Below are 284,780 nucleotides of genomic sequence, written 5' to 3'. Positions count from 1 at the left end.
GTCTAATAATACGTATAACTTTATGAAAACCACCTTTAAATTTCGTCAAATCAATGCAAAAAAGTATTCTCCTTATCGGTCACAATACGCTAGTCTTAAATGGGATCCGTATACTAAAACTGTGGGATCCGTATACTAAAACTGAAATTGACAAACTTGAAAGAAACCAAAGATCTGCTGCAAGATTCATCGCTAAAGATTAGTCATCTTTCCAAGAAGGCTGCGTCACCGCCATACTTTTTAACTCTTCAAGACAAAGGGAGGCAACAACGTTAAACCTTCATGTACAAGGTGGTGGAAGGGCACGTAACCGCTATAAACATACGAGACCACAGGGGCAGGTTGCGTTAAATATTTTTTTTATTTTATTATCTTTAAATTTTTAATTTTTTTTTTGCCAATTTTCACAAGTTACAGTTACCACATCATATTCTTACTAAAATTTGATAAAAAAAATTGATAAAACAAAACAAAACAAAAACGGACGGGGGCGTGGTGTGTCAAAACAACGCAACCTGCCCCTGTGTACGAGACTACCTCTCTCATCCAGGGCAAATTTAATAATCAAAAGTGTTTCAAGCCAGTGTTTTCAAAGTCGGATAACTTAAAACATTCGCCCTGTTACGACCATTCCTGTTAATTTGGTACCTAACAGGGAGGACATATTTAGTAACGTGAAGGAATTGCTGTGGTAAAAAAATACCTAAATATTGATATCAATATATGTCGTATGAGTTTAAAAAGTTGCCATCATCATACTCCTGATAAGATTCAATTACATAATGTTTTATTTATTATTTATTTTGAGTACCTGAAATAAAGTTAGCATTCACCTTCGTACATACGTACACTTCAAAGTGCCATTCTGTTACCGAAATTCCTTCCTGTTACCGGACAGATCTTCTGTTAAATCAGTTTCCTTCCTGTTACACACCTTATTTTTCTTTTATAAATACAAATTCGAATTGCAGAAAGAATATAACTAACTTATAAAAACAACACTTGGTTCTATTTGGAAGCGAACCACGCCGGTACAATCAAGAAAAAATGAAGAAAACCGAAACCTAACCACTCGCCCACAAGGAATCGAATGTGATAATTTTAATCAACCAATTACGATAAAGCCTTTTGTTGAATCGCGTTCTAACGCATTTCAAAATTGTTGACTTAAAAGACAATATGTTTATATATATATATATTTGGTAAATCTTTCAATCGAATATTCTAATATTCGATTACCAATATACATCCTTTAGAAGTTATAGTAAACTATTAGTAGTATTCCCTTAAGTAATAGCCTGAGCACTCTTGTTATATTATGTATCATCATTCGTTTTAACACTCCTAAGGACCTGCAACACTTCATTTACGACGGTATTAAAACAAGTCCGTAAAAAGTGCATTTTACAAACCATGAAAGAGTCCCTTTTAAAGTATAGGCAAATCACCATTAGTTAGTCAATTTATTTATTATTTTCATATTAACATATATCAGAGCGAAGCTTAAAGTGACCAAAGACGAAGTATTGTGCTCCATCATGTTACTTGAATTCCTCGGGATTGTTATGTACAGCAATATCTTTCTTGATGTATCCAGCTATGATACTGATATCATTTAAACTGAGTGAACCTTAACATACTTCTACAAGTTTAAGTAAGTAATTCTTAGTGAGTACATAATATTGAGTTAAAATTAAAATAAGCCATGAGTGACACCAACACAGTATTGAACAGTTTTGATTCCATATATATACGTTTTATGTCGAAATGGAAGACACAAACTTATTTGCTCAAAGTTCATGATAAACATAATATCAATACAGTAGATGCTAAAATATCTATCACAACATGAAATTTAAAAAAGCCAAGACTACAGAAATAGAATTGGATTGAGGAGTCATATATATGTGTATTGACCAAAAACTTTTTTAATGTTTCAAAAGCTTCTGGGAGGTACATGTCTTCTTGTATAGCTGTATGCATTAGTCAGATGTTTTTTGTATCTATATATAAGTAAAGAAATTGTGACGAAAAACAATCAAAATAACAGTTTTTAATGATTACTCAAAATGCATATAAATGTGTACATGTATATGTTTACAGTAATGTATAATGCAAATTATTGGCAACACCAATGACAAATGAATGTTTAATTTAACTATAATGAACATACACTGTACTCAAAACGTTCTGAAAATGAAATGATAAGTATTATCCCTGTTCATCCAAACAGATATTTGAAGATTTTATTAAAGATATGGATTATAGGGATTTATCAGTAAAATAAAAACGATCTTTCACTGTTTCAAATAGTGAAAATATCAATTTGATAGTTTTCACTGCTTGTACATTTTAGCCCGTTTTGCTACATGTGCTATCCAAAACAAATATCAGCGCGCACAGGGCTTGGACACAAAATGAACGACGTCATTTCCGATATGACGTTACTTGCGCATTCAGTTGGCGCATTTTTTTTTCGAAGAAAATTTAATAAAATGTTTTATACCAATTTAAGGCATATAAATAAATAAATAAAAATGCTTGATTCAGTGTACGATCGCTATATATTTCACCTTGTGAACACCAAAAGTGAATATTTCACTACGTCACTCGTGAAATATAACATTTGGTGCTCACTCGGTGAAATATACAACGATCTTACACTGAAACAAACACTTATCCTATATTTCTTTGTTTTTGCATCTTATACGAGTGAATGTAAGCAATGTGGTTTACACTGTTAAGGAAACTAAAATCTCAAAAACGTGTTTTATTTTTTTTTGCGTGTAATTTCTATTTATATTGACAGGTCAATGCTATTCCCCTTCAGTACAGACTTCTCCCAGACAGAGCATTTATGTCTACTGTACTATGTCTTTGTTTCGTCCAGGATTGGATGTTATGATTTTGGTAAAGAGTTTTTTTTCATGTTTAACTTTTAATTTAATTACTCTATATATCTTTTATCTCCATCGCTCCTAAATTTCTGAATATTCTAACAATGTTTGTACCGATTGTGCGATTTTTAATCATGTATTTATTATATATACTATTAAGGCATGTTTCAATAAATAGGTTAAAATAAAGCTGGAACCCTGAGAAGTTCATATGTTCATTTTCCGTCTTCTACATAGATATAATTATAAAAGATAGCCTACTTAATTTTTTTCGCACTCATATACTGAAAGTATTAATTTTATTTTTCTTTAGATATAGTATATGTTAATGTATCTACATGAAAGTCTTTCTCTTATACACCAAGCAGAGCTCGCCAGACTCGCCTGACCCACCAGCCCCAGTCTGGCAACATATGGATGGGTATAGTATTTTTGTTTACAATTCTATAACAACCAAATAAAAAAAGTGCTATTATGTACACACGTGTAGTTGACGAGTGTGGCTATTATCTGAACCAAAGCAGATGTCACTGCCGCCTGTCTTTCTTTGTGCAGGCATGTATATCTCAGTTCAGACTGAATGAACCCCCGTACTCTGCGTTCATTACTTAACACTCCTACGAATTGTCCATAGTGTATTCGGAAAATATCATTTATGGTAGCCGACGATGGACTTCATTACAGTTTTGCTTGGCTTTCGTAAGGGCCATCGTACTGCACTTGACTCACAGGGCCCCCGCGGACGTTCATCTGAGCGTCGGAGGCCTGTCGCGGCCAGTGGAAACCCACACAGAGTTGGTAAACGAGAGAGCCAATAATCGCCCCTAGGTGCGTTGCCACCACTGGGATCCAGAAATAGTTGTAGTTCCGAACACTGGAATAGAAAACAAATCATGACGTGTAGATACCAAATATATGAGAAACGCACACGACATTCGTATGTTATGTTCTATTATGCATTTTATTCGATAATCAAATATTGAAATGAGTCTACTTTACAGTTCTTTTAAATTAATTCTTATTTTACTTCTGCCCACTCCTTATTACTAGTATTGCAAAATAAGACAACTCTGAAACAAATAGCCATGTGCTCACTTAAAAGGCTCCAATCCCCAACCGCCAATCGCAGTGAAAATCCTCGGCCCTAGGTCGCGGGCGGGGTTGATGGCGTATCCACAATTCAGGCCAAAGGTCATCCCGATGGCGACGACAAGCAGCCCAACGCAGAGGGCCGTCATAGCCTTGGAGGGAGCCATGTTATCGGGGTCCGTGATCGCCAGGATGCCGATCAGCAACAGGGCAGTTCCAAATATCTGAGGGAGAAAAACATTTACTGGAAATAGGTAATCGCATCTATGTAGTAAGTCAATTTTGGGAATGTTCTTCTTCAAATGATTAAAGATGCTTTAATCATTGGCGTTTTGCACAATTGTAGATCAAGGCGCGGTGAAAGCTATAAATCGAATTATATACACCGGATCAGGATTGTTTCTCCGGTAGTAACATGTATGCTTTATTTATATGATGATATATATTCATTAGATTGAATTGAATAGTGCCAACATCAGGGGTGGGCCCAGGATTTGTCCTAAGAGAGGACAAGGAACCAAGTAAAAACGGCTGTAAATTTGGTGTAGCGGTTCGGGCGATCTCCCATTGTATTTGTCTTACTACATGTAACTAAAGTATCAAATACTGCATCCTGGTGTAAGTCATGCATATGTTTTCTTCCATGTTAAAGCTGCACTCTCACAGATTGAACGGTTTGACGACTTTTTTGACTTGGAACGAGCCAATTTTTGCGAAAATCCATGGACACTAGTTATATGGGACTGCTGACAAAAAATCAGATCGTAGAATTTCATATTTAAGTTAAAAAATTGATGTTTTATGCATTTTTCTTTAACATTTAGTAACGGTTTAAGCCATAAATCATTAATTTTCGAACGGAAATCTACGATCTGTTTTTTTTGTCAGCAATCTTATATCATTGGTTTGCAGATATTTATGAAAAAATTTGGTCTTTCCAAGACAAAATTTTTAAAAAAAGTTGTTAAAATGGCCAATCTGTGAGAGTGCAGCTTTAAGATGAAAAGTTACACTTGGACAATATTAGGGTATCTTTTTGAGGGGGGGGGGGGGGGGGGCATCGCTTATATCCGCTAGTGTTGGAGCATTTCCGGACATATTTGTTAAGAAAACCTACTAGTATCCTCTGCTTGGATTGTTCCAAAAGAGGGTGTATTTGAAACTCTATGCTGTTGCACTTGAAACAATAAGATATGTTTATATACTCATTCATTTCTATCATTAATCATACATAAGTCGTTTACATTTCTAGGTAGGAATTTCATGTAGCTTTGAAAGGATATTGAAATTGTGATGATCAGTTGAGTGGTTTAGAAAATCTTTGAAAATAGTTAGCGACAAGGTTCGTTATTCATGTTGTTGTTGTATATATGTACTTATGAAGGTCATGAATATGAAAAACAACATGATTTGGAGTTAAGTTTTGCTTTCTACATATCATGTAAGATGTTTTTGTCCTTAAAGCTGCACTCTCCCAGATTTACCACTTTTACAACTTTTTTTATTTTTAGTCTAGGAAAGGGCAATTTTTTGCGTAGATATCTGCAAACTAATTATATAAGACTGCTGACCGTTCGAAAATTAATGTTTTATGGCTTACACCGTTACTAACGGTTTAAGAAAAATGCATCAAACATCAATTTTTGAACTTAAATATAAAAAAACTGCGATCTAATTTGTTGTCATCACTCTTATATCACTGGTTTCCATGGATTTTCGCAAAAATTGGCTCGTTCAAAGACAAAATATAAAAAATGTTGTCAAAACGTTCAATCTGTGAGAGTGCAGCTTTAATTTAACATGTCGTGTGAATGAAAAGTATAGACTTGAATATAAATTGTCCATCTGGGTTAAACATGACCGAAAGTTGTAGTATCACCGCATTATTGACACATCCATATATATGTGTAATACTATCCAAAAAATCATAATGAAACATTATTCCTTTCTTTGAAGAAATAATCCATATATTTTAATATTTTATATAGATATAACAGTTTCAGACTTAGGAAAGTGTTAAGTTTTCTCATAAAATAAATGATAAAGAAATGCAATACACAGAGGGTAAGTTTTAAGAGTTTAAAAAAAAAAAAAAAAAAAAAAAAAAAAAAAAAAAAAAAAACATGCAAAGATGGAATGATTCATAAAACTTTTTTTTATTTCAATTGAGACCAATAGAAGAGAAAAATAGCTCTAAAAGCCATTGCTGAACAAAAAAAAAACATGTCAAAAAAGTGTCAGACTGAGATCTTTTTGGGATATGAAAAAAAATGTACATATCTTATTATACTATTGGAAAAGTTCATTTTTTAACCAAGTGCAAAGTAGCTCCTGATAAAGGTACCATGAAATTTTCAAAATTTATACACTCTCCGTCTTTTTCTCATTTTTTTTTTAAATGTGATATGCGCTCCTCATTCGTCTTTAAAATGACATGTTAACCTTACCTGGTCCCCGAAGCAGTTCCAGGAAGTGACGTAAGTCTGTGGGTAGGTGGCGAAAATCCCTGCCGAGCTCAGGTCCCGGACCCCTCCATCGTAGTGCGCTAGGGCGTCTGTAATTCATTTATAACTACCTGATTAATGAGGAATGGATGGATGCAAATTTACTATGACATGGACGTGTAGCAGGGTACCGGCAGGCCAGGTACGTTTAACAATTTTAGTACCCGCTACCCGGTCAATGTAGCAATTAGTTAAGGTATAATACAATACTGCGACGAAAATTACTGTTTTTCTTTTACATCATGCATGTGTTAAAGGGGATAGACACCGGCAGATGGTCCAAAAATTGGAAAACACAGTATTTCCTCAAAGCAAGCTTAGAACTTGGTTTAAACATATTTCATTGCATTTTTTCTTTTAACATAATCGGTATTTACAACAATAATATAGAGTATACAAAAATCAAATGGGTTGGATACAAGTTCTAACAACACTAGTAACGTCTTCCCCATGAGCACATAAACTTGATAAGTATTTGGCGATAAATATAAATAAGATAAGAAAAAGTAAGGAAATGGATAAGTGAAAGAAATGTTAGTAAAAGACAGGAAGTAAAAAGAAAAGAAGTATTCTGACTCACTGCTACACAGGTGATATGTGGTAAACTGTTCAATAAAACAACCTTAGAACTGTGAAGGAGGTCGATGATATATCATCATCATCATCATCATCATCATCATCATCATCATCATCATCATTATTATTATTATTATTATTATTATTATTATTATTATTATTATTATTATTATTTGCTGTCTCATCTGTATTCATGAATGTATTTATTAAAGCTGCGGTATAGGAAGCAAGCAAGAGAACTTCTAGATTTGGTTACTCGTGCGTAAACTCGTAGTTTTCATCGTGCATCTATAGTATTGAATTGATCATTCGACGATCAGACTGTATAGCAATTACTTCTTTCAGATTGTAAAATTTGCATTTATTACGGATGTATTTAATTCGAATACTTGCTGCTAGTATTATTCATGAATACTGTCTCATGCATATTTATCTTTGACAGTTTGGTAATTTTCTGTAACGGCATGGCAGTTGAAGGGATGTTGAGTCTGAGAGTGAGTGCAGCAGTGCCGGTACGGACGCTTTACATACTGTCTCATGCATATTTATCTTTGACAGTTTGGTAATTTTCTGTAACGGCATGGCAGTTGAAGGGATGTTGAGTCTGAGAGTGAGTGCAGCAGTGCCGGTACGGACGCTTTACATCTGCTCTTTAGCAGTGTTTTTTTTTCATTTGCGTATAACAACCATTGTGTATGAGAACATTGAAGCCAGGTATATTATGCTGGCGCATTTTTTGTTGAGACCATTTGGTTTGAATGAGAGTGTATATCTGATTAAAGTATCCCGCCTGTGCCACACCTATATTGTCTTATTCTTATATTGTTCAGTATCCCTTAGGTAAATAATAAATAATTTATATTTTTGCATGAAATGTAGTGCATACAAAACATAGCAAATTACGTACAGATAAATTTACCGACGCTATTTTTAAACCTACTGGGATTTTCGTGTTAAACAACCATAGTAAATTTCGAATTGGAAAAATGCGCAAAAACTGCGAAAGATGCACGAGTCGTAAGCGATGTGATACATCAGTAAGTAAGATTCAATACGTTGTACATAATGATGTCAATTTTATGTTTTTGTCAATTTTCTTTTGCTCTTGCAATGGTATCACCTGGTGTCTAGCCACTTAGAGCTTTCATTTGACAAACGATAAAACACACTTCCAAATTGTGCGTGTTTTTGTTTCGGACGACATGGTTACACCGCGGAAAGAAACTATTTTATGTCGTGTTTATTCTACGGTGTGAAACAAATATAAACGGATACTCGGGGGCTATTGACAATCGGGTACCCGGCTCTCGTTAATGATCTAAAATTGACAGCCCTATAAATCCGGGAATGTTTTTTGTACATATATCATTACATGACGAGAAACGATAAGTGCTCGTTAAACATCTAACTATGTAGTTATAACTTTACGATGACCCTATGTTTTTCGATAATATTTATAACCTAATCTATGTATATTTTGCACTAAACATGAATGTTATCATTTGTGTATGTTTATATTATACATTAACCCGGCTACCCATAGTATTGACCTACCATAATACACAAGGTAGACACAGGCGGCTGCGATAAAGGCGCCAAGGTACTGCGCGAGCATGTATACGGGTGCTTTCCGCCATGGCAGGCGTCCCAGGCACGCCATGGCGCCGGTGACAGCCGGATTGAGATGCGCACCGGAAACCCCGCCGGCCACAAAGACACCCATCATGACCCCCAACCCCCAGGAGAGATGGATGGACAGGGCGCTCCCGAGTTCCCCTTGGCTCAGCAGCATCTGTGCCACGGAACCGTCACCAAACGACTAAAATCACACACATAATAACTAGTTGTTCAAAAGGTAAACATTGAAATAAATTTGACGTCAACGTATGGCAATGTTTCTGAATCTGCTGAATCTGAAAGCTCTGAATATTTCGGATAAGCGTACAACGTGTTCATTTCTTCCGGGTTGAAACCTTTACATTTTCAGTCGTTGACAACTCTAAAATGTTTAAATAATAATATTGTTTATACTTTAAAAACAGCCGCTATCTCATTTCAAGTTTTTATTTTTAAGAAGATAAATTAATGTTATAAAAAAATGGAATACTGATTCGGCACCATGAACTTGTGCGAATAAAATACGCCGACGGTATAATAATAGTTATAGTCCAACTTCTTATCTCCTGACTGAAAACCATTTAAAAAGTGTGCATTTTTACCTCATGTAATTGTTATTTAGGAATTTATAACAACAACAAGAACATCAACAACTTCGATCTACTACAGCAACAACAGCAAATAAAACGGATTTTACCAGGAGGATGAAGGTTCCCAGGAACTCTGCAAGCGCCTCTCGAGCAAGATCATTGTGCACCCGAAGCTTGGTTGACAGCGCCATTGGAGCGCTTTCTACAGATGGATGCCCGGTATTATTTTTACCGCCTCGGAGGAAAACAACTGTCACTTAACGTGAAAAGTTTTTCTTAAAAGTAGTCACTATTTTAATTAGTGTTTACTTATTTTATTTGCAACAAAGTCACACACAAAAGACAAACTTCAAGGCAAGCTGGAACTTTATGTAATCATGCAATTAAGATGCGAACCGTAGTTCCATAACAAATCTTACAGGGCGCACACGATCATTACAAATAAAGGTTTAGTTACCGCTGAGTATCCAATGTATTCACTAATTGCGGCTGTGATTGATAATTGTGAATTAAGCAGTATAGTCACTGTTTCACAGGATGAATTATATCACATTGCTAGAAAAGAAAAGGCAAATCACAGTTAACGTGTGTTAGTATTTCACTTTTAAAGTCCATTGTTTGCGAAGTTTGCAACGTATGTATGTTCTAGTTAGCTAATAAACATCCCCAGCCCACTGTTTTATCAGACGTGGATAAACTTTGAACATGGAAAGCCTTTTGAAATACGATACGATTTATTCAGGTCAATCAGCTTGGCTTATCAGTAGTTCCCGTACACTATCTAGGTTCATGTACATGCAGGTTGAGCGCGAAACGCGAGTTAATAAAACAATTCTTAAGTGTGGTTATAACTATAACTTTATATGAAATATCTTGTATCCCCAATCGTTAATCATAAATCAAACTCCAAACTTTGTTTTATCTTTGCTTGTATCCTTCAGTGTGCATGGTAGGTCCGGGCCTGCACTTCCAAAAATTGAAGAAAAAGAGTAAAATTCGTCAATAAAAACTGGAGGTTCAGGGAGTATAGGCTTTTTAACATTTGGTAAATGAGCGTACTGTTCCCAAATAGATAATATAGGATAATTGTTTGTTTTAGAGTTGGATAGTAATATTTTTCACCGAGTGGCACCAACTTGAAACTCAGAATTTGGTGTAATATATAATTATTATATGCCTATGTACTTTTGGTGTTCACAAGGTGAAATGTATCGCGTGCTTACACTGAAACCAACATGTTTTTCTTTTTTATTATTTGCCAGTTAAAGCTGCACTCTCACAGATTTACCGTTTTTACAACTTGTTTATTTTTTTGTCTTGGAAGGAGGAAATTTTTGCTTAAATATCTGCAAACCAATGATAACAGATTGCTGACAATAGATCAGATCGCAGATTTGCATATTTCCGTTCGAAAATCAATGTTTTATGGCTTAAACCGTTACTAACGGTTCTAGCAAAATGCATAAAACATTAATATTTGAATTTAAATCAGTATAAAAATCTGCGATCTTATTTTTTGTCAGCAGTCTAATATCAAGTTGTCAAAACCTTCAATCTGTGAGAATGCAGCTTTAAATGATGTAAAATTACATTCAATTGTAGCTGGGAGTAGGATTGTTATTGGTCCCAGATTGTTTTGTTTTTTATTTTTAGAAAAGCGCGCTAAATGCGAACGTAACGTCACTAGTTTCAGAAATTACGTCTTTGCAATTGTGTCCCTGCCCTGTGCGCGCTGACGTTTGATTTGGGATTGAGAGCGGGTTAACATTACAAAATAGGGGAAAATATCAAAATGTTATTTCACTGTTTAAAACAGTGAAATATCATTTTTATTTCACTGATAAATCCCCCACGGGAAAGCATATAATAAAAGTGCCAAGTTTTGGAAGGCGCTCGAGTGCACAATAAAGATAATTTTGATGACCAAAATGGCTCCAGATTTACGCCAAATCGGTATGGGCCTATGCATGCAAATATCAATATTCCCAGCTAAACCCCTGTATACAATGACACAAACTTTGAAAAGTTAGGTAATTTACTTGACATTTTAAATAGCAACTTGTAATGAACTTGGATTTGGAGAAACACACCATTTTATGATAATTTTATTTCTTCTAAACAATCTCTGTGCCAAGGGCATATTTTGGTCCTATTTTGGTATACTACGTTGAGTGCCACGTGCCTATTTTGGGCCTATTTTGGTTGGGTCATTAAAGTTGCGAATATCATATAGACGGCAACAATAATAAAAGTTGTTTATCGTCTGTTACGTCATATCCGCCCGTGCGGAACCGCTCCAAGACGCACGCGACGTCATTTCGTTTCCCGCGTTTTTCGTAATTACTATTTTTGGTCTTGCTTTTAAGTACCTTTAAACATATTATATGCTACATATCAATATAAATATATACTGTACAACGTCATTTCAGGCATTTATAAAGCACAAATACGCACATGGCAATGTCTTCGTAATAATAATAATAATGTTGAAAATTTACTTTTTCATGAAGAAACAGGACCTGAGTGGTCATTTAACTGGTGAAGAAGAGACACCTATTGATTTTTTCAGTCTTCTCTTTACAGAGAATTTGATTCGAGAAGTAACACGCCAGACGAACAAGTGATCACATACAAAAATACCCTTTGACCAGGTAAACCTAAACAGAACCAGGGCAATGTTAACAATAAATTAATCTAATAAATACAATTAAATGATGATACATCCAATCAATACAGAAGCTTTATTAATTATTTGTGTCGATTGAGATGTTATGAGTGCAGTTGTTGTCATAACAAATGCTGCTGCTGTTGATGTTCATGATGATTTGAATTTTAGGTACGCTAGGTAAGTTTTAAGGGTGGCAGTGGTATGAAGGCGCTTCTCGCGTGTTCGGGCCTTGGTTCCTGCCACATGTACTGAGATGAAGGCGCTTCTCGCGTGTTCGGGCCTTGGTTCCTACCACATGTACTGAGATGAAGGCGCTTCTCGCGTGTTCGGGCCTTGGTTCCTACCACATGTACTGAGATGAAGGCGCTTCTCGCGTGTTCGGGCCTTGGTTCCTACCACATGTACTGAGATGAAGGCGCTTCTCGCGTGTTCGGGCCTTGGTTCCTACCACATGTACTGAGATGAAGGCGCTTCTCGCGTGTTCGGGCCTTGGTTCCTACCACATGTACTGAGATGAAGGCGCTTCTCGCGATTGTGATTAACATGGGCCTGCTTAGGAAATCGAGCATTGCAAACATTTCAAAACATTTTGAGATTTTTGTAAAAAGTGTTTCCTTATACATGTTTGCCAAGAAGAGTGACCACTCGTTCGTTCGTTCGTTCGTTCGTTCGTTCATTCATTCATTCACTATTCATGTATGCCCTATTTAAATTGTTGAACACGTCACCCTATGTTGTTGACAAGTAACTAATCAGTATAATTTATGGCGTTTCTGGTGGCCTATATATGTGGATGGGAATGGGAATATGATCATTCTGGCCCAAAAATGACATTTTGAGATAGTGTAACCTTTGTGATGCCAAGTATTTCTAGAACAGAAATCCAAAGCTTCCAGTCAAAATTCACAAAACTTAAAAAATATAGTACTTTTCGTAACATAGGTGTATAAATCAAAATGAACAAAATGCCTGGTCAAATGTTCAAAGTTTTATTTAGAATGAAATATCCATGACAGATAAGTACCATGTCAAGAGTTATTTACAAGTAATTTATAAGTTTTAACATAAAAAACAATAAGCATTCATCGTTCGATTACAAATCGTTAACGTAAAGTTCATAACTGCATTTGGTTGCTATGGTAACTATCGATAATGCCATTTTCACTCATTTCCTGCATGTTTCTCACAAAATGATGTTATTGACATTTTCATGATACCAAGAAATTGCAGAAATAAAATATGAAGTTGCAAGTCCAATTCTTAAAAAAACCCATAGGATATGGACAATTTGTAACAGAGTAATACACAATTTAAACTAAATGTTCACTAAATCTGTTCTTATTTTGAATGAAGTATACATGTCAAAATATTAAAATATATCTTTACAAATATCACATAAACTACAAAAAGAAAACAACAAGTATGCTTTGCTCATGTCCATAATGATAATTGACAAAAAAGGTCAAAGAAAAATTCGGTTGCTATGGTAACTTATAAAAATGCTACTTCCAATCATTTTTGAAAGTCTGCATCAAAAAGAATGATCTTAATAAAATTGTTTTTTTTAAGTTATTGACATATTCATGTTACTGACTATTTTCAGAAATAAAATGTTAAGTTTCATGTCAAATTTCACAAAAGTTAAAAACATATGAAACATTTTGTAACACAGGGCTATTAAAAACACAATTTGAACAAAATCCATGTCGAGATATTTATATATTGAACTTACCTTTACTAGTTTTACATAATTTACAAAAAGCAAATAGCAAGTACATTTTTCTAATGTCCATAAAAACACAGAAATTGACCACAAAGGTCAAAGTAAAAATCGGTTGCTATGGTAACTTATGAAAACGCTATTTCAAATCATTTTTGAAAGTCGACGATAAAAATGTGCTCTAAACATACAATGAGTTTTAAGTTATTGGCATGTAAATGATACTAAGTACCTCAGAAATAAAAACTTATGTTTCAAGTCATTTTTTACAAAGAAATCAAAAGATATGGATCATTTTGTTACACATTGGTAAACCAGTTTGAAAAAAATGTCCACTAAAAATGTTCTTATTTTAAATGCAGCATCCATGTCGAAATACTTACTTAACTAACTGCTTACACATAAACTACTTCATAGAAACAACAAGACCACATTGCTCATTATATGTACAAAATGACATAAAAATTATGGAAAAAACTTTCTGTTGCTATGGTTACATGTGATTATGCCATTTCTACTCATTTCTTTTCAAATTTGCCACAAACATATGCTCTACAAACAACAACTCACCAACAAAGGAGAAAATGACAATAGTTAATTCATCGAGATGTCATTTTCAACTAATCATATAAAGTATTTATATCAAACCTACTAATGTGAGTATTTACAGTGGTAAACACATTAAACGTTGCTACAAAGGGTTCACATTTTCAACGCCATTCATTATTGTGATGTCATGTTAAAAGTTATTACACTAGCTCATAATGACCTCATTTTTTGCTGCAATGCCATTTATGACATAAGTATACTTCCACACTGGTTTACATGAAGTTGACAAACAGATCTATGCAGCACTACATTAAACCAGTCCACATTAAATTAACACAGACAGCTATGTTTGAGTTTACAGCCTTTCGGTGTGTCATTTTTGGCAATATCAACTTTGACTTTACACAGTGTTGGTTTAGGGCATACTGCAGATCTTTATGACACAGATCTAAACAAGAGCTGTCACAGCATGTGACGAATGCCCCCGAATGTGACATTGACCTATGAACAAGGTCAGTACATGGAAAGTTGATCTTGCCTTTATGTGTCAAATACATATGGCAAGTTACTTTAAATTGCCTCTAAACTTAAAAACTACCACCCATACTTGACAACCTACAATGTTCTTATAAGCAGCATTCCATTGTGAATAAACACTAAGTGTGACCTTGAACTTAGAGGTAAGGACATGGGTCTTGCACATGACATGTCGTCTTGGTATGTCGGACACATGTGGCAAGTCATTTTAAAATCTGTTCATACAAGAGAAAGTTACAGCCCGGACACGACAACCTATACTCTATGTCCTTATATATGCAGCATTCCATTGTGAATAAACACCCTAGTGTGACCTTGACCTTAGAGGTAGGGACACGGGTCTTGCATGCGACACGTTGTCTTGTTATGTGGAACACATGTGGCAAGTTATTTTAAAATCTGTCCATACAAGGGAAAGTTACAGCCCGGACACGAGTTATTGAGCCGGACACACGGACGACGGACGAACGGTGCATTTTAATAAGCCCACCTTCGGGGACATAAAAATGGACCAATAGCATCGTAAAGGTTCAATTGATGTGTAGCATCTAAGCAGGCAAAACACCACTTTCTGGGCTCATCCTCAAAACATAAACTTCAATTCTGAGGAATCTACAAACTCTGCATACTACAACTCCTGGTTTATGTTTTGATACGTAGAAATGGTGGTATTTGGTTATATAAATAAGAGATTTGAAATATGTATCTAGGAATGATTTCGAATTGTAAAACGTGACTGGCTGCTGACGGTCATTAACCAACTGTGGGATGCTGTGGCCAGACTTCGAAGAGGCAGATACAGTGTGGGATTTTTTTTATAGATTCTCTGCATTACAGCAATGCCACTTGACCTTCCTGATGCCGAAGTGTTGAGCATTACACTCTCATGCAGTCCTGAAAATTGTTGGAAGATCTGTTTAGTGTAAATAAAATTTATCTATACGCACAAAAAATAAAAGTAAGCAAATGATTTAACTAGGTAATAATCAAATTGTCAAGACATATAGAAATCTAACAATAATGGTGTGTTTACATATATGGTTATTTAGTTAACCTACTCTTTATATCAAATAACTGCCTACTACGCTTTAACTTCATCCAGTTCTGCATCCGATTAAACTTGAGCTACAAATGCAGGTGTCAATGATGTGATATATCTTGAAAGACAGTGCAATGCATTTGTCCTAAAAAAAACAGACAAAGAAATATTTACAGACTAGAATACTTACCTGTCATTACATGTCACATGGCATACCAAAGCACAGTGTGGTTCTTGTTTTGACCGACTGCATTATCAAAATGAACCTGGAAAGTTTAATACATTCTTTTTTCATATTTTAGAGCTTGTGGTACATGAAGGAAAGTGATAATGAGGGACACATTTCATAAGCCATAACTGAATCAAAATATCCAACTGTAATCAATCATCGAATGTGAAATGGAAAAAAAATCCAATAGTAAGAATGTGTTTGACAGTATAATCTACCGGTATGTTAAGTTTCATCATCTTTTACATTCACTATTGATTCTATTTATCTCTTCTTAGCAATAAGGTCAAAGTTTGCATAGGCTGTTAGAACCTTCAATCCATATTCTATAGATAATTTTAATGGGTAAACCTTTTGAAGCACTTAATACCTTAGCATGTTTTTCACCGACATCATAGCGCTGAAAGTAGTGGTGGGCCCTGCTCACGAAACTGTCGCTTCCTTTCCCTGGCAATTCAGCCTCGTCCACCAGATAAAATGTCTGCTTCCCTGTATAATTAAATGTTAACTATTGTTAAATTATTTCTTAAATATTTATAAATTTTTACTACAATAGTAAGCAAGAACATAATGTAGACAACCCAAATGCTATGACCAGAGAGTTGTAGAACTAATACAGATCTACATGTGAACATCTTTAATTAAAATTCATTTTTAAAATAGAAGCTAAGGTCAAGGGTGTTTTACTTGTTTCAGTTGAATCTTTTGAAAGGATTTCAAATTATGGCCTAAGTAAATTTTTTGAACAAGAATGCAAAGCAAACAACAACAAAAACATCCAACCTTTAAAGTTGTCATAAATGTGATAAAGATGCCAAAAAGCTCATGGACAAAATTCATGAAATATATATCTTTTGGATATATTGCAATAAGTTTTTTACAAATTCAAAGGTTAAGCTCAACTAATTGAGTACCCAGAATCCAAGATGCATTTTAAAAGAGTCAAAACCAGACCTGCTAAGAATTATTCTTACTTGGATACAGTATTCCTTTCTCGGAAAACCTTGTCGAGAGACAGAACGGAATTCAACTTAAGACCACGTTTTGACCAGCACAGGTTTCTGTCCTTGAAAATACATCCGTGGCTTCAGCAACCAGGTTGGCTATAGAGATAATTAGTGTTTTATGGCATTTTAAGTGAATTTTGAATGCATGAAGGAAAAAGGCTGTATTATTAATGTAACCAGCACATTTTTTATTTCTTTTGCCTTGAGAAATGTTATTTTAATGTATGTAACTGAATAAATAAATATATATGAATGACTGATACTATGAATTAATGAAAGGTAGCAATATGTCTTTAAAATGTCTTTAAAATAGGAATATCTTTGTGTTGCTGAGATTGTTGAAGTAGCTTTTTCTTGTCCATAAGGCATTAAGCTAATAATCATATGCACACTTAATAAAACATTCTGCATCATATCATCGTAAGTGTACAGTGTAGTAAGTTTTGTTTTATTGCTTATACAATTTGCAATAATTATATGTTCGCTTAAAAGAAAAAATGTGCGAATAGATTTTTAATATGGACCAAACTGTCACCAAAGACCAGTACAAGTCAGCAGTTTTATTAGAAAAAGATATTATCTCAAAGCTGCAGCCGGAAACGATTGACAAACGGCATGAAATTCATTTATAAATGGAACAACCAGTATCAATGAGCTTATATGACCAAACTTATTCTTGACATATCATGCTTCAGTTTGAATTCTATTTCAATAATATAATCTTGAAATACTAACAAATTACCACATGTTGGCATACACCAAGTTCAGCTAGGGTGTACAGTGGACCAGCTGGCTGGTTGGTTCTTCATTTCCACCCAGGCCCAGTCATCGAGATTAGACTTTTGGATGAACAAGCCCAAAAATCTTATTGCTTGGCATCAATTTTTTTAACAAGCCCTGCTATATAAAATTCAGAATTTGAGCAAGCCCGGAAGACATTTTACCAGAGCTGGGCTTGTGGGCTTGTGCTAATTTCGACCACTGCAGGCCTGTTTAAATAATAAGAAAGGATAATTAATAAATGCACAACACTTAACCACACATACAATCATTAAAGCCCTTATAGCCTTTACAACAGACTTGGTTAACACATCTCTGGTATACCAGTTTCAAATGATGGGTTCAACACTCAAGTGTTCCACTGTGACACAAAGTGGGTCATGATAGATGCGATAAAGCCAACACTAGTCTTGGAGATGAACCCAGTATTCCAACCTGTGAACATGCAAGTTATACCACTTGCCATCAGGAAACCTGGCATTGACAACCCCATACTTTATTGGACAGTGCATGGGAGTACCTAACAATATGTGGTGGCAATTAGCCTGTTTGCATCTGGCCATGCTTTTTTATTGATCAAATTAATGTTGTTGATTTTTTTAAAAATCCCTCCATTTCTACTTTGGACTGGAAAGTGAGGCTTTCTTTCATTAGTTACAAGCCTTTGGAATTACATGTATTTTCAAACATTAATTTGAAAGTTAAAGTAGATTTTTTTTAAATAATATGTAACAACATCCAGATCTTGGTCAACGGGGGGCAGATAACTGTGGTCATGAGTCACATAGGCAGCTGTGCTCCTGGCTAATTTTCAACGAAGAGTTATATTGGTACAAGAGGAAGCTCTTAATTAATATCGTGGGCAGGGGTTTTGGGAAAATTTTAACAATATTTAGTCCAAAATGTTGCATTTAAGGAGTATTTAATTAAGCCTTAATAAAAAATATTTTGGATTCTGGATTTATAAGCATTTTATTTAAATTGTAAAACATAAATATCTTAACCTTTTCACCGTCAAATGAACAACAGTCTTAACTTGGTATGTCAAACAGCTGTTGACATACACATTTAATGAGCTGATTTTCAAAGGTACATGTCTGAACACTGTTCATGATAAACATACATTTCACATTCGTGTATGCAATAGATGTAACATGATCATGTTCAGGAGCAAAACGAAAAATATATTGCAAATCAATAAATTATTGATTATTATTTTAAGTTTGGAGTGATTAAACATACACAGCATGGTGCCAACTTAACTGTTTATTCATTTTAAAACCCAATCTTTAAACCCTGCTTGCATAAATGTCTTGCAGGGATTTAATAATGACGCAAAACAAACATCCATTTATAAGTGTTTTCGGTGAACATACGGTAATGTAAAACATTCAAACAAAATAGAAACAGGTATGAAGTTAAAATGTACCTTATCTGCAATCATCCTGTCCATTCCATCCTGGACTCTACCACGTTCCCGCAGAAATGGCTCCACAGTTGCTAGAAAGTAGAAGCAAATGCAATTTTTATATGTTAGAGCTTTGATATACGAGTGCACATGTACTATAAAAACATTTCTTTTGTGCCACTTTAGCGGGTCTGGTGTTAGAACAAATGTATATGTAGGTAACGTTTCAGGATGTTAATCTATGCTAACTCTGGGAAAAATATTCTATGGATGCATTATTTGGATTTGACTCCATGAATACTGTACACATATAATGCAACATTTTAAGAATAACAATTCATACATACGATCACATACTAGGCAGTATGGGTGCATGTATAAACTACACTCTTTACAGCATATTCAAATATTTTTCTATGGAAATCGACCGTTTATCCGAACTATTTTCCCATCCGAATACCGCGTAAATTGAATGCAAATGTTGAGACGGCGTTTTATTTATAGAGTGTCATGTCCATTTTGTTGTTGATTTCATTACTTGAACATACGATATACGAGTTTAACATTAGACAGTGTCAATTCAAAGAGAAATATGTTAAATTGTGGAGGTTTTTACATGATTTCCTCTGCTGCAAACAGCAGCGCGTTCAGTAAAGATGTTTGCGGCGAACGTTCGCTGTTTGGTTTCCCGCTTAACGTGTATGCGCTGCGTTGCAACAGGGATACAAAACAAAACGTTTGCGAGCGTTTTGTAAACGCTCGCCTGACTGAACGCACTGCAGGATTTCTAATGCGAGAATGCAGGCCTAATTAAACGACGGCCCAAGTAAACTTCGGCCCCAAAACAGCGGTCCATTTTAAAATAAAATTACCAGGCCAATTTATCAGTGTTTATGTGTGTACTTTACTATAGGGAAAAAGAACTACTTACGTTATAATCCTCACTTCACCGTTTCAAAAAAGTAATATTGTTGACACTTTGCCAACCGACATCCAAAATGTATTTACCGTGAAGATGTGCATAAGGAATAGACGGAAGCAGGTTGATAGGGGATATGTCGAATATTTCTGTGTAATTGTCAAGTAAAAATATTTACGATTGACTTACCTTAGCCGTCACAGAGATTTGATGATTACAATGTAGGCCTGATTCGGCCACCGTTTTTTTCCGCTATTAGCCATTCTCAAACAATATTCATGCATATTAAGTGTATTCTGATTCAATCAGTGATTGGCTAATTATATCGTGCACACGACTTAATTATCTCGTAGCTCGTGCACGACTTAGTAACTCGTGCGCACGACTAAAGAATCTCGTGCGCTAGCTGACTTAGTTTGTCGCGCGCACATACACATGTCACCCCTGTCCCACTGATAATACACATAATGTCTTCCCAAAGGTTGCTTTGGCAGGTGTTTTTTGTATTGCTTGGCCAGTTTGATTGATTATACGACTATACCCTAAGCAGAGCTATTGAAAAAGTGTCTTCTTACGGTTGTAAGCGGACCGTGCACGAGAATTGCGAGTACTCCCACGTGCCGATACATTTTATTTAAAAAAAGATAATAATCTAATGTTTATTAATCCATTTATAAATCTGTATTTATTTATCTATCTATCTATCTATCTATCTATCTATCTATCTATCTATCTATCTATCTATCTATCTATCTATCTATCTATCTATCTATCTATCTATCTATCTATCTATCTATCTATCTATCTATCTATCTATCTATCTATCTATCTATCTATCTATCTATCTATCTATCTATCTATCTATCTATCTATCTATCTATCTATCTATCTATCTATCTATCTATCTATCTATCTATCTATCTATCTATCTATCTATCTATCTATCTATCTATCTATCTATCTATCTATCTATCTATCTATCTATCTATCTATCTATCTATCTATCTATCTATCTATCTATCTATCTATCTATCTATCTATCTATCTATCTATCTATCTATCTATCTATCTATCTATCTATCTATCTATCTATCTATCTATCTATCTATCTATCTATCTATCTATCTATCTATCTATCTATCTATCTATCTATCTATCTATCTATCTATCTATCTATCTATCTATCTATCTATCTATCTATCTATCTATCTATCTATCTATCTATCTATCTATCTATCTATCTATCTATCTATCTATCTATCTATCTATCTATCTATCTATCTATCTATCTATCTATCTATCTATCTATCTATCTATCTATCTATCTATCTATCTATCTATCTATCTATCTATTTATTTATTTATGCATTTATTTGCTCACTAATATATGCAATACACTTATCGTCGTATAAGTCAGATACAGTTACTCGTTTTTTTCTTCAAAAGTGTCCTCTCACACACGTAAGAAACTGTTTCGCTAGGACGAACACCAATTTTATATTTTGTATCTTTTACATAACTGATACTAACACTGTACACACTGTGAACTTATACATAATGAGTTCACTAATATATCCAAAGAAGTAAACCAAATGACTCAACACTGATTATACAGTGCTCTATAAGGTCATTCGGCTGATTGCATATATCAGGGATATTGGAATGTAGATTCGCTAAAAATCATATCAGTAACTTATAATTTCTAGAATGGCGTAGTGAGAATTTTTTTTAAATGATGTTTTCTGCGTCATGAATGCATATCGAAAAGAAATGTTCTTATGATGGATACCGAGTTTAATTTGAAAGAAATGTGCAGAAAACACGGTCTTTCTACATTATGAGACCACAGTAGATCACAGTAAATCTTTTAGCACTCGCCAATCATGTATTTTTTGGCATTTTCACCTATGAAATGCACGGCAACAATCTAGTTATCAGTTATTAATAGTTTCCATAAATGCATTATTTAGTAAGTACTTAAAGGTTTATCAGTCAAAATTTATGATGGTTATACATGTGTATTTTGAATAAGAGTGCTACTACAAGGTCCATGTCGGCTTTCTTAAAATGAGGTAACTTTCCTTGCTACATAGTGGTTGCACGCAAACACTTCTCCTGTAGGGTAACCAATTCACATTTGGACCTTTCTCAATACCTTTACTGGGTATTCCCAAAAACTGAAATATTAGTTCATCAAAGCATTAAACATAACGAAAAAATAATTTTAATATTTATTAAGTTTAAACAAAATCAATATAGTTTGATACAATACAATACTGTAAAAGATAGTCTTAACGTCCCTCCGCACAAAAGACAAACTCATGTTTGCATGGGGCAAGACTTCGATATTTATTTTGGCACATGTTGTAGCAGTGTGGCACACACAAACTCATACAAACAATTTACTTTTACAAATTCTCTACACAAATACTTTAACAACACTGAAAAGCTCGAACATACTGTTCCATTCTGTCTAAATGTTGCCAGTCCCTCCGGCACATGCCCTGATCAAACCTGTATACTACCATGCAGGCGTCAACAATACATAATTACAAAGTTTCAAAGAGTCTTAATTGCGCCTCTTAATTCTTACTAACGGTGATACAGATTTGATCATATATCCTTCACAGGAATGACAGCCGCCCACGAAAAACACCCGGTGGATGAAACGTGTTTACCGTAGCGATGCACGTAGGGCTTAACTAAAACAGATAACCCCTAATTCATTCCTCGAATATAGGAACTACGGAATCCATCCGGACATGCAATCATGTATAAACACATATCAAACATGTATACAAACATCCTTTCTTTCGAATTTGAATGAAATCGATGATCGCTGTTTGAACCATCAAAAATAGAACATCACATCGATATAAGAATGTCACACCAATATAAGAACGTCACATTGATACAAGAATGTCACATCAACACCTTAATGTCACATCAATATAAGAATGTCACATCAATATATTAATGTCACATAAACATTGAAATGTCACAACAATATAAGAATGTCAAATCAACATTTGAAAGTCTCTTCAGTATAAGAATGTTACATTAACCATTATAATGGCACATCAATATAAGGTTATCACATAAATGTTAGAGTCTTATCGATCAACACATGGCACACAACACAAGTTCAATGTATTGAATATTTCATTTTTCATTGTGTTTCCCGTGAAAGGGCCTGATCCAGTTTAGCAATCAAGCCATTGTGTCATCAGTGAGGTGTTACCCATTGCGTCATCACTAAGTTGTCACCCATGGCCAAAAGCGCTGAATGAAGACAGGTATGTGCGGCCTTCGGGCTGAAATTGTATTTAACAACAAAATATCAATCATGTTTAGGTATTTTGATGACAAAATCATTATCCTTAACAAAACAAGCATCATCACCAACAGCATCACCATCATCTTTATAACCATCCTCATTATAATTTAATTAACTTTAATATTACTTTTTATATCTTTGCTGTACGAATGTCATTCGAACGAACTAGAGTGATATTTCAATTATGATATTTCCATTAAATATTATCTTTATTTAAGTTCTAAAATTCAATCAAGCAATGTTTCGTACCATTGCAAATGCCACTGATGGAGCATCGTTCAGGTTGCAAGAGGTATCACTTCGAGTTGCAAGGTGGGACACTTCCGGTTCCCTGGACACTGAAATATTGAACCACATAAGGGTCAAGTGAGGGTTAAGTTAATGTACGAATGTCATTCGAACGAACTAGAGTGATATTTCAATTATGATATTTCCATTAAATATTATCTTTATTTAAGTTCTAAAATTCAATCAAGCAATGTTTCGTACCATTGCAAATGCCACTGATGGAGCATCGTTCAGGTTGCAAGAGGTATCACTTCGAGTTGCAAGGTGGGACACTTCCGGTTCCCTGGACACTGAAATATTGAACCACATAAGGGTCAAGTGAGGGTTAAGTTAAAAATCATCATCATGATTAAAAAAAAGAGTCGATCAAGGGTAATAATTTGTATTTAGGATAAAATGGAATTATGTAATCTTATTGTTAGATGGCTGTGTATAACTGTTAAGAATAAAATCAATTTAATGAACGTCATTTCATATCTGAGTAAAACCCCAAAGTTTCTAAGTCGATAACATGGAGGTATGTAACGTTGTCGTAACTTCCCTTATATATTAACAAGAAAACACTGTACCCAAAACATAAACCCAATGTTCCTAAGTCTATCAGGGGTCATAATTCGTATTTAGTATGATATGGAGGTATGTAACCTAATTGTGTGATGGTTCTAAGCAACGCTGTAAAGTATGAACGCTGACATCAATGCTTAGACGATAAGTATAGCCCTCCTTATTCTTCGAAAGGTCAAGTTAGAAACAATACGATCGTTTTGTAAGACCGAATTGACAATCAACAACACTAGTATATTACAATGGCTGTAAGCATTTTTCATCAATATTACAATTGATCATGTATAACCGAATCATTGTTATATCACTTATTTATACACAATTCTCACCTGCTCCTGTCCAAGTATCATGCGTGAGGCGTGAGATGTCATCCAAAGCTTAATGCATTGGGCATCGATTCCAAACCAGATGGTGGGACACACGCTGAAACATTGAAGAAACGCAGTCACTATATATATATATATATATATATATATATATATATATATATATATATATATATATATATATATATATATATATATATATAAAACGTTAAATATATAATTAAATCAAGTTTCATCGTCAAATAAACAAATGTTAACAATATGAATTAAAGAGCTAATGTTAACAATATGAATAAAATAGCTAATAAACAAATATCATTCAAATTTAATCAAAAATATGCTCTTTTAACATTTATTCATAATCTATTATCTAAATATTTTTTAAATGCTAAATCACTTCAATTTCATGAGCATTTCCTACCAGTCTATAATAAACCACAATCAAACTAATAAAACTGAGCAATATATATATATATATATAATTATATAAACACGAAATATGTTATAGGCATTTTCTGCTACTCGAGTTCGGTTAAAGAAACCTTGGGAAAGAATGCTGGCACCTTTTAGCATTTTCACTGTAAGATTTCTAAAACCAACAGAAAATGCCTTTTCAATTTTCGTGTATTTGGAAAAAAGAATCATTAATTCGAAGGAAGCATTGATATGTTTAATAAAATTATTGATTGAATAAGAAACTTTAAAAATGTATTCCATATATTTTATTTATTCATCATAAGGCTATGAAATATAAAGTGACCTATTTAGTGAACACATTTTTTAAGATGAATTGCTTAAAAAAAACAAAAAAACAAAAACAATGCTGAGCCAAATTGTGCAAACAAAAACTTGTACAAAACATGATCAAAATAATACACATCTTTGTTGATGAAGTTGTCCACATAACTTTTCGCAAACCTGACTGCTACTGTAGCTGCATTAAGCCTCTTCTCCAACTCCACTGCAAAGGGCATCTCTTCCAGTTGGATGGTTGGCCACTTCAGGTACCGTGGACGCTGTAACATTGATATTTATATGAAAAACCGATGAAATAACTTATTTCAATAAGTAATTCATATAAAAATAAGCAAGTATCATAATTAAATAAACAATTGTTAAACATGTGAATTAAAGTTAGTTATGAACAAAATTCATTCCAATTCAATTTAATTATGTTCATTAAACTAATATATTCATATGAATTAAATCAGTTTTATATTGGTTTGCACTCTCATTTCATGAGCCTTTCCTACAATTTTAATAATAAACCACTTTTAGACTTAAACAAATGAAGCCCCTCCATTGTGAAATATTTTATTCAAAAATATTATATTTTGACATACACGAAAATGAAATAAACATTTTCTGCTACTCGTGTTCGGTTAAAGAAATCTTGGGAAAGGATGCTGGCACCTTTTAGCATTTTTCACTGTAAGATTTCTAAAACCAACAGAAAATGCCTTTTCAATTTTCGCGTATTTGGAAAAAAAGAATCATTAATTCGAAGGAAGCATTGATATGTTTAATAAAATAATTGATTGAATAAAAACCTTTAAAAATGTAATCCATATATTTTAATTAATTCATCATAAGGCTATGAAATACAAAGTGACCTACTTAGTGAACACATTTTTTTCAAGATGAATTGTTTAAAAAACAAACAAAAAATAATGCTGAGCCAAATTGTGCAAACAAAAACTTATACAAAATATGATCAAAATAATACATATCTTTGTTGATGAAGTTGTCCACATAACTTTTCGCAAACCTGACTGCTACTGTAGCTGCATTACGCCTCTTCGCCAACTCCACTGCAAAGGGCATCTCTTCCGGTTGGATGGTTGGCCACTTCAGGTACCGTGGACGCTGTAACATTGATATTCATATGAAAAACCGATGCAGTTACTTATTTCAATAAGTAGTTCATATAAAAATAAGCAAGTATCATAATTAATTAAACAAATGTTAAACATGTGAATTAAAGTAGTTATAAACAAATATGATTCAAAATCAATTAAATTATGTTCATTAAACAAATATATTCATATGAATTAAATCAGTTTTATATTGTTTTGCACTCTTATTTCATGAGCCTTTCCTACCAGTTTATCATAAACCACGTTTAGACTTATACAAATGGAGCCCCTCCAATGTGAAACATTTTATTTAAAAATATTATATTTTGACATACACGAAAATGAAATAAACATTTTCTGCTACTTGGGTTCGGTTAAAGAAATCTTGGGAAAGGATGCTGGCACCTTTTAGCATTTTCACTGTAAGATTTCTAAAACCAACAGAAAATGCCTTTTCAATTTTCGTGTATTTGGAAAAAAAAGAATCATTAATTCGAAGGAAGCATTGATATGTTTAATAAAATTATTGATTGAATAAGAAACTTTAAAAATGTAATCCATATATTTTAATTAATTCATCATAAGGCTATGAAATATAAAGTGACCTACTTAGTGAACACATTTTTTCAAGATGAATTGTTTAAAAAAACAAAAATAATGCTGAGCCAAATTGTGCAAACAAAAACTTATACAAAATATATCAAAATAATACATATCTTTGTTGATAAAGTTGTCCACATAACCTTACGCAAACCTGACTGCTACTGTAGCTGCATTACGCCTCTTCGCCAACTCCACTGCAAAGGGCATCTCTTCCGGTTGGATGGTTGGCCACTTCAGGTACCGTGGACGCTGTAACATTGATATTTATATGAAAAACCGATGAAATAACTTATTTCAATAAGTAATTCATATAAAAATAAGCAAGTATCATAATTAAATAAACAATTGTTAAACATGTGAATTAAAGTTAGTTATGAACAAAATTCATTCCAATTCAATTTAATTATGTTCATTAAACTAATATATTCATATGAATTAAATCAGTTTTATATTGTTTTGCACTCTCATTTCATGAGCCTTTCCTACCATTTTAATAATAAACCACGTTTAGACTTATACAAATGAAGCCCCTCCAATGTGAAACATTTTATTTAAAAATATTATATTTTGACATACACGAAAATGAAATAAACATTTTCTGCTACTCGTGTTCGGTTAAAGAAATCTTGGGAAAGGATGCTGGCACCTTTTAGCATTTTCACTGTAAGATTTCTAAAACCAACAGAAAATGCCTTTTCAATTTTCGCGTATTTGGAAAAAAAGAATTATTAATTCGAAGGAAGCATTGATATGTTTAATAAAATAATTGATTGAATAAAAACCTTTAAAAATGTAATCCATATATTTTAATTAATTTATCATAAGGCTATGAAATATAAAGTGACCTACTTAGTGAACACATTTTTTTCAAGATGAATTGTTTAAAAAACAAACAAAAAATAATGCAGAGCCAAATATGCATGGACCGAAATGACAGCTGATTTGTTGCTGTTTTAAGATTATGACCATTAAAGTGTGAGGATAAAGTGTGTTATGACCGTCATGACCTTTGACTCTATGAACTCAAAATCCAGAGTCATTAGCTGGTCACCAGAAACCTAAATGTCAAGTTTGAGGGCCATGGGTGCAAGCATTGCCAAGTTATCAAAAGACAAGTTTTTTCGTTCAAGGTCACTGTGACCTTGACCTTTGACCCTATGACCCCTTAAATCATAAGGGGTCATCTACAAGTCAGATGCAACTCCAAGTCAAGTTTGGAGGCCATGGGTTCAGGCATTGTTGAGTTATCACTCGGACAACCTTTTACCATTCAAGATCACTGTGACCTTGACCTTTGGCTCTATGAATCCTAAAATCAATAATGGTGATCTACTGGTCAGGCTTAACATCCATGTCACGTTTAATGATCATAGGTCCAGGCATTGTCGAGATATCATTGGGGGAAGATTTGTTAACTTTTTTGCATTAAAGGTTACTGTGACATTGACCTTGGCCTGATGACCCCCAAAGTCGATAGGGGTCATCTACCTGGCAGGCCCAACCTTCATGTCAAGTTTAATGACCATAGGTCCAAGAATTGTCGAGTTTGCTTTCAAGGTCACTGTGACCTTGACCGTTGACCCCTAAAATCAATAGGGGTCATCTACTGGTCAGGCCCAACCTTCAAGTCAAGTTTGAGGGCCATGGGTGCAGGCATTGTTGAGTTATCACTTGGACAACCTTTTATCATTCAAGGTCACTGTGACCTTGACCTTTGGCCCAATGACACCTAAAATTAATAGGGACAATCTTCTGGCCAGGCTCAACCTCCAAATCAAGTTTGAGGGCCATGTGTGCAGCCATTGTCAACTTATCACTCAGATAACCTTTTACCATTCCAGGTCACTGTGACCTTGACCTTTGGCCCAATGACCCCTTAAATCAATAGGGACCATCTTCTGGCCAGGCCCAACCTCCAAGTCAAGTTTGACGGCCATGGGTGCAGGCATTGTCGAGTTATCACTCTGACAACCTTTTACCATTCCAGGTCACTGTGACCTTGACATTTGGCCAGATGACCCCCCAAAACCATAGGGGTCATCTCCTGGTCAGGCCAATTCTCCAAGTCAAGTTTGAGGGCCATGGGTGCAGGCATTGTTGAGTTATCAATCGGACAATCTTTTACCATTCAAGGTCACTGTGACCTTGACCTTTGGCCCAATGACCCCCCTAAAACAATAGGGGTCATCTACTGGTCAGGCCCAACCTACAAGTCAAGTTTGAGGGCCATGGGTGCAGGCATTGATGAGTTATCACTCGAACAACCTTTTACCATTCAAGGTCACTGTAACCTTGACCTTTGACCCATTGAGCCCAAAAAACAATAGGGGTCAGCTACTGGTCAGGCCCAATCTCCAAGTCAAGTTTGAGGGCCATGGGTGCAGGCATTGTCACGTTATCACTCGGACAACCTTTTACCATTCAAGGTCACTGTGACCTTGACCTTTGGCCTGATGACCCCCAAAAACAATAGGGGTCATCTACTGGTCAGGCCCAACCTCCATGTCAAGTTTGAGGGCCATGGGTGCAGGCATTGTTGAGTTACCACTCGGACAAGCTTTAAAATTATTTTACCATTAAAGGTCACTGTGACCTTGACCTTTGACCCGATGACCCCCAAAATCAATAGGGGTCATCTACTGGTCAGGCCCAACCTTCATGTAATGTTTGATGACCATACGTCCAGGAATTGTTGAGTTATCACTCGGACAAGCTTTGGTCTACCGACGGACCGACCGACCGACATACCGACATGCCTGTGCAAAGCAATATACCCCTCTTCTTCGAAGGGGGGCATAAATATGATCAAAATAATACATATCTTTGTTGATGAAGTTGTCCACATAACTTTTCGCAAACCTGACTGCTACTGTAGCTGCATTACGCCTCTTCGCCAACTCCACTGCAAAGGGCATCTCTTCCGGTTGGATGATTGGCCACTTCAGGTACCGTGGACGCTGTAACATTGATATTCATATGAAAAAAAAGATGCAGTTACTTATTTCAATAAGTAGTTCATATAAAAATAAGCAAGTATCATAATTAATTAAACAAATGTTAAACATGTGAATTAAAGTAGTTATAAACAAATATGATTCAAAATCAATTAAATTATGTTCATTAAACAAATATATTCATATGAATTAAATCAGTTTTATATTGTTTTGCACTCTTATTTCATGAGCCTTTCCTACCAGTTTATCATAAACCACGTTTAGACTTATACAAATGGAGCCCCTCCAATGTGAAACATTTTATTTAAAAATATTATATTTTGACATACACGAAAATGAAATAAACAATTTCTGCTACTTGGGTTCGGTTAAAGAAATCTTGGGAAAGGATGCTGGCACCTTTTAGCATTTTCACTGTAAGATTTCTAAAACCAACAGAAAATGCCTTTTCAATTTTCGTGTATTTGGAAAAAAAGAATCATTAATTCGAAAATTCATTGATATGTTTAATAAAATTATTGATTGAATAAGAAACTTTAAAAATGTAATCCATATATTTTAATTAATTCATCATAAGGCTATGAAATACAAAGTGACCTACTTAGTGAACACATTTTTTCAAGATGAATTGTTTAAAAAAACAAAAATAATGCTGAGCCAAATTGTGCAAACAAAAACTTATACAAAATATGATCAAAATAATACATATCTTTGTTGATGAAGTTGTCCACATAACCTTACGCAAACCTGACTGCTACTGTAGCTGCATTACGCCTCTTCGCCAACTCCACTGCAAAGGGCATCTCTTCCGGTTGGATGGTTGGCCACTTCAGGTACCGTGGACGCTGTAACATTGATATTCATATGAAAAACCGATGCAGTTACTTATTTCAATAAGTAGTTTATATAAAAATAAGCAAGTATCATAATTAATTAAACAAATGTTAAACATGTGAATTAAAGTAGTTATAAACAAATATGATTCAAAATCAATTAAATTATGTTCATTAAACAAATATATCCATATTAATAAAATCAGTTTTATATTGTTTTGCACTCTAATTACATGAGCCTTTCCTACCATTTTAATAATAAACCACGTTTAAACTTATACAAATGAAGCCCCTCCAATGAGAAACATTTCATTTAAAAATATTATATTTTGACATACACGAAAATGAAATAAACAATTTCTGCTACTTGGGTTCGGTTAAAGAAATCTTGGGAAAGGATGCTAGCACCTTTTAGCATTTTCACTGTAAGATTTCTAAAACCAACAGAAAATGCCTTTTCAATTTTCGTGTATTTGAAAAAAAAAGAATCATTAATTCGAAGGAAGCATTGATATGTTTAATAAAATTATTGATTGAATAAGAAACTTTAAAAATGTATTCCATATATTTTATTTATTCATCATTAGGCTATGAAATATAAAGTGACCTACTTAGTGAACACATTTTTTTAAGATGAATTGCTTAAAAAAACAAAACAATGCTGAGCCAAATTGTGCAAACAAAAACTTATACAAAACATGATCAAAATAATACATATCTTTGTTGATGAAGTTGTCCACATAACTTTTCGCAAACCTGACTGCTACTGTAGCTGCATTACGCCTCTTCTTCAACTCCACTGCAAAGGGCATCTCTTCCGGTTGGATGGTTGGCCACTTCAGGTACCGTGGACGCTGTAACATTGATTTTCATATGAAAATTCGATGAAGTAACTTATTTCAATAAGTAATTCATATAAAAATAAGCAAGTATCATAATTAAATAAACAATTGTTAAACATGTGAATTAAAGTTAGTTATGAACAAAATTCATTCCAATTCAATTTAATTATGTTCATTAAACTAATATATTCATATGAATTAAATCAGTTTTATATTGGTTTGCACTCTCATTTCATGAGCCTTTCCTACCATTTTAATAATAAACCACTTTTAGACTTAAACAAATAAAGCCCCTCCAATGTGAAATATTTTATTTAAAAATATTATATTTTGTCATACACGAAAATGAAATAAACAATTTCTGCTACTCGTGTTCGGTTAAAGAAATCTTGGGAAAGGATGCTGGCACCTTTTAGCATTTTCACTGTAAGATTTCTAAAACCAACAGAAAATGTCTTTTCAATTTTCGTGTATTTGGAAAAAAAGAATCATTAATTCGAAGGAAGCATTGATATGTTTAATAAAATTATTGATTGAATAAGAAACTTTAAAAATGTAATCCATATATTTTAATTAATTCATCATAAGGCTATGAAATATAAAGTGACCTACTTAGTGAACACATTTTTTCAAGATGAATTGTTTAAAAAACAAAAATAATGCTGAGCCAAATTGTGCAAACAAAAACTTATACAAAATATGATCAAAATAATACATATCTTTGTTGATGAAGTTGTCCACATAACCTTACGCAAACCTGACTGCTACTGTAGCTGCATTACGCCTCTTCGCCAACTCCACTGCAAAGGGCATCTCTTCCGGTTGGATGGTTGGCCACTTCAGGTACCGTGGACGCTGTAACATTGATATTCATATGAAAAACCGATGCAGTTACTTATTTCAATAAGTAGTTCATATAAAAATAAGCAAGTATCATAATTAATTAAACAAATGTTAAAATGTGAATTAAAGTAGTTATAAACAAATATGATTCAAAATCAATTAAATTATGTTCATTAAACAAATATATCCATATTAATAAAATCAGTTTTATATTGTTTTGCACTCTAATTACATGAGCCTTTCCTACCATTTTAATAATAAACCACGTTTAGACTTATACAAATGAAGCCCCTCCAATGAGAAACATTTCATTTAAAAATATTATATTTTGACATACACGAAAATGAAATAAACAATTTCTGCTACTTGGGTTCGGTTAAAGAAATCTTGGGAAAGGATGCTGGCACCTTTTAGCATTTTCACTGTAAGATTTCTAAAACCAACAGAAAATGCCTTTTCAATTTTCGTGTATTTGGAAAAAAAAAAAGAATCATTAATTCGAAGGAAGCATTGATATGTTTAATAAAATTATTGATTGAATAAGAAACTTTAAAAATGTATTCCATATATTTTATTTATTCATCATAAGGCTATGAAATATAAAGTGACCTACTTAGTGAACACATTTTTTTAAGATGAATTGCTTAAAAAAAAAAAAAAAAACAATGCTGAGCCAAATTGTGCAAACAAAAACTTATACAAAACATGATCAAAATAATACATATCTTTGTTGATGAAGTTGTCCACATAACTTTTCGCAAACCTGACTGCTACTGTAGCTGCATTACGCCTCTTCGCCAACTCCACTGCAAAGGGCATCTCTTCCAGTTGGATGGTTGGCCACTTCAGGTACCGTGGACGCTGTAACATTGATATTGATATGAAAAACCGATGAAATAACTTATTTCAATAAGTAATTCATATAAAAATAAGCAAGTATCATAATTAAATAAACAATTGTTAAACATGTGAATTAAAGTTAGTTATGAACAAAATTCATTCCAATTCAATTTAATTATGTTCATTAAACTAATATATTCATATGAATTAAATCAGTTTTATATTGGTTTGCACTCTCATTTCATGAGCCTTTCCTACCATTTTAATAATAAACCACGTTTAGACTTATACAAATGAAGCCCCTCCAATGTGAAATATTTTATTTAAAAATATTATATTTTGTCATACACGAAAATGAAATAAACATTTTCTGCTACTCGTGTTCGATTAAAGAAATCTTGGGAAAGGATGCTGGCACCTTTTAGCATTTTCACTGTAAGATTTCTAAAACCAACAGAAAATGCCTTTTCAATTTTCGTGTATTTGGAGAAAAAAAAAGAATCATTAATTCGAAGGAAGCATTGATATGTTTAATAAAATTATTGATTGAATAAGAAACTTTAAAAATGTATTCCATATATTTTATTTATTCATCATAAGGCTATGAAATATAAAGTGACCTACTTAGTGAACACATTTTTTTAAGATGAATTGCTTAAAAAAAAAAAAAAAAAAACAATGCTGAGCCAAATTGTGCAAACAAAAACTTATACAAAACATGATCAAAATAATACATATCTTTGTTGATGAAGTTGTCCACATAACTTTTCGCAAACCTGACTGCTACTGTAGCTGCATTACGCCTCTTCTCCAACTCCACTGCAAAGGGCATCTCTTCCGGTTGGATGGTTGGCCACTTCAGGTACCGTGAACGCTGTAACATTGATATTCATATGAAAATTCGATGAAGTAACTTATTTCAATAAGTAATTCATATAAAAATAAGCAAGTATCATAATTAAATAAACAATTGTTAAACATGTGAATTAAAGTTAGTTATGAACAAAATTCATTCCAGTTCAATTTAATTATGTTCATTAAACTAATATATTCATATGAATTAAATCAGTTTTATATTGGTTTGCACTCTCATTTCATGAGCCTTTCCTACCATTTTAATAATAAACCACGTTTAGACTTAAACAAATGAAGCCCCTCCAATGTGAAACATTTTATTTAAAAATATTATATTTTGTCATACACGAAAATGAAATAAACATTTTCTGCTACTCGTGTTCGGTTAAGGAAATCTTGGGAAAGGATGCTGGCACCTTTTAGCATTTTCACTGTAAGATTTCTAAAACCAACAGAAAATGCCTTTTCAATTTTCGCGTATTTGGAAAAAAAGAATCATTATTTCGAAGGAAGCATTGATATGTTTAATAAAATAATTGATTGAATAAAAACCTTTAAAAATGTAATCCATATATTTTAATTAATTCATCATAAGGCTATGAAATACAAAGTGACCTACTTAGTGAACACATTTTTTCAAGATGAATTGTTTAAAAAACAAACAAAAAATAATGCTGAGCCAAATTGTGCAAACAAAAACTTATACAAAATATGATCAAAATAATACATATCTTTGTTGATGAAGTTATCCACATAACCTTACGCAAACCTGACTGCTACTGTAGCTGCATTACGCCTCTTCGCCAACTCCACTGCAAAGGGCATCTCTTCCGGTTGGATGATTGGCCACTTCAGGTACCATGGACGCTGTAACATTGATATTCATATGAAAAAAACCGATGCAGTTACTTATTTCAATAAGTAGTTCATACAAAAATAAGCAAGTATCATAATTAATTAAACAAATGCTAAAAATGTGAATTAAAGTAGTTATAAACAAATATGATTCAAAATCAATTAAATTATGTTCATTAAACAAATATATTCATATGAATTAAATCAGTTTTATATTGTTTTGCACTCTTATTTCATGAGCCTTTCCTACCATTTTAATAATAAACCACGTTTAGACTTATACAAATGAAGCCCCTCCAATGTGAAACATTTTATTTAAAAATATTATATTTTGACATACACGAAAATGAAATAAACAATTTCTGCTACTTGGGTTCGGTTAAAGAAATCTTGGGAAAGGATGCTGGCACCTTTTAGCATTTTCACTGTAAGATTTCTAAAACCAACAGAAAATGCCTTTTCAATTTTCGTGTATTTGGAAAAAAAAAAGAATCATTAATTCGAAGGAAGCATTGATATGTTTAATAAAATTATTGATTGAATAAGAAACTTTAAAAATGTATTCCATATATTTTATTTATTCATCATAAGGCTATGAAATATAAAGTGACCTACTTAGTGAACACATTTTTTTAAGATGAATTGCTTAAAAAAACAAACAAAAAACAACAATGCTGAGCCAAATTGTGCAAACACAAACTTATACAAAACATGATCAAAATAAAACATATCTTTGTTGATGAAGCTGTCCACATAACTTTTCGCAAACCTGACTGCTACTGTAGCTGCATTACGCCTCTTCTCCAACTCCACTGCAAAGGGCATCTCTTCCGGTTGGATGGTTGGCCACTTCAGGTACTGTGGACGCTGTAACATTGATATTTATATGAAAAACCGATGAAGTAACTTATTTCAATAAGTAGTTCATATAAAAATAAGCAAGTATCATAATTAAATAAACAATTGTTAAACATGTGAATTAAAGTTAGTTATGAACAAAATTCATTCCAATTCAATTTAATTATGTTCATTAAACTAATATATTCATATGAATTAAATCAGTTTTATATTGTTTTGCACTCTCATTTCATGAGCCTTTCCTACCATTTTAATAATAAACCACGTTTAGACTTATACAAATGAAGCCCCTCCAATGTGAAACATTTTATTTAAAAATATTATATTTTGACATACACGAAAATGAAATAAACATTTTCTGCTACTCGTGTTCGGTTAAAGAAATCTTGGGAAAGGATGCTGGCACCTTTTAGCATTTTCACTGTAAGATTTCTAAAACCAACAGAAAATGCCTTTTCAATTTTCGTGTATTTGGAAAAAAAGAATCATTAATTCAAAGGAAGCATTGATATGTTTAATAAAATTATTGATTGAATAAAAACCTTTAAAAATGTAATCCATATATTTTAATTAATTCATCATAAGGCTATGAAATATAAAGTGACCTACTTAGTGAACACATTTTTTCAAGATGAATTGTTTAAAAAAATAAAAAAATAATGCTGAGCCAAATTGTGCAAACAAAAACTTATACAAAATATGATCAAAATAATACATATCTTTGTTGATGAAGTTGTCCACATAACCTTACGCAAACCTGACTGCATCTGTAGCTGAATTACGCCTCTTCGCCAACTCCACTGCAACGGGCATCTCTTCCGGTTGAATGGTTGGCAACCTCAGGACCCTTGGACGCTGTAACATTGAACAGATGCAGTTTCTTTTTTCAATATTTACAAACAAGTATAATTTACAATCAAATAAATGAGCCTTGCTATTCATGTAAACATGATGTCACTGATAACACGTGCACAAAGTTGTAAGGTAATTAAGATAAGCCCAACGTTATTGAAAAAGTGTTTAGGTCCTAAGAATTAATACATGTAGTGCAATGCAAAGCAATCTGAACAAGACACAAGTGAGTTTGGGGATTGATTTAATGCCTCTAGAACGTTAGTCAGTCTTTTTACCAGAATGTTATTTTACAGAACGCGGAAATAAAGGCTCCTATATTCAACTAAAGAAATAAAATCAACACATTTCTTAAAACAACAACATGATTTGCTGAAATAAAAATAAATAAATCATTTATTGGTTTTATTTTGACATATATATATTAAACAATAATTCCGGTGGGGACGTTTTGACCATCCAATGGGGACGTTTTGACTTTTGGTGGGGACGTTTTGACCAAAATGGGGACGTTTTGACGGTAGGACGTTTTAACCTGGGGACGTTTTGACCTGCAACCTGCAAATGTACAGACCATAATCAAAATACAAAAAAAAGTATAAAACAATGTGCAAATTATATATTAATATTTTAAACGATTGTTAAACCGCATCGATGATACACTGCTCACCTGGTACAGCCCAGTCATCATCAGTGAGTTGTCGCCCATAGCCATCTGGTCAACCTAGCCAACTCCACTGCAAAGGGTATCACTTCCGGTTGGATGATTGGACAATTCCGGTACCATAGACGCTGAAAGTGCTGAACTGATGCAGTCACCTATTCAAAAAAAGTTTACTAAAACAAAATAGTATACTGAAAAAAAATCTTGATGTATTTCTTAAATCAAAAGAAAAAGCATGTTTGCAATTCTTGTAATTCTATATTTTCATTAATTATTAATACGAAGATTATTCTTTTCTCTCAAACATTTATTGATTTCATTATAAGAGTACTTAATTCATTTTTTCCATTTTATTGTAGATCATAAATGATACGCTTTTGAAATATAAAGTGACCTATTTAGAGAAAACAGTTTAAGCTTGACTTTTCATGGGAAATGATCCTAATAGTGCAGATAGTACCATAATTAAAATGTAAAAGCGATGTTTTGGGTTTAAACTCATTCTATTATACAAGAAAAAGAGCAGAATTAAACTTGCCTTTCGTTGGTATTTCCATGGCAGCTGCATGGGGAGAAGGTAAATACGTCGTGGGTGTGCGTCAATGAATCGTGGAGACGTCCGCGACTATTTGAACTATATAAAACTGAATTTAAATACTTCCGGACAGAGCACTCGTATATAAAATCGTTCGACAGAAAATGTAGATAAAGCTGACATTCTTGTAAATATTTCTCAATTTAACTGTTTAGCTGGTACCTTTGAATGATCCAATGTCCTGAACGATTTGTTTCACAACCAGCAATTTAGAGAAAAGCGAAAACTCAATGGAAAACAGTTCCGCATAGTAAAACACGATATTAAATCTAAGCAAAACCCAAAAGAAATATCTGGAAACAGACAAGTTTTTTTCCTTATGGCAGCCACTATAAGAATTTCCTTTTTGTTTGCTTTCCCGCTTCAAATGACCAAGGTATAGCTAACACATGTATTGATATGCAAGGTTGGCCATATATGACTTAGTTCACTCAAACCTAATTGTACACATGTCCAGGGGCTAGAATACATTGTTTGAATACAATATAATCCTTCCACCGTCTATTTTGTTTGGATATTTAAAATTTAGAGTGGTTGCTGTCCTGGCACTGATTAGATGAATTATGTTAATATAGGGTGTACTGTTCTGGGGGCGAAGTTAAAGTATGCATTGACTTTGTCTAAAGCAGGTCACAAGTTTTTATTTGCCAATCAGCATTTTGCCTTCGGCCGATTACACAAAATAAATATTGATATGGCCAAGACACAAATGCACGTGAGCAAAAAACTTCATAGCGTCTGATATAAATTATTAAATTTAACTAAGCTAGTCCAGTTTGATTTAATTCCATGTTTTCTACGTTTATCACTCTAAGTGGAACAACATAGTAGAAACTGAAATTCTGACTCAAAAGAATTCTGTGGACATAATTTATATTTACGTTCTGCCCTTATTTTGTTGAAGACTTGTGATCTACCTCGTCTTGAGAGAGGTCTAAGTAATAGAAACAGTATGACTTTTTCTCCACGAAATAACGAACAGACGAGTAATTGTATCTGACTTATACGACGATAAGTGTATTGCATATATTAGTTAGGAAATAAATGCATTAATGAATAAATACAGAGATATAAATTTATAAATATAAATATTTTTTCCGAACGGTAAGCATAAGATTATTATTATAGCCTTTCTAAATACAATGTATAGTAGGCTAGTAGGATTACTCGAAATTCTCGTGCACGATCCGCTTACAAGCGTAAGATGACACTTGTTCACTAGCTCTGCTGGGGTATCGTCGTATAACTGCAGAAATCAATGATGCATGTAACATCGATACGTTAACCCTTATATTTACAGACTATATTTGCAATAAAGGTAATAACTATTTTGCAAAAAGTCGAACAGTGCCAATCGTACCATTTTTAGTGAAGGCGATGCAAATAAAAAAGATTGGCATGATAACGATATCAATACTTGCTTATGGCCATTAGAGTTAGAAATTACAATAAGCTGTCGTTTTATATCTCTAATATACATATACTAAAAAGGAAAAGAATCATCTGTCAGAACAAAATGTCTGATTTTTTCTAGATTTTTTTTTACGATTTATGTTACGTTTTACGGTACGGTTATCTTAGGCTACCTTTATGATTACACTACGATACTGAAGATTGCAGCAAGATGCACCACACGCATACAATTAAGAAACCAAAAGTGTTCATCCTTGCTTATTTCTTAAGCAACGTTTCGGACATCGTCGTAGGTGGCAATGGTGTATACAAACGGCATTTAGCGTGTGTAGAAACGTAATGGCAATCCTTAAAGGCAGTGCGATAAATCGCCGAGATGGTCATTGTCCCCATGTCATGATTTTTGGGACCAACTTTAACGAAATCGTGAGAGTAAGAGCTATGCTTAACGAAGAACACTTTTTATTGACTGATTACTTAGAAGTATCAAAATAACGAATTATGCCATTCTGTTGTTTAAGTCAGTTTCATGGTTTCTGTTTGTAAGCTGGTTGAATGTTGCCTTTAATGAAAGCAATTTGCAACAGTTCACGTACGAGTTTAGTAGTAGATTAATAATAATACCAATAATTAAACACATAAATACAGTAATTTCAAAGCGTTGAAAGGTATTGAATTATTAAATGATCGTCCAGAGACCCGTGAACAACGTTCAAATATGTCATACACTTTCGTCAATTTTACCATGAACGCGTAGACGAAAGTTTGGAAATTATCTGAAAAATGGACTGTTGTGGCTTATCAATTTGCTGCAAAAGTAAGCCGCATATGTGATATTGTTGGCTGTTAAGACTCAATGCTTTTTATTGAGCTATCTAGACAATGTTACTAATAATCAAATATAAAAAAGACATAGTTGAATAACGGTTTATTACGGTCGAGTTTCAGGTGTGGAAAAATGGTACTCAACATAGTGCTGAATGCTTATACACTGTATCATCAAATAGTTCCGATACCAGTAGACAGGAAGCATTTTTTTTTAATCATTAGTTGAAGAACCTGCATATGCCCAAAAGGTCCACCGTCGCCGACATGGTGACGCGCATCAGAACAGAGTGCGAACTCGGCGAGTGGTGCTTCGTGGGGGTAAAATAAACGTTATCACGATACTCCATTACATATAGGAATGTGTATACGATATAAACTACCTAAAACTAGGGATGCAAACGAATGGCAAAATCGATATTCGAATATTCGGTAATTCTTTCGATCGAATATTCGAATATTCGATAAAAATTGAATCTTTAAAAAGTTATAGTTATCTATTAATATTAGTTATAAACCATGATACCCTTTTCTTTATCTGTCGAATGTTTCCAGTGTTATCGTAATACAATACAATACATAGCAGCGTGTCGAATATTATTACATCGACATATGAAATACATATCTAGCACATAACAAGCACATAACAAGCACATACAATTCAATGAAATCACTCATCAATAAAATCATCACATATGATGGCCTTGTTCTTATCCAGAAATATTGTCTTATCAACAAGATCACATGACAGTCTGTTTCTAAGTTTGTTAACAATGAGTCCGGCGCAGGAGAAAATTCTTTCTGATGGCACAGACGTCGCAGGTATCCCAAGCAGTTGGCGAGCAACATGTGCAACGCGAGGAAAGCGTCCCTCGTTCTTTTTCCATCATGCAAGTGGAGTGGCCTCCTCGTCGGAAGGTTCGTGCCGGTACCGACTCAGCTCGTCGTTAGCCGTCTTGGTCGTCTTTGGAACCATGAAGCTAAGACGGGGTCGTTTGGAGGGTGTTGACGCACTCTCGTCGGGGTTGGCAACCGAAATGGAACATCGTCCAATCTACTCTCGAGCGCGTCTTCCGTGTAGCGCCGCTGTTCCGTTGACAGGAAGTCCAGGTCTTTGTAGCGGGGGTCCAATAGAGCGGCTAGGACTAGGGTGGATGTGGCGGTGGCATGGTTCGAAGGTCGGAAGCGGCGACGAAGCTCAGCAGCAATAACACCCTTCACTTCCTTGACGACATGGGAATCAGCCTCGCATGCACGGAGTGTGTTGTCCAAAAGACTTGTCACCATGAGATAAACTTCACTGCATGACACGTTCTTCTCCGTTGACAGATACGAAGTCGTCTCAGTCAAATGACTGAGTACGTCACTGAGCTCGGAGACGACGGTCCACTCGCCGTCCTTCAACGACAGGTGCTGGTCGGCCTTCCGGGTAACCCGAGTGTCCAGCATGAGGTCGGAAAGGACGCGGCGTTGCTCGTTCAGCCGGGCCAGTATAGCATGCGTGATGTTCCATCGGGTTGTAACATCCTGCACCAGCTCGTGTTTGGGCACCTTTAGAGTAGCTTGGCGCTTGCGCATTTCGGCCGTCAATGTAGTCGAGTGTTTGATGTGCCCGACCAGCTTACGACATCTGGAGACGACCCTGTTGACATCAGTGAGAGCAAATGCCGGCTTGATGGCCAGCTGCAGTGTTTGCCCAAAGCACCCAGAACATGTTTAAGACCAGAAACGGTAAACTTTTTCATTGATTGCTGTTTACTGCTTTCACTTTGAGAACTCGGATGCTTAGCCTTCACGTGATTCCAGAGATTAGTCGTCGTGCCCATGTACGACAACCTCACACTGCATAGTTTGCACGTGACAGATTTCTTGTCAACAGAGCGCGTGAAATAAGTCCATACTTCAGATGTGGCTGGCATCTTTTACGTTGTTAAGAAATACAAATCTAACATATAATAATAATAAGTTTAACTTATAATGTTTTGCGAACATATATTCTGAAGGAATGAAGTGGTATCTACTTTCAGCGTATAATATCAATCGCCGATTTGAGCAATATTGCTCAGCTTAATTGGCAGGCAAACTGACAAGAGGGTGTGAAGACCGCTTCCTTAAATTCTTAATTGGCATGGTCATTTAAAAGAACTAAAAATCAATTGTTGATGTGACATCAAAACTTGTTTGATGTCACTTCCTAATAGCCAGTTATTTTACAATTATGGACACTGTTTATAATACCCTACGATCGATCCCTAATTGACACATGACGCACACTCGATTGTCATCTCGTTAACGCCTCAGGCACAAGATGCGTATTGTTGTAAAAACAAGACAATATAATTTTAAACACAACAACTGCCCTAAAGACTCAAGAATTATATCATTATTTTTTGAAAAAAAAAATCGAATATTCGAATACCGATTTTAACATTCGAATACTAAACGTTCGATCGAATATTCGTTTGCATCCCTACCTAAAACGCAATGGCGTAGCTACATATAGGCCGTGTAGGCCTAGGCTTACAACTTTTTTGAAAATGACAAAATTTAAATAACGCAAAAATGCAATTAAAACTAATAGCTACCTCAACAACTCTGAAGCAAAGTTGATGTTTATTTAAACTACGTACAGTGTATATTGCTTGATTTTATTGTAATAATTGCAAATATAATTAAGTGTGTGTAATGTGCATATGAACGTCCCAAAACTCACATAGGATCATCGGGCCTACAAGTATTTTAAGTCAGTACAAAAAGAAGTTCGTAGAAATTCACTTTAAATTTGAGACCAGGGGATAGTAAAACTATGTATGTAAAGCTGATTAAAATATATGACAAAAGTTCGATATAATTTCAGACCGGAAACAACGTGATTGTTGAATATGCAGCAAAATGGAGGGCGGATAGGCGGCGGTCGCGCTTTGTAAGTGGCATATGTAGACGGGGTTGCCACAAACAGTGTTTCCTTCTGCATGTTTACCAAGAAAAGTGACCACTCATTCATTCGTTCGTTCGTTCGTTTATTCATTCATTTATTCCTTCATCCATTCGTTCATTCCTTCATCCATTCGTTCATTCATTTCCACTCACTCACTCACTCACTCACTCACTCACTCACTCACTCACTCACTCACTCACTCACTCACTCACTCACTCACTCACTCACTCACTCACTCACTCACTCACTCACTCACTCACTCACTCACTCACTCACTCACTCACTCACTCACTCACTCACTCACTCACTCACTCACTCACTCACTCACTCACTCACTCACTCACTCACTCACTCACTCACTCACTCACTCACTCACTCACTCACTCACTCACTCACTCACTCACTCACTCACTCACTCACTCACTCACTCACTCACTACTCGAAACACTCTCTAGTTATGATTTTTTTATGAAGTATACCCTGTAAACGCATCTATTCTGTTAAAAAGGATTTGTTAAATAAATAAGGTTGGAACGAAGTGATCAGTGCCTATTTACAAACCGCGGTACAAAAAAGTTGTTTCTAAATAAAGCGACGTTTTTGGAATGCGCCATATGACGAATCTTTGACAACTAAAAATCGGATTAAGGGAGTATAGGCTTTGGAACATTTGATAATGTCTGGGGCAAATAAAACAGCTAACTTTTCTCAAATAAATAATAAAGGATAATTGTTTGTTTCGGAGTAAGATAGTAATACTTTTCACCGAGTGAGCACCAAAAACTATTAATATTTAGTGTAATATATAATAAAGTACCTTTGGTGTTCACGTTGTAAAATGTATTGCGTTTTTACACTGAAACCAATATGTTTTTTCTCTTTTATTATATGCCATACAAATGATATATTAAATTTAATTCAATTGTAGTTCTTTTTGAAAAGCGTGCCAAAATGCATGCAAACGTAACGTCATTTCAGAAAATTACGTCGTTTAACTTGTGTCTCAGCCCTGCCTCTGACGTTTGATTTGGGATTGAGAGCTGGTCATAAATTTAAAACAAAGAAAATATCAAAATGTTATTTCACTGTTCCAAACAGTGAAATAATATTATTATTTTACTGATAAATCCCTATAAATCACGGGAAAGCATATAATTAAAAATTACCTACTTTTGGAAGGCGATCGAGTGCAAAATAAAGATAATTTTGATGACCGAAATGGCTCCAGATATACGCCAAATTGCAATGGGCCTATACATGCAAATGTCAGTATTCCCAGCTACACCCCTGTTTACATGCATGTACAATATCATGAACTTTGAAAAGTCAGGTAATGAACTTGGCATTTTAAATAGCAACTCGTAGCGCACTTGGATTTGGAGAAACACACCATTTTATGATAATTTTATTTCTTCTTAAAGAAACATTTAAATAAGTCAACGAGCCCGCACAATATTTTCTTGTCCTCCCTCACGTCTTCTTTGATGCCACCAGTCCGACTTCCTCTTATCTCCTCTTGTGCTGCAGCCTTATCCGCGCCGCCCTTACGTTTACCCATCTTCCGGGGCCGCCTGCCGCTCTCCACCTCTTGGCTACTTCCTTGGTACGACACGCAATATCCTGCTGACCGCTTGGACTTACATGTATGTTTGTTCTTATATACATGATTGTCTAAAAGGTTTGCTATCTCGTCCATCGGCTTTATAGAATAATCCCTTTTCCGCTCTCTCTTTGTTTGCATGTCTTCATGTTTATTTACATCACTTCTTTTCCCTTTTAAAATACACTTTTTGATATATTTCTCTTCCCGTTTCTGTTCTGTTCGGACACTTTGCAGTTTTTGTTTCAGTGCCTGGTTTAGCTTAATAGTTGTCTTGTTCAGTATTTCATAATTCAACTTTTCGCGTTTCAAGTCTTCTATAATCTGTTCTAGCTGCTTATCCGCACGAGCTATGTATTTTGCGCACTGTTTCTCATAAAGTTCCCTTAACTCTTCTCCTTTGAGCTTCTGTGATTTTCTGAGAGTCTTTAACTCTTCTAGAAGTTTCTTCATCTCCGATCGGAATTCATCACCGTAGTCAATTCTTGTTTTGTCATTTCCCGCATGTCCACATATAACGGTCTCAGAAGTGCTGTTGGTTTTACGCGTGGCCTCATGTGCATTGAACTCTCTTTGAACAAGTTCACGAACCAACTTTTGGATCATCATTGGATCAGTGGCAGTAAGCTCATTTTGGATCTTTGGGTGGGTGGTGGCTTGTACTTCTTCCAAACTACTCTCACTGTTACTGTCACTGAAGTTCAACGAGTCTTGGCCGTAGGTGTTAACATCTACCGTTGGTTTAACAGAACTCGGTAGCTTTACGTTTGTCATGTTTGGTTTACACACCAAGTTTGGTGCATACATCGTTTCTTCTTTGTGTGTGCGAGTATCGTTTAGTTTTAAAAGTGCTGACATCTTGACAGCGGGGTAGTAGTAATTGACATCTCCTTGCTCATCTTCATTGTCGTCGCTCGATTCGGATGAGAGTGTACCTTTTGCAAGGTACTTTGCAAGTTTCCTACTTGGCCTTGTTTTAGCTGGTGATTGAACCACATGGTTTGAATCTCTGTGTTTAACTGCGCTTAGTGGTGGGTGTCCAATTTCGTCGGGGAAGATGACTGAAAATGGCTTTTCACCATGTGGTTGCGAACCAGACACTGCCACGTACTTTCGGACATTTTTTTCTCTTGATGAATTGTCTTGGTCTTCTTCAAATGTCTGATCATCGTCTGTCTCCTCTGATTCACCATCTGTTAATGACTTTTCGTCATTTTCTTTGAAAGCGCTACATGGTTCTTCGTTTTTGCCATCTTCAGTATTGTCCTCATCCGACAATGATACTAGATCTTTGTCAAAGACGAAATTAATTCTTCTCTGTGCATACATATTTGGAGTATCATTCATTTCAAGTTCCCTTTCTATTGTTGTCTCTGAACTGGCAGCAACTTGGTTGTAATTAGCGATTGTTGGTTCCTTCGACTTAATCTTAATCGCTGGCTCACTTGGGCCCCAGAATTGTTCATCGGAAGTTGTTGTTTCAGGGTTTGAATCAGCTCGAACATCTATTGCTTGTATAGCTTGTAGTTTCTCCTGAAGTTCAGCCCTCGTCTCGCTGCTTGCTTCTCGCATCTTGGCGTTCTTCTCGGCTAACATTGCCAGTTTAGCATCCAAGCTCTCCAAATCATTATCATCATCAGTATGTTTTACAGACACGCAGTCACATCTGGCAAACCTCGACGCAGATGTGTCAATAGTTGGCTGCTTCACCCCAGAGTAACCGATTTGGTTCCGCTGCGTGTCAGTGTAGACCGTTGTTTTCGCCTCAGAGAGAATCCGAGCGGATTCTTCATCCATTCTCATCTCACACTGGTGGTGTTCGTCCATGTCCGGAGCGTTGTACTCTCTCATGGCGGCGTATATGATGTCCGGAGGTGATCCAGTGTAAACGGTTGTGCTCGCTTCAGACAGAATCCGGGCGGATTCTTCCTCCATTCTCAACTCACGCTGGTGGCGCTCATCCATGCCCGGCAAGTTGTACTGTCTCATAGTGGTGTACTTGTTGTCTGGCTGTGTGCCTGTAAAGACGGTTGTTCTCGCTTCGGACATAATATTGGATAGTTTCTCCGCCATGTTTTCCCCACGCTGACTGCCCTCGTCGATGGCATATCCTTCTTCTGATATGTACTCTATGTCGTCGGCGTACTTACTATCCAGTCGGATGTTAGCAAGGACGGAGGCCATCCGGCCGCTGCCCATTTCGGACTCATGCTGTTTTTCCTGCTGCTGCTGCTGCTGCTGCTGCTGTTCTCTCAGGTTGCTCATGACGTCCGTCAGACTCTCGGCAAGGCTCAAGTCATCATCATCGTCGTCGTACCTGAATCAAATTTACTTAGTGACATGAATTTGACAAGAATAGCCTGACAGTAAAGGTCACGCGGAAATCTTACAAATATTAAATGATATATATTGGAAATAAAGTTGCATTATTAAGCAGAAAACATGTTTTACCGATATTCGTTCTGTCTTGCTGGAGAATGAGCCTGCTCGCTGCCATCCTGGCGCCATGATGGTCGAGAACTCTCGGAGAGGGGCGCCGGATTCCTCTGCACAATGTCGAAGTTAGCGTTGTCGCTTGTTTGCGTGTCACTCAACCACGAAGGTGTCCTGTTTTCAAAGCATACTTTAAAAATCATGCGAGAAAAAACAAATACCGCACTACAAATCTGCTGTCAAATTATGAAAAGAAAACAAAGAAAGATGCTGCTTACATACATTCAAATTAGGTTACTACTTACGGTTTTCTCTGCGTCTTTGGTGTGCATGACGGCATCAGATTTCCGATGGCGTCACTTAGCCAGACAGGCGTTGACGACTCCGTGCTGAAATTTAACCCAGTAATACCACATGAAATATTTCAAATTGTTGTCAATAAATGCAATGAAAACCTCAGCGTCAAGCCCAGTTTAGAAAACAACAACAACAACAACAACAACAAAAACAACAACAACAATATAAATCATGTGTAGAGGCAGAGGGTAAGTGCCAACAAGACACTTACTGAGAGACACAAACGTACAACACCAAAAACAGACCACACACGCATCGAAAAAGCTTTATTAAAATTTAGAATACAGCCTACATTTGCAGCCAACGATATTGCAGATAGCCAATCTTTAAGTTCTATGCCTAATCATTAAGAATTTCAACTTTTGCGGGTGTTAAAAGGTCCGCCCACTGCCACAAACCAGATAGACATACCATGTGTCAGCTTTTACTTTGAAAATATTTGTCAGCCAATGAGGTAGTATTCTTAGACAGTTAAATGACCTGAAGTAATATTTCAATGATTAAGAAGGGCCCATTCGCTCATTCTTAACCATTAAAATGTTAATTAATGTCATCTAACTGTGGCATGATGGAAGCACCGCCTCGGAACGGTCAGTGAAATACAATTTCACTTGAAGACGAGTCAACTGGGGCTTACATTAATGTACAAGCGCCTAACCTCACACTTGTCCTATTACTGATCAATAATTACAAAATAAAAGCCAGCATCAACTTGTTTATGAAAACAATGAAGAAAAAAAAGTAAAACTTACATAACACATACGTTCAGATATGCCGTTGAACAGAACAACATTATTGGTGGGACTTAATTCTTACCTTTCGTAATATGCAGCATTTGTTGTCGGAGGCGGAGACAGAGAGTCACGTGCTTTCTTCAGCCAATCAGCGCCGTCTGTCATTTCAGTTGGCTTGCTTGATCTGCTATGGATAAAAATACAACTTAATTTTATAAATTTATTTAGCTACATGTAGCTAGCCTCAATTCCGTTTTCTGGGAACAGCATATGCAGTACTGACGGGGCAAAATAATCTGCATCTAGTTTGGCTTGAACCCATGACCTCCAGGGTGAAAGGTGGACGCCTATCCACTATTTCTCCAACTTCAAATCGTTGATTTATCTTTAAACATAATAGAAAGAAAAATAAATAAATTAAAATACAAAATTTTCTCAATAAAACAATAAACCCAGAACTATAATAATTTCAATGTTGTTTTGTTAATTTTCTTACATTTTACGAATGGTTATACTTATTCTGACCTATAATCAGTTGTAATGTTAGAAGTTGCAGGCTCGAGCCACGCCATATCACCCAGATCATTATTGGACTCTCTGAGCAATTCCTCTGGCAGCTGGTAGTGGGAGGCCTGACTTCCAGTTTTCGAACTTGCGGTGGACTCAATCCAGGAAAGGTCACCCAGATCATTTTTAGACGCTCTCAGCAGTTCCGGCGGCGGTTGGTAGTGCGACGTTGCACTTCCGGTTTTAAGACTGGCTCGTGACTCAAGCCATGATATGTCACCCAGATCATTATTTGACTCTGGCAGCAGCTTGGATGGCTTCTCATTGGGGGAGACGGAATTTCCGGCCTTACTGTGTATGCTGGAACTGCCAGTCGACCCACGCACGCTGAAAGAAATTCAAGGACTGGTATATGAAAACAATGCAAAATGCAACTTTCAGAATAAATTAAAAAAAAAGTAGTGTTGAACAAAACACACAATCTCCGCTATTTCCGACTTATTGGTTACCTGTTGCGTTCATGCTATGCATTTTACAACATAAGCAGTATTTAAGATGCTCAGAACTTCTCCATGTTACTCACCCTAGTGATGGTTGTGAAGTGCCGTTGTGCAGCCAGTCATCATCACCGCAGTGCAGTCCGCTATGGCCGCTTGAAGTGTGCGGTCGCATGTCCGAACCGTATCCGGAAACCGACCTATTTGTTTCGTTCGGCCTATAGTTGTACTCTCCCAATGCCGGGAGATTGTGGCTGGACTTCAACTGACGGTCAACATAGTCGTGGTTGGAACCGCTGTGGTAGGTTGGCGTGTATCCGCCGCTGGACGAACCAAAACCAGATCCGGTACGCGAACCAAAACTACCATAACCAGAATCGGTAGTAAGTAGACAATCTGAAGTACCGAAATTAGATCCGGGACGCAGGATAGAAGTACCGAAACCAATTCCGGTACTGAGACCCGATGTCGCTGAGTAGGGAGCTTGCCACGGAAGAGCCGCGGCGGTAGAGCGCTTACTAGGACCGTTACTGGGCTCATACCCTCTAAAATTATACGCACGTCAGGATGTATTTTACTACTTGTAATAGACAGATTAGAAATAACATGACTGTTTGTAATAAGTAATACAGTGAATGCGATATTTTGACAATCACGTAAGTTTAGAGTTAAACACGTATAGAAATGTAGGGATATTATAAATTGATGATTATTGAATCAAATCCAAAACATTTCAAAAATAAATATCTTACCCAGGAAGATGTCCTTTCGCTCTACTAATCATTATTAGTATTTAATATACAAAATGCCATATGTAGCATAAATGAAGCAAATTATATCACAGCAAATTTGAACGTGTGCTTGCACAGAGTTAAGACTTCAAACTGACCAGTTGTCAGGAGGACGACGTTAATTAAAGCAGAATTTGACGTCATAACGTCATAATTTCCAAATGACGGAGCTGCATTATGGGATCATTATACGGACGTTGGCAGTTTACGTCTAATGTTCAAAAAGGATTATATTTTTTCTACCCTACGCGTACACATGTATCTGCTGCTTGCGTACTTTACAGACATTTTCATTGAAAAGTAGCACAAATGTCCAATAAATGAAAGCCTACCAAAAGTTTGTTGAAGATAGAAAAGAGTAACAATTACTTAAGGGTAACTCAATTTCTTGACCTTTTTGTCGAAAAAAAGACGAGAAAATAATAACTATAAGAGGACACATCTAGTCGATGTCGGTACCAAAAGTAAACGGTATACTTCCTCAAGTGTATGCGTACATAAAAGTTTCTACTTGATTTTTAGCAGCATTTTAAGTGTTCTTTTAAAGACAGTCATTTACGTTTTGTTCTTGTAACGTAATTAGCAAATTTTATATATGTAATTTATTGACGCACGAAAAGCCTACGCCCGGTTGTTGTCCTTTCTAGAAAATTCCAGGGGTAACATAAACATCTATCATTACCTTGAAATTCTCAAGACATATTTTGTTTAAATGATACATCACTACCAATGATTCAATCTCTTGCTGAACACACGGACAAGACGCAGATCAAGAGGTTGTACACATTTTTGGAGGGCAATATGAGAAGTCGGCTGGTCCGTCGGTTGGCAGAATTACGGACACTACGGACCATGGACATTACGGACCAGACATTACGGACCAGATTTAGGGACACTACGGACCAGATTTAGGGACATTACGGACCATGTTCGGAATCTTACGGACCATGATTTAAACATATTTTTTTAAATGATTCACTCATTAATTTTTAATTTGTTAATTAATACTTGAATATGAGTGCTCAGTATGACGTTATATCTTCCATATAACTGTGAAAAATCCCGTGAAGTTCGAATAGATCAATGGTTCAATATAAAATCTTGTGAAATTCCAAAAGGTGTTAAAGACCTATGTATTTATAACAATTATTTGAAAAATAATCAACAAAATTTGAAAGATTGGCAGTAAAATCAGTTAAAAGCAACAGAAGAAATATTTTCCAAAACAGTTTATTTCCCAAAATAAATCGAGCAGAAATATTTTCCAAAACAGTTTATTTCCCAAAATAAATCGAGCACATATAAGAACATATCAGTGTTCACATATGAAAACATTAATATTCACATTAACAATTATAAGATAAACACATATTTCGTTCGTTATTATTCACATTATTATAATATTTTATTAAAAATACATTGGTGTTTAACATTGGAATTTCATGGGATTTTTCAGTTACATTAAAGATAATTGTCATACTGAGCAATTATATTAAAGTATTTATTAACAAATTTAAGACCAATGAGTGAATAAATTTAAAAAAAAATGTTTAAAAACATTATAAATCATGGTCCGTAAGTTTTTGAAGATAGTCCGTAATGTCCCTAAATCTGGTCCGTAATGTCTGACATGAGTATGACTTACTTTGAGACAATAGCCGACAGTAAAGCTAAATAGATTGGCGCCTCTAAATAACAAGGTACGGCGGTATTATATGAACTAAATGCGATCCTTTATTTCATAGTTTGATGGCGACTTTTGATCTAAATGTTGTACGGCATACACATGAATAGTGACAATGCCTTTGTGAGTATTCGGTGAGAGTTAATTAAGGCAATGAAATGATGTTGGACATTTTGTATAGAAAATTACTTTAATGGCATACTCATTTGGCATTTGAATTCCGTTTGACTTGTTACGTTATTAACATAATAAATACAACAGACAAAGGTGAAAGAGTGCAGTGTATTTATTAATCATATATTTTTTCTTATAACAAGGAACACTTTTGGTGACATTGAACAAAAACAGTAACAATACAACATACATTTTAAAATACATGTAGAGGACTCAGATCAAGCTTGCAGAAATATGTCTTATATTTGTTCATTGCAAAAACAATATTCATACTAGACGAATACATGTATTGAAATAGACATTATGTACATGTAAATTATAAAATAATTCGGTAATAAATCATAGCAACCCTTTTCTAATGCCAATACGAATATTTAATTAAAGGAAAAAACAACAACAAATTAAACAGATATTGATCAAGTTGGGCCAACTTACATTTGTTACAAGCCAATGCACTCCACCAGCCTTTTATTTACCATAATTGTGCATGATTCTTTTTTTATTTCTGACAATTTAAATACACAATATTTGGCTTTTTTTGCAAGTAAATGCCAAAACAACCCAAGTTACACTAGCTGAAAATGTCATCGGGTGTAGATCTACAATATGTTACTTGAATGATTATTGACAACACTTATAATGGGTACTTGTTCACAAAATATTGTGAATATGTGGAAAATGTAACTATATTTGTTCATGTACTCCAAAGATCTACATGCAGCTTTAACCAGTTGTACATGTGAACAAGTCAAACTACTGCCAATGGGTCCCACCAGATAATTTACAATATACCTGTACATGTACATTGCATCTGTCAGAAATTCATCTTGTTAAACACACATTAAGATATATACAAGAACATTAGTACTTTGTGTTTTTAAGACAAAATTTAGGGAGGAAAGCCACCCAGTTAATGCACATCTAACACAAGTTATCTTCGCTCATACAGTTGTAGCTTTGTTTATCAGACAGCAACGTAAGGCGGCCTTTCTTGAACAAAGCCAGGTCAATCATGTGTCCATATACATTCTGACTGCCAGACAACACTTAAAGGTACGCAGCCCATCCAATGTACATTTGACAGAGGTTTTCCTCGCTTGTGGCCTCATTTATGAGATGGTTCACATGTCCCTCCACAGAGAGCGCCAGACCGCTGCGCTTTGTCCCCTTGTTGAGGATTCCCTGGAGTCTCTGCTCTATGTTCTGTACATGGACGCGACCCTGTGGTAGAGAGGCAGAGTGTGGTAGAGAGGCAGAGTGTGGTAGAGAGGCAGAGTGTGGTAGAGAGGCAGAGTGTAGAGTGTGGTAGAGAGGCAGAGTGTGGTAGAGAGGCAGAGTGTGGTAGAGAGGCAGAGTGTGGTAGAGAGGTAGAGAACAATTCATAAACAATCAGTTGAAAAACACAACAATAAATTGGTTGTTGTAGTGAATCACTCTGAGAAATAATTAGCGTACATGACAATCTTTAACTTTTTTGTACAAATTTGTAACAAGCACTTCATTATTTATTCAAGTTTTCTATTTGCATACATTGTGTATGTGATTATTTGATTGAACTATGTATCTATGAATCAAATCATATTTTTAAATATAATCAAGAAACAAGCATTCCCCAAAGTGACAAAACATTCTTTGCTCACCTGTTGATTACATGTAGGTGATCACCTCCCTGTGGGGAGGACAAGGGTTCTGCCTCTATCCTGGCCTGGCCCCAACAAGGAGGAGAACCTCAGTGAATAACTAACCTTTTCATTTGTTATCTCCCCTTGTGGGGACAGTTGGTTCTGCCTCTTTCCCTGGCCTACTCTACACTCCTAACAAGGAGGAAAACCCCTGAGAATAACCGCTTTATTGGTTAACTCCTCTAGTGGGGATGGCAGGTTCTGCGTACTTGCCAAACAAGGACAACCCTAGCGATTTACTAACCTGTTCATTGGTGACCTCCCCTGTGGGATTTAGAGGGGCTGGATTCTGTCTCTGACCACGGGCTGGCTTACTCCATTCCACTAAGGGGTCATACACAAACGGCTTCAGCACACTGAAAACATTAATATGTTTTTAAAAGCCAAATAGATTGGTTAATTTCAATATAGAAATCTGCTTCTTCTTGACAAACTGAAATTTAACCAAATCTACTTTGTATATTCATTTCTTTGAAATTATTCAACATTATGACTTGTGTTCAACCAGTCACACAAAATAAGATATTATATAGTTTTGAAGCATGTTTAAGTGTAATCCAGTCTACCTCATGAGGGGCTCTGTCTCCTTCCTCATGACCCGCAGAGTGACCTCACACGCCCGCCTGTAGATACCCTCCAGTCTCGTAGGGCCCTGAAAGAGCCAACATGCTCAATTTATATGTACCTAAAAACAAAATAGAGTACCTCTAACAGTTTTAAGGGAACTTACTTGAAACAATCATAAAACATATATTTTCAGAACATTTCAGATTCACTAAATTGGTGATTTTTAAATGTGACAGAAACATGAGTCTTTATATATTGCCTTTTTTCTCCAAATATTATATCATTGTTGTTCTTTTTGGAAAAAAGTTCAGCTTCACCAAATAATCTCTATTATAAGATTATACAAAAATGTTTCTCACCATGGCATGAACCATGTTGTGCGTCAGCCTGAAAGGAACCTTTTCTGGCCACTCAAATGTCTCGCCCTAAATAAAATAAACCAAAGAGCTCCATTTTGACACCCAAAACTTTACATACAAAATATGTTCATGTATTCCACTTGAAACAGTGATAAGTTCAATCTTTGTATTATATTTTGAACATGTCATACATATAAGTAAGTTACTTTAAAACAAACGATTCACAGGATGCCAAATCTACCACAAAACAAATATTCATAAGCGTTAAACCAATGAAGATATTTACAAGTGACATGATAACTTTAAAACAAGAGGGCCATGATGGCCCTAAATCGCTCACCTGAGTAAAAGAGTTTAACCTTTGTTATCAATATAGCTTGCTTCTCAAAGAATATTGAACAAGAGCTGTCACAGTATGAGACGAATGCCCCCGAAAGTGTCATTGACCTATGAACAAGTACATGAAAAGTTTATCTTGCCTTTACGTGTCAAATTGTTATGGCAAGTTATTATAAATTGCCTCTGAAATACCACCCATACTTGACAGCCTACACTCTTATGTCCTCATATTCAGCATTCCATTGTGAATAAACACTTAGTGTATCTTTCACTTTAGAGGTAGGGACATGGGTCTTGCACCGACATGTCGTCTTGGTATGTCGACAATATGTGGCTAGTCATTTTAAAATCTGTCCATTCGAGAGAAAGTTACAGCCCGGTTACGACAGCCTAACCTCCATGTACTTATATGCAGCATACCATTGTGAATAAACACTAAGTGTGACCTTCAACTTAGAGGTAACCGCCCTCAAAAAAGGGGCTCGCTGGAGCACTGTACTAAGGTTTTAGATTATTTTAGGAACAGTTTGTTGTTCTTCTTGATACTAGAGCATTGTGTTAACAATAAATTGTGAAATTCAAGACATGAAAAAAAGAGTATCAGTGATTTGTAAAGAACAAATTCCTGGATTATTCATTCAAAGAATGGAAATGATGGAAAAACAAATTTGCAGCATATGTTTTCTTTTTTTTGACTTGGCTGAAAGGTACCGTATTATATCATGTATAGGACGCTAGCATAGATAGGACACAGGCAAAAAAAATAGTTGAAAAAACGGGGTAAAAACCCTTAATATATAAGATAGGACGCAGCGGAAAAATGTAAAAATCGGAGCCGAAAAATTGAGGTTGGTAAAGTATTTACTAGTGATGTTCCGATGATCGATTATAATCGAAAATCGATTGGTTGGGTCTGAAATCGGCGACAATCGATAGTATTTAGTTATAATCGATTATCGGAAAAATTTTTTTTTAGTAAGTGTTAAGATGTTATCTTTAACAAAATGGCTGATGAAAGCCACAATGAGCAAGGAAATGAACTATTTTTTATACAACAACACTTAATAACTTCAATCATAGACATAAGGTATATGCATATAATGATTAAGAGTTTAATACTCTACATGAATAAAACTACAACTCAGGTACTATCTAGTATTTTAAAAACCGATTGTACTATCGATAATCGGTTACTTGAGTGGAACCGATCATCGATAGTAAAATTGCAACCGATTCCCAACACTAGTATTTACAACATATATTGAAGTAAAAATCAAACAAAAAATTGTATATAAGGCATAATTCGATGACTGTCTTGTGTATTTCAGTAATTTAGCGTACACAACAATGATTTAAGTCTTGACATTTTGAGAACATTCATGCATATTATAAGAAATATGAAAATAAAAGAGACCAAACAAAATTATTTTAATACATTTGAGAGAAGTCTATGCAAGGGTGCTTTAGACCAAATTTGGTAAATATCCATCAAGATGTTCACAAGAATAATCGTTTTTTACTCTATTTTTAGCTAAAAGGGGCCAAACAAAATTATGTGAACAAATTAAAGAGAGGTCCATGCAAGGACACTTCAAACCAAATTTGCTGAAGATCTATCAAGGGGTTCATGCGAAGAAAATGTTAAGTTTTTTTTACTTATTTTAGCTCTGGTGGCCCTTAAAAGGGGCCAAACAAAATTATTTGAAAAGACCTGACAGAGGCCCATGCTAGGATACTTCAGACTTGAAGATCCATCAAGCAGTTAATAAGATCAAGTTGTTTAAAGGTTTTTCTATTTTTTGCTCTGGTGACCCCTAAAAGGGGCCAAACAAAACCATTTGAAAAAAGTTGAGAGAGGACCATGTAAGGATGCTACATATCAAGTATGGAGTCATTCTGACCTTTACTTTCAGAGGAAAAGATGTTTAAGTGACAAGACAATGTAAAAACAAATGACCCCTGAGCAAGGCCAATTTGACCCCGGGACAATACCTTTGGTGTAGGTCCACTAGGTAACACTATATACCAAATATGAAAGCTCTAGGTCTTATATTTTGGAGAAGAGGATTTTTAAAGTTTTATTATATAAGACTATATAAAAACAAATAACTTTCAGGGCGGGCCAATTTTGACACTGTGGCAATAATTTGAACAACTTTGATAGAGGTCCACAAGATGATGTTGTATACCAAATATCTAAGCTCCTGCCCTTACGGTTCTGGAGAAGAATATTTTTAAAGATTTACTATATAACACTACGTAAAAACAAGGACCCCCTAGGCGGGGTCAATTTTGACCCTGTGGCAATAATTTGAACAAATCTGGTAGAGGTCCACTAGATGATGCTGTATACCAAATATCTAAGCCCTGGGCCTTACAGTTTCGGAGAAGAAGATTTTTAAAGATTTACTATATAACACTATGTAATAAAACTAGTGACCCCTGGGGCGGGGCCATTTTTGACCCCAGGAGAATAATTTGAACAAATTTTGTAGAGGACCACTACATGATGACAGTCATACCAATTTTCAAGGTTCTAGGCCTTGTGGTTTTTGAGAAGAAGATTTTTAAAGTTTTCCCTATATAAGTCTATGTAAAACAAGTGACCCCCGGGGCAGGGCCATTTTTGACCCCAGGGGGATAGTTTTAACAATTTTGGTAGAGGACCACTAGATGATGCTATATACCAAATATTAAGGCTCTAGGCCTTGTGGTTTTGGAGAAGAAGATTTTTAAAGTTTTTCCTTTCCGTTGCCATGGCAACCAGAGTTCTGCATGGAATTCAATTCTTTGAACAATTTTCAAAGGGGACCACCCAAGGAACATTCCTGTGAAGTTTGGATGAAATTGGCTAAGCGGTTTATGAGGAGATGTCGTTTAAAGTAAAAGTTTACGGACGGACGACGGACGGACGGACGACGGACAAATTGTGATCACAAAAGCTCACCTTGTCACTATGTGACAGGTGAGCTAAAAACAAATGCACCTGTACTTTGCTTGAATAAATTCTTTGGAAAATACTGTAAATTTCAGGGTTCGAATTTAACTTTGAGGAGCACTCGCAAAATTTTGCGAGTGCATTTTGAGGCAACTCGCAAAATGACAAATCAACTTGCAATTTTATTATTTGCTTTATTCCCTTATAATATTGTCTAATTAAAGTAGAAATTAACACCTTAGACATATTATGAATATTAAAAAGTATCAATCTTGAGTGACTCGACTACTCGAACTTGTTGATGGCTTATTCTATTTGGGGGTATGGAAAGACTCGTCTGATGCTGGCAGCTTTTTGATAACAAAGCTGTCCAATAATTTGACATTGTTCACTTTGTACATTTACCCTCGCCATCGGGTAATTTAATACCCATTCGACAAGCACTCTACAGATTTCATTAAGTCTATAAGTATTAAAAACAATAAAATAATAAATTTAAAATAAAAAAGCAACAGTAAATGTAGCGTGGATACTTTGGACCATGAAATATATCGATCAACGAAGTCTATTCATTTTGACAGTTGGGCGGAAATGTATTTAAAGGATGATGGGGTTTACATATAGTGCGCAAAAGCGCTAAATTTAGCCAATGATTGAGCTAGGTGATAATTACGTCATTCGTATTTACTTTGTATTATGCACGCCTTGGAGCATCCCGGAAAGATTCGAGATAAAACTCGGCCTTTCCGTATTTGTTCTATTTTTGAAAACCTACTAGAGCGTGACTCCGTACTGTCTTCTTTATACCGGTAGTGTAAACATGCAACTTATAGGCTGTTTACACACGACTACATAGCGGAATTAAGTTCATGTTTATTCTACTTTCCGTTTAACATTTTGTGGTCTAGAAAAAGCCACTCGCAGAATTTTGCGAGCTTGAATAAAAGTCACTCGCAATTTCCAAATGTCGATCGCATTTTGCGAGTATGCGAGTCTAAATTCGAACCCTGAATTTTTCATGGGCAGTCATAGTCGGATTTAAGCGTGTTATCAATTAGAGGATCTCAAAGGTTAATTTGAATAGGTTTTATTTGCTTCTTTATTTAATGTCACTTTGAACATTTCGGCTTTCACAAATTGCATTGCTAGTTTGCTTTAAAATTATGAAGAAAATGATAAACACTGACCCTGTTGAAGAGGCAGTTAAAGTCTACATGAACACAGTCCCCATTGGTGGAGTCAAACAGGATGTTTTCCCCGTGTCGGTCCCCCAGCCCCAGTATGTAGCCCACCATTGACATCACTGCCACTGTCTTACAGTAGGCCAGACGTGCGTTGTACCTGTATAGAACTTGTAAAGATAGTTACTGTTTTACACTGAGATAGTATGTTGCACACTATTTAAAATTGCCTCTATCTTACAGTAGGCAAGAAGAGCATTGTACATGCTTAGAACATGTACGGTATATATATAGTTACTGTATGAGACTTGGTCAAACAGGATCTTCCCACATGCCAGTCCTCAAGCCTAAGTATGTCATCCACTATTTACATTATTGCTGATGTCTTAGGTACGCCAGATGTATTTATTACATGACATTATGAAAAACAGATTGTTAAATGGCTTACTTGTTTAAAATCATGGAAACATATTTCAAAAATTACATGCACAAATCATATTTTGAAATTGTCATGGTGAGAACTGTCTTTACTTGCATACTCGAGACAATTAAACTATCATATTTAAATTTCAAAAACCAAAATTGTGCATTAAACAAGAGCGAATGCCAATGTTAGTTTGCTATTCTTTTTTTCCAGTCAAACAAGGCCAGTTTAGAGGGATAACTCAACACTTATTACAGCCAGAACTATGAGCCTTGCCATCCTTAATGGTTTTGAATGTATGGTCAAGGTTAAAAAAATTGCACAATGATGACCACGACAATAAATGCAAGGCTATTACGAATGCCAAAGACCTTTTCTTAAAAAGCAGACAAGCTAAAAAAGAGAAACGGAAGTTAAGTAATACACAGAATCCTATATCCATGATTATGTGGGTTAGTTACCATGATGTGGGGTCGGTAAATGTTCGCAGGAACCATTCCCCAAACACCGGTGGATGACGAGGCAACAGCTTGGTCCGTAAGGCCTGCTTTTTGGTCCTGAAATAAAATGTGTAACTTTTTAAGTCATTCTTTAAAATTGAAGACTTGGAGCAGATATAAACTCATGTCTCGTCTTGATTTCTTAGTTTTTCAGAAGATTTAACTTGGTAAATATTAAAGATATAGTTGCAGACCTTGATATACAAATGTGTATTGATAATTTTGTTATTGATAACACATATTCTGTGTTTCATGTTAATGTATCCTACAACTTATAACTTACAGCAAAGTTTTTACACACATACTGCTGCCATGACAATATCTCAACTGTTTTCCTACACGGATAAGCTAAACCTAGGACCATTATAAACGTCATAAAAAGACATGTTTTCCTTTTTTATAACATTTTATCAGATGTCATATTTCTCTGAGTCACATATGCATTGTATTATTTAAATATTATTTTTACCAAATTCAGCAAAAGATATTAATTGTTTAGCGGCATTGCAGCCTACAGAAGGAAGCCAGTGTGGCTGAGAAACCTCAAGGAGCTGGGCTTCTTACTGAATTGGGGTCTGTAAATTGGGCAAGGCAGTCTGGAGCTCCTTGCCAGGCACGGCAATTGTGGAGGGGAGTTAAGCTATCTAATCAACTATCTATGGGACTAGGTTATTTACTCAATGGAGGCCTGCAGATTGGGCATGGCACCCTGGAGCTCCTTGCCAGGCATGTAAAGGCCCTTTTCCTTGTAGAGTTGAATCAGGATTGCCCGAAGACCACGAGTGTTGTTTACCCATTCAAGCAAACCACACAGCTCGTTCAAGGGAATAACAGTCTGCAACAAGAAGCGGGACTTTAAAATGCTGTTATCAAGTCTGTGCATCACCAAGCTAAACTTTGCAGATGGATTATAAACATAGTCAATTTGATCCAATTATGATCATATATCAATGGCCAAAACTCCAGAGTGACTTTTCAGTACAACAAGCTGACAAATAAAGCTCTCAGTCTCCAAGAAGATAATATAATTACTTAGAAATATTAATTTGAAAAAATGATACATATTTTGATAAGATATGCCCATCAAAATAGATAGCAGACAGTAAAATTCTGAGAAATCAAGCGCTTTTTCTTCCATGCCATCAATGTTTTTTGACTGGCTTTCTTATTTGGCAGGTATTAATAAAAAGTACTTTTAAATTACTCACATATGTACGCATATACAAGAAGCGTTTCCTGGATTCTGGATCTTTCCGCAAGAACTTGTTCACAATGCCATTAAACTCCATCAACCTGCAGTCCTTTCTAAGATCATCCTGGAAACATAATATGATGACCATGATTCTGTAGATTATTAAGTTTTGCTAGGGTTTAATTTTTATGATTTTTCACTTATCAATCATGTTACATAACTCACCTTAGTTTACTGAGGGTGACTTAAACTCACCTTAGATTAACAGAGTGTGATCTAAACGTACATTTGGTTTACAAAGCATGACATATTTCTGGCCATCACTGCCTTTCATTGTGATCTTCTTTGGTTTCGCCAAGGAGGCCAGAATCTCAATCTGAAGTACACAATCAAATAACTCTCTTAAAGGGACACTTTTACTATTTTATGTTGGCAACATATTTTTCAAAGCTGTTTGAGTACTTATAGTAACATTTTTGAATCAACACTTAACACCAACCAACTAATACTTTTTTTAACCAAGTTGTTCATTCAAACTCATAATCATACAACTTGCAATTTTGTTGTTGATGCTTTTCCGCGAAATGAAGCATTTTCAAATGCTTAAGAACAACAGAGCTCTTATTCAATCTTCAGAAATTGGGGCCTGACACCATTGCTGAATCGTAAATATGTGCAGGTAAATTTATGCATGTACTAAGTATTGACTATAACATAATAATTATTTTTAGATCTTACTGTTATTTCTTGAATGACACTCAAAGTCAATTATATATTTTCATGCGCTTAAAACAGATACTATCACAAAACATTATAAATGTATAACTTATTCTTCATTTATTCTTCAATTGCAACGGCAAAATATCTTACGTCATCCTCAAAGCCACTAATGTACACAAGGTTAGCAGGGAATGGGTCATGTTCCCTATCTCTGTCTACTGTACTGGGCAGGTTTACAGTCATCAGGGACTGTAAGGGCACCAGGATCTTACTCAGGGAGCTGAAATATAAAGTCAAACAGTGTCTGAAAAAAAGACTGAGGTTCTCAAGGTTGGCAGGGAATGGGTCATGTTCTCGGTCTTTGTCAACTGCACAAGGCAGGTTCATAATTATCCGGGACTGTAGGTGTATCTTACTCAGGGAGGTTATACTCAGTTGCAGTAAAGAAACATAACACAACTTGAAATTAATCATTTAAAGTTCAACATTTCTGAAAGCCGAAGGCTTCCCTTGCTCTTTTAACCAGGGAATTTTGCCTACAAGTCCATCTAGCGTTTTACTAAGTGAACCATAAAACCAACACTTCCACTAGCACAGCAAGAGCATCCTATGCATAAAAGTATGAAATTTCTATATTGATTTATTTGCAACAGCTACATATAACATGATAGACACTTTGAGCACCCTGTTACCTGTCATCAATAAGCCTCTTGAGGGGCTTGAAGTAAGTGGTGATGGAGACAGACTTGCCGGCCTCAAGCTCTTTCTCACACAGCTCCAGGAGGCGCTCTGTCAGTTTGGTGTAGTCCTGGATCACCTTGGCCAGGGATGGGGTCGCTTCTCTGAGAGAAGATTGGAATAACAAAATAACAAGAGCCCGACACAAGTAGATAACATTTGTGCTTTTTCCTCAGGTAAAATAAATTTTAAACAGATGTGACTTGGTTCACCTAATATATGATAAAAGTCATTGTAAACATGTTTATATGTATTGTGAATATCTTTGAGTATTTTAGTTTGTGCCGCAATGACAACACCAAGGCAAGGAAGGTGACAACATGTAATTGTTCTGTGCAATCCTGGTATGATCAGTGATATCAGTGATAAATTCATGTTATTAAACGACAGATGCGTACTTTGCTGTTGCGAAGATTTCCTGACACCGTACTGACCTTGTCTTCAAGGATGACTGAAACAAGTATTTTTGCATTTTACACAGTTAAAGAAAAGCCCATAACCAATAGTGAATGTTATACAGTGTAACACATCATACAACCTACAATGGTACTTGATATCTTTGATTAATAAATTAATTCATCTAACTAGAGTTCTGTGAATTGAATGTCACCTTACAGAACCATTAAAGGTCATCTACTGGCTATGATGTATACCGGTATGTGTAGCAAGTTTTAAGACCCTACAACAAGTTATTCAAAAGTGATTGATCTGAAACAAAAGTGTGACACCGCAGACGATGATGCAGATACTAATACAGACGACAATTCTTCGCAGGAGACACAAAAACTATGTCAAACAAACTGATATTATAGTGGTATTATTACTGTAATTGCTGTATCTTAGAAAACCAAAGGATGTTGTTAAACAGATTATAATTTATGTTCTATGATGTTCATTTAAATATAATTCATTATACCCTATGGTAGGCAAGTTGTTACCTTGGATACAGCCATGAGCATCCAGAGAGCTTGCTGAGGGAAGGCAACTACCAGCCTCGCTATAATGGTCTGAAAGACATGGAAATGATTTTAATAACTGATGTTAGCCATGCTATTCCACACATGTAAGTCATATCAGCAAAACTGGCACAACCACCTTAGGAGCCATAGTGCATTCTGCTGGACTGCAATCACAATGTTGATGTCAGACTGTCAGGGTGCTACTAAAACCATTGATCTGGAAGCCACATCTGGCATTGGTGTGAATGGTGAACCACAAATCGCTTCAATAGTACACAAAATAGCTAAATTCAGTAATTAGACATGAACACAAACATCAATACAATTTAACATTCAGTTCTCAAACTTTGAGTGCATGAAATATTGCAGACAAAACTAAAAGAACATTAACATGGATGTCAACACTTGTTTGTTTTTCTTGGTTGCATAATATTGCAAAATTAACTTAAGAGAAAATTACAAATTAATAAACTTCAAGAACTTTGAATTAAGTGTGATTGAATGTTCACAGTCACTGACCTTGAGTTGGATGAACACCTCTTGGTGGGCATGGCAGATGCGAGAGGTCAACTGGGAGAAGGCAAAGAACAGCTGGTATGGGGCAAGCTGCCTCCCAAATGTCTCGATCATCTAAATATGTCGAGAGATATGGTCTAAGCTATAATCTAAAGATAAATTCTTTAAATCTGAGGGCCAGGCTAAACATTGAATTAATTAAAGCAAGAATTTCTATAATAAGGGCTCGGACAAGATTCAATTTCGATAACAAGTAACAGTTACTAATAAAACAAAGTTTTCACAGTTTTATTACCCAGTTTTATAACTGAATTTTATAACACACTCAAAAATAAAATAACATGTGCATTCATCCTTATCTGGATCCCACACCAACCAACAAAACTTTTTGCCAGATGTTCATGTACTTGCCCAAAATGCACTTGCTTCAAAATGTATCTGTTGCAGAATGTACTTGCTCAAAATGCACTTGCTTCAAAATGTATTTGTTGCAAAATGTATTTGCTCAAAATTGACTTGCTTGAAAAGTACATGCTCGAATGTACTTACTTTGTTGAGTTTGCCAAGGTATGACCTGTTTTTCTGCAGTGACATAGAGGGGCGTGGTTGTTCCCTCTTCTCCAGCTCCACCACAGACGAACCGAAATCCAGCCACAGACTCAGTAACCGTGGCAATGACTGGTAGATGAATGTGTTACCATGGCGAAGTGAGTTTCCTAGGTTTTTTACCACATGGACCACAAACTCTCTGTTATGAAATGGAAGGGATGTTTGAATACATTCATACATGTAAGCATTTTATTCATTCTGGGGCATTGATGTATTAAAAGGTCGTTTATTGAAACACAGCCTATAAGAACTATCAAAGATGAGATGCATACCAACATAACAACACAGTTAATTCCAGTGTAACTTTTTAACAAAAGAACATTTCTTTGGACTACAGACTTCAGGGTTTCCTACTCTATGATTAGAAAAGTGTATGTTTATATTTTCAACCGTACCCCTTAAAATCCTTTGAAATATTAAAGCAAATTCTGAAAATTGTATTCCCATAACAGGATTTCAAGCATTTTCTTTGTTACCAAATTAAAAGGCTACGGCCCCTTCATCTTAGCCAAAGAAAATCACTAGACATTGACAATTAGACCATTATTTACATAAAACAAACAATTTGATATGACTAACCCCTGTTTGGACACATCATTCTTCTCATCGACGAGTGTGGTCATGATCTTGTCAAAGTATTTCCCGAGGTAGAAATGGCCATGTTCCCACTCCGGGTCCGTCTCAATCACCTCCTTGTATTTCTTCACTATTTGGTTACTCTCAATACGCGATGTCTCCTCACTGTATCGACCATACAGTAACAAGGCCTGCATGGGTAGAAAGAAGGAAAGGTAAGAAATACCATACAAAAGCCACATTTACACGCTATTCACTAGACTATTGCATTTCAAAATATAGTCTTAAGTTTTAAAACATTACCTTGAAATGTTGCTATTTGTTGTTACTTCTGAATATGAATATCTGTATCAATGTCACCTGTAATTTTTCTGAGGTCTGTGAATTGAACTGTTTTTTATTGAGATCTATAATGTATTTATTTGTTTGAAACATGAAATTAAATGTAATGGGCAGTTTCAAAAAGCTTTCCAAGTATATGTGAGCTTGCTACTCACCTTTGCATAGACACTGAATTTGCCCTTGCAGACCTTTGAATGGCCAGCATGTATCTGCTACTCAAGCAATAATAATGCCTGCTCATGCTCATCCTAGGAAGTGGGGTAATAGTTTAGGTCAGAACATCTACTTACCTTGGCGTAGACCCTGCGTTTAGCCTTGCCAGCCTCCGATTGGTCAGCCAGTATCTGATTGACGTTGGTGAAATGGACGACCATCTGCTGCTCCAATAGCGACATCGCCTGCTCATGCTCGTCCTGGGGAAAGTTACTATTGATGGTAGAGACTAGTTTGAATTATACTACATGCTTTTTAATGTTCTAAAGTCAATAAGATTTTATACTGATTCTACATTATTATGATTGCTACACTCAATACAGATGTATCCAAGGGCAAGATTCTGTACAAGTATTGAGAGCATCATTTTTTCAGATTTTACTATATTAAAATTATTTTAAACAGCCCAATAATCAGAATGAATGATGTTATAACAATACAAATGATTTTATAACAATACATTAAATAACAATAAGACTGGTGTTGAAACAGTATGAATGATGTTATTACGATACAAATGATGTTAAAAAGATAAGAATGATGTTAAAAAAAAATGAAAGATGCTAAAACACTACTACTGATGATGACCTACATCAATGATGTTATATCTGTGAGAATTACCTTTTCCCAGTGCCACTTAGCCTTCTGGAGGCAGTACTGTGGCAGGTTGTATTCTGAGGCCTGTAGCAGGAACCGTGTGGCTGTCTGAACGTACCCAGTCCTTAAAAAAGGCAATTGATATGGCTTTTGTACATGCATTTGTTATTAACATATTGCTTATCTTTCTTTTTAGCTAATCTTTTCTTTCTAAAACCTCAGCAGCATTTCTAATATATCAAATGGTATGAAAACTCATCACGTTATATACTGCTTGTAATGAAAACAAAATATCCTGTTGTTATTCTTGTCATTAAATAACTTTTTCTAATCCCTTACCATTCATAATTGGTTACCTACTTCTGTGCAGTTTTGGCACTGCTGAGCCAGCTGTGAGCAATTTCTGTCTCGATATCGAAGTTGATATCATGATCCTGTTGCGCTAAGGTCATCAGTGTGCGTCTCATTGTTAGAACTGGCTCCTGTATCCGGAATGATGACTGAAATAGTTACAGCCGCTTTGTTAGACTTGCTCATACATTGTAGGGGGTACAATTAAAGCTGAACATTTCAAATGATTGTTCGTGTCAAACAAGTACATAGAAGGCTTCAAATAAAACAAATGTGTACAGATCCCTCCAACACATGTATTGATGTTTTCCTCTTCCAAAGATAAGAACAAATTTGAAATATTCTACCCACTGGCCATTATTGCTCTTACACAAATAAAAACCATTGAGTAAACACTCAAGCTAATGGGATAAGCAAATACATACATAATATATTCTAACCAAAGTATCATAAAGGCCACATATTAAAATACTCCAACAAATGCAATACACAAACCTGCATCATTTTAAGCCTGGTTTGCCAGTGAGCCATGAGGTCAGGTATACCAATATTTAGTGACCCCTGACCTCCATCACCTAGGAAATCCATCAATAACTGTAAGCTCTCAACTATCTCGTTCAGAATGTGAAGTCTGGAAAAAAGGTACCACCATTTACACAATCATGAGCGTACCTGAGTTTAAATGTGAGCATACTTGACTACAAATGTGCACATACCATACTAAAAATGAGAGAATACAACTGCAAGTGAACCTGATCACAGATTGTGTTCCGGACTTCAAATGTGAGCATATCTTACATCAACCTCGAGTGTACCTGATCACTAAGCATGCGTACCCCATTTCAAATGTGAGCATACCTGACCACAGTTGTGACTGTACCTGATTACAAAGTGAGCATGTCAGGAATTGAATGTGAACATACTGGAATACAAATGTAAGTGTAACTGAATTCAAGTGTGAGTGTCCCACACCTGAAGTGCAAGTGTACCTGATTATAAGTGTGGGCGTACCTGACAATGTGTTCATATCCACGCTGGTAGGAGCCCATCTCCATGCTGGCAGCTGATAGTGGTCCAACTTGCTCCTGTCTTGCCACCTGCAGCTGCTTCAGAAACTCACCCTCACTCTGGCAAACAAACAACCTTGGATTAAGCAGTTGTCCAAAAAAATATGTCATCTTACATGTACGCTTGAATGCATAACAAAATATAACAAGATTCTCAAGCATTTACCATGCATAGTATAAACAAACATTCTGCCCTCTACCTAGTTGAAATCATTAGCTCCACCAGCAGGTGTCACCTTTCATGAGTTTTTCAGTCAATCAGGTAACAATACTGGACAAATATTTTAGCCAGATTGCTACGCAATGATGTATTTCCAACAGTTGTATAAATTTTCATACTAACATCTTTTTGAGGCTATGAAAAAACCATGACTTTTTCCTTAACAAAAAGCAAAGGAGATGATAAATTAACTCGCCAATAAATCAACCTAAGCACATGTAAACTGTTAAGCTACAGGAGCCCCTTTCATTTAAGATTCAAGTTAAAATTATGTTGGTGTCCTAATTTCTTCATTTTGTAATATATTTGAGTGAACCAAATTTTGGTCAGTATTCAAGCTGAAATTAAAACTTGAGGAAATTCAAAAACTACTTTTTATCATCAGAAGTGTTCCCACATATTTAAGATTATCGAAGTTGAGAATAAAATCCTTTGATGAAATTGAGTAAATCATTTGTGAACTAGAACTGTCACAAGAGTGGCAAATACACCCACACATTGACTGGACACAGGTATGGTACACTAATTCTTTAAAAAGCGGCCATAACTCCGTCAAAGATTGTTGGATTGTAACCAATGTCAAAGTTGTACCTAATGTAAATTCTTCGTTGAAAAGGGGCCCTAACTCACCTTGGATTTGGCAGCCAGTAATATCCTTCCCAACATGACAGGCCAACTTCTGCTACTAGTATCCTGAAAAATGAGAGTAAAGTTACAAGGCATCCGTTAGTAAACGAAGGACCTGACTTTTGGGACAAAGAGCCTGGGATGTTGTGAAAGATAAAAATGAGGCAGTTTTAGCTCTACAGTCATTTCATTCATTCCTTTTGTAAAGCAGGGCAGTCATATAATCATGTTTATTAGCTATATTGAGGCACAGTACCTTGGTAGAGAAGTTCTGTAAGTCCGTCCAGTGACCCAGTTTCCATGCAGCCTCAACTTGGAACGGCAACAGCTGCAGCATCCAGCCCTGCCTGCAAGACACATAACACCATGGTGGTAAACAGGCAAATGGAAAGTGTACTTATAAATAAACAAATCAAACTATCCTTAGGCAAATTTCAAACTTTTGTAACACTCCTTATGAATACTTGAAAGGTGACATCCAAGAATGCATGTATATGTTCTGGCCCTGGACAGGAAGCACCTACGTGTTGGCAATGGCCCCAGATGCGTGGTGTAGAGCCTGCGCAGGCTGACTGAGGTCCATTAGGCAGCGTAACAGACCCTGGTGGTGGCTTAAATCCTCAGGTTCATTCTGAATCGCTTGCTCGTAACATGCTTGTAACTCCACCTGGCAACCTGTATGTCATACATATTGTAAATTAATGCATGATGAATAAAGACTTTATTAATAATAAAAGAGTTACAATTTTTTTTTTAGATTTTGATAGTTTTATGATAATTGCACTATTTTCAGGCATAAACCAATGTGTATGGCAAACACCTTTCATGTTCTCTTTCAGTTAAAAAAACCTCATCTATAATGAAGAAATCTTCAACGGTTATAGGGGAATTTTTCAGTTTGGCACACACATTGAGAAAATGTGAAGCGAAACAAGGGCTTTGCCGATCTTAAACCTCTAAATCCTTATAATCTTTATATTGCATTCTTAGCAAAAACAAAACAAATGCTATTTTTCACACACCAAGCCTGCCACTGTAAGTAAGTATCTGCTCGCTGAGGGAGGGCGTGGATTGTCTTATGGCCGCTACTCCCTGTACACCGTCCGGCTCATCCAACTCCCTGTACAGTCGCTGGAAATACGATTACAGGGCTGGAGTTGGTAGAAAAAGTTTCCTAAACAGAATTGAGATTTTCCCTAAAAAGACACACGTTCAGGTTTTGTACATGAAATTGTAAAAGCAGGATTATTCTTTGCAATTCTCTGCTTAGGGTGTTGAGATACTTGAATACTCAAAAGTTTATTTAGGGGGTTCCATGGATGCACAGTTAGTTGAAAATTGCAGTTTCTAGCATGGAATTAAGTTTTCTAAGTCAGGGAAATTACTGAAAAGGTACCAAGTCTCATATGGTTTTCATCAGCTGAGTTAATGTTAACTTCATAAACAGCATCATGAGAATGACATTTACTACATTACTACATGACCATGCGAACCTTTGTATTATATCATAGGAAGAAATTGAGAACCTACAGCCAATGGTATAATACTTGGATAAGTTGTCCATAGGTATTTCTTTGCCTAATTTGAACAAACCAAAGATGTACCCAAATTGGGTGCTGTTTAGAATGAAATATGTGATGGTTCATAATGTCAATTTGACAGTGACTACTTGAACCACTCTTTCCATACCTGCAGGAAGTCGAGCTGTTCCTTGGTGAGTTTCTGCTTCCCCTTGAGGTGCAGCTCGTAGTGCATGAGGGCCCGGGTGTAGGCCTTACACTGGAACGAGGCCTCAGCCAGCTTGTCCTGGGGTATACACTCCAGGAATCCCTTCACTCGCGATAACGCAGCTACAAGGGCACAGTGTTATACTTAAAGCTTTCGAAAATTTCACAATCACTTAATCTTTTTAATTGCTTAAAATACTATTACATTGTATATCTCAACTAATTAACATTTCATTCATAGATACTCATGACTGACAGAAAAAACAATTCTTCCTATTTAAAAAAAACAACAGTTGTTAAGACATATTTCAAAACATAATAATTAAATACCTGGATTTTACAACCCCTTACAAAAATAACAACAATACAGTGAAAATTCATGTCACCCACTTTCCCCCTGTGAGCCGGCAGCCTTGATCTGCTGACTGAGGAACTTCCACTTGGTAAGGTAGTCAAGGACCGAGAAGATAGTCTGGGCAGCCATGTGGTGAAAGCCGACGGCCACCTTCGCCCGCCCCCCATCCATCCCCGTCACTTGGGTCAATACCTCCTCTATCTCAACAACAACCTGCACAAATATACCAGGGATATATTGTGTAATCTGAACTAATGTTGTTAAAAAGTTATCACTCCTTCCTCAGTTACTTATTAATTCCTTGCTCTGTCCTAAAATAATCACCTTCTTTCTATTTATCAGCCTCCTGCCCTAAAATTATCACTCCTTTCCAAACAACGTATCTATTGCTCTCCTGCCCTAAAATTATTACTCCTTTCCAAAATACTTATCTATTGCCTATCCAGCCCTAAAATTATCACTCCTTTCCAAAATACTTATCTATTGCTCTCCTGCCCTAAAATTATCATTCCTTTCCAAACAACCTATCTATTGCCTATCCTGCCCTAAAATATCACTCCTTTCCAAACAACCTATCTATTGCCTCTCCTGCCCTAAAATATCACTCCTTTCCGAAATACTTATCTATTGCCTATCCTGCCCTAAAATTATCACTCCTTTTCCAGCTACCAAATCACCTTCCTGCCCCAAAATACCATCCCTTTCCAAGCTTATAAGCCCCCCCCCCCCCTCACCTTTTGCCCCAAAATGATCACACCTTTCCTAGCTACCAATTTATCCCCACCTACAACAAAATGATCGCTCTTTTCCCTGCTATCTATTTATGCCCCCCCCCCCACCTGTCTAAATTTTCACTGATTTTACAGCTTATTATCAAGCCTCCTGGCCCAATATTATTTCTCCTTTCCTAGCTACATATTTATAAACAATTAGTACTGTATGTACCTAAAGGCATTATTATCAAGAAAAAACTATTTTATCGATTAAAATGAATTGTTTGTCATATTGCAGGGTTCAAATTTAGACTCGCATACTCGCAAAATGCAAGCAACATTTGCAAATTGCGAGTGACTTTTATTCAAGCTCGCAAAATTCTGCGAGTGGCTTTTTCTACAAAATGTTAAAAGGAAAGTAGAATAAACATGAACTTAACACCACTAAGTAGTCAAGTGTAAACAGCCAATAAGTGGCATGTTACACTACCTGTATAGAGAAGACAGTATGGCGTCACGCTCTAGTAAGTTTTCAAAAATAAAACAAATACGGAAAAGGCCAAGTATAATCTCGATTCATTCAGGGATGCTCAGAGATGTGCCCAATACAAAGTGAATACAAATGAAGTAATCACCTAGCTCAATCATTATCTAAACCCCATCAACCTTTTTTTATATATCCGCCCAACTGTCAAAGTGAAAAATGTCAATGGACAGCTTTGTTATAAAAAAGCGGCCAGCATCCGATGAGTCATCCGTACCCCAAAAAAGAATAATCCATTAACAAGTTCTAGTAGTCGAGTCACTCAAGATTGATACTTTTTAATATTCATAATATGTCTAAGGTGTAAATATCTACTTAATTAGACAATATTATAAGGGAATAAAGCAAATAATAAAATTGCAAGTTGATTTTTAATTTTGCGAGTTGCCTCAAAAATCACTCGCAAAATTTTGTGAGTGCTCTTCAAAGTTAAATTCGAACCCTGTATTGTATCAATATTTGCAAAGATCAAGTACAATTTTGCAGGCATTCTTGAAGTTATTTATAGCTACTAGTCACCAACCTCATTGATGTCTGCCTGTGTTCCGTCCTGCAGAACATGCAGAACAACATAGGGCAGGATGTATAGGGCGAGGTGCACATTAAACTTGATCACCGCACTGCAAGCACGGAAAACCTTGAATGGCTTACCCTCAGCACGCACCTTTGATAAGAGAAAGAAAACTTCTTAATCATCAAAAGCACTAGAATTTTAATTTTTTTTAAGAATCACAGGATTGCACACAATTTGCAGGTTGAGCTGACAAGCTATGTAACATGAAATATTTAGACAGAAAGCATACAATTTACATACAATGGAAAACAGTCAAATGTTACAATGTGTTGTGTGATAAAATACAACATTAAGTGATGACCTTGGAAGAGAGGTAGAGTGTCCATGTGCTGACCCAGTCTTTAAAGGTGCTGCCTTTACGAGAGCCATAGATCGGCTTGTGCAAGTTGGCCCAGTTGTACTGCGTAGGAGCAAGAATATACCTAAATGATAGAATAGCATTGATTGAACTGTTTGTAAGATATTTAAGTCTATTTATGGAAATAAAATTGTCCAAGTTGGCCCAGTTGTACTGCGAAGGAGCAAGGATATACCTAAATGATAGAATAACAATGACTGAATTGTATGTCATATATTTCAGTCTTTTTAAAGGAAATAAATTATCTAACATTTTCATTTACATGGATATTACACAATTTAGAGTTTTACTTAAATTAATATATTTGTTCATAATACAACTTTTTTCAACTGTAAAAAGACAGCAAAATGTCAGTTCGCATTTCATTGAAAAAAGCTAAAAAGAAATGAAGCCTCACTTGGTACTCATGAAGGGAATAAGTATTTCCTTGACTTGGGAGGTAAAACCATTCCAGAGCTTCTGCGTGCGTTCATCCTCACTTTTTTCCGAAATTCCGTATATCTGGAGCAGGTCTTGTAACGCGAGCGCGGAGCAGTCCTGGATACGAGGTTCAGTAGCCGCCAGGTATGATTTAACTACCTCATTTATCAGGGCAAAGGCAAACTTCTCCTTTAGAATGCTGTAAGCAAAGAATAAATAATATCTTAATCTAGTAAAATTACCTACTAATTATAGATTTGTTACAACTTAAAACTTAAAGACTTAAAATTTTGGAATATGGTCACAGATTTATCTTTCCTTTAAATTATAAATTGCATTTCCTATGAAAATATTCGTTTTTGTCTTTTGCTATGTTATGTTATGTATTATGATATTTAAGCTCGTCTTTATCAGACTACAGACCTATTCTGAAAGTTGGCAAGCTCCACCTTTGGATTGTTGGTAGCTAGTTCTAGGCGGCCGGGGTCGATGGCCCCACACTGGCCCAGACATTCCGCATACAACCCTTGGGCCCGGACATCACCCTCACGACATCCCTTCAACAGCTAAGAAGCAGGGAGTTTAAAAAACCATCATACATTTGTAAATAGCTCAATTTCAAATTTATGAACCTTGGATAAAAATAAAAGTAAAGTACTCAAAATCTTAATAGTTGCATTCACTATCAAACAACAAAGCACTGACATTCATGTCAGTACTCCAGCCAGGATTTGAAAATGGCAGGGTCGTGGTGACAGAAGAGGATAGGAGAGGGGGTGACCCTCTCCTGAAAGTTGGGTCTAGGCAATACTCCCTACCCCAAATTAATGCATTTATCTTCATTTTCTGGCTTAAACATATGATGTAAAATGGTTAAAAGTTATTTCTGGATAGTAAATTAAGCACAATTCCCCACAGGCACATTTCTGTAAATTTAATACTTATAAGATTGGGTCTTACCACTGATATGAGCCCAGAAACAAGCGGGCTTGCAGTTTCACTTTCCATCACAAGTTCAGAAAAGGCAACCTGAAATACAAAACTAGAGATGAAATATTTTCTAGATTTTTTTTTCTATTTTCTACAAAGTAAGCTGCAAGAAACATATGGATTACAAAAGAATTATTTTCCCTTAAAGTGGTCATAAATTACAGTAGATATGAATCCTTTACATAAGGGGTACCCACTCTTTCATCCTTGAGTAGTTTTTTCAGCTTGGAGAGGGCATGAAGGCGGACATCGAGACTTTCATGTTGGACTCCTTTCAGGGTGTGACGTAACTGACTCTTGAAGTCCAGTTGGCTGAAAATAGCAATTGAAATTTGTTGGTTAATGTTTTACTAGTTAATCATTGGGTAATGTTAAACACAAGATGATAGTCCCCGGACCATAGACTGGACATTTATGTAATAATTATACAGGAAAGAGGTCTCCTCAATATATGATTAGTCATGTTTGTAGAGGGGAGGCAAAAGGGATGAAGCCAGAAATAGATAATGATAAATGTAAGAGAAATCTATGCCCAAAAAGAATGGGTTTCCCCGATGAGTACCTGGCGAGGTTGTCAGTATACTTTTTGAGGACAGCGTTGGCTTCTGCCAGCTCTGGAAGGTCAGGTAGAAAGTAGATGTCATGGAACTGGCTCTTCATTGTCTCCCTGGTAACAGTGAAATTTATAGACAGAATGTTAATCTTAACACTATTTTAGCATACCACACATGGACGTTCTTAAACTTAAATACTTAGTGGTCTGACAGTCTGTCATCTCAAATAATTTGTAAAATGTAATACAACATTATCCATTCAACTATCCCACATCAGCCAATTAATGTTGACAGAACTTCAGCAAAGTATAACAGACAACAATTTCCAAAAAAGAATACATGTATATTTGGTAATACATTACTATTCACCTATTGTCGACAATCATGTAGTTGAAGATGTCAGCGACCTGTTTGGGCATCAGCTCGAGAAGAGGGAGGAGTGTGGCAATAATCTGGGACATCATCTGACCCAGGAACGGCAATTCCAGGCTACATGTACATGTATAGGAGAATAGGTCTAGGTTTGGAAATGATAGTTTGATATCAACATCTAAGTGGCCGTCTCATTTTACATGTTTCAACTCACAGTAAATGTATCTTTATATTTTAGATAAGTCTGCCATTTTAATTAGGTCTTACATTCACACATAACATTTTGTATATAAATTAAAGTTACTTTTATTTCCATAAACTTATTTAATGTTCAGGATATTTGAAATAAAACTACACTGAATAGATTCTCCATGACATCACAAACTGAGTTTATCAGAAATCACCTGCGAACAAAACAGTTCCATGCTCTGCACGAGATCTCGGTGAACTGTTCATCCTTGATCTGCAGGCCTATACGGAGGGTACTCATCACCTTGTGTCGGATTCCACTGATTATCTTCGATCCCATCAGTCGGATGATCGAGATCAAACTCTCAAGGGTCTGCAAGAACATTTCAGCCATCTTTTTACACAGATCTACTTCAATATAAGTTTAAAGATGCACTCTTACTCCCAAATAAGATTGACCACAAATAATGATTTTGTTTTTATATTTCAAAAAAGATGAATAAATGTCGAAAACAATGATTCAAATGAAGGATACTGAGTTTTAATTTGAAAGAAATGAGCACAAAACACGGTATTGCTACCTTATGAGACTAAAGTAGATCACAGTAAATCTTTTAGCATTCACCAATCATTTAATATTCTTGCGCTCTCTGCTATTAAATACTAGGTTACAATCTTGTTATCAGTAATTAATATTTTCCATAAATGCATTATTTAGTGAGTAGTTAAAGGTTTATCAGTCAAAATTAATGTTTGTTTTACAAGTGAATGTATTGATTTTGAATAAGAGTGTCACTTTAAACTCAGATACACACGATTTAGCTTTTGTTCCCTTCAGTAGATAAAAAATATGCACCACCCTAAAATGTTAATTGACTGACTAACAACCTCTTATCAAGTGGTAGTGCAACACTAATTTAACTACCATCTTTATACATATTGGGTCAATCTTATCATCCAGTGTACAACAAAATATTGTAAGATCATAAAGTCAGTTAAATTTCTATTGACAGTCACAAATCATATTGAAAGTTTTGCTTGTAAAATCAAATCCACTTTTCCTTCACTGTAAATAAAACTGTTATTTTCAAAATAGATATTAGAAATGTTCATAAATAATATTTTGAAATAGTGATCGTACTATACAAGTATTGATAGAATGGCCTCATAGTTAGTAACATATGCCTACAGTCACTTGTAAAAATTGTTTAATCTTGATTAGCTTTTAGGTTATATGCTTAAAGAATGACACTGATATTGATGCAATAGACCGCAAAGTTATGAACATATCTTGATCTCTTTGCTTCCAAAAAAAGAGACATGCTTTAAAAAACAGTTCTATAAGCTTACTGGTCTCTTCTCCTCCATTGGTATACTAGCGTTTAGAAGTGGTGAGTCAAAGTGTGCGAGCACCCCGAGAATTCTGGGCTGCAGATAGGCGGCCATGTCCTCATGAGTTGACACCACTCCGCCCTTCCAGTTCTCATCAAACGTAGACAACATCTTCAGGCCATTGAACACCTAGCCATGGAGAAAACAAAACTAAAGATGACAATAACAATACATTCATCATATCTCAAGTTGTAGATCGGCAGCCATGTCCTTGGTGCTAGACACCACCCTGCCCATCCCATTCTCACCAAATGTGGACAACTTCTTAAAAGGGCAATGAAAACCTAGTAACAAAAGATACACAAAAATGTTCAATAAACAAAAAAACAACCTTATCATAAGTTTTGAGTTTACTCATCATTATAAACTGACCATTGTAGAAGAACTTTGTTAACCAAAAATCTCAAGGAAGGGTCATCTGAATACTATTCTTTTGATTTACTTGTGAAGAGATATCTATATTCCATTGTTTTACTTGTTAAGATATATTTATTTGTTAAGATATATTTATGATATTAAGTATGAGAATGCGTATCTTGCATATGCAAAACTAGTTTATATGCAAAAAAACAAGTGCTTATTGGGGTAGTGGCCATTTTGATAAGCTCACGTTCAATTTTCGTTGGCATCTTGACAGGCAAAAAACGTACCTGAGAGAAGTTGGTACTAAGATGAAGCAACAGCTCATTGTGAACCCTCTGAAAATCCAGCCTCAACAGGTTGGGTAGATCAATGTTTGTCTCTCTCTGAAATAAAATCAAGCCAAAGCTCATTATGAACCCCCTGGAAATCCAGCCACAATAGAATGGGGAGGTTAATTATGGTATACCTCTTATGTTAATCATGACCTTCTGTCTGTAAACGTTAGGAAAAGTTTTATGCACAATAAGTTGAATCATAACACACAACTTAGGCAGACAATAATCCAACTTTATTTCTATGACTATGAAATGGTGGTTTAAGGGAATGGGGAAAGTATTCTTTCTCACCTGTAGATACTGTATGGCAGCGTGCAGGTCAGCCTCTCTAGGCTTGGTCCTCACCAGGTACGAGAACACAAACTTTGTGTTGTTCAGCAGCAACTTGCTTCGACTCTGTAAGATTTACCACAATGAATAAAATTGTATTATTATTCCAAAAAGGATGAATAAATGTCAAAAACAATGGTTCTTATGAAGGATATCAAGTTTAATTTGAAAAAATGAGCATAAAACACAGTATTTATACCTTGTAAGACTATAGTAGACCACAGTAAATCTTTTAGCATTCACCAATCATTTAATATTTTTGCGCTTTCTGCTATTAAATTTACGGATACATTCTTGTTATCAGTAATTAACAAGAGATGTTTGTCAAACATTATGCCCCCCCTGAGCGCCATGTTGTCAGGATTATATGGACAATTAAATGAAATATGCATGGACCGAAATGACAGCTGATTTGTTGCTGTTTTAAGATTATGACCATTAAAGTGTGAGGATAAAGTGTGTTATGACCGTCATGACCTTTGACTCTATGAACTCAAAATCCAGAGTCATCAGCTGGTCACCAGAAACCTAAATGTCAAGTTCGAGGGCCATGGGTGCAGGCATTGTCAAGTTATCACAAGACAAGTTTTTTTCGTTCAAGGTCACAGTGACCTTGACCTTTGACCCGATGACCCCTTAAATCATAAGGGGTCATCTACAAGTCAGATGCAACTCCAAGTCAAGTTTGAAGGCCATGGGTTCAGGCATTGTTGAGTTATCACTCGGACAACCTTTTACCATTCAAGATCATTGTGACCTTGACCTTTGGCTCTACGAATCTACTGGTCAGGCTTAACATCCATGTCAAGTTTAATGATCATAGGTTCAGGCATTGTTGAGATATCAGTGGGGGAAGATTTGTTAACTTTTTTGCGTTAAAGGTTACTTTGACATTGACCATGGCCTGATGACCCCCAAAGTCGATAGGAGTCATCTACTGGGCAGGCCCAACCTTCATGTCAAGTTTGATGACCATAGGTCCAAGAATTGTCGAGTTTGCTTTCAAGGTCACTGTGACCTTGACCTTTGACCCCTAAAATCAATAGGGGTCATCTACTGGTCAGGCCCAACCTCCATGTCAAGTTTGAGGGCCATGGGTGCAGGCATTGTTGAGTTATCACTTGGACAACATTTTATCATTCAAGGTCACTGTGACCTTGACCTTTGGCCCAATGACCCCTAAAATTAATAGGGACAATCTTCTGGCCGGGCTCAACCTACAAATCAAGCTTGAGGGCCATGGGTGCAGCCATTGTCAAGTTATCACTCGGATAACCCTTTACCATTCCAGGTCACTGTGACCTTGACCTTTGGCCCAATGACCCCTTAAATCAATAGGGACCATCTTCTGGCCAGGCCCAACCTCCAAGTCAAGTTTGAGGGCCATGGGTGCAGGCATTGTCGAGTTATCACTCGGACAACCTTTTACCATTCCAGGTCACTGTGACCTTGACCTTAGGCCAGATGACCCCCAAAAACCATAGGGGTCATCTCCTGGTCAGGCCAATTCTCCAAGTCAAGTTTGAGGGCCATGGGTGCAGGCATTGTTGAGTTATCAATCGGACAACCTTTTACCATTCAAGGTCACTGTGACCTTGACCTTTGGCCCAATGACCCCCCAAAACAATAGGGGTCATCTACTGGTCAGGCCCAACCTCCAAGTCAAGTTTGAGGGCCATGGGTGCAGGCATTGTCACGTTATTACTCGGACAACCTTTTACCATTCAAGGTCACTGTGACCTTGACCTTTGGTCTGATGACCCCCAAAAACAATAGAGGTCATCTACTGGTCAGGCCTAACCTCCATATCAAGTTTGAGGGCCATGGGTGCAGGCATTGTTGAGTTATCACTCGGACAAGCATTAAAATTATTTTACCATTAAAGGTCACTGTGACCTTGACCTTTGACCCCCAAAATCAATAGGGGTCATCAACTGGTCAGGCCCAACCTTCATGTGAAGTTTGATGACCATACGTCTAGGAATTGTTGAGTTATCACTCGGACAAGCTTTGGTCTACCGACGGACCGACCGACCGACCGACATACCGACATGCCTGTGCAAAGCAATATACCCCTCTTCTTCGAAGGGGGGCATAATAATTTCCATCAATGCATTATTTACTAAGTAGTTTAAGGTTTTTCACTCAAAATTTATGTTTGTTATACATGTTTATGTTTTGTTTTTGAATAAAATAAGAGTGTCACTTTAAGAATATGATGTACACAGCAATTTTGTTAACTGGCATAAAAATTGTTTTTCAAAACAAGCAATACTGACTGCAATATCTAGGTGTGTAGCAATGAGCTTGACGAGGGTGGATGCTGCAGGCGTCCCCTTGCTCACCAGGTACGGGACTATGTACTTCTTTGTGCCCTACAGCGGAAACAAATAACACTATCACTATATTATATCAATACTTTAAACAGTTAATTATCAAGGCATACTTATAAGCATAATGCCTTAGAGAGCATTGTTATCTAATACCAAGACTCGTTTATTTTTCTCTGTTGATCAAATAACATTACTCAACAAAAGATTTTGCCCAAAGTTACAGTAGTTGCTTGTCATATGCCCATTGTCATTGCAAACATATGTACCAAGTTTCATATTAATGTTTTTAAAACATTTATTGAGATATGGCTTAAGGTTTAATTTTCTGCTAACTTATGTCTGTGAGCTAACGCCAAAAATTTCAATGACATCCATACCAATGCTATAACAATACTTAAGAATTGTTTGTAATCACATTTCAGAACTGACAGGCAATCAAAATGCTGAATAATTTTATTCATTTCTTACATTTTTTGTATAAAGAAAGATCCATCTCCAATGTCAAACAGGGAAACACCGAGTTCTGCCTAACACAAGTATACATCTACATGTATAACAAGCACTCTTCACTTGCAACACTAAGAATGTACAAGTAAATGTGGAGTTGAAAAACTTAATTAACTGTCACATTTTATATAAAGAGTCACTAGCAACAATAGTTTCAGCCCGCAACCTTTGATGCATGTTCATCGATTACTTACTGAAAGGAAGGTTTTCACATCTGGGAATCCGAGGACACGCGAGACTTCTGTCAGGATATCATCCGCAGACTTTCCCATCTTTCCCGTCTGTGCATCATGCATGGCATTGACAAGAAACTTGCACACATCGTGTCGACATCGCATGAACAAGTTCTGAGTTTGCGTATTCTTGTAGTCTGCTATGTCCTTCAGCTTCATGTTCATGGAGAAAGGAAACAGGATTTAATACTAGATGACAAAGCAGTATAACTATTCGCATTGAAATATTTTTTTTTAAACCAAATTATCACGCTTAATAACAATAAAACATTGAGCTGGGTTCTAACTAGGCTGTAATTTTACAGAGTACATGTTCTGTACAAGTTTCTATACTTCCTGTCAGGAGCGCACCTCTCACCATGGCCTTGACCTTTGACCTTATAAACAGTTAAGGTCATCTACTGACCATGACCTATGTGCATCACAAGTTAAAGGACACTATAACAAGGCATTCAAAAGTTATTGATCAGAAATGTAAGTGTGATGTCAACATTGATGATTTCTGACAAGGTAAACACTATATGACTGCCATGCTTTAAAGGTGATACAGAAATGTGCACTTTATTTACCTGTTCATATCCAGTTGCAGCCACAAGGGGAATAGGAAGTAACATGCTTTCTAGTAGGAAGATGATGACTGTGACCAGGAGTTGACCCTCCCATACTCTGTTTGTATATATGAAAGCAAATAAATAGATGCATATTTTCTTTAAGAACATAACAATTACATGAACAGGGCAATTCTAAACAATGAAACCATTTTGTAAAGCTTAACCCTAGTGGTGTTAAAAGATTTTATAAAATGCATTACTTAACTTTAAATGCAAAGATATGAATAGGAAAAGAGACAAACAGTTGCAGAGTTAGATCAATACTCATCACCAACAAATCTCCAAACAAAAATATCAAATATACCCATCTGCTCTTTAATACTATTGCTGATACCGCTACTACTGACCTGCCAAGCTGCCATTGAAGCATAGTCAGCAAGAAGTTGCCTGTGTAACGAGAGCACTGCAGTGCAAACACTAACGCTCTCCTGTTGTTGTTGGTAAGTCAAACAAGGGGTTAATTTTGAAGCAAGAGGAATGAATTTGTTATAATTGTGCCTGTTTTCACAGCCAAATGTGTACTTAGATTCATTCAATACTTTGAAGGCGTTTTGGGTTATGGCCAAGTTCGAAGATCTGCATGCCAGTACCAGCAACGACATCAAGTCTATGACAATATCTCAACCTCTTTCTTAGAAAAACCAACCGCTAAAAGTCTATCTAGTAAACATTACTACTGCCCACCTGCCGAGCTGCCCTATGGTCAGAAGCAGTGTCTCCTGTAGACGAACATTGCTATCTACTCGAGCCTGGGTAAAAACGTCCTGGAGTTTGGTCAGTACAAGGTCGCTGGTGTCGTCTGACCCCGACATCTCCTCACCACCAAACACGTGCTGCACTACCTCACTGGTCAATAAAACGTTAATGTTAGCATAACTAATTACACTTGAAACATTTGTGTGATACAAAATGTCATAATCAATATCATCATCCCCAAGTATGTGCCATATCTTCAAAAAGACCTCTGACAAAGAATGGAAATGAAATGATTTTCTGTGTAACTTTTAACAATGTTTTCATTTTTTATGTGTTTCATAATTCTGGTTTCAATATCATGGTGTTGTGATCAATGATACATGTATGTGAGAATGGTCAACAGTTAACTGCACTGAATTATCTCCTATAAATGGTTTTAAAACTTTAACGTTTCACCGTTAACATCCCATTTCCCTTTGTGGATTTAGTTTCTTAATCTTTCCAAATAAGTACTAAATAAACATTACCTGAATGCCACTCTGATATCATAGTCTGTGTCCTCTACAAACTTGAGAGCAGTAGTTAGGATGTTGATGGTGGCAGCATTGTTCTTGCGTACTCCGATGTGTCCAAACACATATCGCAGGCTCTCTATAAACACTGAAATTGAGGATGTTTGGTTTTACATTTAAATCTGTTTAATTAAAAACAGCAGTTTTACAGACTTAACCATATGTCAGATTAAACTTCATTTATTTTACCACCATTGTGCAGAAAGTTTTATTAACTTCTCTGTTGGCACAGTCATCAATGAGTCTTATCTTGTGTTGTGGGGGAAATCAGAGCACCAACAGAAAACCCCACTTGTCTGGCATGATTGCCGACTCGCTTTCTCGCTTCCAGATGACCAAATTCCGACGGTTGGCCCCAAACGCGGATGCAAAGCCACAGCAAGTACCGGACCGTCTTTGGACGGTCTTCAACGCCGAGCCAATGTCCTTTTGCACAACGCGGTAACAGAAAACACGAGAACAATTTATAATACTTCTTTAAACGCATGTGAGGGATTCCGTTCCGAATATAAGCTCCCTTGTTTTTGGCCCATACCAAAGCATAATATAATATTGTTTATTGCATATTGTCACGAAGCAAATTTTGTTTCAGGTACAGTACGCACTTTCATTTCGGGTATCAATTTTCATCAAAAAATTTCCGAATATTCTTGATATTTTCGCTGTTAACAAGCTGCTCGAAGGCTATTCACGAGCGATGCCACAGGTCAAGGACGCCCGGCGGCCCATTACAAAGCCTATTCTCGTTTCAATTATTGATGTGCTGCATATTGTTTGTTATGGTTTATATGAAAGCAGGCTATTCCGCGCAATTTTTTGTCTTGCTTATTTTGGATTATTTAGGATAAGCGAATTAGTATCGCCCGGCAAAGCCTGTTTGTGCAACCAAGCCCGCGTTGAAGACATTCGAAGTGCACCTGATTAGATGTATATTGTAGTAACCCTATTAAAATCCAAAACAAGCCAAAATGGTCCCATAATACCAGTCAGAGCAATGCAAGAATACTTGGCAGTAGCACCTAGACGGGTGGCTGCATTTTCACATAGGAATGGTAAACCAGTCACACGAAAACAAGTAACAGCAGTCTTACATAAATGCTTGAATCGCACAGGGCATAATTTTTTCAGTCCCACAGTTTCAGAATCGGACGAGCAACTGACCTCTCGGCGAGCGGGATGTCTATAGAGGCCATCGCTCAACTGGGTCGTTGGTCATCTGACTCATATAAACGTTATATAAGACTTTAAGGCTTATCACATTCAGGATTTTCTTTATTTAAACAGAGATTTGGGTGCTAGGAGACTCCATTTCGCGTTGGGTCGGTGTTCGGGCGCATGCGAGGGGCATTCCCAATCTAAAACTCCAAACTACGATCGGCTGGTGGGGGGTTGGCGGCCTAACCTGGTCCAGGTTCAGGCGGACGGTGGAAACACAGGTGTTATTTGGTACCCTGCCAAAAAATTATCTTAATTCACCTTGGTGGCAATGATATCCAGAATGACCCTCTAGTTAAAATATGTAATGCCGTCACTAAGGAAATAAAATACTTAAGATCAGCCTTTCCCCAAGCAATATTAATTTGGGTAGATATTATCGATAGACTTCAGTGGAAATTAAATCCTGACAGTAAAGCAATGGAGCGAAAACGGGCTCGTATTAATCGGTATGGTAGGAGCTGGGTCCGTTCTACTGGACGGTTCGATACGCTAGTGCTTGACATTGATACGGAAACACCTGGGTTTTATCGCCAGAACGGTGTTCACTTGTTTAAAGTAGGGTTGGAGTTTTATCTAGACGCACTTAAGGACGTCATCGCGAAACATCTTTGATAATACAATTGACGCAAATATTATTATCTTCGCTGTTTTCATCGAGCAGAATTTTGGAGGATAAATTTTCATTAAAAAATTATTGTGGCGTAAAATTCTACAGGGGGTGTGAGGCTTATTAACTTCTATGCACTGTTATATAAACATTTTGAAAGCATTTATTTAAAAAACATTCAATGGGCTGTGGATTCACGCGACGGTAAGAGGGGCTAAGGGTCCAATGTCCTTTCCGTAGTAAGGAATCCTAAACCCACTTTATTATATTAATGTAAACATTCATAAATTATAATTAACGCATTACGTTACATACGTTGACGTTGGCCTTACGTGGTATGTGTTGTGTATCCATGTGTTAACGGCTGGTGGTATTGGTTTGCCAGCCAAGTGTCTATGTTATGTGTAAAGTGTGCAATCGCACAGGTGGTATAATATATGTCTATTGCCCAGACCTACATGGCCGGCTGTTTACTCAGCCCTTTGACCGTGTGTCAGGTTTGGGAGTGCCGGTGGTATTTGTTTGCAGGCATGTTTTGTGTAAACTGTTATCGTTACGGCTGTGACACCAACTATGTTAAATTAAACATTTCATCACACCTCAATTCCTGGCAGGGTTTTTCGTCACGTATCCGCGGCCTTGACGCCACTCAATGTTTTATTTACTAAATGACATATCAAATATGCTGGTGTTGTTACTCGTAATGAATAAAAAGAACTGAAATTTTAATTCGTTTTATTTATTTCGCATCATAAAATAATAAATAATTATTTCTGGATATAAATAATTATATTTATTTATTTTGGGTAATAAAATGATTTATCAGTTGGTTCATGGTATCAGAGACTGTTTTCAGATTCTGACCTGGGCATATTTTAGGTTGAGAATGAATCAGTAAATTACAGTTAAAATATGGCTGACTACCATTATTTTAAAATTCCTATGCATACATGTAAATCACAAATGTTTACCTTTGCGTATATGCACACTGTCTGACTGTGCAAGTTGCATAAATGGCAGGAACATGTTGGCGTCTACCAGGCGTGGCCGCTCTCTAGGACTGCCTGTCACATCAACCACTGAGGAGCACAAACAATGGCAATCATAAAAAGGTAGCAACCAGCCATTAATTATAAGAAAGTAACCCAGACAGAGACCAAGTAATCATGATGTAAACCTCTAGAAAGGAAAAAAAGAACCTACTATGTGTGTACAATGTCAGAGGTAAATATTCATAAAACTTCTCAGAATTTTTTTATATTTCTAACAATAAATGATAATGTGATCTAGTGGTATAGATGTAAGTGCATTGAACATAGGCTTATTTATTTATTCCAAACATTTTTATGATTCATTTTTAAACATAACAGCCTTCAATTTCTTTATATCTGAAATGTACATGTATGTAACTGAAGTAACACAAAGGGTCCATACAATCAGAGCCATCACAAGAAAGGCAGCCAACAGAGATGGCAGTGTACATCGGCCTCTCCAAACTGACAACGGGACTCCTGAAATAAGAAACCATGTATTGTGGGAAACAATCAATAGAAGATAAGCAAGTAAGTTAAACATGAATACTCTCTATCACTTCAAAACTAGACTTATCATGAATTACATGAATACTATCTATGCCAACCTAATTAAACATATCGGACAGTAACTACATTAATATTCACTGCACCAACCAAACTTGACACATCAGAAATTACATCAATACATCAATCAATCAACCATACCTAGCCATCCAAACAAGACATATCAGACCCAAAAGAAATCTTGAATCAGTTGGAGTATTGTGCATGTCCTTTAACATGCAAAAAACTTGAATGGATTTAAAAAAAAAAACACCCAGAAAATATCATTTACAGATCACTGAAACACACCATGCTTTTAAAGAAAGCACTGGCATACAAAAGATACATGTACGTAAGTGCACATGTAGAAAAACTATGATAGACACTTACTTGTTAAGGATGGCCTTCCTACTGACAACACATGCCAGATGACCAACAATTCCAGCCAGAGCCTTTTGTTTATCGTCTGACCCATCGCTAACACAGGAACTACAATTGAAATACAGCAACAGTATCATGTAAATATTTGTAAACCAATTACCAACATGAACATTCAGTCAGGGCTATTCCATTTAAACATATAAACCACTGGGGGAAGGCACTTTTAAATTATACCCCCCCCCCCCCCCTACAAATGCAACTTTACCCTTTGGGGTTCCAAATTAGGGAAAAAGACACCCTCCCATGTACTAGGAAAATAACTGCCTTCCTATATGTTTTACTGGAATAGCCCTTAGATAATCACTACATAAATTTTCTGTAAGTCTGGAATGGTGCTTTAGCTCTGAACAATGCCGAAATTATTTTCATATAATACAAGGGTTAACATGTATAACAGAAAATGCTTATATGGTCTAGTGGTATTGGTGTCCACTACTCTGTCCACCTTTCAGACAAGAGGTTGTGGGTTTGATTCCCACCAGCGATACTTTCTTATGACATCTCAAAAAGGACACAAGTTAGAGAGCTCTCTACTCACTGAAGGAGATCGTAGACAAGGTGGTTGGCATTAGGTCCGAGGTGGTAGAGTAGGTTAGGAAACGACTGGATGGCCCGCACCTTCACCAAGCTGCCACCATCACACTGTCCAATATATATGAGTTTAATGGTCAAAGCAATAAACAGCAATGAGCACAAAACCAAATGCTACAAGATTAATGTAAGGTGAACAAATTTCAGAGTTATTCAGTACAAATAGCATATAGCTTTATTCAATGTATCCTTACCAGAGCCTGCCTGAAGATGTGCACCCTCCACTTGTGGGCCACATCCTTGGGCAGCAGGGCCAAAACACCCACACACTCTGCACTGCATTGCTCATCTGGGGGAGATAAAAACACTCATATAACTCAATAATCTTTATCTAAATCCCTGTCACACTGTTATGACTATAGCTACAAAACTGTCACATGTTAAATGAAAGTGAAAGAGATGTGGGCATTTTTCCACCAAGTGATACATGTTTATGATAACACTTTCCATGCAAACTGTCTTTAATGTCTCAAATTTTAATCATTTTTTTAAGCTTCACCTGACACCACTTACATCAGAAAACTGATACTAAGTACGCAACTCACCGAGCTTAGGAGCAAGGACGTTAGTGACCTTGACAATTCCACGGGGGTTGGCTGGCTTCAGGTCCACCCAAGAAGGGTCATTCTGAAACATGTATATAAATGGTTCTTGTACAAAAGACATCAATAGTTGTAGGTTTAAACATTTTAGTACATAAAACCATTGTAGATCAGATTAGTTATTTCCCTCTAATTTTATGAAGGAACAAATCTAATCTCAAATCACCCAAAACTTAAAATAAAAATTGTAGACAAGCAAGCTATAATGTTTCCTAAAATTTACCAAAAGCCAAGGTAGGGAGGCCATCCATCCAAATGTCTGATTCGTTTCAGCGTCAAACTCAGCTGCATCTAAAATTAGCGCATTGTTATCACTTGTAGTCACTTATAGTCTTACAATTATAATGGAGTTTTACTAATGCATGAGATCAATGACTTCTAACCATACATGTATAATACATATATCTTCAATCTGAAACATTGGAGTACTTGTTTATACCCAAACATATCACATAGTAGTTTTATTCAGTGATAAAGGAGCTGTCAAGCTTTTTAATGTGATGGGGAACTTGGGCAACCATCATTATTCAAGACTGATGCATTCAGAAACTGAGAATGACCTAGAGTTTTGTAATTAAGATGTATTGCCTGTTGAGAGAGCCCAACACTATTTTTCAAGAAAAGGTCACCTTGACCTTTGACCTACTGGCTATAAAATCTACTGATCATGGCCAATGTGAATACCGATGTGTAAAAACTCTATAACAAGTCATTCCTTTCAAAAATTATTGATTGGAAACAAAAAATGTGACACCGATGACAACGTCTATGGACAAAATAACCACCATGTGTCTGCCATGCCACAAAGGCGGCACTTTATATTGTAGAAGTTTTAAGCTAAGCAACTGATACCTTGTACAGCTAGAAGTGCCCCAATAATTTTCAGAATCCCTAGATAAACATGAGTGACATCTGCTGCAGGAAGGTCTTTTTGAGCAGCAAACTGAAAACAAACAGTAGTCTAGCTTATAAAAGTTTCTATGAAGTATCAATTACAGTATGGTTATCATCTTAGCATGACTAGTGAATTGAAAAAAATATACCCTAAAAGTGTTAAGACACTATATATGATATTCATATGAGTTTTGGAACTATTATATATGTACAGAAGCAAACAACTTTCACTTTGTCAAGTTGAAATACATCACATTCAGCTTCAAAAGTACATTTGTGTTGTGAAAATTCATAATATTTTTTTTTTACAAAGGTGGCTTACGTTTCACTAGTAGTTTATCCTACCTGTAGTGTTGTGAACATGAAGCCACATAAGTCATTAACATGCTCCTTGTTCAACCACGATCCAAACTCACTATACTCCTTCTGTGGCCTGATCAAATACACAAAAAGAAGTTACAGCAAGTGGAAATTTTAAAATGTACTGATAGCTTTATAATAAACATGACGCGAATGGGATCCCTAGCTCTCCTAGTCACTTATCGGAGGTTGTTTGTCCAAGGTGGTCAATGTAATCCATTGGTGAGTATAACTCTTTTCGTTGAATGACAACCAGTGTTGTGTAAATTAATGATTTAGTGTACATTAAATGATAAGTGTAACAAAAAATTGTTATTCATACAAAATTTACTGTTCCAATACAATTCTTTATATTGTTCATAGAAAAAGGCCTGAACAGGTAAAAAAAGGCTCTTAAAAATGTATTAACCTTAACACTGGAGGATGGAGAGTTTCTTGTCTGCACATATTGATGCAGCAAGTGGTAACTTCTATAATCATTTGTACTCCTTCGACTGCCCTCACATCCACCTGCAAAAGGATCAACTATTACTGAATGTGACTGATAAGCTTCCAAAAGCCCCAGCTGAGGCTCACCGGTAAGGTACGCACATAAAGTATGGCAGCGCAAACATCCTACTACAGCAATGTATGAGTGAGCAGTGCTCACTCACATTTCCATATTCAAACCATTGATAGCCAAGGAAATCCACAAATATGCTTAAAATTGTTAAACACAGGCAGTTTGGCACCTGGTTTTCTTCTGTGAGGAATGTGTGCAGCTTCATCATCAATATCTTGTATGTCTTACTCTTGTTCGGAACTTTGGGCGCCAACAACACAGACCCATCAAGCTTCCTGCAATGTAATATTAAAGGCAGTTTTTGTCACCTAAACTTTTTAGCATCATATACATGTACATATACGTGCCATTCACTTGTCAAAGTGGATCAAACCATATTCTTTTGGATGTCATAAGTTTGATGATAAAAAGCTGCAGTCATATTAAAAGTACATCATTTTTCAGCATTTCCTATTTGATTTATTTTAATATACTCAGACACTAAATGGTCAAGTTTTTTTTACCATTTAAATTCAAAATTGTCGACATAGAAATCTTGGCAACTAAAATGATTACCTTTTTCTTGCATTTCCGCTAGCTTTAGGTGTGTCACTGTGGAAGAGAGATATCCCCTCCACACTTGTCTGGTTCCCCATTAGCTCACACAGGACAGCCTTGACCAAACAACCAACCAGGTACTGGAATCAACATGGACATTTTGATATCAAGTCATATCTATAGTACCTGCATGTGAATGCAAAACTCGCATTAACGATGGGCAAAAAAAAGAAATGCCTTGTTAGATCTTTATATTAATTTACATCACTAGACTTGTATCTTTATCAAAAATACAATAACCAGTTATTCACTGGTTTTATATAAACAGATAGAACTGAAATATATGAATACCTTTGAAAAATTAGGTTCTTTAAGGCATTTAACAATACCTGTAAGTCTGTTGAGGTGCCGATCTCATTGGTGAGTGCTCTCACTAATCTGCTCCGGTGGGGCATACAGATGAAGCTCAGTTGGTGTTGGGTAGGTAGGGTTTCAAGGATATTGGCCATTAAGGAACCAAGGGCTGCCCGGAGCCCATGCGTCTTAAGTCGCCCAAGCCCCTCCTCCTGCAGGGTCTCCCCGAGCCCCTCCAGGAGTTGCTCCAGGCCCCGCAGCCCCAGGTTTGGGAACTCGCCAGTACTAAGGGCTACCAGCTCTAGCAGCACACTAGCTGCACTGTGCTCAAACTTCTTATGGTCACTGTAAAATAATTTATTCTATATAAAAACAAGGATTTCCAATGATACACAAATAATTCTTATTCTTAAAGTGTAAGTGAATTGTTGTGTCATACAGACAATCACATTAACATAAGTAACAAGAAATGCCATAATGCAACGAAACCAGGTTTTCGATGATTGAAAGGAGAACTTTAGCCTTCATTGTGAAATTCAGTTTCAACTGTTTTGTTTTTGTTTTTTAGTAACAGTGACCTTGATACCAGGGGCACCTCACATAATGAAAGGCTTCCATAAACTCTCTCTAAATACCAAGTTTAGTCAATATATGTCAACCCTAACTAAAAAATTTCAGGTTCAACCTTTTTTCTATTTTTAGTAACAGTGACCTTGACCCTAGGGGCCCCAAACGCAATCCTACGAAAGGTCTCAATGAACTCTTCCTAAATACCCTGTTTGGTCAAGATATGTCAACCCTAATTGAAGTTATTCAGTTTCATAGGTAAGTTTGACGCCGCCTGCCCAGCTGCCCTCCCGAACAACAATTTATGTTGTACTAATTACCAGGTTTCACTATGTGAAAACCTGGTTAATAACTGGATCTTAATGAAATCATATTGCAGGCAAAAAAAACAATATAGCTTGGCTATTTTTGTCTAATTCTATCCAAAAAACAATCTTCACAAACAGAACAAACTAAAGAGGTATTTCGTAACAAAATTAGGGAAAATATCTTTTTGAGGTTGAGATTGGGGCTGAAATTGGACGGCTGCCCTGGTGTAATTAAACTTTAAGATAAACATTTGAAAAGTACTAAAATATTTTTTTAGATTTAAACAAAGCCTTTCATCCAGAGGCATTCATTTCACTAGGTTCTAAATTTGGCCCTGATCAGTTTGTGATAAACTGTGAATATTAACTTTCCACACAAACCTGTCTTTCAGGTCAGTCACAAGTGGCAGTCCCGTGCACAGGAGCCTCACCATGGCAACAACGCAGTCAAGGAAGAAGTTACACAGCTCAATGTCTGTGATGATGCGGGGACAGGAATGCAACAACACACAAGCTAACCGCAGAGACTCCTATAAAAAAAATGCGAATCATGTGCAACGATTCAGTCAAGGAAAAAGTCACACAGTTAATTGTCTGTCATGAAAGGAATGCAACAACACATCAGCTAGCAGCAGTGACTCCTGAAAAATTGTGAATCACGTGTATACAACATACAGTCATATGAAATAATCATACAGCTTAATGTCCAGCATGACACTGGAAGAGGAACGCAACAACACACCAACCAGATGCAAGGACTCCAGCATTATTGCGAAATGATTTCACAAATCATGGCTTTACATGCACATTGCAATGAAAACAAAAAAGAATTTAATTCTGCATGATCAATTTTCACTTAAAAGAAACAAATGGATTGTGAATTTTTGAATTTGAACAATTATGGTAAAAAGTAATTATGCTTAATGGGTTTGTACATTGTTGGTGGTTTCAGTCCTTTATAATCTAAAATTTTAGGCTTGTTGTTTGCAAGTTTAGGATTCATTTCTGGTTAACTGTAGTACAGGAATCAGGCCTTAAAACTATTTTTTTATAGTTGAATGTTTTACTGTTATGAGAAAGGACTGATTTGATTTTATTTTAAACTAAAGGGTGCCCCTATCTCAGTTTTATGACTCACAGTTTTCAGGCTGACCTCGCCAATCTCCAGCTGACAGCACAGGCTCTCCAGTAACGCTTGAGCCTCGATGATGGGGCAGAAACTACCTAGGTCATAGCCAATGTCACATAGAACTTTGCTGGAGAATAGAAAGAAACACACTAAAGAACAGAAACAGTTTCTAAACCTTTCAATTTCTATAACAACATTGGTAAACTCTATCACCAGGGACGATAAAATACCAAAAATCATGATCCTGAAAATCCTAAAATTAAGTTAAGAGTATATGGTTTCCAACTCAAAGCAGGACTCATAAAATTGTTTAAAAAGCCATTTATATCCATTTCAAGATACTACTTATTATTTTGAATGCAAATTCCAAGGAAAACACATTCACAAATTAACAAATAGTTTTAAATTGAAAGCTCTCAATCAGATTTCAGGATAAATGCTGAAATTTATCGGCACTCTGATATTTGCGCAATTTATTTGTTATCTATTTATTTTTTTGAAATGTTTCAAAAGATGGACAATTTTCAAAACACAAAGTCAAGGCACATTTCAGATATTCATTTACAAACCAATTGCCTTGTATCATGAAAATTAAGGGTGTGATTATCATTGAGAGGTTGCATTAATATTTCTTACGTGAGGTTAAGCTGGAGTTGTTCACAATATTCCACATCATCCACATTCAGCTGTGCAGGGGTCAGTACAACTTCACACTGGTTTGACCGCTAAAATGTGTCCAAAAATTGCAATTGGCTGGGTGTGCAAAATCTTTATTTTTCTACTTCAAGCTTCATTATTGGTACCATAAGTCATACATACCTATGATTAAAATGAACCATCAGTACACTAATAAAGTTTTGCAAACTTTACGACAAAGTGTCCTACCTCAGCTGGTTCCTGAAGACTCCTCAACACAAGGTCCATGTCCACAGGCAGTCGTTGCAGCTTGGCTGACTCCAGTTTCCCTCCGAACATCTGCTCACTGATCTCGACCAGATCTGTAACAGGCAGTGTTAGATAAATGTTTAAAATTCAGCCTCAAAGGTTTTAGCTCATCCGAATTTCTTTGTGCTTGTTTCTGATGATAAAAGCTAATAGTTAATAGAATTACACTCAAGTCTGTTTCCTAATTCGTTCACGCTAATTAATTTAAGGTTGATTGTGAAGACAGCTTTAAACTTCGGTCGCCATGGCTGGGTGATTATTAAGCGTGTCAGACAATGGATCTGAGGGTCTGTGGTTCAATCTTCACTTGGGAGCTTCATCAATAGTTAATACTGATTATCACTAAGGAATTTTAATGGTTTCATAATCACATGTGAATAGCTAGTTTTAAAACTGTGCAAATGTTCATCAGCATACTAGATAAAGTTTTACAGAGCTTATGGTACTTGTTCATCATTGCAATGTAAAAGTAATCTTAACTCTACCGTAACCTATAAACAAATAATTCACTAGTACCAATAATGCAGTGGACAATTTCCCGCAGTATCTGTGCAAAGTAGTACACGTCACGTGACTTGATGGCCTGCAGTAGTTGCACAATTATCTCCCTTGTACGCCCATGTATCCCCTCGCAACTTGTGTAGCCCAGCAACACCAGGATTCGAGATAAATACCATCGCAAGTAGCCTGAAATATCATCAGATCAGAACACTTCAGTGACATAAACATGAATATGACCAACAATCAAAAACTGTAAAATCATCTAAAAAAATCTCTGTTTTGAGAATAAGATTTACCTCACCACAAAACTTAAATATGACAATAGAGATAACATATTAAGTATAAATACATCAACTTGTTCTATAGCATGTTTTTTCAAATAAGAGAATAAAATTAAACCTACTTTGTGTAAGGAATTCTTCATCAACAGTGTTGCTGATTGGCTTGTTTAAGGGTGGGGTATTAGGAGTGGTGTGTAGGGGTGGGGAAATGAAAACCTCCCTCCGCTGTTCCAGGAATATCTCACAGAACTGTAGTAGCGCCGTGTACTCACTGTTAGAGCCGCATGACTTTAAGGACTCAGACACTGACAAAATATTGATTTACATCATTGATTACTGACGTAATATCAAATTTAGCTCATATATGTAACATTAATTAATATTATTTTTCTCACAATTTCAACATTCTACCAGAAAATTCAAGAAATACTGTCATGACGATGATAGCAATAGTGGTCTAGTGATATGTCGTGTTCGGTGCTCAATTCTCACCCAAGAGGTTGCGAGTTCAATTCCAACATTCTCTAAAAGGAGTGTTTTTACTCAAGAAACAAACACTCAAGAGGAATTCATTTGCTTTTTTTTCAAAATTAAGCTTAAATAAATTTAATAGCATAGACTTGAATTAATGTAACTTACATAGGTTCAGGGAATTCTCATCCAAAATATTTACAACATACTCCAATTGAACAAATTGCAATGTACATATACATGTAACAATGAGTTTTTCACCTTTGTAAATGTCTGACAAATAGCTCTCCAGGAATCTCCCAAGAAATGCTCGGCATTGATATACATTGTAATTGTCGCTATTGCTTCGGAATCTAGGAAAAACATAAATAATATAACTTAACAAAGGAGAAATAAAAATGTTCATTAATTCAAGGTGCATATTATGTGTCATTCTATTTTTTTATGTTTGTCAAGCTCACATTAACTCTATACTTTGGAAACAAGTTACAGTTACTTACAAAATATAATACGTAAAAGTAATGTTTTATTTATTTTAATCAAAAGCAAAATAGTACAATTATAAAACAAGAATAGAAAATAGCAACATACTTGTTGATGAACTCCACACTTTCTGCTAACATTGTCATTGTGAAACAGGGCTTTCATATGACAATCTAAAAAAAAAAATGTTAAATTTAAAATGAAACATATCCTACTTAATTGTGACATTGTATGCTAGGCTTAAGACATATATAAATATATAACGTTAACAAAATAAAATACATGTAGCCAATACTCATTCATACATGCCATATTTCTTAGAGGCTTCCAGTGGGTATTTTGGTCTCCATTCCAAGGGATTTTGATATTAAATCAAATTTGTTTTATTACGCAGCGAAATTTAGGGCAATAAATACATTTATGATATAAGAATAAAAACAGAAACACTCTTATTAAAATAGTTTTTGGACTTAGTCATCATGGTCTTCTACACACTCATAATATGCATAATAATATTATCGATTCTTTTCACTGTCAACCTTGCGCTAGTTTTAAAAAGATAAATAAAACAATATATATATATTATTTTTTTTTAAATACAAGGGGATATGGCTCCGCCCAGCGGGGGACCAGGGAATGAGTATGAATTCCGGGGGAATAGCCCTGCTATATAAAATTCAGAATTTTAGCAAGCCCTGAAGGCATTTCCCCAGTGTAGGCTTGCGGGCTTGTGCTAATTACAATCACTTGATATATTACGAAGCAACGTCAACAGTCTGTCCGTAAACGCAAGTTAAAATTTCGTTTGTATACATTTTTTATTGTTCAAAGTTAAAAAAACACAAACAGATTAGAATAGTGCATGATTTGGATCAAAAGTTTTAAAACATTGAAATAAAGCTGTGTAAATACTATGACTGGTTCGCATATAAAAACAGAGAAGTAGTGTCCGAAGTGCAGTATCATGCTAAGCTTTATCCGAAAACTGGTATACTTTCAATGTATCATATCTTTAGATAAGAAACCAGTTGGAAGTTATTTTACCTTCAAAGAATAATCATAGATATTGCAGCAAAATAATTAGTGCTGTCACCATTTTTTGTCAATTATCAATAATAAAATGCAAAAAAGTTCACAAAGTTTCTCGCGGGATAGTTTGAGGCAGTCAACAGTCAACAGTTTTATTAGGTTCGCGAGCAGTCGGCGCCCAATGCGGAATCTGCATTCATCCTAATTAATTTTTGAAAGTTATATGGTTCATTCTTGTTCCAAAAATCTCACTTGTTTAAAAAAAATTAAAAACGATGATAGTCTTGGAATGATCTGGGTGGCATCTCGAGGCTTGAATCACGCGTCAGTCCCAAAACAGGACTTGCGCCATCTCCACCACCAGAACATACACCACCAGAACTGTTGAGAGAGTTGAAAGAATAATCTGGGAGATATTTCGTGGCTTGAATCAACTGTTCATCAAGTTCTAAAACCGGAAATGCAGCATCTTACTACCAGGCTGCCACAACCAGAAATGCTGAGAGATTGGTGACATTTTCGTGGCTCGAGTCTACACTCTCGAGGAAATGCATGTCACGCCTATAATTATTCCGGTATGGCGAAGAGGATAACTTGAGCCTTGTCAAAAGTCTGATGAACGTCATAAATGACCTGGTCCATATTACAGAAGCATCTTTATGAAATATTGTACATTTTCCTTAAATTCAACAATTTTGTTAACGTACTGTTTTATTTCACCGGTAGAAAGTGTTATGCTTAGTGTATACTCTGCAATTAATATATAGAAACTTTTTTTTTTTAATTATATTTTTTTTTCAAGAAAAATAACAATTCTAATATTTACATTTAAGTTAAATCATATCAAATATTTCTTAAGATCCTTCTGTAATACGGACCCTGATGGGACAACAGCAGCGGGAGTCCGCCCTGGGTAGGGCCGCATGGCCCTCGTCCTCGCCAATAGCCGGCAGGACAGCAGGGTTGGCCACCGACGACAGAGAGCATGAACCTGAGGAAGAAAAGGCCGCTATTGACGTGTTCCTTCAGCGTGATGGTAGAATAGAAATTGAATTTGGCCGGACTCTGTCTGAAGCGAAAACAACCGTCTACGCTGACATACAGTGGAACAAGGTTACACTGAGGTAAAATTGACATACATGTATGTTGACACATCTGTTTCAAGGTTTGCTATAAATAATAACATGGCTGCAAAACCTCCTGCCATTTCTGACTTTGATAGTGTTGATATGCTAAACTGGCAAAATTAACCGATGAGAACGCAAAAATGCGCGAAGCAAGCAGCGAGGTGAAAACTGAGCTTCAGGAGAAACTACAAGATATCGAGGAAACAGTTCCTCGAGATGAGTTCAACCCTGAAACAGTTACTACAGTTGAAGAATTATGTGGCCCGAGCCAACCAACGGCTAAGATCAAGGCAAAGGAACCATCAACCTGTCAGTACAAAGAGACAACAGTCAGATCAGAAACAAGGGAAGAAATTGACCTTGAAATAAATGACACCGAGATAGTGCCTGCTTTGAGAAGAATCAGTGTTGCCTTTGACAACGATCTAGTATCAATGACAGATTGAGACATTGAAGATTTCAACGGAGACGAATCATGAAACAGTTTGAAAGAAATCGATGAGAAGTCATTTAGAGATGGTGATTTCTGAGAAGACAGACAATGGCCACATATTTGAGGAAGACCGTGGCACCCATAAACGAATAGAATAGAAGACACCATGTCCGAAGATATGTAGCAGTATATAGTTAGCAATTAAGGGGCGACAAGCCATTTTCATTCTCCCCACAAAAACTGGACTGCCACTACGAAATGATGTGAGTCAACAAGTTTGAAACCTGTTTCAAAAACAAGTTAAACTAAGCCAAATCAGAAACTTACGAAACATCTTGCAAACAGCACCTTGTCCTCTGATCATGCAGGACGACGACGACGACGACGACGACGACGATGATGATGATGATGATGATGATTAAAGAAATAAGAATCACCGCTCATCCACAGGTGATTCAAAAGTATTACAAATCTACAGTAATAAATATATTATAATGCCCCAAAGAGAACCCGAGTACATTATTATATATGTTTCGTTGTTATCTAATATTTAATTAATTATATTCTCGACAACACTTCTGACTAGCAGACCCAAACGAAAGGCAATTCTTAGCGGGAACTGTTAAGCAGTTTTGTTAAGATGTCCTATAATATATCTATGGTGGTCACAGCTAGGTGTCTATATATATATATGCGATAGAATGCGAAATCCAATGTACCGCAAATATAGTAGTTTCAGTTTCATGATAAATACAACAAATATACGAGTAAGCTCAACACTGGACTTCTATTCGGGGTAAAACTTAAAATATTAGAATGTGTATGAACAATTGTTAATGCATCGGACCATTATTCCGACTCGCTGGCTCCGACTTAAAACGACATAGGGCAAAACGGGGTAGGGAGCTCCAAATCCCATGTGAAATAAACAAATTGTAAAAAGGAATGCTTTTGTGACTGGCAAATATTATAAGCACAGCAAGGAGGAAGGTGTTCACTGAGGCGTTGGGATGGGTTCACCACATATAAAATTGGGTAAACACGTGGGTTCCAGGGGGATGGGAAATACATTATGTCCAAAATGCACCATTTCGGACTAGATATTGAAATTGTAAAAAAGAATTATTGGATGAGTACCCTCAACCCCGCTGCGTGCGTGTGTGCGTGCGTGCATGCATGCGTGCGTGCGTGCGTGCGTGCGTGTGTGTGATATATAAAAAAGTTGTAAAGTAGCCACTCACGCCATGGTGCCTCTGAGAAGTGCTGGACAACCTCCGGCTTAGTTTACCCACTGAAAGCAATTCAAAATTAAACATATGGCATTGTCTGGTTTAAGTTCAGCGAGCGTGAAGGATGTTGCGTTGGCTTATGATAAATGTGTCACTCTCGATGGCATGTTGATGCGCGAGAGTGTAGTATTATTTTTATAATTGGGGTAAACCGGAGTATCTTGATAAAACACATTTAACAAACTAGCCTATTAAAAGGATATCAATCAGTTTTGTACAATTCGTTGGTAGTGGCGGATCCTTGGTCTAGTTGTAACACACTTGACTGTCAATCCAGGGGACGCAGGTTCGACGCACTACTAAATCAAATAAAAATACTAATAGTCTTCCGGGAGGGACGTTAAGCTGCACTCTCACAGATTGAACGTTTTGACATCTTTTTATTTGAAGATATTTACGCAAAAATTTGCTCTTTCCAAAACAAAAAATAAAAAAAGTTGTAAAAACGGTAAATCTATGATCGAGTGCAGCTTTAAACCAAATAAATTTCGTTTCTGAGGGAGGGGCGCAAGTAAAAAGGGTAGGCCCCTAATGTACGCCCCCTCGTACGGCGAACCCTGGATCCGCCCCTGAATTATCTGTTATCAGGTTACTAAAATGCGTTTAAATTGCGTAATTACGCAATATGAATCCTAGATACGCAATTGTTTTCAGGTCGACGAGTTTATGCTTTAATGCAATATAAAGAAGAAAGTTTACGCAACTTAGTAGTAATTTCAAAATAACGTTTTTGCGAAGGATGTCATGTATTTTTAGATGGTAATGTTAAGTTGTTTTACAATAACATGACTGTACTAACAAAACGTAGCAGACCGAATGGCTTTCAACGCTTTTTAAAAGTGCTTTGATTGCTATGTGTCGCGTGAATGCAAACTGATTTATTCCAAGTTCTTTCCCTTGTAGCCCGTCGCTTTTTTTCTGAAAATTTAGACTTACTGCCGGTCTGTGATAAATGCAAGTGATTATCATTCAAGTAGTGGCGTACGAAATTTTTCATATTCAAGCTGTACAGTTGTATTGATGTCAAATTCAAGATATAGTATATTGAGATTTTTACACTTCACTTATTTTACACGTTATTTTGGTATTGCAACAATTAGCAAATATACAGGCTTGTCACAAAAAATGAAACTTTCGAAACACATGTCGCGACCAGTGTTCCAATTCGGTTATAGGCGGTGAGCATAATGAACATAATTATTTCCCACAATGCGTTACGATAATCAGTTTGCAAATGGCCGCCATATTTGTTGTCGTTTGCTCTCGCTTTTGGACTAAAGAATAGCAATAAACTTTGACATTGTTTGGATTAATTGTAAGTAAATGGCATCAGTTTTAATCTGTTTACATTTTGGACATAATATTGTAGTTTAATTAATGGATATATTGCATGAATGAAAATGCACTGTAAACGAATATTTTCTCAATTTTAACGCGGAAAACTGCATGCACTCGAGAAACGTTTGAAAGTATGTTCTTTAATTACAATCTGATTGAGTATTTTTTCTTAATGAAACTTGTGAATTTATTTTTTGGCGTTTTTCATCTTGTACGTTTCTGCACACGTGATCCGACTCCATCTTTTCACAGAGAACAAGACGCGATGGCCGCCATGATGAATTTCACCAGCCCAAAATGAGCAAGGTATGTATCGATATAATGTGACATTTTTCTAGTTTGGGATGATGTTTTGTCGAAATAAATGTGTCAAAAGTGTTAAACAATAGTGTGGCAAACTAAATTTGTTAATTTAAGGTGCAGAAAATTGAGGAATTGCTTATTTTGCATGAAATAAGCACGCCCTTAGGCCGCCATCTTGGAAAATTTCAAATTGAAAATTATCTGCAAACTGATCAAAAGAATTATTGAAAATGCAATGTTATTTTCAGTTTCTATGGTTGTTTATGGTTCTGTAATGTTCATAGTCTTCAAAAATATTACTTTTTGATGTGAATGATAGATGTACATCCTCCAACTTTTAAAATATTGAAGCCTACCCCTCTTGTAAATGTCTTATTTCTGTATATTTTTGGTCATACCAACACTCACATTTTAGCCAAAAATACCCCTTTAAAGATCCTGTTCCAGGATAATTTTTTCTCCAATGCGTTTGTTAATGTTCAAGGACCATTTCTATGCCTAAATGGAAAAAATTGAAAGGGGGCCCATTTTCACAAATTTGAGTTATATGTTGAACTTAGAAATTTCAGAAGCATTTTGATGCCGTAAATTTAGCTGTCAGAACGCAGACTTTGATTTCTGACTTTTCTGTTGGTCATTTAAAATGGGATTCTTTTGTAGTGCTTTTGTCAATCTCTATTGGGTTTTCTATGTTTTATGGAGTATTCAGAATAATTTAAAACAAATTTCCATCAAATTTGAACTTAGAAGAAATTGTGGCAATTTATTATTTCTATGCTTGTCTTTTTATACACCTTTTCTGTTGTTTGAATTCTAGTTGATCAGTGTTCATTTGTTTCATGTTGTTTTTTAATAGTAATGGGTAATCTTTTGGTCAATGAAAAGAACGCTCAACATATGTAACATGTACATTACAACATGTATATAAATGTTATAGATGGAATAAGGCATACAGAAAATAAGAGCAATGTTGCGCAGTTTCAAATTTTCTTTGCCAAACGTGGTATCAATTGTATTATTCTTTAAGCATTTAAACAATGTTATGCTTTCCTGGTCTGACCTTTTGGAATGTATGTTGTTATTTTTAAAATAAAAAAATGGTGGTTTGAGCTGATTTCAATGCTGTTTAAATGAATGGATCATGGTTGGCATTGGATTGATTTTTTACTATATATTTTGCATCAAAATAAAACACCTTAAACTATTAAGCTTGAATTTAATAAGCGTTTAACTTTGCATAACTTAATTTTTGCCATTGTAGCCATTTTTGTACTTGACCCAATTGTTGGTATGCTTGAAGTATGCTTTTGCCTTTTCATTGATTCTTAAATGTTTATCTATTTATTCTTTTTATTTCGGGTCACATCCTATGAATCCTTTCTCTCTCTCAAAACATGTCATCATGTTTTTATTTATTTTTATTTTTGCTGCCTTATATATATGATGATTTTAAGCAAACAATTGATAAATATACTTATCTTCAATAATTTTTCTAACTCGTCTGATTCGAAAAGCAAAGCAGTTAATAAATGTCTTTAATAATTGTCCTGACATAGTATGATTAATAGACAAATAATTTTGTTTTTTTATAATTGTTTTTATAACATGAAATTTAATTTAATTTTTGGAACTTAGTTTAATGTTGTGTTGGGCAAGAGACACTCGGGATGGACATGGAATACTAATAGTTTTAGCATTCATTAACCAAAAAGCATTTGTTTATGTTCATGACTCTAGACAATGATATTGTATTATTAATACTCATATTAGGCAGGAATGACAAAATATCTCTTTGAACAATTAAGAACTTGAAACTGATATATTTTACTGCCACATATCCAATAATTAAACACCAATTGTCATGGTTTCAAACAATTCAGTTGCTTGTACTTGTTTAAAGTGAGGGAATACAGTGCTTACTGTATATTTTGTATACTTTGGGGTTTCAGTGCTCCTCTTTTGATTGATAATATTAAGACTTTTAACATGATTGCAGACAGCAGACAATCTTGATATCACAGACCTTGACTTCAACAAGCCATTGTTTGGTGACATCCCAACCAAGACCACCTCAAAGCTACCATCAACCGACTACAACAATGATGAGAGTTACAAGCATTCACTGCCCAGACATAAGGTGAAGGAAGAGGATCATGTGTCAAACAACTCCGAGTCTAATTCAAACAACTCAAGGTGAGTTGAGTTTGTTATATAACCATTGGTGTTGACAATTATTGTTTGTTTAATAAGGATAGGGTGGTAACACAATGCAAGGTTGGGGAGAAGGGATCTTACTATTATTAGGCCTTGCAGTATTATTTAAGAAGCTAGTCAATTTAATGGACTATTTAATTAGCTTCAATCATATCCTTCAACAATTCCTTCTTTAGCCTTTAGCACCAGCATAGTTTATGCTCCGTTCAGCTAGCCTGGAGAAACTGTGTTCTACACAGTAATAGTCCATTAAACTCCTTATTAAATCATGGTGATAATTAGATTAGGGGACTGACAAGATCAGATGTTTTGTTATATAATTTTGCATCATGAATTCTTGTGTCTATTATAGTTAAATACAAAACGATGAATGACAAATGCAGTTGACATGCTATAATACTACCTTAGCCTGTGTTGTGGTATTGATAATGATTTATTCCTGCCCAAGGTTACATGGATGAAATACATTATAAATTTAATTTCAGCGGGTCAGGATCAGAATCTGAGTCTGACTCGGAGAATTCAGCCTCTGATGGGTCAGGTAGCGATGAGAAATCAGGAAGTAGTGCTTCAGGAAGCGAGGGTGAGGTCACACCTCGGAAAGATAGTAAAGAATATGGGTCACAACTGAGGTTGCATGACTCTGATACACAGGATGAGCCGAAAGCCAAAAAGGGCCGGGGTAGACCGAAGAAAGAAGAAATATTGCAATTAAAAGAGGTTCGATAATTATTTTTTTTCATTTTGACTGGTAGAGAATACATGAAATGTTGTAATATTATGTAATTCTAATGTTTACATATGATAGTGATTAGTACCCGCCTATAAAACTTTTGCTTTTGTCATTAATTTATTTCACACATGTACTTAGCATGTGATTAAATTTTAAGTTGCTGTGAAGAGTTGTAATGCAAAACTTGGATATGTGCATGCAATGTGTATTGAAAATGTGATTTTTTTCCTAAGATCAGATAACAGTTGTACTATATTTACATGACATTGTAGTTCTATGCAGCAAATGTGAAATTTGACATTTTAGGAAAACGATAATTTTGGAGAAAGAGACCGCCGTGATCCAAAGTTAAGTTTATTGATTTTTTTGACCTGACTGGATGAGAAGCAACAATGGCTTGTGGAAAACTTATTGTTTCTCATTGTGCATGTCACATTATGTCGATTGTCATTTCAGCACCTAATTTTTGCTCTGTCAATGGAAAGAAAATGTAAATGTATTTAAAATACATGTATGATTGGATGTATAGTTCGAATTTAAATAGAATGTATCGAATTTGGATGTATTAAACTACTTTTGATCACTATTAAATGTATTTATCTAGTCCAATTGATAAGAAAAAGCCAATTGCAATTGATTTTGATAGCGTGACATTTCAAATTTGTATGTCATGAAACCTCACAGTTGTTTCCAGGATACAAGTTTATATCATCTTATACTCAGTTGACAGAGCAATTTTCCTTGCAAGCATGGCTTATGTTGCCGCCCCATCATTTTATAAGTGTTGTTTTGTGGTTATATTTTGTTTTATGTTGAGTATTTAACAATACAGTAGATATTTTAGTATTTTTTTTCTCAAAAAGGGAGATATGAGTTAAATGTGTAGAATACTTTACAACTATGAATTTGATGGAACTTTGAACTATGATAGATTGCAAAGTGCAATGATGCTTTGAACCAGGAAATGAATTGATTGCACAGAACTGGCATTGCTACTTCCCTGAATTATTATTACATGTTTTTATTTTGGCTGTCTTTATAAATCACATGGAAGCTTGCCCTTGTCTGGTGATGTAAAAAATTCTTCTCTTACACTTATTGACCTCTTTGGCCAAGGGTCTTGTTTGAGTTTTGATCATAAGTCTCAGGGCCATGGCCACTGTTTAAAAAGAAAAGAATTAAATCACTGATTGGAACAGTAAACATTCTAATCTAATGAAAAACTGTATAGTTTTATGCTTATGTTAGAGATATATTGGGTTGCATTTAAGGTCACTGGGGTCAAGGTCACTGCTACTCATTTGGGACTGAATAATCAAACATCCTTTTAAATGAAGCTAGTGTTTCTAGTTGACTCATAGAACATGAAATTAGATTACATGGTCCCTTATGGTCAAGGTCATAACTTCTAAAAATAGAAATGGTAGTGTGATTATATTTCTTTTTTATTGAATTACTGAAATTGTTATCTGAAGTTTTGTTTGCAAATATGAGGTTGGTGGTTGGGCGAAATGGGATAAAGTCAGGGTTTAATATTCACTGTTACTAAATATAATTTTTGAAGTTTTTAGGTACATTATGTACATGTAGTCTGCATATTGGGTACATACAATTAAACGTTGTGGATTCTTGGAATTACAATAGCATATTTGAAAAAAGGTATTTGTGTGTGACTGAGATAGATTTAAGCCATTCCCTAAATTTGTCAACAGTTATTGTCTCCCTTTACTGAATAGTTCTATTTAATATAGTTAAATAGTCAGGAAATTATTTGACTCTTGGATATTCACACTTCTACTGATATTGTTTGTAGTTAATTTAATAAATAATAAATAATTTTTACATATATAAAATGTATTATAATCATTATTATTTTTAATTATTATTGATGTGCGAAGTGAATATATTATTAATGTTGGTTTGTTGTATATTAACAGTTCTGGCAAGAGGACCCAGACTTGTATGGGGTTCGGAGGTCAGGCCGGGCCAAGAAGGAACCAACCAGATATAATGTAGGGGTATGTGTTACTTTTGGGCTGGGCAGGTATAATAAAATAAAGTAACATGATAATATTTATCATGTTCAATAAGGCAGTTTGCAAATAAAGTTATCAATCAGCGAATTGATTTACTTCAGATTTGTCATTAATTTTTAAGGGGAATTGACTTCGAATTTCACTTATATTTTATGGATTTGGTTTGAAATATAAAGTTTTTGTACATGTATAGCAAAACAGGAGAACATGTATTTAGGTCCAAAATGCCTTTAATTTTCAGTTAAGTAGCAGCGATGAGGAACGGCCAAGAAGGAAAAGACGAAATACTGGACAGAGAAAAAAGTATGTCTCATGCTTTAAACAATAGATTATGTTTAAAACAAGGTGCTTTTCCCCATGTATTTTTCAGTACACACATGCAAACATTTCACCTTGTTAAATTATTATTCAAGAGTATTATTTAAACATTGGCCTCTTGACTTCAAAGAATTGATTCTGAGTTGATAGTACATGTAGTAATTAAATTATATATACTTATAATCATTATGTAGAGTTTTAAATGCTGTTTGATGTTTTAAAGATTTGTGTTTCTTGTTCTCAATCATTGCTTTATATTTCAGTTCTGGTGAGTGGAACAGTGATAGCAGTAATAGTGAGGCAAGTTCAACGGAGAGGTACAAGCCCATTCGACAGGCTGTGAACAGGTCAGTTAGTAGAATAGTAAGTCTACTTAATGGAGATATATTTTTGTTTAGGTATCAGCGAAAGTTAAAGATGCGTCCATGGTAAGGGCTTCTTAGCCCAATTCAGGAAGAGGCAAAGATTTTCCATTTTGGCGTTTTATAGCTATTTGTACTATGTGATTGGAGGAAAAGGTCACATAAAAAAGAAAATAATCAAAGCTAAAATGAGGTGTATACAATTGGGTTAATTAATGATTAAAATTAAGCTATTGTGACTACCTTACTTTGTTTGCTTTTTAAAAATAATGAAATAATATTTTTTGGAAATTTTGTCATTTTGGGCAGTTTGTACGAAGCCTTTATTTTAGAAAGTAAAATACGACTGATGGCTTTTGCGCTTGTTAACTAATTTTTACCAACCATGTTTACAATGTTTATGGACAAAGGATATCGACTTGAGTTTAATAAGACTATCAGATCACACTATTTACTTCAGAGTTATGGCCCTTGAATTGTCAAAATTGATCAATTAAACATTATGATAAGGTGGTCCCAGCTGGCAACATATTGAATTTGCAGAATTATTGTTTATAAGAATTTTCTTTAAAAAAGGTTAGAGCTCATATAATAACAAGGTAACACATTTAGTAACTTTTCTGATCAGGGTACGGAAAGGCAAGCGGGGGCGGCCTGCCAGGTCGTCTGCAGGAAATGTATCCCGGCAAAGAAAACCACAATTGTCTTCTGGCTCAGAGGGTGACAATTTCTCCGATAGTGGGAGTGATTATGACGAGGCCAGTCGGAGCTTTAAATCTTACACCAAACGATCGGCTGCACAGAAAGTCAGGTATTAAGATGGTTGGAAGAGATCACGATTTTAGCCTGTCTGTTTTTTGAAGAAAAAAGTTGAGGTATTGTCATAGCTTTGGTTGTTTTGTTCATCATATCGAAAATAATGTCCATGCTATTCAATTGACATTGTACACATGTTGCTAGAGACAATACCCACATGTATAGCAAGTCCCATAACCCAGTCCTTGCCTGTAAATTAACAGATGAGCATTGACGTTTGCTTTGTGGCGCTCTTGTTGAAAATTATGAAGCATTTAAGGCATGAATGTCTTTAATAGGATATTTCAAACTTGGGCATTTACATATAGGTACAACTCATTTTGTGGTTGGCATGGTTAAAACTGCCATGGCCTGTTGCTTAATTTAAGGAACACGACTCTAACTTACTTAAAAGCCTAGTTTTGAGATTTGCAAGTCCTTCAAGACGGTCATTTGTAATAAATGGGAATAAACATATAGTTTAAACTGAGTGTTAATTATAGAATACTACATTGTTGACCATGGATTCTTTCAATAAGCAAACCAAAAACCCATGGTCAACACTGACTTATTCTGAATAAAGCATTTGTTTTGTCATTTGTCAATGATTTGACCTGGTTTTGGAAATGAAATTAAGAACAATATAGGATTTGATTTGCAGAATGGCTGAAAAAAAGAAGAAAAGTGAATGACATTAGCTATAAGAAGTAACAAGTAAAAGGGGAAATATAATAGCAAACTTTTTTTAGGTGTTTTTGGAATAAGACTTCAATGGGCCGATTGTTTAGAACTTTGTTAAGTTAACAACATGATTAGCGGCATTGTTGTTAACTTTCAAACTTGCACTTTTTGATGATCGCTCACATATTTAATTATAAAGTAGTACAGCGGAAACAGTTTTCTAAAATCTTGCTAGAAATACAGCAGATCACAAGTGCACCTATTAAACTTCCAGAGAAGTTACCATTTGAAAGTTAACAACGATGAAGTTAACAGCATTATTAACTTTAACTATGTTCTGAACAATCAACCTTATGTTTACATCTTCAAATATTTCTTTATAACATCAGCTGATTTTGATATTTATTTCATTATGTGAGCACAGATAGGGCAGATCAAGCCTAGAAAGAGCCTAACCATTTCGCTGGAATAGTCTCTATTTTTCAGCACAATCATTTAAACAAAATCATTTCAACGAAACACTTCCTTGACCCTAGTTTTGACCTTTACTGGATATAAACCTCCAGTAAACATGTAAAAAACTGTTGCTTCCAAATAAATGCACCACGAAAAAATTAAAGCATTGCTGGGTACATTATTGCCTATTTGTTGGCCATTTTATGTTTTGTGAAAATGACATAAGGAACGCACATGCTCGTCTTCATCAGGCAATGATTTCACAATGTGCCATGATAATCTCACAGGTGTAAACGATAATCATTTAGCGGGAAGGAATATCTATAGTTTAATGTTGCTAAATATAGTTGCATGTTTTTGCTTTAATAATCAGGTATTTCCTGATTAACCCTGCATGAATGCATATTTTTTTTAACACCCTTTGTTTGTGTGTTTCAGCTACAAGGAGGACACTGATGGAGCGACAGACAGTGATGACATTATCGAGGGCCCGGAAGACGATGTTAATGTGGTGAAGGAAGATGAAAACCCTGAAGGGATTGACAGAATCCTTGACCACAGGGAGGGGAAAAAGGGAGGTAAGTCATTTTTTGTATGATTGCCTATGCTTATTTTCTAATAAAGGCAATGTAAAACTACTGCAGATAATGTTTTTTGGCGCACATTGACAAAGTTGCTACATGCGTGCTCAGTTGCCGGGACTTGTATCCACAATTGTTCACTTATCTTTTAGCAACAACATATATAATACTAAAACTATATTAAAATGATATATAATTCATAATGCTATGTTATGTTTGATTTCACAGCAACAGGAGCTAAGACGACAATCTACAACGTCGAGGCAAACGGCAACCCCAACATTACCCTACCTGAGAACACGGAGCGTGAAACACAGTTCTTTATCAAATGGAAGGGCTGGGCCCACATCCACAACACATGGGAAAACGAGGAAACTCTGCGGGAACAAAAACTCAGTGGGCTGAAAAGGCTTGATAACTACATTAAAAAGATGGATGAAATTAATGAATGGTAAGATGAAAAAAATATACTTTTGGTCATTCAAAGTAGTGTACTTGGTTTTAATTCTTGGATATTGACAGGGCTTTTTCTATAGTATCCACGGGTCCAACTAACAGTTGTTCAGGGCCATCACATAATGAGGTTAGATAACTCCATATTATCCTTTACACAAATTATGGCCCCTGATTGACTATGCAACTTAGGTTAAAGTTTTAGGGCAGGTTGGGATATTTATTAATAACTTCTATACCCTTCATTCAATTGACTTAATACTTCACATAATTGTTCAGGGCATCTCCCAATGAGGTTACATAACTACATATTATCCTTATATACAAGTTATGGCACCTGATTGACTTAGGTTAAAGTACAGGGCAAGTTAAAAGTAAAGGGCAAGTTGGAATTTTAATAAAAGAACTTCAATATCTTTCATTCAATGCACTTAATAAAATTCAAAATTATTTACGACCATATTACAACAAAAAACTCCATTTTAACCCTAAATACAAATTATGGCCCTTGAATTTTTATTTTTTTTAAATTCTATTTTAATTTTTTATGCCCCCACAAAGTGGCAGCATATAGGGTTGCCCTTGTCCGTACGTACGTACGTACGTACGTACGTACGTACGTACGTACGTACGTCCCGAAGATTGTTTCCGATCTAATTCTTGAAAACCGTTTGTCCAATCCTCACCAAACTTTAAACACATGTTTGTGACCATAATATCTTGATCAAGTTCGATAGTCATGGAAATCGCTTTAGTCATTTAGGAGTTACGGCCCTTTTTTGGCAAAAATTCCCGAAGATTGTTTCCGATCTAATTCTTGAAAACCGTTTGTCCAATCCTCACCAAACTTTAAACACATGTTTGTGACCATAATATCTTGATCAAGTTCGATAGTCATGGAAATCGCTTTAGTCATTTAGGAGTTACGGCCCTTTTTTGCCAAAAATACTTCAAAAATATATGTTTCCAATCTAATTCTTGAAAAGTATGTGTCCAATCCTCACCAAACTTTACATACATGATTGTGACCATAATATCTTGATCAAGTTCGATAGCCATGGAAATCGCTTTTGTCATATAGGAGTTACGGCCCTTTATTTGCAAAAAAAGACTTGAAAAAAACGTCCCGAAGATTGTTTCCGATCTAATTCTTGAAAACTGTTTGTCCAATCCTCACCAAACTTTTAACACATGTTTGTGACCATAATATCTTGATCAAGTTCGATAGCCATGGAAATCGCTTTAATCATTTAGGAGTTAGGGCCCTCAGATTATCCTGAATAATCATTATGGCTTATTTTCTGTGACAAAAAATCGAAGTGGGGGCATCCGTGTCCTATGGACACATTTCTAGTTTTGAAAGGCATATATATTCTTAACCACATTTTCATAATGGGAAATCAAGTTATTTGAATGACTTGCGTCATTGTTTGGGCGGGCTGGTGGGAGGGCAGCATTTAAGTCACCTTATGTATCGAATAATTTTAGTTAGGTTTGACATAAAGAGACCAAACTTGGTAATATTACATCGTTATTGTTTTCACTAATAAGTCAAAGCGGCGTAGTTGAGTTTACGACAGCTCTTGTTTAACTGCACTCGTTGAGAGACATAGAGATATAATTTGTAATCGAATTAAAGAAAACTGATCTAATAAAGACATGCTTTAAAATAGATGTTAATAAAAGAATGAACAATACTTTGGAACTTGGGTGAACATTTTAGAACTGTCATTGCTGTTTGTGTAAACTGCATTCCTGGGTTACAAACATTGATCTTGTCGTGTTCAGGAAGCGGTTTGCTTCGCCGGATGACATAGAATACTATGATGTCCAGCAAGAATATAACGAAGATCTGTATAAAAACTGTCTCGCCGTGGAAAGAATCATTGGTAAGACTTGTAGTTTATTTGTGTCACCTTTAAATACAATAAATAATAATAATATTCCTTTATTTCCTCAAAGAAACTTAATGTTTTGTGAAGGAGTTAAAAAAATTATGTCATCTACAAACCATTGCATACACATAGGGATTTCTTTGTCCTTCAGCAGTGTCGTCATCATCATCACTTTTTTCAGTTTTTATTTTTTTTGAATGACTGGTTTTCGAGTCTTTAAACTTAAAATGTATACATTGGGCATGGTCAGAAGATAACCTATAATAATTGTTGGGTCAGTAGGCAAAGGTCAAGGTCATGGTGACCTTAAATGTTAATGATAATGGTATTTGACTTACTTGAATTAATTTATGTCATTAAAATTTCTCTGTTAGTATGCATTGTATCCTGTCTGTCAGAACACTTGATCTTATGTTTTTAAAACTTGGTAGCAGTACAGGTTATGCAGTGTTTGACACTAAGACTTTTAAACAAGGAGTCTACCAGACTCCTTAATTCCAAAATCAAGGAGTCCGGCATAAAATTAAGGAGTCCAGGATAATTAGAACATTTATTCAAATTTATTGACTCAATGCTCCAGCTACACCTAAATAACAGGTTGGGACACTCGCTGCCCTTTTCTAGTACCCGGCTGCCATTTTACTACACCCTGCTGTGCCCTTTTGTTTGTTTGCCAGTCAATGTCCAGAAATTAGTCATAAATGGACATACTTTTGACACTAACTTAAAGTTAACAGCTGAGGTAACAAACTGTAAGTATTGAAAGAAGTAACATCACATTACATAAAAAGTTGAGTGCTGGCCCTTGCAAGTGTCCCATAAAGGCTAATTTAATTCACATCAAAATTGTCATTTCTGACCTACCCCCTGGCTGGAGCACTGATGACTATTTATTCAATGATTTCACAGAGCCTTGGTATTTCATTTCTGCAGGGCAAACTAGAGATCTGTATTCTGTGAGCATATTTAAGTAAAATTTTAATTGTTTTATTCAAATAACATGAACATGACTGAAACTATTTAGGCCAAAAAAATTAAATTGTTTGTTTAGGGTAACCTTCTCAAAATTTCTAGGTAGGGTAGGTAGGGATTTTTTATTATTTTTTTATTTATTTTTTTCAAAATCTGTCACAAGTTCAGAGTGTTTTCTTGCACATGGCAGTCTTTCCTACATTACTGTCATTGCCTGACTTTGTTTTATCATATAAACAATAATTCTGATTAAAATCTGCATTTATCCGCCCTTCGTAACTCTCTATTCGCGAACGAATATTTTTTTGCTCAGAAACGGAAAAAAATAGTTAGGGTCGGCTCATTTTTATAGGTAGGGTCGGGTTACCCGAAACAGACATATTTTTTTTAGGCCTTATCAATAGATCTATTCTAATATATGATTTCCATAAACTGACGATCTGGCATATAGAACCTTGGCCTCTTGTGAAACGGCTGTGGAGCCATCAGATATAAGGGAATTGAACGGGGCATTATCAAATACTGAATTTTGTTTAATTTGAACATTCATCTGCAATCAGTGCAATGAGACTCTGACATGCCTTATATGTTGTGCCAATGCTAACAGACTTTGCAATATAAGCTTGGTACATGGTGACATAGTCTGAGTAGGACTGTCCTTATTTCTGAATAATGTTCAGCTTCCATAAACAGAATGCACTACCTGTCAAAGATAGATTTGTTCAGCTGAATTAACAAGCAGCCAGCTGGTGGTTAACTTGAAAATATTTTTGCTTTTTTGCATTTTCTTAGTTTATAATATTATCATAAGGCCCTTAAAAGTTTTCTTATGGCTTTCAATCGCACATTAGAGCGCACAGTGACAAAGCTCCCTACAGTCAGGTACTCATATATACAGATGTCAGTTCAGACATCAGCCAAGACAATTGTTTTAACCATGCTTGCTGAATTTCCTTTCTCTATAAATTACAAACTCTTTTATGTTTTTTTTCTTTTTCAGTTCTTTTATTTTTCGCTCCCGGTGGCGAAATCCATTTTACCGTTGACATAAACATTGTTTATATTTAAAATCAACGAGGAATAATTTTTGTAAACACAGTTTGACGGTATTTATCGATTTAGTAACTATATTACAAACATTAAAAGATACATGAATACCAGTCTATGACGTCACTTACTACTTAATGAGCGTCTAAATGATAACAATTTGACGAGTCGCAAAATAATTACTTATGTGCTTTCGGATACTTTTAACCTTCGGATACGATTTGTGTACAATTGGATTTTGAAATGAAGGAGTCCGAGGGACTGCCTAGACGGAAAATCCGGTAGTCCGAGCCGAATTTTAGGAGTCTCGGACTACCGGACTACCCTTAGTGTCGAACGCTGTTATGACCAGTAGATGACTTCTATTGATGTTGATTTCGTAGGTCATGGTTGCGGTATTTGCTTCATTAATCTAAGAATCACATCATACTTCCTTAAACTTAGCATATATATTTATGATGAACAGAAAATAACCACAATTTATTTTACGGACAGAGGTCAATGTCTTGATGACCTCTTGAACATTAAAATTTATATTAATTTGGGGTAAACAATTGTGAGTGCCCCCAACAGGTTACATGTCAGATTTAGGGAACTCGAGTAGTCTATTACTCAGTGATTTGAGAATAAGTGAGCGATTTAAGGAAACTTTCTTGGGCAAGAAGCTCCCATGTAGTTTGTGATTTTAATTGACCTGTACAAATGTATGTTGTTGATTTTTTAGCGCACTCTGATGAGAAAAACAGCAATGAAGGGAATGGTTTCCCTGATTACTTGTGTAAATGGACAGGCTTGCCTTATTCTGAGGTTTCCTGGGAGGACGGGGAACTTCTGTCTGCCAAGTTTCAGGACAGAATTGACAATTATATGGTGCGGAATAAGTCACAGAAAATCCCCACAAAGCTGTCTCGAGTGTTAAAGAACCGTCCAAAATACCTGCCGCTGAAAAACCAGCCCAGTTTTATTGGTAGCGATGACCTACAGTTACGAGACTATCAGCTTGATGGTGTCAACTGGCTTATGCACTCCTGGTCAAAGTGAGTTTAACGTTTTTTATTAGGCCAAATAAAAAAATAGGTGCGTTTCAGGTAACGCTGCAAAAAAAAATAGTGTAGGTAGGTCGGAATATTTTTTATTTTTTTTATATTTTTTTTTGATATATTGATTTCAGTAACTGTTGTCTCAGAAAGTAACATAAATAAAATTCATCAATTTTCAGGTTTATCAGTAGTTTTTAAACATGTTCCATGCTTCAAAAGAAACATTCTTTATTTGTCTGGTTAAATACTTTGACAATGGTGGTTGGATTTCAACTAAGTTATGGTACACCACTCTGCTGTTATTTAAGACTTTCCAGAACTTTTCTTTATGCACCCTTTTGCTTTCAATCACCCTCTGTAGAATGATAACCTCCCTGTAACATAATTACATGAAGAGTGGGACAGCAAATTTACCATATAAGCCATCAGCCAAGGAAACCTCAATGCTGTCAAGAGGACCTGGGGTTCAGGTTTGAAGAACAAGTAACATGCCGGTTTTATTGCCAAAATTGCACACTTAAGTCTGACATACCAATCCGAAAGTCAGTATCTGACACATTTGTATCTGACAAGAAAATATAGTTCAAGAATTGAAATACCTGCCACACAAACACAAACTACCCGTAATGCACCTTAGAGTTTGGACAATCTAAAATTTCGGACATCCATTATTATTTTCAAAAATAATTTATTTTAGGTACCTAATTTTCGGACACCCAAAGGACATCGATTGCAACTTTTACAGTTACTAAGTCTCACAGACCAAAATTATTGATCTTTATCGTTACAATGCGTGGCTAGATTACCTTAACGTATACATCACTGTGATAAGTTAGTTAGTTACTACCCATCCTAAACGATTTATTGCCGGTTAAAAAGGATGTGTGATATTTTTAATGGAGGATTAAAGAAACAACAAGGGCAATCAAGAGATTAAGAAAACACAGACATGACATGTTTGTAAAACGATCCGCCAATAAACTTTGAAACTTTTACCACACTTTTAATATAGACTTTATGAAGCAATAATCGTACAGTAATACTCATTGTAACATCAATAGAACAATAAAAGTCAACACATTCAATGATACGGGTAAACTATTTAATGTAATGAATTGAAGTAAGAAATAAAATACTTAAGTTACAATCGAAAACACCACCCAGACACATTAATCCTGCATAACAATATCCATGCTCTCCATGAGATCCTTGTGGGTATAACTGAGAGTTATGTGACGTCACACAATGTGACTGTTTGATATGAAGCCGATAAAAGGTGTTTATTCATTTCAATGCATGTATAAAATGGTGTTGAATGGGATTTTAATTAACTTGATGAAGGAGTTACACTTATAGGCGTAATAACCATTGATAACTATGGATAAATTAATAAGTGGTAAAATGCAGACATGAAGAAAAAAGGCAGGTTTACCATACATGTAGATAAAATGTAAAAATGGTTATTTTCTATGAATTCGGAGAATTATTTTAGGGTGTCCGAACTCTAAGGTGAAGTACGGTAAATACATTCAGAAATCCAACTCTAATATTGACAACTTTTTTGTACATACATTTCGTCATAAATGCTTTTCGTTTCCAAATCACATTTTTTTTCAGGGAAAAATAAGTTAGGGTCGGTCGGGTAACCTGAAACATACCTATTTTTTTATTTGGCCTTATCTAAAAATAGCTTTTGTAAATTTAAAAAGCTCAAGTAGTTTAATGTTAACAATTGGTAGGTATAAGTTTCAAGGGTATTCTTGGCCATTATTTTGGTACCATTAATTCTTTATTGCAAGGTTCAACAGCTAAGGTTCAACAGCTAAGGTTCCGGGAGTTAAGAATTGAAAATTTCAAAAACCAACCTATTGCATTTGTTTTTAAGGGAGAACAGTGTTATACTTGCTGATGAGATGGGTCTCGGTAAGACAATCCAGACCATTGGCTTCGTGTCCATACTATACAACATGTACCAATTGTACGGGCCGTTCATCATTGTCGTTCCCCTCTCCACAGTGGTAGCCTGGCAGCGAGAGTTTGAGAACTGGTGCCCTGACATAAACGTTGTCATATACCTTGGTGATGTGAACAGTAGAAACATTGTAAGTCGTGAAGTGAAGTAAGTAATACCCTCCAGCTTTTATGAGATTGTCTGTTACAAAGTGTGCTTCCTGGGTGATATGTTCCTTAAAGGATTTCAGAATTAATTGTTGGAGATGTATTGTTATATCAAGGTGAAATACTGGTGTTTCAAAAAACCAACATAAACAGTTTTTTCTTATAAATGTCTTAACAGTTAGTGACATGCAGTTATACAACTTAATAACATGCTTTCCAGTGGTTAATAACAATTTATCAGTGAAATAAAATGATCATTTGTTTGGACAGTGGAAATATAATTTGATATTTTTCTCTGTTTTGAAATGAAATGTGGGCATGCACAGGACAGGAACCCAATTTCAACAACATCATTTTCGAAATGAATTTACGTATTGCATACAATTTAGCCAGTTGTAAATTATTGCTTTTGGTGCTCTCTGGATGAATTATATATTTAGATCTTACACTAATACAAACAACTATTCTACACATGGTATACTATTGCTTTGGGATTGCGTCGGATCTTAAAACATTCTTTGATACTAATCTATGTACATGTACATGCTTTTTAGATAAACCTAGACCTTTCCCCAACTCTTATTCCTATGTAACCCTGCTGGGTTCACTATTGAAGCAGGTGGGTTACTTACTGTTAAATGTAATATTTTTGTTTTGTCAATATGACTAAGTGAAAGAAGGGAAATGAATGATTGTAGAAGGATTGGAAAATAATATATGATGAAATAAAGGAAAGAAAATACTTCAAATGTACACATAAACAATAGATCTGGTGACACATGTACAAATGTTTTTCAGATCCGGGATCATGAATGGTGTCATCCTGGAAACAAGAGATTAAAGTTCAATGTCGTGGTCACCACGTACGAGATCCTGCTGAAAGATAAGGTACAAAATAAAGTTATCTCAGAAATCTTTTTTATGCAGCATTCTTGAATCATGAAACATGAATTATTTCATTTCTTGTAAAATTGCTTGTTTGAGTAACTTTTAACTTGCCTGGCTATGTGAACTTGTGTTTCTCTACTAAGGAAGCATAGTTCTGTCTGGATAAGTCTGTGAGTTTTAATCCTGTTAAAGAATGCCTGCCTATTACATTTCTCTTACTTAAGACTGCATGCAAGTATGAGTCAAAACCAGTCTCATTTTTTTTGCATCACTGTGCAGTCTAGAACATGTCATCAATTTTCTGTTCTGTACGCAGGCCTTCCTTGGTGCTGTAAGCTGGGCAGAGCTGATTGTTGATGAAGCCCATCGCCTGAAGAACACTGACTCCCTCCTCTACCGAACGCTTATGGAATTCAAGGCTAACCACAAGGTTCTCATCACCGGTACACCGCTACAGAACTCCCTCAAGGAGTTGTGGGCTCTACTGCACTTCATCATGCCTCTCAAGTAAATATATCTCATAATCTGAACATCCTGAAGAGTTATGAAGTGTATCAACTTAATTTAGAAGTCTATGAACTTTGTGTTTAGAAGTTTAGATGTCTGAATGAATGTTGAATATACTGTATTTACCCTGATGTCTGGGACAGACTGCTAAATTTTACTGATTTTTTTTCTTGTCCAAAATAATCTGGTACACCATTAGGATTTGGCTTTTTATTTAAAAAAATATATTTCTGTCTAAATAGTTATGCAAAAAGCTACAGAAACATGCTGAGTAGCAAAAAGTTTAAACACAAACCCAGTTTAGTGGCAATCGCCAAAGACATAGAACACAAAATCACAAACAAGAAAAATAGAACAGCACAAAACTCTACAAACACTTATCACAAATAGAACCATACAGACAGCTCACTTCCATGATATATTTTCATAGTAATATACTTTGAAGATACCATGATTTAAAAAACTTACACCTACTCTCAATCATCCTGATATAGGTATTCATGTTAAACCAATAGTGTGGTTTACTATTCACACACCACCCTGGACAAACAAATGTATGTGGACTTTGATATATAAATATATACATTTCTTAAGCAAAGTTGGTAATTATTGCAGGAGGTTGTATTCCAATTTATTGTTATCAATGAGTTTATTCATCCAGACTGACCAACCATTTCAACTAACAGGTTCCCTAAGTGGTCGGAGTTTGAAGAAAAGCACTCACGAGCGGACAAGACCGGCTTTACCCAGCTACACAAGCAGCTAGAGGCCTTTCTTCTCCGGCGGGTGAAAAAGGATGTGGAGAAATCACTGCCAGCCAAAACAGAACAGATCCTCCGTGTTGAGATGTCCTCCAAACAGAAACAGTATTACAAGTAAGTACGATGTTAAAGTGCAACTGTAATTTAAGTAGGAATACAGTTTCACTAATAAAATACTTTTGATCTAAACTAGATTTTGAAAGCAAGAAATAAAAATAGAATAATCTTTCCTGTCTGTGTTTTAAAACCTAAAACCCTCTAAAATATACAGGTTCTTATAGAAAGCAGTTTGAGAGCTTTTAAATTCATACTTTTGTACAGTTTTTTTTGACATTTGGACAAGAAAAGCATTGAAAACTACTTTGAAATGAATGTTCTTTGGACATAATTAATAAGTCCCTTTACCCTGCTTATCCCTTTACTTCATGTAAACCTAAGCCATTTCAGGCTGCCAGTTCATGGCTTATCAGTTCATATCAGTACCCCTACTTCATAGGAGATTATTGATATTATTGGAATTTTAACCCTAATGTATTACAAACCTATTTTCTTAGTATTTCTTTTGGTTTAATCAATAAGTCATCAATGTAAAGTTTATAGAGAATTAAATTTCCAATCCAGTCATATAAATTTTATTTTGTTATCTAAATTATTTCCGCATGATATTCATAAATAAACAGAAAAATATGTCAAATTTGATGAAAATTAATTTTTACTACACTTTTATTTATCAAACATAACACAAAATATTATATAAACAACATATTTTTATAATTCATTTAATGCAACCTGAATTGAAACAAAGATGGACAGAATTAAAAAATAGTTCACAACAAAGAAGCACGGTATATTTATATATATGATACAGAAGAAAAAAAACAAGTTGATCAACAGTCACAGTATGTATAACTTTCGGTTATTTAACACTACAATGAACAAATAAAGTTATTATTCAACTACTAAATGAGGCCTGCATGTTGTTGTTTACTAAATTTATATCGTTTATTGCATGTCCATGTATTGTCATTTGGGTTTGATTTTAAAAATCCTCATTTCTCGTATCCTTGTGTGCGTGACGCCGAGGTCTGAATTCTCGACGTCGTACTCAATGTCTCAAACTCATTTTAATCGAAGCCAGAATGTTCCGATTCGTCAGACAAACACTGAAATATAAATGACATTATTCAGGAATGTTGTTTTAAACTGAAGTTAACAAGGGCAGAAATTAGCTCTACATTGCATTCTTGTGTATTCGAAAACACGTGTTTCAACAGCTGATCGATGTTAAATTGGGTCATGTCAAAGTTTAACAATAGGGATAGTCATTATTTTATAACACATTTGTACTTACTTTCAATTTGTAGAACCAGATGCGCATTTTTATGACCGGATTAGCGAAACAGAAGTGACACATATGTCCCATATAATGATTTATGGCCTTTGTTTATACAAGCCAGATGATTTTTTGTTTATCCAACATGGCCGACATTTTGACACGTTTTCGAACCATGACCTGTGACGTCAGGCGCGTGATCAATAAAATATAGTTGTATTATTGGTAGTTAATTATAACTTGCAGTATTGTGTAAATTTCCACGAGGAAAATGAGACAGGAATGCCCACAAACCTGCGCAGTCAACGTTTTACGCATCTTTGATACCAGTGACCTTATTTCCCGATTTTCCGAAATTCTTTAAATAGTAACATAGTGTTTTTTTTAGTGCATTGTATTTATCGATGTTTATACTTCATGAATATGAATTTATAGCGCATAAACAAGCATCAGATATGAAAATAAATGCCCCTACATTACGAATACGTAGGATTACGTATCTATGAAGCTATGGATAAAACGTTAAGATCCGTATCTATGAAGCTATGGATAGATAAGTAAAATTGCGTATCTATGAAGTAAAGGGTTATGGCATAAATCCATCATAATCAAACAGGCTCCGGGTTTATAATCAGCTGTTAGAACCCCTGAGAGAGTGTTGTGTGTTGTACATCCTCATTTTAATGTACATTTTTTTTTATTGTGTTTCTTGATTCACTTACTTATACTCCCATGCATATGGGTTAAGCTCTTTTACAATGTATTACACTCTGCTTCTGTTTTTCCCAGATGGATCTTAACAAAAAATTACAAGGAGTTGAACAAGGGGGTCAAGTCAAGTATCTCATCTTTCGTGAACATTATCATGGAGTTGAAGAAATGCTGTAACCACCAGCTGCTTGTGCGGCCAGAAGACAGCGAGGAAAACTCTGTCGACCACCTTCAGGTAAGTTGTGTCACTGAAATGGCTTAGGAAAAAAATAAACTTCTGGAGAAAGTGCTGTTAGGTACAGAATTGTGGGAAAATTATAAATTAACTGATAAGACTAGTCATTAGTGTGTACAAATTTATTTCTACTTGATTGTGCAGACCACTGAAAACTGATTTGAATATCTGTTGGGACTGTCATTAAAAACAAACAACAAATTAACAAGCAAAGATGCGTAGCATTTAGTTATAAACTTTGCATTTTAATGACCTGTGCGGAAGTAAAATCAGGTTGAACGTCATTACTAAAAGCACAATGAATAAGTGTGTTTTTTCTAACAAAAATGTAACCCTACAATATATAATAGTTAAATACTCTTCTGGTTCTATCCTGTTTATGGTTAGTTTCAAAGTCGTGCAAAGCTGACATTACTCTAAAAATAACTTGCCTGAAATTAAAATAATAATCATATCCTCTTACCAAAGCAGAACCTCATTTGTGCTTCATTTTTTTCTTTAACAGAACCTGATCCGTGGGAGTGGTAAGCTGATCCTGCTGGACAAGCTGCTTCTGCGACTAAAGGAGAAGGGCCATCGTGTTCTCATATTTTCACAGATGGTGCGCCTTCTAGACATTCTCAGCGAGTACCTTCAGATGCGACACTTCCAGTTTCAGGTAGGGAACAAAATGCGCAAAAGTATAACTTGAGTGTGAATGAAAGGAGTGTGTTGCACTGTCCATTATCAACATTCAGTATCAAGAATTCAATATTCCGTAGATTTTCCTTGTTGACTCATGTGTGCAACAGAAAAAAAGATATAAATGAAGTCGATCAAAACTCTAAATATGGCTTATGTTTTCAGAGGTTGGATGGCTCTATCCGAGGTGATCTTCGCAAAACAGCCCTTGATCATTTTAATGCAGAAGGTTCTCAGGTAAATTGATGACTTGTACAATTCTAGAATATGTATTTTGAGCTAAAATATATCAGTTCAATTCAAGTCAAAGAATGAACTTTTCTTATTCAATTTTGAAATTGTTGGACCATTTATACCTGTAAAAATGATTGGGCCGGAGTACAGATATCTTAATAATAAACATATAGATATATCCTCAAATCTAATTAACTAATTTTCAGATAATTGAAAGTGCGTTATGTGATTCATGGTAAAACAGGGTTGAGAATCTTCCACGGATTCCTGTTAATTTTGGTTTTCCCCACCAAGGCATTGCCCTGGACCCGTCAATTACATTACTAGCCCTTTGGAGCCCCAGCTTTAAGTTCAAGGAGTTTTGGTTCAGCCATTCTCCCACACCCTGGTATATAGAGTAAAAGCACACCAGAATAATGACAAAGAATTTGTAATGTAATGTATGATGCCTGTTGTCTCTTGATTATGCAGGACTTTGGTTTCTTGATATTACAGGTTATTTTTTTCTTAATATTGCAGGACTTCTGTTTCTTGCTGTCAACTCGTGCAGGAGGTCTAGGTGTAAACCTGGCAACTGCAGATACTGTGATAATATTTGATAGCGACTGGAACCCTCAGAACGACCTGCAGGCACAGGCAAGGGCTCACAGGATTGGCCAGAAAAACCAGGTACGTGCATAACTTTCTTTCACATGAAAGGATGTACATGTTTAGGTTGTATCGGAATGGTTTTAAGGTTGTTGTTTTAAAGAAAAGTTTAGAATAATGAAGTTGTTTGTACGGTTAGCTCAGTAGTTAGCACACTCGCTTTTCACCAAGGCAGCCCGTATGTGAGTTTGGTAAGTGGTCACCAAGCTGGACAAGTGTGTTTTCCCCGGGAATTCTGTTTTCTCCCACAACACAAGACCACACTCTCGTGCAACATTGTCCCAGAGAGTGACTTGTATTAGTTATCATAACTTTTTTCACAATCGTTGTAAAATATATAATGTTAAACTAAGTTTAAGTATTATGATAGCCTTGGTGTCATTGTCGTCATCCTGCAAAGCCTGAACTTTGATCACTGTAAGTTTTTTGTTTCTTTATTTTTTGGTAAAATAAATGTATATGGTGAATCTTTAAATCAATAAATAACATTACAGGTGTCAGTGTACCGACTGGTGACAAAGAACAGTGTAGAGGAGGAAATTGTGGAGAGAGCTAAACGGAAAATGGTGCTGGATCACCTTGTTATTCAGCGTATGGACACAACTGGCCGTACGGTTTTGAATAAGGGCGGTGGAGATCTCACTAAGTATGCAGGAGGTTCTAGCCAGTTGTTTTATTGCATACTTAATAATCTTTATTAAATCAGTTATATATTTCTATATAAAAGAAATATATGTCGCGCGTATAGCACTATTTAATCCTTTACACGGTATTTTGTCAGATCACCTATGTTTGAATAATAGACAGATCTGCTTTAATGTAATCCCTTTTCTATAGAATGAAAATATTTTTTGTCACCATTTGTAGTTCATTGTGACTTCATTGTTTTCAGTACCAAGACACCATTCAGCAAGAATGAGCTGGCTTCCATACTCAAATTTGGTGCTGAAGAGTTGTTTAAAGAAGATAATGATGACGAGGAACCCCAGGTGAGTTATCGCTGTTCACTATTTGCTAGTTTTTACTTTTACTTTGTTTTCTAATTCTTTGTTACCTTATTCAGGAAAAACTTTTTATTGTATGGAATGTCTTAAGGACAATTCAGAAAAAAATCAGAGGCTTATATAAAGTATCAAAAATATTGGTTTGTTCCTGGGATTTTTCCCGACACAGTTGATTTTGTTGTCACATTGTAATAATGGTGTTCTGCATTACAGGTAGACATAGATGAGATCTTGCAGCAGGCTGAGACTCGAGAGATGGCTGAAAATAACGGGGTCGGAGATGAACTTCTCTCACAGTTCAAAATTGTAACCTTTGAAAACCTTGAGGATGACGAGATTGAATCCACTGGTATCTGTAAAGATTTACTTAAAAATATCATGTATTTTGTAGACATTGCTGCCTTGTAGGTGACACTATATACTTATTTATTTTGTTTATAGCATATCTGTCCATGACAATGGAATTTTTTTACTAATGCATTGCTGTTTTCATCTTTCTGATCATAAGTTCATATCATCTTTAAAGTCTGAAATACCGTTTTCATTTAACTCTATAGGAAAACGATTATTCTGAAAAAGAAAACATGCTTTCACTTAATATTCTGTGCCTGTTCACTTCAATGAATTTGGGGTGACAATTCAGTCTTGTTTGTTTCCAGGTAAGGACTGGTCATCCATAATTCCCAAAAACGACATAGAAAGAGTAGAAGAAGAAGAACGACAGGATTTACTTCTCGAACTCAACCTTCCCCCGCGGCAACGCACTACCCTAAAGCAGCTTGAGAAGAGCTATGACAGTGACAAGGAAAACGACGACGATGATGATGATGAGGATTCAGGGAGTGATGATGATCGGCCAAAGAAACGGGGCCGGCCCCGAGCTGGCGGCAAGAATGACCAGATAAAGGGCTTCACTAATGCGGAGATACGACGCTTTGTGAAGAGCTACAAAAAGTTTGGGGATCCTCTCTCAAGGTAAAGTGTGCATGGATGTATCACAGTCATTGAAATTTGGCTTCTTGGTGAACAAGCCCATTTCTTATGGTTTGCATCAAAATTGCTATATAAAATTCAGAATTTGAGCAAGCCAGAAAAGCATTTTACCAGTGCAACACTTGCAGGTTTGTGCTATTTTCAACCATTGTTAAGGAATACATAATTGAACTGAAATAAATGAGTCCTTTTATGATGATATTTCACAGACCTGTTCTGTAAATGGATGGAGATATTTAGACTGTCTGAGAAGGACTCTTAGAATTTGAACTAACCCTGCAAACTGTGTACAAGTGAAAGGCTTGCAACTTTGAACTTACCTGTACCACTGCAAAGAGGTTTAAAGAATAGATGTGTAGGCGTCCTTTTATGATGATATTTCACAGACCTGTTCTGTAAAAGGATGGAGATATTTAAACTTTCTGAGAAGGACGCTAAGAAATTGAACTAGCTCTGCAAACTGTGTACGAGTGAAAGGCTTGCAACTTTGAACTTACCTGTACCACTGCAAAGAGGTTTAAAGAATAGATGTGTAGGCGTCCTTTTATGATGATATTTCACAGACCTGTTCTGTAAAAGGATGGAGATATTTAAACTTACTGAGAAGGATGCTTGGAATCACTGCACACATTTAACTGAATTTTTGTGTCCCTATTTGGCTTAAAGCATTGCAGTATTGAACTCATTTTAACTATACTTGACATGACTTTGTTCAATGTTAACAGGTTAGATGACATAGCGTGTGACGCGGAGCTCCAGGAGAAGTCGGAGTCAGATCTCAGGAAAATGGCGGAACTGCTCAAGTCCCAGTGTGATCACGCTTTTAAGGAGTTCAACTCCAAAAAACAGCTGGAGGAACAGAATGGGGAGAGTATGTGTTGCTTGCAGCTGTTTTGATTAGATTAGATTAAAATTAAAAAAAAACATTGAATTTGTCAACATCGTTGACTATCAATAGCAGATTTTTCATAGAGATGTATTTAAAAGTATTCCCCTTTGGGCTTTCTTTCAAACATTTTAGACCACTTCAATCACATTTTTCATCCTAATGGATTTTCCCATTTAAATTCTTCAATTTGTTAGTAATAATTTATGTATTCAATGCTAAATGACCCTAGACAAGATAAAATATTATTTAAATTTAACATGAGATTAATCGTTTATCAATCAATAATAAATATTTTTTTAATCTCTGATAATTGATATCATATCTTTTCAGATTCCCATTTCAGACTTTTGTATAAGCTGTTGTTTATGCACTACTATTTTGCGTAACATTTTGTTCCTAGCCTACTTGTACATGTTTGAAATATAAGTCAGGTTTTTAAAAAAGTGCTTAACAAGGCTGGCATGATTGAGCTTATTATGACTTCTTATTACGGGACCGCTTAATTCTATAAAATAACATACCGTATTTCCCCGACTATAAGGCGATTCGCTTATAAGACGACCACCTAGCTTTGCCCATGAAATCTGGTGTTTTTGTCTCGACTCGTTTATAAAACGGGGTCGATTTTTAAAGCAAATCAAGCACTTAAATTCTCCAAGTCTGTGAAAATGTTCAAGCTAAACAGACAAATATCAACTAAATTTGTTCATTTGCTTAGGAGTAATGATTTTTATTTTCCGATCATATGGTATGTTTTAACCAGTCTAGACGCAATCTTTGGATTTAAATGGGTTTATACGGTATTTGATTGACCTATTTAAATACAAACCACTGCAGTGCACCTTTGATCTTTACATAGCTCGACAAACACAACACATTCCATTACATGTGTCAATAAGTTAAATTTTCACAGGTGTTTGTCTGGATTGCAGTTGATGGGACTTAATTTTTTTAGAAATAAATAAGCATTGATGATTGCGGATAAATTAATGCAATGTGTATTGAAATCTGCCAGTTACATGTATCTGCATGATATACGCAAGACCTAATCGTAAGGAAAAAGTAAGTTTTATTAACGACATAGAAAGTTTTAAAATATTTTTTGTTAAAAATCTTTTTATTTTAAAGGTAGCGAATATGTCCCCTGTGATAAACAACGTGTTTGGACCGATAACAATGGTTATATCGAGTGTTCATCGTAGCAAAACAAAGCAGATGGTCGTCTTAATCCGTTGGGTGTGATCGTGTCACTTTTATTGGGGTGTCATCAACAAGAAAATAAATCAATCAGTCGAATACCTTATGTTGAATATTCCTGATTCTGACTCTATTCTTTATGAATTTCTTATAGACTCGCCTATAAGACGGGCCCCCTACTTTAAGGTTAAAAATCGGGACCAAATTTCCCCATCTTATAGTCGGGGAAAAACGATACCTTGAGATTTGAGATTTTCACGATTAATCTTGATAATATAGTACTTCAACTTGTTCATAAAACAATAAGAAATTTTGTAAATTGTTCTTGTAGAAGCACTGTTCATTTTGAGAAACTTTTATAATATATAAATTGAAAATATCAATTGATCGATACCATTCTTTTGAAATTCCTAAAAATTGCTTAATGCATGGAAATGAACACCATTAAGTATAACAGTATATACTTTTTTTGTGGTGAAATACCATAACACATGCATGTTTAGTTTCATCAATTAATTCATCACTTCTCACAGCTCCTGCAAGCAAGAAGGGTCCACGAAGCATCAACTGTAAGATTGCGAGTGTGATAGTAAATGTTCAGTCGATTGTGAAGGCTGGTGGAGATCTGGAACCTCTAGTCAGATACATACCCAAGACGAAGTCTGAAAAGAAAAAGTGAGTGTCTGTGTTGACATTGGATTGGGTTGTTAGGGTGCATTAATGTATATAATGTAAATGTATCCCAGTAGTATTTCACATAACTGAAAACAGAAAACTCCAAACTTATTATATGTAACAACACATAACTGAAAACAGAAAACTCCAAACTTATTATATGTAACAAAAACTTTAAAAATACTTCAGGACAACAAACGATATTATTAAAGTCAGAGTAATAAAGTCAGAGTAACGTTCATATATTTTAAAATCCAAGATTGATAACTCTGTTGCTTTGGCAGTAACATTATACATGTATTTGTGTTTATATTGTCAGGTTCCGTATAGACTTCCACTGCAAGGCTGGTAACTTTGACTGTCCCTGGGATGTGGAGGAGGACTCGGCACTGCTCAAGGGAATCTATGATTACGGTATGGGAACATTGGCGCTCGTCTGTTTTAATATCTTTCAAATAGTATGAACTGAACTATTGCAGAAATTTAGCCAAAAAATACACATGGAGCGAAACACATTTGACATACAAAGAGATATATAAATATATGCTATTGCTTGCATTTTCAGTGTTCAGAACAAAACTGATTAACATTTTAAGTGTATAAAAGTATGATCAAGTAAGATTTTTGTCATTATACTTGGATTTAAAATTGTCTTCTCAAATTCTGTCATATGTTGTTTTAGCTATGATTTTAAAAACCAATATCTTCATTGCCAGGTATGGGTAACTGGGAGCAGATCAAGATGGACCAGGAGCTTGGCTTGTACAGTAAGATCCTGCCAGATGGGGACAAGAAACCCCAGGCGAAACATCTCCAGACCCGTGCAGACTACCTGCTACGACTGCTGAAGAAACACCTGGATGGGACAGGGGTTGTCTCGAGGCCTTCTGGGGTATGGGATAGGTTTAATAAACTCCTGGATGGGACAGGGGTTGTCTCGAGGCCTACTGGGGTATAGGATAGGTTTAATAAACTCCTGGATGGGACAGGGGTTGTCTCAAGGCCTTCTGGGGTATGAAATAGGCTAAATAAACACCTTGATTCGAGGCCTTCTTAGTTATGGAATTGATTAAATAAACACCTTGATGGTGCACGGGATGTCTTAAGGCCTTCAGGGGTATGGGATAGGCTAAACAAACAACTTGATTCGAGGCCTTCTGGGGTATCAAATAGATTAAATGAACACCTGGATTGAGCAGGGTTTGTCTCGAGGCCTTCTGGGGTATGGGATAGGCTAAACAAACACCTTGATTCGAGGCCTTCTGGGGTATGGAAAAGATTAAATAAACACCTGGATTGAGTAGGGTTTGTCTGAAGGCCTTCTGGGGTATGGGATAATGAAATTAGGCTTCAGTTTTAACTAGCTGGCAGTAGGATATGCTGAATAGAAAAATGCCTCTGAATAACCTCAATAAATCTGGTAATATCTTTTTTGATAAAATTGATGTTATTGTTCTACCAAATCTACCAAAGTAGGTCAACATTCAAAAATTTGAAGATATGGCTCACAAAAAAACAGAGATTAATATTTAAGTCGGGGGGGGGGGGGGGAAATAATTTGAAATAAAATCTTCATAGTAATGAGTGTGTAATGTAGCCATGCTTTCTTGAACAACAACCTTATTAAATCATTTGTCAATGATTGCAGAGAGGTCGAAAAAGCAAGAAATTGATGAAGTCCAAAGCAGAAGTGCCGGATTATGTGGATGATTCCGACTCTAGTGCTAAAAGTGCTAATGACACAAACCAAACTGCCCCGGATCATACCGGCACCCAAAAATCACATAAAAAGGCTGACAAAAGTGATAAAGACACTAGCAAAAAGTCAGACGATCATGATCATCATCACCACCACCATCATCATAATAAACAGGAGAAGAGGAAGAAAGAGAAAGAGAAAAAGAAGAAAATGAAAGAGAAAGCGGGGCCAATGCATTTCACAGCTATCAATGAACCTGTAGCGATCTCACAAGACGGCGAGTTTGATGGAGAACTGCCTGAAGAAGTCTTCAAAGAGGTGAGTTAAGCATTTACTGAATTTTACTGTATAAATATGCTGGAATAAATAATATGCGGGTAAAAAATTCTAAAAACTGTTTAGTAGACCGGAGAAAAACCACTATAACAATTTATTCTTAGTCCATTAATACGATCTGTAGTATGCAGGCAATAATTTTGATAATGTTCCGGGGAGGCTAACTGCATACTACATATTGTAAAATTTCACAGAATGTTGGTTTCATAGCAGAGTAAGGCTTCAAGAGAAGGCTAGTCAGGGATGTTTAAGCTGCCATGTATCTGTAAAATGTCTGAAAATACAAAAGCAATACATGTACAAGTTTGATAAATGTATGGTGTCTTATGCCTTTGTTTACATTGTGGTATGTACAGATGAACTAGGTTATGGAAACTAAACTTGTGAATGAATTAGCCTGAAGTAGTACAGAAGTGTTTGACATCAACAGTTTTCAGCAAGCCCTGCTATATAAATCCTTAATTAGAGCAAGCCTGGAAAGCTTTACCAGTTTAGGGCTTGCAGACTAATTTTGACCACCGAACTTTGTCATGAAATAAAGCAATACAATAAAAATACTAAAAAAAAACTTACAGGCATAAAAGTAAGTGAATTACTTTCAGAATGATATTGCGCTTAACTGAGTTCATCCAAAGCATTTAGGTCATAAGTATCTCTTATTACAAATTTTGTTGAAGCAAAATTTCTGAAAACCATATTAAAAGCCAATCTCTCTGTTATCAGTGTAAGGAGCGTATGCGTCCCGTGAAGCGTTCCCTGAAGCACCTGGATCGGCCCGAGGAGGGTTTATCAGACCGAGATCAGGTGATCCACACACGACAGTGCCTGCTCAAGATAGGGGATCGAATCAACGAATGTCTCACAGAGATGAACAACCCTGAGAAGATTAAACAGTGGAGATGGTGAGTCTTTGATCTATGATACTTGAATTATTTAGTTACAGAAGAGAAGATGTGTTTTATAAAATGAATACCCACATTTCTAGGCATAGCAAAAAAAAAATGCAATTATCAGATTGGCTTGCTTCTTGTCAATGGCAAGTCAGACCAATGGTAATAGTGTGTCAATGAAAATAAAATGTTCATCTAGTATATAATTGGTAGGGCTGAAAACACTTTTGTCCCCCAATTTCTGCATGTCCGCTATAACATTGAATATATTTAGTTATTTCTTATTGGTGGTAGTCCAGTTGTTATCTACACTGTTGTAGTAGAATAAGTATGATTGCTCTCTCATTTCAGCTACCTGTGGATATTTGTGTCAAAGTTCACCGAGTTTGATGCTCGGAAACTCCACAAATTGTATAAACATGCCCTGAAGAAGAGGGACGAGGAAAGAGACAAAGATGAGGTAGGATTCAGGAACACTTGTACACTTAGTTCATGAAAAGTTGGTTTAAGTAAAGACTAGCTTAATTCAAGTATTTGCACTGGTTTAATGTTGGCAGTACATTTTCAAATTCTGAATTACAAATAGCAGGGCTTATAGATTTTAATCATGCCAAATAGAAATCGGGTTCGGTTAACCAAAAGTCTGATTTCAATGACTTATATTGTAATAAAACGATTTTACTAATGATTTCCAAAGGAGTGGATCTTGTTAAACTGAATGGTTCAGGTTTCCATACACACTCAACATCATTTGATAGAATTAAATTAAAATGGTTATGCCTGTTTGATGTTTGTAGAATTCCCATCAGTCGAAATCTCAGCAAGGCAATGATAATCACCACAAGAGATCGCATGAAGACGGCAAGTCCTACAATAGTAAACGGTCTCACATTGAACATGACAGGTAATATGGGCATTACATCGCTATATTCTGTCTTTTAAAATGCAGAGGGTAATTGTTTGTTTCAGTGATTTTACTAAGTGAGCCCCAAAAGCTATATTTTACAGTCGCATAGCCATGAGTGAGATATTTACTCATGACTTTAAGAGGTGTTGTTTGTTACGATTTTGAACTGAAAAGAATAATTTTTCTTCAGTATATAGCCTAAAAAAAATATTAAATCACAGTTTAAATTTTGAAACAGTAAAATGTCCAAAAAAAAATCACTGATAACTCTGTTTAAGCCATCAGGCCATATACTTAAAGGCATTATTTTAGAAAATGGAGAAGCAGAGCATAGTGTTGAAGGCACAAGTGTTTAAAAAACGGCTGGAAATGTTTTTGTTCAGACTGTGGAAATAGCATTTTGCATTCTGGCTCAGTCTTAACCAAGTTCTGTTTCAGCATGATATGAAGAAGGATAATATTCTCATCATTAACAATTTGTATGATATTTGTTACTTTATCCTTTTTAACCATATCCATAACATAGCTGGGAATGACTTGCAGTTTAAGCAATGGAAGAATTATTTCGTGTAATGCTATTTCATAATTATGTCCTTCTGTTAAACATATCTTGAATTTTGACTTGCAGTTCAAGCAACAGTAACTGGTCCCGTCCAAGCACCACCGCGCCCCATTCCCTCGCTACCACCACATTCCAAAATGCATTTAACAACTCATCGGTGACTGTATCCAGCCCCTCTGACCGTTGGAAGCAGTCAAGTCCCCTTGATCAGCGTGCCCAACCTGAGAAAAAACCTTACAGCCGAAATAGGTTTGTAGTCTTGGTTACATAAATGTACTACTTGTTCTTTGTAATAATTATCCTTTGTTCTGTTTCACTTGGTGTTTCTGGAATATGGAATAACCAAAGCTATTATTAGATATGGAGATCAAGAATTATTTTGCTGTGCTACCTGAGAAATGGTCCTTTAGGTGAAATGTGTGACTATTACGTTTATAGACGATTACCAAGGCGTAAGCAAGATTTATTCAGAAATAGTTTGATATCTGGTTTTCTTTAAATTATTTTCTTTTAATCATATATGCTTTATAATGATCAGAGAAATAATAATGACATTTTCAGATAAACTATGCTCTCTTCTGTTCTTGAAAAATAATTTATAACATCAATTTTTAAGAAATATCCTTTATTTCTTTATTCCTTTTTCCGACAGTCAAAAAGCATGTTTTCTTTACTGCTGTTTTTTTCTTGCAGGAAAAATATGTTGATAAATACATTTTGATATTTTCACTGCTTATGTTGCCACAACGATCTTATGACATTTTGTGACAAATCTGATTTCCCAATTAAATTGATATTTTACTTCAAGAAGGGATACAAGCAACTGAAAATCTGTTAAATTTAAGTGTAAGATCAAATTTCATTGCTTTCTGTATTGTTAGCATGGTGAAATAATTCTGATGATAAACTGTCATTGTCAATCTCATCTATTTATAGCAGTACAAGTATGAGGAGTAAAAATGTTTCCTTGTCCATGTACAGGTATGAAGGTGGCAACAGTTCCTACTCCAGAGGGGCTGGAGGTCAGTACCCTCACCACGATCATCCCCGCTTCTCCGACCACAAACCTCACTACGGCGGTGATAACAAGGGGTATGTTTTCATGTGTCTGCTGCTTGTATACGGTACTATTAGTTTATTTCTGACTGTTGTGGTTTGCTTAATTGTTTAAAGCTCAGATGGTGTGCATGTCCAACCAGTATTTAGTGATTGGTTTAATACATATGTTATATAGTCAACACAGGGGTTCTAATGTTCAGGATTGATCATGAAGTAAGGATTGAGAGCTTTTAACTTCAGACTATTGTACAGATGTAAAGATGCGTTTTGCTCAGACATTTGCATCGAAAACAGTAGGAAGTACCTAGAAATGAATATAAATGACTTTGAAACAATTTATAAAGGGTTTTAGATGTGCTTTGCAGATAAATCCTTCCCCAGTTATTGTTCAGGATTAACAAATAACAATTATCAGCTGTAAGAACCTCTGTCAACAGTGAATAAAAAATCCCTTTATTTCTCTCAGTTTAATTTGGTCCAATTAATTATGCAGCTTTACAGTCTAGACTGTTCCCTTTATGCTTGCAAGAGTTTTTTATGTGTTTCTCAACCTCATTGTTTTCCATCAGAAAGATCGTGATTTTCAAAAGAATGCATTTCACTTGGGTTATTTCCATTGTTTATGGGTAATCACAATCATTATGGGAAATGAATGGTATTTGGCATTCATATGTTCAGGGCTGTTCTATTTTAACATGAACCCACCACAGGAAGGCTAAAAAATAAATCCTGGTTTGGGGTTGTATGTTCTAATTGAATAGCCCTAATCAAAATTCTGAGAAAAAGAGTAAAAAGGAAATTAATATGCATTCCATAACTGCAAAGTCTTCTATGCAACCATTTAAGATTGTTTCACTTAATGTCTCTCATACATGTTTGTGGCTTCAGTGTCTGTGATTTTATTGCTGTTTAAAACTGTGTGTAGATTGCTTTGAGTGTTGATCCATGCCAGAGCAAAATGCTCATTGTAAGGACGTAGGGTGTATAATCTGGTACATCTCATCTGCTTTGACACAATACATTTGCATTTCAACAGTTTAAAAAAAAATCTAAAAAGAACAAAAGAACATTTGCTCTATTTGTATTAAATTTGGATTAATGTCAGAACCAAAATATCTTTCAAGAATTATATAAGTACATGTATGTACCATAAATTAAACCATTCAAAATTTGTATCTGTAATTATGTGAATTTTACTCTGGCAAGCAATCCAAGTTCATATTTTTGTATTTTAAGTTTCATTTGTTTTGCATTTTAAGTGTAGGCTGTTGGGGCTGGTAAACAGTTGTTTCAATTTTAAACAAAAATTGTCTGCTGAAACCTAAGTGGCCATTAAACACATTAACTGCCCTCTTGATAATTGCCATTTCAATTCCAATGAAACACAGAAAACGACCTTTAATGGTGGCCTTATATTCTGTAGGTTTAATGAGCGGCGTGAGGGTGGTCATATCAGTGGTTATTCCAAGAGAGAGTATGGCCCCAATTCTAACCCCTATGGCTTCCGCGACCCGCGTAATGAGGGGATGCGGTCTGATTACCGGAAATATGGCAGTGGTGGGGGCTATCGGGACTACCCTCCCGCTTCCGGGCGGGACTCCCATGTTAACAGCAGGTAGGAAATGTTTATGATCCCATTGCCAGAGATACACATCCATTTATGATTGATTTGTAACCTTAGCAAATCTTATACATCTTTGTATTGAGCAAGTCTGCTTGCCACAAGAATACGTGCAAAACTGCTTCTACAGTATCGCATCAATCAAAACTAAGTTCTTGTTTTTAAAGCCTTACAAAATTCTGCTATTTTTTCTTACCTTAAAATCTACATAGTAATACTATGTTCATACTTGTGTTGTGTATTTTGTTCATTATGTTCTTTGGAATGTTTGTGGTTGTACATGCACATTTGTCATTATTACTAGATATAGGTATTTATGTGAAACCAGATTGTTGTTTCTTAGCTCAAGGATATATGGATTTTTTTCCTGTAACTGATATAAAACTGTGATAAAGACAATATTTCATGCTTTACAGTCTAGACATTTTGTGACATTTATAACACTTAATACATGTAAATGTGTAATAGAAAGTATTTGGACATATGAAATTTGAATATTGGCCTATAATTGGGAGACTGCCAAGATTTTTAAATCATTTTGCTTTATTTGGTTTGCTGAATGGAAATTGATACATGTTAGACTTCAAACATGTTGCATGTGACAGAAATCCCCTTGTCTGATATGTGGGTTGTTTCTTTTCCAGTTTTTCACATGATCGAAAAAGAAGGAATGAGTACAGCTACGACCGGGAGGCTCGAGACCCACGCTATCGCAAGGAACAGAGACTGGATGACAGCTACTCGTAGTCCAAGAGCCAGAAATACAGGAGGTGTTCATTAAGTGACTGGCTCAATATGTGTATCGATACTGGCTCAGTCTGTGTATGACTGGCCCAGTTTGTGTCAAAATGTCCTGATTTGTGCCTGACTGGCCCAGTTTGTGTCAGAATGTCCTGATTTGTGCCTGACTGGCCCAGTTTGTGTCAGAATGTCCTGATTTGTGCCCGACTGGCCCAGTTTGTGTCAGAATGTCTTGGCTCATTTGTGTCTGACTGGCTCAGTTCGCATATAACTGGCTCTGTTTGTTCATGAGTGGCTTTGTTTGTGCTGACTGGCTCAGTTGTGTCTGATATGCTCAGTTTCTGTTTGTGTGTAGCTGGCCAGGTTTGTGCCTAGCTGGCTCTGTGCCTGACTGGCTCAGTTTCTGACTTGTGGTTTGGGAATAGAATATGCTTGATTGACTGTGATTAAAGCCAATGTTTGTGCTTCTTCTGGTGTCTCCCAATGAGGAAATAATAGACTGGATATTACCAGCAGAGAGTTGATTGATAAGAAGGCTTAAGGCTATTGTTACTGTTGTTATTAGCAGATATTGGGACAGGAAAATGTATGGTGTTCAGTTGAACAGTCTAGTTCAGGACTTGTCATAGAGTCAACTGTCAATTAGGACAAGTGGGCAATGACGGGTTGTTTGTTGCACCTCGTTGGTGCATGGTAGAAAATCGGGCATTGGAAAGTGAGGCAAGGGTGGTTGTTTTTTTGGCAGGAAAGTGAGGATTGAATATCACACCCGGTGTGTCCAGTGATAGTTAGATGTAATAGACTTTAATATATTGGCCAAATAGTGGTGTCATTGTGATAAATGTCTATAGGACTGGCACTAGGAATATCTTGGTCGACAACTATGGTAAGGTAAAAACAGTTATTCATTGCCAAGTGTAATTTTCACAAATAAGTGCTAAACCTTCCTGCCAACTGTCAAATATTAAGACTATTGATGATGTTCAGCTCATGCCATATTTTGTCTTTTTTTAAAACGTGCTTCATTTAAGCATTTGTCTCATAAACCAAATTTGATGTTAGCTTGGTCTGATAAAACGATTAATAAGTGATGAAATATTGATGTAATTTTTTTTTTAGAATTCTGAACATCAATTTTTTTGATAATTACGAATAAGAGACTGGAAAGGTCAATGGTACGATAATGTATTGTATACTGATAATAAGAAAGGGCCTAAGGCTATTGTTACTTATGTTGTTATAACTGGTTTCTGACAGATGATCGTAAGATCCTTCAAAGAGAAAATCAGCTGGGCCTGTTCTAGGGAAAATAATCTCCTTATGCTTGCTTTGAATAGTGATCAGAAAGAGTGTAATTTTAAATGTATTATAAGGCAGCTACTTCCTTGAGTGGATTAAATGTTCAGACAATTGTGTGAAATAAATGTGAGACGAATGGTATTCAAAATAGCTCGGAAGATAATGAATTTTCCGAATTCAAGATACTTGTTTAACTTGTCAGTAATATTTACCTGAGTTTCAGTTGTAACTTATTTTGTTTCCACTACAAGGATGTAATTCACATTCATATGCATGTAACATTTGTAAATATTCACCTCGACTATCGTACCCATCAACTTTGTACATAGACCATAAGTTTACATACTTGTTATATACAATGATCTGTGCTCATGAATGTAATTTTTCCTGTCTGATTGATTTTACCTTGCTCTGTTGAACAATTGTAAAAGGCTTTGTGAATGCGTATCCAGTGCTAACATAGTGCCTAGCCAGCACATTTGATTAGTTTTCTGATTTCTTGATTTTTTACTTGCTTGTTTTGTAATCAGAATGAGCTTAAATTTGCTTATATGATTACTGAACTACTGAAAAGCTAACAATATTCAATGGCATTTCTTGTTTGTCAGTTTGAATGTACCTTGTACGTTTTAAAACTTGTGTACAAAAGATAAAACAGGGCTGTACTTGCAATAGATAGTATAAAGTGCTTCAGTATGTTTTACACTCCCCAGACATGCAATCTTTCAGTATCTGGATCTATCACAATTTTTATTTATTAAAGTATCTGTAGCTGTTTGTCAGTTACATTATGTCGTTTAGCCGGAAAAAAAGAAACTGTGAATGATAAGAAAATTGTCTCAACCCTTTACTTCATATAGAAGTGGCCACATCAATCCCCTGGTTTTATAACTTGAGAGTAAATAGGCTTATCTATGAGACTATGAATAGAAAAGTTAAAAGGCGTATCTATGAAGGGAAGGGTTAAATTACATCAAGGCTTTTGGTGATAACATGCTATTTACCTCAATTATTTGACACATGAATGTAACTGTGATGCAGAGAGGTACTTTCTCAAAGATTGTGACAATTTAGAATTAAGTAATCTTTATGAAGTGCTATTTCTGGGGTTATTTTAGATCTGGTGTATTTTTTGCATGCACAGTTTCTTTCTTCTGCTAGTACTTACGGTCTACACGGATGCTATTCACCTTTTTTTACCACTTACACAATGGCTTACAAAATATTTACTATTATAACCCAAGGGTTAGTCTGAGCTCATTGAAAGCACACACTTGATGTTTAAGGCCATAAGCAGTTGTTTCTTTAACGTTGGAGTTTTATATTTTCTATAAATATTTTTGCACATTTGCAAAATCAAATTTGGACACATTTTTTCGAGACTGTGATTTCTTGTAAAATTTAAGCACTTAGCTTAAAAATGTAAGTTTTGTTATATTTTTTTTTATTGGAGATAATTATCAATTAAAATAAATTTATTGCAAATTCAATAATGTTTGTGATGTCATCTGCAAAGCATGGCAGAAACTTGATTGGGATTACTTTGTCCAGTGTCTTTTGCATTGGCATCATCATCGTCTCCATCACACATTTGTTTCTGATCAATATCTTTTGAACAACTTGGTGTAGAGTCTTTAATCTTCGTGTGCATTAGCCATGGTCAATAGATGGCCTGTATTGATTTTAAGGTCGAAGGTCAAGGTCAATTAAAAATTGGGGGGGGGGGGGTGCTGTTGTTTCTGTTCAATAACTATTGAATGACATTTTGTATAATCTTCAAACTTGATATGCACACTAGCCATTGTCAGTAGATTATTCCTGTTAAGATCAATAGGTAAAAGGTCAAGGTCATGATGACATCCGACAGGAAACACATCTGATTCACTATGTTCTAGTTATAATTTTTGACATCTTTTTACATGCACATTACCAATTCTTAACAAAATATTCTGACTTTAAACATTAACGACAAAACCTGCTGGATCAGCTTTTAGTTTAAACCAAATTATGGTCTCATCAAGTTATTGTTAGGTTGTTCTCTTGTATAACCAGTGTGATAGTATGAATGGAAATAACATATTTATTACTTTATATAAAAAAACATTGTATATAACATTATGAAAACATCTTGAATGGCATTTCATTTTCTCACATTCATGTATTATATTGAAAATGCATTTACATTCTTGCTAATAAATCATTATGTTGTTAATGTATTTTTTAAAGTTTTGTTGTGTGATTTGTGAATCATTTTACTTCTTTGCAAAAGAATTGTGAATAAAAATGATTTATTGATAAAATGCAAAAAAGTATTAAAATTATGAAACAAACTGAACTTGTTAATTCTTTGTAGCCTGCCCAATGATAATATGTGCTGTTTTGAATAAGTGATTAAAGGAATCAAATATTAGGTGTTCAGAACAGAGTTAACAGGGTTGTTAACATTCATTATGTTAACTTTTAAATGTGAAATATGTTTCCTTAAACAGTTGTCTCAAGTCTTATTATAAAGACAGCAATTCACAAGTTCTTGAATCATTCTGAGGAGTAAAGAATTGAAAGTTAACAAAGTTCGGGCCCCGAAAGGGTTTAATGGAACCAGATGAAATTAATTACTAGTTAAATCGTATTAAATCTAAGAATACTAGTAATTGCTGTAAGCTCCGTCAAACGAGCCAGCTGCAAAGTTTTCACTGCTTACAACAGATGTTTAAATTTTATTGTTTTATAATGGCATCAAGGCAGGTCTGCATAGCATCACTTACATGTATACTGTATTAGTTTGGTAATTTGTTACCACAGTCCAATGAAATATCTGGCTATAATGCACTTCTGGAAGAATTAGCTTCGACCGAACAGAACTGTTGAGTTGGTCCGACATATTTTTTTTTTTACGATGAGGTGAAATTGTGCTGTTCAATAAAAAATAATATGACGGATCTCTAGACTGTGACTTTACCTTCTGTTTGCGCAATTTAATGCCCCCCCCCCCCCCCCCTCCAAATTATTATTTTGTTGTTGATGGGATTTCACTTAAATTTACAGAGTTGTAGAGCACCACGTGTGTTGTGCATGTTGACACCTACAGCTCAACAATATACAATATGGATTTGTGTCAGTCAGAAATGTTTTACTATTAATTAGAGTTCAAACTTCACTGATTTGTAGTGTAACATGGGAAGGTGAGTCGCTAAAAGAAATCATGCTCTTCCTAAAGGGGTCATAACTGATTGATTTCCATATCGAGTCATATAGACATATATCCTTTGATGTGAACACAATTTGGTTAAAAAAGTTTTAAAAGATTATATGCTTTCTGAAACTTGGCGATATAAATGAGAGTTGGTGACCATGGACTTGTTGATGTGTGGCAAGTTGCGTAGAGAGCACCATTAGAGGACAACATAGACCTTTTCACCAAAGCAATGACCTGAATGCAAATAGTTGAATGGAATAAGTTGACAAATACAAAAAGAATGGGGAAGGATAAGCCCTGTCGCCAGAAAGTAACCACAGGTTTAACATGCAGATTGTAGATCTTCTATGCCCCAGTCAAGGAGTAGAAAAAATGTATTTTGGTTTTCCTCAAATCTTGGGCAATCTTAGATTGGAAAGACTACAATGTTAAGAACCGTACACATTAACTTGTCTCATTTTCTGGCAGATTTTATCAGGGATTGCTTAAAGCGATGTAAAACGTGCATAAAATTCATCTCCTCAAAACTGGTTCCAGTTTGTCATAGAAACCCAAGAGGATTTTATTGGCGATTATTTTCGTTTGGTTATCTACATCATAACAACATGTTTTGTCATCTTTGTATATCGAAAATATAAGACAATATGTAATATTTTATAATTCCTAAACTGCCTATTGCATGTTTTTTTATGTTATTCATATAAACTGAAAGCCTTTAAGAAAGTTATTTGGATCAAAAAGTGTTGTTCAAGATGTAAGCATAATTGATGTCTGTTTTATCATGTTACAGTAGTTTGTCTTTAAGTTTGCCCCAGTTGTGAGGAGAGAAAAATTGTAAAGGCATTAACTGTAATGTTTAAGCCAGTATGGAAAGGATATGCAATGACTTAAGTAAAACAAGAGGGCCATGATGGCCCTAAATCACTCTTGAGTGAAAGTTTTAAACCTTTTTTTCCATTAGACAATGTTACACACACTTAACCTTTTCAGACAAAGATTTAAAGTTTTTTCTTTTTTATCTCTATGTGTATAACACAGGTGACCCTCGGGGCGGGGCCATTTTGAACCTGAGGCATAGTTTGAACAGTCTTGGTAGTGGCCCTGACACTGCCACATAACAATATCTACACATGATATTTATTTTCATAACTCTACACTTGGTCTGAATTTCACTGCTGTAGCTTCAAAAATAAAAAAGTAGGTAAAAAAGTCACCTGTCTATGTCAATACTGATATTATATGTTTACAAAACTACATATGGTTCAAATTGCATTGCAGTAGTTTCAAAAATAGGAAAGAAGGTCAAAAGATCACAGTCAAGGTCATCTAAGTGCAATATAGACTTGTTTTCAAAATTGTATACAAAGTCTAAATGTCATTGTTGTAGCCTCAAAATAACAAAGTAGGTCAAAAGGTCACAATCAAGGTCATCCAAGGACACATGGTTCAAATTGCATTGCTATACCTTCAAAAATAAGAAAGTAGGTCAAAAGGGCACAGTCAATTTCATTTAAGCACATTGATAAAAAATATCATTTTGGCTGCCATGGCAACCAGTTTGCCATGAAATTTATTTCATTCAACAATTTTGAAAGGGCACCACCCAAGCAACAACTGTGTGAAGTTTCATAAAAATTCTGTATGCTGTTTAGGAGATGTTGTTTAAAGCAATTGTTGACAACGGACAATGTACATAGTCTGATCACAATAGCTCACATTGAGCACTTGGTAAAGGATGCTACACAAGCAAAACAAACTTGGTCAATTAAGGAATGAATTGCGGGGTTGATGTCATTATTGGGGTATGAACGCAATTGGGCTGGTCTAAGTGTGTGGAGTCAGAAGGCAACCCCGCAATTCATTCCTTATATTTACACCAATAGTTCATTATTTTATTCAAGAAACGTTAAAAAAATACTTAATTTCATTTCGGATTACCTTTCAGTAATCCTGTTTTACCCATTCTGTAAATAGGACGACCCGACTGTTACTGGAAACATTTTTTTTCAAATGACGTCACAATAACGCGGGAAAAGATCAACCACTTGAAATCACTTTTAAACGTAAAATTGAAACACTTTTGGCAACAAATCGTTTAAAATATAATAACTTAGCACTTTCTAAAATGTTTATTGTATATTTTACCGGACCTGCTGACACTACAAACAATAACCAGATCAATAATTTTCATGTATATTGTTATGCGATCCGAACATATCTGAAGATGTTGTGTTCATCGATTGATGAACGCAATTGCCGAAAGGCAGTTCATTTAAGGAATGGAACTTGAGGTGTAAATATGACTTTGTATTCATGTGTAGAAGTTTTCATGTTGATCAAGAGCTGACATGCAACTGCTCTAACTGGCATGGCAAATTCCAGGACTTCATAGCTCAACCTGATGACCAAAAGGAATTAATCCAGAGTCAGATGGCCTGTTTCTTTGGATTTATCAATCTATGCGATTGAAGATATTGGATTTTTACCGTTACATCATTACATGTCCAACTTAAATCAAAGATCAACTGAGAAATAGCTGGGCATAAATCTATATGGATTCAAGAAATGATATCATATTGTGATTTATACATATTTATACGTCACCTGCATGGCATGGCACACTTACAGAGATCACTTAGTCCTGTGTCATCGTGGCCTGCCAGTTCACACTTATACCCAATTTGACAAACTCATCCCTATTGCATTGTTTGAAATAAGCTGATCAAGTTCAAATGTGAAATATATCTCACGAGTTACATGAATTAATTGTTCTAAAAAGTGGGCACATCAAGCCGGCGACATATTCAATTTGAGGGATTCAGGTTATAGCAGCCATAGTTATATGTATAACAGCCCAAACAGAACAGCATGAGTATGTGAATAAGGAAGATCTGAATGTTTTGTGGTTTTATTGTCACATTTAATGAAAGACAATTAAAGCAGATAAACCCTACTCCAAGTTTTCTCTTCACATCATAACAACCATGTAGGAATGTCATACTGCAGTGAATTAAGCACAACACAACATCAATAATTAACATGGGTCGGTATTCATAAAACATCTTCAATCATTTCCTAACAGAAGCCAGTTAAGTATCACTTTGATTGTATGATATAATAACTTGATAATACCTGAAATACTTTATGTTCATTGATTTGAATGAAAATACATCTTTTATCATCAAGAATTTGACTATATGAATTTAAGGAAACAGGTGTTTTACGAATACCCGCCCAGGAGTTCATAATCAATAAATGGTATTGTCATTTTGCAACAAAATATATCCAAATATCAACACACACTGCGTCAGCAATCTGTACTTAATTTGTAAAGTAGCAAATTGCAATGCATCATTCATGAGGAGGGGTGTACTGTAATGGTTTTGTGCCAAGGAAGATTAATGAGGCCCAGAACGCCGGCAGTCACAAGAGGACGTTCGTATTGTTGTATGTTTATGTGAGATAAATGTACATGACTACGGAGTTACTCGATAGAATTGCTTCTCACTTACCAAAGGTTGTATTGTATGATCATTCTTTCCATATACAATGTACACATCTTAGGAGTTACTAAATACAGGCTTCACAATAGTATTTAAGGGGTCATTTTATCATAGCATGTATTTTATGATCATTGTTTTTATATGTATTGAAATAATGAAACTGACCTTAAGAAAATTTCAATATACAACTTAAATTGAAAAAAAATAATTTTTTGTAATGGTCCATGAACAGAAAAATGATATAAATATGTCTCCTGGCCTTTTATGTTAAACTTATCACATTATATATTTTATAATGCCCCTTTACTACTAACGGTGGATTGCATGCATACAGGCAACATAAACATGGAATATTGTTACACAACCCTGAAGAATTATTCTCAATACGATATTGACTACTTTCAATGGTTAAATCTTAACACATAATATTGAAAATTATAAAGTATATGATAATGAACAGTTACAATAAAGTCAGTCTATAATACAGGTACATGTATATCACCAATACATTGATAAACATTTGAAAACAGTTAGCAATACAAATATTTCATCAAAACTGGGTATATCTGTATTTAAAAATTTACATGCACAAACATATCCAACCACATCCAATTCTCACCACCGTTTATGCTGACAATTACAATAAATATCATACATACAAGCACTCATGTTTCAAACAACATAAACTGATTTTTTTTTATAATTCATACATTGAACATGGTTTAGCACATCATTTTAAATCACACAGTTTAATTATATTGCACAATAAACAGGCCTGTAAATACCTAGTTTAGGGGGATTCTTCTTTGTCTAGATCCCAGATATATATCTATAACAGTGTCAAACTAACATTGCAAACTAGTATCAGGGATGCGATTGACCTGCAGGGGAAGGGCTGAAACCATTTCAGCGAGGTGCTTGGGGGCCCCTAAAGGCCTCCAATAAGGTGAAGCATCCAATCTCCTTTGAAGACTCTCCTATCTTTAAATTTGAGGCAAACTGGAGTGTCAATACTAACCAACATATAACATAACAACCAGAAGCAAGCAGCTAGCTCTTTTAAATCAGTAATTCATTTTTTTAATCAGTATTTTTTTTTTTTTTATTTCCTTTTTTTTCCTGAATTACATCCCAGTTGCATTGAAAACTATACACTAAATATTGCATCCACAGTTTTCAGTGTTAACCTTTTGAGATGATTTGTTTGTGTACTGAATAATTAAATAAAATTTCTTCAATAGAATACTGTGTGCCAACAAATAGAATTTCATCCCAATCATGATGATAGGTTTCGTTATATTTAACTTGCACATTTTCCCCTAATATTTCTATTAACCTTTCAGTCAACTTTTCCATCAAGCATAATGACAAATAATCCTTTGATTCTGTGGAATTGCTATTCACCCTAATGATAGCAGTAACCTATACGGCTATACCCTATAGATCAAACTAGACCAATATACCAAAAAACTTATTAATGTCTGATTCCACATCTGAAATCATTTAATAATGACCTTTACCTTCTAAATCAACAACAAATCAGTGCCATATGTTGGTCAATGTCAACCTACCAAACAAAGCAATGATTAAACTTACAGAAATGTTTTAAAGCAGAACATATTTATAACATTAACTCCTCTCTCCTTTGACAAATGGATTGTATAATAGATTGTATTAAAGACTAGAAATTTTACTCCTTGGCAGTAAAACTACAATCAAGTATGCACCTCATAGCTATAATCATGTAGCAGGCCTTAAACCATATCTCAAGAGCTTGAAATAAGAAAAGCAAGCTGTATGTTGCACAGGTCATACTGTTTACAAATAATGAAATATACAATGTATATCCATAACTATAAATGACAACAACCCCGTTTAAGCCACAGCACTGTGTCCACTGTGTGCTTCCTACATTACATATAAGCAGGCCCACGTGTAAGGCGGTTGCAGTGCATTGAATGTGCAGGAACGAGGCAGGGCTGAGAGGCTGAGATTGAATGTCATGCTCCAAATCTCCTGATGGGGTTGAGATTCTCGCTATAAGTAGTGGGGCGTCTCTTGACCGGTGAGCAATCGGAATATCGAGGTTGGCATTGTCTTCATGTGGATCTGAAATACAACAGTCAATGAGTTAATGAATACATGTACTCGTTACAGAAGATTATGAGTATCTTCCTCTAAAATAGAACCAGAGATTTATTTCCCTAATAGATAAAATGGGTTCCAGAATGAATGCTGTAACATATAATCATATTACTCATCTTGTCCTAACAAATACATAGGAAAACTTTTAGATGTAAGTTAAGTAGGCTCCTCCGAGTAACCATTCTTAATATCTAATGGAATAGCCTACAATCACACTTAATGGAACAACTAATGATTTCTCTACATATAATGGATACCTTAATTACTATGAGGATCACAATAACTATAATCTCTACAATAACTTACCTCTCCGACAGAGTTAGCTAGAAGAGAGACAATTTTCTCATGCGGCACAGCGACCACTGACTGGTTGTTGATCTCAATAATCCTGTGACCAACTCTCACTCCTCCTCGCTCTGCTATTCCGCCTCTTAACAGACTGCATATCTAAAATGATTAAAGTTTTTATTTGTCAGTTACTATTAAAGTAAAGTACAGGACAGCGCCCTTTTTGAATAAATGTCACCCAATCTAATCAGCCTGGCTTCCCATAAGCACTCAAACAGGATACATTTGTGAAAAAGTACAAGTTTCCTTTTGAATGAACAACACAAACAAGTACAGAAGGCTGTCGCAAATTCAGCTTAGAATGCACTATTGGCTACTCCCGGACACAAAACAATTCCAGGAATAATTGACCTTTCCAAGTTTCTAAGAGGAAAAATATAAAAGGTCTGATTGCACTGCATTTTATGATATTGGCAAGATGCACATGTTTGTATTATACAATCAATTAACAATCAATAGACAATCAATTTGTCATCAAAGGGACTTAGATCTTGCTTAACACAAGTATGCAGCTGTACTTAATAAGACTTTAAGACTGTTCAAACAATTTTCCCTTGTCAAATGTCAAGCTTGTCTGAGGAATGTAAATGGTTCTTCTCTCTTTTTCGGCACTGAACACATAAAACCAATTGAATTAAATGAACTGGATAAATCAAATACTTTCAAGCCTCCCCAAATCACTGCTGTGACCAAGTCTTCGACACTTTTGACACATCTAACCAAGAATAAACAGCCCAATAGCTGCATAAGCCCATTAATTCCATGTTTATTTCAACACAACTCAGTTCATGTAAAGATAGGCCAGATATTTTTAATATCATTTTTTTGATGCAGATAAGTTTTTTTGGCGGGATTGGCAGATTTTATTCATTTTTATAGAATAGGCATATGTGACATTTCAATTTTGTGACTTTTCACCATGTTTCGCTGAGGCAGAATATTTGTCAAAAAGTAATTTTTCTCAGGCCATATGGAGCATCTGAGCAGGACTCACCACCCCATTCTGTACACTAAAGCCCAGCTGATACTTGACGTCTGGCCTCTTTATCAACACCTCGACAACTGGTGGGCAGGGGACCACTGTGAGTTTCACAACTGTCTGGTGTCGGGTACCCTGAAATACATCATAACAGTTGATAAACTTATTAATTCTAGATAGGTTGTAGACAGTGGAGTTGATGTTAATCTACTTGAGTATTAACTTGTTTATTCTATTTTGGTAATAGACATAGGAGCTGATAATAATGAAAACAATTCCCCTATTCTTGATAATGCCCCTTCTGCGACTGTTATGACTTTGAGATCCCCCCCCCTCCCCATTAAATTGAGAAATAAATAGAATTTATGGATGTCTTGTAAGTCAATCTTTTTTTTTTCTAAAATGCTTAGCCCTTCAATATATGGTTAAGAGTCTATTACAGATACCATGTAAACTAGAATTAATTTCAAAGCTGATTTTATTATTAAATGCTGTATTAAAGCTGCACTCTCACAGATTAAACTTTTTGACAACTTTTTTATTTTTTGTCTTGGAACGAGCCAATTTTGGCAAAAATCCATGGAAACTAATGATATAAGATTGCTGACAAAAAATCAGATTTCAGATTTTTATATTTAAGTTAAAAAATTGATGTTTTATACATTTTTCTTAAACCGTTAGTAGCAATTTTAGAACGGAAATATGAAAATCTACGATCTGATTTTTTGTCAGCAATCTTATATCATTAGTTTGCAGATATTTACGCAAAGTTTTGCTTTTTCCAAGACAAAAAATAAAAAAGTTGTTAAAATGGTCAATCTGTGAGAGTGCAGCTTTAACATTTAATTTCATTTTACATGTATTTGACACTAATGGGTTTGGTTTGAGTATTTGACACTAATGGGTTTGAGTATTTGACACTAATGGGTTTGAGTATTTGACACTAATGGGTTTTAATATTTTTGAACAGGGTTCATTATTGATCACATGTGAGAATACTTGAAGCAAACTTAAAAGGCCTGAGACAAACTTTTTCAACTCTCATATCGCTTCTGCCATGCAAAATAATAAGATTTAATTCAAACAACATGAAAGAACTCATTATAGCAGTAAAGAGATCGTAGAAGGCAAAGTTATTGACTTTAATAATCAACCATGAAAAGAGGCTGGGAAAAAAGACTGAGCGCTCAAGTATCAAATAAAAAGCAATGAAACTTTACAGAAGTATTTACTGAAGATCATTTTCTTCCATTTACGATATTACACCGATGAAAAAGATCGGGGTTAGATGACGGGCCCATCAATCACTTGGAAAGGCAGCTTCCAGTAATATATTGGCGGGTTGGCAGACATTAGATGTTGTCCCAGAAAAAAATATCAGCTTCATTGATTTTATTGGGTAGGTGCCACATCCATTGTTAAGCATTGAAAGAAAGCATCAATATCTGTATGTCCTGGTGTGATGCAGCACCTTCTTCCAACAGGAGTCTACACCGTAATTGAAATATTGTATATTTATTTCGGTCCTGCAAGTCCAAAGCTATAAATAGTGTTTTCAGATAAACCGGTATTGGTCTTGGAAAAAATATTCTCAGACAAATAATAACAAACATGATCAGCGATGATAGAAAATGAAGTCTGAACACAAGAGGAGCACACTAGTAAAATGTCAACCCAATGTCAATCGTTCTGAAATAAGTTTCGGCCCTTGCTACATAATATGTGTGTATTGTCACTGGTAACATGCAACACCCATCTGTTACTCTATGAATCAAGGGATATAACTCAATCATTCCAAAATGAGTTCAGGCCCTTTCTACATATTTAGATATTGTCACTGGTAACATGCAATCCCCATCTTTTATTCTATTAATCAAGGGATATAACTCAATCAATACCCAATGAGTTCAGGCCCTTGCTATATATGTGTGTATTGTCACTGGTAACATGCAAACCCCATCTGTTACTCTATGAATCATGGGACATAACTCAATCAATACAAAATAAGTTCAGGGCCTTGCTACATACATGGGTATTGTCACTGGTAACATGTGTACTAAGTTTCAGGCAAATGTCTTGAAAACTTCAAGTTACAACCAAGGTTTTTGCACTGCCATACCCAAAGGCTTTGGTTATAACTTAAAAGAAAATCTTTGAAAACAAAGATAAGAATAACATTTCAGAAATAGCATTTGTTATCTTTATTTCAAACAATCGTAAGGCACACTGGTACAAGTAATTAAACTCTATTTAAAATGTGTAACTTAAAGAAAACTTAATTTCTTGCTCAAAGATGATTTTAAAAGTATTGGCATAAGAAGGCTTCACTAGGCTTAGAATGAAGTAAATCTTCTCTGTAATTCCACTATATTAGCTTTCTCTCTGAATCTACAATCATTATTCTTTAAAGGACATAAATATAAGACTTATAGGTTTTATACTTATTTTGGATCAAAAGATGTTGTTTTATACAAATTCTTAGCAAATATATTTTCCCTAACAGCTTAGACAAATTAATACCTGAAACTTGCAATAGAAACCTTGTCTTACCATCTAATTAAGTCAAAAACCATTTCTCAAGTATTAATAATAAATCAAGAGCATAATGCAGACTGTATCATTTCCATAAACATTAATGCAATGCAATGCATTCCAATAAAACATATTTATGAACTTTATGTTAAAATGGGTATTCTCCAGACTTGCCATTAAAAACAAATTGTGTTGAATATTTTTACTGAGTGAACATGATGTCTCACTTACCTTGATGTTAGACTGGCAGGCTGAGAGGGGCAGGCCGACAAGACTGATGCCGTTGACAGAAATGATCTGGTCACCAATGTTGAGTTGTCCACAGCGGGCCGAAGGACCAGTGGGACTCATGTTGGCCAGGACCACTGTCGGCACCATCGATCCCCAGCCTGATTCCACAATCACCACGCCCAACTGCTCTCCCTTCACTTTAGGTACAATCACCTGGTGGGAAAAACAATATATCAGGGGGGTTAAGTTGTGCATGGCAGAAAGCATGGCAGTGGGACTCATGTTGGCCACGATTATAATTGGAATTGTCCACAGGTTGCATGGCCAAAGGGACTCAATTTTGGTCCTACCAATGTCATCACCATAGAACCCCAGCCCTACTCTACAATCACCACGCCAAACTGCTCTCCCTTTACTTTGAGAAAGAGCACCTGTTCGGAAACCAATATGTATTACCAAGCTTAATGAGTTGTCCACAGTTAAATCAGGTTGCAGTGGGACTCGTGTTGTCTAGGACCAGGGTTTAAACCTGATCTGACTTTTATAGCTAAAATAATTATCAATAACAACTTAAGCTTCCATAAAAAAATACTGTATAATTACAGATTAAAAATACTGTTTCCAATTGAGAATGAAACTTATTTTTAAGTATTTTCTATCACCTGTTAAAGCCCTTTCTACGTGACTCTTGAAAAACACACAGAGAAAGTTACAGTGAAACAAAATCCAGTTTCTCTTACCTTGTAGCATGATTGTTTTGCATCCTAATAAGCTAGTAATGCTTTTTAATATTACCTCTTTCTGGTTTTCCTTGTTTGAAAACATAGACAGCTCCTCCCCATATATCTGCTGCTGGTTGAGCACTTCCTGGTAGTCTATCTCCTTAAGCAGGCCCTGGTCCTCAATACCATTGGCCTTCAGAAACTCCATATAGGCCACCTGGAATGCCTGCCCGATAGACTGAGCTATCAGCTGTGCCTAAAAATAGATGAGAGGATTGGTATGTGAACAGGGAATAAAATGGTAGGTAAGCAATCACTTGATAGACTGGGACTGTTTGTCTCCTTTAGGAGGGCTTAACCACTTATACCATCAACCCATAGAAACTCCATGAAGGCAAATAGACTGGGCTATCATCTGGGTAATCACCTGGGCCTGAAAACAACCTGGATCATTAGTGAACAGGGAAGGAATGGCATAATTGGTGAACAGGAAATGAAAGGGAGCATTGATGAATAGGGAATTGATGGCATGGTCGGTGAACAGGGGATGTAAGAAAGTATTGTGAATAGGGACTAGATAGCAGTGAATAGGAAGGGAACCTTGCAAAAGGGTATAGATGGTAGGGTTAATCAAAAGGGGATGGAAAGAGTATAGTGAATAGGGAATAGATGACAGGATTGGTGAACAGGGAATGGAAGGGGCATTAGTGAATAGGGAATAGATGGCAGGATCGGTGAACAAGGAATGTAAGGGCCCATTAGTGAATAGGGAATAGATGGCAGGGTAGGTGAAAAGGGAATGGAAGGGGGCATTGGTGAATAGGGAATAGATGGCAGGGTAGGTGAACAGGGAATGGAAGGGGGCATTGGTGAATAGGGAAAAAATGGCAGGATTGGTGAACAGGGAATGGAAGAGGACATTGGTGAATAGGGAATGGATGGCAGGATTGGTGAACAGGGAATGGAAGGGGCATTGGTGAATGGATTTTATGAAAAAGGAAAAAATATGGAATCATTAGTTTCCACACAGGGAGACTTGTGGTATACATTGATAAAACGAAACAAACTTGAAATTAAATTGAGGAGTGGATAAGGTATACCTTATATAATTTTCAGCTCACATAAGGGAAAACTATGAATGACAATATAGAATTCCTGCTATTAGCTAAATATGATACATATGTGGGCACTGGCCATCTCGGGAGAAACTAGTCATTTGTGACAGTCTAGGAAGAGAAAGAGTATTGACATAATCATTTCCGCTGTATCATAAAAAGAGTCTGTTCATTCCGGTTAATGTCTCTGGGCTCCATTTTCTAATTAAAACACATTGCCATCTATTGCTGGACACTCCAGGAAATACTTTTGAAAATGCAAATCTTACATCTTCCAAAACCCTAACAAAGCAATCTATCGCTAGTTGAGATCCAAGAGAACAATATGTTCAAAATTCCCATGATGCTGCCAAGATGAAATAGCCCATGAAGACTGGTTTATTGCCTGTCCAGCACGGGGCAATCAGCATACAGTTAACCCGAAATCAGTTGCCCTGACCAGTAATCAAGCAAACTCTCCAATCAATGAAATCACATCAGACCCATCCAATCTTCATCAGCAATCAAATAACTGTCCCAGGATAAACAAATTCTATTTTGTTTTCTTAACCCCATGTTGCCGAGGAATCACTCTTTGGTATTAAAGCAGATTGTTAAATCAATATCCCGGAAGTTGAAGTCCCTAAGACTTCAAATTGTCTATATTAGATTTTTGTCCTTTTTTTTTTCAGTAAGTCATACATTTGTATGCATGGATGATACCAGCCCTGACAAGACAGATAGGAACGAGGAGATTTTCTTCCATTTCTGTTGATATTTCATTAATCTTGATTTACAACCCAGCAAGAGACTGGTCTTGATGGTGAAACTCAAAAATTTATTCAAGCCTCTTTGCTTTCAGACAAGGGGATTTTTTTCAATGTTGTATTGTTAAAGGTCAACACTGTATATGCATAAGCAACCTAGACGTGGGATGGGCCATTTCTGATTGGACTGGTTTAAACAAATGTTATTTAAAGTGTTATCATCTATACTCTAAGAAGATCTACAAGCGCTCACTAGGAGCCCATTTCAAAGTTAGTGGTAAACCTAACGCTGCTTAAAACTGCTTGTGGGCACTGTAAAGTAACAGGTGAATCTTTAAAATAAATCATAATGTTCATACAATATTTTTATTGAAAAGCATTTTTTGCCAAAATAAGGATTATGTCTTGAAGTTACATTCTTAAGCCTTACTTTTTAATGAACCAGGCCCTTAGGAATAAGCTTTAGTTTTTAAGAGGGTCACTCATAAAGGAAAATTCCTCTGAAATCATTTGCATCCATCTCTAACAATATATTTATAGGCAACACAGGCCTTGGCTCCTTGCATCCATCTTTTTGGCAAAATGAAACAGCTAAAACATCCTTGGAAGAAAATCACCAATGAAACATTCCAATGTAATACAAAATAAAATGTTCATTTTTAGTATGCCAGTTTTGCATGAAACATCTTTTAAAGAGGACCAGCAAAGAATAAATCAGTGAAGTTGATTGAAATTGACCCGGGGGCTCAGAAAAAGGAAGTCAATAAAAGTAATTCTTGAAAACAAACACTATACTTAAAAAAATACACTGATACAGTATATAAAACGTCTGAGGTAATAATCACATTTATACATATAACAAGAATTTCAGAAACTTTCCTCTTTAATAATGTGCAAAATTTCCTTTAGATAGATTGATTTTGCTTGATGTTGATATATCTTAAAACAGGTGAGGTAGTTCAAGAGGACGCAGCCCAAATGCAAAAAGACAATTATTTAGATTTAAAATTACTATCGTTATTTTCTTGATATTTCTGTTCTAGATTTTTAACTACAAGATAACGATGTGTCTAAATATGTCTAAACATTACAACCATTGCAAAATTAAACAAATGGTGCAGTTCGTTTTAATGTGTTTTAGCATGCACAGCACGTTGAGATAATCTGGTTATTACATGGTTTAAATTTCCAATTAGGAGTTGTTTTGCCGCTGTAAAAACAGCAGAAATTGTCTGATAGCTTTAAATTTCAACACTTAACAATGATATACGTGGTATTTCAGCATCATTAATTTAATAGCACTTTTGATCATAGTATTGTTCTGTCCAAATTTGGATGCCATCTATTTCTATCACTCACTTGGGTAACGTAAGTTTGATTCTCAGAAAGATTGTTTCAGATTTGCAAATTATTTTAACATTTTACCAACAATACATACGTGCATTCAATCACAACCTTTGATAGCATTATACATAGAAATGTATATTAAATAACTAAAATATTTACATTTCAACCGCTACTTTAAACTTGCGTTCTGTCTTAACATTTGATTGTTAAAACAATCATTAAAACATCAAAAAGTCAATGAATTTTGCCTGTTTTCCTTGCTGTTTCTTCAAAAAAATGCCTTAGTTTATATTCTCAACAAATATTATGGGAAGATGTCAGAATTAAACACTCTGTGCAGAAATTAGATAAACATTTCAAATTGATGAGCACTGTTTCCAATTTATACTCTATATTGCTTGTTGATTTCCACATCATGTTATTCTTTTCATTCTTTTGGGAACTGCTGATTTGGGCTGACTAGATGTTCTTTGATGAATCTCCAATGATGTGGAGACCGCCATTGTTACAAACATGAAAGCTGTTTTTCTACCTTGAATGTGATTGTTTGGAAATTGACACTGATGTTATGTCAAACTAACAAAAACAAGAAAAAGGTAATCTGACTTTTGACTCTTGAGTGTGACCTTGATCTTTGACCCACCTATATGGGTCTTGCATGCAACATGTCCTCTTCTCATGTTGAACATTTGTGCCAAACATCTTTAAATTCCCGAATGCATGACCAAGTTACAGCCCCGACAAAACATAATTTTGAGGAATGACCTTTGAGTGTGACCTTGATCTTTGACCTACAAATGTGGGTCTTGCATGCATCAAGTCTTCTTCTCATGGTGATCATTAATGTGGCCAGTTTTTAAAAATCCCCCAATGCATGGCAGTGTACAGCCCAGACAAACCAACATACAAGAAATTCTGACAAATGACCACTAATTGTGACCTTGACCTACAGGCATGGGTCTTGCACATGACACCTTTCCTTCTTATGGTGAACATTTGTACAAAGTCATTTTAAAATGCATGGCCAAGATAAAGCCCAGACAAGCCAAAATTTTACAGATGGACAGACTAATGCACAGACAGATGCATATACACAGAGCAGCCATTTTTCGAGCTCACAGTCATAATGATAGCATAATATATAATACATCAACCAGAGAACTTTGAATGCTATCAAATTGTATCAGGATAATTAGCGATCCACATTCAGAAATACCAAGCCATATCAATGTCCAAAAGGACAGACATATGGGGAAAAATACATTATTAATAGATTTTGTGAGCAAAACTGAATAAAATGTAATTTTTGCTACGATATGGTATCAAATCAATATTTCCATTCAAAAGTCTCATTTACAAATTTCTTGGATAGATCAGTATTCTGCAAACATCCCCTTGGGAAATCTCCTTAATATCTTAAACAAATATCGCTGATGAATAATTTAGACATTGTGATGGCTATTTTTTTCAATGGACAACTAGAGCTGTCACTGGAGTGTCGAGGACCTCACATGCTACTTTGGCACAGGAATGGTAAATATTTCTTTGAAAAGGGGGCATAACTCAGTAAATCATTGGTGGATTGTAACAACACTCAAACTTGCCCTGTATTTTATTGCATATCCAGTGTAACATTTTTACTTATTGTACCTGTCATTTGTTATATTTTTATTGCAAATTCTGATTAGTAAAAGGGACATAGTTTTATAATAATATTAGTGCTTTGTAACCAAAGTTGAGCTTGACCTGTGTTTTATGGTGTTAAACATGTGTACCAATTAGATTTTCAATCCCAAAACACTTTTATGAGAGGTGGTTATTGGGACAAAACCAACTGACTGAACAAAATAAACGCTCGACAAGGTCACTCCTATATGCCCCCCCTATTTGCTTTGTGAGGGTATACTTCCATGTAGACTCTGCATTTTCAAAGAACTGATGCAAGTTTGTTATGCCATGAGTGAAATAAGTATATTTATTTCATGCTTTCCGGTAGTAAATAGAAATATGTGAGATGATTTCTAACTGTTTAGAAACAGTGAAATAACCATTTTGATATCATTTTATTTTGAAATTTTAGCACATTAATATCAGCTTTTCAAAATATATGTTAGCTCACACTTGTCTGGGACAGATGATCGATGACTTTTACTATCCAAAATGGTGTTACATGAACGATATATTTGGCAAACTTTCCAGAATAAATACATTAAATGTCAATTTCAGTGACTTTAATTTTAGCATAAAAGAAAATGTATAAGACTGTTAGACTGAGATAACAATTTTTTCATCACAAGAACACCAAAAGTTGTTTTCACTTTGCTCATATAATTAATATCTCACTGAAACAAACCATTATCAACCATTTATTGTTATATTTAAACTTAAATAATTGGACTCAGAATTGAAATGTTACCAACTTTAACTGTCTGCTAACATAATTTTGGTTTGCACTAACGAAATAAGCTCTAACTAAATTTCAAAACTGAAAATATGTGGGTGTTTTAATTCTGTTCGACAGAAACACCTTGTAAACAATTAGTCTGCACAAGTTCATTATTTTGTGAAATGTATAATCATTCTGGAAAAGAAAAAGACATCATAACTTTTACAAAGACCCTTGATAACTACGGTGTAGTTTTCCCATTTTAATACCCATAGAAACTAGAAAATTATCAATTGACAGACAATGTAGGGTTCCTATTTTAATAGCCATGGAAACCAGAAATAATCCATCGACAGACAGTGTAGTGTTCCTATTTTAATAGCCATGGAAACCAGAAATTCATCCATCGACAGACAGTGTAGTGTTCCTATTTTAATAGCCATGGAAACCAGAAATTCATCCATCGACAGACAGTGTAGTGTTCCTATTTTAATAGCCATGGAAACCAGAAATTCATCCATCAACAGACAGTGTAGTGTTCCTATTTTAATAGCCATGGAAACCAGAAATTCATCCATCAACAGACAGTGTAGTGTTCCTATTTTAATAGCCATGGAAACCAGAAATTCATCCATCAACAGACAGTGTAGTGTTCCTATTTTAATAGCCATGGAAACCAGAAATTCATCCATCAACAGACAGTGTAGTGTTCCTATTTTAATAGCCATGGAAACCAGAAATTCATCCATCAACAGACAGTGTAGTGCACATGGAACTGGAAAATTCACCCATCGGCGGCAGACCCAGTGAGAGTATTAGTCTTGTTAAGGTTGTGGCACTTACAGGATAAAACGCTGGTTAGAGCTATTCTGGGGTTTTAACGTGACCCAGTGCATAACACTGTCAGACGGGACCCTGATTTAACTTCCCTTCTGGAAGATGGTAACTTTTGTTGGTGCTGATACGAGGAATCAAACCTGCGACCCCTGCATTGACAGTCAAGTAGCATACCAATAGACATTCACCACACTCTCTTTGTTGCCGGGAAAAATATTTTTAAAACCCTTCATTGAGAGCAAAGGCTTAGATTAAAATGTATGGTTTATAAAGCATTTATTGCAAAAAATATAGCTTCCAATGAGAGCATTGAAAAAGGAAAACTGCGATGCATAGCAAAGATATAAGTTACACAGAACTGACATGTTACCAGAAATGGTTTTTCTAAGTGTCTCTTATGTTAACTGCATTTGCCCTCTTCCTTGGCCCAGAATTAAGTATTTCTGTGAATTTGACATTAATCATTTTCTATGAAAAGCCATTAACCTGTCATGGAAGAGAAGGATCATATTGTAAGATGATTACAGACTTCTTCTCTGGTCAAACATTGTTTCTTAAACAAAACAGCACTTTTATTAACTCTTCAAATCCTAGCAAGTTCAATATATGAGTACATTATTTACCCAAAGATGTTAATTTGTAACAGAGAAGCGTTAATCCATTTATCAAATATTCTGCAGGTCTGAGGTCTAGGACATTTGGTTTCAGACAAGAATATTTTCGAAAATTGTATGCTAAGTCCGTACAACCAGAAAAGTGTCATGAGACCCTAGTGTCGCCCACATTCATGGTCTAATGAATAAAAAAACAATACTAGGAGAAATCACACCCACAAGAAGCCTCGTCAAGGCGTCTTAGCAATACAAATGACCAAATTTTCTGTTTATTGAATACATAAAGTCAAAATATCATTTGAAGTATTTACTCCGCTGATAATGTAAGTGGTTAGTGCACTCATTTCTCATCAAGGAGACCCGGGTTTGATTTGCAGTCTCGGAGCATGTGAGTTTGGTTGGTGGTCACCAATCCGAACAAGTGGGTTTTCACCGGGTTCTCCCACAACACATGACCACACTCTCCCGCAACATTGTGCCAACTATAGTGACTTTAATATTAGTTTATTTAACTTTCTAACAATTGTTGTGAAATAAAAAAAAGTTTATAACTAAACTAATAATTTGCTAGTTGTCTGATTTTATAACTATTTTAGAAATGCACAGTTTGGCTATATTGCCCCAAAAATGCAAAACTTGTGACACAAAGTGTTAGAAATGATGTTCATACCATATAGCAGAGACTTGAAGCTTTACAAAAAATCATACAGCTTAAATAATACAGTTATGATTTACTATGAAATCCCAAATCCAAGCATGTTTTGGGAGTTTCACACAAAGACTTCTATGTGGTATCAAAGTATACATACTGGCTGGCTGATTTTGACCCAATCAAAGATTATTTTTTTCCACAATGATAGTATTACCGAACAGAAGTGGAATGGAAGTATATATATATATATTGGCCGGCTGTTTATCACCCAGCCTTGGATATTTTTTTCATAGAGGTAGTATTACCACAAAAGAGACTTGGTCGGAAATTACTTAGATAATGCATTTTTTTTCAAAATGACTTTCATAAATATTCTTCAGCGAATTCTGTCTACGCATCAAAATGCCCCTTATAAATGCTATTGTATTCACTGGTAGGGGCCCCTGCAAGTGCTTTTAAACTAAACAGTTACAATTATGTCCTCCGCATTTGAAACATGTTACTTTGAAACACTACTGTCTACTGCTCAAGGCACTGACATTGCAGATACCAGCTGAAATCCTAGTGTGACCTTGACCTATAGTGCTGGACTCCTCGACTTATTTTGGTTTCGATGCAGAAGGGACCTGGATCTTCCCTTTGATATGTTAAATCATTTAATTCTGATCTTCTGGAGCATGAACTATGTGTATGCTATTCCCAAATCCAAGGGCATACTAAAAGTTAAAGTCATGTTCATGAATTTATAATTACAGATTTGACCTTTGACTGTGACCTTGACCTTATATGTAAGACAGTCAGTCTTAAGTTGGAATCATAGGTTTTTTAGGGCTGAAGTATTATTTTTTAAATTCAATTCTAAATGAATTGGAAAACCAAAAAGCAAGTGCATTTATGCCACAAAAAAAGATCAGTGCAATACTGTGAAGGTCATAGCATCACAAAGCCATATCAAGATCAAACTTTGCATAATAAGATGTTTTAGCTTCATAAAGTTCTTTCAGACAATTGTTGAGATAACAGAAGAAGAAACTTTCACCTGATTTTGCTTCAGTTCAATGACATCCACACAATGACTTGACGATTGGTTGTTGTACAAAAATGTATATATGATGCAGACAAAATCATGCCATGAAGCTACACATAGTTTGCATTTTGTATATCATATTTTAAAAGCATTTGAAATCATTAACTTTGGAAACAGTGTGATTGCAGATCCTACCCTTTCATATATGTAAAAAAACTATTAGTCTCAAATCACAACCAAAGGGCTCCAAACAGTTTGTGACTAAATGTTAAGCAGCCATTGATATTAGCAAACCCCAAGCCCTGCTCTAGCCTTGTAAAATAAAATTTGAAGCTAAGAACTTTTGTAAGATATGGGTTTGTTCATTCAAATCCTTAATTTCCATGGTTGTGATTTTTTTTCTGGATCCAAGCCAATCATTTGTGCAAAACAAATAATAAGCTTCAAATCACAACCCAAAAACACAAAACAGTTTCATACTACATGGTAATCTTTCATATCTTAATATCTTCTTGGTAAGTAAATGCTCACCTCCTCCTGGGCTTCCAAAATGAGGTCAAGCGGCTCATACTTGGCGTTGCTGCACGAGGACACGTGCATGTTGCCACCGATGGAAAACATCCTCTCTGAGAGGCTCACCATTGCGGAGAATATTTCAGTTATCCCAGTAACAATAGCACCTTACATAACGTCAACATGTGTCACTTGGTCAATGCCATCCACTGATGGCGAGTGAGCTGTCCCAAATATCATGGTTGCATTAATATAGTTCTAGTTTTGGTGCTTCCTTCTTGGACGAAGAGTCAACTTATTATAAGTGCAAATTCTTTGAATATTTTCCACAATTTTCCTTTGTCCTTTGTGTTAAAATTGAAAATATTTATTTTCAAAACATCAAAGTTTTTATTCTATCTCAATTTCTTTAGATTCTTGGTCAATATAATTGTTTTATCCTATTCTATCACATTTATCTCTTTGATCATTTGTAATATGTTTTCACAATATTATCACCATATTCCAAAGCTGGAAACAAGTCCATAGGACACAGAATAATGCCGATACCTTTGGCCACTGGAAGATTATAATAGCCTGAAGTAAGCTCTAGCAAAGACCGTCACTCTGCCTGAATGAGCAAACTAAAAAACTGCAACTTGACCAATTCAATTGGTATAAATGCATGTGAAGAAATAATAAAAAGAACTAACATGTTTTTTCTTTGTGTAATTACCTATTTACTTTTCACATTGACTTACTGTTGGTTTAATTTCTTTTATAAGTGACTGAAATAATTTGCAAAATCACGGATAAGAACAGTAAGCTATAGAAACTAAGAAGATATTGAAATAAGTTGTCTTTGCAAGTTTCAAATGCATGTTGTTTTGCTATGGTAACAGTACACCATTTCAATAAAGATATCTGTCCGTTTTAGTCGTAAATTAAAATTATCTTAGATTTATAGTTTCATTATTTTGCTACATATTTAAGTAAATTAACTTCAGCCTGTATTAAAACTGAACACAACTTTGAGGAAATAAAACAAGTAATATGGTGAAGTTTATACAGATTTAAGATACCATTAAAATCCTTTATATATACGGGCCCCAGATGTGCAATGTATCATTTCAATAAAAAAAAATTACTTGAATTTATCTATAGTAGGAAATAAAATGTAAATGACTGACAATGGAAAACAGACACTTCAGCTGGGCAAAGTGTTTTATGGCCATTAATTAAGGTAGTGCATGGCAACTGCAACACCAAGTATATGAAAAAACTGACAATTTTTCTTGGAAAACATTCAAGCTAAAATTCCCCACGGACCAAGATATTTCATACTTCCAATGCTATTTTTGATACACAAGAAAACTACACTACTAAATTATACACCATCTAATTGATCTTTCCTAGACATCCAATTAATCCAAGATGAGCAATTTATTTTCCAATTAAAAAATTCAGACAATACTTTCATCAAATGTTCATTTGATACACTAAAGTGCAGTCAACTGTTTTAAACCTCCCAAACAGCACAAGCGGTGCAATTATAATATATATATTCCCTGTCGCAGGCTTCATGCTCCAATCCTAACTCCAATATTGATAAAAGCGTCGTGGAACCGAAACTCTTTTTCTTTACTAATGAATTTTATAGCAGGTTTCGACCGAGAAAAATAAGCCTAGCCATTCTCCCTGTCATTCATGCTGGCTGATCCTGATTGCTTTATTGTTCTCCCTCACTTTGAACATGAAATGGCAATTTTGTGAACTTTTTTCCCCAACAGTGACATGGCCTAACAACACAATTAAGTCATTGTAGACCAATATCACGTCAATAATCAATGAACTTCTGATCCCTAGGAACAAGAATCTCAAGAGACATGTTAGCCATTTTAATCCCATCAACAGCGGGCCATTGCCAACTACTTTTAAAAATACTATTACGGGAGCTTGTAAATATAATAGTCAGAACCTGAATATAGACAACATGAGTATAATCATGTTAATTTGATAACCAGACAAGTAGCAGTGTGTGCATACCACGTGATAAATTGCGTCATAAATGCTACGTCGGAATGCAATACTTTCAGGGCTCAACCTACCAGGCTAGTTAGGCAATTAAGTCACCCTGCCTGCGGCGACTTCGCTATTTTCTAAGCTTCCCGACATAGCATGTATGACGTATTTTATCACGTGGTATACACACACTGAAGTAGGTTTTCTCTGGGTACTCATGCTCCCCCATAAGCATAAGACAAGGGCCCTATTTCATTAAAGATTGTAAGGCACAAGATCCTAAACTTTTAGACGTAACCCCATTTTTGGCGTAAATTGCCTTTTAATATATATTAAGAACATTTATCATGTAGATTTTGCCCGTAACTTTACGGATGTCCCCTAGCATTCTAGAGCAGGGTAAGATTTACAACTTCTATATCTCATTGAACAGGGCCACAGAAACTTACCAGAAGCATAAAATTGTGCCAAGAAGTAAGATTGATATTAAATTTGTTGAAGTGACTGGTTTTAAAACATGATGTAAATAAATTGACACAAAAAGCAATATTGTTTTAAGCAGGCTTTAAAATCTGCCACTCATCTGCCAGTGCCGTATCCTTGATATTTCACTGCGCGTAATGTTAGCCCAAGGATATAGCCTTTATCGCTTTATCGCTTTCAAATCTTTTATTTATTAACTGTTCCATGAAATGTATCTTTAAATGTCATATGATTCATGTCAAATGCCCATTACATGTTATAAAATAATCTACTGTAGAAGTTTACTTTGGAATTCAATCTGAACATGTTAGATTGAATATGTATTCAACTACAACCTTCCAGACCTGCAAAAATTGCTACAATGTGGTTTAGGTTTGGTATGCTAAAATGAACAGTAATAATACTTTTAGCCAGGAAATTGAACCCTTCCTGAAGCCAGATTTGATTGATCACCAATCAATGTTATTGATGGGAGCTTTACTGACTTTGATAAAGAAACAATTACTAAAGCTAACTGGGAGCTATATTGGACTTGGGATATCAATGCTAAGGAAGTTTCCTACAATATTTTATGGGAAATTGGTAAAACTTTCCGATACCCTACTGGCACTGTCATCATAAGTGTATTAGATGCTGAACTGCAAGTTATATAAACACCATATTTAAGCATTTTTGCATTCTTTTCAAACAGCAAAACATGCATGGCAATTCAATCTGTCCGTGTGTGCCATGTGTGTGGGAGGGGTAGGGGTGGGAGGGGGTAGGGGGTGTAGGGGTAGAGTATTTGTGATTCCATATACACATGGTTGGGTCTGTATCATTAAATTCACATGTTGATTGTAAACAACATAATAATGTTGATGTACATACAGAAGGTTAAAAAGAGGCTATACTCATATATAAAGTTCTGCTTCAATAATGCAATCCTAAATAAACTTCAAGAAAATATAAACTGTATGATGAGAGTTCCAAGTTAATAAAGTTAACTTCACTTTCAAACCCATAAACAATGAATTTGTCCTGCTTTCATCTATGTTGGTTTTAATATTGCAGTACCATTATGGCAATCAAGAAAACATAAGCCGAGAATTCTTAGTTAATCCAATTACCTCTTCGCTCTCGAAGACATGACAAATGATTTTGGCCTGCTTTCGTCGCCTCATTGAATCTGTGTCACTTGGGCTGCCAATCAAGCGCCTACGTGCCATGATGACAAGAATATCGCCGATGTCCGCAATATACGATATTGTCCTCAGGGAATGGTCCATCATTATTTCCTGTCAACAAAATGTATAGGAAGTATGGACACAAGTAAATAGAAAGAGAAATTTCACTGCACTGGACAAATTTCCTATCAATATAAAAAAGACTTCAATGATAAGAAAAAAGTCTGTACTCAGAGAGTCTTACGTCACAACCATACATATAATTTATATTATGCATTAGACCCTTATTATGGTGACAAAAAGCCTAAAAACATTGACTCAAGAAAGTCTGACATTGATCATCATTTCATTTTCAAGACAAGAGCAAAAAAAGCTGGTATTACAATTGTTTTCCAAGACATAGAAAGAGGATCAAAATGTGAAAACAAGTCATAAAAAAAATGTTGACTATTTTTTTCTGGCTCAATTGTGCTGAAAGCTGATACCTTATAGAATAATGCTTGATTCCATTTCCTGGGTAGAAACCAGGGATTGAACTTGGGTGAGAGGCGGACACCAATACCGCTAGACCACTCTCATTTTGGTGGGAATTGAACCCACAATCCCTTATGTGAGAAGCTGACACCTCTCACGCTAGTGGAGATCCCTTTGGTGAATATCGCATCCTAAACCTATTGTGTAAGCCACTGACACCTATACCATTGGACCACTCTCACATTGGTAGGGATCAAACCCCCCAACCTCTTGGGTGACATGGGGGCACTTGTACCACAAGACCATTCCCACCCTGGTGAATATCGCACCCTCAAACGTTTGTGTGAGAGACTGACAATTATACCACTAGACCACTCTCACTTTTGTGGGGATTGAACCCATAATCCTTTGGGGGAGAGGGGGTAACTTGTACCACATGACCACGCTCACCCTGGTGGGGATCAAACCCTCAAACTCTTGTGTGAGAGGCTGACGCATAAATCACTAGACCACTTTCAACCTGATGGAGATCGTACCCTCAACCTATTGTGTGAGAGATTGACAACCATACACTAGACCACTCTCACTTTTGTGGGGATTGAACCCACAAGCTCTTGGGAGGAAGGGGGTCACTTATACCACAAGACCACCCTCACCCTGGTGGGGGGCTCAAACCCTAAACTTCTTCTGTGAGAGGCTCACATCTTTACCACTAGACCACTCTCACCCTGGTGGAGAATCAACCCCACAACCACTGGGGCTAGAAGGGGAAACCTGTACCACTAAACCACTCTCACAGAAATATCAAACATACCTGTAGATCAGTGTTGAGGACCATGATTTTCTCAGTAGATACAAACAGGTCGACATCGGTGCTAGGCTGATTTTCTCCTTCCGGGGCCTATAATAGGTGAAATGGAAACATCAAGATTAAAGAGTCAAAGACATTGTTTAAGGCCTTAAATATGTAAAGTGGGCTAAACAGAAACATATTCTAACCCATAATTCAAGACAATTCCTGTTGTTCATAAATGTTCTGGCTCCAAATGGACACTCTGGAAGTCATTATTCACTTAACATTTACTTAATACAGACACAAAAATTACAGTAACATTCTTCTTAGCAGTTTGGTAAAGAAATGGATGCAAGGTCCAATATCAATACAGTTTAATGGTGTACATAAACAACAACACATAATGCAACAGTGGGATGAGAATTTGTGGCTGAATCCTAAGGCAAAAGAAAATACATCTAAGATATAAATACAGTGGTCTCAGTTTGTGTAATATTAAGTGGGAAACTGACTACATCTCCTTACACCAGTTAGGTATTCTATATTTCAAATCTTATAGACATTGCAAATCAAATTAAATTAACATTAAAAAATGTGTCCATAGGACACGGATGCCCCCACTTCGATTTTTTGTCACAGAAAATAAGCCATAATGATTATTCAGGATAATCTGCACATATAGGATAAGTTGAGTTGAGTTGGGTTTTACGGCATCGCAAGACTGTATAGGTTATATGGCGCCATTCATCCTTTTCAAAAATTAGATCGGATAAGATATTTTTTAAGTATTGTTGGGAAATAAAGGGCCCTAACTCCTAAATGATTAAAGCGATTTCCATGGCTATCGAACTTGATCAAGATATTATGGTCACAAACATGTGTTAAAAGTTTGGTGAGGATTGGACAAACAGTTTTCAAGAATTAGATCGGAAACAATCTTCAGGACGTATTTTTCAAGTCTTTTTTTGCACATAAAGGGCCGTAACTCCTAAATGACAAAAGCGATTTCCATGGCTATCGAACTTGATCAAGATATTATGGTCACAATCATGTATGTAAAGTTTGGTGAGGATTGGACACATACTTTTCAAGAATTAGATTGGAAACATATATTTTTGAAGTATTTTTGGCAAAAAAGGGCCATAACTCCTAAATGACTAAAGCGATTTCCATGACTATCGAACTTGATCAAGATATTATGGTCACAAACATGTGTTTAAAGTTTGGTGAGGATTGGACAAACGGTTTTCAAGAATTAGATCGGAAACAATCTTCGGGACGTACGTACGTACAGACAGACAGACGTACGTACGGACAAGGGCAACCCTATATGCCGCCACTTTGTGGGGGCATAACTACAGCTGTCACAGGAGTGACAAATACCGTGACACAATGTCTGGACACAGAAATAGTAACTTATTTCGTTGAAAAGCGGCCATAACTGACAAAAGTTGGTGTATTGTTACCAAATTAGAACTTGACTTGTATTTTATTAGAACTTGACCTGTATTTTATAGAGTTTAACCAGTGTACCATTTTTTTTATTTAAATCCATTATTATCCAGACACCATGTTGTTTCCTTCTTATTCTAAGTTTAAAATATTTTTTCCTTCTTATTCTAAGTTTAAAATATTTTTTCTTTCTTATTCTAAGTTTGAAATATTTTTTTCTTCAAATTCTAAGTCTAAAAGAGGACATTACTCTGTAAACATGGCTATCATTGAAAACAATGTAAGCCCATCGACGGGAGCCAAATTTGGAAAAGAAAGAGCAAAAATGAAAAATCATGGTTCAAATTAACTTATTAAACTACCAGTAAAACAAAGAATGTTTACAGAGACACAATCATTCAAAGTTGTGTCCAGAAGTCATCCATCATAATCACATAATCATTTTCAAAAAAAAGTGTTGGAGATATGCAGTGCATTTAAGAGTAAAAGGATTGATATAAACAACAGTTTAATTTTGTTCTGTTTTCAACAAGCCCATCTTTGGAAATGAAGTATGCTCAACAAAGTTGATAAGGAAGAAAAGAAAGCAATAACAGGAGCAAAACGACGCTGAACACCGACTGTTTTTCAATCAAAAAGGGTCTTAACTCAACAGTCATTAGAGCCAGTGTTAATAGTAATGCTGTACCTGTGTCTAATGTCTTTGGAAACATGTGTACCAAGTTTCATTTGAATATCTTGAATTATGACTAAGGTTATAAAATTTGCAACACAACAACGCCGTCATATATTTAACGATATAAAATTACTATTTTTTCCAAATGCCGACAAAAGATGATGGTAGAGAAATATTATGGTTGATTGCAGGCAAGGCATTTTTTATAAAAAATCCTTAGCTAGTTGAGAGTTACAGAGTGGACATGAAATGGGAACAGACAGATGGATGCAGACAAGCGATACTTATATGCTCTCTATTGAGGGAGAATAAATACAACAACAATGAAACAACATGACCATGTTTGACAACTCTGTGCAAATGGATTGAAAAAGTGTAAAATGCAGTTATTTCCCTTGCTCAACTTCCTATAGGTAAAAAGCTGACAATACAGTAGGAATACAACATGATTGACGTCTATACAATACCATGAGATGCTGTCAAAATTAAATAAGAGTTTTTTACTGGTAAGATTTTTGTTTCACAGATAAGTCATTTTATACAGTTCTATCGAAAACATAATTAGATATACATTGTACATGTAATTACGATAGTTACTATTGAACCAAATACATGAGAACAATTTACAGATGCACAATTCATAAAGATCTCAACTAACGGTCATGCATTCTACAATGAGACACAATAAAAAACTTACCGACGCCTGGTCAGAATTTAATGTTAATAAAAGATCATGTTTTGTAAAAATAAGTGTTACGTTAATACATTACATTTTTGAAATATTCTGACAAAGTTTCTACTTGGCTTTCATGTAAACCAATGTTCTTTCAGAATATGTTATATTATACACCTCATATATTTTTTATCAATGACCAAAATAACTGAAGAGACAATAAATGTTTACATGAAGAACAGTCAGACCGTTAAAACTACTGACAGAGGTATTATGAACATAACTATTAAGGAATGAAAGGAATACATTGGGAAGGTACCTTACATGTATGTCACGCAAAAGGAATGAAAAAAAAAACACAGAGCAATTTTTCACCAAGTTTGGATGCCTTTCAAAATTATGTTGTTGTTTTTTTCTTTTTATTGCTAAATAGTTCCCACCTGAAAATTTATTTCAAACAATGGAACAGAACTATTTTGTCTGTCATTTATTCTTTTTATCAACTCAACTGAGCTGTACCCAACTACAGCTTTAGACATATAAATGTTATATTGACATCATATTGTTGCATTTTACTGTTTAAACTATAAGAATCAGAACAAAATGTTCAAATTCATGGGCACAGGCATCTGTCTCCGTTGATAGAAAAAATGCCCTGTTAAATAAATATAACAACTCCACCAGCTTTCGTACCTTGATCCTGCCGACCGCCTCCTGGGCCTGCATCATTCTCATGGCCTTGGATGGCTGGCCCTCGGATATGAGCTGGGTTGAGCCCAGGTATCGAGCCCGGAACAGCACACCCTCAATCAGTACTGATGGGTTTTCAGGGTCATTGATTTGCACTGAAATAGAACAGCGTTAACATTGAAGTCTTGAACCAATTTATATTCTTTTTATTGATGCAATGAACAACAGATCTTTAACTCAATGAGACATATTTTCCCAATGGCTGTCACCTGTCTAGGATGTGCGAGGGTTGTTTTAGAAGTTCACAGAATATAACAATAAAAACATCACATATTTTATATATAATAATGCACTCTCACAGATTGAATGTTTTGACACATATATAATTATATTTTCTTTGTTAACGTTGAGACCTGAGCAAAAGTACAGTAAGGTATGTATCATGGAAAACTGAAATGAAGATATGGTTTGATCAAATATGCCAATTTGCTAACAATGTCATTTAACGGAATCTGTACCAATTTACTAGCATTTTCAACAACATATGCTCATTTCATGTTAAAATTCCTGGAACTTTGAGAACAACCATCATGCATATTGAACTGAGCAGGGTTTTAGCTAAGGAGTTATAGGAGGTGTTGTTCCCGCTCATTTTTATAGCGCCCCTCTACCCTCATGGAAACCTGCATGTGCACCTTTCTTCCTTCTTAGAATTGATAATGACATAATATTTCCTTTATTCTGTTTAAAATCTTAATATATGATTATAAATACATACACACTTAAAAAACCTGGCTTTCATAACCTAAAACTTCTTCAATTAAACACATTTGTAACATTTTTTTGTCAAATTTATAATATTTAAGTTCTCATAGCCCGATACAATGTACCGCCTTCACCCATAGCACCCTGTGCCCACACTGCAGCACCATACCCTTTTTCAAAACCTGGATAAAACCCTAATGAATGAATGTATTTAAAGGATACTAACGCCAAAAGGGATCATAAAGATTACATCGACAACCTTCCATAGCCACCGTAGTTTCCCTGCTCTTTGACATGTTTCTTAGCTACATGAATGTTATGTAATATTTACTACCATCTGACATTAGCATCTACCTGTTAAACTGCACTCTCACAGATTGAATGTTTTGACAACATATTTTTTTTTCTTGGAACGAGCCAATTATTGCGAAAATCCATAGAAACCAGTTATATAAGACTGCTGACAAAAGAATTAGATCGCAGATTTTCATACTTAAGTTCAAAAATTGATGTTTTATGCATTTTTCTTAAACCATTAGTAACGGAAATATGAAAATCTATCTGATTTTTTGTCAGCAATCTTATATCATTGGTTAACAGATATCTACGCAAAAATTTGCCATTTCCTAGTCTAAAAATAAAAAAAGTTGTAAAAACGGTAAATCTGTGAGAGTGCAGCTTTACCGAAAAGATAACACATAACTTACTCTAAAATATTCTGGACATAAGAGCATAATGTTGTTGTTTTTTTGGCAAATACTGTTTATATCAACTATATAGGAAAATGTGAAAAAAAATCAACAGTTATCATGCACACACAGACAGAGAACATATATAGATCCCATATACCCACAAAACAATTGTAAAACAATTAAAAGAAATTGAACTTAAAAGTCAGTTCCATTACCAAATACAACATAGCAATAAAAATAGGTTTGATAATACAAAATAACTCCTGAAGACTAAATTCATCTATATCCTTATTTACTGCATTTAATTACTTCAAAAATAGCTCTAGTGAGGTTTTTGTTTGACAAAATCTAAACTGAAAGATAAGCTAACAACTTATTTTGCATTGAATTCAACAGCTACTTTTTCTAAATATAAATGGTATTTCGTGATAAAACCAATTTATAATTAGCAGTCATCGCAAAACTGTCGGTCCGACAGTCCTGACTGTTAAATTTTGACTTGGTCTGACTAAATTTGTATTGCAGTCAGACAGTTTTCACATCTAGATGTAAAAAATAATGAGGATTTAATCTTTATCAATTATCAAACAAAGCTTTAATGTAAGAAACATATATTATGTTTAACAAAAATTCGAGTTTTATCAATGAGATTGTCAAATAACCATTCATTTATGCATTCGATGTTGTGTTCAGTAGAGTAGAAGTTGGAATGGGTATCTAATTTAGGCAAACACAATGCAGCATTTGCCTCCCTTTGCTATAATTACCAAATAACCTATATTACTGTTTTGAAACGCTAGAATGATTAACTTACATCATGAAGATTGAAATTATTTAAAGGATAATTCCAACTGCTTCATACAAAAATCTAATCTTTGCCACTTTGGAACATGTTATTCAATTAAGAAACCGATACTGGTACCGTCCGAAAATACATATTGAAAACAAATCGACCAAGCAAACTTTTCATTATGATTAAGTTCGAGCGTAAAAAATGGCATCTTTAAAATTCATGATGTCTGTTATCATGTTATCAGACTGCTAAATTATCATTAAAATTGATTTTCTTGCTTTCATGTATGCAAAAAAGAATGATAGATAAAATATATAAGTGAAATAATACAGCTAACAACAAATAATAAAATGATGGTAGACTGAAATCATAAATGTGTAATGAATTATAAGCAACAATATGTAGTATAGAGAAAAAATACTTTCTTGACTTACCATTAACAACAATGGGATGGGGTTTTCCATGAAAAGAGAAATGGAAGTATGATGGTTTTGCAAATTCAAAGCATCCTTTCTGTTTCAATATAATGTTATTGAACATATATTGACATGGAGGTTCATAGAAGTGGCATTAATGTCACATATTGGTTCATATATTGTCATAGTGGTTCGAATATTGTCATAGCAGTTCATACATTGGCTAAGTAAATTTATTATTGCCAATAAGTGATTCATGTAAGTGCCATTAAGGTTATATAATTCAAGAGTGGTTGAAATATTGCCAGAGCAGGTCATGTATTGACAAAGTGGCTCTTTCTTGCCATTAAGTAGTTTATATACTGCCAATGGGATTCATATAAGTGCCATTAAGGTTAATATATTACCCTAGTGGTTCACATTTGGTCATAGTGGTTCATATATTGCCATAGTGTAGCCATAGTGGTTCATATATTGCCATAGTATAGCCATTGTGGTTCATATATTGCCATAGTATAGCCATTGTGGTTCATATGTTGCCATAGTGGTTCATATATTGCCATAGTGTAACCATTGTGCTTCATATATTGCTATTGTGTAGCCATAGTGGTTCATTTATTAACCATAGTGGTTCATATATTGCCATAGTATAGCCATAGTGGTCCATAGTGGTTCTTCTGGGAAAGAATACCTAACAGGGCACCAAAGAGCAAATATTAATGTTAATCTGTTAGTTTTTTTTCAGTGCATAAGGGGCATAACTCAGCAGTTATATTAAAACCAGAGTTATGGTCCTTGCTACACATGTGCATATTGTTTCTAGTGTACACAACGTTTCATATCAGTGTTTTTTTCACTTTTAAAGGATTGATGGCCCTTTGATAGGGGAAAAATAGCGTAATTTTTGCAGAGGAGAAAATTATGGATGTAATTCATATAATGTCTGACTTGATTTCAAATCTTTTATTAAATAAACCTATCAAAATATTCAAGAATGGCATTTTGTTGCTACCATTGCCAAATGTTGGGAATAGGGGCCGTATTTCGGATCCAAAAATGGCCCCAAAAAAATCTTTAATAGTTATTAAGTTATGTTTATGGTTAAAGTTCTTGCACAATGCAGCTGATGACGACATCAAGGCTATGAAAATACCTAGACTGTTTTCTTCGAAACACGGACAAGCTAAACTATATTTTCTCCAAGATTACATATTAGAGCACAATCATAGTCTATACATATTAGAGCACAATCATAGTCTATGCATATTAGAGCACAATCATAGTCTATGCATTTCTGGATCAACACTCGTAGGCTGATTAGCAAAGTATCCACATTAGCTTCATACAACAGTGAAAAATATTATGCACAATACCTTAAATTGTTCAATATATATATTAAAAAGAAAAATGACTTTCTCTTTTCGTGTTGTTATAAGCAATAATTATACCAGTGCCGATTTCATCGAAATAAAGCAAGAATGTTATGCTGTGTTCATCAAGTCGTAAAGATTATACTAGTACCAAATGCATCATTACCATGTCCAAAATATTTGTCCAGCGTAACTGCTCAAACACACTTACAAATAACTGCTGACCAGTCTCAGAATGTAGTAAATATATCTAAGCTTTCGCCAGCATTCTTCTAGGTTCAACGCAACAACTGTTTTATGTTTTCACATCATATGCTATAATGTCTAACAATCATTTTATCATATCTGAATGAAAGGTTATTATGTTAAACTTATCCTTGTCATTTGTAGTTTGAGTTTTTTGACGTCCAAGCACAGCTTGACAAAATGTATAATTTTGGCTTTATTTCGAAGTCTCATGCAATAAAGAGTAATCACTTTTAAAAATGCTAAGATGTATGTTAGGTGAATGAAACAGAAATTAGACCACAAGTCAAAGCTAATTAGTATGACTAACACACATTTAAATAAGCAAACTGTCAATATGACCAGAAATGCACACTGCTATGTTACAAAATGATAAAGAAGAATGAAAACATCATCACTTAATTGTTATTTTTTTACCAGAACTTGTCTCTGGAAAGGAAAGTAATAATTCAACATTTAAATCAGGCAATAGGGTTAGTTTATACTAATATATATGATTAATTGACTTACATGGCTCATTTTTGAATGCCCCCATACATACAATTTGGTGGCATCGCTTGTTCATCAAGCGGAAATGTGTCTTACACCAAGCCATGCCAAAGCCAGTACTTTTTCTATTGTTACTGATTTATTTTAGCTTGATTGGGAATACAAATATAAACGGATATGAATCAAGCTTTTGTTTTACTTTCAAGGAAGAAAACCAATACTAGTGCCCTTAGCCGGCCCTCGAGAAAGTTATCCTGTAAGGACTCGAAGCTGAATCGAGTCGCAGACACTTATACATGTACCTCTCGAGCAACTCACTGTTTTTGGTAGAGGTTTCAGAACATTTATATCAATATTAGTGGGAAAAACTCTTTATAATTTTGAATCAAGGACCCATGTCCTATTACATAAGAGTAAGAAAGATATGATGAATCAAGTAGCATACTAAAACAATATAAGTTAGTGTATCATACCTTCCTTGGCCCGGGACTTTCTTTTCTCAGCCTACAAACATAAAAAATACAGATATAACATACATTACTATATATCATAAATGATACATATACACTCCTTGTGTATAATATTGTCTATATATAGAATAATTATGTAAAAAAAAAAGACAACTCATTTGTTCTTTATTTGTTCATTCTCCTATAAAGGATAGTTATTCAGAATGGTAGAAGGGTTTAACAAATAAGTGGATTTAATGGCAGCATAATTGGACCTTATTGATAGCCATCTAACAGAGTGCAGCAGAGGTCTGCCAGTTGCAAGATTTAAGGTACTCAAGTGGTATCATGCCACTCATATTGTCCTTTCCAATAAATCATTCATTTGCCCCAGAATACACTTCAACCGATTTAGTCCCTGGAGATAGAACAATTTATATTTACAATGCCATACTTCAAGTTTGAGTTGTTTGGGTGAATGAGATATAGGAAAGGACAATTACAATTGCTGCCTGTTTATTGACCATGGGCATTTTGGCCGATACCTGGCCACAGTTCTACAATACTGACTCAGTTGACTCCACTGAGTTTCACAAAAAAGAAACAATGTTTTTTTATAAAAGAATTGTACAAGAAACTTTGACTACATGCTAACAAGCCAGAATTGAAGCTTGGTATTTGAAATATAACTTTTGGGGACTAATTTTTCCCAGTTGAAGTGTATTTCAGGAGCAGGCGAAAGAGTTATTGGGAAGCACAATAACCAAAGAGAATGCCATGTGACTGTAGTTACTACCCCGTGAGTCTCAGTCCACAGGTGGTGGAGAGTTCCGAAAATTCCACTTACTGGTGATATTCTAGAGAAATCAACCATAGTGTCAGGGCTTTCGCGAGGGGGCGACTTGGGCAAAGCGGTCGCCTAAAATTCCCAGACTTCGCCCATTTGTATCATCAAAGCGACATTGACTTCGCCGAAATTATAACACATTGTAATACTGTCAATCAGCGAGTATTTGGCCACTGTCCCATTAGTCAAGACATCGCAATTAGCCATTCATAAAATTTGGTAATCTCCTAATCCGATAATTGGGCGGTGTCATCCAATTACCAAAACATCGCCGGTAGGCGGAGCTATTGAAAGTTAACCAATCAGAATGTACATTGAGAAGACCGTGATAAAATGATATACGTTCGTTTAAATGAGATAGAAAAGGTGACATAATTATAAAAAAATCGTGTGAAGCATTAATGAAGTTAAAAAGTAATTGATATATGTATTGAACAAACAATGCAAGACATTTTAAACATTGTCGCTTTTGAAGCAGATGGTCATAGCCATCTCGGGCCATCGGCAAGGTGGCGCTAAGAAAATCAATAACATGACGTATCACCAAATATTTGATTGGTTTTAGTGAAATGTTTATGATAAAAAATTGATTTGTAAACACAAAAATTATATTTTTTTTTTTGCTTTATGTAGAGTTTTAATACTTACAGTATCTTTCTCCTGTTTACGATGTCAAAAAAAATCGGCGAGATCGCCATTTTGTCAGAACATTTTTCCGAGTTAATTTCTCAACCTCCCATTATGTATTGGTAAAGTTTTCATAAAGGACAGTGATTTAAATGTCATTTGGTTCTTAAATGTCAGCATATTTAAAATTATTTAGCCAGAGACAAGTAAATAACAGCATAGCTGAATGTGACATTCGTACCCTACCCCGAACGTACCAAAATAAGATTCGTCCCCCCACTATATTGACAGTTAATTTATTAGTCATTTTGATTGTTTCAAATCCTTAGCTGTCTTGGTTTTTGTTTCATTTTAGATACTATTTGGAGATAAACTATGTGACATTGACAAATACACTTTTGTTGAGCCAAAATGATTTTATATAGTTATAGCAATCAATTTGAATGTGAATATAAACTGAGGTGTGTGGTATGGCATAGTTTTTGTATCAGGTGTTACGAAAAGTATCACTTCTCCCTAAAGTCTCCCCACTTCTCCCGAAATTGACTGAAGGGAGAAGTCACTTCTCCCAAAATTTTCAGCCTAGTGAGAGCCCTGAGTGTATCACACAAGATATGTTTGGGCTTATTTACCTGTGAGGCTCGGTTGACGGGAGGCTGGAAATGTTCAAGAATGTCCCCGCATTGGTGATATTTCAATATGATACTCCAAACTACCTGTATCACTTAGGAGATGACTGTGGTTATTTACCTGTGAGGCTCGGTTGATGGGAGGCTGGGAGAGTTCTGGAATGTCCCTGCACTGGTGATATTTCAAAATGATACACCACACTACCTGTATCACCTAAGAGATGAATGTGGTTATTTACCTGTGAGGCCCGGTTGACGGGAGGCTGGGAGAGTTCTGGAATGTCCACATACTGATTACCCTGGTACTGCTTCTCCAGTAACTGGTCTGTCTCCTCATCTGTATCAAAGTCTGAAACATAAAGTAAAATAACTTCCATGCACATGTAACACTTTTTGTTTTCAATGGTAAGAATGGTCATTACTAATCTTATATAACTCACCTGTCATAAACACAGGATTGGATTTTTTTTAACTACAAGCAAATACACCTATGCCCAAAAATGTGTGAACATAGTCATTTTAGTATAATTGTGATACTTATTTGATTTAGTTTACACCTGTTGACGCAGTAAAGAAAATACTGTATTTGGAATATCAAGAGAATACCCAAGACAAGATTGTATTTAAAAGCTTTGTCCACAGTTTGATGACCATAGCTGTAACAGTAATTATGTATTCCTCTTTATTAAAAAGAGTTTTTGATTAAGAAGAGATGGACAATGCATACATACAAAACTTACCCTTGATTTCTGTATATTTTTTAAAATTTAGATTCCCATGCTTTTGAATGCTTGAGGATTAGTGGATGTTGATGATGGTTAAAAAGGTTACTTTTGAACATTCTACATGACAGTATAACATCATGCAATACACAAAAACAAACTTGTTTATAATAATTATCAGCTGACAATCAAGCATTATTCATATCATCATGCAACATTCAACTGCTAGCATCTTAAAGGTTATAATTAGTTGTGGTTAAAACTACTACGTACTTGATTTCCCCATCTTATTTTGTTAACTTTTAACACCGAAATGGTGAAAAAAAATGATACAGAATTGGCTGATTGTTCAGAACATTGCAAATGTTAACAACGTTGTTATTCAGTTAACGTCATCTAAGTTTTAAATCGTTACTGTTCCAGAAATTTAATGGATACACTAGTGATCTACAGTATTTCTAACAAGACATTTGTAACAACTGTTTCAACTAAACTTGTTTACATATAAATATGAGAGCACAATATCAAAAAGTTTGTGTTTTAAAGTTAACAACGATGTCGTTATTTACGTTGCTAACTTTAACAAAGTTCTGAAGAATTGGCCCGAAACAAGCCCCTGTTTTAGTATTTTCGTTAGATTAAATATCATCATTGCGAGACCACAATCAGTTGCCATAGGTTGTGTAGCTTTTTACATGTGCAACTCTTTCATACATTTTCTAATACATGTAGTTTACTGTGTAAAATATGGCAAAACTACCTCCTTCCTTCCTAGTGTGAGCATATGCCTCCCTGCCTGGGACGTCTGCATCGCTTCCAAAATCTTCTGACGATGCAAGAGATTCGGAATTTCTTCTATCACTATGGCTATCTTGTGCAAATTTGAAGGCATTGCTATCTCCGTACATGCTCACACTATCCACATTTAAATATGATGTACCCGGACCAGTGTAGTCCCTTTCGTAACCGTATCGTTCCGTAGCATCGTCCTTCGGCAGCTGGGAGTATTGCTTGCCGTTACTCTTGCGTGTGTACCTAACATCGTCATCGTCATATTCATCGTCTGAATCATACCCTAGAAAAAAATGAACCATGCAATACATGCAACAAATAAAACTTAAGAAAAACAAATGTCTAATGACAATGACAGGACACATGACTTTTCTATCTTCACAAAGCAAATTCAAAACTCAATCAAATATTTTCTGGTCTCTCCAAAACCATGAAACATACCCAAATGAGTCTGGGGGTTTCATATAAAGCCATACAATGGTCAAATATTTACGACTCATATTCTTTTCCTCAATAAAGAACTTTAATCAACATGTCGGAAAGCGTAAATTTATGATATGTTTCATGTATTGGTGTCATTAATAGCATTTCAATTTCAGGTTTATAAGTGATTAAAAGATCGGATATGAAGTGATTTTTCAGGCGCTAGTGTGACATTATATGAAGTGTTTCTGGTAACGGTCATGTCGTTCTATTTACAGAATGGATGAGAAAGAAGTACCGTATTTTCTCGACAATAAGACGGGGAAATTAGGTCCCAATTTTTAACCTGAAAGTCTTATAAGCGAGTCGATAAAATATTAAAAAAATATTCAAGTCAAAATCGATAACATTTTACATAGGGTATTCGACTAATCGGTATGTCGTCTGCTGATGCAAGAATAGGGCGATTAAGTAAACAGTAAGTGTACGGTTTGATCTTCATTTTGTCTCATGGCGCGTGTGTGTTTAATTAGTTTGACAGTTATATCAAAATAGTATATTGGAAACTTAATATGATGTAGGCACGTAACTGCCAATTTGATTATGCAGACAAATGACAATCCAAATCTAAATCCGTTATGATCATTGTAAATCAAGGGACAACATTGTCTATTGCTAAACAAACACCTATTCATGCATTGCCTCGGCTTTTCGCAGTTTTGTTATTGAAGCCATTTATTTTCATGGTGTTAATTACGGTTTATTGATCACAACATAACGGTCAATCTTTTGATTTTAATTGGGTTAACCAAAATTATTCCAATTCCGATACTTAACGTCCTGTCCTGCAACCTTTAAAAACGTGTGACCGTGTACTAATTATAAACCTACCTCCAAATAGAGAGCTCACAGTTGCCCGCCATTTTTTTCAAGCAAAACAACAAATTTACTGCAAAAGTCGATAATTGTCTGTTGACTTTGAACATTTTCACACATTTGGAGGAATTAAAGGATTTTAGATTTGATTAAAAAAATGACCCCGTTTTATAAACGAGTCAAAACAAAAAGTACCAGATTTCATGGGCAAAGTAAGGGGGTCGTCTTATAAGCGGATCGCCTTATAGTTGAGAAAATACGGTACTGTAAGATTTTCTTAAATGAAATGAAAGATTTTTTTAACAATCCTGTAAAAAAACTAATGAGCTATTGATGCAAATGAAAGTAATGCATTTGGTGATTGATGTCATTATCAGGGATATGAGCACAGCTGGGCTTGTAAAGAATGCATGGAGTCATTCAGACATTAAAAAACTTAAGACCAGCCCAACTGCGTTCATTCCCCCCCCCCCCCCAATAATGACATCAATCACTCAATTAATCCCTGAAATAAACATGGAAGTAGACTTTAAGGTGATATACCTGTTATAGCCAGGTATTAAGTTTTAGAGAAGTTTTAAAATATTCATTCTTTTGATTTTTTTTCTTCCAATCCCAAAGGGTTATAACAGCAAGACAACTAGAACAGAATCTTGCATAAGATTTACAGTCATATTCCCATTATGCACTAAAGTTAGAAATATAACATTCAGCATAGCATTTTGCTCAAAAATGAATTCCAATGAAAAGGAAATTAAACAATTGATGAACAAGATGCAAATTAGAAACGGAAAACCAGAACATGCATTTATAAACAGTCTTCAAATGTCAAAATTACATTTAACCATAATCTTTCTTACTCTTGATTTAATGCTCTGACAAACATGTATTTAGTAGCTATCATACAACATCTTAGCAACATCAATATAAAATTAAAACTTTCAAACAATGACTTTCCACAATAGCTTACACCCTTCCGATAAACACGGTCCATGTTCACTAACGTGTTGAGACTAAGTTTTACACCCAGACTTAGAAATTTATTTTGTTGTAAAAATGCTATCATATGAGGTTAACATTGCCGTAAATGTTAAGAATAATCTGTTTCTGAGCCCGAGGCTCAAATGGAGTCTGAAACCGTTACAGAATATGGGCCCAGCCACTATCACCAGTTTCAATGCTTTTAACTAAACTATCATTTAAACAAACAACTAAACAATATCATACAATTTATGTGACAACGATCAAAATCGAAAAACTGCAATCCATGCATTTAACATGAGTAAACTTGCAATAGTTAGTCACAGCGAAACAACCTTGAAGTTACATGAAGTCTTAGAGGTAGATGCACTGATTTGTTATTACACAGAACAGCTTAACCCAAGTCCGGTTTTGTGATTTTTTAAAGGAACAGCTATAAACACCCAAGTTACAGTACTGTTTCATTTAGGACACACTGCAGCTTTCATGTTTACACTGTGTATGGATATGCAGACATTGTCAAACAAACAAATGCCCTCCCACCCTTTAACAAATGCCCTCCCACCTTTAAACAAATGCCCTCCCACCCTCAGAACTACACCCATTTCCTGGACTTAAAACCCAGTAACCTTAATCACTCTGTACACAGCCTCTAAACTATTATTCAAAATCAAACTTACCTTTAGGAGTATGGTATAGTTTCCCTTCATTTCTAGTAAACTTTTTCTCCAGTATACGCTCCTTTTCAGGAATTTTCTCATACACTGCAAATAATGATAATCAAATATTTATAAAATATCTAAAGCCTTATACCTTAAAAGTGGATCTCTATTTAGTCTGTTTTAGAATGTCTTTGTATTTTACAAGTTAATTGGTATTTAGGATATATAGTAAAGTGCTCTTATTAGCAGACCTATTGTGTGTAAATACACATACAAATTGTCTGTTTACAATTTTGTTTTATTTTCTAAGAATATTGATACTCTTCCATACAACACAGATATAAGTCCTTCAAAATATCTGTGTGTATCAATTTGCAATGAATAGTGATACGTAAAGTTCTGCATTATTGATTAACATCCTTCAGTTCCCAAAAAATTTAACCAAAATGATGGTTGCATAATTCTGTGACTTCAGGGCCTGATAATCTAATTAAGGTAGCAACCATTTTCCAATAGGCGTTGCATCCCTGGGTCCTCTCTTATTCACTCATGGGGGGAGTGTGGGGTCAAGGTCCTTTGCCCACCCACACAACTGATTTTCTAGGGAAGAAAGGCATCCAGACCAAATTGCCCAATTTGGGCATGAGTTGACCTCAAGCCTTCTAAAAAGTATCTTTGATTGCCCCCTTAGGATAAACATTTCAAAAAGTAAACAATTACATACAACAAATCTATAATTAAGATATAAGAATTTTAAAGTGTGGATTTATTTTGTTTAAAGGTTATACCGGTCAAATTATCACTGATTCAAGTGAAAAAATATTTTCTGAAAATCCCCCCATTAACCTGAAATTCTTCCATCCAAGGGCTGCAGCTGTTTTCCCACAAAGTACAGTGAAGTCCCCGGGAAAACCTTGGACAAGCTAGAGCACCTCATTATCATATATAAACTACTTGACTGATATACCATGTTCCTCACTACTGCTCATGGGTGGTATCTGGTTTATCTGCGCCCGGGCCATCTGTCTGAGCTCCCCATCCTGGAATGTTGGTTCTATACACCGGTCTTCCCTCTCAGGACTGCCATTGGCCACCTTGTAAGGGGAACTGCCATCTGTCTTTGTGGCTGGCTCTTCTCTAAAATTAAAATCAGTAGCATACATTACTAACAATACATGAAATTAATTTCTTATGAAGATGACCCTATCTAGCAACCCCCCTATACCCCATCATCAATGTCATTGTAAGCAGTAGGCCTGAGCAGAGGCCGAAATTTGGCTTCTTCTCAACTAAACAAAAAGTATATAGTGAAAATCAATCTTTAATTAATCTTAATAAATGAGCATAAAGTGTTTTCCCAATTTGAACCTTTTACGCATTATTAAAACTTCCCAAAAAAGGTCAGGCCTCTTCTCAATGCTTGCTGAAAAAGCCTTGACTTACTTATTTGAAGTGTGTATTTGCATTATAGTCAGCAGTCTCTCTATTAATTCATTATCAACAAAACAGACTAACCTTTTCACCCATATATCCTCAGAGTCATCTTCCTTGTAAGGAGCTTCCAGTGAAACCCCCTTGCTCTTCTGTATGGCAAACTTGATCTCAGATATGGCGTGATCTAGGGCTTCCCTCTTCATCTTCAAATCATCCATTATAGCTTCCGCATCCATCTCCTTAGGCTTAATAGCAGCACATTCAACGCCATACAGTCTACGCTCAACCTCTTCTTGTTGACGCTTCTGGAGAATCTTTTTAGGAGTGTTGTGTTCAGATCTGACATTATCCTCATTATCACTAGTCTGGCTACTTGAAAGACCATCTTCGACGTTTGGCATCCCTGTCGTTTCACCGTCACCATCCGATACAACGCTCTCTATCTCTACACTGTCACATTCAGTATTCTCAGGGGAAAGCGTGAACAACTTGTCACCTTTTCCCGACACACCATCAGGACCATTGAGAGGTATTTCATCCAAAGTCTCCTCAAGCAAGTTAGCGTTATTATGCAACAAGTTTGATTCCGGACTAAAATGTCCAGAATGAGCTTCAATTTCTCCATTATCACCATGAGCTAAATGTTCTCTATATTCATCTACTCCATCTACTGATCTATGACATTGACTATCAGACTCTGAACTGCTGTAGGCCAACCTCATACCGACATAAGAATTACCCTCCTGAATTCTAGAGTATTTCACATACTCGTACTCATTTATGATATCTGCTGACACTGGATTAAAATGTCCATTCTGTTGCACTGTCCCTGGGAAATCATCATTGGAGTCCTTATTATGTATCTTTCGTTGAGATTCGTTCAAAACATTAGCATTAGCTTTTGACTTTTGTATCAATTCATTGATTATTGCCGTAGCATTACTGTCCATTTTGTTGGTATCTTCTGCAGTTACCTCAACCCTGCATGCTAACCCAGGAGACTGCTTTTTCATTTTTGGCTTAGCACCGTGACTATTAAATGATGGACCATCAATACCAATGTCTTTCTCATAATTCTTTATCTCACCGGCAACAGGGATATTATTTCGTATTTCAAGACTGTTTCGTTTCTTTTCAGTCGGAATACTCTCATCCCCTGGAGGTAAGGATCTGCTTCTCTGCTGATCTCTCATTGTAACAACTAACTCATGTTTCCTAAAACTATCCTGAACATTTAGAGCTGTATCAACGACATTGGGCTTCGTACGTAACTCGGAGAGATTATAAGCCTCTGGTCCAGGATCACTTCGCACACTGTTTGTGCTTTTCATAAGATTGAAATTATCAGTCTTCATTGCATTTTCCTTTCTCGTTACCTCGGTAGAAATTCTCTCTGATATACTATCCTTGTAAAGAGCATCGCATTGTGTATTTGGGTCTCCAGGTTTCTGAATATCTTCATTATAATCTTGTAAATAAGAGTCTACACTATCTTCACTGTCTCTACGAGAAATGTTCCCGCAGGTTGTCACATCATCAAGAAGGTTCTGGTATGATACAGACGACAGGTCGCTAGCGTGATGGGAGCTGCCCTCGCTGAACCTCACTTCCATACTAATATTATCCCCCTTGTCACTGCATGGCGTTGACGGCCGTAACCCAGCATCCTCCCCATAAGCTCCCTCACATTGCTCTTCAGATCTCTGCTTGATGTTCGTCTCCTTTCTATCCTCTGTATCTGACATCCCGGGTTTGAAGTAGTGATAAATCTACATGGTCATCTGAAATTAAAACACTAACTCTTTCATTATAATTCATCTTTTTAATAACTTTTATTAATATAACTTCAGTCATCAAATTAGACTTTTGGATGAACAAGCCCAATTCTTATACAATCTTGGAATCAGATTTTTGAACAAGCCCTGCTATATAAAATTCAAAATTTGAGCACGCCCAGAAAACATTTTACCAGTGCAGGGCTAGTGGGCTTGAGCTAATTTCACCCACAGAGTTTAAGCTAAGGAGTTAGGGAAGGGTGCTGCACCATGTCCTTTTTTGGAAGCACCTTTTTGCCCTCATGGAGACAAGCATGCGCACCCTTTTGCCTTCATGGAGACCAGCATGTGCACCCTCCTGCACTCATGTAGACCAGCATGTGCACCTTTCAGTTTTCATAAAATTAAATTCTTAAGATAATCAAATACTTCTTCTGTTTGGATTACAAATATATGATTTCATGATTATAAATTCATACAAACGAGACATGTTTGGCAGTTTAAATTAAATATTACTTCAATTAAACACAATTTCACTTCTTCTTGGCTTATGCTGTATGAACGCAGCTGGGCAAGCGAATATTAACAAGAAGCTCTAGCGCGCCCTTCAATGTGATTTTTATATGACACAAGAATACATAACAATATCATTAGTATTATTTTAGTAAAAATTTGAGCAAGCTCACAGAGCTTTTTACCAGAGGAGGGGTTGTGGACTTATGCTTATTTTGACCACTGAAGTCTAAACACACATATTCATTACATGAAGATAAATGGATATAAGATTAAGAAGTTACATTTCCCCTTGCTAAAGATAAGTAGACTGAGTGTAATCTAGCACAAGGGCTTATTAGGATTATCTGAAGATGGGTGATGTGGTGAAAATATGATTATCTAGATTAAAGATGCTGGCATCAGAATGACCTAAGTAACATCAGATGATCAGTGAAAAGGATTGCGCTATTTGAGGGTTGGTTGGCTGGTTATTTCAAAGAGGAAGCTGTTTGAGTGTCCAATAGTTTCAACATCCCACCGGAACGAATCACTTTATAAAGGTGTACCCCATTTTTACAGTATTGGTAGCAGCTGGGTTGCACTAGGGTAAAAAAATGAACTTCCTCAAATAGTATTAATTTTACATTTGAAGTTTAATGTGTTCCCTATGGTACTCTTTTTCATAACAATAAAGCAATTATATTAGTTTGACACTTCAGGTATTTTAAATCAGGTCGTTTGTAGTGTCTGTGATATTTCTTTTGTTTATCATTAGAAATGATAAACATTCTGTTTTTATTGTTTAGTGAAACTCTAGAAAATAACCCTTAGTGTATTGCATTTTTTAAAAGAAACGCTTGAAACTTTCCTACACATATTTGGAAATTTTAACTAGTGCACTTAAAGCTCATTTTTTCAAATAATGAAAGACACACAAATAGATACAAATATGACTATAATATCAGTATAAACAACAATTCTGTGTTTTGAATATAAAATTGGGAAAAACATACAATTTTTTCAACTGGGAAGTAGCCGAATTCCAGCTCATGGTAAAGGTGAAAAGCCCTTTGTTATTTATGTATGTAGGGATTTCTATTATCAACTCCATCCAGACCTTGACTATCAAAGTAAAAATTTATGAAAATAAGAACACAAGGCTATGTACCAGCATTGTGACTTTATCAGAAACAGAAAGATCCGGATTGCATGATTTGTCTATGGTTATGCTTTTCTAGTTCTTAATTATTTGTCAGGGTATATATTACCGTAAATGTTTTATTAAACACGCCGGGAGAGTGTGTGCACGTTAAATACGAACGATTTTTCCCCATTCAGCAAACATATTTAAAATCTGCTATCAAAGTTCGATGATCGGTCTGTTACACAACAAAAAATATGGATTACGAACTATCCTTGTCACAATTGCCAATCATGTAGACTGAAGTGAGAGTCGAAAGCCTAAGAATAACCATGGACCTATAAACCATGGATTGGCAACTCTCATCTGTGTTAATGCGATAATCTCAAACTCACGCATGCAGCGGTATTTCATTCCGAGATCTTAACGAGTGGTCATTTTCGAGATGTCCGACATCGGCCGAATATATACATGTAGGAAAACATTAATTAAAATTGAATTAAATGCGTGGTACTTTTATTTGAGTTGATAATAGTCCAATGGAATCTGATTAAAATCACAGTTATTAATTATAATTAAATCTATAACGAACAAGGTATTATTAGCAGAGTTGGAGGAAATAACCGAAGATCGCCATTTATCACCGATCGGAGATTCGGCGGAATTTTTCGATATTTGCCAAGCGCGCGCTAAGGATTGTGGGTAAATTATTATTTCTTATCGTTTCACCGATATGGGGCAGTTGCCAATCCATGCTTTAAAGGTCCGTGGAATAACCAATCAGTGAAAAGTGTCCTCTCCATCATTGCGACTCATTAATGGCCCCAATGGAATGCTTTTGCATTTTTAGATTTAGTGTTAGGTTAGCATTGTTCATGTCACATGATCGGAGAATAGATCCACAAAAAGACCCTGGTTCTTTTATTAACGCATGCACATGTAAAAGAACATATTTAAAAAAATGTGATTTTTTATAACTATTCTCAAACCACAGTGACTTAAAGGACATATGCATAGCAACTTGTGATAATATGTATAAAATGGAAAACAATAAACCACTAAAACTACTTTGAATATAGCAACATTAACTGGGTCTTGTGTACAAATCTGCACATGTCTCCATGTCTTGTCACTTGATTAGTGATTTTCAATAATGATTAATTTAAGACTCATTTTCAAGTCTGCCATATTAAACTCCCTAGATGAAATTCATGTGTATTTGCGACTAGCCTGAATACTTAAACTTATACAATTGGGAATAGTCTGAAGTACCTTGCATCCGTTTAGTTTCAATCTACTGACATAACGTTGTATTTTATTTATTATTTTATTTATCGCTTGAGTGCTGCCATCTGTGCAGATTCTGCAACCAGGTACGACAATCTTTGCCGATCTATTCCATCGTTATCGAATGTATACACTGCTAAATTCCGTACCAAAACCGTTCCGGTCTTATCGTACTTCGGTTGTGACATGCTCCTCGCACTACGCGTTCCAAATGCCGCTACACATATTATTTGCACATATCATTCAGATTTTAGTTTTGTCTGATATAGCTTTTTTTTAAAAGTTATTCAGTACATTAATTAAAAACATTGTAAACAAAGATTTCAAGGACCCCATTGGAAATAAGTTGAAAAACTTTAGTTGGTTATCCTGTGTTCATTCTGTGATATAACTACTTGTGATACTTTGTATGCAACTATGACATATGTATGCACGAGTAAATCCTTCTATTTTGTTTTCCTTGTTGTTCATGCGTGTGTTCAATGTTTACTAATGTGATCGAACAAATACGAAACACAAATGTGGTCTAACTAGTTATCATGAACTACTCTATTCCGAATGTAAACCAACAGACTGACCAAGAATATTCAGTGTGCAAGAGGATAAGAATATAGAGTATATTCTGTTTCAAAAATCTGCAATAGAACGTTTGTCCATCCATCCATACATCCACCCAGTGTATGTTATAATTGCGATGCAGTGACAAATGGATATGTTCTACACAGGATATTCGTTAGACCATATTTTGAAATTCTGTTACGCCGGCTATGGACCACTTATATACATATTTTGGCCAAGAGCAGTTCGGCAAGCATATTTCCTTAAATACGAACTTATTGAGATGTTAGAATGATTTACTTATTCGGACTACCAACATAGTGAGATGTTAGAAGAATTAACTATTCTTGACATTACTGATGACTTTCGAATTAGGTGTTATATCGCAGTTACGAATTTGGCGAAACTTGTAAAATCATTGCTAACATGTTAATATATAATTAGATTATATATTGATTGTGCCCAAAAGGACGTTAGGGAATGTAATGACGGGACGCTTTTCGATCACGGGTGAAATTTAATACGATCTTACACTGATACAAACAAATTTGCTGTTTATTTTTATGCTTATTTCGGAGTTTTATTATATATTCTGTGCCGCTACCCATTGGACGTCCCTCAAGCAAACTATAGCTGATGGCGTAGCTGTCAACGTTCTATTTCCAGTTCGTGGAGAAAAAGTTCTCCGATATTTTTATAATTTATTATTTACTCGTTATTTTAGGCAAACATTTTATGAGCATTAATAAATGAACTTTTATTAATGCACATATGTTCCAAAAATAACAGTTAATCCACGAAAGCATTTTAAGATTCAACAGGGCATGAATACATGACCAAATTATTACCTTGTCATTACATTTAAAAGGTCAAACGTGTTAGCAAAACAATTACGTATAATCATTGGATAAAACATTTTTCTAAGTTTTAGACTTTGTTAAATGATATATGGGTATTCAGTCATCCCTCACTGTCAGAAACCTGTCTGATTCGCTTGAAGCGTGGGTGTGGTAAAAATGATAATAACAAATAACGACATACAGCATCTACATTACAGGCCTCATCGACAATTTCGCAAGAGTCACCTACTGAAATCGATCGACCTGTGTATCTACTTAAGAAGCCGTCTCATCTGCTCGGACCGCCTCATCCGCTTTACCAACATGGTCAACTACGGAACAACCTCCATTAGTGTCAAAGCGCCCAGAACCACCACGCCAGGCCCCTGCATCGTTATCAACTTGATCAGAGTCGGTATCAACAACGATACCCGGGGATGTCAATGGAAATGCATCGTCGACAACGAAAATGAACGTACTCCCCTGATTTGCCCGAAGGCAGCAACTACAGCCGCCACAAGGCAACATATCCATATGCTCTCTCGAACAGCCCTATTTAGGCATTCTAGACAGGGCACCCGCATTCATTTGTTGATTGCCCTGTCTATGACAGGGCAATAATGTTGAACTGAGATGATTATTCCGTCAATGTAGCCTAAACACTCTGTGGTTCCCAGACTGCATCAATCATGAATGTCTTGAATGATAAAGACAAGCAATATTTAAAAAAGCATTCGAAAAAGATAAGGGCTGTACTGCCGGGTGAACCAAATTATCGCTAGAAGCTCTTACGCCGTTGCACAATAGTGCCTCTGCTTGCTCATAATAGAGAAACCACCATAGCAACTACCAGACCACAAACCCGCTATACCCCATATTGGATCTAGCTCAGTACAACTCCAATCGCAAAATTCAGGGCCTCGAACACGACCTGTTGTTGCAAGTCCCACTCAATTCATTTTTGCCAGTAACACAATACAACGGCTGTGCCAACATATTGTTGCCCTGAATGGAACAGTAACTAACCAAAGGCATCTTCCGAGCCTCTGGGTGAATGCCTATCTAAACCAAATTGAACATCACAGCCAGACGGTGCAACCTAACAAATATACAGAGCAGTATGTAAGATTTACAAACACATCACTGCCTACGACCCTGTCGGCCTAAACACCCTCCGATCATGATATTTCAATTACTTTACCCTGTAAGACCTGGTGCTACCACAGAAGTTAGAAATCGGAATACTTGGAAGTGGTAACTCGGTCAGGTCGAGCTCCTCGCTCAACCCCTGGAGATGGCTAAACGGTATAAACAGGGTTTTACCCCTAGTAAGGACAGTACTTTTCCTCAGTAAAGTGTTGGCTCTGTTGGTGGCTTCCTTTTGCGGGTTACCCAGAATCCCCGTTTTGACGTCATAATTCAAGCTTCTAGCGATCGAGAATCACCACGAAAGCAATTGTTCGAACATTCAGCTTCAAAGTTCAAGAACAAGTTTGAAAAAAACAGGAATATAAGTATGTTCCATGGCCGAGAGAACCGAGTTTCCGCAAAACACCCTGCGCGAGGGTCGGGATGAGCCTATCTCACACGAGCGGCTATGGCAGATGCTTTTCTCCCACCTCAGTTAAACAAAATTAAGTAAAAATGTATTTTTTGCTGGAACTCTTTTGTGCTTAGTGAAAAAATTGCGTCATTCGGAACTCCTCGGCCATTTTTTCAAAAACAACCTCGGATGTATATGGACGGTTTACATACTTAAAAAGTGGTACGTTTAAGTCCGCTGCAAATAGATCGCGTAGTAATCGTATTTAGTAGTTAAAATTTATGACTTAACTCTTGGGAATCGTAATTATGTTTGCAATAATACACTTCAATGGCAATCAATTTAAACTGAGAGCAATGAATACAACTCTTAAACACTACATTTAATTAATGCTTTTATTAAAAAAAATACGGACTACTTCAACAGATGTACCGGCATACATCCGAGGTTGTTTTTGAAAAAAATGGCCGAGGAGCTCCGAATGAAAATTGCGTATGGATATGCGATAATTCGTGGTTGTCATGGATATGCGCGCAGTGATTCAGATTATGTTAATAGTCAAATCGGTATTTAAATAGTTCTAAGGAGAGTGAAGCATTATTTCTTGAAAGGTGCGTGAAAACTGTTTTATAGAGACATTTGAAGCGAGAAATACTTAATTAACGTTCTAAATATTGCCACAAGACAAGATTTCCATGATACTACAGACGACAGTCTTCAACAAGGGATGTAATTACAATGTGGTGACCATTAAAAAGGAGTTCCATACGGGCATTTTATTTTCGCCCGTTGTCAAGATTATAAGTATCTCCTATGGCCAAGAGTGTAAGATAGGTTTCTCGACCCGAGCGTAGGGTGTTTTGCGGAAACGAGGTTTACCGAGTTTCCGCAAAACACCCTGCGCAAGAGTCAGGATGAACCTATCTTACACGAGCGGCTATGGTAGATGCCTTTTCTCCCACCTCAGTTAAACAAAATCAAGTAAAAATGTATTTTTTGCTGGAACTCTTTTGTGCGTAGTGAAAATAATGCGTATGGATATTTGATAACTCGCGGTTGTCATGGATATGCGCGCATAGACTCAAATTATGTTAATAGTCAAAGCGGTCTTTAAATAGTACTGATGAGAGTGGAGCATTATTTCATGAAAGGTGCGTGATAACTTTTTTATGGCGACATTTGAAGCGAGAAATAGTTAATTAGCATTCTAAATATTGTAACTTCAATGTGGTGACCATTAAAAAGGAGTTTCATACGGGCATTTTATCTTCGCCCGTGGGCAAGATAAGAATTCCTAGCATAGTTAAATTATTGGATCTACTTATCTGAGGTGGAAGAAATGAATTTCTAGCATGGTTAAATTATTGGATCTACTTATCTGAGGTGGGAGAAAACCATGTTTCTTGTAAACGGTAAGTTATTTATTCCTAAATTTTTCTTAACTTAAACTTATGCAACCCTTGTTTATGATTTAAAATTAGTTTTTTCTCTAACATTTTCTGGTTCAAAAGTGACGTGTTTAAAGTTTTGATCAAGTAACTACAATGGATTTTAAATTGTTCCTTAAAGTTGATTTTTCACTCCTGAAGTTTGCAGTAATAATATCTCTTTCACTGTTGTTATTTCACTGATAAAACTCCATATTTCATCGAAAAGCATGAAAGAAAAATCAAAATAAGCAAATGAATATATTTGAAATAAATTATTTAGGAAATATAGTACGTTCCTGACCATGCCGACGTAACATATGTTACTGAAAAGTAATTTTATATTGTAAACAACTTTGAACATCAGATTGTAAAGGTAGCACTCAACAAATGCTACTATTCTGGTATGTGTTTGGAAAAAGACACTACCGTGATACATGAACAGATTTTCAATACGGCGTGCTGTATTTTTACTGTTGGATGTGCAAAAGGATTATTGATCGGCAATTGAAAAAATGTGCAAAAATATCGTTCGATCCTCCTGTATCATTGGATTGATTGATCTATGTTTATTGAGGAAAAGACTTACATTCTATTTATGATTCATAATACATTAGAATTAAATTCTAACATTAATCAGCACAGGAACATCTAACACAAAAAACGATTTTGCATAGAACGTTCCTAGAAACACCTTCAAAAACAATGATATAAATATGTTTACATTGTATATAAATGACGAGCGAGTGAAATGAGCATATCACACTCTGTCATGTACATGTATTGCTTTGCATTTGGATGTTTTATGCACTGAAGGCTCAGCCTAGTCGTTTCTTAGAACTGCGCGTACCTTTAGATACCCATCACGGCTACATACAGTTATAATTTCACCGAAGGGCCGAAAAATAGAAAAATATCAGTCATACGCCGCTTTAAATTTCTACGTATTGATATGTGTCAACGCTGTTAATCTGTACATTTATGAATCGTTTGAAATTGAATATTATTTTGAGTAATATATTCGCTCTACCATTTTAATTTACGTAGCCAGCGGCGGTTGGTAGATTTGAAGATTGGTGTCTAAGGGTCGGGGAGATTGGAAACTTATCTTCCCATATATATTTTTATTATGATACGGGGGATTTGGGGGCCCTCCAATGAGAAACTTGTGTATGTATTCTTCGGAAGTGTAGCAAAACTGACGATTTATTTGTAAATGAAAGTAAGTAACTGTAATTTATGGATGCTTGTTTTCGTATGGAATCCGAATCAAGTTTGCTCTACTATTTAAATCCGGGTTCCTTACCTCGGCATTTAGAGTACTCGAGTCGAGGTCGATAAACCAGCAATGCTAATGTCAAGAGCGCCCTGTCCAAGGACACACAAATCGCGAAACATAATTCAGCTCTTGCCAAACTAGTCACCTCCCGTTAAAGGTTTTCGATTCAACTATAAATAGGACGAACCTCATAAGTTTTTTATATTTTCCAGTACATTTAAGACAAACTTATTTGTTTCCAAGCACCAAAGAAGAAGGCACTACCGGTATAAAAGCTCTTAAACTTCATCACAATTTATTGCAAAACATATCTGCGTGTGTGTCCATGCACGGCATTTACGGACCCTAACCCTAAACCTTACCCCTGTTGCTTGGCAACAATCGCTTCTATTGACATATTCTGTGTACATTATCTTACAAACCAAGTAAGTATGCATACTTTGTTCTTCTCTCATGCCTATTTTGAAATTGGAGTATGTCCGACCTCTCGCTACCTCCCTCCCCCCCCTCTCTCTCTCTCTCTCTCTCTCTCTCTCTCTCTCTCTCGTACAGTATTACTTTATAAATCAACTTTTTTTTAAACATTTACATATATATCTGTATGTTACATCAATTTTGCTGATGTAATTTTAAACTTGAGTATTTGAAAATGTATACCTTTTGCCAATATTTAAACTGAATAATGCTTTGTTTTTTTTCTTAAGTAAAACATTTTTTTAAACATACAATTATAACAATTCAACTGTAGCAAATGCTGAAAGTGCTGTAAATAGCAACTAGGCTTAATTATAATATAACATAAAATTTACCAATTTATTGTCGTAAAAAGCAAACACATGGTCAATAGAGAGATTTTGTATAATTTCATATTAGTAAAAATTGTATAAGTTATCACTTTCTTGTTAGGTTCGTGGTAATAATATAGATGCCTAGTAAATCATTACATCAACTAATATTTCGAAAAGTTTTTCTAGATTCTGATGACATCATCGACATACTATGTACGTGGTTATATTGAGAATTTCAGAATCTTTTATCAGCAAGCATACACACAATTGTAAAAATGAAGAAAAAAATCATTTGCACTGCATTTTAATAAATCGAGCACAGGTTACGATTTGTAAAATTGTGCAATACTGTGAATATCCATTGAATCAATCACATAATTTATTATGTTATACATATATATACACACATGAAATAAATGATATATATATATATATACATGATTAAACCTAGTATTATACAGGTGAATTAAGTTTAAGCTATCAATAAAAAATGATTGCAGTAGGTTGACTGACTTACACAAAATGCCCCAAATGAAATTTTACGACCTCTGATATAGGTAATATTTTTTGGTTTAAAGTATCTGTCTTGAACAAATTAGTTTTCGGTGAAAAGTCGGCGGTAGGCCACATTGTTTAATTGTTTTTTATTTGTTTTTATCAAGGATGAACATACCTCCTTTAAGTTCTTGAAAGAAAATGAATATATGTGAACATATAAAATTATATTATGGCTTAATATCCTGATATCAAATACAACATTAAACAATTTAAATGAAAGAATGTTTCGAGATGTGGGTCTCGTCTGCTAACAGGTTTATTAAAACCTATAAAAGTGTTGGTCAAAATCATAAGCTATTAGAAATATATAAATATTCTTTGTCAATTTCTGTCGGTAAGTTATTTTCATTAACACTATGCCTCTGTTGTTATTTCAGCACGTAGTGTAGCATTAGTTGTAGTAGTTATTGTTGTTGAAGATGTTGTTACTGCATCTGTAGCTCTGTGGTTGTTGATGCTCGCAGACTTATCATCATTTCGGTCGTTATGTTTTCACTCGGTCTACCGATGGCACCATCACTGTCAACAACAACACTTGCAATAGTGCTGCTAAAGCTAGGACGTGGCTGTTTTTTCTACTTCACAGTATGGTGGTGGAAATAGTGGCTGTGAGTTGATAGAATTTTCTGTAAAAAACAACAACGTCAAATTAAAGTGTTCATTTAAATTGATCATGTAACAAGTTGTTTCTCTCTTGTGTGATATACATGGTTATACATAGATATAAGAAAGATAGTTCTTTATTTCCTTTGAAAAAGATAGTGATGCTTATGTGTTGTGTATTTTTCTCAGTCAGAAAGGGGCATAACTCGACTATTATAACAAAGCTATGTGCCTTGCAATACATATTATGCATATTTTTTCTGGCACCATGCCGGCATACTAAGATTCAGTTGAATATCATGAATGCTTTGTGTGTCAAGGCAAAAATCACATATATATATTTTCTTTCAAACAAAAAAAAAAAACAGACAAGCAAATAAATGACGATAAACATGAAACTATTTAGGGTTTTTTTTGCAATTTATCAGTTTACAGAGAATTTGAATAAAAAATATAATCATGATTGCCTAAATAATGTTTGCAATTTTATAAATGATTTTCTGTAAATGTGAAAACATTTCTTTCTTTGAACTGACCTGATCCCAGACAGTATGGTGGGGGCCCCAGATGGGGGCATCCTGTGTTGTCGCCCATGTAGGGGGGTGGGGCTGTGACTACGAATTCAGGGACAATAACCGAGGGAGGCGACGTCACGCTGTTCCCTGAAGAGGAGATAACAGGAAGTAGTTAATCAATGTCAATAGAAAAAAGGCGAAGAGGGTTTAACCACACCTCCAGAAAGTACACGTAGTATAAATATATATTACCATTGTGTTAACAAAATGCGCTTTCCGCGAGACAGTCTAGATCGCCACAGACATACTTTTATAAATTTAGTACTCTATTTCTTCTTAAGTTCAACGTAAAGATGCGCCTTTTCTTCCGATTAAGAATTACCACAATTTATATACTTGTTTTGATATACCATATAGGATGAATACATGTCGAAAACAATGGTTCTTATGAAGGATACCATGATACCATTTAAAAGAAAAGGTGCAGATAACATGGTATTTCTACCTTATGAGACTATAGTAGATCACAGTAAATCTTTTAGCACCCACCAATCATTTAATATTTTTGCGTTTACAGCTATTAAAATAGGTTATAACATTGTTATCAGTAATTGATATATTCAATAAAAGTGTATTATCTAATAAGTATAGTTACAGATGTATCACTCAACAACTTTTTTATGCATGTGTATGTATTGATTTTGAATAAGAGTGTCACTTTAAAGTATATAATCTTACATAAGTAATTTAATACGTACTACGTAAGAATCATTTAATGATATATAATATTGAATAATTGCATAATCATACTGGAATCCCATACAGTCATTATAAAAATATGATGTTTATTGATATCTGAATCCTATTTATGGCAAGTCATGAATAGCGTATGTGATCATTGGAATTCCAAGTCATTTAAAATTCAATGTAAATAATAAACACATCAGTACGCATAATCTGTCTATTTCTATAATCTGATATCATCCTAATTCTAAAACGCAATAATACTTCTGAAACATGGCATTCAAAGCTGTGATTTTGTTTCATGATATATATATCTGCGCCTTTATCCTTTTTATAACCTTTGTGACCTTGACCTTTGTCCTCCTCTGTGGTTGCAATATTGTCCTATCAGTGAATAATAACTTTCTATTATTCACTTATACGGATACAAATATGGAATCTGAGTCATACATAAGTATAAAGCATCATGAAAAAAATTTTGAAGTCGGGTTTCCCCATATAAGTTAGGTATCATTTGAATGATTACAAATATGTTAGATAATTTACCAAAACTGCAGAAGCTCTTATTTTGCTGTTTATTACAATTTAATTCGGACGTGAAATACCAATGTAATATTGGGCCACCAAGCATTGAACATTCACATATGTGTAACCAGATGCCTTAAATTCAATCAATAATTGGTGTAAACCGGATGTCCAGTTTATGCCCACTTTACCTTTCAGCTTATTTTGCCCAGATGATGAGATCTAGACCTTCCGTGTGACCTTGACCTTCGATACTGAACTGATCTGCGAGGGCCATAGCGCTATCTCAATTTGTATTTAAGCTACATGACTATGATACATGTATTTTGTGTTATTGAACAGAACCTTTCTATAACCATTATACCTGTCAGCTGTGTATATCTTTGATCCGGAGCCGACCTGTGATGCATCCGCTTATATAGGACCACAAGTGCGATAATCAGAACGAGAATGCATATTAACCTGAAAAAGGAACACCGACAGGTGAAATGACAGTTGAAACAAATCATCATTAGGGTAATGCAAGTACTAAAAACCCAATATTTTGAATGATTTGTACGTTATGACATTGAGCCCCGAAAGTATGTTTTATTCTAGGTTAGGCCACTACTTTTATATAAATTGGTTTACAAAACCGGCGGGTCTAATATTCCGAAAAGTACAAAAAAAATAAAAAAAATGAATTTCCCTTTTTTTTCAAAATTGTTTTCCCGACCGTATTGATTTTGGTGCGAAAGAAAAACGAACAGATAAGAGTACGAATGCAGTAGATCTCGACTGGTTTGTTGTTCCGTAGCCGTATTCGCCAATTTATAGTGATAGCATGTGAGCCAGTTAACTGTTATGGCACCGCCGTTGGCAATGGCGGAATTTACGATAGCAGTCATTCTTTGCATGAAATAATTAATTAAAATATATACAGGAGTTGTTAAAAAAACAATAGCAAATAAACATTGGCAAATTTAACAGCCGACACAAACAATAACTGTCACATGGTTGTTGTTTTTCCCCGCCAATTTAGGTCATGAAAATATTGTTGTTTATAGATAAAAAATAAAAGTGTCAGCGGCCGCCATCGAATTAGTAGACACAAATATCTGTAAATTATGTGTGAGAAAAACATTTTTATAACATTTTATGGTTAAACATTAAATAACAGTGCACTAAGTGTGAGTGGTGAAATCGAAAGTAAGATGACACCGGTGACCTAGTTTCACAGGCTCGGTCGGTGGTGTTTATGGATTTTAAATCACAAAATGGTTTGGAAATACTTGTCATTGGGTCAATGTTAAGCTTGTGTTTATTCTAGATTACATGTTTATTCATGTTTGGGTTAATAGTAGAGTAAAAACAATGAAAGAGTTGAACACATCTGTCAATGACATTTACTAATGCCAGGAGTTGTGTGCAAAACATTTAGATAAAACAACACGGAAAACTATTTTGAATAAGTCCATTTCAATTTGTAATGAACTTGATATTTCACTATAAATGAGAGTTGTTGTTGTAACCAAGGAATACTCTTTAAAATGAAAAATAAACAAGCATGAAGTATAGATGCCCTGTGAACGCATGTATACACAAAATTGCGGAGTTGGGAAAAGATGAAAACATCCGATGCATAATTATGGATTTCTCTGTTACTATCATTGGTACATAAAGTTAAGTAACATGCTAGATTTATTATTTTGCTATGTGATTTTTATGTGCTGATGTGGTAATTTGCTGCAAGATTTGAATTTCAAATGGATTTGGTAAACATCCCATGGTAAATATCCCCGTCCGAAAATATCCGGACTTAGCATGGATCGGGTTACACTCAACTAGGACCCTGCATGGTAAAGGTTATTAAAACTCAAATCCAGGTCTAGTTTGGTTTATAGTTTTTCAGGAATTGTTTTCACAATATTTAAGCTCAAATGTCTTTACAAAATGTTACTTCCTTATTTACAAAATTGGTAATTATTTCACTTTATTGACATTTTCCAATATTGAAATAACTGAAACAATGTTTAGAAAATGTAATGTATTGTAATTTTTGTGTATTTCAATGCGTAAAATTCGCCTTCTCTTTTTTTTCAATTTAATATTGGTCAGTTTTTAAGTGTTCTGTATTCACTTTTGCTTTAGCATACCCTTAAAGCTAAACAAATGTCTTGCTGAATGATATTAAATGTATCTTTGATTAAAAGTGTAGTTTATACACGTAAACATGTTATATAGTCAATTTCATTGATGTTTTATATGCACCGTATGTAAGATTTAAACTCTGTGTTTATTTAGAACTTTGAAACTTTGAGTGTATTAAAAGTAAAACATGCATTAATAGCAGTTTAAAAATTTAAAATGTCAAGTAAATGATATATATATGTTCAATGTTTTTATGTTGTTCTCTGATTTTCACCCTTAGATAGTATGTTTTGTGACTGTTTTCCTTTCTTTTCTTTTTTTCGACCACCCGTTGGACATTTTTTCAAAAAAAATCTTGTAAACCAAAAAATAAAAAAGGAGTGGCCTTACAGAACATGAATCAATAAGCCCTTTTATATTTTTCAATAAACTGATTATACTGTGGAAAACTTAAAGATACTTTGAACCTATTTAGTGATATTGTCACATGATACTATAAGATATAAAAAAGATAAAATTCCAACGTTGCAATGCATATTTATATATATATTAAAAACTGCTTCTAGATTCCAATTAGCATATGTACACCATGAGTGTATAGATATTAATATCTACTCATTCCTACCCGTACATCTAATATTTGGAAATATCTTGGATCAATGTCAAATTAAAAAAAAGAATACAGACTTCTTATTTTAAAACAACTTGGATAAAACTCATAAGAAACAAAACAAAAACAAACGTTATGACTGCACTAGAAGGGAACATCATTTTTTTCAGGTTCAAATAAAAATCCACATATGGATGTTATTGCATATTGACAATGACAACTACAATACTGCCATTTACACGGTAAGACAATAAATGGAAATTCTCTATTATTTTCTTGGTCATAAATGATAACTTCTCTTTCAAACATTGTATTACCTCTTGTTGATGTTTTTCTTCACATTTCTTATTTCCTTCTTAATTTTACAAACCAGATGTATCATAGCTTATAGTATTAGTTTCGTATATATTCACGTTTATTTGACATATGGTTAAGCTTTTACAGGCATAACATATTTCATAAATCTTTCTCACAAGAAATATCAAAGCTGGTAGTATAATTCTAAATTTACAAATTTGTTTGAATTACAAACCAAAAGTACCAGCTATAATCTCTATTTTCACATTCTTTCCATGACGCAAGCTATATATAATTAAGCGTAAAAACGTTTGTTTCCGATTTCATTGCCAGAATTATATGGTAGGTATGTCGGATTATATTTTTTAGTAAAGTCTTTACATCATTTTTCACCGTCGCGATAAGGTCTGTGATCGCAAACGAGTCTTTTTTGAGCAAATAACTATTAAAAATATATCCCAAAAGGAGAAAACAAAATGTCTGCTTGCAATAAATATAGCAATAGGTTCAGGAGCAAAAAAATAGGGAGGGAACAGTTATTTTCTTCTTACGCCTTATATGCGTAACATAAATCTATATAAATCTTACTCACCAAAAGAACCACTGCTTGTAGAATTCACAACATGTGTCGCCACAGCAGTACTGGAAAGCGGGGCAGCTGAAGATGTGAATCATAACATTTGAAATTATTACATTTATGTGTGTAATGATGTGTCTGCGTATTGATCGAAACGTTTATATCGACGATAGAATGTCCGCCGGTTGTGGGTTCCATATAATAAATATGTTAACAAATTATTATTCATAATTTATGTAAGTACTGCTACTACTACTGTATATACAGTGACCAATATTGCACTATTTTGTTCATATTTCTGATTTGAATATATAAACAATTTCTCTATCAGAAGTCCATGTAAACTAAATGGTTTGACAGTTCAGTATTTTAAGGGACATTTTTTGCATGGTAATGTTTCTGGGAAAACTCATATTATAGTTATTTTTCTCTTTGATACCGAAAGTGCAGAAAAATAATACAATTAAGGTACATAATACCCTGGTTTTAGTGGGGGAACGGTCAGTATCATAGTTTTAACATTATATTTCTTAAATTAATATTAAATTTATTTAATATCTATGTTTAGAACTTTTTTTTATTTTTTCATATTTGAGTACCTGATAAAGCCTTTAAAGTCCCATTTGATACATCACACATGAAATAAAGGAGACACTTACTACGAGTGGGAGGATTCCCCAACTCCTGATTTGTACGGACAGGGTTTACACCGGGCCTAAAAAATGTTGAATTAAAATCTATATTAAAAAATGTATTTTAAATTCATATATAAATTTTCTATATAAGGAGAAGCACTCTCAGTCGAATTTTGTTTTATCATCATCGTCATCATCATCATCATCATCATCATCATCATCATCATCATCATCATCATCATCATCATCATCATCGGCAGCAGCAGCACCACCAGCAGCAGCACCACCACCACCACCACCAACACCAACTACAACAACAACTACACTACCACCACCACGACCACCACAACCACCATCACCATCTTATTTAACGTTTTGAAGAATAATAAAATAATACCTGGGCAGCAGAGCACAAGATCTTCGTATTCAGTTTGGAAGTCATGATAATTTACCATAAACCAGATTTTGACACTTGTTTATCACTTCTTTATATAGTAAGTGTATACTGTAGTGCAAATAAGCAACTTCTAATTTATAAAGTCGTAAATCTTCTATTTATGCAGTTTGAAATCATAATTAGTTCCTACTTTCATTTGTAAGTAGTAAAAATAGGTTGGTCGAAATAGATCGAAACATTTTTTTTGAACTTGCTCAGCTATCGATTACATTAAGTTATATCCAATTCATGCATTAGGATTCAGGGATCCCAAATTATAACCAACTTTAAAGGATTTTTTTGGGAAAATAATACATGGACATTCTTTAAGCATATCCTGTTGGTCACAATATTAAAATAGTTTGTTTAGAATATGAATAAATAGATCTCTCTCTCTCTCCCCCCCCCCCCTCTATCTCTCTCCCACCCTCTCTCTCTCTCTCTCTCTCTCTCTCTCTCTCTCTCTCTCTCTCTTAATTTTGTTTGTAATTTGTGGCCAAACCCAATTGTATTTCAATAAAACATGATATTTTACAATAAAAATTATATCTTGTGAATAAACAATATAATCTGACCAAACTTAACATGGAGAATCTGCATTGCTAGACATTGCGAAAATGAGAGAACCAAATCAGTCGAACGGCTTTACCATCAAGTTACTTCCACTTGGTTTCTGGTGTACTGATACACATGGCGTTCGTTTACTTGTCACAAAAGTGACCATTCGAAACTCCTCGGCCATTTTTATCGAAAACAACCTCGGATGTATTCGGACGGTTTACATACTCAGAAATCGGTATGTTTAAGTCCGTTGCAAGTAGATCGCGTAGTAATTTAATTTAGCACTTAAACTTAATGGCTGAAGTCTTGGGAATCTTAATTATGTTTGCAGTTATACACTTCAATGAGAATCAATCTAAACTTAGATCAATAAATACACTACATTTGATATAAGATATCATTCAAAAATGCAGAAATACGAACTACTTCAACTGATGTACCGGCATACATCCTAGGTTTTTTTTATAAAAATGGCCGAGGAGTTCCGAATGCAAAGTGACTCGAAAACAAACAAAAGGCACATGCCGTGTAGTAGATAAAATATGTTATTATAGCATGTTGTTTAACTGTAAGCAAATAAACCTAGCGTTGCAAGATGTTGTACATAGCATTGAAATGTCGTGGCCATTACTAAGCCCGATCTCTCAAGTGAATTCGAATCAAGTGCAACAGCAGAAGCAAGTCTAAAAGGCGAAAACTTATGGCACTAACTACTGACGATGCAGCCTCCGCCCTCACCCCGCAAAGCAAACATACATGCACATTTTGCATTGGTTTCACTTCACCGATCAATTAAATCATGGTCTCGACACACGAAACTCTTTGAAGTGTTGTGACTGGCTGTTTTAAGCTGTTGTTGGTGTGGTTCAAATTGACAGTATTTTCATTGTTAACTGTACATTCACAAACAGTCATGAAAACAGTTTAAAACCGGCACTGCATCGAACCATTTCAAGGACCGCTTAATGTTTTTTTAAGAAATGTTAATTTGCAAATTTGTTTCATACAATTAGCCCGTAGCAGTATTCTAAAGTGTTTTAATTATAATCATGAAAATGATTTGCGAACATATTGAGGACAAACGGCTAATGCTTTGACAGAATATTTCACTTTGGGGTCGAATAAATCAAGAGGCCACTTCTGGTCATCTACGGAGAACATCTTGATACTGGTGTCACAGATCGAAATATTGATGTCAAGGAATTGAATCGTAATAAAATAAAACATAAACATTTTGGTGGAAATCATATACTAATGGTGTCCGACTGACTTAATGCTATATAAATGCATGAATGATGTAAATAACAGTAGGTTTTGACCATGGCTCCACATTGAACATCGGGACGAGTAAGTTAATCGGAGACAGCAATCTGTCAACACCAACATTTCAGACATAGTCTTATAAACACTCGGACGGGAAATGATTATCAACTTATACAAGTCATTACGATTACGTAAAGGAATCGCAATTTTAGAATTGTTTTGCCCCCTTCGAAGAAGAGGGTGTATATTGCTTTGCACATTTCGGTGGGTCGGTCGGTCGGTATGTCGGTCGGTCGATCCGTCCGTCCGTAGACCAAATCTTGTCCGAGTAACAATTCGACAATTGCTGGACCTATGGCCATCAAACTTGACAGTAAGGTACGGCCTTACCAGTAAATCGAATCAAAAGTCATGGTCACAGTGGCCTTCAATGCGAAAAGGTTGCCTGAGTGATAACTCGACAATGATGCACTCATGGCCCTCAAACTTGACTTGGCGATTGGGCCTGACCAGTAGATGACCCCCCCCCCCCCCTATTGATTTTAGGAGTCATCGTCATCGGGTTAAAGGTCAAGGTCATCATAAATCAGCTGTCATTTCGGTCCATGCATTTTTCATTCAATTTTCCAAATATTCCTGACAACATGGCGCTCAGGGGGACATTGTGTTCGACAAACATCTCTTGTTGTGATTAAATTGTAATACAATATCACGGGCAATATCCGATGATAGCTACTTGATAAAAAAAGAACACAGGAGTTTATTGAAAGAAGTAGGCTTGTAAATGGCAGCAAGAAAATACAGACTATCTGCTTTCGTTCGGAACTCCTCGGCCATTATCCATCGAAAACAACCTCGGATGTATTCCGGTACATTTGAAGTATGTTAACGTGTATCGTGTATTACTTAGTCTTAATTAATTGTCTCTGAAGTGTATATCGCATAAATAATTATGATATCAAAGAGTTAAGTCATTCAGTTTAACTGCTTAATTGAAAATACTACGCGATCAACTTGCTCTTTAGTTCATCTGCTTAGATTTCTGACATTATAAACCGTCCTTTAACATCCGACGTTGTTTTCGATAGAAAATGGCCTAGGTGTTCCGAATGACTTGCTTTGGATACCAAGAACGATACCGTCCAATACAAAATACTCAGCTCTCAAGTTTTTCAATGTAATGTTAGTTCATTACTCTCTCCGTATATCAAAGAACTCCCAGACATGACATCAAAATACCAGCATGCTTGTTATATATATTATATTAGGGTCTCTAGAAACGCCAGCTCCACAACTTTACGGTGGTGCAAAGAAAAAGAGCTGTCGACACTTCTGTGGTGGAGCTGTGCCCTATGTTTACATGAACAAACGTGAGTATGATTTATATTTTATTTGATAATTTCATTTAACGGACATATTTCGAAAATCGGAGAATGTGGTACCGTGTAAGAACACTTCTACTGCAGGCTGGTTACTATTTCGTTTCAATATTGCGCAAAGTGTGGTGCCAAGAGCTTTTCTCCCGAATCGGACTTGTGCATATTTTGAGATCTGGGGCAGGGATTGCGAACATTCTCAAGTCCAAGTCTAGACTCAGACAAACACTTTTATTGAATTACAAAGTATCATATTTATCCCATTTCTTTTTATAAAAAAATATATAAATAATAGTAAAACATTCAAATAGTAATATATTTCAGCAAATTTCACCATCAATGCTTTGATAGAAGGAAAATTACAACGAAATGAAGTTTTGCCATATTGAGTCTTGCGTCTGAACTCAGACTTGAGACTGTTCGTAATCACTGCCCCAGATTGCATAGCAAGTACTCGTTACTTACACGACCCATAAGAACATTCTCACGCATGCAAACATAACTGTTATGTATAGTACCTATTGTACGATTGTTTTCAGTTTGTATATTTGCTCTTTATTTCAACTGTATCCTGATTTATATAAAAAAAACTGTTGTTAATTGAATTATTTTGTTGATTCTGCTCGTGACACTTTTAAATGATACCAAAATAATGTGGGGCCATCATGCGTCATAGATTCATATGATTATCAGATATCTTAGGGTCTCTAGAAACTCTTGAAACTCTATATTGAACTTCAATATTCCTGAAATAATAACTTGGGAATTGAATTTGAGGGTGTCTTAATTTAATAAAACTGTCATTTGAAGATTAAAGTGAATTTGGATGGATGTTGTCAAAGGGAAAGCTGAGCAAGACTAAGGTTTTAGTTACAATGATGGATTGTATTTTATCACTAAGGGAATAGGGGACCCGTATTTCACTGGTAAAACAATCCTGTCACGAAGCGAAACGGCAATAAAATGAAACATTTATGATTGTTAATGCATCTCCTGATGCATTTTGCTTTTCATCAAACGAAAAACACTACTATGTTGATCTGATAGAAACTGAACATATGAGGGAGAAAAGGCTTACTATCAAGTACATTTCGGAAACAAAGCGAAGTTTTCACTTTGTCATGACAGATTAGCTATTATGAATCATACACATGCATTAAACTGTCAGTAAGACAAATATAAATCATGTATCTGTTGACAACTTAACATACCTTGTGTTTTTTTAAATACCCTCATAATAATCGACAAGAGTAAGAATAAGATAAAATTTTAAAGCGTTAATAAAGTACAAACGATCGGTTAGAATTCAGCAAATTTCAGTTGTGTTCTTATCGAAGAGACACGCAAATGGTCAAATCATTTGTCGGGGTACATTGATCATTCGAAATCGACCTTGTTTACGATAAAACCAAACCTTATTTGAGAAACTGTGCCAATATAAGGACATGTGTTTGTGATTAAAAATTCGTTTTTCAAATTAGTATCTGGTTTGTACGTTCAAACAAACATTGAAAAGGACACTTTCCTTTCGTTTCTGGAACACACCTGGTAGATAAATCAAACTCAAATAAACCTACAGGGCAAAGCTAATACCATGAAACTATCGCTAGTCTCGTCTACATCGATGGCATAAATGCTATATGACCAAAGGAGAAACAAAATCGGAACATACACAGTCAAATGCCGCTGCATCTTATATAGTTGCACACCTGGCTCCGTTGGTATAAAAGCATTTGAGGTCTAATGAGTCATATTCTTGAATGTTCATTTATTTTCAGATAATTCATGTTAAAGAAGGAAAATTAGAGAATTCCCATAATCAACATTAATTTGAGGAGAATGTAAGTGTGACAGGATCAAAAACATATTAACCAACACAGATCAAGAATTACTACTATCTAAGCAGGTACAGTCTAGCATTCAATATTTTTGCTGGGTAAGGAAAAGGAATTCGCATGTAATTTGAAACATCTATTTAAGGTATCAAAATAATATATTTTCATCTAAACTATATATTACCAGGTATCGTTAATAGCTCAAAAAGCAAAGCATTAACTACGAAAAAAGATAACTGAATAAGTCTATGCCTTCATACATGCTCCAAGTTTGATTTTAAGAAAATATCTTAGAAAAAGACATTCAATTTAGTACATGTTACAAATGACAAATTTTAACAAATTCTTACAAATGAATGTTAGGTTTTAAAATTACTAATTTAACAGGATATCTCGTTCAAATGAGAAATTCATTAGCACATAACTACCCTGTTGCTTCTAAAAAATAAATTAACCACGTATATTTATAGTTGGTTGTGATAAAAAAAAATAGCAAAATAAAGTAAATCGAATGATAGAATGTTGATTGTTTTCGTGCAAATGCGGCATTTTAGGGAAAAATGACTACTGCTAACCAAAAACAGCAATCTTTAATCGTCGATTCGTACACTTTTTGCTATGATTAGGTGCGTTTTCATTTCAGGTTGATGATAAATTTCCTTGCTTTTTATGAGACACGCACAAACAAATATATTGATGCAATACATAAAATTGGCAAATTAATAGTTTTTTTCAAACTATAGTCGTAAATAGCATTGGAAATAGCTTATAAAAACTGACTAACTTATCTTAGTATTGGTGTTTTCCCTTTTATACTGCAAACATAGTCGTAGAAACATCCAGTTGATGTACACAACACATGCATACATATTTGTGACCACAGCAGTCTCGGATTGATTGAAACCGTTCAGTGACGGGTGTGCAACACCGTTAACGCAAAAAGCACAGGCTTAATAATTCACTTGGTTTCAAAAATAATTTACTGATGTGTCACACTGTATCATCTCTACACACAGAACATAAATTACTACACCCGGAACAGGTTGACGTTTATTGACACTCCCATTCTCATTTATTAAGCGCTAAATTACCTCGACGACACGAATGAGGGTTGATATATTTAATAGTTCCGATTTCTATTAAAATCACATAATTTACCTTATTCTAAGTAAATGTTAAACATTTCCCGGAAAACCAGCAGACTATTATATAAAAAAAACATGCAAATACAGCGATATAATTCATGAAAATATGTTTGGGAAAATTCTCCGAAGAATATAAAGAGTCAGACTGAGAGAACTTATTCTTTCAGTATTTGTTTTACGAGGAAAACAGTTTTTAGACGATTCTAATTGGCCAATTATATCCTTTAATGAGATACTTAGATGTTTTAAAGTAACACATACGTCGTTTAAACGAGATACCTATTCGTTTTAATGAGATACGTAAGTCATTTAAACGAGATACGTGTCGTTTTAACGAGTTACATAGTCGTCTGTCACCTCCATGCCACCGTAGTTTCCGTCGATCTCTGACGTTGTTAACCATGATTCATTTTTCATTACGTTATCAAATTGAAACAAACATGAAATTTTAATGGTTGTGTTTACCAGCAGCCAATTGTATAAAATTAGATAAGTTGTCCACAGGTTATTTTTAGGCTAGTTTGCACATTTAAATGATTTCATTGGTTAATATTGATTTTTGTATAAATATTGACCAATCAACAAATATTTTGGCCAACTTTGATCTAAACAAAGACTTAACCATTTTAATACAATTCACTGCAGGCGTTTTTCTTGACATTAACATCTTAAATAGATGCATTGGGATTAAAAGAACAATAAATAATTTGTTTTAATTAAACAATTTAAACGGAACACCACTGTACATTTTCTTGACAAGTTTACTCATCACAATATCGTTAGCTTTTCTGCAAGTCAATTCACACGTAAATGTTTAGACGTTTTTGTCTAGGTATACATTAAAGCTTTCAAACCAAGGAATGTGTCTCTTCTTTCCAACATAAATGGTATACTGTAAAACTTTTCATCCCAATTATCAGAGCTGTGTAAGTACGTTTATCATATTACAGAATAATCACGTTTACGTTTAGGGTTACAAAGTCGTTCTGTGAAACGCTGCGTTCTGGCTGTGCTTCCTTTAACGGGGGTTCTGGATAGCGATAGGTTTTAGTTTAAGCAACATTATTTTACACGTTGTGTGTATAAGAGAGAACCAACCACATCACAGCATATGATTAAAAATAGCAAGTATTCACGCGCGTTAAAAGCTCTTATTGAACATGAATACATGTACTTTCATCATTGCATACTCACCTGCATAATAAATTGTCTGTGCCGGTTCTTTCAAGCAATATGATTTGTCACACAAACTATACAAATTAATCAATAAACATTCTGTGATAATTTCAAATGCAACGAAAATAACAAATCAGTTTCATGACTCATATCTTAGAAAAAACATTTAAAGAACATGATGAACTTTGCCTTATAAGATTATTGTAGCTTGAATCAGACACTGTTTTCCATTTTATCGAGACCAATACTGTGTACTGGATCCTTGGATGACTTAGTATTCTCCTACATCTCCGAAAACACAAACCTTTCTTAACGTCTTCTGATGTTATAAAAAAAATAAAAATATAACACGCGTAGTTGGAAAAATAACTTTCCAAATAGTAAAGTATGATAACATTGACACTTTGAACCCGAATCCCATTCCTCAGTACGTATTGCATGGCACCATTTGAAAATGACGGACTGCATGGCATATACCTAAGATTAGTCAGTAACAGTTCAAGTCATTAGTGTTTTGCTTATATTAATTTGACCTACACTCAAAACATGGAGTTCAGATTCCTTGATAACGTCTGACAATTTCTTTAATGTAATGAAATGAAATCAAACATGATTAAAATCATATCCTGAATGCATTATCGCAAGGTAGTAATATCGAATACCTTGCCATTGCCATTGCTTCACATCGACCTGGATTTTGAAAATCATTAAACAAGGGAAGAGATTTGTTTAATAATAATAATAATAATAATAATAATATTATTATTATAATAATTTATTTGACAATAAATTTGTTGTTTTTAACCGCTTACTAGGATATTCCGCTTTTAAATATATTTTAAGGGGAAAACGATTATTACCACACATTTTTTTTTCTGACAAATTCATAAAATGAGTTTCGCTTTAAACATTTTCGAAAGGTAATCCATGTTCTAAGTAACAGAAAAAAAGTATATCTCTGAAAATGATATGAAAATGTCAAATAGTGAAAGCATCAAGCAAACGACGATGACTTCCACTAGTAAAAATATCTGCAATCTATTCAATTTCAATGAACGGCACATTGAAAGTTAACATCATTGAAAAACCATTGAAAGAAATACTCCCCTGTAAGTTGTAAGTGAAGATGGACGAGGGATAATAACAATAAATACAAAAGTACGGACCATGTTAAGTAAACGATTTGTCCCGGATTGCCCCATAAGTGATATTAGTATCGTTCTAGAATTTGGCCTTTTGGACAGAACTGTATGTCTGTTAAGGTGACTTTGAATCGAATTACTCACAGCACTGAGGCACATAACAAAACACGAGAACTGTTTCCAAAAGTCTGCGAAAGAGTAAATAATTTAATTGAAAAAGTGATTCTAAAAGCTTGCACAGACGCATTAGAATCTTGGCACAAACAGTTCAAACAGACGTGAATAGTGCTTCTTAGCTATCTATTTGAACGGAGAAATACGTTTATTGTTTTATTATGCGATTTGCCGTAATGGAACTATCGACAACTAGTGATTCCATATAAGTTTGGTTTCATTTGAAAGAGAATTGCTTTTTGAAATAAAAGTGCTTAAAGCGTTGAAAGACTGTACGTGCGCGAGCGTGCTTTTACCTTTTTACAATTCTGTTCACAGGTAAAAGCAATCGAATCGAATCCAAAAAATATTTTGAATGGCCCCAATCTGTAACCGATAAATGACTGTCATTACATAAGAAAAGGTAATGTAAATTGAATATCTTTTTAAACATTTAGGTAGTTTCATAACAGTAACTGATAAACCTAAACGTACAAGCTATAGTACATATGAACATTGCTTTAATCACGCAAAATTATAGCTAGTGTAAAGATAATTAATTGAAAACCGATATTGGCTTATGACGTTTTAAGAATTTGTAGTAGGTTAAGTAAGGCATTTTAGTCAAACACATTTCCATGTTCAGCTAAATTATCTGTAATTATCTATTCCTCGGTTTTTAACCAAAATTAATTAAAGATTCTTTGGCTTGCTTTTAAATCACATTAAAGTTACAATGTTACGGACGTGATTAAATGAAGTGGTCTTTTATTCGAAATAATTTAAACCACATACCACCAAACATCCACTTTGTTACCCCGGTGTATCAGTTCTTTTCATATGTCATGTCAAAATGTAGATCTAACGAAACGTGATTTCGATTTGCGGTACTAAAGTTTGTGGGCCTGCGGCCTAAGTCATAAATCGACTGACACTGCTTTATATATTTGAAGTTCTGTTCTTAATTTCAGTTTAAATAGTATGCGACCTATTCTGCAATCTTTCAAAGCCACGAAAGCTTGTTCGTAATATCAAGTTGAAAATATTTATCACATCTTCTTTTCTTCACACATCACACCATTCCAGATGATACAAGAAAGACCATTGATGCAAAGCATCAAAGGGCGCCGTTTAATAGTTTATGCACTTGTTATATGTTGAAAAACAAGGAATGTCAAGGCCAACAAGCATATTATGGTGCTTTGAACCGCATCTATGAAATTCTCAAAATGTTTGTAGTTTTCTTCATGACAACATAGGCAAAAGCATTGAAATTGAAGATTTTCAAGTTGAACATTTCATTAGGGGTTGGGTACATTAATGAACACGACAGAATTAGGGTGCTTGTGCACTGTACTTTTTGTCATTGCCACATACCCATATACCAAGTTTTATTTCATACCATAAGTAGTTTTAAAGTAATGCTCTGGTCAAGAAAAAGCGGCAAAGGGCAATAATTATGTAATTAGCTTAAAAACAGCTATGGTCATTGTGCACTGCACTTCCTCTCGTTGTGCTAAATACCATTGAATGATGTTTAATGAAATTCCAAAAAAAGAAGTTTTCTAGTTATGCTCCGGACAGGAAAAGATACAAAGGGAATAACTCTTGCAATACGCTGAAATAGAGTTATTGTTCATGTACACTGCAGTTCTAATCATATAGGGGGAGGGGGAAACGTCACCATGCTGGAATGACAACTTGTAGGGAAGAATAAGTTACCTCTTTCATCATGAAGACGTGATATGAAATAACAATTTATCAATTTGTGTAGTACTTTAATAAACATTATCATTTCGTCCGAAAGTTGTAAACATAAATAGAACATAATTATTGAACTGTAAAGTTGCAAACATAAATAGAACATAATTATTGAACTGTTATATAAAAAGTGAACATTGTTTACTAAATGAAATGCATTTATAATAGACTATGTATGAAGGAAATAATACTGTTTCTATTTTTCACAAAGGTTTTGAAATACAACAATGCACATACAAGCATAAATAGGCCAAATATGCAAAAAAAATAATAGTAAACAATGTGTGAAAGTGATACTGAACACTTAAAATATTTTCTTTGTGCATTAAATGAATATATACCAGAAAAGCAATACTAAATCAAGTCCAAAATGTATAATAACATGAAGAACACCCCTTTATGAATATCTTCATAACAAATCAGAGTACATGTAAACAATAATCAATTATATCATTAGTATCAAATGTGTCCAGTTTAAAGTGTGTTTTCATTTGCATTAAATTACATTGTAATATATACCAGAAAAGCAATTATAAAAATCCTTAACTGTATAAGAAACTGAAGACAATAAAGAATAACACCCATTTATGAATATCTCCAAAACAAATCACCTATATATAAAACAATAATCATTCGTATAATTAGTATCAAATGTGTCTAGTTTTTGTGTGTCTGTTCATTATCTTTAAATGAGCATCTTTAAAGTGAAACTCTTATTTGAAATCAATACATATAATTGTATATATAACACACATCAAATTGAATGAAAAAACAATAACTACTTACTAAATAATGCATTTACTGAAATATCGTTTACTGATAACAAGCTTGTCACCCTGTTTATAATAGCAGAATGCATGACAAATATTAAATGATCAATTGGTGTTTGCTAAAAGATTTACTGTGGTCTACTATAGTATCACAAGGCAGAAATACCATGTTTTATGTTCATTCTTATTAGCAAATTGAACTCAAGATCCTTCATTAGAAACATTGTTGTTGACATCTATCAACCCATTTTGAAAAATGAAAACAATAATATTAATTATCATAAGTCTTATTGGGGAGTAAGAGTGCATCTTTAAAAATAGTGTGTGTGTTTTTTCACTTAAATATGTAACAATTCAATTTGACAAATGAGACAAAAGTTAGGAAATAGAAGTAGTAATTGTACATAAAACAAAACATCAACACAAATTGACAAAGCTCAATATAACAGGAAATCTATATTATGAAAACACAAATCCTTAAAGGCCATAATTATTTGAACTGAATTAAGGTATAAGTAATACACACTTTTATAAAGCTTTTACGGACAACATAGTTATTATCATGGTACACTATGGGACTTTTATCCAAATTTTGAAGATTTTTTACTGTTAATTAAAAATATTTTGTCTTTATTTGATTATTTTTTTCACATTATCAGAGATTATGAAATAAACACAACAGTTTAAAATAAACTTCAGTTAACAGAAAAATTACGTTCAACCGAACATATTATTGATACACATGGAAAAAAATCATTTTGATTGATCTTGTGAGTCTTCGAAACAGAGCAGTATTTCGATGTTTGAAAATATATAGCAGTTTTATAAATTCATAAAAAATAGTTAATAATAAGACAACCTGCTGAAATCATTTAAATATTTTCTATGATGTCTAATGAACAATTCAAAAGACAATTTATGATAGTTTACCGTTCAGTTTTGAAGAAAATATACATAATGTCATGTAACTATACATTTTTATAACTAATAAAATGCTTAAAAATCAACCTTTTTCTTGTAAAAAGCTCAATTGGACTTATTCATAAAATGTAATCATTCAAATAAATGAATTTTACTTATGATACTAACTCAGAATTCAGATTTAAAAACAATGAATGTACTTTTAAATTAAAATATGTAAAGAAACAAGAACACTAAGTAGGCGGTAATGCCCCTCCAAAAATGTCAGAGTGAAAGTTCTCAACTAATGTCTTTTTAATAATAAAACATGTAAACAGTCTCTGTTGGTAATCGATGTCTATTTGTTTTATTTAGTCAATGGTATTCTTACATTTTGAACTTTTCACAATAATTCTTCACTCTTCAACATTTGAAGTTTGGTTTGTTCCCATGCGTTTGTACTTGTAGTGTCTGCACAGATGAAAATTACTCAATGCTGAGTCAATGCTGATTTAACAGGTCTTTACCCATCTAGAATGTTTAGTGCTGTAAAAGAAAAAGAGTACTTTCTAACTAATTTGTATAGATAATAATACTGCCATACATATACAAAATAAAATATAAACAGTTTAATATTTCTCAACATTAATTAAAAACAACAACAATAAGCTGATACATACATGTATATAATATAAAGAAAATTACTAATTTTTTCAATAAAATTCATCATCACCACCACCATCACCACCACCACAACCACTGGATTATTGAAAACAGTGAGTTTATAAAACAACAAACACCAACTCAAATATGTTTTATATGAAATACTCACATCATCTCTATCAGATGTGGATAGACATGGATGTCAAACCTGTCTCAATGATCCAACAAAGTATTTAATGCAGGCTGGAATTCTTCATATAATAGTAATATTCAGTCCTTTTCCTGCCTGAAAGAAATTAGACTTCTGATTATCAACCAACAGAAACTACAACCGTAAAATACAAATGCACATGTATTAATTATACATTCTGCACTAATATCCGTTTTAGCCAATAGTAAGGGTTGGTAGGCACAAATGTGTAGATGTTGTGCATATGGTTGATAATGATTCACAACAGTACGGCGTTCAACGAGACCTACGCCAAGCAAATGAATGTCGCTTGTGTCCAAGCTGTTGTGGCTTCCAGCCCGAAACCATGTACATCTTTTAATACAGGTTTATTTTGAAAATATGCAGTTTGTAAACAAATAATGGGTATTTTTAAGTCTAATATTTTGCTAAGATAAAACAATCAAATAAAAGATTACATACTCATATCATATACATAAATGATGTACATAAGTACATTTAAAAATATGTAACATGTACATAATGCCCCAGTCGAGGATTTTACCCGGGGTTGGCTGGACAGAAAGTCAAAGTCCCAGCTATTCCTCGAACCTGGTGGGACTTTGGTTACAATTGACTGGTGCATTATAAGTAGATGTAAAGTATGTAACATGTATATTTATAGTACATGTAGAAATATTAAAACGCTGTCTTAACGTTTAGCAAATAAAAATGATTTAAGAATTCCAAAGAAATTAAAAAACAAACATTTTTGAACACATAAACTTACACAACTACTCAAGGATACTTACATGAATAGCCCTTTGATACGAATATCCCAATTCCATGCTGATTGTTGACATTAGTTTTTTCGACAGGAAATCTTCTCTTACACGTATAATTCACTTATAATCCATGTTTTACTGTAATGACTCAAATTGTTAGATGTATCGTAATCAACTGTCAGTGTGCACTTTTAGTGTTTACTTATTTTAAACGTATATTCATGACAAAACCGAGTTTCAAACTATTAATCGACGATGTAGAAATTCCATTATTGACCTATGAATAGAGGGGAAATACCTTCTGGTTCTAAAAATAGCAACATCCGGATATGTGTAGTGTTCTAAAAATAAAACAACTCGGGGGCAATCGTAATACAATTTTACTAATGTCACCTTCAACACATTAAAAAATAAAGTTAGGTGAACATTTAATCCAATATCGATTAAATTAAAGAAAACAGCTTAACTCATTGTTTATTAATGCAGTAAACATAACAAAACAACATAAAACATAATCATTCCCATTCACAATTACCGGTCCACACATTTTACATTTCATTCGGAACTCCTCCGAATATTAACATTTTCGGCACATGATATTACAGTTAACCAATCGGAAAACGTAAACGAAACGGGAACAGTTATTAAACTTATTTGTCGTTCTTCAAATATAATGTTTTGAAGATAAATTGAAGACAATCTATTCAACCACAAATAGCATTTTTAACACCCATGCAATCGCCATCCATTTGCATTTTTTAATCATAATAAAATAACAGTAAAACCCAACTGTCAATCAACTTAAAAACCGCTCCTACCACTAACTAAAATAAATTCCCATTCCATAATAGGCGCGCTCTCCAGAGCGGCGCCAATCACCGTAATCCCGCACGAAGCACCTAAAAATTAGCATAATTGTACATTGGAGACCCTACACCCTACTATGGAGTTTAAAGCCTGGTTATCTCCTGGCATTCTCGGAAGGTATGGTATTGTAGTTTACCAATAATGTTGTAAATAAGCTTATTGTAGGCTGTAGTTTTAGAGGAATTAGACGATAGTAAATCAGTGCAAATTAATTTGTTTCATTAAGTAATTCGTTTTAGCCTTAAAGAGAGGTAAAAGGGAGAAAAAGTAGAACATAAAAGTCGTTTGGTCATGGTAATTCGCTATTGATCTTGTACTACAAGTTTATTGGTTTGATGTAATATTAATAAAAGTTAATTAACAAAAAATGAATAACTGTTTTGATAAATACATAAAAAAGCCTAATTCTCGTATAATATACCAATAGCGGAGCAGTAATGACCACTTTGTTAGAATGTATAAGTTAGACAAAGTTTATTTGAATATGAAAGAAACATGTCAATTTATATTGTAACCTAAGTATAACGTTATACTAAAACGAAATTAATGATCTTAAAATATTTTGTTGAACCTCCGTTGATAAGACGTTACTCTACTAGTCACTTTAAAACGACCTTGTACGGCCCCCCGCTCTCGCACCATTTATGTTAGCGTTAGGGTGAATGGCATTTTACAGTGTTTCATTTAAATGATTAGCGTACTCACAAGTGGGAAACACATGATTGGTGATAAAAGCAAACGTTTACGTGGACAATACATGATAAGATAACCAAAATTAATAACGTCTCTTGCAAAAAGTTAAACATTCATTAAGACATTTTATCTATTTGGTGAAGAAATAACTACAAGCTTCAATATTGTTCGACATTATTAGCATAACAAAAAACACATTTGACATTTTGTTAAGAGAACAGAACAACATCCATTTGTATTTCACAAATAATTAATATGTTTAATTGGAGGAAAATCACATCTTTGTTATTTAACGACCACCACAATCAATGTAAACCACACCCTCATATTCACATCACATAAGTTACACCTGTTCACCAGTAATTCACCGCAGTGGTCACCACTTAATTTTGCTCATATCCGCAAGATGTGTTTAACAAGAATATGCAAATGGATTTTACATTTCTGAAAAATCCCACACTAATGGATAGTCTTCTTATCACCGCCATATTCGCATTATGAATAATAAAAACATACATAAGGACAATAATGTGTTTTTGTCATGTGCCAAACAAGACTCATGAATATTTTACAGTAATCTGATTTGCAAATTATTGATTTATATACACATGTAGAACTCAAACTTAAGCAGGGCATCAAGTGTATATTTGATAATGTACTAAATGTCATGGCAATCCTAGTAAAGTGTTCTTAAAAATGTTTTGCTCTTTGTTATAAATTTCAAGGAAATTATGTGGTTGCTCTCTCGCAAACTCCTAGTATACAAATTATTTCCTTGATTGTTCTAAGGCAGTAAACACATCATATCATTTTTTAAAAACATTATGTGTATGTTATCTGGTGACTTTGTGAGTCCCTCATTGGGTGTATGTTATCTGGTGACTTTGTGAGTCCCTCGTTGGGTATATGTTATCTGGTGACTTTGTGAGTCCCTCGTTGGGTGTATGTTATCTGTTGACTTTGTGAGTCCCTCGTTGGGTGTATGTTATCTGGTGACAAAGTGAGTCCCTCGTTGGGTGTATGTTATCTGGTGACATAGTGAGTCCCTCGTTGGGTGTATGTTATCTGGTGACATTGTGAGTCCCTCGTTGAATATCTGTTAGCTCTTGGTCATTATGCCTTTTAACAATCAGAGGATTTATCAAATTTTGCTGCTGGAATTATCTTTGTAGTTTCCATAAACGAATATGCCTGGCCTAATATGAGTGAGAAAGATACTTATGGAAATGAAATGAATAGATTGGAATAATTGATAACGAATAATAAAGGGCAAAAGGTTTATTCAGTGAAGGTTTTATTAACACCCAATCTTTAATGAATTTTGCTTCATACATATTGTACAGCATTTTAATATTAGTAACAATACAAAGGAGCTGGAAACAATTCAAACACGTGTAATGAAAACCACAATCAAATGTTAAAATGAAAGGACGATGACCTCCATGGGGATAGTTTCTGTGAAAGTAAATTGACAGACCCAAAAACAATCAAGGCTGCTAAACTTTTAAAAAGGCAGAACCACTCACAAGTTATAATTTGAATGACACATTCAAAGTATTTGCACAATGCAAAATTAATTGCTGTAGCGGTATTTCCACTTAATGCTTTTATAGCACACTGTTTACAAATTCATCAATATACGATTTTCCCTTATCACTTCAATGAAATAATTTTACGAGTATAATACAAGAAATTTATTGAGTATACAAGAAATGTTAATTATAAGATTATCGTGTGATCATGTTTTCCTTTTATCGAATCCAATATATCTATATATGGTTCAGGGATTTGGGAGGACATGGAAAAAAGTGATGTAAGCTGATTATCTTATGTCATGAAACCATTAAACATAACATAGTTTGTATGCTTGGTGACCCCATACAAGAATGATAACTTGTTGATTACTAATGTGTAAATGTCACGACTGTTAAGGGCAGACGTCGTTCGAAGGACAATGAAACTAAAAATGTCTAAAAAAATCAATTTTAGTTAGTTTTGAGGTTCAATATTTAGCAAGCATAATTCATACATCCGTTGCAACATGTGAATCTGTAATAAAGAGTTGAGCAATTTTTAGATTTTTTTTTATAAAATTTCTTATAAAAAGCATTTACATTTTCCCGGAAATGTCTTAATACAAAATGAATATGTAAGTGTGCCAAAATTGTTAAAACTACCCTACCAACAATGTCTTGAGGCTTTGTGGTAAATGCAAAAAAAAGAAGATATTTGCATTTTCGTTATAAAGAAATGAATTTCATCCACCATTTTTCATTATTTTATTTTCGAAGAAATATCATTATGAAACCTCAACACGTTGTTGATTATGTAGTCTGGGGGATTTAAACACAAAAAAACAAAGATATAATGTCGACAGACTTTTCCGAACAAACGTGAATGCGTTTTGATACAAAATCGAATAAAATCTTCGTTTGTAAAAGTTGGTCAACTCCTTACTATCCTAACACATGTATGTTTTACTCCCCAAAAAGATCGTTCCTCAAAACTATATAAATCAAGAACGTTTGAAACGTTTTATTTTTTTACCTTCTTTATCTAATTTTGCATTGTGGAAGACCCTTAATACCTAATTATTAGGTATTCAGGGCCTTTAACAGTGCAAAAGTGGGTGGGGAAGGTAATTTTTTCAAAACGTTTCAAAATATCATAACTTATTTAGTCTTATATATATTATCCTTTTTTCAGTTTGTATATTTGCTCTTTAATTCAACTGAAACTTGCGATTTAAAAAAAACCCTGTTGTTAATAGAATAATTTTGTTTTTAAATTTCTGCACATCTGACACTTTTAAATGATACGAAAATAATGTGGGGCCACCATGCATTCTAGATTCATATGATTATCAGATATCGTGGGGTCTCTTTATTCAATTTCAATATTCCTGAAATAATAACTTGGGAATTGAATTCGAGGATGTCTGAATTTAGTAAAACTGTCATTTGAAGATTAAAGTGAATTTGGATGGATGTTGTCAAAGGGATAGCTTAGCAAGACTAAGGATTTAGTTACAATGATGGATTTGATTTTATCACTATGGGAATAGGGGACCCGTGTTTCACTGGTAAAACAATCCCGTCACGAAGCGAAACGGGAATAAAATGAAACATTCATGATTGTTAATGCATTTCCTGATGCATTTTGCTTTTCATCAAACGAAAAACACGACTATGTTGATCTGATAAGAAACTGAACATATGACGGAGAAAAGGCTTACTATCAAGTACATTTCGGAAACAAAGCGAAGTTTTCACTTTGTTATGACAATATAGCTTTTAAGAATCATACACTTGCATTAAACTGTTAGTAAGACAAATATAAAACATGTATCTGTTGACAACTTAAGATACCTTGTTTTTTTCTTCAAAATACCCTCATAATAATAGACAAGAGTGAAAATAAGCTAAAATATTAAAGCGTTAATAAAGTACAGGCGTATCGGTTAGAATTCAGCAAATTTCAGTTGTGTTCTTATCGAAGAGACACCCAAAAGGTAAAATCATTTGTCGGGCTACATTAAAAATCGACCTTGTTAACGATAAATACCAAACCTTATTTGTGCAAATATAAGGACATGTGTTTGTGATTAAAAATTCGTTTTTCAAATTAGTATCTGGTTTGTACGTTCAAAGAAACATTGAAAAGGTCACTTTCCGTTCGTTTCTGAAACACACTTTTGGATAAATCAAACGCAAATGCCATTCTAAGACTGTAACTAAGTCTATTCAATTAAGTAAATGTTACCAATGACAAATAAAAAAAAATATGTTAGGTCTTAAAATTACTAATTTAACACGATATCAAGTTTAAATAAATCACCACATGATAAATTCATTAGCAAATAACTACCCTGTTGCTTCATAAAACATAACTAAATTAAACACGTATATATATAGTGGGTTGTTGATAAAATATTTAGCAAAATAAAGTAAATCGCATGATAGAATGTTGCTTGTTTTCGTGCAAATGTGGCATTTTAGGGGGAAATGACTAACGCTAACCACAAACAGCAATCTTTAATCGTCGATTCGTACTCTTATTGCAACGATAAGGTGCGTTTTCATTTGGTTGATAATAAATTTCGTTGCCTTTTATGAGACACGCACAAAGAAATATATTGATGCAATACTTAAAATTGGCAAATGAATATTTTTGTCAAACAATAATTGTAAATAGGAATGGAAAAAATATCTTATAAAAACTGACTAACGTATGGCACAACAACCCATGCATACATATTTGTGAATACAGCAATCTCGGATTGATTGCAATCGTTCATTGACAAGTGACGGGTGTGCAACACCGTTAACGCAAAAAGCACAGGCTTAATAATTCATTTGGCTTAAAAAATAATTTACTGATGTATCACATTGTATCATCTCTATCCACAGAACCCGCATAACATAAATAACTACACCCTGAACGAGGAACTGGTTGACCTTTTTTATACAGCACTCCCATTCCCATTTATTAAGCGCTAAATTACCTCGACGACACAAATGAGGGCTGATATATTTAACAGTTCCGATTTCTATTAAAAGCACATAATTTACCTTATTCTTAGAAAATGTTAAACATTTCCAGGAAAACCAGCAGACTATTGTTTCAAATCGAAATTTTTTAATATAAAAAAATGCAAATACAGCGATATAATTCATGAAAATATGTTTGGGAAAATTCTCAGATGAATGTAAAGAGTCAGACTGAGAGAACTCATTCTTTCAGTATTTGATATATGCGAGGAAAACAGTTTTTAGACGATTCTAATTGGCCAAATTATATCCTTTAACCAGATATCGTTTTAAAAAAACATACGTCGTTTTAACGAGATACCTATTCGTTTTAATGAGATACGTAAGTCATTTAAACGAAATACGTGTCGTTTTAACAAGTGACTTGGTCGTCTGTCACCTCCATGCCACCGTAGTTTCCGTCGATCTCTGACGTTGTTAACCAATTACCATTTTTTTTATTACGATATCAAATTGAAACAAACATGAAATTTCAATGGTTGCGTTTACCAGCAGCCAGTTGTATAAACATTGGATACGTTGTCTACAGGTTATCTTTAGGCTAGTTTGCACATTTAAATGATTTCATTGGTTAATAATGATTTTTGGATAAATATTGACCAATCAACAAATATTTTGGCCAACTTTAACCTAACCATTTTTATACAATTCACTGCTGCCAGCGTTTTTCTTAAATAGATGCATTGGGATTAAAAGAACAATAATTTCTTTGTTTGAATTAAACAATTCAAACGGATAACCACTTTATATTATTCTTGACAAGTTATCACAATATCGTTAGCTATTCTGCAAGTCAATTTACATACATGTACAACGACTTTTTTGTCTAAGTATACATTAAAGCTTTTAAACCAAGAAGTGTCTCCCTTCTTTACAACAAAAATGATATACTGTTTAACTTTCCGTTGCAATTATCAGAGCTGTGTAAGTACTTTTTATCATACTACAAAATAATCACGTTTATGTTTAAGGTTGCAAAGTCGTTCTGTGAAAGACTGCATTCTAGCTGTGCTTCCCTTTACGGGGGTTCTGGATAGCGATAGATTTTTTTTTATTTTAAGCAACATATAATCGTGTGTATAAGAGAGAACCAACCGCATCACAGCAAATTATTCAAAATCGTATTCACGCGCGCTGAAAGCAATTGCTCTTTATTCGGTGCACAAGTTATTTTATAAAATATATCGGTGAAACATATAGAAAACAGTGTTAATACTCACCGAATCGAGGACGTTTTTCAGCCATAACAATGAATCAGGAAACATGGACGCACCTGACATTACTGCCCTTAATACTGTGTACTGGATCATAGGATGAAGTAGTATTCTCCTACAGCTCTGAAAACACAAACCTTTCTCAACCTCTTCTGAAGTAAGATTTTGTTATAAAACAATTAAAATATAACACGCGTAGTTGGAAAAATAACTTTCCAAATGGTAAAGTATGATAACTTTGAACCCGAATCCCACTCGTCAGTACGTAATGCATGGTACCATTTGGAATGACGGACTGCGTGGCATATACCTAAGATTAGTCAGAAACAGTTCAAGTCATTAGTGTTTTATTGTTTTTTATTCTAATTTTACCTACACTCAAAACATGGACTTCAGATTCTTAGTTAACGTCTGACATGTAAAGAAATGAAATCAAACTGATTAAAATCATATCCTAAATGCATTAGCGCAATGTAGTAACATCGAATACTTTGGGTGCCATTGCTTCACATCGACCTGGATTTTGAAAACCATTTAACGATGGTTATGAAAGGGAAAAACATGTTTGTTTATTAATAATAATATTATATTATATTATTTTAATAATTTATTTAACAATACATTTATTGTATTTAACCGCTAACTGGGATAGTCCGCTTGTAAATCATTCATACAAATACGTTTTAAAGGGAGAAGCGATTATTATCACTCATTTTATATCTGACAAATTTATTACATGAGTTTAACTTTAAACATTTTTGAAAGGTATTCCACGTTTTAAGTAACTGAAAAAAGATACATTCTGAAAATAATATGAAAATGTCAAATACTGAAAGTATCGAGCAAAAGACGATGACTTCCACTAGTAAAAATATCTGCAATCTACGTCAATGAACGGAACATTACATTTCAATGCCCGGCACATTGAAAGTTAACACCAATAAAACATTGACAGAAATACTCCCCTGTAAGTTATAATTGACGATGGACGAGGGATAATAACAATAAAACTTCATAAAAGTTCGGACTAAGATAAGTAAACGGTTTGTCCCGGTCGCCCCATAAGTGATACCAATGTCGATCTAGAAGTAGGCCTTTAGGACACAACTTTCTGTCTGTAAAGGTGACTAAGTCGAATAATTGCTAGCACTAAGGCACCTAACAAAACACGAAAACTGTTTCCAAATTCAATTAAAAACATGAACTAAGTTCTGCGAAAGAGTAAATAATTGTTGTAGTGATCCTAAAAGCCTGCGCGGACGCATAAGAATCTTGGCACAAACAGTTCAAACTGGCGTGATCAGTGCTTTTTAAGCTATCCAGTTGAACGGAGAAATAAGTTTATTGTTTTATTGTGCAATTGGCCTTAGTGGAACTATTGACGACTAGTGATTGCATGTAAGTTTGGTTTCATTTGAAAGAGAATTACTTTGTAAAATGAAAGCGCTGAAAGAGCGTGCTTTAACTTGTTTACAATTCTGTTCACAGGCAATAGCAATCGAATCCACAACATATTTTGAGTGGTCCCATTCTGTAATCGATAAGTGCCTGTCAAAGACAAATAATAGGTAATGTAAATTGAAGAATTTTTGAAACATTTAGGTAGTTTCATAACGCTAACTGATAAACCTATACGTACTAGGATTTCTAGCACACCGGATAGGCATTTCCGGTGACGTCAGCCGTGCTGGAAAACTCCATCTGGCATCCCCCATCATAAAAGGGCTCACACTACTGTATATATTGGAAGTTCTGTTCTTAATTTCAATTGAAATCGTATGCGACCTATTCTTCAATCTTTCAAAGACAAGAAACCTTGTTCGTAATATCATTTTGACAATATTTATCACATCTTTTCTTCACACATCACACCATTTCAGATGATGTCAACGTAATCTCACACGAAGCAACTAAAAAATAGCATAATTGTACATTTGAGACCTTAATTCATCATTATCGCCTACACCCCACTATGAAGGTGAAGAGCCAGGTTATCTTCTGGCATTCTCGGAAGGTATGGTATTGTAGTTTATCGGGGTATGAACGCAATTGGGCTGGTTAAAGCGTGTGGAGTCCGAAGGACTCCATGCGTACTTTGACCAACCAATTGTTCTTTATTTCATTCAAGAATTGTTAAAAAAATTAATTCATTTCAGTTAAGATAATCTATCACTAATCCTCTCTTACCCATTCTGTAAATAGAACGACCCGACTGTAAATGGAAACATTTGTTTTCAAATGACGTCACAATAACGTGGGAAAAGATCAACCACTTGAAATTATTTTTAAACGTAAAATTGAAACCCTTATGGCAACAATACATTTGAAATAATTTATAATAAATTAACACTTTCTAAAATGTTTATTTATATCTTACGGGACCTGCTGACACAATACAAACATTAACAAGATCAATAGTTTTCATGTTTATTGTTATGCGATGAATTGCGATCCGAACATATCCGAAGATGTTGCGTTCGCCGAAAGGCAGTTCATTTAAGGAATGGAAGTTGAGGTGTAAATATTATAAGTGTTTCTTTTAAAAGATTCGCGTACTCAGAAGTGGGAAACACATAATTGGTGATAAAAGCACAATACATGATAAGATAACCAACATTAATAACGTCTCTTGCAAAGAGTTAAAACATTCATCAAGACATTTCATTTATTTGGTAAAAGTAACTACAAGCTCCAATATTGTTCGACAATATTAGTATAAAAGAGAGCACATTTGACATTTTGTTAAGAGAACAGAACAACATCCATTTGTATTTCACAAATAGTTAATATGTTTTATTTGAAAAACAATATCTTTGTTATTTAACGAACTTCACAATCAATATAAACCACACTCTTATACTAAAATCACATAAGTTACACCTGTTCACCAGTAATTCACCGTAGTGGTCATCACTTTATTCTGCTCATATCCGCAAGATGTGTTTAACAAGAATATGCAAATGGATTTTACATCTCAGAAAAATCTCTCACTAATGGGTAGTCTTCCCATCACCGCCATATTCGCATTATGAATAATAAAAACATACATTAGGACAATAATGTGTTTGTGTCATGTGCCAAACAATCCTCATGAATATTTTACAGTAATCTGTTTTGCAAATTATTGATTTATATACACATGTAGAACTCAAACTTAAGCAGAGCATCAAGTGTATATTTTATCATGACTGCACTAAATGTCATGGCAACCCTAGTGAAGTGTTCTTAAAAAAAATAAAATGTTCTACTCTTTGTGATTAATTTCAAGAAAATTATGTGGTTGCTATCTCGCAAACTCATAGTAGACAAAATAATTCCTTGATTGTTCTAAGGCAGAAAACACACCATAACATTTGTTGATAACACTATGGGTATGGTATCTGGTGACATTGTGAGTCACTCGTTGGGTGTATGTTAGCTCTCGGTCATTATGACTTTTAACAATCTGATAGATTATCAAATTTTACTGCCGGGATTTTCCTTAAACTTTTCATTAACAAATGAACCTTTCTAATTTGAGACAGAAAAAAACTTATGGAAATGAAATGAATAGATTGGAATAATTGAAATATTAAAGGGCAAAAGATTTATTCAGTGAAGGTTTTATTAACACCCAACCTTTAATGAATTTTCCTTCATTGTATATAGATATGCTCATTAGAACAAACTTTGTGACATCCAAGCTAAGTACATGTGTTTTTGTGTATTTGTTGTTGTTTTTTCTGGCCTCCCAAGATTTAGCCCTTGCCACATTTGCACGTTCAAAAAGAAAACACGTTACGGTAACGTGCAGGCTCTCAATAACAAAGTTGCAAATTACTATCTATATGTCCTATTAAAACAAAGAATGGTAGTGTTGTTTATTTATCTGATCATAAATAGCGTCCAAAGCCACTTGCCAAGAGTTACACTTCTTACCAGTCAAACATATTTTTAACGTTGTTCATCTAACTTCGGACGAAATTGTTACCATGTTCACCACCATGATTCATAATTTCTGTTTCACCGACTGTCATTAACAGAGCAATCACTAATTTGCTTGAATTTAACGATACAAACGATATACAACTGAATACTATTTCAGATATTTTCAAGTATTATACAATTGTGTTCTGTTTTAAACAAGGGGTTCTGGATAGCAAAAGATGGATTTTATTCTAAGTGAATACAAGTCGTGTATTTCGTAATATATAACTAACACAGCCCAGTTTTCACAGTCAGTTGAAATCATTAATTAAACAATAATCTACTGTACCTCTGTCATCTACTAGGTTCAACAACTTTCCGAATGGAAAAGGTATGATCTTTGCCACTTCGGATCCGAAGCCTGTTCCTCAATACACACCAAGACATAATACAAATATTGTTATTACGATCACGATTATTTGACTGTGAAACACATTTCCTTCTTGAAAGGTAACAGAAAGCTACGTGTCGTTTTGTTGCAAATAGATACATATCAATATGAGCATTGTAATTAGGAGAAAGTAATATTAGAGTATCATGAATCGGCAAATAAACGTTCATATGCCGATACATATCGCATACAGGTTCAAACTTGGATAAGTCGGTATAAAATCATTGGAGGTTTAATGAAGTCTGTTATTGAATATCCAACCTCCTTTATTGTTCCAAAATTTATGTCCGATGTGTTTTCTAATATACTAATAACGTCAATATCGAAAAGAGACTAATGAAAAAGTATGTTAACTGCATACATGGCATAATCTGTTAAACTTCGGTTTAAAAAGTGTATTTCCCAAGTCCTGTATATCTGAATAAATCAACCTGCTCATTTATCAAGGTATTTGTCTCAGCTTTGTTGATTTTTTTATAATTCAAGTAGAACCACATAGACAAGCTAACAGTCAATCTCATGTTCTTTGTATAATAACGCCTAAATAATTGGCCCCTCGTGCGGTAATTTGTACAATTCTCTTACTCAAAATATAAGGATTTCTGGTTGTTATGCTGATTTTTCCAGTGTTACTCATGTCATTCCAGAAATAACTAGGCCTTTGGGGCACAAACGTCTGTCTGAAAATGTGACCAAGATAAATAAATTGGAGCACTAAGGTGCAAACTGTTTCCGAGATCCATTGACACAATTAACTAGTCGAAAATTGTCTTTCTGCGCATGCGCACTTCGGACGAATATTGAAAACGCTGATAATATTCATGATTTTGAATTTTTATGCGGTTTGAAACTCGTATCTTAGAGGTCAATGTGGTACGTTTGCGATTTTGGATTGGTAAAATTCCGAAAAATGGCAGCTTTTGACATATATGAGATTCGATGTTTTCATTAAGAAACACATACTTAAAACGGGCAGGGTAATTTTTTTTATTGAATAAACATAACATAGCTTGATGTAAGTATTGCAACTTTGAACACATTTGATATAAATACGAATCAATAGTTATGTTTTGAAATGCGGTTCTTTTAGAGATTTTGGTCTTCATTGATAAGTGTTGATACTGTTAAAATGTTAAGATCTTAACCAAATTGTGTTCCATTTTTTCTGCTGGTATTTAGATTATGTATGACAGTATAGTGATATTTTTCAATTTTTGTAGGCCTGACTTTTTGCAGACAATAATAGTTCGAGTGTTTAACTACACATGTCACCTCTATTGTGACTAGATTCTCCTTAAATAAATGTCTGGACAAACCAACCACTTTGGTTCCAATTTCTCTATGAAATCCCCATGATAAATGTATACCCTAAATTGTTAATCCAGTCAGATTATGCCATGTATGCAGTTAACATACTTTTTCATTAGTCTCTTTTCGATATTGACGTTATTAGTATATTAGAAAACACATCGGACATAAACCTCTGAGAACAAAATTTCATCACTTTGCATTTTAAAATATGCACAGTTTCTTTTAATATTCAAAATGTTTTATTTGTAGTATATTCTATCGTTGTTATTGAAGGATTGTTCGCATTTTTCCAGGCGTTTATGCCGTATGAATGCTGATAGATACGTGAGCAAATTCCATGAATATCCTTGGTAATTTGCTGGCTCGCCCTACAACATTCATACAGCATAAACGAAATTATAAATGTGATCTATACTTATAGTGACATTTAAAAAATATAATTGCCAAATTAAATGAACAGTATTTTCTGTCATTGAGTATTTAATTTTACAGAAATGTAACCGACAACATGCGTTTGTATACAAGTGTAGCTGATATTTGTTATGTCGGATATCATTGGTTAAATGACGTCACGCTTATCCATTCGGGGGGCAATACTATAATAATCAATGAGGTCATAATCGCTTGTATATATTAAAACACCCCGACAATCAATGCAAACCACACTCTATATAAATCACATGAATGTCACCTGCTCACGAGAAATTGGTCACCGTATTGGTCAAACTTATTACTGCTCCTATACGGCAGATTATATTGACAAGATTATGCAAATGGAAATTGCGTTTACATTTCTGAAACTAGTTTTTTCCATACACAGTGTATTCGCATTATGAACAATAAAAATATATGATAATAATACAATAATGTCTTTTTGTCATGTTTCAATGATGCACCCTGAATATTTTACAGTGATCTGGTTTGCAAAATATTTATACGAATGCACATATAGAACTCAAACTTTGCTTAGGGGCAGACGTGTATATTTGATGTGATGCTTCCTTCGTGTATGAAGGACACGGCATCCTTAGTTTTGAGGCTCTTTGAAATTAAAATATCTATCCCTTTTGGATTATTTTTTAGGAAAGTGTGCCGCTGGGATTTCGCAAACACCTTGATAGTTACAAAGACGTACACCTAACTTGCATTGATAACACTGTTTATTTTATCTGGTGACGCTGTGTCTCGCGTTGGGTGTCTGTGTGCCTTTTAACAATCTGATAGATTATCCAATTTTAATGCTGGAATTATCCTTGAACTTTCCATTAACGAATGAACCTTGCCTATTCTGAGACAGAAAAAGGTTTATGGAAATGAAATACATTGTTACAATTGATAAGGACTATTAAAGGGGAAAAGGTTTAGTCACTGATAATTTGATTAACACACAAAAGCTGCACTATCACAGATTGACCGTTATTACAACTTATTTTTATTTTTTCGAAAAAACAACAACAGGGAAACCAGTTATATAAGACGGCTGACATAAAATTAGATGGCAGATTTAAAAATTTAAGTTCAAAAATTGATGTTTTATGCAATTATATAAGACTGCTGCCATAAAACATTAATTTTCGAACGGAAATATGCAAATCTGCGGTCTGTTCTTTTGTCAGTATTCTTTTATCATTGGTTTACAGATATTTACGCAAAAATTGGCTCGTTCACAGACAAAAAATAAAAAAACAAATGTAAAAATGGTATATCTGTGAGAGTGCAGCAGCTTTAATGAATTTTGCTTTTTATATGTTTTATAGCATTTTAATATCAGCAACAATACAAAAAAGAGCTATATCTGAAAGAATATATACATGTGAAATGAAAACCACACGCAAATGTTACAATGAAAGGAGGAGGACTTCCATTTGAAAAGTTTAAATAGTGAAACTGCATTGACAGGCCAGTTATTTTATGTGTTTTTAAATGAAAATGTTTGTTTTTTTATTAATTTGGAGAAAAGTATAACATTGAGGTCGCGCAAATTCCAAGTAGACACTATTTACAACAGTAACTATGCAAAAGATCTATATCGAAACATATAAAATGGAAATATCAATGAAATGACAATGACTCCCACGGCATTTTTTGTGTGAAAGTATATGAACAGGGCCAGAAGCAAACAAGGTTACCTAACATATATATGTGTTTTAGACTTCGAGACAATACTGTTAGGAATAAACACAGACTAGTCTTTATATGGACAGCACTTCCAAAGTTAATGCCAATTCAAAAAATGAATTGTCTATAAGTACTCCAACGTCAGTTTATGTTGTCTATGAACGACGGATAAATGAAATTGTATGTAGTAATAATAACCTTAAAAACTTTCATCAGAATGTCAATACTCTTTATTATATACGGAAATGAAATTGAAATTTCAATTATCTATATTATTTCTGAAACTTTAACCACGTCTGTTTTTAGGTGAACTATTACTGGGTAACATAATGTGAATTTCGTGAACTAATACTGATTGCTTTCGTGACAATGCGGCATTTAGGAAAAGTTCAACAATAGCTATATGCAATACGATGCCAAGGACCGGCAATAACATAAGAAAACAAGATGTTTTTGTGAAAAGATATTAAGGGAACAACAAGAAAAGTCAACAGATTATTTCTGTTCAGACGAAACTACTTATGAAAATAATCTTATATTTGGAAGTGAAATGGATAAGTGCATTATTAATTAAGTGGAAGAAAATTATTTTTTATCATGGAACAAAATAAAACATACGTATGACTTGAATGATATAAAATAAGCCTAAACAGTGATATGGAACAAATAAAAAGATCGTGTACGAAAAACACTACATTTCATAGGCAGTGGATAAAAAGGTTATAAAATACTTTGACACGATTTTGATATAGCCATATTTATATTTGTTCTTGTATTTATGCTCTCATACAACATTAATGTCAATACTGTTTTATATGGCCGCCGTGAATGTATATATAAGCATTTGGCTACGAACATGTTAATGTTTATGCCTAATAAAAGTTCTGTTCTGTTTAACGCTTCGGTCCATGTTTTTTTCTTTTAAATGTTATGTTACCATTGAGGTTGATTCTTAGATAAGATGCATCTTCGTTTCTACCGGGATTGATTTAATGAGAGTTTGATATCTTATGAAATCAGAAATCTTATGCCGTATAAAAAATGAAATTGATTAATTCTGATTATTGAACCAATATTGTTTACGAATGTAATCAATTTCAATTTTTTTGCATCTTATCTAAGAATCAACCTCAATGGTAACATAACATTTAAAAGAAGAAAAAAAACATGGACCGAAGCGTTAGTAAGGGTAAATGAAAAATTGGAATGGAGTGTTTATCATTATTGATCTTGTAGAGGAATATCAAATAATAAATTACTTTTTAAATTCAAATTTGTCAATTGTAGTAAATGTACGTTTTGTCACTAAGTTGTTTAATCCACAGACCATTTATATTGGGAATGTTATAAAAGAAAAACTTTTTATTATGGAACAAATTAAACAAAGTGTTTTGATTCAACAACAGTAAACATCGGAATAGATAAACGTGACGTTTAATGAGGAGAAGTATGTAATGACGTGAACATTAACGTTTGCCATTTTCTTATTGTTGCAATAATTTCTTTACATAAACTCATTCAAGTGTAATCATAAACGAATATCTTTAACTCAATAATTTACATTCGAGTTATATACGGTCATCTGAACAAAGTTTGAGATCAACGTTAAGTATCTGTTTTAAATGATTTGGCTTTGCCTCTATTGAACAGTGGCTTAGACAAAATGTAAATCGACACGAGTAATTGGTATGTGCACACTCTTAACAACAGTTATAGATAGCTGTCAAAAAATGATAGTGATGATTGTTTCAAAGATGATGTTTAGAATATTCGTTTTGAGGACAAACGTTTAATGGACTGACAGAATAATCCACTTGGGGATCGTAAAAACCACTTCCGGTCATCTGGAATCAATCATAAAAATGGGGTAGCATATCGAAACATTGATGTGAAGGAAATCACAACGAATAAAAATCAACGTGGTGCTGTATGAATATATAAACGGAACACTTTCTAGTTAAACCATCGTTCATGTGGTCAAGTTCTATTAGCCGAGAACGTGGAATATTCGCAATTAAGAATATTCGTGAATAATTGGTAAAACATTCTCACAGGCAGTTACGATGTTAGCTACCCGATACAACAATTGGACAAAGAAGTTTACTTGTTAGCAGGTGACCTGCCAATGAAATCAAGAAAGAACAGGACACTGGCTTTGGGTTAAAAAAAGTCCTCGTGTATTTATTTCTATGTGCAGACATGAAGAAATACTTAGATATGTCAGCAAACTACCAGCATGCTTTTTTGTTTCTTTTTATAACAAATATAGAGATTTAAGCCGACTTGTTTCGATTCAAGAATTTACATAGTATGTTTCTCATTGATTGTTGAAATGAAATCGGTACATAGAACGCATCAACTGTAAGAAGACAGACTATTTCATAAACAGTTTGTGCTGCAATGCATTGATATTACAAAGTAAACAATATTTTTGCTGCATATTAAAATATTTCTGTGAGAACAAGATAGCTCTACCTTGTATTGCATGTGTTAAAGATCACAGATAACTTCGCTTTATTGGCATTTATAAAACATTACCATGAAGTACATGAACTCCTTAGCTTTTAAGCCATGTATGGCTTCTTTTCTGAAGTTCTTTATGATGACTAGATAATGCACGGAAGTATTGGTTGACAGCTTATGCGTTCAATACCGGATATCATTAGAATAAACAAGCAATGCAATATTCTTTATTAATGGGAGACACGCTCAAGGAGCGAACGTAAAAGTGGTCGTCGGCCGAAAGACGAGATAACTTGAACGTTTTGCCACTTACAAAATGTTACGAACGCGTCAAACCACACACTATGATTCATAGTTTTATAACATTTTTACATTTAAACATATATGATATTACTTTCTTTTCTGGTTGGTTTAAGCAGTCGCTTTTCTTTAACAGATGCATTCAATAAATACACATGTAAGAAAAACATATATTCTGAGTGATACACTTGTAACTACTTACTAAATAATGCATTTATGGCAAATATAAATTACTGATTACAATATTGTGACCGTGTATTTAATTGCAGACAAATACAACAAATATTAAATGATTGGTGAATGCTAAAACATTTACTGTGATCTACTTCCGTCTCAAAAGGAAGAAAAACAGTGTTTTCTGTACCTTTCTTCCAAATTAAACTTGGTATCCGTCATAAGTACCATTGTTTTCGACAATTACTCATCCTTTTTGGTATATTAAAACATTTGCATTAGGTGTGTTAATTCTTATTTGGGAGTAAGAATGCATCTTAAACAGAGTTATGAATTCTGTTTCTTCTAAGAACATTTCAATGATAGACGGGCCAGACGGTCACAACAAGATATTCGCTGCAATCAAGTAAGATATTACTGATTTGATTTCCGTGCAAACTTCGTACAAAATTGCAACAAAGGTTGTTAAACACGCGTATACCACGAACCATAATTTGTTGGACGTTTTTAATTACTGACGGATAAATGTACCCTGAGTAAAATATAATATTTCACGGCGGTTATATCGTAAGAGATAACCAAAATAGCACATTCTACACACCATCAAGTAGTCCAGCCTACTGAAAGAAGTAATTTAACAATAAATACGTTAATCATGTCATACAAAGTTAAAGAATAAATTGTCTGTAGCTGTTCTTTCAAGCATGTTTGGTACACTCTATTAATAAACATAATTATTATGATAATTCCAAACAATTTGAAAATGACAAATACGTTTCATCATCAATGAACTGGTAAATTTTGTAAAAACATGAAATATTTATCATAATATCATTGTGGTTTTTGTTTTCCATTTGCAGATACCAACATGTGTTGTTCAGTATTCTTGAATGACTTAAAAAAAGCTTTATCGCTGAACTCCAAAATTTCCAAATGCTACGAAAAAACGACACTTTATGTACTTCCCCTCTGAATTGTGATCCTGTTATACAATAAATAAAAATATACCTCGCGTAGTTTGAAAACAAAACAAAGTCCCTTTCTCAGCACGTATTGTATGGTCTCCAATTAGAATGACAAACTGCACGGAGTGTACAAATGTTGCTATGAGAAGCATACATATGAACTGGACAGAATCGAAACAAAATTAAAACATTGCTAACACAAGGTCGATGGACTGTGCAATACATTTCCTTCTTAAAAGGTAAACAGACGAATATGTTTCGTTCCGTTGTGACCCCAAGAGTGCGTATCGGTGCTTGATAATAAGCTGTAATGTCCAGGAAGCTAAGTATTTTACACATTGCTGGTAAGTTTATTGTTTTCACATTCCATGCTAGATATAGCTCAATTAGAGATGAAGCCAAAGAAAATAAAATGCCCGACAGAAAATGATCTTATGTAAGTCGCTGATGAATTTGACTCAAGCATTCTTCTAGAAAACCCGGTGTTCATAGTTATTGGGTTTCCTGTGGCGCCGAGGATGTACCGTACAGGTGTAACGATCCTTTATCGCCTAGGGCGCCGCTACACTGAGAGTATAAGCAGGGTAGACAGGCTCGTGTTCTACATACCAAAGATGTTCTCCAACGGCATCCTCCTGAATACGAGAAAAATTTATGTCTACTATAAGGCAAACACTGAGGTACACAATTATAATACAAAGATCCCCAAAGCACTCACAGCAAATAATGTTTTTTCTTAAATATGTACTAGGTGTGTTCAAGGCATTACACTCCATTTCCTTTCATTCTTAGCCCATTGTTATATTACGCCAATGATTTTAATTGGTATATATATATATTATTGCACATGCCCAGATGTTATTGCAGCATTGACTTCTGTTCCGAATAATAATTTTCTAAAATGTGGTACATATTTATTTAAACAAACAATAGGCATTCTTCCCATTGAGCTTACTATGCACCCTTGAACTTGCTGACCTCTTTTTATACTGTTACGAAAATACATGTTAAAATCTTTTAGTCTGCAGATTATTCTTATAGATATAACGAAGAGAGTGTGGATAATCACGTTTTTATAGATAATATTAAATAGATATACCCTCCGCAATTGTTACCTAATACATCCACTCTTATCGCATTCTTTTAGATCTTCAACTTAAAGTTAAGGACGATACTTTTAATATCTATCTTTATGACAAACGTGATGATTTTAATTTCAATTTTTTTAATTACCCTTCATAAGATGGAGATGTTCCTAGTTCACCACCATTTGGTGTATGTATTTTGGACTACTGGACTTGTTTTTATATACTTATTTATACTTATTACAAAATGCATTTTAAGCAAGGAAAGACTGAATCTAAGAAACATACATTTACTATAATAAATGTTACGATTACCACATTTAAAACGTCTACGTTAGTTCTTTAAATAACGCGTAACTCAACTCGACCCAAAATACATTTTATCCAATTTAGTTTGGTTCTGACAAATACATGGACAACAAGCCATTTGACAAATACAATGACCTAAATAGACTAAATTAACACGATATCTAATTGAATCCCCAGAAGAGAAATCCATTAGGTAGTAACTTAAAACATATGATTAAATAAACGACGTACATTTATAGTTGGTTGTTGTTCTGTGAATTTAAGTGAATCAAGTGAATTTATGTTAATTGTTTTCGTGCCGATGCGGCATTTTAGGGTTAATCGTCCACTACTAAGCCCATAATGCCGACAATACACTTTAAACTTAACGTTGATTTAAACACTTTATGCTGTGCTAGGGCTAGATAATAATTCCTGACACGAACGAACAAATATAGTGATTGACAATTGCAAAGTGTTTAAACAGTAAACGAAAATGGTAATGAAACGAAAACTACTCTCATCTAGAAGAAAGTAAATTCAGTAGTAACTGTGTATTTTTCTTTTGACTTATCAATACACACTGGAAGAGGGATCTTTCGGTCGCACAAGACACATGCAATGTTCATGAAAACAGCAGTCTTAGTTTGATTGTAGTTGTTCATTGACAAATATTATCAGTGAGACGTTGTAAACACCCTATAACAGATTGATAGTAGCTCTCTAAACTCATTTCACATGGAATCATCTATAAGGACAAAAACGTTAACGCATACACTGCAATCACAGAAAAGGGTGACTTCTTTTACAGCCGCCGCACAGATGAAGTGAAGAATATATACATTCTGAAAAAAAGAAACACAACTTGCATTCACCTTACGCAAAAACTTTAAACTTCGATGAGGCGAAGGAATATGCGGATGGATTTGTTTTCTATTTCTTATAAAGAAAAGCACACAGTAAAAACAGTGTCCGTTGGAGATCTCTGTAAAGACCCAGTAGTCAGAATTTGACCTTGACCATTCCAATGCGGTAACCCCAGCATTTATGTTACGGTATTTGTGTCTGTTGATTTGTACCGATATGAGTTTCTAGTTAGTATTGGCTGATTAGTTCGTCCCTGCAATTTTCATTGCATGTCTACTAAAACGAGTCTGGCCTGTTCTAAGCTAAAACAATTAGTGTGAAATAAAATTAATCATTATTTTAGTTATAAATAATGCGGCAGGGGGTTCCGAGCTATTTTCAAATGAAAATTCCATCTCAAATGCAAATAATAAAAAAACAAAAAAACCAACATCCATATTGGAAAGGCTTGGTATAAAAAAGTTACAATATCTACATAAATATCTTGTTATGGTATTGGGTCATTATTGTCAAAAAATTAGTTGAACACAATTACAACTTTATACGGACATTACTTTATGAAAAAATAAACTGCTAAGATAAACTGCCTTGTAAGATAAAATGTTAATGATGGGCAACGTGAAAATAATACGTTAGTGGTCAAATTCCATAAGAATCGTAGAAAAAATCAACTTGTTGAAGATTTCTTAAGGTTGACATCGATAGTTTTAAATACCCTTTACTTTTTATCATATTTTGTCATATACGTTTGTTATGTATATCATGTTCTGGCTTATTTTGTTTGAAGTGTACAAAAATAAGTTTTCTTTAAATTCAAATTTAAACTTGGTTTGATCATGTCTCATTTTAGGGTAAATGGCATCTAACCATCTTACTGATTGAAATATTATCGTGAACATCAGAATTGTTTATGGGTTATTCATGCTAAATCATTTACCTACTAAATAAACGATTTGCTTCATATTGCAATTGGTACCCATTCTTTAGGCTGTAGGACATTCTACAAGTCATGGTTATCTAACAAGTGTTACTAAATGTCATACCAGAAGATGCGTAGGCCTCTAAGGCGCGAATGTCTGTCTATGAAAGTGACTAAGAGGAAAAACTAAGGCTCACGAAACACGGGAACTGCTTCCGAGTTTCATGGAAAATATCAACTCATTTCAGCAAAGGAGTAAATAATTAAATTATAAGACTGATTTTAAGAACCTTCACAGGCGCATTAGAATCTCAGTCAAAAACAGTTCCAATTCGTGTGGTTAGTGCTTTTTGATTAAGCACTTTCGCCTACATACCCACTAGGGAGTTCAAATTCCTGGCTATATTCCGGCATTAGGGAATGATATAGTGTTGTATGATATCGAATGTTGATGTTAATCGAGTTCCTAAAATTAAACTTTAGAAATCAGTAGAACTTGTTGCATAAAGTAGATTGATTTCATTAATTTTGTGCAGAGTATGAGGCGAAATGTAACATAATGGCATTGCAGAACTTTAAAAGTTAATTCTAAACAAAAAAAAATCCTGAAATAAAAAGCATACATGCTTAATTTTACAAAGGAAACATTACCCGCTGACCTTTTTGTAAGCAAAATTGTTAAAATATTAAAATGCATATAATGATTTACGCGAACACCGGATGAAAACACAGATAAATGTCAAAGAACTTATGTGTCCCTGAATTGAGTTACAAAGGAATAAGACACAAGATATCGTTATGTATTTTTTTCAAAGCTAACATCGATTCAAGCATCTCAAGATTATTACCACACAAGAAAGATAAAAACTACACATGACATTATACGTTGGGTTATACCATTACAAAGTAGAGTTACATACATATTTTTAATTTAATCATCAATTATGATGATAATTAGCATCATATTTATTTTCTAAGAAAAGCAACATAATGAAGTTTTAAATCTAACCGACTATTAGGTAAACAATAAAATATCCACGTCATTCCTTATTACCATGATCCTTATTTCAACATTCCCCACATGAGTAAACCATGAACAAATAACTCCAGTGGTGCCCTCTAACTTATAATGAGACTACATAAGTTTGTTTATATTAGAGTTGGTATAGGTGAAGTATTAAGTTACATTGTATGTTGATAAAAACATATATAAAGTTTTTGAGCCGATGTTGCATTTAACGAAACTGTCGAATTTGGTAAAGCGCATGTTTTTAAAATCAAATGTTTTCGTTTTTTAGATTCATTTACTTAATTGTATGCACAGGTGTCTTTTCGTAAATGTATCGGACAGGGCCATACACATATATAAAACAATGTAGACTACAGGGACAAAACAGTGGCAAAACAAACTCCACCATCAAAGATATACATAACGCTACGCAAGGCAGCAAACATTACACTATCTAACCGCCTTAGCACGGCCAGTGAACATTTAGTAATAAATTACTGGGGATTTTAACCACTTTTTTAGTGTTCAACCTCACAATTGTTGATACCTGTTGATAAAATGTAGAGATGTTGATGGTACAAACGTTATTTAAAATCAGTATAGCGCGACACAATTAACGCCACCCATATGCACCTTGAGCCTTTTTGGCACTCAGAAATGTTACAAAATATCTTAAATTTAGATTTTTTTCGACACAAAGATGTGTAAATAATTGGTGGACAATTATTAATGACATGTTTGACAAACTTTCATTGAAAGTTTAGCTTGACAATAAAATATTTGCAGTTTTGAGTCTTGACTTGAGACTATATTCACAACTGACAAATGACACGTTCAAATCACGTTTCAACAATACAATGAACGTATCATAATAGTTTATTCATTTCAAACTGTAATTATTCATTGTGAACAATACGAATAAGTTGAAGCATTTTTATTGCACATATTAGACTTTTCAAACAAAATTGACAATACAAACTCTCTCAATTTTATTAACTTTAACAATAATCGCAATTGGGAAATCTATCATGCGAACGTTTCAAAGCAATGCTGATGAGTTAAACAAGTAATTATAATCTAACTGAAATTAGAAAAATGTGTGTTCTGAGTGGGTTTTTTTGAAGATTATATGTTTATTTGAGTTCCATTTACCACTTTCGTTGTACGTGTTTCGGTCACTTTAATTAAGTTTAAAACAATAGAACTGTTGAAACTACAGGTACGAGGACAGCGTAGGAGCTTCTTTAGAGGTACACAGATCAAAGCCAAACATACACTTGACGAGACACACAACGCCACAAAACAACACAAACAAACACCTGATGGAACACACGACGCCACAAAAAACACAAACATACACTTGACGAGACACACAACGCCACAAAATAACATAAACATTTACTTGACGAGACACACAACGCCACAAAACAACACACCATACACTTGACGAGACACACGACGCCACAAAACAACACAAACATTTACTTGACGAGACACAAAACGCCACAAAACAACACAAACATACACTTGACGAGACACACAACGCCACAAAACAACACAAACAAACACTTGACGAGACACACAACGCCACAAAACAACATAAACATACACTTGACGAGACACACAACGCCACAAAACAACACAAACATTCACTTGACGAGACACACAACGCCACAAAACAACACAAACATACACTTGACGAGACACACAACGCCACAAAACAACACAAACATACACTTGACGAGACACACAACGCCACAAAACAACACAAACATACACTTGACGAGACACACAACGCCACAGAACAACACAAACATACACTTGACGAGACACTCAACGCCATTAAACAACACAAACATACACTTGACGAGACACACAACGCCACAGAACAACACAAACATACACTTGACGAGACACACAACGCCACAAAACAACACAAACATACACTTGACGAGACACACAACGCCACAAAACAACACAAACATACACTAAGTGTAACTTTAAACATGTTCTTATTCATTCATAAAAGAAAGGTGTTGCGTGCCCTGTAGCAGAAATACTTGTGTGTGGCACCGAGACCAAATTATTACTAGAAGGGGATAACGCACAGACGTATTGCACTGTATGGCACATTCAAATAAAAATATAATCATAGATATTGTACTGGTAACAAGTTCACGGCTGTTCGCCCTGTATGCTTATCTAAACGATGGCCGACGAATAAACTGTCAACTTCGAACTCATGAGGTTTTTTCAACTGCTATTCCAGGAATTAGTGGGCTGTGGGCCCAATTTGTTTGCCTGTCTGAATTTTAATCAATCATGTGTTTGCCCACACGCTATCCAGTAAATTATCTATAACGTACTGAAATTTGATTACTTTAATCTTGAAAATTGTATAAAGTCTTAAAGGCCTAATTTCAGAATAATTAAACGAATGTAAATTGGTTAAGTGGGATTTTTTATCTAAACATTATCTAAAATTGCACTTGAAGTCGCGGAAGAACAGGACGTTTTGTAACAAACATGTATGGTTTTCTTTGTCAATAAAATATTAAAATATACATTGAACTTCAGAAGCATCTACTTTTAAAATTCTCGTCTACGCCCTCCCCCACCAACATATCCCTTGATAATTGGTTATTTAAGAAATCGACACGACTTGTTCGAAATGCTTTCAAACATTTCACGCACTCAAAAGTGGGCGGGTATTGATTGGCTATGAGCGAAATAGTACCCCCCCCACACACACGCTCTCAAAAGTGGGCGGGTATTGATTGGCTATGAGCGAAATAGTATCCCCCCCCCACACACACGCTCTCAAAAGTGGGCGGGTATTGATTGGCTATGAGCGAAATAGTACCCCCCCCCCCCACACACACGCTCTTAAAAGTGGGCGGGTATTGATTGGCTATGAGCGAAATAGTACCCCCCCCCCACACACACGCTCTTAAAAGTGGGCGGGTATTGATTGGCTATGAGCGAAATAGTATCCCCCCCCCCCCACACACACACGCTATTAAAACATATCTTTTATTGAATTACAAGAAATCCCGTTGAAGTCTTTTTCGTAAAGAGTAATTGTTTATTTGATTTGATAAGCAGTAAAGTTACATCAAATTTCATTTTTTTTCGATGATATTAATAGAACAGAAAGCATAGTTGACATTTACTTGATACTTCTTTGAAGTTATGAAAATAGAACTTCATCCCTTTGTACTTTAATGGCATAACAGTGGTCAATAGGGCTGCTTATTTTCTGAGTAGATAATCAAATCTGTTTTATTTAACTGCTAGGATATTAAATGTTAAAAGTACCCAAAAATTGTTGCATACGAATTTCAACTGTTAACGCATATTTCACTGCAATGGTATTAAATTATTTCTGCGTTTGTCCGGAAGATTTTTTAACACGAGATTAGTGGTGGGTCTATGCGGCGCTAGAGCCTATCTGTTAGGATAAATAAGATGATTAATCAAAACACCAAGGTACAAGACGAACATGAGGAATGTTTTCCGAATTCCATTGACACAATTAAATAATCGACTTATATATGCGTTTGTTCCACAAAAGAATAGTTCGATTATACATTGGAACTTAAAAGCTACCATAATCTTATTCACTGTCGCTACTTACAATTAGAAATTCCTTTTCCAAATTGAGCCAGCCTCATGAATTCTCAAGGTCGCGCTAAAGCGTTAGTGGTATATAAATGCACGGACATTTTAAAGGTCAACCAACGAGGCGATTTAGGAGATCGATGACGTTTTAGGTTGCATTTACAGTGTATATTGAGCATGACCTGACAAAAAAGTACAGAATCTTGCTTTGTGAAAGCACATTAGCACTCGTCTATTGTTTACTATTTTTGAAACTGTACTGGGTTCAGGTTACAAACCTGAACAGGATACAAATCCCGAACGCCTTTATTTATGGTGATTGATAACTCCGACAATGTAGATCAATTCAGAGGCATACCTAACTAACACGTGCGAAATTTCAGCTTGTTTTGTCGAGTGTTTTAAAAAAAGCCATTCAATGTTCTAATACGCTTAAGATCAAAATGTAGCACACGGGGAATGTCGTCACAGGGCACGTGCGCATCTTTGAGGCCTTGCAGTTACCTACATTTCTTATATTTAAAAATAAAAATCACGCTTTACATTTGCAAATTGCGTGATTTGAAAAACAGCGGCTACAATAAATAACTTGGCAGCAAAGTGTTTAATTTATATAGCATACGTATTAATCATAATTGTATGTACATGCATTTTCGCTAGGTTGACTTTTGAAGTTTTTGGTGTTTTATTTTGTATTCAATTTATCTTTTATCCAATTTAAACTTAAAGCACTCATCTGCTTCGTCATTTATGTTTTAGAAAACTCCAAAAACACATGTTTGGATGTGTGACCTTAGCCAGTACAATATATTACACATTATACGAGTCCGAACGAAATAATTAAAATGGTTATATACGAGGACACATGACTGTTCACGAAGTACTGCCCTTGATATTTTAACATTTAAAGAACATATTTGTATTAACTTTTTGACAATATCACGACTATCCTTGTAGTTATTGCTCGAATAGCCAACATCTTTCCTTTCTAGCTATGTACGGATTGTTGTTGGGAGATTATTATGATGACAGTATAATCTCGGAAGTATTTGTTGACAGCTTATGCGTTCTATACCGGGGATATTTAGAATAAAAAAGCAATGACATTCTATTCATAAATGGGGGATTTGCTCAGGCAGCTAACGTAAAACAGGTCAACGGCCCCGAGACGAGAGGTACACTGTCAACATGTAAACCATTTATTTGGTTCTTGAACATTGGCTCTCTTACAGAATGTTCCCAATTTGTTGAACCACACACTGTGATAGATTTTTACACTTAAACACACATTTTTCAGTCGCTTTTTTTTGATCAGATTCATTGAGTTTAACACAGCAATTAGTTAAGTATATTCTGATCATACACGTACCATAATTCAGAAATTGTATAACGCATAGACATTAAAATAGACACGATTTAGGAAAGATGCATTTGGAATAACAGAGCTAACAATTATTTGTTTGAACTAAACAACAACAAAACACACAACTGTTAATATAATAGAAAATATTACCCTTCGCACAATAATAAGCTTTTCTGTATGGCATAAAAGTAAACATAAAATTTTAAACCAATTATTGTGTCTCTCATTATCTGTATATAGATTATATTTTACAACCTTGCATTTCAACAATCAGTGTTAAGTACTTTGATCAAAATATAATCAAATGCGTTAAGGCTGCAAAGTCGTTCTGTGAAACGCTGCATTCAAATTAGGCTTCCTTAAACGGGGGGGGGGGGGGGGTTCTAGCTAGCGATAAATATGATTTATGCTAAGTAAAATGTAATATTACACGACGTTTATTTTTACGCGATAACCAATAAAAGAACATTCTTCACAATAACTAGTATTCCAGCCAGCGGAAAGCAATCATTGAATATTAAATACTATAATCATGTTTTAAACACCGAAATAATAAATTGTCTGTAGCTGTTCTTTCAAGCAATTTTCTTTTCACACACTATTTACAAATAAATAAATAAACATTTTTTATCGCTACAAAGGCAATGAAAATGAAATTTCAGTTACATGAACAACATGCTTATAAATCGTTTAAAGAACATGAAATCTTCCTTTTCAGATCATTGTGGTCTGTGTCTGATCATGTTTTCCATTTGTCGAAACCAATGTGTACTGTTCAGGATTCTTTGATGACTTTGAAAAACTTTGTCTCTGAACTCCGGGTCCTTTCCTACAGTTTTGAAAACACAAAAGCTTATGAACTTCCCCTCTGAAGTAAGATCCTGTTATATAATAAATAAAAATATAACACGCATAGTTGGAAAAACATATCTCCTCCACAACTTTCCGAATGGTAAAGTAGGATAGATATCTTTGCCACTTCGGATCCGAGGCCCATTCCTCAATACGTATTGTATGGTCCCCAGTTGGAATGACAGACTGCATGGTATATACAATTGTTGCAGGGAGAAGCGTGCAGATAAGATAGAAGGACACAGTCAGGAGAGTTAACGTTGATGTTTGGTGTGCGTTCCCTCGTCCATTGCTGTCTCTATGCATCCGGAGAGACGCGCGTTGAGTCAAGTGCCTTATTTCACGTATGACCAGTATATTGAACACTAGAACTGCCAGAGGGACGACTGCAAATATGAGCATTTCCGAGATCCATGTCCACACGACGTAAAAGGGTCGCACGCCGGGTCGAAAATAACATAGATCGCGCTCTTTGTTGTACGTCCAAATGTATGCCTGGACAGAACCAAGACATAATGAAAATATTGTTAACACGAACACGATCGCACAAGCTCGCTGGACTGTGCAATACTTTTCCTTCTTGAAAGGTAAACAGACGGCTATATATCGTTCTGTTGTGAAACCAAGAATGAGCAGCGGAGCAAGATACTGAGGTGTTATGTACAGGAAGTTAAATATTTCACATATTGTTGGTCTGTTTATCGTCTTCATATCCCATGCTAGATGTAACTCAATTAGCAGATGCAGCCAAATGAAAATGAAATGCACGACTGCAATTGATCCAATGTAAATCGCTGATGAATTTGACTCCCGCATTCTTCGAGAAAGCCATATCTTCATAGTAATGGGGTTTCCTATAGCGCCGATGATGTACCATACCGGTGTTACAATCCTGTCGATCATCATCGCCGTGGGCGCCGCTAAGCTGAGAGCATGAGCGGAGGAATATGGAGTTACTGCCCCTGGGGTGGGCAGGCTCGTGTTCAAAATACCAGAGATGTTCTCCATCGGCATCCTCCTGAAAATGAAAATAAATATATGTTAGTAAAGGCAAACACTGAGATACACAAATAAAATACAAATTCCCCTAAGGCACACTCAAATAATGTTCGTTTTAAAACTAGTTTTGCAATCTGTACTAGGTGTTTTCCAAGGTATTCACCTACGTTTGCTTTCATATGTTAATTAGATTGCCATTTATACCAGCAAATAAATCAGCATACAGATTGTGTTTTGTATGTACTTTTGCTACAGACCATTGCCTCAGTTATTTAGAAAGAATTTTAAATAATGTTCGCAAAAGTGTTAAGTAATAGAATGGCAAAATAAAGTCTTAGAAACAATGATAGGTTGTATTACATTATTAAGTTAATATGTGGCTGAAATTCCACCAGTGACTTTAATTGGTAAAACAATCCAGTCGCAATAAGAATATGGCAAGATCCTGAAATATTCATTCTTTTGAATGCCCCTGTGATTCGCAATTGTCACATTCGGCGTTGTAATGGATGGTATTCATACATTGTAATTCCCTTTTGTCCTAGTAGATAAGGGATCTATGGAAAAGATGCGGGCTTTAATGTCCCAATCCCTGTATGTTATAATCTATCAAAAATCTGAAAGATGCCCTTCTCATAATGACATATTCGATGTTGTTATGGGTGGTTTAACAAGATTATTCTGGGATGAATGAGAACCTCTATGGAATAAAACCCTTTCATAATTGTGAACACGTTTTGTCAGTTCAAAAACAGAAAGCCTAGTACAAGGTCCTGGTCCAAAAGAATGTCCGAAGTGAAAAGAATTGTGTTTGTTTTCTAAAGCAACGGAAGTAAACAGGGATAACACAATATATTTTTCTTCAAAGCTTTTTGCATATGCATGTATGAAAACCTTAAAAAGACATGTTATTGAATATAAGGTGAAAAATGTGTAATCATTTTTTTTGCTACACTTGGAGCAAATGAAAAATCCAAGGCACCACGCTTTTTTAATGATTTCTTTCTTTTTCTGGCACAAAATAGATATGGAAAAAGTGAAAGTGTACTTCCATTTTAAACAAGCCAGGCTGAATAAATTCCACTTCTGCCTTGTTTTTGAAACAAGCCATATCGAACTGCTCTGCAAAAGATGAATTATATAGTCTGGCTACAATTCCATTCGATGTCTATTTCGTTTACGATTAAACCCACCCTTATTTGAGAAATCGTGTTATTACAATCTGACAGAATGAAGGTTTGTGATGGACATTTCGTTTTCAAAAGCAATACCAGACTTTTACGTTCAAACAAATATTGAAAAGGACGCTTTCTTTTCTGTTCTTGAATAAACTTGGTTGAAAATTCAATCTCAAATGAAACTACATGACAAGGCAAATAACATCGAAGTCTAAGTCTAGTTTAGATTGGTGGAATTCAATTCCTATGACCAAGGAGTACAATACATGTATTAAAAATCATAACTCGGCACGGACTCAGTCGAACGCCAATGCATATCTCAATAAGGTACGGCATGGGTATGTCAGTAATAAGATTTAATAAAATCATAAGAGGTTAAATGGTCAACTCCCTCTATATTTCCCCAATATAAAATGATAAAGTAGGATTATGATTTTAGAAAATTACCCAAAATCAACATTAACTTGAAAATAATGTTAGTATGGATCAGAAACATATTAAGATATTATTTATAACACTCAAAAGATACAGACTGGCATTTGCAATGAAATGTGTTTTTGCATTAAATGTATTTTCATAATTCGAAAAGTGTATTTTTAATTCAAACTATACAATATCTGATAATGGGGATAGGCCTTTGAATAGCTTTTAAAGAGCAAAGGATTTATTCAGAGATTTTGTTATGTAAAAATTCGTTTAAGGAATTCAGATTTCATATTGCATTTTAACTTTGGAAAGACCTATCTAAGAAAGTTACAAATACCAAATTTTTAACGCATTACTCAACTGGACTCAAAGCACATTTCATTAAATCTAACTTGTCTCTGAATATATGGACAAACAAGCAATTTGACAAATATCATAACCTTGAATGACTTAATTAACACGATAACTCATTTAATTGAATCCCCATAAAATAAATTTATTAACAAGTAACATAAGTATTAAAAACGTATATTTAAAGTCGGTTGTAAATGGAATGATAAGTAAAATTAAATGATTTAAATAAGTTTATGTCAATTTTGTTTGTGCCGATGTGGCAATTTAGGGGAAATCGACCACTGCTAACCACATAATGCCAAACAATGACACTAAACTTTAAACTAATCGTTGATTAAGACACTTAATGCTGTGCTAAGATTAGATTATAATTCCTGACAAGAACAAACAATTGACAATTGTAAAGTGTTTTAAACAGTAACCGAAAATAGAAACGAAAAAAAACACGCACACATTATTTTTTATCTCATGAGAAGGTTATAAAATCCATTATAGCTGTGTGTTCTCTTTAGAATTACAATAACGTTCTGAAAGAAAGATCCTTGATCGCACAATATATATCAAGCGTTTGTGAGAACAGCCGTCTTGGTTTGAGTATAGCTGTTTATCGACAGGAACAAGTGCAACGCTGTCAACACCATATAGTAGCTTAATTGTTGTTCTCAAACCTCATCCTGTCCCATTGAATTATCCATAAGGACAAGAATATAAATAACTTTTATGAACACGAAGGACAGGGTGACTTCTCTTACAGCCACCAGACAGCTTGAGTGAAGAATAAATACATTCTAAAAGAAAGAAACAACACTCGCATTTGACAAACTCAAACAAAATAAACCTTGACGAAGAAAAGGAATATGCGGATGAATAACCTTCCAATGAAGAAAGCACACATTTTGCCAATTCAACTGTCCAAAGAATATTGAAAGCAACAGTCACATAGGACAAATTGATATATAATTTTATAAAGCTTACTGTCATAGTTTACTGAACAATAAAAAAACGTTGCAGTAGCCTTTGGCATGTAATTCCGTTCCAATAATGCCCTAGAAGTATGGTTATACGGAAATTCTATGTCAAGGTCAAACCTTGGCTTCAGCATGGGTCCCAGGGTAGAATAAAGGGTTTTATAAGCCAGAAACTCTCGTTTGTCAATAATGCCAAAATAATTGATCCCTCATGTCGCAATTTGCACAATTTCTCTGATCCTAAATCAAAGGATTTCTGGTAGGTGGTTATTTACCATTTGTAACTCATGTCATTGCTGAAAATAAGTAGGTATGTGGGGCACAACTGTCTATCTGCCAATGTGACAAAGATAAATAGCTCGGAGCAGTTAGAACCAAAACAGAACTCGAGAACTGTTTTCCGAATGCAGTTAATAAAAATAAATTAACCAAATTAAGACAAAATACTTAAATTAAAATGGCGATTTTTAATCTGCAATATACAATTTTGTTGTTAATTTGTTTTGTTTATTAATTTGATTTAATGTATACGCTAAGTAGGCAATGCAAACGTGTAAAGATTGCTTGTCAAAATCACCACCCGAAAAGTCAACCATGGTATTTCAAAAAGTGTTAACGCTTGTTGTTTTGGCATTATAGCGTAAGGAGGATGTGGCTTATTATTTTTACCGTTTTGTTAAATTTTGGGATAATGTGAAATTAAGATCGCCTTAAACTACCACTAGTTACAATTTGTAAGGAGGTAACCCTCACATGCATTGGTAAAGATATATTTTGTTATTTATGCCTGTTGCATTGTGAAACTGTATGTCTCTCGTTGAGCATCTGTCACCACTTAGTTTAACAGTACTGGATGATGGGCTTGTCCATGTAGTTTACATTGTATTTCAAATTAAACGAACCGGTCTGGACAGGTTCAAGCTAAGAAGCTATTATTTGTTAACTGAAATATATCCCTAAAATAATAATGAAGTTACAACGTGTTTATTTCTAGCTCTTTTAAAAAAGAAAAAACAACAACATACTTTTAAGGCTTTAAATAAAACAAGCAATGATAAACATCTATATTTGAAATGTCTAGGGGCAAATGAAGTTGCTAAACCTACATATATCTTGTAATGGCACTGGGTTAATATTGTCAAACGGTTGGTTGAAATAAGCACAACTTTATAATAACAACACTTTATTAAAAAATAAATTGCTAAGAAATACTGCCTTGTAAGTCCGAGATGTTGACGATGGACGACGGGTGAACTATATATTTGGGTGGCGCCATAGTCTTCAGAATCGTAGTGGAAAAAAACAACTTGTTGAAGATTTTCTTAGGTTGACACCGATAGTTTTAAATACCCTTTATATCGAAGTTGTCATATGCATTCATTATGTAGATCGTCTTCTGGCTTATGTTTATATGTTTTGTGTACATTTTTTTTTCGATACGTTCAACTTAAAACTTGGTTAGATCATATATCTTTATAGGATAAATAGCCAATACCCAACTGAATAAATTAAGACAGAATTGTTTATGCAAAAGAATGTACCTATTTAAATAAGCGGTGTGCTTCAAATTACAATTTATACCAATTATCTAGGCAGTAGGACATTCTGGAAGTTATGGCTATTTATTATAAAATACCCACTAGGGACTTCAAATTCTTGTTAACTGAATGGTTTAGTACTTAGTTCGAATCTTATGTTGTAAATGAAATTAATGAGTTGCATTCTGTAATTTAATTTCATCTAAAAAAGACGCAGAAGGAGGAAATACACAAAAAAACATAGCAATTGAACATGGTAGCTTGCTCTATGCGCTCGATATTAGTTTTGTTCAAAGAAAAAGACAAATGAAAATATTTTCAGACATAAACAAAAACACACAAAACTTAAAACATACTGAGATATAATGCATATATTAAAAACAAAATGAGACAATAAAATAAATACATACTTAACAAAAAAATGCACAAGTGAAATATTTTTTAAAGAATCCATGAAAGGCCCATGTATTTGTGCAACAATAAACACCTTCAACACATTCGAATTATTTACAATCAACGAATAGAGCTGGAAAACTTTTATACTTTGATGATATGTTCAAAACGTGATTTTATTATGCAATTTATCAACTGTAATTATTTGGGCCAATTTTCTCTCGTCTCAACCTTAATACTAAGAACTGCAAATCTTAGTTAAATTATGTAAAATTGAATTTGATGGAAACATATTATAAATAACAGGTCCTAATTTTTTAACACATTGTCTGTTACAAAATGTCTATACTACAGATAGTTTGTAACATTTTTGAGATGTCTGAGTCCTTAACTAACGCTCAAATCATAAGTGCAGATGAGCCATGATAATTTGGTAGGTTGATGCTCTTGCTCGTTATATTAACTCAAAATAATGTTTGTACCAACAGCACCTCAACATTGTTTCAACAATTGTGAGGTTGAGTTAACACCAACGGGTTAAATTCCCAATTAAGTTATAACGTATTTTTAATGACCGTGCCAAGGCGATTACCTCAGCATTTACCAAAGACGATATTTTGATAGTGTAATGTCTGTTGTCTTGAAGCTTTATGTATGTCTTGGTTGGCGGTATTTGTTGTGCCTTTATACTTGTGTGTTTAAACCCCCAGTACATTTACATTTTACAGACCGTTCCAAGGCGGTACCTTACAATCATTGATAACCACGCCTAGTTTTTATATAGTATATACGCACTATGTTGTTAGTGTAGTTTTGTGCTGTTGTTCCATGTTTCTTGTCTGTGATATTTTGTGGTTCTGTTATATGTCTTTGGGGTTTACCCTGTGTCATTAAACGGGGTTTATGTTTATTTTTGGCTACCGGGCTTGTTTCTGTAGTTTTTCATAAACAGAATCTTAGTTAAAGTGTGGGCTATTGGCTTGTCCCTGTAGTTTCCATTGTTTTATGTATGCGTATGTTTCTGTCCGACACAACTCAAAACTGAACGAGAATACACATTAGCACAAAATAAATTGTATGAATAAAATACACCAAGATAACTTTTTGTCTTTGAAACAATTTGCTTTACAAATAAAAGAGCCACATCGGCTCGAAACCTTTTCTTTTAATATCCTCTTATTTACTTACAGTATAACCTGACTAAATGCTCCATCGATATTCAACTATAAACAAACTAATATGATCTCATTATAAGTTAAGGGGCAACACTTTAGTTATTTCCTCATGATTTACTCTTTTAGAAAATCTTTGAATAAGGATCATGGAAATGAGGAATGACGTAGATATTTAAATTTTACCAGGTTTGAGGGAAACGGACCAAAGTAAAACACACACTTGGCGAAACATAAATACAATACCACACGACAACATAAATATATTGCATAAATATTAAAATGTTCAATAAAAAAAGCTTTTGCGATCCCCGTAGCAGAAAAACTTGTGTGTGACCGAGAGCAAATTGCCACAGAAGAGGACAAGGTACACACATAAACATTGAATAGCATATGGAAATTACAACATCGGGCTGGTAACGAGCTCATGAATGGTTGCCCTTTATGTCAATATTTACGACGGACGAGGAATAAACTATGAACTTCAAACATTTAGGGTTTTTTAAAAGCCATTCCAGGATGAGTTGGCCTATTGGGTTTGAATTGTCTGCCTGTCTGAATTTTAATTATGTATTTTCGCCAACACTCTACACAGGAACATCAAATTATCGGTAACGAACTGATATTTGATTACTTTTATTTTGAACATTGCATAAACGAATGTCTAAATGGCCTAGTTTCAGATAATTAAATATTTGTAAACAGGGGTTATTTATTTTTTATCTGTAAATTCAATTTAATCGAATAGTGCAGTTGAAGTCACGGAAAAGCAGGGCGTTTTGAAACAAACATGGTAGGCTTTCCAAGGAATTTGTCATCATATGGTAAGTATGAGACACGAAAAACAAATGGATTGATTTAATAAAGTATTAAAATATCAGACGATCAAAATTTAATTAATAGATAGATATAAAATGGTTGTTACTCATTTCCGCTCATTTCCAACAGATACGTTCTACAATACTAGTAATATAGAAATGGACTTTTACCTATTGAGTTGTCTTAATATGACCACTGTATTCGCTTAATGAATAATAAGAACATACGCAAGAACAATAATATTTTGTAATGTGCAATGGGAAGGTCATGAATACTTAACAAAACAGCAGCATATGGGTTAATATCATGCGATGCTTCCTACTTGTATTAAAGGAGATGGCAACCTTAATTAAACGTTGTTGTTATTGTTGTTGTTTTGAATGGAAATGTAAACTAACTGAATTCACAAGTCAAACAATTTCGGTAATCGACTAATATTTTACGGAGAAATGGAGATTTGGAAATCACTTGCAGGAGGCGGTCGTATAAAGTTATAATGAGACATGACCCCTCCAATACAATAAAATAGTGACCTTTATAAGTCAACATATCAGCATTATTTTCTTATCTATGGATTTCTCTGTGATAAAAACCCTTTCATATACATTAAAACAGCTGATAAGTTTGTTATTTGAGTTAAAACATTAATATTCAAACAAAAGGCGGAAAGCCACGTCTATTTTATGAATTATTACTATAACAATATTCAACACAATTAATTATTAATGGCATGTCTGGAGAATACCCATTTTAACATAAATTTCGTAAATACGTTTAAGTGGAATGTCTTCGCGCTTATGGAAATGATACAGTTTGCATTATGCTCTTGATAATATTCAACAAACACTGAAGCTCAGACACGGTAAACGTATCATGTTGACTATGTTCTGTTCATCAGTTTTTAGACTTTACCCAAGAAGTAATGAAAAGTCATCAAAGACTAGTAAAAGTAAGAAATGATTTCAAATTTCAATTAGCATAAAATGAGATGAAACTATTACAATATTGAATATCAAATTGAGATATGATATTGCCAGAAACATTATTGCATTAACCTGTATATTGTGGTCCAGTTATACCATCCGTTCAGTTATACCATCCGTTCAGTTACCATCCGTTCAGTTATACCATCCGTTCAGTTATACCATCCGTCCAGTTATACCATCCGTCCAGTTATACCATCCGTTCAGTTATACCATCCGTTCAGTTATACCATCCGTTCAGTGATACCATCCGTCCAGTTATACCATCCGTCCAGTTATACCATCCGTTCAGTTATACCTTCCGTCCAGTTATACCATCCGTCCAGTTATACCATCCGTTCAGTTATACCATCCGTTCAGTTATACCATCCGTTCAGTTATACCATCCGTTCAAGTTGTTGGTCAGAAAAAAAATAAGATTGCAGTAAATCAAGTACATTTTTTTTTGTTTTAAATATGTTACTAATAGTTTTCTGATCATTTGACATATAGATAATGCACAAAATGAATCCTTTGTAAAACAAAACCGTGCCCTTTGATGCCAACACAAATCAACTGATACAGCTTATATTTGAAACTAATTTACTCAGGTTTAAAAAACGTTTTGCAGACTTAAAGAAAAAAGAAGATAATGACCAACTGATAAATTTCAGAACTCGAACAAGTATCATAAACGAATTGCAACCTTCTGGAACGCGAGCAATGAACGCAAATGGCTTGATTCAGTGTTTAACGTTTGAACAGATGGCCATGTTTACTATATTCGTAGATTATACTTCGAAACAAGACTTAAGTTCAAACAAAAGTTTTAAAATTCGTTTCCTTTTTATTTAGACTTCAACTGGCCAACTGCTCTATACATATGCAATCTGTATTTATTATTATTAGTAGTAGTAGTAGAAGTAGTAGTAGTACTGTTAGTATTACATTAACTTTTTTTAGTAATTATCATTACAACTATTGTTAACTATTGTTATATAAAATTATTAATTCATTGTTATTATTTCGTCATCATCATCATCATCATCATCATCATCATCATCATCATCATCATCATCATCATCATCATCACCACCAACTTCATCATCACCATCATCATTATTGTTATATTTATTATTATTATTATTATTATTATTATTATTATTATTATTATTATTATTATATTATTATTATTATTATTATTATTATTATTATTATTATTATTATTATTATTATTATTATTATTATTTGATAAAGAAAATATGTAAAAGCCAACAAACCAATGTGAGCTTTTAATCCAAACACATTTACTGTTCAATTCCCAGATAAGCCCTCCGGCAGAAGCAATATCACTCCGGGAAATGAAGAAACAGAGATGGCACAGATTGGAGAGCGCCGCCTCTTAGAAACGAAACAATATATGATATTTAAGATATTGAAAACATTCTTAAGTACAGATCTGTCTTTTATATCTATTAAAACATTATACGTTTGATGTTAAACCGTTGGCCTAACGGTATAATGTCACGACCGATTTTACATTACATCAAAAACGTTGTTCCAGTTTTATGTAACAATAATACACGACAAGACAAACGTTCAAACATTTCCGTTTTACGATACAATAAAATCTGTGATTCACGAACGAGCCTATGTTACAGAGCACTTAATAACAAATAACTTATGCTATATGTTTCAAATATATTGCGTACTTTACGGAATATCTTGTTTGCTCAATACGATTCTTGGAAATCTTCACTTTCTAATATCGATAATGGGAGTTGTCAGGATATAATAGTTGCTGTCGTGACACTCCATGTAGTATGGCTTTGAATTTAAGTAAATCGTAGGCAAATCCGGTGTGTTTTTATTAAAAAAATGATGTCACCGTCTAAGCCTAAAACGGAGTTTTTACAATGAAAAAAGTCTATGAATATCATCGGTTATAATGGATGGGTTTCCATATCAAACATACACTTGAAAGGAAAATATATGATTCTGTAGTTTAAACGAAATAAAGGCAAAATATCCAGCGATAGCTTCATGTATATGGATTAATAGTTATATTTGACTTATTACCTATACATCAACAAATTCCCTGCATGTTATGCGACACACCTTTATATTTTATAAACCTCGTACTGTTCATGCCATTATGTTATATTCGATAAGCTATTATAAATAAATTTGCGAGCAATACATAACTCAAAATATACATGTCCGTATTCCACCTAGTGTCTCGTGAAATCCGAGTACGCAAAAACCCACTCGAGTCCGACCAAAACGTAGTCATTAAAACCTATAATTTTGCCACTCGACTATGTTACCAAAGATATATCACTTTTTAAAACATTTTTTCAGATATAATGACCACATTTCGTAGTAAAGACAGAAAGAGAGCAGACAGAAAAATAACTATGGAATCTTTGTTACTGTTCAGGTCAAAATTGATGTCAGTTTAAGCCGCTCCGTTGCCTATTAAGTACCCTTAAACAATTTTGATTTCTCCTAGTCCGGAACTGGATATAATGTAATATTATAAGTATCTTCAATGGCCTTGAGTGTAAGATAAGTTCATCCCAACTTGATTTTTCCGCAGAATACCATGCGCGAGGGTTAGGATGAACCTATCTTACACGAGCGGTCATGGCAGATGCTTTTTCTCCAAACTCAGATAAATAAACTATGGGATTATAAGAATTTTCAGCATGGCAAAATATTTACTTTAAATATCTGTGGTGTGAAAAACTTATCTCTATCAGCGAATTAAAACGCCCGGATGTAGGGGACTACTTTTTGCTGACCGTTGTCATCTTTGGTATGATATATCTCTATAGTTTCAACAATGTTACATAGAACATACCCATAACCAACGCATAGCCTCCATTTTATTAATTCCATAGATAAGAGAAGTAACTGTCGATAATGCGCTCTTATTGTTTTACAATTAATAGTCTGTAAAAGCTCAACAGTCTGCCACGCGTAATACGAAATTGTTCCTGAACGTAAAACTATGGTATTTTTAAGCATTGTCTTTATTCTATATAAGAACAGAAAGAAAAATGTGCAGCCAGACCGGGGCTCGAACCAATGTTTGCTCCATATTGCTCATTTTCAAGCTTTAATATTTTTCTTTTAATTAAGTAAGTGAAATGAATTTCGGGTATGCATTCAATTTCGGACTCTCAATAAATAAAACATGTCTGAATCTCAGCTGAAATGGAATCAAATAAAAGTGAAGAACAGTAACATTAAAAAAATTTTTTTTATCATATTTTAAAATAATTTTCTGTGGGATGGTATAAACTATTTTGAGTACAAAGCTGCGATTTGTATTGTTCTATTTTGCCCTTTTTACTTTCATGAATGTTTTAAGAAGCATTTTGTATACCTATATTCTTTCTTATATCAAGTTATGTCATCTCATTCTTTTTCTTTGACATTCTTTATTCTGCCCTTTTAAGAACCTGAAAAATACTTTGCGTCCATTACATGTCTAATGTTAAGAAGTAATTTTGGGCGTCGTGTTGTTACACTTATGGTGGACCTTTTTACGCCTAGTATGCTAGTCGCGAAGAATATGTTACGAGGGGGTGGCAGTATATATACGAAATGGAATATATACTGCCACCCCCTCGTAACATATTCTTCGCGTCCATTCCATTCACATGTAGTTTATTGCTCTCCTGTCGTAGCTCAAACTTGTCATGGCTAGCTTCTCCTTCTTCAATAGCAATACATACATATTCAAGTAAGTGTCAAAAGCGTTCAAGTAAATTCTGAATATCTTCCTATTCGCTGGAAACTCGTGAAAGGTAACCCAAAGCTCGTATCGGATAATTTAAGGAAACTCTGCAAGCCTCGTTTCCCTTGAATATCCTGCACTCCGGTTGAGTATATCTACCATGGATACCTACAATTCATTTAACCCCACTTTTGGCCATGACTCGGTCAACATACTTATTTCTTTCCATTTAATTATGCTCCCCAATAACAATATAATACCTATGTTAGTTTGTAATATAATAACTACAATAAGCCCCTTATCTTAAAATCATACAGGTATCTACAATAAGTGTAAATTTATTGGTAAACAGGCATGATTTTTATTCTAAATATTTTTGAAAATTGTAGATTCAAAATAGTTTTGTCCTGAATTTGTGCTGAATTTAGATTTTGAACATTTTTATGTTATTAAAACAAGAACAAATCGCTTAAACGTTTGAGTTTTTTGCTAATTGACAGCAATTACTGCAGTTCGAGGTGGTGCATTTATGAGCCTGGGTGGCAGTTTGTCTAGTCGTCGGCAACACGGCTCGTCCATTAGCTCCAGACGCAAGGTCACTGACTTACACTTGCTCGTGTGCAGCACTTAATATTTAATATGTCCCTACACTGATTATTGCGGAGACACACCATTAAAAGCGCAAGTAAACAAGAAAGACAAGACTAAAATAGTTCGCACGGCCATTGCTAAACATTTCTTGTAAGTAAAAACTGAACAATTCGCGAGGTAATTAATGTACTACTGAGCGTTTAAATACAGTTGGCATACCTTTTTATTTGAATGGGAGTTGTTATTAGAATATCGAGAATATGTGTGTCTTTTCATTAATGTTTTGATGGAAATGGCATTGTTGTTAATCAAGATTTTACAATAGTTATGGCAGCTCAGACTCATTACAGAAAGAAACAGACCATTGATTTTATAGCACTGCCCAGTTATTAAGGAAACATTCAATTGTTAAAGACTATTTAAAATGTGTTATGGGTGTTATTTAATTCTCTTTGACAAGTAAGAACATAGGAATAACTATATTGTAATATTGACATGTGTACTGTTAGTAATAGTAGCAAACTTTTCGACAGTTAATGTGTTTGCTTGAATACCAAGGACTTCTGCATTAGCCGTGGCCATATCACTCCATAACTGTTTCATAGTTTCTAAACTTTCTAAGTAAGCTTTCAATTGAGCTTGTATGTCAATAATCTTAAGTTTGTCCTTTATCCTACAGCCCAAGTAGTTGCACTAGTATATAGCTTGCAGAATGTAATTGCTTATTAGCACGCCAATAACCTTTTCTGACCCAATGACTGACGGAACAGTTTCAATCTCAAAGCGTCCTATTTACAAATTACATCTCATACATCGTCATTACTCAACCAATTTAATTATTGTGCATAGATTTGGAAAAGTTGTTAAAACGAATCGATTGCTGGCATATCCATCTAGACGTCCTAAGCGTTTGACAATCATGGCAATCTGAGAGAACAGAGCAATTATTTGCTTGTATTTTTCATAGACTAGAATTAGTCGCATGTATTAGTGTATTAGTATATTTCACATTTTCTGCATCAAAACGTTAGCGAACAAAACACGTCCAAAGAGGATATCTCCTAAAAGGAACCCAATAATGTCCGAGAACGACACCTGCGCGACGACACACCGCGTTGAACAGACCTTTTCGAAAAAAAGGTTCGCATGAATCATATGTCCTTTGCAGGAACGCTCTGTCGATCTACAGATCCGGGAAAATTCCTTAAACAGCAGCACTCTTCTAAGCACACTGTTTCGCAAACGTTTTTGGCCTTTTTTCTTTTACCCACTCATATAATTGTCAACAAAGTCTTCCCCGCCTAAAACGATTTAATTATAACTAGGGAGATAACTATAAAATGTCATCATCATCATCATCATCATCATCATCATCATCATCATCATCATCATCATCATCATACTCCTCCGCCTCCTCCTCCTCCTCCTTATCGTCGTCGTCGTCGTCGTCATCATCATCATCATCATCATCATCATCATCATCATCATCATCATCATCATCATCATCAACAAAAAAACAACAACAACAACATCATTTTTTTCACAGAAATCGGCTCGAGAGCGATAAGAAACGAGTATGAGGATGTAACTAAACTCAACGTGCACAGAACAGCATGGTCAATGTGTATACGTTTGTCTTTGACATCGGTTCAAAAAAGTAAATAAATAAAATAAAATACTCTTAAGACTTTCAAAAGCGGTCTTAAACACATTACACGACAATTGTTGTTATTTATGTTATGAGAAAATGAAAAGTCTCAAGTATAAAAGACAAAGGGATATAACGCTGTTATGATAAATATTGAGAACGCTATATTTCTTGCCCGCACCGGTCTTCGATATTTGTCTGTTGGTTGTTCCCTTGTTTCGAATTTAATATGTATGCAATTAAAACACGCCTGTTTGCCACATCTTATTACATTTTAATTTCTATATTATTTCTGTTTGTTGCTGCATTTTTAGAATCAAACAGACAAACAGAGTTGTTTCCTTTGACTTATAAACCTCGCCAAAATATTTCGGCCCATTTCCTCGGCTATCCCCGGTATACCCCCGGACCTGGGGGGGGGGGGGGCGTGGTAACAATTGACTGGTGCATTATTTACTCAGTTTCAATAAGTGGGCTGAACAATTTCATATATATATATACATACAGACACTGGCAGGCAGAATATTGGCTCTGTTGATAATGTATTTATTTTCCACAGTATCAATTTACATTTGTTGACTAAAACCAAGAAAGTTTATACATCGTTTGTTGATTTGACAAAAGGTTTTGATACCGTTACGCTCATAACATTTGGAATAAGGGGAAATATGTTAGATATAATTTGCCATGTAATAAGAAGATATTGAACTGTTCTTAGTTATAATTGACCGTAGTAGTTTTTGGGGTATTCCAAAGATATTCGTTATTTTTATTATAGTCTGATGGTGTTGTTTTAATTTATGAATACGAGGCAGGTGGGGGAGGATAGTACTAAAAGACGAATATTGTAACAGATAAAAGTTAATACTGTCGATAAGAAAGTAATGACATTTTTAAAAGGGGATGAAGATTGAGAAGATTTTAGTATAGTTGTCAAGAATAAGTAATAGTGCCAGCGTTTAGGCATCTAGGTATTGTTTGAACACCGACAAGGTATTTTTTAACCACTGTTGATTCATTGTCAGGATAAGCTCTTTAAGAAATGTTAAAACTTGAGACTTATTCATTTAAAATTGTAAACTATTGCAATTAAGCATTGGATATGCCTGTTTGATGAAAATAAAATAAATGGTCGTTATTAAATATGTTAGATGTTTATGTAAGATGTATATTTTCAGAAACAAACTATGTTTTTTATTGTCCTAATTCCAAATCATAGGTTCATTTAGTACAGATAGTTGTTAAAACAATATTTTTGTAAGTGTGTTTTGAAATGACGGAATCCTTAAGAAAGACCGGCTATGTAGCAATTATGTTCCGGTTATGTACCGATTATGTACCGGTTTTGTACCGGTTATGTACCGATTATGTACCGGTTATGTACCGGTTATGTGCCGATTATGTACCGATTATGTACCGGTTATTTACCGATAATGTACCGGTTATGTACCGATTATGTACCGGTTATGTACCAATTATGTACCGATTATGTACCGGTTATGTACCGGTTATGTACCGATTATGTACCGGTTATGTACCGGTTATGTACCGATTATGTACCGATTATGTACCGGTTATGTACCGATTATGTACCGGTTATGTACCGATAATGTACCGGTTATGTACCGGTTATGTACCGATTATGTACCGGTTATGTACCGATTATGTACCGGTTATGTACCGATTATGTACCGGTTATGTACCGATAATGTACCGGTTATGTACTATATTATGAACTAGAAGATGGGATCTCTCGACTTTTGGTGTAAAGAATAATACAATAATCCAGCACTAGACCAATATTTAGCCTCTATGATTTTGCCGACAGCACGTTAAAGATCTTCGTGAACTTTGCCCGAGCAATCTTCATAGAATGGGTTGACGTAGGGATATGATCGATGATTAGTTTGGCGTCTCGATTAGCATATAAACCAAACAGATATGGGTAACGTTACAGTATTAAGCTTATGGGAAAATTATGTTTCAGTCATTTCATTTCTTCCGATGTTGCTGACAAAGCCGCATGGGGATTCATGCAAGTCAATGTTGTTGCAACGATTGTAAAACAAACAATTAACCACGCGTCCATCCCTAGCATTCTCGAAATAAAGACGGGGTCCCATATGTCCAGTTTGACTACTGCACAAAGGTAAAGATTCGTATCAAGGGCACCTAGGTCGACAGGAACGTGTTTGGTTAATAACCTGTTTTCTCTTCTTATTTCTCAAAGTTCAAGCCATATTTTCCAAGGCGATTATCCGAACATTTATTACTAATTAAATGAACACTTCTTTCCTTAACGGTGGTTGTTGTTTATTAATTTCCCATCAAAATACGCATGCATTTGTTCGGTGCTTCTGTTCTGTCATTGGGCGCAATAATACGGGCGGGGAGTATTTACTATGGCACTTTATTTTTCAATGAATTCGTAGGAAAGTTATTGGCAACATGCAATCCAAGAAACCGCAGTAAAGCAGAATGAGCAACGCTAATTGAGTTATTTTAATGTAGATTTCAATTTCATGATTTTTTGGAACATTTAAAAAAAAAAAAACAACAAACAATGATGACGTTTTATTTTAGAATTTGGAAATGGCATTTGATGAATTTAAATCACAAAACATGAAATAAAGACATGACACAAGAACATGTTATAGAGCCCCCGGCAATGTCCAGAAGGAAGAGCTCAGTTCAACGCTAAGTCTTCTCGCGACCTCTGACTCTACTCCCGCGAAAATTCCAATTTCTAAACCCGTTACCCCACCCACTGCCCCTGTTTACTTGCTATGTAGTGTTTTCTTTTTATTGTTAATATTCCATAACTACAGTTGTATTTCGGTAGTGTAATACAAGTATTATACGTTGTTTTACATACTTGTAATTGAAAATATAGAAATTAAACCCATGAATAAGGAACGATTTTTTCAGCGCATTCATTGTTTTTATAGATTTATATTTACATTCACACTTCATTCCTTAACGATGGTTGTTGTTTATCAATTGCACTTTATTTCTGTATAAAGTGCAATGGCATTTCCCATCGATATCGCGTGCGTTTGTTCGATACTTCTGTCCTGCCATTGGGCGCAATAATCCCAAGGGGCGGGGCATATTTACTACGAAACTATTTTTTTCAATGAAATCGAAGTAAAAATATTGGCAACATGCACAACTGTAATCTGCAGTAAAGCAGTTAAAACAAAATAAGCAACGATAATTTGATTGATTTTTATGTAGATAATTTCATGATGGATGGAACAGTTGAAGAAACGTTTGTGTCTTTTTAAAAGGCTGTTAAATGTCACGAAAATGCAAAAACAGTTAGTTCAAAATAACCTCTATAACGGGTGCTTGTATGACGTCATGAGTGATGTCATTGAAAAAGTTTTACATTAAGCTCGATTCGGGCCGCAACATAACTCGGCAGCTGCATTTTGTTTCGCGCCATATTTTGCAGTGTTCATTCGTTTTGAAAGTGTTGTTTTTTTCGAAATTTGACTGGATTACTTGGATTATTTACACACAATACCTTGGGTAATCAATTAATTACCTATACATTCCTACTTTAACCATTATTTGTTTTGATAACTAATTTAAGCCTGAAAATTTTGTAAACATGTTCTTGATAAAATGTACAGCATCTTCAGCATCAGAGAAAAAAATATTTGAAATTTCTTTGTTCATTGCATACGACGTAATAGAATCATGTCCATATAAGTCGTATGTTCTGAATAAAATCGACAGAAATAACTAAAGTTCGGAGGAGTTAGTCGTTTAAGACATAATTTAGTGCTTTTAATAGTAAAAATAATTGCAGAAAAAACTATTTAGTAAACACATCAGCTTGCCAGGAAAAGACAACTCAGCAGAAAATATGTAAGTTATATGTGGTTTATTTCATGTTTTGGTATTTGTATGCAGCTACATATTATAAATATATGCTAAAATATGTTTTTGTGCAAACGTTTGCATCGTTGACCAACTTTCGGTCAGAAACCAGGTCGCTCAGCCTTCATTGTTATGATGCGGGCCCTGATAGCGCATATGTAAAACAAAAACCGGGCATTAACGCCACGTGAATTTACTGAATAATGCACGTTTTCTACCGATAACGCCCGGGTTTTTGCGTTTTATTACACCACGATAACGGACCGAAAACACACATTTTATGCAATAATACGTATTTATAATATTCTTGACCTTGAAAAGATAGAAAATAAACATATAAATAAGGAACTATTTTATCTGTGCATTCATTGTCGTATAAAATAAGGTTACGATAGCTGTTCTAATTTACCCACCGATGAGAACAACGAAAGAAAGAAAAAAGAGAAAATGCTCTTGAATAATCAATTTATTTTAGCAGAAATGTAGATTTAAATGAATGTAAATCGAGGGCTCAACGCAATACTGTCGTAACTCCATTTTTCAAAATTGTTCAGGAGAAGGAAAAAACTTTCTTAATTTATATGTGTTGGATATATTTAAAGTATTTGAACATAACAATTTTGTACTGTATGATAGTTTTAAACCAAAAAAATATATTATCTTCAAACATTGAACACAAAAGATGAATTTGATGAAAATTTGACTTACTACAGTTTTCCACCTCAAAAGTCAGATTTCATCAAAGTATATATTTATGCAACAGTGTCGTAACTTGACTTACGGCAGTTTTCCACCTGATATTATTTCAATTTGAGAAAATATATTTATGCAACACTGTAGCACTTTTTATTTTTGTCATTATCAATGAGAAATATGGTTAATAACTAAACACTAATGAACAAATATATAATTATGATAATTATTATTACAACCCATAGTGCATCATGTTTGAAAATGCTCGTTATTTGAGTTGAATAGAGGTCTAACTTTACACCTAAATAATGGGAAAGGGTCAGGCTTTTATAATGATCCTTAAAACAATGAAGCATAAATCAGAACATAACAAAACATGACTGTATTACTTTTGAACATTTAATCACTCAAGTATTTAATTTTCACAACAAGATTTTGTTCATCCTGTATCTCAAATTTAACAACAGTGTTTATTTAAAACTTTAACAAAGAATAGATACATGATTTAAACATAAATTCAAAAACAGATCATTTTCGCAAAGCTAAGCACACTCAATACTGTCATTCAATTCTAAAATACTTTCATTTTATATGCTTTACTTTATAACAATCATTCCCATATAACTGGCAAAAATTGGCAAATGTCTTGATAATTCCATCTGACTGCCTGATAAAATTTCTTTAAAAAATCAGCAAAAATGTTTTTGAAAATATAAAAAACATGACCTTCAAAGGAATCTTTTAATGATAATATTGACCATTGTTTTCAAATATTTGGTTTGTTTCCATAAAGGGGAAGTTCTTATTAATATACACAAGTTCACATGTCCTATGAGCTCTACTCAACTGGTTCAAAAACACTTTAGGTCATTGCCAGAAAATATGTTTTAGTCAAAGCAGCATAACACCAAGTAAAACAAGTAAAACATTTTTTTTTCGGATGACTTTGGAAAACTATTTTTAGACTACAATGTGTTGAATGCATGTGTTTCAAGCATCAATACAAAACAATCAAGTTTTTGTGTCTCCCCCATTCATGGGGAGACATATTGCTTTTGCCCTGTCCGTCAGTCAGTCCGTCAGTCTGTATGTCACACTTTGTTTCAGCTCAATAACTATAGAACGCTTAGACCCTGAGGAACTTCATACTTGGTATGCTTGTTGGTCATGACTTCTAGATGACTCCTATTGATTTTGAGATCAGTAGGTCAAGGTCACCGTGACCTTGAGGTGAAGAAACGGTTTCCGCTCAATAACTGAAGAACGCTTGCACCAAGGAATTCATACTTGGTATGCTAGTTCTGGGATCAGGTGGTCAATTGTCAAGGTTGTGGTGAAAAAACATTCTCCACTCAATAATTAAAGAATGCTTGCATCCAGGAACTTCATACTTTATATGCCAATTGGTTATGACTAGTAGATAACCTCTATAGATTTAAGGTCAATTGGTCAGAGGTCATGGTTGCAGTGACCCTGAGGGGAAAAACATTTTCCAATAATTACTAAAGAAAATTTGCACCCAGGAACTTCATATTTAGTATGCTAGTTGGTCATGACTAGTAGATGGCTCCTATTGGAATTGGGATCAATAGGTCAAAGGTCAAGGTCCTGGTAAAGACCGCAGTGACTGTCAGATGAAAAAAATCTGATTAATTACTGAAGAATGCTTGCACATAAGATATTCATACTTGGTATGTCAGTTGGTAATGACTAGTAGATGACCCCTATTGATTTTCAGGCCAGTAGGTCAAAAGTCATGGTGACCTTGAGGTAAAATAACGGTTTCCGCAGAATAACTAATGAACACTTGGGCCCAGGAGCTTCATACTTGGTATGATTTTGATTTTGAGGTCAGTAGGTCAAGGTCACAGTCACCTTCAGATGAAAAACAATTTGTTGGTCACCAGTCCGTCTGTCACACTCCTATCTGCTCGATAACTTAAGAACACAGGAAATTAATACTTGGTATGCAGGTTGCCCAGTTGATGACCCCTATGTTTGTTCTTATCCATTCCATAAGTAAAAATTTCAATTCCATCATTGATTTGTTTACACCTATGACCACACAATGGGAGAGACAAGCGCTTTTTCAAAAAAGCAATCTCTAGTCTTATTTGCGAAGGCTACCCTGGACTTTGAAACTGCAGTGTCATGTGAGAGTAGGAGGAAAGAGGAGTGGTGGGCATCTGGAATGATCTGCTTTATGCACAAGCTTAATAAATATGTTTATTACAATGGTTGGTTTTTAAATTGGGCTTTGACTTTCATAAGCTAATGAAATTTCCCCTTTGTCAACAAGATAAATCAAAGGTATATCATCATCTTCCTTAAAAAGACACCACCATCATCAACATCAGCATCATTGCCATCACCCCAATCAGCACCATAATCATTAACATCAACCACATCAACAGCATTGCAACAAACCACATCAGCATTATAACATTAACATATCCCCCATCAACATCATTGCCACCAACCACATCAGCATCTTAACCATTAACACCTCCCCCATCAACATCATTGCCATCAACCCCATCAACAGCATCCCCACCAACATTATTCCCATCAACAACATTGCTATCAATACCACTCCCTTCAACATCATAACTCTCAACATCACCATCATATCATGCCCATCAATGCTGTTATTCATGATGTAAACTGTAACATCATCATTGTACAAACTTTTACAAACATTAACATTATTTTCAAAAGCATCTCTTAAAGTATTCAAATGAAATGTTTGAAGGAATTCTGAAATGTTATTTAAGTCTGTCATTGCCTAATTTAGAAAAAATGTAGCTGTCTGTGTCCTCATCATCTAAACAACCACATTCTTCACTACTGATGTCTGATACATGTGACCACTTCCTGAGCCATGACTCCGGTAATGTTAACGAAGTCCAGAACATCAGGAATGTCATCTGTTGACCAGTATGACCTTTTCAAATTGACATCGCTATAAGTTTGTCACCCTTAAATAAAATCACATCCATCGTTTCCTCATTCCAGTTTGTTGGTTGATTTGTATAGGATGTTACTAATGCGCACTTATTTGCTACACATTGTCTCCCTCTGCTACAAAACACTTTGCTTCCTCGATGCCTAGTAGCTTTTGCTTGGAACATGATGTGAAATCTAAAGATTGATTACAAAAAACTGACAAGAACTGTATTTGAATCAGCATTATTTGATTCCCAACCATTTAGACTTATCAACTTCAGGGAGCAAAAATTCTTATCCAAATCACAATATTTAGCCTTAAGTCTTCATTTTTCTCAAATATTAGATTTTCAATACCACATTAAAAATGCAAGCTATTTTAACTAGTATGGTATAGAAGTAAGTAAGACTCATTTATTAATCAAAATTCTAGCATAAATATCCTATAAGTTTGATAAGTAAGTTATGGAAAAAGTCAGTTTTTTTAGGACAAGACTTAATGCACTTAAGATGCTACTGCAATAACTTATATCGCCTCAGAATATCAAATATAAAGGTAATCATTTAACTTCTTTAAGCACACGTTACAATACATAACTCAGGATAAGGACTATTTCATAAGTATTTAAAAAAAGAACAAATAAAAACACCTAATTACTGTAATCTTCAGATGTGGCGCAAATAAATCTTCAAAATTATTTGGATTTCATAATTTTTAACAAGTACATGTAAATGTTTACTGTTGCTGGTTTCTTTTCTGAGAAAAGTGAAATCACAGCACTATGGCATCATTATTATGACATCATTTTATTGAAATTCATTGAGTTACTACAGTGTTGCATATTTTTTAATATGGAACTTGGCATAGTTTTCAGTGCAACACTGTATGTAACTCAAGTTACGACAGTGTTGCATAAATGAAAATAGTCAAATTAAGATACGACTTTTGGACAAATTTTCATTTTAAGTACTTAAAAATCAATATTTTTCAAAAATATTTTTATGACAGATGGAAAACTGTTAAAGCATGTGAAAAATGTAAAAACATCATTTTGTGAAAAAAATGGAGTTACGACACTATTGCGTTCAGCCCTCGAAATATAAGTATTAAAATTCGACATGTTGCATTTTATTGGGGTATGGTATGCAATGGCGCAGTTCAAAATGTTGGTGGAGTCCTCCACCCATTTTGAACAGCCCCATTGCATACCATACCCCAATAAAATGCAACATGTCGAATTTTAATACTAAACCCCAATACAATGCAAAAAGTCGAAATTTATTCCTTAAAGCTACACTCTCACAGATTGAACGTTTTGACTACTTTTTTTATTTTTTGTCTTGGAACGAGCATTTTTTTTCGTAGATATGGTTAGACTGACCTGATAAGAAGTAGCAAAACAGCGTCAACGTTTTCTTCAAGTTGCAAAACGTCCATTGTGAAAAGGTCTTTCACACAAAGATTTGCCACATCATTGTAATTCAAAGTTTCACACAAGTAATACAAATGTATAACGAGTTCCAGAGTGTCTTCATCGACATGCGGTGAATGGTTATATTACACACATTTTTTTCTTATCCTTAAAATATTCTAACGCATTTTTATATACTTAATTCCGAAATGCATCTAAATATATACTAATTCATTTCGTAAAGTTAGCGTTAATGTTGTAGATGTGAAGATGCTTTACGCTTCAAACACATTCACACAGATTGTCACATTAAATTACTAAACCAAGCATACATATAAAATGCTGCAATGCACGAAGTCACTGGCTACTGGTATTGTTCATATTTTAAGGTTAAAACATTCAACCAATCCTTACCAGATAATCACTATTTGCAAACATCGCTATGCAACATGTCATTTTCGGAAGCACAATAACGAGATTTCATTTCCGGCGTCTGTCTTCGATGGACTTTTCAATTTATGAAACGCTAAACCGCATAAAAATAAAGCATCATAACTTTTTTCTGAGCATACAATTATCCTAAAGTAATATTAGATGCAAGATACACACCACACGCAATTAAGATATTTTTATCAATATTAACATGAAAATCCGAACCACTATAGCTCTTGGGATCAACTTTGTCAATTGATCACTTGGAACATTAGCATAGTTATTAGTCTTGCGTATGATAGTCAGTATTTGACTTTACATTAGATTATAAGGTTGTAACGTAGTTTTCCTTGCTGTTTTGTTTTCATCTCATAATTCATATTGATATCATCAACATTTCCCTTAAATCAGCATTTAAGATTCCTTTTAAGACCACCCCTTGTTTTACTCCAATACCAATTGACGATTAGTGTACATGAATGAAAGCAAAGCTATACTTAATATCCGTATCTGTCCTATGGCGCGATCATGATCATCATTGAAGGATATATTATTGTTTATCGTGTATTTATGATCCTTTTTATTGAAATATTATATGTTTGTTTGTCGTGTAGCTATGATCCGTTTTACAATTCGAGTTCAAAAGTAAAACCGGCAGATTTTTAAATTTTCTCTGCTGACATTTATTGTTGAATTTAGTTGACAACTATTGTGTGTTAATTTGTTTTCGGCATCTTGCGTCTAAAATAAAAACGACCGAAATGAGGAACGTTATTTACGGTTGAGTAAATGACGTCGTGCTCGTCCTTTGAAAATACAATGTTCAATTGCGTTATAACGCCGGTCGGATCATCCAAAATGAACGTCAGGTTGGTTTAGGATTTTGATCACAGATGGGGCAATTTTAGTTGAAATATAAATATACGATCCGCAAAACAGTCTTTAGTGCATTTTAGGTTAAAGTCACAAAACGAAGCTTTCTTATGGATAAATGTTGAATTCAATTTTTCTAACAATTTTGTTATATCCCCAAGCTGCACTCTCACGCGAACTGCTTGCAAATGATGAAAGTTTCGTGAACTCTATGTTTGTGCCTCAAACAAATTTAACATCAGATGTACAATGTTCATTTGCTTTACAGAGGGTCATTGAACGGTTAAATCTAAATATATTGTGCAAATTATTAATGAAATAAATACAAAACCAAATATGTATCTAATCCAAGGTACATATTATACTTGTATCCCTGTGTTATCAATAACGTAGCTGTCGACATCGCATTCAATAATCTCCTGCAAATATTTCATGAACATTGTGCAATAGATGATACATAAACGTTTCCTTATTAGAACATCTATGTATATAACACACGGATGTGGTTCAATTGCAGTATTTATGTAATCAATTGTGTTATTTCGGAATCAAGACAATCCAGACGACACCTTGATGGACGGACGAACAGAATGATACGTATATGTCATAATTATTGCAAAAATAAAACAAAAAACAATCCTACAACGTTATTGTCATTAAATCAAGGTTCATAAACTTTAAGCACTTACTGGCCACATCAGAACATAAGCAATCATTACGCATTCGCCCTCTGACGATAACGTATACGGGTGTTGTCAGCAAAAGGCATTCAATTATAAAGGTGGTGTCAAGTTCAGCATACGGACAAAACTATTGGAAGAACCATCACATGTGGCGACAAGTTCAGCATACGGACAAAACTATTGGAAGAACCATCACATGTGGCGACAAGTTCCAAGAAACCTTTCAAGTGAAACAGATAACACATTGTACCTGTTTTCATTTACAAGATTATCTTCTTTTTATTTAAAATGTACAATATTGCCGTCTTTATTTTTAAGGAGGTGTTAGTTTAAATGACAACGGTCATTTCGTTTCATTATAAAATCAGACAGCAACTTTTTTGAAGGCAAGATCAACAGCTCTGTAGGTTCTAAATTTAGTTAGAATATTGTAGCATTGAACAGACATATGCCATAAACAAGGTTGGCTATAAGCAAACAGATGCCCCAATTAAGAATGCTAGGAGGATGACGTGAAATGATACTGGTAAAAAATCTTATGTCTTTAAAAGACTTTTATGAAACAAGTAAGTGTCACATTTTATCAATCATTTGCGTTTGCACAATTTTACGAGGTCATAAGTGTCTTCCATGACCGAAAGTGTAAGATAGGTTCTTCCCTTAACGAGCTTAGGGTGTTTTGCGGAAACGAGGTGTACCGAGTTTCCGCAAAACACCCTGTGCGATGGTTTGGTACGTCATAATTCGTGGTTGTCACGGATATGCGCACAGAGATTCAGATTATGTGAATAGTCAAATCGTTCTTAGTTCTCAGGAGAGTGCAGCATTTTTTGAAAGAAGTGTGAAATCTTTTTTGTGGTGTCATTCGAAGCGAGAATTAATTAATTAGGATTTCAAATATTGCCACAACACAAGTTATCCATGATGCTACAGACGACGGTCTTCAACAAGGGAGTTAATTGTGTCATGATAATAAAAAAGGAGTTACATAAGGGTACTTGTTTTATCTTTGCCCGTGGGCAATATAAGAATTTCCAGATTCGGCAAATTTTTGGATCTACTTATCTGAGGTGGGAGAAAACGTGATATTATGTTGTACCGAAGCTACCGAAGACAACACACATGTCCGAATTGTTGTTCATTAAAAGCACAGACTGTGTTAAGCGAACTGTCTAAGCTGAGAGCGCAGACGAAGTTTACAGGAAAATTACTGAGAGATTTTATATTCCGAACCTTCGGTGAAGAAGACAGGTCGAGTAATAAAAAGGTAAAACAAATATTAACTGCAAAGCAATAGCTCTACGGTTGATACAGCAGGAAGTGAAGTGCCCAATATTTTACTTATTTGCTATCGATTTAGACAGGGATCTGGTGAAGTGGGCGAGAAGCTGTACTTATTATCATTGTCAAATAGGTTGCTCGCCGAATGTTCCCACATACTCAAAAATCCCTGTCCCTAGATTACACATTAAACCCCCGTGCTCTACAATATGAACGAAATCAATGGTTGAGCATGTTTTAATCGACTATTTGTTCATTGATGTTTACATTGAAATGAGGTATGCAGGTTTCGTTAACTCCTGAAACATGTTGCCATAGATGGAACATCTATATCTATATGTTCTGTATCGACGTTTAACAATCAATATTGCAGCATTTTCTATTTATGAACAGTTTTGTTTTAAGAGTTTTACTGTGATGTCATCTATAATTCCGACGAAGATGAAATATAGCTGGCAATTTGTCTTTGAAAGAAAGAGAAAACTGTAGTTCAAAACATCATCGTCCTTAATCATAGTATCAGCCAGAAGTTTTTCAGTTGTTCAGATATTGAACTGTTTTAATTTATTTCGAACAATCCAACGATCAAAAGTCCTAAAAGAACAACAGCACTGTTAACCTTTCATATGATTCGACCATTAGAGATAATGGCATAGCAATTTTCCCTCTTCTTACGTCACTGTCTCTGTAGCTGGAGGGTGATTTTAATGGTCGACCCGAATTTATTATTTTTATTGCTTCTGAGATATCCGAAGGCGACAGACATAAGAGGATGTAACCAGATCTAAGCTAAAAGGGGAACCGCACACTAATTGTCAGACTTGCAAATGAAATAAAACTAAAGCCAAGTACATATGGAGCAAAGACACGTTGGAAATTCTAAGAAAACACTAAGAGCAAGATGGTCAACAAGATGAAATAACAATAAAAAGGTCGTCGTCGAAAAATGATATCACAATCTGCTATTGATAGTCAAGTGAAGTCAACAGTTTATTTATTAGTTACATGCCACCGGCCCAAAATACAAAACATACAGCGTGAACAAAAAAGGTTGTGAATTTCATAGAATATTACAAATGTAATCTTTACTTCTTAATAGTTTCCATATATTCATTTGTATGGTCCTTATAAATATGTACTCTTGAAAACCTTACATATAATTGTGTTGCATTTAATCATTATTCAGCCGTCTTTACAATGTTAAATATGTTATGTATGTTAAGGTATTATTGTTTTTATGATTTTAAAATAAATGATTGATTATATTATGTTCTTAATTCTCACTGGCTGAAAGCATATGCAAATTTGCGTGCACAACGAGAGCCAAGGACAGCAATGAGACGCATTGCTTTAAGGATATACGTGTTGGGTGTAAATGGTTAATGCTTTATATAGCTAGTTCATAAATGAGATAAAGAATTAATTTTAATTTATGAAGGGCATATTTATGTGTCGTCAGAAGAGTCGTGAAGAAAACATGAAGAGAGCGTTTTATGGGCATTGCTTTTAGCAGAATCATTCCGATACAGATAATGTTGAAGAATGGAAAAGTACACGAACCAATTTCTTAATCATGAAATAATAACTTTAATAGTATTTGCTTTTATGATGTCACTCGTTGTGAATGGCTAAACATGTATTTTGTATTTAAAACTACTAATAAAAATGTGTAAATGTGGTTACTAACTAAACCCCAAAAAATAAAAAATAAAAATAAATAAATAAAATAAAAGATAAATGAGCAAAATGGTTTAAATTTAAAAGACCAATATCTTGACTGTAAGAGTTTCTTGCTGCCCAATTTGTTCATGTTGTGATATTATTACAACTATCAGGATGTTATCAGCATTGACAAAGATGCAATACTGCCAATGGGGTTGTTGACATTCAACTAAATCAGGCTGTCTCTGTCGTGTCTGGGGGATGACTTCAGTGATTTATTTATAACTTATTTCCACAGTCATGGTGCAGCTAGATCAAATTCTTCATTTGGTTTCCCTTCAGTGAATGTAATAATATCGTGAAAAATATGTAGAATTATTTCTACTTAATTTAATTTATATGCCCTTGCAAGAGGGTTTGCGTTTGAAGATGTTAACGCATTCAACTATTTAAAAAACTAAAGATAATCAATTAATATATGCTTATCAATTTCCTTTTCCTTATCCAACAGTAAAAATACAGCACGCCGAATTGAAAATTCCGAATCACCATACTGTCGTTTTCTGACTCCGTATTTTGCTAGTACGGTGTGTAGTCTAGATACTTCTTTCATGTCGCTTAAAATAGCGTGACAAAAATAAGTGGTAAATCATGTCTACTTTTAGAACCAAAACACTACCTAACTAAACGCACGCCACCAGTAGCATGTTAATATACAGGAGCATGATATGCAAAGAAAAATTAGGTTAGATTTAGCGATTGACTCACGAACATCACTCAGTTCTGCATAAAATTCACTTTCGACTATGATGTTAAAATTGCCGCGCTTTCTTCAGGAAATGACGATTTGTTTATGCTCGTACAATTTGTTTATGCTCGTACAATTTGTTTATGCTCGTACAATGAGCACCATTTTTTGTTGTTGTTGTGCTATGCCATCTTATATTTTTTTCGCAATAGCAATGTGTTTATTTTGCTAAGATTGAACATTTTCTTCTCTCTTTTGCTCAATAAAGTGAATTCCATAACTGCTGACTTTTTTCGCTGTAGTAGCCTCATTTGACTTCAGTACACAAAAGTACGTAACATATTCATACGCGAAAGCAATTTCGTAAAAAGACATTTGAAAGATTTAGCGGTAAATCTAAATCTAAATCAAATTGAAACCGAAAAATAAAAGGAATAAATGATAAGGTATATTATAAATGGAATATAACGACAGGACGCTTTTCTTGGTGATCTGTACCACGTCGAGTTCGGTTTGTAAACACATATCAGTCTTGACAACAGGTCGAGATTGATACTAGTTTAGTCAGAAAAAGGAGAAAAATGTCCTACCATAATATCCCCTATGTGTCGCTTTTTAAATGAATGTAAGGGTGTAGCTACAATTAAAATGTTATTCGAACTACATTTTTATAAGATTGTATGTTCAATCCGAAATATATGATGACAGTATAATCTGGCATGTGCTTTTTACATTATGTCATACTTCTATATACATAATTTCAATCTTTTCCTATCTGATGCTCATTAAAATTTTGAAATCTACTTTCATTTTCTAAATTCTTGAAAACAACTCTCATCATCGGTAACAAATTTGTTCCATTCGTTGACAAATATATGGTTAAGTGGTTCAAGACTGGATACGGATTCGGACGCTAATATTAATACATTAGAGCGATGATGCTATACGTAAAAAAGTAGATCAAGCATTGTCAAGCCTCCGATGAATGAGAATCTAAGCATATGAAACATAATCTTTATTAAGAACAAAAAAAACATCCGTTAATATTGCTTTTTTTAAATGTTGGCTATTAAAGAACCATTTGACTGTGTTTTATGCATCTAATCTTATCTAATATAGCTGTCATTACATGAAAAAGGCTACCAATTAGTGTGTAAGTATGTTATATAACAATTTCTTAATCATGTGATTACTAAATATAGGATTTTATGAAGTCATTAATTCTGAATTGGAAGACGTTTATGCTGTTTTTGAAATTATAGACCAATTAAAAACAAGAAATATCTTAAAAAATAAATGACTGACGTATATGTGTAGTCATACATACTAAATATCTACTGGCTCATTTGTTTAAATAAATCATGTTACTATTTTTAATGCGTTGCACTAAACTTCACATTTACCAATTAAAAACATTTTCAAACACATCTGTTGTAACGAACGCTTTATCGCCGTTTTCCTAAACAACGCTTAGCAACATCAAACCACCAGAACACATACAAAGATATATTATATTACAATGCTTGGATAGTTAATTTAATAACGTCTTTGTGTCAAGTCCAATCGTCTGACAAACTTCAAGTAAGTGTCAAAACGGCCCACGAGACATGGAAAACATAACTGATATTAAACACATGTGACTTCTTGAGTTTTAAAAGTTGGCTTCGAAAAGATGGCTATGGACAATGAATAATTTGCTTAAGAAATCAAAAAGCGATTATGCAAGTCAAGCCTGGTATTTAAACAAATCAGACCTGTTTCTATGCTAGTGGTCAGTTTGTGGTGTGTTCACGCTTGTGTTGCTTGTTCAGTGTTCTGAGGACCCTTATTTTGTGCCGCTAAACACGGTTTATTTTAGCGTTGTTTGTGCCTTTATAGTATGCCTCTTAACAGGTTTTATATGCATCAATACATGATAGGGACATGATGAGACATCAATACATGATAGGGACATGATGAGACATCAATACATGATAGGGACATGATGAGACATCAATACATGATAGGGACATGATGAGACATCAATACATGATAGGGACATGATGAGATATCAATACATGATAGGGACATGATGAGACATCAATACATGATAGGGACATGATGAGATATCAATACATGATAGGGACATGATGAGATATCAATACATGATAGGGACATGATGAGACATCAATACATGATAGGGACATGATGAGATATCAATACATGATAGGGGCATGATGAGACATTAATACATTATAGGGACATGAAAATTGCTGACGGTTTCAATTTGCTTATTTGCGCATAAGTGAAATTAATGTATAAATCGATACAGTAAGTTCACGTGCCCAACGACTGGATACAGACAACGTCTGAATCAAGGCAGGCCAAAACTGCCATATCTTCAAATTTCGAAGCCTCTTGAGAATATCGCAGTAGAAATCAAGATGGTTCCTGCCATAAGGGATTATGGTTTTGAGACTGTCATGTTTTAAGATAGTATGTCATAACGCTTAAGAAAGTACTTTAAAAAGGATTTTGGGAAACGGGAAGAAAAGTCGGAACATACTCTATGTGATTTCACAAACTGCGAAATGATTACACCGCCGGATGGGGGACGGAACATCACTGTCTAATGAAGGATAACTAACAATGTTTAGTTTGTTATAATACTCATGCACGAATGAAATTCGATGGTCAATTTTCCATCGGTAACTCTGTGATGAAGATCTAAAACATAGCATCACGATCAAACATGTTTGATTTTTTTGTTTTAATGCTGAAGGGTAAATTTATTAAGCTATTTCAGGAAACTTGCTAGAAAATGGAACCTTCCACAAACAGGTAATGAATCTCTTTAGAATGATCCTAATTGTGTCAACTGTTGTCCCATTGTGGGGAAGGGCTGCGAATGAGACAAGCACAATTGTTGGTGAAGTAAGAAATGAGGAGGCTGTGATCAAGAAAGAATGGATCGATTGTTAAAAACGATGTTAACGGCATCTCTTTTTTTTAGTTTGAAAGGTGACACAAGCGGATTTGACGCGTAAACGCACGCAGACACACAGACTTGACGAACCAGTCCATTTTAAAGCACGGAAATAAAAGGACGTGGAATGACGTCCTTAGATCGCGTTAAATTCCAACATGTAAACACCAAGAATAAATTGTTCCCTATTATCTACGCCTTTGGCGCTCACTTTGTGAAATATATAGCGATCCTACAGTGAAGCAAACAATTTTTTGGAAACGTCCGCTTGTAGGAACTTCATTATCCTGAGCGTTTTACATATTCGTCCTTTGTACGATATGTCGCTTTCGTTTCATAATGTTATCCAATGAAAAATAATTATGTCCAACGAATATATAAATATCAAGAATATTGGCAAATCAAGGCATGCTATTTCATTTTTCAATTGCACTTGTCGATTTCGTTCTGCTGATAAAAGCGGGAATTTTCTACGATCGCTTCAAACTTTAGCATTGAACGAGTACATTGGTGGTGTTGCTTCACCATGCATGCTATTTAAAAACACGTTTGAACTAAATACATACTTTGACGTGATACTAGGTCATTTATCAATAATACTTGGGTGCATTCACTCATAAATATGGGTGGCTATAGACGCAAGTATATGTGTGTAATCACTAAAACATTAACATACACTCCCTTTTTTAAACCGCGTGTTTCGTCTTAGCATTTTATTGTTAAAACAATCATCAGAAAAGGTCAATGCATTTTGTTAATTTGAGTTCCAGTTTCTTTTTAATAACTACCTAGTTTATTCTCACCAAATATTATGAAATACGCCTACATGGCGATAAGTAAATAAAATTCAACCTATGTATTAGGTCAAAATGATTTTATGGTAATTGTTAGCGCTTAGAAATTGAGTTTTGATGACCTTTTTGTAAGATGATGTGCTTTGAACGTCTTATGTCTTTCTCGCTATTCAACCTCGAGAATAAATCCTACTTCTGGAAGACAATTATTGAATATGTCTTTCAGGTAAACTTTCAAGTTTGAAATATATATGCGGAAAACATATCTGATTGGCAGGCAATTCAAGCCCAGTCAATATTATACATGGAATGGAATTTAATCTTAAGGATTTACACCGACATTGCAGTAGTTAAAAGTTAAAATTACTTCATATTTTTTTTTTAAATTAAATATTTTAAGGTACAAGGTGCGATTCGTGGTGTTCAATTATATTTCTTTAACTTCCCTGAATACCGCTTTTAAGGATGTATCTTCTCGATTCAAATGCTTTCAATGACAGTCTTTAATCGTTAGGGTTAGGAACCTGGAACTAGTTAACGTCCTTCCATGATTAATGGGTAGACGATGATTAAGTAGTATGTGTATCATTTTCCTGTAAACGGGCTTGGAGAGTGAAAATCTACCAGTGGCTTGGTTTGGAAGACAGATTGATCCCGACCCTCGTTTTGGTAATATTACGGAAACTCGGAAAACCAAGGTTCCGTAAAATATGCTGCACTCCTCTGGGATACATATATCTTTTTCTTCCGAACCATTGAAGGTACTTATAATGACTGCAGGAAAACCACGATTTTCTGAGGAACGTATGTGCTCGACAAGGCTGAAAATATTAACGATAATTCTACTTTTTTGTCCGTACGTAATATTTTGATTTTGTCAAGGAGGTCAGAAATTTTCTCGAGCTCAAAAATGTCTTATTTAAATGCACACAATGTTGTAAAAATGTGCCTAATGTTATATAACATGGAATGGACAAATGTATTGACGAGAGGAAGTGTCAACTTTACCCAAGCATTTTCTAAGCAAATTCCATCGTCTTTATCGCATATATTTTTCAAGTGCAAAAAAGTGAAATGTATCTCTTAAAAGCGATTTTAATGAAATATTAATCATTTTACTAGGCTTGCTCTTCACCTGACTTCCTCTGTCACAGTTGTCATCATAATGTTAAACCAAGCTACAACTGGATAGGAAAGGAACAAGGTCGCTGTTAATGTTGTTAACTTACTTGCTTTATTGTCATTTTAAAGCACTAGGCAATTAATATTGGATATGCAAGATACCACATCACACAGTTTCCTTACGAACTGAAATCCTTAATTTTATTTCTTATTTAAGATTAACATAAAATTTCGACACATCTTACAAGTACAATCGATCACCTTTTTGTCGAGTACATCATTATCAAGAAAAGTAATTTAAGATCAACATGTTTCTTTATCTTATGTTTTTCAAAACCAACGGAACTAAATTTCAAACTCCACATAAATTACTTGTAAACATCATTATAAATAAAATGTTCAAGCTTCTTTTTAAATATAATGTGGTATTCAAAGAAATGTTCTTAAAATGGAGACATATCTGGTTAGTTTCTTTAATAAAAAATGTAGACAACCGAAACTACAACTATCACTTTAGGATTTGCAATAAATTTTAGTTGAATGTCACATAGTGAAGCTATCTTTGACTTTGTAGATACATTCTTATAAATAATCAGAGTTCTTCAAAATAGTAAGCATTCTATGCATTGTAAAACTGATCTCTCACGAAACTTATATGTAACCTATTTAAGTCGTTAGCATGCCGTAGATTTGAACTTCGATATACAAAGTTCATATTTATAGCGAGTTTCAATTAACTGTTAAATCTCACTATCTCTTTCATTTGCTGATTCAATGGCAAGAAATGTTTTGTTAGTATTTATAAGTGCAATCAGTATCTTCCTGGATATATTGTGTTTGTCCTCATGGGCCGTATGGCTTTTTGGATATGAAATAAACCATCTTCTATATGGATGTGTTGTTCGTAAGTACTACCCGTATGTCAATTATATTTGGCATGTTTTAGATGACATTCGCTATTCTATACAAGTAATATAAATGAAGCATTCAGTAAAACAACTAAATATTTTCCCAATTTAAACATCTTACATATACACTCCAACGATGGTTCGCACTATGTTCGGCACGATGTTTTCTTAATAATTGAAATCAACGATCAGGCGCGCCCAATACAATATCTTGCGTGCAGAACGAACGCTTGCTTGCTGTTATCGTTATCAAGGCTTATAAAGCCAAGGAATATCAGCAAATATACAAATATATCATGTCATGCAATGCCCAGAAAGGTAATTTAATGAGGTTGGTGTTGTGTAATTTAATAAGGTTGGTGTTGTGTCAAGTTCAATCGCCTGAACAACTTCTACAAAAAAAACACAACAACAGTTATACTGTCAAAAGATTCCCAGATACGTTCTCGAGAGGACGGATATCAATCATTCTATCGTATTTTTTTACTTTCAGCTTGTCTTGTTCAGATGTTTAATTTTATGACAATGTACTATGAATGTTTATTTGGATAATAGTTACTCACTTGTATATAAAGAAGTGAATCAACAACTGATAAATCAAACATAAGCTTTGGTAGATTTTGCTACGGACTATACACTACCATATCATTAAACTGATCTGAAATGTGGTTTATGCAAACAGTTGTCATATATGTGAAGAAAGGACCGCAAACAGTCATATATGTGAAGAAGGGACCGCAAACAGTCATATATGTGAAGAAGGGACCGCAAACAGTCATATATGTGAAGAAGGGACCGCAAACAGTCATATATGTGAAGAAGGGACCGCAAGAGAGACGATAACATTTTTGTTAAAGCTGTTTTGTTGAAGTGAAACTGATGGGGCTGTCAATAAAGTAAAATACAGGAATGTATATAATGTTCAAAATTCTCAAAACAAATAAAAAGCTCGGGAAAGAGGACTATTTAGGAAAGGTGAGCGAATTGAAACAACGGATGTAACTACCGGTACAACTTGACAATCTACCTCAGACCCCATCCCGTAGACAGAGGACTACCTGGCAACAACGAAGGCGTTGACTCTCATTGTTTTTTTGCCAATATTTCTCCGACTGTTTAATGATAATGTTCCTAGTATATTATGATGTGATGTTTCCGATTCATTGTCCTTTATAAATAAACTATTTGCTTGATGGTAGATGTCTTGGTCAATTTTTGTTCCATGTCGTCTAAAAGTAAAATACAGGACTAAATGTAATGTTCAAAAATCTCCAAACAAATAAAAAGCTCGGGAAAGAGAACTGTACAGCAAACAAGAGCAAATTGAAACAACTGATGTTACTACCGATACAACGTGACAATCTACTTCAGACCCCCAAATCGAAGACTAGGAACAACCTAGCAACAAGAGAGATGTTACTTGCAAATGTTTTTGTCATTGGTTGCGACAGTATAATGATAATGTACCTATTATATTTAGTCGTGATGTTTCCGTTTCACTGTCCTTAGTTGTTAATATAACTGTTGGATGGTAAGCCTGTTGGTCACCCAGAATGTGCTCCCTGTCGTCAAAACTATGTATTAACATTGCTGCTGAGATTATTTCAGAGACGTGTAAACAAGCTCCGGAATAAGTTTCACCTATTTCCACAAAAACCTCTAAACTTTGTGCCACACAGCTAGAATAGGAATCACACGTCAGATGTTTAATTTGGAAATGAAATAAAAACATAAACCCGTAGTCGGATGTGACCAAATTATCACAATCCTGGATAAGACAATTGTAAAGAAAAATTAAAGACCAGATAGAATAACAACAACATATGTCACAGAAAAAATGTCCCCGGGTCGTCTCGTTGGACATATATATAAGCATTTTGACATGTTTGTGTATCTAACATACTTTAACGGTAACCTATCTTACCTTTCCATGAAGATTGTAAATATTTAAAAGTCAATAAAGGGTCACAATTAGTGTTTAATATCATATAATGCACCAGTCAATTGTAACCACCACCCCCCCCCCCCCCCCCCCCCCCTGGTCCGGGGATAGCCGGGGAAATGGGCCGTGTTTTTACCTTCGAGGTGGCCCCGCAGTGCCGGATGAATGCGGTGGTTTTGTCTTCGCGCCAAATATAGCAGGGAATGGGCCTTACTTAACACGTTCATATCAAGGACGCCATTTATTGAGAGGTCGCTTATATCTTGTACAAAACACAATTCCAAAAGTACCTATTATAACATAATAATTCAGAATGTATAAAACATGTACAAATGCCTAAATATTTTTGTCAAATATAGATAGAATGACATTTAATTGAATCAACCATTCATGTTAATAAAACATTAATCAAAACGAAAAACAACAACATATATTTACCCAAATTTCAAGTTCTAAATTAAGTTCCAAACTTCCGGGATTTTTCCACCAAAGAAATATATTTCCTAAACTATTATTTTTTAGTACGAACAATTCATTATTTGCTCTTCAAAACCAAATTTCCCACTGAAGCAGCTATATCAATTCCACAAATTAGCTTCAATGTATAAAAGAAAGTTATCAAAACAACGTGCTTGTATTTTTGTTTTTTAATCAAGGTGCCAAATTACGCGATGGTGACATTAATACAATTTATGATTGCATTCACAACTGATATACGTGGAGTATAAGGTTTAACATTAACCAGAAAGCTCTCCCCTAACAACATCAACAGCGGAAATGTCAAAACAAAATTCTGGGAACAACACCATGCTTTATTCTCTTGAACACATAGGTTCTCTAGCCATCATACCAGCATTCCGAGTTGAACATGAATGTTTTTATAACATGTGATTGGTGAAGTCCCTTTTGAAATGTTAAAAATATTGCAAATTATTCAGTACAAGTAACAAACCACATAACTGATCATAAGATATTCTAAATCCGCAGATTTCAAGCTTAAGATCACTATGAACCTGACCTTTGACTCACTGGCCTAAAATTCAGTAAGATCAACTACTGGTTATTACAAACATGCCTACCAAGTTTGATGTCCCTTGGCTAAGCGTTCTTCAGTTATTTACCAGAAACGGATTTCAGCTTAAAGTCACCACGACTTTGACCTTTGACCCACCGACCTCAAAATCACTAGGGTTCATCCGCTGGTGATGACCATCCAGGTCGAATCCCTAGTCCTTGGCATTTTTCTTTTATTGAGCGGAAACTATTTTCAGCTTAAGGTCACCACGATCTTGGTTTTGGCTCACTGACCCAAAGTCACACGGATTCATCTGCAGGTCATGACCAACCTGCCTATAAAGTTTGGGACTCCTGGTCTTAACCGTTCTTCAGAGCGGGAACCGTGGATATGAATGGACGGAAGCTCTGGATAATATATGCCTATACACTAATAAACTACATTATAAAGAGAAAGACTCGTTTATTCCGTTTTAAAATAGTCAATTGACAGACCTGTAATTATATTTAACCGACCCTGATTGAAAAATAGTCGTATTTTCCAATGCGTGTTGTTTAATTCGACAAAGAAGTTACCTAGCTTTTCAGAGAGAGTGAACAGTAACGTCTTGATATGTGCTTCGGAATTATGCGTTCTAGAATTAACTTCTGCATTTAATAAATCAATTAACAGCCCAATAGATAAAATATTCAATCAGTTGAGACCAAATTCTTCATTCATTCTCCTTTCACTGAATACGAATCAACACAGAAACAATATGGAGAAGTGTTGTATCTCCTTGCTTTCTCGTCAAGGCTAAATTGAACGTATGCGCTATATTTTGCAAGAACGTTTGAGTTTGTATTTAAAGGCGCAAAGAATATAGGTTGATAAAAAACATTTGTTATTTTTAAATTTTAACGCATTATCATGTTTAACACATTTGACTTTAATGGCCAAAACAAAAAAGCATACGATTTATGTACAGATAAAATTATATTAAAGATATGTTGGCGCTTTTTAACAGTGGAATTTGTGGACACGTAGCTATTAATTAAACGAAACATAATATTTTTACATCGACACAAATCATTGCTTTTTTGTTTTAGCATTAAAGTCAAATGCGTTAAACATGACTATGCGTTACAATTAAAAAGAAATGGCGTATATATAATGTGCACATTTAAAATAAAACAAAAAAATCAAATAATAAGATCTAAAAAATGATATTAAGGTGTAAGTACAATTGAATCACTTGAATTAAATGTAACAAACAATGCAAATTCGGGGTTGCTTTTTTCAGAAAGATATTGAATATATAGGCAGGTTTTTGTTTTCTACAAATACTACAAATACTATTTTTTATAAACACTTAACTCACAAATGTTAGTCGTAACTCACAATGATGGATGCATTATCAAATATACTGTACTGTAACTGTAGCGGTTTGTTTTCGCCATTTAAGACATACTTTATTGCTGATTTAGTACTGTAGTTTTAATAATGCGTTCATTGAAATATGAGAGTCGCTTCATTTGCCTACACTTTCAACAATAACAATAAACATGTCATCGGTCAATATATCGCGGGCAAGTTATAGCTTTGTCATGATAAAGACATGCAAAACAGTTCATACACGCATTTGCTCCTTCGGTTCCCTTATGCATTAATATTAATATGAAAAACTACAGAAACAAGTCCAGTAGTTGAAAGTTTAAACACTTACCCTGTTCAAAGGCACTGAGTATTTTTTACAATTTGTTTTCAGTTGTATAATAATGTATTTTAAACAACAGAAATTGATAGAAAGTTGTTGTACGTTCCGGCCTTCCGCGATACAGTATGGGTGGGGAAAGTGAAAGAATTTAATTGTTTTATCAGATTTAGTTTAGGATAATTGAAGTGTAAACTTATAATTAAAAATAATAGCAACTTATAATTAAATACATTTTGCAAACAGCTGAGCAAATTTGTTGAAGAAATATTTTATGAAATTGTGGTTGAACATACAAAAGGGAAGTCTTTCTACAATATGAAGATGTTTTTGGGCCAACAAAATATTATGGCTTCTTATTGATATGTTTTGCAAATAAGAGATATTGAAGAGACATTTAAAGCTCTTGATATAAAAGTAATCACCATAAAACCACAATATATTGTTGTCTGTATTGCGTCAAAATATATGGCTCCTAGATCTATTCCAACTCCTAAAGAACTTCCGCGTTAAAATGAAAATAACGTTCGTTGTAAATTCTTTTCAAAACCTTGTTCGTTATATTGCAAGGTTCTTTAAGGAATCTGCACGTATGTGACATAATGTAATTATAATGCTTGCTAAATGTATTTCGATGTGTTCGATGTATTTCGTGCTACAAAAGAATAACCGTCTTGAGAAATATATTTATGATGGATGAAATTCCTTAATGAAAAAAAGCTTATACTTTGCGTGCTAAAGAATCATATTCGCATACATATTATACGAATACTTAATCCATATACTTCAGGGTACTCGCCATGAGCTTTTTTAAACATAATCTGTGAACAATATGACTCTATTTCAAAGGGTTAACAAAGTTTTCAAGTTATTTATTATTATTTAATTATTTGTATAATAAATTAACCATACATCGATTTCAATAAAAAGTTGTACATAGTTAATACTGACAAATATATCTAACAATTTTGTTTTTATTTACATAATAACTGACTAACCTGAGGAGAAGGAGGAGTTCAGCGAGGTCAGCGTTTTCTTCGAGTTCCGACATGGTGGGAAGATCTTTAACACTTCGTCAGTTAATTTCCCTTAATTGTTCTTTACAAAGTCACCTAAGTACAATATTATGATTTATTAGTTCGTATAGTACAGCGCTTCTTTCCTTGCAATACTAAAACATGTCAATGTGGTGTAGGCTTCAAACACACGCAACCGTCACACACTTTCACTAGACTGAGCAGTAAATGGTTAGGCAACATGAAATGTACAGTCACTGGCTCTTATATTATCATATTATAAATCAGTGTCTTGCAACCACCAGATATTACTAGAAACTATTTGCAAATGCACGGTATAAATCATTTATAAACGCAGGACTATGAGGAAATCCAGATTCACGTTTGCCTACGTTCGATGCAGCATTATCTAACTTATGACAGGCCGACTGGCTTCAAAATAAAAGCTTTTTACACCACACCATCAACCAGTTGCACTATTGGAACGACCAGATAACACTGCCGCACCGTGTTCTTACCAACTGAGATGCACGTAAAATTCCGAAATATTTATACATTTGATTATTACCACTGGCGGCAATCGATCACTTTGTACACGACTTTTATAATAATGACTTCACATTCTATCCTTGATTATACATTAGCGAAATTAATTTTTGCGTCCTTTCTCTTTGCAGGTACAGTTCATTATAGTATCAATAATTTCCTGAAATGTGTAATTCTTCTTTGACGGAACCCACGGTACATTTGTAACAGCGTTGGTATATTGAGGCTTCCGAACTCTATTTTTATCACCCCAATATTACAATAAAAGCTACAGGCAAACAATATGTTGCAAGATTTATCATTATCTGTCATATGCCGGTAACGTGGTCATTGCCTGGTCGTAAACAACTCTTCGTTCGTAATGATTTGCTTTGAGGCTTAGATCTATTGTCAAAGGTAAGACAAAGAATCATTCAATTGAAGAACATTCTTTACAATTACTAGTGTATCTCTAAGAGAGATGTAAGAATTTTGTTACTGATAGTGATACAGTGTATATGAACCAGTATTTACATATGATATATTCGCATATAAAAACAACGAGAAGATCAAAGCGCTGAAGGAACTTGGTGATTTCAATGTTTACATCCAAATGAAGATGATTTTCGCCTTGTACATAGTGTTGATAAAACAACATAAGTGATAACTGCATTATAAAACGACGAAGGTTACGACTTTTATGCATAAGAACGCATGACGTGGTGGTACTATTTGTATTGCCGCGCAGTTAATTTGGTTTGTTAGGCCGTCATAACACTTTTTTTCTGCTAAAGTAAAGTAGTGGAAACCAAAAACAGAAAACTAAACGCCCTACGTGTTTGTGTATCCGTAAATCCTTTTTTGTTTCTTTGTTATAGATACGATACAATTTGTATTAAAGATGTTTTTCTTTAGAAGAAAAAAAAATGTTGACTGTTTTCAATAAAA

General features: G+C 34.8%; 6 protein-coding genes and 1 long non-coding RNA gene across 19 annotated transcripts; 1 reads left to right on the top strand and 6 right to left on the bottom strand.

Moving 5' to 3' along the window:
- Nucleotides 1-2,106: 2,106 nt before the first annotated feature.
- LOC128228487 (aquaporin-7-like) lies at nucleotides 2,107-9,638 on the bottom strand. The gene is made up of 5 exons (XM_052939825.1): nucleotides 9,381-9,638; nucleotides 8,621-8,885; nucleotides 6,434-6,540; nucleotides 3,993-4,210; nucleotides 2,107-3,771 (listed from the first exon to the last, which is right to left on the bottom strand). Exons 1-5 carry the CDS (start codon nucleotides 9,462-9,464, stop codon nucleotides 3,576-3,578), a joined length of 870 nt encoding a protein of 289 aa, XP_052795785.1. The 5' UTR covers nucleotides 9,465-9,638; the 3' UTR covers nucleotides 2,107-3,575.
- Nucleotides 9,639-15,975: 6,337 nt separating this feature from the next.
- Nucleotides 15,976-19,425, bottom strand: LOC128228899 (uncharacterized). Of its 6 annotated transcripts, none has more exons than XR_008259999.1 (5): nucleotides 19,232-19,425; nucleotides 17,765-18,237; nucleotides 16,990-17,118; nucleotides 16,386-16,504; nucleotides 15,976-16,052 (listed from the first exon to the last, which is right to left on the bottom strand). It is a non-coding gene; the product is annotated as an uncharacterized LOC128228899 (long non-coding RNA). The 6 variants fall into 6 exon arrangements; XR_008260002.1 differs by having other exon boundaries at nucleotides 18,127-18,237; XR_008260000.1 differs by having other exon boundaries at nucleotides 17,765-18,011.
- A 32,719-nt stretch (nucleotides 19,426-52,144) lies between these two features.
- LOC128228674 (serine/threonine-protein kinase ATR-like) lies at nucleotides 52,145-96,525 on the bottom strand. 3 transcript variants are annotated; one of them, XM_052940117.1, is made up of 66 exons: nucleotides 96,405-96,525; nucleotides 95,469-95,533; nucleotides 95,139-95,230; nucleotides 94,529-94,711; nucleotides 94,141-94,311; nucleotides 93,565-93,677; nucleotides 93,316-93,404; nucleotides 92,689-92,806; nucleotides 91,932-92,080; nucleotides 90,711-91,020; nucleotides 90,340-90,461; nucleotides 89,954-90,059; nucleotides 89,632-89,732; nucleotides 89,208-89,295; nucleotides 88,821-88,911; nucleotides 88,192-88,259; nucleotides 87,912-87,993; nucleotides 87,561-87,655; nucleotides 87,314-87,417; nucleotides 86,725-86,823; nucleotides 86,192-86,268; nucleotides 85,729-85,836; nucleotides 82,888-83,020; nucleotides 82,349-82,510; nucleotides 81,623-81,719; nucleotides 81,015-81,206; nucleotides 80,260-80,355; nucleotides 77,942-78,046; nucleotides 77,603-77,698; nucleotides 76,911-77,081; nucleotides 75,776-75,933; nucleotides 75,369-75,488; nucleotides 75,008-75,112; nucleotides 74,643-74,757; nucleotides 74,416-74,484; nucleotides 73,879-74,021; nucleotides 73,433-73,654; nucleotides 72,979-73,099; nucleotides 72,627-72,767; nucleotides 70,882-71,059; nucleotides 70,454-70,614; nucleotides 69,787-69,895; nucleotides 69,289-69,439; nucleotides 69,021-69,111; nucleotides 68,768-68,830; nucleotides 67,862-67,977; nucleotides 67,346-67,481; nucleotides 66,860-66,999; nucleotides 66,524-66,623; nucleotides 65,980-66,102; nucleotides 65,351-65,538; nucleotides 64,712-64,910; nucleotides 64,166-64,276; nucleotides 63,626-63,694; nucleotides 63,086-63,138; nucleotides 62,642-62,791; nucleotides 62,100-62,229; nucleotides 61,516-61,605; nucleotides 61,246-61,353; nucleotides 60,715-60,872; nucleotides 59,999-60,094; nucleotides 59,120-59,273; nucleotides 54,656-54,721; nucleotides 54,296-54,381; nucleotides 53,974-54,085; nucleotides 52,145-53,268 (listed from the first exon to the last, which is right to left on the bottom strand). In XM_052940117.1, the coding sequence occupies exons 2-66, from the start codon at nucleotides 95,504-95,506 to the stop codon at nucleotides 53,095-53,097; spliced, it is 7,962 nt and encodes a 2,653-aa protein (XP_052796077.1). In that variant the 5' UTR covers nucleotides 95,507-95,533; nucleotides 96,405-96,525; the 3' UTR covers nucleotides 52,145-53,094. The 3 variants fall into 3 exon arrangements, 2 of the variants coding, with proteins under 2 accessions (XP_052796077.1, XP_052796079.1); XM_052940119.1 differs by having other exon boundaries at nucleotides 94,529-94,655; nucleotides 96,405-96,480; XR_008259964.1 differs by lacking the exons at nucleotides 52,145-53,268; nucleotides 53,974-54,085; nucleotides 54,296-54,381; ... (1 more) ...; nucleotides 59,120-59,273; nucleotides 59,999-60,094 and having other exon boundaries at nucleotides 60,850-60,872; nucleotides 61,485-61,605.
- Nucleotides 96,526-100,434: 3,909 nt separating this feature from the next.
- On the top strand, nucleotides 100,435-138,774 carry LOC128227036 (chromodomain-helicase-DNA-binding protein 1-like). 4 transcript variants are annotated; one of them, XM_052937211.1, is made up of 37 exons: nucleotides 100,435-100,553; nucleotides 100,829-100,882; nucleotides 102,876-103,072; nucleotides 103,579-103,813; nucleotides 104,133-104,176; nucleotides 105,766-105,838; nucleotides 106,104-106,165; nucleotides 106,444-106,527; nucleotides 107,171-107,353; nucleotides 108,913-109,052; nucleotides 109,284-109,506; nucleotides 111,297-111,397; nucleotides 114,147-114,459; nucleotides 116,348-116,564; nucleotides 117,379-117,468; nucleotides 117,785-117,975; nucleotides 118,662-118,850; nucleotides 120,859-121,015; nucleotides 121,521-121,673; nucleotides 121,862-121,933; nucleotides 122,450-122,599; nucleotides 123,073-123,224; nucleotides 123,471-123,567; nucleotides 123,796-123,931; nucleotides 124,242-124,557; nucleotides 125,301-125,446; nucleotides 127,195-127,336; nucleotides 127,656-127,750; nucleotides 128,053-128,228; nucleotides 128,985-129,353; nucleotides 130,095-130,273; nucleotides 130,613-130,721; nucleotides 131,059-131,165; nucleotides 131,797-131,979; nucleotides 132,712-132,822; nucleotides 134,213-134,404; nucleotides 135,055-138,774. In XM_052937211.1, exons 2-37 carry the CDS (start codon nucleotides 100,874-100,876, stop codon nucleotides 135,155-135,157), a joined length of 5,496 nt encoding a protein of 1,831 aa, XP_052793171.1. In that variant the 5' UTR covers nucleotides 100,435-100,553; nucleotides 100,829-100,873; the 3' UTR covers nucleotides 135,158-138,774. The 4 variants fall into 4 exon arrangements, with proteins under 4 accessions (XP_052793171.1, XP_052793170.1, XP_052793173.1 ...); XM_052937210.1 differs by having other exon boundaries at nucleotides 105,766-105,844; XM_052937213.1 differs by lacking the exon at nucleotides 104,133-104,176 and having other exon boundaries at nucleotides 105,764-105,838.
- A 3,764-nt stretch (nucleotides 138,775-142,538) lies between these two features.
- On the bottom strand, nucleotides 142,539-185,765 carry LOC128227417 (amyloid-beta A4 precursor protein-binding family A member 2-like). 3 transcript variants are annotated; one of them, XM_052937932.1, is made up of 15 exons: nucleotides 185,648-185,765; nucleotides 181,046-182,745; nucleotides 180,498-180,667; nucleotides 179,549-179,632; nucleotides 176,557-176,871; nucleotides 175,314-175,423; nucleotides 172,996-173,026; nucleotides 167,755-167,906; nucleotides 164,282-164,368; nucleotides 162,937-163,104; nucleotides 150,180-150,362; nucleotides 149,385-149,597; nucleotides 146,637-146,756; nucleotides 145,601-145,741; nucleotides 142,539-145,258 (listed from the first exon to the last, which is right to left on the bottom strand). In XM_052937932.1, exons 2-15 carry the CDS (start codon nucleotides 182,707-182,709, stop codon nucleotides 145,187-145,189), a joined length of 3,510 nt encoding a protein of 1,169 aa, XP_052793892.1. In that variant the 5' UTR covers nucleotides 182,710-182,745; nucleotides 185,648-185,765; the 3' UTR covers nucleotides 142,539-145,186. The 3 variants fall into 3 exon arrangements, with proteins under 3 accessions (XP_052793892.1, XP_052793893.1, XP_052793894.1); XM_052937933.1 differs by having other exon boundaries at nucleotides 167,755-167,876; XM_052937934.1 differs by lacking the exon at nucleotides 176,557-176,871.
- A 7,038-nt stretch (nucleotides 185,766-192,803) lies between these two features.
- On the bottom strand, nucleotides 192,804-199,801 carry LOC128228341 (WW domain binding protein 1-like). Its single transcript, XM_052939601.1, has 6 exons — nucleotides 199,688-199,801; nucleotides 199,315-199,370; nucleotides 198,671-198,736; nucleotides 195,406-195,503; nucleotides 193,794-193,919; nucleotides 192,804-193,280 (listed from the first exon to the last, which is right to left on the bottom strand). Exons 1-6 carry the CDS (start codon nucleotides 199,730-199,732, stop codon nucleotides 193,210-193,212), a joined length of 462 nt encoding a protein of 153 aa, XP_052795561.1. The 5' UTR covers nucleotides 199,733-199,801; the 3' UTR covers nucleotides 192,804-193,209.
- Nucleotides 199,802-242,189: 42,388 nt separating this feature from the next.
- Nucleotides 242,190-283,342, bottom strand: LOC128225982 (growth hormone secretagogue receptor type 1-like). Its single transcript, XM_052935874.1, has 2 exons — nucleotides 283,290-283,342; nucleotides 242,190-243,459 (listed from the first exon to the last, which is right to left on the bottom strand). Exons 1-2 carry the CDS (start codon nucleotides 283,340-283,342, stop codon nucleotides 242,304-242,306), a joined length of 1,209 nt encoding a protein of 402 aa, XP_052791834.1. The 3' UTR covers nucleotides 242,190-242,303.
- Between the last annotated feature and the right edge of the window lie 1,438 nt (nucleotides 283,343-284,780).

Source organism: Mya arenaria, chromosome 3 (genome assembly GCF_026914265.1).
Source record: "Mya arenaria isolate MELC-2E11 chromosome 3, ASM2691426v1".
NCBI classification, from domain to species: domain Eukaryota; kingdom Metazoa; phylum Mollusca; class Bivalvia; order Myida; family Myidae; genus Mya; species Mya arenaria.
The sequence above is the reverse complement of the archived record's forward strand: the minus strand, read 5'-3'. Positions and strand labels throughout refer to the sequence as shown.

Coding starts and splice junctions, on each gene's coding strand:
- LOC128225982 (XM_052935874.1), bottom strand. CDS start 283,342: ATGTCGGAACTCGAAGAAAACGCTGACCTCGCTGAACTCCTCCTTCTC. Junction 243,460..283,289: donor GAACTCCTCCTTCTCCTCAG/GTTAGTCAGTTA, acceptor TTTCATTTTCAG/GAGGATGCCGATGGAGAACA.
- LOC128228341 (XM_052939601.1), bottom strand. CDS start 199,732: ATGACTTCCAAACTGAATACGAAGATCTTGTGCTCTGCTGCCCAG. Junction 199,371..199,687: donor TCTTGTGCTCTGCTGCCCAG/GTATTATTTTAT, acceptor AACATTTTTTAG/GCCCGGTGTAAACCCTGTCC. Junction 193,281..193,793: donor ACCATACTGTCTGGGATCAG/GTCAGTTCAAAG, acceptor TGTTTTTTACAG/AAAATTCTATCAACTCACAG.
- LOC128228487 (XM_052939825.1), bottom strand. CDS start 9,464: ATGGCGCTGTCAACCAAGCTTCGGGTGCACAATGATCTTGCTCGAGAG. Junction 6,541..8,620: donor TGTCTACCTTGTGTATTATG/GTAGGTCAATAC, acceptor AATGAATTACAG/ACGCCCTAGCGCACTACGAT. Junction 4,211..6,433: donor GGAACTGCTTCGGGGACCAG/GTAAGGTTAACA, acceptor TTTCTCCCTCAG/ATATTTGGAACTGCCCTGTT.
- LOC128228674 (XM_052940117.1), bottom strand. CDS start 95,506: ATGACAATGTTAGCAGAAAGTGTGGAGTTCATCAACAA. Junction 81,720..82,348: donor ACCATAGGGCAGCTCGGCAG/GTGGGCAGTAGT, acceptor ATATACAAACAG/AGTATGGGAGGGTCAACTCC. Junction 67,482..67,861: donor GGATATGAACACATTGTCAG/GTACGCCCACAC, acceptor CCTTTTTTCCAG/ACTTCACATTCTGAACGAGA.
- LOC128227417 (XM_052937932.1), bottom strand. CDS start 182,709: ATGTCAGATACAGAGGATAGAAAGGAGACGAACATCAAGCAGAGATCT. Junction 173,027..175,313: donor CCGTCAACCGGGCCTCACAG/GTAAATAACCAC, acceptor TTATGTTTGTAG/GCTGAGAAAAGAAAGTCCCG. Junction 150,363..162,936: donor ATGTCTTCGAGAGCGAAGAG/GTAATTGGATTA, acceptor ATCTATTTTTAG/GCACAGCTGATAGCTCAGTC.
- LOC128227036 (XM_052937210.1), top strand. Junction 106,166..106,443: donor AATACTGGACAGAGAAAAAA/GTATGTCTCATG, acceptor TTTATATTTCAG/TTCTGGTGAGTGGAACAGTG. Junction 131,980..132,711: donor AAACCTTACAGCCGAAATAG/GTTTGTAGTCTT, acceptor GTCCATGTACAG/GTATGAAGGTGGCAACAGTT.